At 41.9% G+C, this 253,476-nt stretch overlaps 1 protein-coding gene across 3 annotated transcripts; it reads left to right on the top strand.

Moving 5' to 3' along the window:
- The first annotated feature begins 22,497 nt into the window (after nt 1–22,497).
- UNC13B (unc-13 homolog B) lies at nt 22,498–231,913 on the top strand. Of its 3 annotated transcripts, XM_040089890.2 has the most exons (40): nt 22,498–22,549; nt 48,792–48,821; nt 52,079–52,178; nt 56,061–56,178; nt 57,089–57,212; nt 65,094–65,164; nt 68,272–68,329; nt 85,828–86,050; nt 101,039–101,365; nt 103,261–103,351; nt 145,730–145,776; nt 151,564–151,642; nt 153,368–153,442; nt 154,088–154,307; nt 161,946–162,173; nt 162,483–162,624; nt 171,827–171,996; nt 172,861–172,976; nt 174,815–174,978; nt 177,000–177,150; nt 178,127–178,195; nt 180,423–180,512; nt 181,915–182,049; nt 182,855–182,988; nt 183,874–183,959; nt 191,096–191,222; nt 195,838–195,934; nt 196,734–196,877; nt 197,012–197,089; nt 197,587–197,664; nt 204,596–204,684; nt 207,776–207,928; nt 209,754–209,877; nt 216,403–216,459; nt 220,859–220,939; nt 221,333–221,480; nt 224,862–224,918; nt 227,445–227,537; nt 228,601–228,760; nt 229,934–231,913. In XM_040089890.2, the coding sequence occupies exons 1-40, from the start codon at nt 22,528–22,530 to the stop codon at nt 230,217–230,219; spliced, it is 4,842 nt and encodes a 1,613-aa protein (XP_039945824.1). In that variant the 5' UTR covers nt 22,498–22,527; the 3' UTR covers nt 230,220–231,913. The 3 variants fall into 3 exon arrangements, with proteins under 3 accessions (XP_039945824.1, XP_039945825.1, XP_039945826.1); XM_040089891.2 differs by lacking the exon at nt 224,862–224,918; XM_040089892.2 differs by lacking the exons at nt 216,403–216,459; nt 224,862–224,918.
- The last annotated feature ends 21,563 nt before the right edge of the window (nt 231,914–253,476 follow it).

The following is a 253,476-nucleotide window of genomic DNA, read 5'->3' as shown; positions in this document are numbered from 1 at the left end:
TCTTGAGCCTTTCTGCCCACAGGGCTTCCCTTTGAAGGGTGCCCGGGTGAGGTGACTGAGTGGTGGTTAAGTTCATCCCTGGGTTAGCTCCCTCCTGGAGGGAGGCAGCCAGTGCTGCCCCAACATGCCAGTGCCGGGCTGGGGCTGTTCAGCCTGTTTGCCAGGCCGGCTGCTCCCACCGGAAAGCCTGTCAGATGCCAAGCTCCAGGATGCTGAGGAGCTGACACAAGCAAGGCTCCTGCCCAGTTTTAATTTAATTTAATAGTTTTCATCATGGAAGAGTGACATCCCCATGCACACACTTGTTTTGTTGGTGTGGGAAGGTTTCGCAATCACAAAAGAGCCTTTCAGAAGTACATGGATCATCTCCCAGAGCTGATGGGGCAGGATGTGCCTCCATAAGGGTGATGCTACCCCTGCATCACCTGTACACTTCGCATGCCAGCAGGCTGTACCATGCTATGCACTCCTGATCCAAGTCCATAGGTAGGTAAAGCAATAAAGGACCTATGTGCAGAAGAGAGCCTGGAAAGACCTGGAGTCCCGCCAGGCAGAGATTGTAGTGAATTTTAAAAGGACCTTTGAGGAAGCAGATGGAAATCAGCTGTCACGTTGCTTGGGGGCCCCTGGCAAGTGGTGCCAGGTTGAGTGGGGTGTGGAGCATTGGCAGGGCTGGACCAGGCACTATGTGGTGACTCACGGCCCCATCCCAGCTGGCAGAGAATCTGGAGAAAGCCCAAGGGACAGATATACTAGAGGAGCATTGGGCGGTACTTCCATTCTTAATGGTGTATTGCCACAAAAAAGCCTGGGTTTTTGTATCTCTTGAAGCCCCAGTCCTAGGCATGCAGCACAGACTGTATCTCCTGCAGTGCTTCCTCTGGGGGCTTTCATGCTTCTTGTCCTCCCTGTGTTTTGCATCTAGAGGAGACAGAGGCCAAAGCCTGTCCCTCTTTCCCTGAGATTGTCACAAGGAGAGGATGCACTGTAGTGGCCCGTGGTCCTGTGCTGTACCTAGACAATGCTCCCGGGGGAGTCTGAACCAGTGCTGCAGGACCTTTCCCCTGCTGGAACCTGTTTTCATGATGTGGTTGGTCTACCTGTTTGACCGAAACGGCGGTAAAACTGGAGATAGAAATCAAACTTGGAGAGTTTCCTCCTTGGAGCCCTACTCCTCCAGGGGTAGGGGTGGCATTCTCTTTTGGCACTGTGCGAATCCCTGCTGGTACAGCTCCGAGCAGGGCTGGGGATCACAACAGAGCTAAAGTCACTGCAGTACACTGAGTCCCAGTGCCCACCAAAGCCTCATCTCAAACTGGGCATGTCTGACAGAATTCAGAGTCCTGATGGGAAAGGGAAAAGTGACAATGACAGATCTGACATCACTTTAACCAGCCCTGCAGGCTAGGGACAGGCAGGGCTGCTATTTTCGTCCCATACCCACACCACACTCACACTTCCCGTGTTGCCTCTCCCATCAGCTGTTTCCCAGCACTTTTATAGAGGACGGCAGCATTGCGACGCCCAAGGGACCATGGTGGGCCTTAGGGACCAAGAAACAAAGGCTGGATGATCTGGAGCCTGATGCAGGTCATTAACTGAGTGCTAGAGTCACCAAACTTCACTGTTGCTTTGTGACTGAGACAGGCAAGACTTCCCAGAATTAAACAGGAGTCTTGGCTATGTGCAAAACTCCAGAGATCCATCCTGGAGCTGCTGGCAGACTGTGTTCTGAGGGATGAGGGCTGTTGGATACAGCTTGACAGGCTGAGGATGCTCAGCAAGAATTTCTGTGCAGCCCAGGGGATCTCCAGACCTGGGGATTTGAAGTACGAAGCCATAGCAAATTTGATGTTGGTTACACCCTGCTCTGAGCAGGAAGTCAGACTGGGGATGTCCCTACTTGTCCCTGCCACCCTATAACCCAGGCTGGAACAACACTAGGGACTGAATGTGCCCGTTCAGCACTAGGGAAATAAGACCTGCTCTCTTTTCACTGTTGGAACTGCAGCCACCTCATCCCTCAGGGTCCCCCATTGTCCTGGACAGTTTGACTTCACTTAATGGCCCTCTGCCCTGACCTGACCTGCAGCTGGGGAGCTGGGGGACAGGCTGGCTGTGGACTTAACAGGGCATCAGGGACATGCTCTGAGGAGGATGCCGGTGATCTGGACGAGCCCTGGGAAGAGAAGTGCCTGGTCCCACCACTGGGTGGGTGAATGGGTCCCTCTCTCATTCCCTTGTTCATGCCTGAGCCTCTTGCCCTGTAGCTTCCCTGCAGAAAAGTTTTCTTTCTTTCATGCCTGCCCTGAAAATAAAATACTCAAAAAAGAAAACCTGAAGAAACTGATAAACTCTGTTTACCCACCCAGATAGCATTGGCTCCAAAGAGCCAGCCGGTGTGGGCTGTGCCGGGCCTGGTACATGCCAGGGTTGCCCAAGCTGGGCAGTGACGTCTCAGACGTTCTGCTGCCCCCGACTGCCCCGTCAGCCTTCGCTGGTGCCAAGGGTGCAAACCAGGGCTGATAGCAGAAGGCAAAGGTCTCCTTGGTGTCACCTTGGATAGGTGGCAGAGCCTGGGGCCACCCAGCAATGCCTCTCAGCACTGCAGACTGCACCAGCACCCAAGGCTGCTCGTTCACTGCTTGCACCTATATTTTGGAATGTTGGCATTTCTCCCTGGCCATGCTCAGCATTTGGGGCAGATTTTCTGCTGAGCTCTGTGACGCAGAGCATTCACAGGAATCCTGTGCCCCACACAGTGCAGCACCCTGGGGGCTGCACCCTTTCTTCTAGCTCCCAGGCATTTCCCAGAGGACTCAGCTGCTGGGCAATGGGACTAAGAGCTGCTCAGTTACGTGAATTTTGAACTCCGAGGTGTGGGGGAAGATCACTCCACGGAGGGACAATAAAGTCCCTTGCCTGCTCAGCAAGGAGCTGCTGAGCTCTGTGGGTTTCATCTGGAATCTAGGATATTCCAGGATATATACTGAGGGTATATCCCCATTTAGGTCACTGAAAATGTGGCTAATGGAAAATCTTTGGATGTCCAAATGGAAACAGCCCATGCCAGGCTTGGTCAGTGGATGCTGCCTGTTGGCACAAGGTGGCAGCCCAGCCCAGCTTATTTTCAGCAGCACCTTTGCAGAGGAACCTGGGCCCTGCCATGACCTGCCCCGTCCCCAAAATTCGGGGGGGGTGTCCCCCACGGGGTGCTGCCCTCAACCTGCCAGGGGTCAGAATTTCAGGAGGGACAAGTCCTGCCGCGTGGGGCAGCCCTGCCCATGGGCACGCAGGCGTTGCATTCTGGCTGTGCTGGCTCTCTGGTACCTTTTCTCTGTGAGGGGATGTGTGGACAAGGGACATGCAACAGTCCTTCAGCTCCTGGACTGGAGAGGGCTTGGGGTGAGGCCACAGCAGGTACACAGTTGCTACCAGAATCTTCTTTCAGGAGTTTTCTGAGCAAGAAGGAGCAATGTAAACATGAGGGAAATGAGCCAGCAGAGCAAAAGGTAATGATGAGTTTTTCTTTGCCCTCGTGGGAGAGCAGGGACACCCTGGAGGTTGTGATAACCAGTCCAAGGTGAGGCTATTACAGTGCATTTAGAGTGTTTATGGACTTCTCCCCCTGACGTGCCCATGCACCTCCAGTAAAGGGATGGAGAGACTTCTTATAAAGTCTGGATGCTGTGGGGACTCCACTGTTTTGCCACCAATTTTTACCTCTTGTGTCCATTATATTTCTATATGCTATTGCTTCCCTCTGAATATGGCAGGTCGGAGGCTGGTTTGTGCCTGAAATTCCCTGTATGTTCAATGGTACAACTGTGAGGAGGCATGGCAGGTTCCCACTTCTTCCCACCATCCATGCTTGCTCTGCAGGGGCTTTTTTGTAAGAACAAGATGACCTGTGAAGTTTCTGGCATGAGATTGTTCAGGGGATCTCCCTGATGGTGTCTGGCTCAGTTTTGGGGTTTATGCGTGTCTCTGGAGCCAAAGATGTTGTTTGTGTATGCATTGCTGGACTGACTCTGTTTTGATGTGCATCCTTTCACCTTTTTGTTTGCTCATCTGTAACGGGGACACATGAGAATGCTATTGGTGTGATAGACCTCGTTAGAGGCCTTCTTAGAGACCCACTTATGTTTCCTTTGGGTTTACAATCAAATCTCACACCAGACCTGTTTATGCCTTTGTAGTGGTTTCATGTTCACCAAATTTTGCTTACCAAATTCAGTGTTTACTTTCTTTTTTGTGGGAGAAGGAGAAGTAAAGTAGGCTTAAGCTTAAAAAATAAACAAATAGTTTTATTAACACACACTAAAAGAATGGAAGAGTTAAAAAAACAAAACAAAACAAAATGAAACTTCGAAACACTCTTCTCCCCCCTTACAAACTGTTAACTTTCTTAAGAGTTACATAGAGAGCACAACCTGTGATTTTCAGTCAGTTTCACTATTTAAACATAATCTTTCATCACTTTGGGGGAGGAGTCTCCTTAAGAGTCTCATGGAGACATTCACCACAAGACTGTAACGATCTGGTGGCTCCCAATGTCACAAATCTGCAGCTGCCCGGGGTTCCTGCAGATTGTCCTGTTCCACCCATTAGCAGCCTTTCCCCTGGCTACTCATGGGCCTCTTGGCGTATCTGGGGTACTGTTTGAGAATGCTTCTTCTAGTACAAAATGAGGATACTCTTCTTCTATCTCTAAAGTCATCTCTATCTCAAAAGAAACAAATACCTTCTTTTACCCCATGAGCTGAGGGCTTCAAATCACTCTCTCTCTAAAATCATCTTCGTCTCAAAGGCTGAGACCTCCTTTTACCCCAGGAACGACGGGCTTTAAGGTTCCCACTTAAATCTCAGTCATATCAATCCCCAACTTTGACTAGAACCAGCATTCCCCCAAACAATATTAAGATGTTACAAGAAACAGTCCATTTCTCTGTAGTTTACACCAGAGAAGTCCGGTTAAAAATGTCCACATCCTCAATCCCCCCTTCTAACAATCTTTATCACTTCTTTCACTCTTGCTCCCCGTACTTCATGCGGTCTCTTTTCTACGTGCACTCTGTCTCCCGTCTCTCCCAGGGAAGGGATCGGCCCTGGACGCTTCCAGTTGCCAGGATCGCGTTAGATCTGCCCAGGCCGGCCGTGGCCATGCGCTCGCATCCGCGGAGTTTCCCCCTCCGCTCTCCTCCTCTCAGCCCGGGAATCACCGGAGGAGGGGAGGGCAGCAGAGCTCTGCCACCCCTCGGTGACAGTCGGGCCAGCCTCGGCCCAACCGGGCCCATGGCTGTTATCAGGGACCCGGCAGAGATCCCTCCCTGCTCCGAGGAGCTTTTTAAAGCAGATGATGTTAAGCCGCAACCTCTCCCCCCCCCCCGCCAGGAGCCGACGGAGCCCGGCCAGGCCTCGGGGCCCCCCAAAGCGGGGGAGGATGGCGGAGCAGCAGGCCCGACTCCACGGAACTTGTTCAGCTGGCCAGGAAGAAAATGGCTGACCTGAACAAAATCAGAACTTATAGGGGTACTGCCCAAAATCGCCTTCAGCATTCTCAGTGGTCAAAGCAGATGCCAGTATTCCAAGCTGGCTTCTGATAGGTCCTTGTCTTTTCTAAAACTATTCCAAGGTCCTGACGGCAACACTTCACATTCTTCTTTAACTAAAGACCAAACTGTGCTAACCCATGACAGCCTTGTTTTCATCATCACCTGAGCCGTGACTTCCTAAGACCAAGAACTGAGCACTCCCAACCCTTCCTGTCTTTGAAGGGGCCTCACTTTCTAGGTGCTGCACCTTTATCTTAAACCCTTTTTTTTTTTTTTTTCCATGGGAGCTGCCCTTAGCTTCTGTAGAAAACTATGGCAGAAATATGCCTCTCTGAGCAGTTGATCTTCCCTTCTGTGCATCTTAAGCTCATCTGCATCTACATTTATGGAGGAAACCAAGTCAGAAGTGTTACAAATGGGCCAGGAGACCAGCTCCTTTTTAAAGGCCTTTATTAAGGACAGCTCTGGGTGGGGAACTCGAGGGGCTGTGCACACTGCTGCTGCTCCTGCTGGACAACACAGAGGAGGAGGTGGTTCAGTTTTGCCACCCGGTAGAACTGGGGCTTCTGTCCTCACGGGAGTCTCTGGGAAGACAACGAAGGCTCGAAGGCTTGGGGATGTCCTTCTGGTCAAGAACTACCAGGTCATGGTGATGACACAGGGCTGGCTCCAACTGATGATCCGAGGTTCCATACCATTTTGCTGGGCTAGAGTTGTTATTTCCAGTCCTCAGTTATCTGGTGGCTTGTTGTCTCTGGGGGTCTTTTGTGCCAAGTGTATCTTAATTTGCATATGGATATGTCCTTGGCGCAGAGTCTCCTGGGAGCAGAGGTGGTGACGCTCACTCGACAGAAAGGGAGTACAGGCATAGAGTAGGGAATAGGGGTACAAACAAACAAGTTTTTGCTTATGAACTATTAAACTTAGAACAATAACTTTTAACAGTAACTAAGAGCTCATATCTTAGGAATTTGTTTCTTACAAGAAGGAGCCTCTAGAGCCATGGGTCAGATCTGAGTAATCTGGTCCAGTGGAAGGTGACTGTGGCAGGGAGATTGGAACAAGATGATCTTTCAGGTCCCTTCTGACCCAATCCATTCTGCGATTTTATGAGGGAGGGGCTGCCAGCATTATCAGGGTGGGCTGGGCAGCACCCGCAAGCTGCTGGACTTTCAGAATGCCTGTGCGCCCCCAGAAAAATCTTGTCTGAGCATCTACCTGCAGACAACTGGTCAATGTGCTCAGATGTGCAAACACACCCAGCACCACAGCATGGGCATCACTGGACTTGGGGGGCAGCACATAGCAGAGAGGACAAACATCCCTGCCCCAAATCACAGCTGCTCATGGTCTGTAACCTCTGCTGCGCTGGGCTGGGACCCTCCCTAAGGTTTCAGCGTGCTGCATGTAGGCAGGATGGGAGCTGCTGGCTCCAGCTGGTTTTCTGGACAGAGAAATGCCCACAACCAGCTGTTATTTCTGCCTTAGTTTTTCTCACCCAAAGGGACATTTGGGAACAACCTGCTCTTAAACTGGGTCTTTTCAGCTCCCCATGCCTGGCTCTGCCCCTCATGCCTGCCCTTCATTTCACTGAACGCACTCAATCCCTCACCAGGCTCTTGGGAGGATTGAGAATTAAACGATGCAAAAATCCCTGCCAGCTGCCCGCGTGGGGCTTTCGGATGAGTCTCACTGGCTCAGCGCAGGCGGGTGCACAAGAAACGAGGTCATGGCCACGTGGGAGGCAGGAGACATCGCCCCTGGCTCCAAACACCACGGCTGCCCCCATCCCAGGAGCACCTGTCAGGGTGCAGATCCCTGGCGCAGTGCTGGAGGGGCATAAGGGAGCCTGGGGACTGACCGAAGCCCTCGTACCCATGGGCTTTGCATTACACTGTTGGAGGATGCTGCAGCCATGCTGGCAGCGACAGCAATTCTTGGGAAGTGTTTTTAGGCTCTCTGAGGAAATTTTCAGACTTGGAGGACCTACCTTGCACACTTAGATTTGTAAAAGTAAAAAGCCAGGGAAAAAAAGCTCCCCTAGCAGGGCTGGTTTGATTTTAGTTCAGAGAGAAAACATATTACACCCCATATGTGATGCAGTGCTAATAAAACATAGAATCACAGAATAAACTGAGTTGGGAACCACAAGGACCCACAAGGATCATCAAGTCCAGCTCTTGGCCCTGCACAGGACACCCCTAAGAGTCATACTATGTGCTTGGGAGCATTGTCCAAATGCTTCTTGAATTCAGACAGGTTTGGTGTGACCATTTCCCTGAGGAGCCTGTTCCAGGACCCAGCCACCCTGTGTATGAAGAACCTTTTCCTAATATCCAACATAAACCTCTCCTAACACAATTTAAGGCCATTCTTTTGGGTCCTGTCACTGGTCACCACAGGATGATGGTCACTCAAGTGACAGGTCAGGTCACCTTATGCCATTAAGTGTGTCCTTTGTTCACCATTCCAGGCTGTGGAAGCCTAAAGGCACATACAGCATAGTTCTCATCAGCAAAGCTTTGCTGTGTGAATGCCAAAGGGCCAGGGAGAGAAGAGATCAAATCTCTCTTGTTCTAGGTACAGGTGGCTGCATTGCAATGGGAGGCACTTGGCTACTTCTGGGATACTCATCCCCAGGCTGTTCTCTCTAAACATGCCTCATGGGGACAAACTTTCCAGGAGCTGGCTTCTTGCCCCAATAGGGCTGGCATTTTTTCATCTCTGCTCACTGCAGCTCCTGTAAACATACAGGGGAGCAGAGAGGTGCACGTATCTCTCATAAAAATGTTGCTCAGTGGCCTCACATCCACTTGGATGCTGAATGGGTGAGGGAAGGAAAGAGGATAATGTTCATGAATTAAAGTTACAGCCCTTTCCTCCTCTGCTACTAATCCCCATTCAGATTTAATCAGAAAAAGAGTCCTCATAGTCTGAGCTATTGGAGCAACAGCTCGCTCCAGGGGGGCTGTGCCTCAGCAGCTGTTGTTCCAGCTCACAATGAAAGGAAATTGTTGTGATCTGAAACACAGCAGCAGGTAGAGACAGCGCCAGGGGATATTGAGAAAAATGTCAGCACGTAACATGGATCTGTGCCTGGCAGCTGAGCTAACTAGTCAGGTTACATTTTGGGAGTGATGCAAGAGGAGTGTGGAAGGATGCTGGAAACCTCAAAGATGACAGGCAGGCAGTGGAGAACTGGGACAGCTGGATGAAAAGTACAGGAGATTCATGTGGTTTCTCTTTAGGACTGTGTCAGACAGATGGATCAAACATTTGGCAGGGAAAAGATCCTTTGCTACAGAGTTCAGAATAGCTCAGATGGGAATTTTGAACAGACTCATTTGTGCGAGGGAAGGGGGAAAGAGTAGTGGCATTCTGCAGGAAGGCTCCACAAGACCTTGATCAGGAGGACATGGTTTGAAGTTGACATATCAGTTATGGACTGAAAAACTGGCAGGATAATAATTCTGTACTCCACCATGGAAGGACTTCATGAATAAGAAGAGCTCTGCTCTAGCTGAGCTGAACTTGAGGTCATAGCATGTATCTATGAGGAAAAAAATTGTAGAACATCAAGGTTTGTTTGGGACAAAGAAATCTTGGTCTGGGACAAAAATAAATCATGATGCTGTATGAGGTGGTGGCTGCATTCAAAGGTAAAGCATTAGATTCATCTCATCTGACATTTGCCTTCCTCTGAGCTAAGGTCCCTGGGCTTCCCTAACAGTAAGTGAAGAAAAAGAGGTATTTTCAGGGCATCTAACCTAGTTTGAATATTCTCCTTAGCGTGACGAGAACTGTTAAAAAAAGTGTTTGCGTGGATTATAAAGAGGGACACAATGGGAAGAGCTCAGAGACAGACACCTAGACTGTAGACACCTGCATTTGCAAAGCTAAATCCTGACTGAGAGGGAATGTCACAGAAGCCTAGGGGCATCCCTGCTCCAAAGGACACTGAGGGAATGAGCAATGAGGACACAAAACACTGAATCTGAAGGAAAACAGGGTTTCCAGGAGAAAAGTGTGGTCAATGACCCATAGGTGACAAATCAGAGAGGACAAAGCATCTGCTCACCTTATAACACTGCAGCAGGAGTGCAGCAGAACAAGAACAGGGCTGGAAAATGTTCTCAGGACCTTTGCCAAGGAACAGAGCAGTTCACAAAATCACAGAATTGCAGAATATGCTAAGTTAGACAGGACCCACAAGGATCGTTGAGCCCAACACTTATTCCTGCACAGGACACCCCAAGAGCCATACCATATGCCTAAGAGCATTGCCCAAAATTGTACAGGTTTGCACAACCTCAGTGTCAGGATAAAGCCAGCTCTCCTGTTTTTGCTCCATGGCCAAGGCACTGGCATACCCCACGCCTGCTAAACAGCAAAAGCTGCCCGAATGGTGTATAAACACTCAAAAAACGTAGAAATGAGGAGGCTGAGAGCATACAAAGCTGATGGCTTTGGAATAAGGTGAAAGGACAAGTTTTGAGACACCCCTGTGTGCAGAGGGGAAGTCCTTTGTCTTCCTTCAATTCTGTGGGAGAGCTGCCGGCTCCCAACTGTGCTGCTTGCTTGGCTTTTGGCCAAGACTCCAGAGTGCATGACAGCCCCCCTTTCCTTGCTGCTGGGAGGGGCTCCTGGTTTGGCTGATGGCCCAACACACACCTAAAGCTCTGAAAAAAGCTCTGCCCTTCCTTACAGAAAGATAAGACATGGTACAGATGCCAGCTTCCCCATCCCCACATTCAGACACAACTAGTACTAAAACTTGGTGCCTCTGGGGTTGGCTTCAAAACATCCTGCAGTTATATGTTTTGGTCTGTGAAAACTCATTCTGCCAGCATGGAACTGATGAGGCCATAGGGAGAAATTTCCACTAAATGACACCAGAACTGGACAGTTTTCTGGTAAATCCTCAAATTACAAGCAACCCCCAAGAAACAAATTAGGTTCAACCTACGAGCCTCCTGGATACTTCCAGCCACTCAAACCTCCAGATCCTGCAGGGAAACATGCCCTTTATTGCTGCTTGGTGTTTTCTTAGCAGATCTTTGAACAAAAAAGCAGAACTTGGGCTGCTCGGTAGTTTGATGCGAGACTTCTAGAAAAAATGATCTGCCTTATGGGAAAGTGTATTTAGATAGGGATGATTTTCTTCTATATCTGTGTTGTCTCTGTAGGGCATCCTAGTGCAAGAATATCAGTGGGGTTTTTTTGCAGTCAGGCTTGTGATACTGCCTGCTGCCATCAGCCTGAGGAACTGGGTTTTCCCCTAGGGATGTGGCAGCCAAGGCTTGGATTTAAGGAGCTTCTGTATGCAGAATACAGCCCCAGTGTCACCATATGGGAACAGGAGGTGATAGCTGGCTGGTTGAGAGCTAGAGGGGAACCGTTAGGTATGGAAAGAGGCAGACAAATGATAAAAACCCTATGATAGAAGCAAAAGTTGCTTTATTTGACATCTTTGTGAGACATCAGCATTTTTGTATGACACAAATATTCCACAATAGGTAAATTCCATGGCAATTAAGGATAAAAAGGCAGGGAAAAATTATGGTATCTGACTAAAATTTCCTGCATTTTGGATGCTGACATTTCTTAGATTTGTGTAGTTGCAAGTCACCATTTTTCCAAGCAGAATTTTCTGTGTTAATGCATGTAGCTCTGAACATGAAAGCAAACAGCACTTGGAAGCAAACTGCTTGTAATGAGTGCCATTAAAAATTTAAATCTGGAAACCACAAAATGATCCCTAGCACACGTAAATTACTCTGCCAATCTGTTTCTTTCCTACCCACTAAGCATGACAATGACACTATGTTTTTTTTCCTAGTTGGGGGCCTTGTTGCTTACTTCGGCTTTATGAGCAGGCTGGAATCAGCATCTCCCTAATGGAGAGAGGGCAGAAGGACTCCCTCAACCATAGGCTGTACCCAGGTCACACAGGTAATACCATACTAAAGGGAACCTGTTTAAAGTGAAGCCATTCACAGAACCACAGAATCCAGACAACCCCACTGCCATGAACAGCAACACCTTCCACCAGACCAGGTTGCTCAGAGCTCCATCCAACCTGGCCTTGAACACTTCCAGGGATGGAACACCCATAATTTCTCCAGGGAACCTGTGCCAGGGCCTCACCACCCTCACAGTAAAGAATTTCTCTCTAATCTAAACTCATCCTCTTTCACTTTGAAGCCATTCCCCTTGGTCCTGTCACTGCTGGCCCTTGCAAAAAAAAAATACCTTTTCATTGTTCTTGTTTGCTCCCTTAAGGTACTTGAAGGCCTCAATAAGGTCACCTCTAAGCCCTTTCTTTTCCAGGCTGAACAATGCCAGCTCTCTCAGCCTTTCCTGACAGAAGAGGTGCTCCATCCCTCTGATCATCTTGGTGTTCCTCCTCTGGGCTCACTCCAGCAGGTCCCTGTCCTTCCTGTGCTGGGACCCCAGAGCTGGCTGCAGAGCTCCAGGTAGGTCTCACTGGAGCGGAGCAGAGCAGAGCAGAGCAGAGCAGAGGAGAGCAGAGGGGCAGAATCCCCTCCCTCCCCTGCTGCCCACGGGGCTCTGGGTGCAGCCCAGGACACATTTGGCTCTCTGGGCTGTGAGTGCCATGGCCGGGGCATGTCCAGCCTCTCACCCAGCAGCACCCCCAAGTCCTTCTGGGCAGGGCTACTCTCTGTTCATTCCACAGCCTGTGCTGATTCCTCAAGCTCTGGAAGCATTTAGTCTCACATTGGCAATGGAAATAGCCTTGATAATGACTAGAAATCCTAAAATCAAATAATATAAAATCAAGTAATTTAGAAACAAGGTCCCTAGGGAAGGGTAACGGCATGTGCAAACCATTACCTAATCACAGTCTAATTACCCAACTGGAATTTGGCCAGGATGCTGAGACTAAGAGCAATACCCTAAGAAGAGGGTTCTAGGGTCTCCGTTGAGTGCACACACTTGGGATCTTGGCTCTGTACACTTAGCAGAAATTGTAGAGGGGCAGAGAGCATGCCTGGTACTGCCAAAAAACCACTCTGGGCTAAGCAAATTATATTGGAGGTAGGTTACTTCTTCATAGCCTCATGCTTCTAGAAGTTAGACAGCCACCTCTACCTTCCAGCAGCTCTTAGACACCCCAACAATTAACTGGCAATGACATATTTTGGTTCAGATGGCAGACCCTGGCTTAACCTCCTGCTGGGTATCCCTCTTATGGTCTTATCAAATTACATTGATGGATGTCACTACAGACTGTGTGGTTTCAGTGCCCAGATTTGAGAAACTTCACAGACGTGGAGAGGGAATGGCATCTCAGCAGTCTGGGAAAGTGTTTCCCATAGGTGACGGGAGGCTAGACCTGATCAGCTCTCCAATCCTTCCTACACCACTCTGCTTTCTACTTTGGCACCTGACCTTATCTCAATGGCATTGCTGTGTTGCTGCCTTTTCCTCCAGGATTGTTTTACTTTTGTATGTATCCCTTTCTTCAGTGAGAACCACTAATTTCTTGCACAAGAAAAGACCTGGAAAACTCAAGCCAGTAAAAGGCATTTCTTGCATCCATGCTCTGACTGTAGGCTCTGAGAGAAGTTTCAGCTGAGCCCTTCTCCGGAAGATGGGAAGAGACGAGGAAGAAGAGAAGCAGGGAGAGAAATTACAGTCCTGGAATCAAGCAGATGCTTTTCAGAGTGGAGATGGGGGTTGAGGGTGTCAGTGGACCCTTGCTCCTTCCCTTTGAGTGGGTTCAGATTTGGACAAGTCTCCCAGGTTTGCCGAGGGATGGCTGCGGAGTCATGGTGTACTGCAGAGGTATTGCATTGAGGCTCAGGACTGCCCTCTCACCCCACAGTTACAATCCAGCAACCAGAGACTGCTCACCCTTCAGCTTTCACAGCTTCCTGCCAAGGCAAACAGCCGTGGCAGGATCCTTGCAGACCCCTTATCACAGTGCCAATGTTTAAACACCCTATCTGTCCCAGGCTGTTTCCCTTCAACCTTTGCTGATTTTCCTAAGCAACTTTATGTAACCAGCTGGGCTGGATATCCATGAGAGTAGAGCAAAGGCTTATTGACCTTTTTTGTTGTTTTATGACAGAAAAGAAAGAGAAGCTTCTTTTTTTTTTTTTTTTTTAATGCCATTTTCTTTTTATCCTCGGCTCTCAGAAGAGGCTCAAATAATTAATGGATGATGTCTGTTCTTATTGCAACATAAAAAGATATCTAGCCCAAGAAACACAAGAAATTTGGGATTGTTAGCTACAGTTTTGAATTTTGCTTTTGTATTTGCTTTTTATCAACTTATTTCATTCAAAGATATGAAACAGTCCCCAAATGATACCCATCCTTTGCATGGTGTTTCTGAAGGGAAGATGTCAAGAGGATCCTCTATTACTCTTTTTCTTATTATTTTCTTATTTTTTCAAGACTCATCCTCTCAGACCTGCCATGAGAGATAGAAGGTGAAGTTCAGGAACATGGTAATAAAGAGTTATAGTCCATAAAACAACTTTCAGGCTGTAATGCTGCATGTTTTGTGACTTATCTTTGCCTGCAGTTGGCTCTGTTGTTAAGGGAACCGTGCCTCACAGCTGCCAGGCACATATTGTGGACACAGGTATGTAAAATCCAGAGTCCTTAATTTTTATTTTTTGTTTAAAAAATAATTTAATTTGTTGTTGTTGTTGTTTAAAAAAGGTGCTTTGAGGGAGTAATGGGAAAAAATACAATATGGACAGTAGATATTTCTTAATTACTTGTTATTGCTTGTCTTACACTGCAGCAATCAGCAGCACAGTGCTAAACATTGCACGGGCATTTAATGAAATGGATAAGCTTCTCTTTGCATTTAAAATTCTTTTGAAAACTATTTTTCTAAATCCTTTGGAAACAGGGACAAAAAGGGGAGTGAAAATGTGAACTAGAGAGACTCCTGATGAACTGGGGAGAACAGGACTGCAAAATGCTTGCTTTCTGCACATCCGTTTGAGGAGACTGGTGGTGAAAAGTGTCACAACATGGCTTTTACTCCATTATTGCAGCTCCAGAAACTTGGAGGAGGGAGGGCCAGCTTGCCTGCCTTCCTGCTTTCCCCTTTTTCTTCAGATAGCAGGAAGGCATGGTACACATGCACACTCCTTGATCTCCAGCACTATGGAAAAGTTTAGCTGGAAGGTTAAACAGCCTGTTTGCATAGGAAGTGTCAATCACATGCCCTCTTCTAGAGGGCTGGTGGTTCTCCTGACCTGTGTGAGGTTGGCCTTTCCTTGCTACATACTTTATTTCCCCAATTTTACAAGAGCACTATAAAAATTCTCTGCCAAAAAACGTTAGACATAAATGTAGTTAAATAACCTCCCATATTTTTCATGGGTCTTACCAAGGCATTTTTCATTTTAACGTAGAAACCCCTCTCCTGCTCTCAGGTAGCAAGTACACTATGACAAAACAAAACAAAACAAAACAAACAAACAAACAAAAACTCAAAACAAACACACACACACACATACACAAAAAAACCCAAAAAACCACACCACAAAAACTCACGCAAGAGAGGAGAAACTATGTCAGCTGCCCCAAAGCAAAGTGAAAGATATCCAGTATCCCTGGGGGATAACTTTTATGCCTGTGATACTTTTTCCTAGAGGTTGACTGGCTTTTGACTGTGGTGTTGGGATGGTGATGCCAGTCAAGCAGGAAGAAGAACCCTTTGTGGTCTCACAAAGGTGCTTCTTCCTCAGAGCCAATTGCTTCTGCTGCATTTGCCAGCAATTTCGATTTTGACAAATAGCTCCTCTTTTATGGCAGACAAATGTTTATCTTCAAAGAATGAAAACTACAAAAGCAAGAGAATAGCTACTCCCCTAGGCTCCTCTATTGAAGATTAACCTTCTGCACTGCTCAAAATATCTGCTAATGTGAACAGAACAATAACTGAAGACACAGCAGTAAGGCAGGAAACAAGCTTAGGTGGGGTAAGGGGGTTTTGCACCTTGCCAAGTTACAAGTGGCTCCTCTTGGAAAGGGAAATGATCTGATTTACTTAAAATAAAATATTTCTTGATGCCCTGTCCTAGGGTAACTTTATGATGCTTGTATCCCCAATCGTCTGTTCTGTTTGTGCTGTATATTGAGTTCTGTGCCTTTAAGACGGGTTCTAAGAGCATGGAGAAGCGCAGAGTTTGTTTTGAGAAAACTGCCTGACTCCTACACATTCTTCTCTGGCTGGGGTGTTCGGCGGAGGCTTGGAGAGACTGCAGGACAGAGATTTTTTTTTTGCTTTTAGTTAGTTTCAGCTAGCTAGGGCAGAGAAGTTCCCTGGACTGTTTTTTTCCCTTTTTCTTGGAACTGTTTAAACCTGCTCTGGACAGAAAACCCAGGGGAGCACTGGGGGCTGCACCTGCTGCCCACCGGGGCCTGGACCTCAGCATTTTCCAGCAGCGCCGGAGAGACTGGGACTGAGGAGAGACTGAGAGAGAGCCGAGCTACACCTGCGACAAGAACTTCCTCAATTTGCCATCTCGCTTCAGAAGGAGAGGTTTTATTGTTTCATATTATTCATTCTTTGTACTTGCATGTACTTCATTTGTTTAGTAAAATAGTTTTTTCCACTTTTCTCCAAAGAGGTTTTTTTACCGGACTGGTTGGAGGGAGGGGCCACTTGGGTTTGCTTCCCAGAGGGATCCTATTCAGGGGTTTTCTCCCAAATTTGTCCCCAAACCAGGACACACCCTCTTAAGAGGGAAGCCACATCTCAATTTAGACAGGAATCCAGTCAAAGAGGAGTATGGAATAGCAGAAAGGGTGTCACCTGTTCCTGTAGAATCAGAAGGTGACCATCTCACAGGACTCCATAGATCTGTATAGCTGACCTGTGGCACCAAGACCGGGTAACACTGGTTTTATCCTGATGTGATCAGCCATGCACAATACATGCCACTTACACTTGAGAAGTGCTAGCTCAAACTGAAAAGGTGCAAAACACAAATAACACTGTCAGAAACAGGGATCTCTAGACTTCTTGGAATAGTTCCTGTAAAGTGCCATAGCAAATACCCAAACTGTTTGTAAAGGAGACAGAGCTGGGGAAAAGGGGCAGTGTGACTGTAGGAAGAGGGGTTCTAATCCAAGGGGTCTCCTCAGTCCTGTGGCCCATATTACTTATCAGACTGCCAGAGAGGAGGTATGTGGTGAGGAGGGGATAGTTAAGCTAAATGCAGCCAATAATACATATTGCTCAAAGTACTGTATTTCCACTGATTAGAATGATCCTTTCAGCCTAATGCAGAAGGTTTCAGGGCACTTGAGCATCTTTCAGCTTGTAGATATGCTAGGACAGAAACAGTGTGTCCGCCAAGATCAGGGAAGTGATTGTGCCTCTGTATTTGACACTGGTGAGACCACACCTCCAGTCCTGTGTCCAGCTCTGGGCCCCTCAATTCAGGAGGAACATTGAGGTGCGGGAGTGAGTCCCGCTGGAGCTGGAAAAGGGTCTGGAGTCTGAGAACGAGTGGGTGAGGAAGCTGGGGTATTTAGCCTAGAGAAAAGGAGGCTCACTGGGACCTTATCTCTCTGTCTTATCTGAGAGACTGATATTGCTCTGAAAGCAATCTGAAAGGAGGGTGTATCCAAGGGGGGGAGGGGAGGGGGGGGGAGGGTGTGTCTCTTCTCCCCTACAACCAGGGACAGGATGAGAGGACATAGTCTCAAACTCTTTGAGGAGAGGTTTAGGTTGGACATTTGGAGGAATTTCTTCACAGAAAAGGAGATTAAACACTGGAATGGGCTCCTCAGGGAGGTGGTGGAGTCACTGTCCTTGGAGGTATTTAAGGAAAAACTGGACATAACACTTCGTGCTATGGTCTGGTTGACACCATGGTGTTAGGCCATAGGCTGGACTTGATGAGCTCTGAGGTCTTTTCCAACCTAACTGATTTCATGATTCTGTGATACTGGCTTTTGGGAAAGCAGCAATAGTGCCACTGTGCATGCTAGCTAGGTAAGGGATCACTGGCAGACATCATCAGTCCTTGCATGCTTGGTTAGATCCCAGGGAATTATCCCTTTTGGGGTCTCTACTTCACACAGACCCTGTGTTGCTGGCTTTGCTGATCACTGCTTGGACAGACAGAGACCCACAGTATATGTGTGTAGCTCTGGGTATAATCTGCAGTATAATCCTATTGTGTTGCTCAAGGACAAACTGCCTCAACATGAACAAGAAACACCATGTTTGGGATGCTTGGGATCATTGTATGAGAAATGGATTCAGTGCTGTCAACTCTGCCATGAGCAGTTGAAAGACTTTTCTGCAGAACAGCTGTAATTGAAAGATCAGTTCCCATGGAAGCTGCTCTCATGTCGAGGTTTTTTTTCCCCTGAGATGAAAGGATCCCTCTTGCCTCTCCAGCCTTTTGAACACACATTTGTAATCTAAAAGCTGGCAGATCTCTTTGTGCTGTTTAATATGGTTATGCTGTGACAGTGTCCATGCACCTCATCATCTCTAAGGTACTTATAATCAGGACACCCTTTGATACCTCCTTCCTTAAAGAATTATCACTACCTCCATTTTGTGGATGGAGAACTAAGGCACAAAAACTGAAGCCTACTGAAGGGGTCATGCTGTGCAGAGAGGAAAGCTAAGTAGCTGTGGAGAGCTCCTGAGCATGTGAAAGGAAAGGGTCAGGGACTTCAGTGGTGGGTTAGACAGGACAGTTGGAGGGGCTCTGCTTCAAGAGGCAATTAAAATTAAGCCACTCATTAATATCTCAAATTGCCAGACCACTGTCACTTGCAGATGTCATCAATCTTTAGGAAAGGCCACGAGTGGGACACTGGAAAGAGGATGTTCAAAGCTGGAGCCCAAATTTGGCTGTTTGTTTGGTGGGGGTGCTGCCCTTCCACCTTGCTGTCCTACAGGTGCAGAAGTCCTATCCATTCCCCAGTCTTTAAATTTTTGTGAATATTTTTGAGTATTAAAAGCAATATTATAGTTCATGTATAATTGAGAGGATGGCAGGCTGCTTCCCTGTACATTTTAGAGCACGTCTGTGGTGTTTTTTTAGCTAGTGCACTGACTACAGACTGCAATCCAATCCAGAGAATGGTGCATTTCAAGATGTTATTCAAATGTGTCCTGCACACAGGTAGAACACCACACAGGGTTGTGAAAGAGATCATGTTGTCCCCTAGTGGTTGTGCAAATATTACATTTTAGTAAAGAAATTGATCACAAATAGCAGTGAAAGCCATTTCAGTAGCCTGTTATTTTACAGCCAAATAAACCCAAGGGCTGCCTCCGAATATCAGAATATCAATCAGCTGCTTAGTCTGTATTCAGCACTGAATTCCTGCCAAATGTCATAGGGTAAATTAAAAGCTTTTTTTTTTTTTTCCCTATCTTTAGAGCTTAGCCCCAAAAACCAGGTCTGAGATGATTTTTTTTTGGTCAGTTGCATAACAGTAAAAATGGTTTAACAGATCTAAACCCTTTCATTTCAAATAAAGCCCATATAGGTTTGCTACACACTACCTTTCAGCTTCATCCATTCTCTAGCAATAAATACAAAACTCAAAAAATGCAGAGCAAAAAGAGAAGAAGCAAATACAGTTTATGTAGATGGCAAATATAACTATAGTACTGCTCTCTGAACAGGGAAACTACAGCAAATAGGTAGGGATAAAACAGCTGGCAAGCTGCAGTGACTGGAGTATCACCCATTTATTACTTTCCTATTCAACAGCAGGTGAACTGAGACCAATGGCTGGGGTCTGAGTAGCCAGAGAAAATTAACTCTTGCTCTACAGGAAAGAAAAAAAATCAGGTGGCACTTTGGTGTTGACAGTAATGCCTCTGTTTTGTGTTGGCAGAGAACCTTTTGTTGTTCAGGAAGGCAGATAATCTCAGTGTATATGGAAGTTACTGTAGTGTGCTTGCTGCACCGTGTTTTTCCTCCTTAATTCAGCAGAACTCTCCCATTAAAAAAGTACACTGCTGATGGAGTGTGCTGCCTGTGCTGCTAGAACACACTGCCAGCTGCACAACTTAGACCTGGTCTGCTTCCACAAGTTTTAGGGCTTTGCTTCTACTTAAGCACTTGTGAACCTGGAATCCCCTTTTGTGGATTTTTAGAAACAAACTTGGAAAGATCAGTCATATTTAATAGCTTGAGAACAGCACAGAACTTGGGTGTCCCTGTCCCCCCTACCCCACTTTCTACCGCAGCTTTTCTATCATTAAGCTATTTTTTTGTATTTATGACAAAAATGTCCAGAGGAAGAACTAGAAACAATAACAGAAAGAGATCCACTGGGGAGTGTCACTTCAGCTGGGAAAACATATGGAATTTGATTTCAAAGAGCAAGTATAATTTAGAAGAAGGTAACTCTACCTTGCAAAAGTTTTGCAGCAATGACTTCATCCTTCTTCCAGCATATCTGAGATGGAAAGGAGAGGAGGGTGGACAGACATACAAGTACAAATTATTTCTTTTGATTAGACAAAGTTTGGTAAAACACTTGCATCTAATTAGACCTCGGAACTGCAGGAAAATCATAACATCTGTGATAATCCCAGCATTCACTGTTACTGTTGATGGTAAGAGATCTCATCCTAGCTACAAGACACTTACTTAATAGCCACGCTTGGTAGTAACACATTACTATAATTTTAAAATGTATGTGTCAGCATCTGCCCTTGATGAGATAATTTCCCTATTCTGGTAGCTGTGGGCAAGATAGGGACTTGCTGTACCAGGTGCCCTGTGACGCAGTCTGTGACAATTATGGCCTCGAATGTTTTAATTTTTAAATTAGGACAGGCAGAGCAATGGGGCCCAGTAAAGGGAGGAGAGTAGTCATGATGAGATTGTGTGGTTGTGGCAGAAATTAGCTTATGCACATTTCAAAGGATTTTGTTTGCAACAAGGCTGCAAAGAGGAGAGGAAAGGCATCAGGAGAGCTCAGGGATCCCTGAGCACACCTTTTGCTGTTGAAAAGTTCTGAGGCTCTGAAGAAATGCAAAAAGGACCAACAGAAATCTGAAAAGGTCAGGGATCTGGCACTCTACCGTGACACATATGGGAGATAAATAATAATAGACTTTACAGAGCAAAACACTAACTTCCCTTCAAGTTAACTGGAAAGTCAGTGGGGTGCCCAGCTCACAGGTGAGGCAGACTTGGATGACGTACTGCCAAAATGCAGTCTGGTGTGTTGGAGCTCTTACAATCTGCTGCTGCTGCTACATGGGATGAACGCATAGAGAAGCAAAGCAGAGCTTCTGAGAAATCTAGCAACATTTCAGCAGCACTGAAGCTACTTCAGGGGCAAGGAGAGGAGATTTCTTCTCTGGTTGCCTCAGTGCTGGCACTTCCAGCTGCCTGCACTGACAGCTCCCATTCACAATGTTAAGTGAAAGTGTTCCCAGTCCCTTGAGCCTGCCTTTGGTAACAGCCTTAGCACACAGTCTGGTTGATTGATTGCAGGAATATAATGGTTTATCCTTACAAGTGGTTCTTCTTAGTATCTCAGAGATATGTATGTTTTTGACACATTCCCTTCATGGATGTACTTCTGTGCAGCAAACATAAAGGCTGAAAAATCTCCTGTGCAGAAATGAAATTTCCCTTGTCTAGGTGTAAACCTTTGGAAGGTTGGTTAGTCTTTGAAATACCCAACTAGAAGGCTTGTCCTTCACACTCTGTTCAGACTTTGGAGAAGTTCTAAATATTACAGAATAGCAATTACATTATATGACATTTTGCTGTTGAATTTCAATTTCAGAAATTATTTGCTGGATCTTCTGTTTGGAACTAGAAGCACATTCTGCAGTGTTATGGCTATTTACAGTTTGGGATGAAGCAGCAATAAAAGCATTAGAGGCAATCAGAGAAAACTGCTAGAACTGGGCTCAAAGGAAACCACCTCAGGAGATTCTTTCTGTAACAGGCAGCTGACCTGTGGGTTGCTCAATCAGAAGATGAGGACGCAAACTTTGGAGTGGTCTGAGATAGATTAGATAAGCAGAAAGATGGATTGGGTATTACCAGCCACACAAACACATCAGGTTCCGGAAACCCTCAGAGCGGGCTGGCCATTGTAGCTGGAAGAATACTGAGGAGAGCTTCAGGACACAGTAATCATGTCTGCTTGTCCTGCTTTTCTCTAAGTGTTGTCTTACGGTTTTTTCCACGTGGGGGGATACAAATGGCTGTTGCTGTGTGTCAGTCGGGATTCTTCATCACCAGTTGAGCTGCTTCATCAGCAGTGGAGCTGGGAAGGGCCTTGAAGAGAAGCCATATGAGGAGTGGCTGAGGTCACTTGTCTTGTTTATCCTGGAGGAGACTGAGCGGAGACCTCACAGCAGTTTACGTCTTCCTCAGGGTGGGAAGCAGAGGGGCAGGCACTGATCTCTCCAGTGATCAGTGATAGGACCTGAGGGAATGGCCTGAAGCTGTGTCAGGGGAAGTTTTGGTTAGATTTTGGGGTAAAGTTCTTCACCCAGAGGTTGGCTGGGCACTTTCCCAGGGAAGTGGTCACAGCACCAGCCTGACAAGAGATCAAAAATCGTTTGAACAGTGCTCCCAAGCACATGGTGGGATTTTTGGGCTGAGCTGGACTCTATGATCCCTAAGGGTCCCTCTCAACACCTTCCGTAGGTCTTACGCCAGCACACCAGAACCCGTCCGAGCATAGGACAAGTGTGAAACCTTCCAGCGAAGACACATCCAGGGCGTTTCTCCTCCATTCAGTTCCCTCACCTTTCGGGCGTGAAACAAGCCTGAAAAGAAGAAGGGCTAAGCAGCAAACCCCCCGCCCGAGCGCAGCCCGCCCGGCCGCCAGCTCCCCCCGACGCCTCCGTCGTCACTCGGCCCTGCCCCGACGGGACGGCCCCGCCCCGGCTGAGGCGCCGCCGCCGCCCGGTGTCCGCGGGGCGGCATGAGGAGAGCCGGGGGCGGCTGCCGGGGCCGCCATGTCGCTTCTCTGCGTGCGAGGTAAGCGGGGCGGCGGCGGCGGCGGCGCGGGGGGACACGCCTGGGCAGGGTTTGGCTTTGTCCTGGGTGAAGTGGGTTTTAGCCTCCCTGGAGCGGAGACGGGCGTGCCGGCGCCTCCCGGCTGAGCCGCGGGCGGCCGCGGCCCGGGCCGCCACCTGCACCCCTGGGCGGGAGGTGCCGCATGGCGAGGAGCAGGTGCGGGTCCGGGAGCGGCGGTCCCGGCCGGGGAGGTCCGGAGCCCCGGGAGCCCTGCGGGGCCGTGAGTGACTTTGGGAGTTGGCTCGGACACGAGTTGAATTGCCCAGTGAACGGCGCGGGCAGGAAGCGGGCTGCTGTCACTCTGTGTACTCGCCTTAGAGCGTGCATTATTATTTCACTTACATTCCTAGTTACCTTCTTATCCTGCTATCGAGCCTCGTCCCCTTGCTGAACAGGTTGCGGGAAGCCGGCACTTTCTCTGCGCAGTGGATTATAGTAGTTGTCTCCGGTTCCCCATTTCTTACTGCCTTGTGATGAAAAATAATGATAAAGAAATCCCTGGGGGAAGCCATCTGCCAGGGCTCACGCTACTGGGACGTGTCTCCCTGCACTGAACGTCGTGGTCACTGGGCGTCCCCGAGCGCAGCCGTGCCCTGCGGCTTAGAAGTGTAGTTTTAATGTTCTCAGCTCCTTTGCCAGCAATGATGAAAAAACTGGCACTGCTGGCAGTTCAGCTCTTCTTTCACACACACGGGTTTATTGATAACAGCTCCTTATCCAGTTGTTCGCCACCCTTTTGAGTCAAAATCCCTGTGTCGGTAATGGTGTAAGATGCCCAGCCGAGCATCTTGAGATGTGTTATTTGGGGGAGAGACCTGCTTTTTGGGGAGTGTTTCTGAATTATATGTCAGCCCTTTTTTAAAACCCATGTTTATGGGCTTAGGAGAGGTGCACAAGTGCTAAGTTTACCTTAAATATGCTTTTTGTCCACTTCTGTGGAAACTGTGAAGCGAAGGCTTGTTTAAGCCCATATTGAAGGTTTTGCCAAATTCACTTAATTGAAGCTGAGTCTTATAAGCCAAAGGATGCTAATAATGTGTTACAGGTGGTTTTTTATTCTTTTTGGTGGTTCATCCTCAAAATGTTTTCAGAGTGTCCTTTAAAGAAATGTGGGTTTCATACCACTTGAAGCAGATTCTCTTAAAAATATATTTACATTACACCGTTCATGATGAATAGTGAAAGAACATGAACTGAATGGTTGAGTTGCTGAAAGTGTCTTTATTCTTCATCTGTAGAGTTTTTGGGACAAAAGCATTTCAGGAGCCCGGAATGATGTGCTCTTGTGTTTGATTTATTCTTCGGTTGTGTGAAGAGCTAAAGGAGAAACTTGAGGTAGCTGGTGACTGTGTGTGAAGAATTACTGTGAAAATTGTATCTTCCGTTTCCATCTGCTGTGTGAAGAAAGTAGAAGACACCAGCATTCATTTAAATAGATGATACTGAGCAATTTTATTATAAGATTGCAGAGTGTAGTCAATTTACTAAACGTCAAGCAACATGTTTTCTAAAATAGGCGTGACTGAAAGTATGAGCTGATGAGATCACAAGTAGCAACCACCTAACATGAAATGGAAATAATGTTGAAGTAGAGCAGTCTGAGAAACAAAACAGATACCAGGAGCTGAGATAAAACAACCAGGGCAAGGAGGAGGCAGCTTTATTAATTGTAATTTTTTTGAAGAAGCCCAACAAATGACACTTTTCTTGAATCTTTTACCTTTTCACTGAAAGGAACTAATCGTGTTGAGACAGCAGTTGAGCTGTGAGTGAGAAAGTTGAAAAAGCTGGGCTCTTTTCCTATTCAAAATGGTACAGATTAAGACTACATAGTAGTGTGGGATTGGATGGTGTAAAGCTGAGACTAACAAGAAAGACAACAGAAACTCCCATGGAATAAATGTAGGCAATTGGGACACTGTTAATAGCATCTGGATTGTAGTTTTACAGATAAAGGAAGATGTGGAAAAAGCCCTAAGTCTCAGTGGTACAAGAACCCTGAGAGTCAGAAGGATAGTGTTTTAATTTATTGATTTATTTTCCACCCCCCTTGAATTATGTACATTAATAGTATTTTAATGAATTGCTAATCTAAAACAGTGCTCAGTGTTTGTGACCAAATATGTCTGAGTGCTGCCTTTGTTCCTGAAAGAGCGGCTAGTATACATGGCTGCTTGATGTTGTGTTGTGTGCTGCATTTTCTTTTCTTCATGGAGAACAAATAATTTTTTGAATGTGTGGGGTTTTTTTCTTCCCCCCCTTGTTTATTTGTTTTGGTTTGTTGTTTGTTTTGTTGTTTTGTTGTGTGACTTTTTTTGTATGGTTTTTTTGGTGTATTTTGTTTGTTTTGGTTTGGTGTCTTTTTGAGAATAATTTAGCTATATCTGCCATAGAAATAGGAAGCACCTGACAGAAAATCTAAACTCAGAGGAATTGTGAGCCTGGGCTTGTCTGCAGCTGTTCGGGGGATGTGTGAAATAAGCCAGTGGTAACGGGCTGTTGTAGGAGCAAATTAATGGACTCTTTTGAAGCAGGAAAATAATGCAGTGAGTGTAAGTGAAGTCAAGGAGAAAAGAAATCTTGAATATTACATGATTGGGGCTTTTAGGAGACTTCGTGGTATTTTGATTCCACTGCTTAAGTGTGGGAGAGATTGCATACACTCCTGTTCAGAGCAGCTGTGTCTGGATTATGTCTGATAATCTTCTCTTGGCATAGTTTGCTTTATTAGTTTGCATTTAGTGTTGCATTTGTGAAAATAGCACATACTAAATAAAACTAATCCCAGGGAACCAGTCTAGTTTTCCACATCAGTCTTGCATTGTTAACTTTCTTGGCTTTCTCTTGTAACTGTTGATTTTACCTGACATCTCAACTAGATAAAATTTCTTTTCCTGATCTTTCCTGTCTCCTGACTTGGAGATGGGAATAACTGCTGTCTCAGCACAGCTTGCAGGGGTCATAGCAAAGGGTGCCCTGCTGAAGCTGGATCACCCGGTCACTGGCTCTATTTGTCATTGTCCTGACACATACTTCATGCCTTTTCACTTGCTGACTTTTATTACATCCTTTTTTGTCCCCTGCCCTTGCTATCTCAAGAGTGATGGTTCTATTCTAGTTTTTTTTGCTCTCTGCTTTATAGCAGCTTAAGCTGTCTTCACTGTCACTGTATTCCAAACTGCTTGACCTACCTGGTTCACCTGATAATTACAATGCCAAGGATGTTGGCAGTGAGGTTCTTCCCTTATCCTTGTGCACAGTATCTTAGTCCCTTGTGGACATAGTGCTTCTGTGTAGTGTGGTTTAATTTTGGGGCCTGTTCCACAATATCTGTATGAGATTTGGCTGCCAGAGTTAAGTGGGAGAATGACTTGGGTGAGCTCTTGCACTCTAGAATTTCAAGCTGGCTGCTGTGTGAAATTATACTTTCTGGAGGTTAGGAATGATATTTTTTTGTTTGCCTAATGTTTATCTTGTGGCTGCTCTGAAGAATTAGGCGTGCTTGTGACATTTTTGTCAAAACGGCTGGAGTGTTGGAATACCACTCAGAGAACCTAACATCCATCATCTGTGTATTGCCAGCAAAATTTGAGTTCCAGTACTGAATTGAGCTGTGTTGGCATCCAAGTGAAAGAGGCAAAGAAGGAAGATGGAATTGGATGTTAATGATAACAGAAATGTAAACATGTTCAATCTTGTGGAGTACTTAGAAATACCTATACCTACAAGTGATCAAGTGTCAGGAACTTCTCTTTAAAGGATTTTTCCCCACCTTGATGTAATGGCCTCAGCTTGCCTCAGTGTACAGTGTAAAACTGGATATAGTGCCTCCAGCTTTTCTGTTGTCACAGTATTCTAAAATGTTTGTAGAATTGGAAAAAAAAACCCTACCCATCTTTTTGTAGGTTAAAATGATGGAGAATTAGACATTGAAAGTAGTAGCAGAAATGCAAGGTTATAGCAGTAGGACGTTAAAATAACATAATGATTAATTTAGAATTTGCTGTGTGATATTATGAACTACGTTTCTCTAGTTGACCTTAGTCAGGAAGCTACCAGTGTACATAGTGTTGGAACAAAATAAAGTGCATTAGAAATTTGGGTAATAAGACTAAGATAGACATGTTCTCTACTAAAAGAGCATTTTTGTGTTCAGAGTTAAGTTGGAGGTTTATAAAACTGTAATTGGAGAGAACTTTTCTAGTTTTTTCTGTTGTTCAGTAAAAACTATGTTTGTCTTTTGATGCACAGGTGATAATTTGATTTCCTGTTTAAAATCCTCACTCTTTCCACTTTGGGCACTGTTACTGCAAATTTCAACAAACACTGTGTAATCTACTTTTTAGGTATTTAGGGGATTATGAGCTCCTATAAACCTCCCTATATTTCTCAGTGGGATGAAGGAAAGGAACAGGAATGCTTCCTGAATTTGAATAGTGTGTGCTTCCGTCTTGCTGTCATGGTGTACTGTGAGCTGACTCTTTCAGTCTGGGATCTGCCAGGCCTAACTTGTTAAAGTTGTTATTAAACATGCTCTTTTATTATGCAGTAAAGGGCTGCATTTAATCTAAATGCTGAAAGAACCTAATTTTAAACTCTTAACTATCCAAGATTTAGTTGTAGCTTACACAGCAGCATTGAAAGTCTAAGCAAATCAAACTGCTTTTTTAAATCCAGGGACCTTATTTCAAGTACTTGTATGCATGTGAAATGTGTATGCCTGATGACAAATCATATTCCTGTCAATTTCCTTTGAATTTTCTTCCTGCTTTTTTTCTTTGGGCCTTGTGGTCAAATTTTACTGAGAGTTTCGAAAAGCACTTTAGTCACTCAGTAAATGCTGTTCTTGCTACTCTTCCAAGAGATCTTGAACTGGAGGAATGTGTCTGTATAACTCTTTCTCTGCAGCTTTTTCATTCTGATAATTCTCTGTGTGGTCTTGCAAAAGATTCGGGGCTGCTTTGAAAGTGTGTAGGGTCTTCACAAACTCTGCCTCTTTCCTACATTAGGGGTAACTGGTTAATACCTGGCATTTTCTTGGTGTGGAAGTGTATGTAAGCAGCTTGCTGGTCTTGCCTCTTGTTTGATAGAATGATTTCTGGGATCTGGAGTTTAAAAGGTTTCTCTTTAGCACTTGAATTTGCTTTCCTTTGCTGCCTTTATTTTTCTGATATTTTAAAGTTTGTACAGTAGTGAAAATTGCATTTAATATTGTGTTGGTCTCATCATTGTTAAGTAGAGAACTAGAATCTGCTTTACTCATATTGGTGTGTGCTTATCTGTGCCTGCTTTAACCATGTTTACCAAGAGCTTTGCTGAAGTGATGTTTTGCTTGTATACTGTCACGTGTAAAATTTGGCAGATGCTTTCTGTGATACGGATTCCTATTCCATAGGTATATCCTGGGCATTTGGATCGGCTCTCTTTGTATTTAGTGGGATTTCAGATGGTTTTTCTCTTTGGCCCTCCTTATACCTGATGAGGCTGCTGTGCATAATTCTGCTTTTATTATTTGCCTTTTGACTGGCGTCTGTGTCCTGCTTGGTTTTGTGTAAATGGCAAATGCCCTGTTGAGAAGGAGTGAAATATGGCAGGCATTTGGAACAGGAAACTCCACTGATCAGGGCCTGCCTCTCAAGTGGTTATCTATTACTGTTTCACTGGATACCTGCATACTATGTAATTTTACGCTTTATTGAGACACTGTTCTACCCCAGATAAGTTGTGTGTCTCACAAAATTCCATGTGTGTACAGTTTGGATCAGTCTTTCCAAGCTGGTGCTAAATAGTAGGCATCTTTTTTGTCCGTAACTTTAAGTCCTTAGACATTTCAGATATTTGTCTGGAGTGCTCAGTGATCTGTAGGTACCTGACCTCCTACACGTGTGCTCTGAGTGTCACCTTGGGTGTCATACTCTGCTACTCTCGGAGCCTCTTTTCTAATCTCTCTGGATTCATTTAAAACAGAGGTCACTGGGCTGCAGACTACTTCAGTGACATGTGAGTTGCAGTTTTCTAGACCGACCTTCTGATTGTTATTTCTTGCACATTGAATATTTAACATTATGTTCACTTGCCTTGGGGTGAAAAATATCTGGTGTCACAGGTGATTCTTGCTTCTTCCTGAGCATAGGGCAGATGTTTATGGGATGCTTAATGCTTTTTCACCATTATCAGTTAAATCACCTGATGAGTTGGGAGGGCAATATCCTTGTTGGTGTTTTGTCTCTATTCAGATTTTTTGTTAAGTTTAACTCTCTTGCTTTTTCCCGCATTTAACTTCCTACATTTTGGGCTGCACAACCTGTATCAATGCAGTTTATTTCTTGTATCTTACCATGACTATATAGGTCTTTGAGGTGGAGTGGAGTTCAACTGTACTTCTTGCTTGAGGAACAGTGGCTTTTTGGTCCCCTGGAAAGCACCTAATAAATGGTTCCTGAATCTCATTACGACAGTTTTGATTCATATTTATGCTTCTCAGTCGATTGCTAGTAATTACTCTCAACTTTATGAAATTAACCTCCTCTGAAATGTCCCTCGTATATTGCTAGAAATTGTTTTTGGACAGCTCATCTGGTATTTGATTTGATCACAGTTACTGCAGGTAACTGTTAAATGATTGTCTTGTGGAAGAAGATTGGAGTGGTGATCCAAAACAGTTATTTTGCTGTTTAACAGTTACTGAGTTGGAATGCTCCTTCCAAGTTTTGAAAGAAATTAAGAAGTACTGGTAGGCGTATGAGCTCTTCAAATTTTCTCTGTTTAACTTTCTTTATATGAGTAATGCTGTCTTCTATGTTGAGCAGATTTCACCTAAATACATTATGAAATACATTATGTGCATCTATATTTCCATTTCAGCTGAGAATAAAGCTTCAAGTCCAACCCAGAATTAATTAAAAAAAAAAAAAAAAGTTGAACTAGTTAAACTATGAAATCTGTGGTTGATAATTTCATGAAAAGATGCAAATGTGATTTACTTGGTGCATTGTAAACAGTTGAGACATCTAACTCTTTCACCAGGTTTTCAAAACAGATTTCTTACTGTCCTTTAAAGTTATTTTTCCCATTATGAATATCAAATAATTGAATAATTACACTTCAAAATAACAAAACATTGAGTGGCTGCAGATCTTAGCAGCCTTTCCCTTGTGTAGTGTGGAGTGCAAGAGACCAGCTGTGGCTAGAGGATCAAGTTAGGTGATAAGTCCTCTGCATGGAATTCTTTTGGCTGATGCTGGTTGAGCTTACTAAGCCCCATATTATGTCCTGGATTCATGTCCTGCTCTTGTGGAAAGTGGCAAGGAATCGGAGCGCAGTACTGTCAGGAAGGCTGCCTCTTTGATAGTAGATGTGGGCATCCTAAAAATGAAAGGGAACGCTGCCAACTAATGGTTGTGACTTAGTTTATGTTCCTCTGGCATACTGCTCTTAAGTGCATGTTCATCCTTTTGTCAGACAAGTTGGGGTGGGATTTGGACAGAACTGTATGGGAGTATATCCATGCATTCAGCGTGGAAGCACATGCTGAGAGAGATTCAGTTCATGGAAACCCTGTGCTGAGAGGAAATTAAATTTGGGCAGTGTCAGGTATGAGTAATTGTTGCCTGCTTTATTTGCAGGATTTACTTTTGCTGGCCACACTTAAATTTGTAAAACTATTAAAATTGTTGGACAGGGTGCATAGGGTAGGAGCTGTGTTAAAGGAATTAAAAATCCTGATTTTGTTCCCTTTCGGATTGCCTACATCTGGGGTGCTGGAGCATTAAAAAATATAAGGAAGGTATGGTGTTTCAACAGTTTTGTGCTGACCTCAGTTTCTTGATGCTCTTCCTTGCAGTTCAACATAGTGTATAAATGGAAAGTGAATTGGACTGGGATGTCTTGTCTGATGAAGGATAAGAGGAGGTATCTTGTTCAAGATAATCTCTAGCCTAAAACTGATGGTGAGTTTGAAAAGAAATTTGGCTTCAAGCCTTGACCATGTCCCTTTAAGGAATACTGGTTTTAACCTTATTATTTAAAGCTCTTGTGACTTAACTCTCTTAAATCTTTACAACCTAAATGCTCTGCTAAACAGACTCGACTATTTCCATCATGGAGACCTAATTATTAGGTATAAAATAACTGCAGAATTATGCTTCTGAGTATTGACACACTTCTGTTTTCTCTGCTGAGACCAATGTAGTAATACTCAGCTTAAAAAACATTTCTAAAAAAATAAAAATAACATGCTTTTTCCCTTCACTTTTGGGTTGCTGCTCTGTTCAGACAAAATCTGCACCATATAACTAACCTGCTGTTGTCTTTGTTGGCATCTGCTGAAAGGATTTTGGATCTGGAGCTAAGTGTGGTGACCTGTGAAAGCCTCCACTTTTCTAAGCTGTTGTGGCAGCACAATGCTGCAGTCCATGTGCCAGGGATTCAGGCATGCTTGGATAAGGTGAAGGGAACTGTGAAGGAGCTGCATCACCTGGAACCTGTTCTGAAGGCTATGTAGGGCTTTTGTCCAGCATTGTTACCAAACTCCATTTTTCCCAATCCTTAAGTACTTGAAGGACATGAAGTACAACTTCCATAATAGCTCCCCAGTCTAAGGAAAGATGCACCAACTTCTTTGAAGGACATGGAGTACACCTTTCATAATAGCTCCTCCAATCAAAGGAAAGATGCACCAACTTCTGCTGTTCTGATGCTAAAGTTAGTGAACCACTTCAGCACAAAGAGCAGAAATTCATCATGTAGGATAATCAGCATAAAGCTGATGAATATGTAAATACTGGATTTCTAGACAGAAACCTATTAGAGATGTTTTCTTTTCTTAAAGACTTGTATAAACTTCAGAACAGGTTTTCAGAAAATGTCCAGGGACTTCAGATTTTCAGTACCTGTGACTATTCATTTGTAGTTATCACACACTCTTCTGTTCTGGCAACTTCAGTCCTTTGCAACCGAAGTCCTTGTGGAGTGTTACTGCTGCAATTACACACTGAGGAGCTAGAAACCCTTGTTGTGGAAATCTGCAGTAATTGTTTCTTCCTGTAGGGCCAGGAGTACCAGACGCATGGTGTGCTGAGGTAGTTTGTCAGCTTTGTGTGAGGAAGGAATTTGACTGCTGAGTAAACTATTACATACATTGTAGAAAATCGTTATTCCTCTTTTGTTCCCCTTCCAAATTTCATGTGTTACCCTTCATCAAGGTTTCTATAAAGGAAAGCAGGTGATGTTCTTCACGAGATTGTTTGGCCTTTCCGTGCTTCATGGGGTTCATTTTTGAGAGTCAGAAAGGTCATAAATTCCAAGAAAGCTGAGATTGCCTTTGTTTTTGGATTTGGGATTTCTAACCTTATCAAAATCATAATGCCATTTTGTAGAGTAATAAAGTCATGATTTTAAATGAAATTCTCAGTATTTTGTGGTTCAGACATCCCTCAACCTTGAGTTCCTGCTCCAAAACTAAACTTGTAGTGTGTGACCTGAATTTGGAATGCAAAATAGATATGGATTGGTAGGGAGGAAAAAATGGAAATGAAGCAGTTTTATCTCAGCCTTTCCTGCCTGGTATAACTTGCTGCATGTGCAGAATTCTATTAGATTTTGGCCTATCAAATAAAGTAAGTGGAGACTATGTATGTCCCATTTTAGTAGGAGATTTTTTGAGATTAACTGCTCAGAAACTCCACAGTTATAAGGCCAGAATGAATTGTTGTAATCATCTAATATGACCATCTGTAGTACATAGTATTTTTTAAATATAACAACCTAGAGTCTAATAGAAAATGATCAGATTCTGAACTAAAATTGATGAAGGATTTTCAATGGTTCTTGGCAGCTTTATGTTGATTATCATATGTGTTGAATTTCTGCTTTTTATACTGAAATAGTTTACTGGCTTCAGCGTCAGAACAGCAGCATCTGATGTGCCTTTCCATAGGTTGCAGAAGCTACTATGAAAGTTGTACTCCTTGCCCTTTTAAGGGTTGGGGAAAATGGAGTTTGGTAGTATCTGTTACTTGAGTAGAGGCAAGTGGATGTTATATTATGAGAAATCTGACTACAATGACAAGTGTTTAGCCATTTTTCCACAGCTAAGAAGAGATCAAGACCTGCCACTTTTTTTTGTTACACTCTTTTTTTGTTGTTGTTATTACACATATTGTTACACTTTTGCTGGGTGGGAGGAGCGTGGTTCAGCAGAGCTTGCCCGACAGTTCTTTTACTTTTGTTGTAAACTTGAGTTTGAAGTTCCTATTCTGTATAAACCTGACACTTAAGTCAAAGATGTAGAAATGTGTTCAGGCTGTACTGGAGGAGAGCAGCATGTGACAGAAGTTTGAATATAGATGAGTTAATCCTGTGCATGCTCCTGGGGGCCTGCACTGTATATTTCTTTGTCTTCATAGAATGTCAGAGCTGGTGCTGCAGATGAAATGGGGGTTATCCGATCCAGAAACAACAAATGCTACAGTTATATGAAGTAAACAATGTAAATCATTTGAATTAGTAGTGTTGAGTTAGTTTTTCTAGAGGGTGCAAACACATTTGTGTTACGAAGCAAAATGGGAAGTTTGTGGCTAAAGTGGTGAGGAGGGAGCTGTCAGTTTAGGACTCAGAACTAGTCCCCAGAAGTTTAGCAGGAGTCACAATGAGTGGGGGTTATGAGGGAGTCAGAGGTGTTGGGAGGGCTGTCCTACTCTAGAAAGAGAGGAATAGAGGTGACTGGGAAAATTCCACTGTGGTTTGGCGATGCAAAATTGTAAAGCAGCATTAGTGTGGATAAAAGAGAACCAGCTGGGCTGAAATTGCTTTGGGAAGAGCTGATAAGAGATTTTGCTGTGATAGCACAAGAGATCTACTGCACGTAGTCCAGGATGTAAAAGTGGTTAAAAATCTCGTAACATGGTTAGAGCAAAGTATTTCTGGGTATTCTCACTGTGAAAGACTCAGTCCTCACACCAGAGAATATATACTGTTTGTCGTGGCTGGGGTACCAGGAGCTGTGTTATCTGACAGTTTCACTGTCAGACAGTGACTAAAGCCATAAAATTGATGGAGTGAACTGTAGATGTGATTTTGAGAGACACAGAAGATGCTTTAGGGAAGTTGAATGTGGAAGTGACCTTGGTTTGAATGATCACAACTGAAACTAAGTTAAGATAAACAGATGAACATATGGGTTAGCAATTGTCAAGCCTCCAGGGAAGCTGAAGAAGCTTTTTGGCGAAGCAGGAGGTTGGATACAGAGGAGAGCATGAAATGCAGAGAATCTACAGGGGTAAATATTAGCATCTTAAATAACAGAAAAGGCTCCACCTAGGAAATTACCCCAGAGCTGATGATTCACCTGTTCATTACGTCAGGTTATGCTGAGCAAACAGAGAACCTTTGAGAGGTGTGACTGTTTGTAAAGGAAGGTGTGTGTTGAGGATCAGGAAGTCCAAGGCTAAGGCAGGGGCTTCCACCTCAGCAGACAAGGTTCATCTTGAAAACAGTAATAAAACAGGTGCTTTGGTCACACAAAAAGGAGAAAAAGCCAGCTCCACAGTGGGGAGGAATCAGACTTCTGTGCATAGGGACAGGGAGATGTGTAAAGATGGACTGGGTGTGGTCCTTTGACTATAGAAATTTCTTAAGAAATTGAAATTCATGCACAATGGTGGGAGGAAAAATTTTGATCTCCTGCATTTAAGTCTGGTGGTCTGTATCCCTGAGCGCTGAAATGTGCAGTACTTAAAATCTGAACTCTGTCATTGGAAGCTTAACTATGGCTGCAAACAAGCAGTGGCATCGCCTAACTGGAGAGGAATAGACATTGTTTCTGCGGATAGGCAGGAGGATGAAGGCGATGAGTGATAAATGTGGGTAAATATGGATCTTGACTTCAAAAGCAGGCAGGACTGTCACAATAAGGAAAGTTTAAAATAAATTGTTAGGAGAGAATAATAAAATTTTTATAGCCAGGTGGAAGCAATGTGGAAGGGTATTGTATGAAATATGACATGGGTTTGTGAGAGTAAGATTGTTCTGGGCTAGGTTCTTGTTTCTAGATGAAAGCATACATCTATTTGTACTTCTGTAATATCTCTTGAATCCTATAGCAAACTTCTTTTTAAAGAAAATCGGCAAAAGACTTGTAAGGAGTATAAGGAGCTGGCTGTAGCGGAAGCTAGTGATGTTGCTAAGACAAGTGGGAGGAGCAGATGTCTTCCACTCATGTCATGGCAAGAAAGAATACAAATGTGTGTGTCAAAGATGTTCTTAAGAAAAGTCTTCATTACATAGTAAATTTTGAAGCAAATAAATGTAATGCAGGAAGGACTCAGTGACCCCTGAGGAGAGTGAGAATGAAAATGAGTTGATGTTCTGTAAAAAAACTATAGTTAGAGGCAAGTGACAAGCATTGCTTAGAAGAGTGAAACTTAGTAAAAGTAGAGGTGTTGGGGAGTCCTTATGTCTCTGCACCATGCTTGTAAACGGAAACTGATGGGATCTATGACTTGTGTCCGTTAAAAACATCAGGAAATTAAACATGGAGTGAAGAAAACCATGGAGAGGGGGAATAGTGTTGACATAAGATATAGAAGGTATACACATGCCATTAATTAGAGTGTTGGGTGGAAGGTAGGAATGATTTTGAATGGTGCAAGTGGTTCTGGTGTTGGGAGAAGCAGCATTAGAGTTGGTGATCCCAAAGGGCCCTTCCAGTTTTGTGATCCTCACTGCACTAACTTTACTGTGATGTGAGTTACTGTTCTGACAACTAATTACTATAGACAAACTGTATATTAAGGTAAAAAATTGATTCAGCATCTTCCTTATTTATAAATGTTAATAGTAAGGAAAAGAACCTACATGTGAAGGAGCTTGCTCATACTCAGTTTTTTTTACCTAAGGCTGTTTATTTTGGTTAATGGTTTTGATTCTTATTTAACTTGGTGGATGTTCACCTTATGTTTTATGGAGGTCCAAATATAAACAAGCAGCAGGCCTTTCGGGAGAACAGTCTTGTTCTCTTGGGCACACTCCTTATCAATAGTAAGACCTTCTTATGATTCAGTTCTTTGTATACATGCTGATACAAAACAAAAGTATTGGCAGGTGAGTACTAATGTGTTTGTGAGGTGCAGATCTTTTAGATGGCAATCTGACTGTCGTGTTTCTGTGATTTGTGAGTGTCCTACAGGAAGCAGTACTATCTGAGCAGTTTGTGAATGTGAAGATTAAAATCAGACTGCTAAAGGTATAGTTTGCCAACTCTTTTGTTGTTTGCTCTTCTGTTCCTGCCTGGAATCTCATTCAGTTACACCATTGCTCATACCCTAAAAAGTTCTTTTACTTTTTCTTAGTTCTCATGGTCAAACTTATTTCTTATTTCTCCTAGATATTAATATTTTCTCTAGTTTGCAAGGCCAAACAGGTAAATATTAAGTAACATAATTAAAAAAAATATTTTAGTTAAAAATATTTTCCATGATAGACCATTCCTCCTTAATTATTTGGTGTAGAAAACATAGGTGCTGTTTTTCCTGGAAGCTTATTATTTACTGTAGCATGGTGAGATGCTTTTTGCTTAAAAAATAAATATAAAATTTACTGAATCTACCAAAATGTGCCGTTGCTTTATTTTTGAGTTTCTCTTTTGGTAAATATGCTAGACCTCTGAAGTTGAACAGTGGTATTTGTTAGTACCATTTTTTTATCTCGGTGCCTTTCAGGACAAGCTTGTGCTCAGTTCCTGCTTGTCAAGTAGCTGTGTTCCAGTTGGCTGAGTGCTTGCAATCCTGTAACTTAAATCGAAACTACCAGAAAATAGACCAAGGCTGTGATTAGGAGGAAATCAGTACTGGTGTGGTTAGTCAGCAACTCTTTTTCCAGGGTGCATCTTGTTTACAGTAAGTCTGAACAGGGAGTGTAGAAACCTGAGTCACTGAGGAGACTGTTAAGGTGACTTTTGTTGACAGGAGAAAAGCACACGCCAAAGGACAAGCACACAAGTGGTTTTGTTCTCTGATTTCTGCTCTTTCCTCTTTGGTACCACACTATTTGTGTCTTCTAGCAGCTGTTACCTTGGCTATGACCAGGCTGTGATTTGATCTAATAACTCTGGCAAGATTCTAGTCATTTCAGTCGCCTCTACCTCGGTGTACAGCCTCGGAGGAGAAGCTGCACGTGGTCTGTGTCTTGGAAGAAATCTGCAGAGCGATGTATCTTTTTTCAAAATAAATACACCTACCTACCCCTCTGAAACCTGAAGAAGCCAATTTCTCCATTCATCTGGTTTCTGAATTACTATTAAGGTGTTTTTGGCATGTGTGGAGTTTTAAATTAATTTTTATATTTGCTTTTTGGTTTTTTTTCCCTCTACTAACGCTTTTATTATAAACTAGTTGAGCTGTTGCTTTGTCATCAAAGTCAGTTTACCAGCTCAGACTGGCTCCTAGCAGACTTGATACATTATCAGTCTGTCTCTTTTCCTGCCTTCTGGTGAAAGGATATGGCTTTCATTATGCATATTTCCTTAGTCTTTGGCAGCTGGAAACATATGTGAGTTGCAGTCTGTTTTGTGTAAAATCAAGTAGAGTGAGGTTTGTTCCTTTAATCAATTAAGGCATTTCCAGTAACTTAAAATAATATATTTCTGCCGCTAACTTAAAATAATGTATTTCTGAACCCTGCAGAATTTCAAAGAAAGGCATGTCATGCCACTGAAAATTGGAAGCTTTCTTTACTGCTCTGTCCAGTAGTGTGTAACTTATATGTTTAAAAATTCTGTAAGATTGGTGGATGTTTATTTTTTTCCATGATGAAGCACTGATTCAGGAGTAGGGGGTTGCCTTTTCTGATCATAAAACAGTTGCAAGTTCAGGAGAAATCTGTAACCTGTAGGGAACCCCTTAAAGCAAAGTGACCAAAGCATAGTCTGACAGAATGCATCTTTTGAGGGAGTCGGACACACAATAACTCGCTCCAATACACTGCACCCAAGCTGCTTTTTGACTAAAAATATTAAGGCTGAAGAAGAATATTGGAGAGGCGTGGCAGCTTGGATTACTGTTTAGTTCACCTCTTGGTTGGGGAACCAGGTCGCCTGACAGAGCTGTCTGTATTGCCAGCGTCAGGGGGATTAACCTCTTATAATCTCTGTGATTTGAATAAGAGATTTTGTTCCTGTCCTTACTGCTCAGTTCAAAGCAGCTACTGAGCAGAAACTTTGGTGGAGCTTCAGGAATGTGTCTGTGTTTGTCAGCCAAAAAATGAATAAATAGAAGTTGCAAGGATTTCTCCTAGCTGTGCTTTTTAGCAATGATTTAATTGTTTGTAGGATAGATGTATATAGGTGGATTTAGCTGTTCTCCGGAATCAGGGATGTTGACTAAATCCTGTTTCTTTTTTGTTTGCAAGGTGTTCTGTTACACAAATAGTATCAAATCACACCCTGCTTCCCCAGCCCTTTGTAGAGCAAACTTGGGACAAAAGCAGAGTCTTGTAAGCACATCATAACAAAACTTCAGTCTATGTTTGCTTTCCCACTTCTCAAGAGAAGTATACCTGATCCAGACCAATCAGTTTGAGGTGGTGCTCACCTGCCTGAGCTAGGTCAGGCCAGAGCTAGGAGGGATTACTCAGTCAGCTTAGGTGCATGTGTTTGCCCTTGAGGACTGGTGGTGGTAGTAATAAGGTATTTAACCCTCTGCTTAGAGCCCCACAAAATTTGAAGGATTTTCTTTTGTGTATCGTGGTTGGGGGGAAGGCTCTTTAGTTTTATAAAAGCCAGACTCTATTTGCTGTGTCAAACAGGTAGCAAAGCATCTTGCCTCTCTTTGATAGTTCCTTTCTTCTTGATGCAGAGCAATATGGGTTTGCTTGTGTTGTCTGCTTTAAAACATCCAGTACTTCTGTCAAGTGACAACAAATATGTATAGCAAAAAGGCTAAACTATGAGAAAAGGTGTCTGAAGCATGTATTCCCCCTTGTTTTTGAAGAAATGCCAAAGTGGAATTCAGCTGAAATTGCTGGAACCCTTCAGGTTTGATTATGTTGGTGATGGGGGAGGTTTGGTGGTGGAAAAGACTGTGCAAAACGACTTTCAGAAATGTCACCTCTGGGTCCTAAGCCTAGGGGCATATTAATTTATGGAGTAGGTACTGCTGTATCATCATGTCACGCTCTTTTCTGGTAATTGTCTAGATGTTTGTATGGATTACAGGCTAATGTGCTTGTTCTGCAGCCCTCACTCTCATGATATGGTTTCTCTTAGTACAAACTCCTGCTGAAGGCACGGAAGGAGCCCCCTGGTCTGCAGGGCAGAAGACATCTGGTTTGGGACCCAAGTGCAAGATATCATTGATGTCAAAGTGTTTTTTGGGAACTCTAGCATCTAATTTGAGCAGTGAGGCTATCAGATGTACTGAAACAGCTGATGTTTTGAGAGCAATGAATTAAAAATCTTGAGTGGCATTGTCATGGTGCTGGTAGGGAGAGAGGTAGTAACCAGAAGGTGAACATCTCTGAGACAGCAAAAGGGGTCTAGGTGGCACCTTGATTGTGAATATTTTTGTGTTACTTGGTTGTGGTTCTTTGTGGAGAAATAGGACTGACACTTCAGACTTTTCTCTGTGAAGAAAACCATCTGAAGATAGTTTGAATGCCCTGCTGTGTCTCAGAGTGTGGGCCTTTCGCTCAGGAAAGTGGCTGTTGAGGTGACAGCTAGGAGCAAAATGAAATTTCAGGTAGGTACTGACATGTCTGTGGGAATGTTATGAAGGAGCAAAGCACAATTCTGAGTAAGCATCTGAGGATGCTGACTCTTGCATTGCTAGAATTAACTTGTTGGTTTGCACTGAGATAGTGATTGTTGCCATATAAGGTGGAAAGGTGAGTAATGAGGTAAAGGGCTCTCTGCAGAGCGGCGTGCAGGCTGAGGCACCTTGTACTCCAGCACTGGCTGTGGGGCTCTCGAGAGCTGGAGCAAACACTATCTGCACAGCCTTTAAGGGCAATAACAAGATGCATTGCGTAGCAGAAAGATTTTTGTTTGGGCACTGGGTGGCTGTCATTTCAGCATGTCCCAAAGCAGACAGAAGATGGCTTACGAGTCTCAATTACTGTTGTAATTACCTGAAAGCTGAAATTGAACTCAGGGGTTTAGTGTGTTTTGTGCTGGCTAGAGAAGTGTCCTGAGACTACCTGCCTGCCAGCTGAACTGGGGTACTGTGCAGGCAGGAGAAAGGGGGTTAGATACACTCAGAGCCTGGAAAAGTATCTGCAGTGATGGGAATGTCTGGAAGAGTGTTCAGGTGTTGGGAATTCCACTCCTCAACTGCCACCTCCTCCTCTCTCCTGCTCAGCATTTCACCTTACAAGCTGCTTGGATGTAGAAGCTACTGCACTGTTTCTGGTTCCAAGTATATTTTATGTAAAAGCTGGACGATATTTAATGGGCTGTTGACATTCTGGATTCACTGGCATGTTTCAGGAGGTTGTAAAGTTCAAGACCTGCATGTTCCTAGTTTCTTTACTGCTTCCAGCATCTGATTCTAGCTTTCTTGGCTGTATGGCTCATGAGTTCACTTTTCTCCCCCCCCTTCTGGAGAGAAGAAACAATAATGTTAAGCTTATTTCAGCTGCTCTGAAATCAATTGAATGCTTCCTACTGCCTTTCAGGAAGCTTTTTCTGGGATCAGCTGTAAGTGAACTTCTTGCAGCTTCTATTGCAAAGCAGAAGTTCCACTAAGTGCTAATGTTTAATGTAATAAAGATTTGAGCTGTGGTTTACCAAATAGCTTATCAATGTTTTAAGCATTTTATTGTTATGATCTCCTGAGGCTTTTTTGGATAAAATGATCTGCATATTTTAAAATGCTGGATTTCTCTTGCAGTGCTGAATGGTCACAGTGTATTGTATATATTTTGGCAGTGTAGATCCTGTTCTGTGCTAGCTTTTTAGTAAAATCAACGTATTTGCTTAAAAGTTCAGAGGTGAGGGTACTTCTGGGTTTTGGGACCTGTTGTTTTGTGAATCTCCTCCCTGCCTTCTTCTCTCTGAACCCTGTCGTAGTTGCTTTAGTTCAAATATTGTTTTCAAGCCAACAAACAACAGCCTGACCTTGCGTCCTGATGCTACTTCCCTGCGGAATTCTGTGTAAGAATTTGGAAGAGCAATCTGATTTCTGTGTAAGGGAAGGAATCAGTTGCAGACCTTTTAAGTTTTCCTTTTTCATTCAGTCCCATCACAGTTGCCTTCTACAAGTTGCATACATAGTTTAAATTCCATTTTCCTGTTCTGTAGTTCCCTAGTAGAATTCAATTTGTGTTTGAGATACATTTAATTTTTCTGTCCAAAACTGTTCACAACTGCAATCCCCATATGTTTTGCAACATTATATTTTTATTTTAATTTTTATATTTTTTTATTTTGATTTTTATTTTTAGCAGTGTTTTCTTCATCTGAATTTCTGTCAGTGAAGTAATTCAAGGAGTATTTCAGGCAGGTGAGTTCTTGAGCTATGTAACAAAAAGAATACATAGGAAACCCGTCAGTTCAGGAAGTTGAAAATCTGTGTGATGTTATGCCAGTGTGTCAAATCAGATCTGGTAACAGATTAACCTGTAAACAAGACCCAGATGTGTTTCTGAACTGTCTAAATCTGTTTTGTCATTGAAAGTGTTTAGAAGTCTACTTGCATTAATTGCCTAGTACATTAAACCAGAGTAGAAAGTAAATTGTCACCCCTTCTGTCACATAAAATACCTTTTAGAGAAGTAGAACCTTTTAAAAGAAGGCTACTTTTGATGATGAGGACTGACTTTCATTATAAAATAACCCACACAGTTAAACAGCTCTTGACAAAGGATTTGCAAAGTTTATCTGCTCCTCCAGGTTCCTTTGAGAATGTGGGGAGTATGTGCAAATGCCAGAAAGGGTTTCCTACACTGTTTTAAAATTTGTTCTGTTTATATTATCTAGTAACTTTGGTAGGGATGGAAGAAGTGGAATGCTAAGAAGCTATAATCCAAGCTGAGCTGTGCTGTACACATTTTCAAAGTTAATGCAAAAGCTGAGTTGAAAAGTGACCATATTTGCAGGAGATATGAAATTACCTGCTTCACTGAGGGGATCAGACTGGATGGATCAGACAGTCATATGTATCTTTCATTTTATAATTAGATCAGCACAGTGTATTGACTGTGGGTTTTCTCAGGTTTGTGTAGATTTACCATCATATTGTCCTGCAAGCTCGCCCAAGTTTATGTGCATGAAATACTGGGGAATAGTCTAGCTGGTCACTGTGCTGTGTTGCTCTGATGTTCATGGGCTATGGCAGTAGTAGAGATTTAGACATGACTATAATACATAGCTTTTACATATAAAAGCTGGGCATTTTCTGCTTAGGTTTCAATACTTTGCTCACCAAAGTTCATCCTATACAAGTGAAAATTCTGGCAAGAAACAAATGATGGGGTCAAGCTTAGTAACCAGAAACAGGCAGCAGTATCCCCTTGGGACATAGCTGTGAGCCCCAAGTTGTGGAGTGTCTGGACTGTGGAGGGGAGCAAGTGGGGTGCTGTCTTCTGCACGCTGTGCCTCTTGTGTACATGCAGGACCTGGGTCTTGACTGATTGGAGAATTTACAGAGGAGCGGGGGAGTGACTAGTGAGGTTTGACAGTGTGGGGGAGTCACTGGGATGTGTGCATTATGTAGTGCTTTCCTGGAAATCCTCTATGAAATGGTGGTGAACCTTGAAGGGGGATATGTGTATGGGAGTATGTGTTTCCTTAGTACAGAGATTTGGAAAACCCTGCAAACAGTCACATGTCCTACTGTCCAGTGGGCAGGAAGAGTGGAGTGGCTGGTAGAAAGCTGTTTGTTGGAAACTGTATTGTAAAGCAAATAAACTTAGTAGCTTTGTGTGCCTCTGGACAGGGTAATGAATTTGCAGATCATCTGAGCAGGAAGATGCTAATTCATGTGAATTAGGAAGGATTCTAATTCATTTTCAAGACATCTGGCAATACAGAAATCTCTTGGGTAGATCAATTTGCTATCACAGACTACAGATTAAAATCTCTCTTTTGCCCACCCCCTTCCTGAGAAGAATCCTTGAGTAATGTGAGTAATGGCTGGTTGCTGAAGGGAATGTGTCTTCCCTTTGATGCGGTTCCCAAGGCCTTGGGAAGGGCAAGTCAATCTGTCCCGTGGGCATTCAGAGTGGTCAAATTGAAGAAAGCTCTTTGCTACATGATTGGAAAATGCAACATGTAAGTGATTTGTGGTATGTTGGGCCTTTTTGGTTTCCTTTTTTTTTCATTTCTACAGACTATTAAAAATTAATGAACTCATATCACATCTATTCCATTTATTCCGGACTACGTATTAAAGCAGATCGATCCCTCAGTTCAGTTGAGGTAAACTTGGCTATCTGGGTTCCCCCACAGTTGTCTCAATCAAAGTAATGGATTTTTGAAGGACTGTTTCAAGTACTAAGTCAGAAAAGTTCTGTCCTTAAAAGCAACCTTGGTTCTTTGGGCACTGTTGAAAATCCCTGGTACTTGCCTGCTTTCTGCCAGTTATCGAGCAGAGTGGCATTTTGCAGTGGCTCTTCCTTCTGGCAGCATAGCATTTCTTTCACATTAGAGCAATAACAGAATATTATCCCCTGTGTACTGTGAATTCAGTCACAGCTTTTAGGACTGTTGGTCCATGAAGGACCGCTGTGTTTCCATCACGTCATTCTCAAAGAGAGTAGTGGGGCATAAAGTACTCTCTTCTTGCTTGAGTGGAACCGTGTTGATATGTAAACCAGTGGTTTGTTTTGCTTGGCAGAAAAACAAAGTATGAAATTATGAATGTGACTTAAGTCCTGTGTCTCTCAGTGGCCTCTGAGCCTCCAGGAGCCTTGTCTGCAGTAACCACCCCAGTTCTGCAGGGCTCTGCTGGGAGAAGTTGGATACCCTGCGCTGGGCTCTGCAGTTACAGCAGAAGCTGTTGAGGTTCTGCTGAGTGTTGGTGGGTCCCTGGGGCCTCCTGTGCAGTTATCCTTCCTCTGAGCTAGTTCAGGGAAATCTAGTCCTTCTGAATGTAATTTAACTCTAGATACATGAGAATGCAGTGGAGCCTTTCTTTTTACACCTGTCTCAGGCTGGGAATATCAAGGTGGCTGTGTCACACTGAATCTTTGTAGCAGACTTGGAAAACCACTAAACTGCTCTTTTATCCAGCTTTTCCCTTAGGAGTTATGGAGGGAAGAGTTTTGTGGCACAGTCAGTACTGCTGTTCTGTTATGGCACTTGGAATTGCAGTTAATAGCACAACTGATGCTGCTGGGGTTTAATGGGGATAGTGTGAAACAAACCAGTGACCAAGTTAAAAATCACAGGTGAGGTCACTTCATGACCTCTACTTCCTCCAGGCTGGAGCACCTTTTGGGTTTGAGTAGTGGGAAAGAAAAGGGTTCCTCACCCTCAGGTGGAAGATGAGAGAGTGCAGAGGGCTGTGCATGTTTTGATCGCCAGGGGAGGGAAAGAGGTTGTGGAGTCACCTTCCTGAGGTGGTGCCTTAAGGCATCACCTCCTTGAAGGTATTCAAAAACCCTCTGGGCACAATCATGTGCTGTGTGCTCCAGGATGACCCTGCTTGAGCAGGGTAGTCGGACCCACTGTGTTCCCTTCCAACCTGACCTATTCTCTGATTCTGTGAAAGGTCCTTGGTATCTGTCAGGATGAGATCTCCAGGGATAGAGCAATCCTTGTTACAAGCACTAGTCTTGAGCCACTTGCCAGCCTGTCGTGTATTTTATCAATAACTTCCAAGAAATGAGTAGGAGGTGCTGAGTTTCTGGCTCTGCGAGGGGGTGCATGCACTGTGACTGTTGGTGCAGAATTCAAGTAGCAAAATGGTTTCCGAAGGCTGAGTTATAGGAAGTGAAGGGCTGGAACACTACCTAACCATTGTGTCCTTCACAGGAGGCTTCCCCTTCCTTCTGCATGCCTGCTGGAGGGCACATGGGTGTGAATTTGGTGTGTTGACTTAGTCTTGGGTAGTCTTAGTCGCATTTCTGTTGTTTAAGCAACCTTTGCACCTACTGCTGCATGTCACTGTACGCTGAAGTCTGAGCAACTGGAAAAGGTGAGAAAAGCAGAGTGAAATGGAAATATGTATGGATTCTGCTGTTCAGCTGGGGAAAGTTGCTGTAGAAGTTAGAGTGCTCTTGAAGACATGTTAATGCTGCATTTGTGTTTCACAGGGATGAGGAAGCTATTTATCAAGGAGCTGATCAGGAAAATGCATTTTGAATGCTTGGCTTTCAGCGTTGCATTTCTTTTTAAAAAGTGGTAATTAAGAGTGCACCTTTCCATTCTTGTAATTTCTCACACAGCCTCTCCATGGCACTTTATTGACCCCTGCAAGGGGACGTAGGTTTTGTTCTAGTGTGGGGAGTGACTGGGTTGTAGGTCATGTGCTGATTTAGTTAGAATGTAATCTTTTGGCCATCTGCTCAGGCACTCCCCGTGTTGCATTCCTCTCATTTGCAAGCGTTAAAGGTGATCTGGGATGTGCGGGTGTTCAGAACACTTGGGTTCCCTTTAACTGAATATGACCATGTGCCTGCTTAGGAGGTTTGAGCAGAGTATCTTTTGAGCGCTGCAGTAATTTGGCATGCTTAATTTTAATTATCTCAGTGGTATATGTAGCATCTGATCAGGAAAAAAAAAATCATTCGGACTGTGTTGAAAAATATGTGGATAACAAGGCTTTCTCCTTAGAACTGAGTTTAAAAATACTCTGGTGAATGCTCTGTTATTGTTTTTTCATCCTCCCATAGTGATTCTAGACTTTTTTGCAATTTCTGGCTTGTATTTTCCTTTCCTGGTCTTTAGGAGTTTGTCTGACCCTCCAGTCCTTTGTAAGTGGTGCCTGTAGAGCATCTAGGATCTTGATGTGGCTTTTAAAAACGTTTAGTTTAGTTTAGTTGCAAACAAGACTTCCAAGTTAATTTCTTTTTTGTGTCTGTGTTAGAGTGATGCTGAAATGGTGAGAGATGGTTAGAGGGAAGAAAAAAATCTCTGGATAAATTTAATGTTTACATCAAATTTTGTCTGCTTTCTAATAACTCAATGGAATATATGTATCTCTGATATGCTCAGGTCTTTTTTGGAGATGAAGTGAATATTTTTGTGCAGGGAAAGCAGGTGCATCTCTGTGCATCTCTTTTCACAAAGTGCTTGCGCATGGCACTGCAAAGCACTAGGTCTTGCCTTCCTTTCTAATTTTCTATCATTTTCATTCCCTCCCTGGTGTCCTGCTCTTGCTGTGCAGTGGCATAGGATCAGCATATATCAAACATAGTTTGATGTTTGCATCTGAATGGATGGACTTTGGTTTGCTGAGAGAAGCCATTTGAAACTGAACAGAGTTTGACATCTCCAGCTGGTTTAAAAATACTCCTTTCTGAGAGACCAGGAGTACTATGGGATAACTGGGAGTGAGTCAGGAAATATGTGATCTAGACCATTAACTTATGTTATGTTTAGGTTTTTGCTTTGTGGCAATGCAGGAGCAACTGTACCTGTAAAACCTGATGTTGGTGGGTGCTCTAGACAATAGTTTCATTTTGTGGTACAGGTTTTATGTTATAAAAATTAGATATTATATTATAAAACTGTACTGTTACATATGGCTTGATTTCAAAATACTTTCATGCTGCATCATGTAGCAATGACTTTTCAGCCTTCGCTGTAATGCTGAGTAACTAGTGCATCAGGTTTCTGTAGAGCTTCAGAACTCAACTTTAAGTCCTTCCTTGAGGGCTTGGCATAGAGGAGCTCTAGCCTGAGAGAAGGAGCAGGTGTAGGTACAAAGATTTTCTTTTGGAAAGCTGGAGTCCTTCATAGCATGGTGCATTGGTGTTCGGCGCAATGCATTTGAACAGCAAATTCCCTGGGATGACAAACGGGCTGGGCCTTAGCAGTGCCTAGCAACCCGTTCCAGCTCCAAACTCAGAGAAGTTCAAGCTCTTGTAGGGAATCCTTCAGTCTCTCAGCCAGTCCTGGGAGATGTTCTGGGAGGTGCGCCTTTGAAATGATTTCTGCACACGCCCTAGGTAGTGCTTTCCCATAGGGCTAGCAAAATATAACACGTCCAAGTCACTTTTCATAGGAACTTTCTGGACGTGCTGTACAGCCTTGAAGATAGAGTGGAAGAATTACTGGTGAGATGAGACTCCCAGGTTTGTGATTCAACTCTTAACTGTAAGTTCTATTTCTGAAGCTAAAGGTGTAATTTATTTCATGTGCTTTGTCTAGAGGCATGGTTCACATTCCTGGGAGTTGCTAAGGATTCCATTTTTACCCTGTGGGTCTGTGGCATGCTTGTGATCTTTGTTTAGTCTGGTGGCTTCCCCGGGATATCCCTCTCGCTGAAGCCCTACACAGGCACCCGTCTCAGCTGCCGAGGCTGTGCAGTTTGCTGCCTTTCATCAAAGGAACTGAGTATTTAGAGGCTGTGACCGCAATGTACAAACGGCATCTGTCTCTTAATTGCATATTGCCGCTGCAGAGGCTGTGTCTCTTCTTTGTGTTTAGGAGCCAGTGGCCCACTCCAGCTGCTTTTTTGGCCAATAAAACCATAGTTGTGCACTGGGGTTGCCTCTTGCTTCCATGCTAACCGTAGTGGAGCTTGTCAAGCGTCCTGTGTGTCCCCTGCCTTCATTTGCATTTTTTCCCCCAAGCACATGCACTTGTTTCTTTGTCTCCTGCCTCTTGTAAAGGAGGGGATCAGGGAGTTTCAGAGATAAGCTGGTGCCTACCCACTCCAGGGCAGTATTTCATGAAATACCTGCTTTTGTGTGGTATGCAAAGGAACCTAGAAAGTGGGTAGATTGTCCAACATATTTCTTAGTGGTTAAACAAACTGATTTTGAGATTTGAAGGCGTCTGTATCTTCAGTCAAGAACACTGGCCCATACTATTGTATGTTTTGCTTGCACCATTAGGTTCAACATTAGTAATGCTTCAGGCCATGAACAGAGGAGAAAATTAACTAGTTTATTGTGGGTGGGCCTTGTCAGTCTAGGTGGAAGCTTCAGCCCTTTTAACAGTAACAGTTCATAATGTACCTGGTGCAGCAATTTCCTTCATGTGGGCATCTACCTGGACTGTAAATGCCCGCCAAGGAGAATTTCTCAAATAGCAATGCTGTTATCATGCTCTGTTGCACCTCTGAGTGTAACGGCATCTGGGCATTAAAGAAAAAAAAAATTAATTTTTTGATGTTTCCTTCTAGAATTTTCAAGATAAAAGTTGGAGCTTCTAATAAGTATTGGCAGCTCTGTTTTCTGGGGGAAATTTCATTGCAGCAGCTTTTAAATATTTTTGCTCTCTGGTATATCTTGCTTCCTAGGTATGTTTTCTTCTTAGTGTTAGTTTTCTATTGGGAAAACTAGCTGGAGCCAAGGGATATCTTCTCTTAGTGCTTACACTTAGCAATTCTAGTGAGGATATGAGCTTGCAAAAGGAAAATGTAAACAAAATCTCCCCTCGGTAGACACGGACCTTCTCCATCTGGTGAGATAAGAGCCAATACTGTTTTATGTTTTAACAATTCTATTTTTATATATAAATACAGTCCTGGAATTAAATTAACAGAGTAGAGCTTGTAAAAATGACATTTGAGTTTACACTGCTGTTTGTTTGGCTTATTTAATTTAATTGACAATGTCATAGTATAGAGCTATTTACAGAGCTGCTATTCAGGCTTGATTATTTTCAATTTGTGGTCTGCTGTACAGTGTTAGGAGAATTTCTTTGTTTATAAAGAAACGTTTATTTCTTCTAGAGTGTTTGTAAGTAACTTTATAAGTGAGGTGGTGTGAAATGACATCTTGCTAAGCAGCGCTAACTTCTGGTTGCAAAGGACTGATGTTGATATTGCTTTGCATTAGACGTAGTACATTGCTTCCCAAACATTAAGCCTGCAACTGTTTTTTTAAATGCCTCACTTTAGAGAGGTGCCATAGAGTACAAAGGAGTTTTTTGTATCCCGATCTGTTCAACTGAGTGTGAATTTCCAGCTACCAGACTGTGCAGGAAATGTTTCCAATTAATGTGATGCACTGTCATGCTTTAACTCAAAGGAAACTGTAGCAGGACAAAATCACTGAAAGTCTCTTATTTTGTTCTTTTCCTTTTTTCTCTTTACAGTAAAAAAAGCTAAACTCCATGGACCACCAGGTAAGTCATGCTCTACTGCCTGTTTGCAGCAATGGGTATCCCTGCACTCTCACTGCTGTTCGTGCTGCTCCCTCTAGTTTTCCTCCACCTCATCTCAGCTCTTTCATGTTCTCCTTAGATGTCATCTAATCTACCTTGAGAATCCAGGCAGTTTGAGTTAGTAGAGATCTAGAGGCTGTGACCTGGTGTCACAGTGGTAAGAAACCTCTGTCTGCTCAACCTGACTTGCACAGGTGATGAATGAGGAAATGTGTTCCTTTACTGTCACCCTTCTCCACCCACCCATGTCACCTCATTCTGCCTCTGTCCCTGTTCAAAACAGGGTCTGAAAATGTCCACTTAGCAGAAGTGGTCTGTGCCTCTGTGGATTTAGTGCCTTCTCAGTCCTGACAGAGGTTACTGGTTAGAACTGCAGAAGTGAACCTTTCTCTTATATGGCAGTCTGTAATGGCTGTGCTTGGAATTAAAATCCCATCCACTAGGTTTTCTGTCTGTATAACAAAACGAAAACAAACAGCTGGTGACGCCCAGAATTTACAGCGTGGGCAACTTCTTTTCACTGTGGTTCAGAATCAAGCAAGGAATCACTTAGCAAGCAAATAGATTTATTAGTCGAAATTTGATGTACAGTTTACAAAAGAATAAGCACTTATACAAAATGCTTATAAATAAAAACTTCTGGAATAACACTTTTTCAGGTGTTTAGATCTAAAACAGTTGCAGAGCTGTATTCATAACTTATTTGTTCATATTAATTCTTTGCCTATAGCTGTCCTCAGATTATGGCAGAAAACTTCCCAGAACTCATCCATATTCCATGGCAGCTCAAGATCTGTCTGTGCACCAATCTTGAATTTCCAGGGAAGGAAAACTGAGTGCCCAGACTGGAAGGGAGACAGTGTGTACTTTATCTTTTCCCTAATCAAGCCTGCTTGCAAATGCAAAAGACTTGTCCTCTAGTCTAGGTTTAACTCAGGCAAGGTATGCAGGAGTAAAATAGACAGGGAGGGGTTGTGTAGTAATGAATAATTTGAATGTGTAGGAATCACAATTCAGTGACTTTGACTCCTTCCTGAGCTTCTGGATTGTGTAATTTGTTTCCTCCCTTCATGTCAGGACATTGGAAGCTAGATGCTTCCAATGGTTTGCTGTAGTAGCCCACAGCAACAATGTGTTGAAATGATACAATCATACAGTCGTAGAATGTTCAGGATTTGGAAGGGACGTAAAGAATCATCTAGTTCTATGTCATGGGCAGGGATACCTCCCACTAGACCAGGTTGCCCAGTGCCTTATCCAGCCTGGCCTTGAACACTGCCGGGATTGGGCATCCACAACTTACTCGGGCAACCTGTTCCAGTGTCTCAGCATCTTCCCAGTAAAGAATTTCTTCCTAATACCTAACTAAATTTCTCCCCTTTCAATTTGTACTTAATATTCCCTGTCTGGTCTCTATGGTTCTTGATAGAGAGTCCCTTTCTGGACTCCTTGCAGATATTGGAAGATTGCTGTGAGATCTCCCCACAACTATCTCCTCGCCAGGCTGAACAGCCCCAACTTTCTGAGCCTGTCTTCATGGGGGACGTGCTCCACTCTTTCTTACCAGCTTTGTTTCCTCTTCCGCACTTGCTCCAACACTAGCATGTCCTTCTTACATTGGAGATGCCAGAACTGTATGCAGTAATCCAGGTGGGATGTCACAAGAGTAGAGACAGTAGATGAACTGTCTTCCTTGTCCAGCTGCTCATGCTCCTTTGGTTGCATCCCAGGATACATTTGGCTTTCTGGGCTGTGAGGACACACTGCTGGCTTATGCTGAGTTATGCATCAACCAGCTTCATGAGGTTTGCATAGTCCCACTTTTCCAGCCTGTCCAGGTCCCTCTGGATGACATGCCTTCCCTCCAGAACATGACTGCACCACACAGCTTGGTGTCATCAGTGAACTTGCTGAGGATGCCCTTGATCCCACTGTCCCTGTCGCTGAAAATATAATGAGCAGTATCAACCCCAGTTCAGACCTCTGAGTGACATCACTTGTCACTGGTCATCAGGTGGACAATGAATCGCTGACCACAAGTCTTTGGGTGTAAACAGCCAGCCAGTTCTTTATCCGCAGAATGCTCTATCCATCATCAAATCCATGGCTCTCTGATTTAAAGACAAGGATGTTGTGCAGGGCTGTGTCAAATGCTTTGTACAAGCCCAGGCAGACAACGTCAGTTACTCTGCCCCGTCCACCAGTGCAATAACCCTAGAGGGTCATCAGGTTTGTCAGCCATGATTTTCCCTTTGTAAAGCCATGTTGGCTGTTATGTCTTCGTTTTCCATGTGAAATTTTGACAGTATTAAAATTGACTTGATTGATATTGAATACTGGGAATAGATGCGAGAAAACATCAAAGTATTAAAATATGTATACTGCTTTCTGGGTACTTAGCATGTCTTGTTCCAGGCTGTTTGAAACTGATAGGTAGGCCTGAGGTGGTAACTCCCCTTAAAATGGAGTTTGTTCATTCTTTGATCCTGATATTCACGCTTTGTCTGTGTTTTGCTGCTTGTGGTTTTATTAGCAAAAAGATAGCAGAAACTAGGATAAAAGTTCTTCCAGAATTTTTCTTCAGATTTAAAATAGAAAGCAAAACATCTAAATAGAGGCTGTCTTGTCTAGGTGTGACCGTGATGTGGTTTTCCTAGGCCAAGTGGGTTTCAGCACACTTACCAATAAATCTGTATTTTCCTTCTGTCCCTTACTGGTCTGTAAAGTTCTTTGTGGACTCGTGGCTGGAAAACTGAGTTGGGACTAGGAGCAGTTGGCTCAGAAGGGAGATCATATGACCAACCCAAACTCTTACTTGCATGTTTTGCAAGTTTGTTTTTCACACTGCTTAGTATTTTTGATGGGTCCTGTTCCTTCAGACTGTCTTTTCTTCCTCTCATCTGCATTTCAGGAGCAGCATCATAGTAAGTGTCTGTGTTCTTTAGGATTTTACACTGTTTCTTCCTGTCTTACCGCAAGTGAACAATTGAATATTTTTGTTCATTTGTGCTTGGATTTCTAAAACAGCTGTGATTGAAAATTTGATGCAGGTGGAAAACATCTTGAATATTTGTTTTCTGAAACCCAGTGATGTCTTCCCATATGGGCTTTCATCTGAGGTCTCTCAGAATGCACTGAACTGAAAATGTTACAGGGTTGTAGTTGATGTGATGAAAGGTTATGATGATGAAGATAACATTTTGTGTCTCCTTCCACAGACAAATTCAATACATATGTGACCTTGAAAGTGCAAAATGTGAAGAGTACGACTGTGGCTGTGCGAGGTGACCAGCCCTGCTGGGAACAGGATTTTATGTTGTAAGTATGGTGGTGCACAGCATGAGGCGCTTGTGGTTGGGTCCTTCCACAGCTCTGGTGTTCATACAGAGCTGCTAGTGTGTGTAGGAATTGGAATGTTTGGGTAGGTAAAGTGCACAATCCTGGTGACAACCTAAATAATTTTCTTTCCCGTTGTATGCACTGGCCTGTGGTGGAGGATGTGTGTTGGAAGATTGTCTCTGCTGGTGCCATGGACTAGTGATTGCCAGTCAGCTCTGTAGTGAGAGCCAAGTCTGAGGTTGAAGTGGGAAGTTACTATGTGAGTTTGGTCTGGATTGATATTGTCCTTGGCCAGTATGTGCCTGTAAGCCTGAGACACACACACCCCTACAACAGAGTTTAGCCGAGGACTAAAGGCCCATAGCTGAGCTTAAATGGAGCTCCTGGGCATGGGAAGAGCATGTGGGTGTCTGTGGCTGGAGAGGCTGGTTAGCGCAGTTAAGTGTTAGTGCCCTCAGGGCTCCTACAAGGTGATCATGGTTTCCTCAGTTGGGAGTTGCTCCATGAGCAGCAGAACCAGTTCATTCCAGCTTTTCCAGGGCTTCTGGTGCAGTTGGCACTTCCGACTTGCTTTGGTTCTCATAGATGTGACGTATAGCCAAGGATCTCCCAGTATCTTTTACAACAGTGTGGGTTTTCTTTCTGGTGGATGAATGATTTATTGATTATACTGCATCTGCTTCTGTTTCTATGGCTTTGTAAGGCAAATTGTATTAAATGGGGGGACTGATGTATTAATCTTGTGGGGTCAAAGCTAGTGCTGCTGTTTCTCAGTGGATTTGAGGTGTTTACGTAGTATCTGTAGTAAGAGACCTCCATGGAGTTTTGTGAATATGTTTCCTAATCCACCAGCAGTCTGTTTCTCCTCAGCTGAAAGTGGAAGGTTGTTGCCTCATATTAAGGAAGTCACCCAGGTCAGTACGGTATTTTCATCACAGCTTGTTTGGTGGTACTCTGCTTTTGGAGCAGCACAAGAGGTGTGTACTCCTGCATGGAGAGTCTGGAGCCTGTCCTTTGGCATCTGGTGAAATGCACATGGTCCTGAACACCAGCACCTGCTCAGCTCTGAAGCTCTTGGTCAGACAGAGGCTATGGCTGTCACTGATATAAAACATTCAGGACTGGGTAAAACTGGGACAAGGAATTGAACCTATCCTTGGAGTCACTTGCCCATACTCAAACTACTAACTCTTTCTGCCTGTGATTTATGCTCATCCTGTGGGCAGGAGCTAGCTTTAAACACAGCCAGCTATAAAGGAGTCTTAGCGGTGATTTAAGAAAGCACTTGAATGTGTTGGATGAAGGCTCCTATGATTGCTCCTCCTCCCTCCCCTCAAGCAGCTCCTGCAGCTGCACTCTGGTATCAGCTGGGAGCTTAGCTAGCTAGCTGTAAGGTCACTGAGACGCTCCATAATTAGTTGCTAGGGAATATGGAAGCAGAATATTAGCTGAACTACCTCGCCATTATTGCCCCTGCTTTAGCCAGGCAACTCTTCAGTAGTTCTGGTGTCTCATCATAACAGAAATATTACATATGGGAGCTAACGTGTTTTTCACGATCCTGTGTACATTAAGTTGTCCTAGGGGAAATAGCGCTGGTATTCCAATACTGCTGTTCTCTAGCTTGCTTTTTTTCTTTCTGGAGTTGGATAAGGATTTTGAGCGGAGCAGTTTTTCCCCCCCAAGGGAAGATGCTTTTACTGTCTGCACTGTGTTTACCTTTTTCATGAGGCATAGTAGAACGGACCACAAACAAAAAAATGCTTCCTGTCTGTGTTTGTTGGTTTTGCTGCCAAGCTCTTTGTGAGATGTAACACTGCAGAATTTGGGGCTCTGGGGTTGTTTGAGATTTGGCTTTTTACCAGACCAGTGAAGCACGGCAATGTATTCCTTGGGGACATCTTCGAGTTTTGAAGGAGCTTTAAAAGAACTGTGTATTTGATGCGTATTTGCATGAAACACCTCCAGTGAAAGTGCCCACTGATGATTAGAACACGGTAATTAAATTGGTGTTGAAGTTGTGAGAAATGACTTTATTTAAATCTTGTGCATGTGTGGAAGGGAAGGGACACAGAATTTTAGTCTCAGCTTTTGTTCTTTTGTTCTTAGGAGCTGTTCTGCATCTAACCAGAAGGTGGAGAAAGGGAGACAGAAAGGCAATCAAAGCCACTGTACTGAAATTCTTTTTATTTATTATCCTTACCTGGTGACCTATCCTTTGGAGATCTGTAGAGGACCTCATTGGGTGTATCTTTACCAGTGTCCTGCTCTGCCAGTGTATGTTGAAGCAAAGTACATGGTTTTACACTGTGACTGAAAATAGAGTCTTTCTTTCTTTCCTTCCCTTTCTGACCTCACACTGTTCCAGCCAGCCATCAGCTAGTCATCATAAGCCTGCAATCAGATGAATATCAAACAGGGTGAGGGCAGAGCAGTGCTAGTACAGCTGTTAGCCATTCTGAGTAGCCCTATCAGAACAGAGGATGCTGGGGACTGGATTACAAGATGATAGCAGTAAACTCATAGAAGGCTGTGTAATCACTTGATTTTGAGCTGTTGCAGACTGAGCCACTCAAGTACTGGATGCTCCTAACCTCAATTCCTGTGTCTCAAACAAGAGCAGAAGCACTTGGATTTAAAACAGACATTTATATGCTTTACTGTAACTGTAGGGTTTGTCTTGAACCATGTAGATATGATGTTCTCTTTTAGTTGCAAGAAGTTGGCAAAGTTCAAGTGGATGCTTGGATTTCCAGCAGTTCTTTATTCTTTTTTCTCTTTTAGTTGCAAGAAGTTGGCAAAGTTCAAGTGGATGCTTGGATTTCCAGCAGTTCTTTATTCTTTTGGCCATGATAGCAGTCTATAGAAATAGGAGAGTAACATGCTTTTAAATTTCCTTGATAGCTATAACATCATGGATATGTTTGAGCAGAGGACAACAGCACTGACTGTCCAAGGTGCCTACAGTTGCAATAAAGGGAAGCCCTGAGCTCGAAAAATTACGGGTTATAGCCTTCCTTCAGGATAAGCGTGAGACAGCTGTGATATCAGCAGACAGCTCAGCATTCTTCCCTACTTAACTGTTTTTACCAGTGTCTGCTGTGTAGTGTTAGGCTGTTCTGAAGTAGGTATATAAGTAGGCATAGTTGTAAACCAGCATGCAGAAGTGAGCCATAAATGATATCAAACATTGAGAACAAGCAAATTTGAGATGTGTTCTTTCGTTAATGAGAGAAAATATGCTTGTGAAAACCTTCATTCAGGTCAATATTTCCAAGAACCTGTCCTTCAGTGGCCATGTGAAAGTAGCTGATGCTGGAGCGGAAGTGATGCCACACAGCCATGAGCAATAGGTAGTGTGGCTGATGCAGCTATGCTGGATTTGGGACTGTTATTTTTGGCTAGGAGTAGCACCACTCACAGGTAAGTATTGGCATGTTTGCGCCTGCCAAAGTACACTTGTGTTTCTGTGCTGCCAAGGGAGACACTCACTTTGTTAGAAATGGGGTGCCTGATGACAAAGAACAGATCATCTCTAGGTTTTGGTCCAAGGTACACTTCCTCCTCCTGTGTACATAGCTGCAGAGATGAATTCCCTACTGGCAGTTTATGCATGACATAGTTCAGGGTTTGAGTTTGCACTCTTTGTATAATTAGTATTAAACTGTGAGCTAGTAGAGACTGGTGTTCCCTGTGAGTATGAGCTGCCTCAACCACACACTTCCAGGAGCTCTCTGTAGCCTGACACAGCTCTGTGTAAATAGTTCACTGGTATAGTCATGATGGTAATGCAGAACATGACACAAAATTAGATTGTATTCTGCTTTTTTCTCATCTGTGCTGCCTTTACTTTTTTTGCAGTGAGATCAGTCGGCTGGACCTGGGCCTAATTGTGGAAGTATGGAACAAAGGATTGATATGGGACACCCTGGTTGGGACCGTGTGGATTGCTCTGAAGGCCATTCACCAATCTGATGAGGTTAAGCTGACAGAGAACCCTTATTTGCTCCAGTGTTGATAATTAATGCATTACAGATCTGGCATTGTGCAGCCCAGACTGAGCTCCTAAGCAAAACTTCCACTTGCAAAATCAGTAATGCTGAGTGAGCAGAGATTTTGTAGTGGGATCACAGCTGAGCTTACACAGGGCTCTTTGGTCTCGTTTCACTCATGTGGACTCAAGAACTAGGGCCTAATCTGTTAAGGAGGGCAGACAAATATCTCAAGTCTTAAGGACTGACTGCTTAGTCTGATGATTAAATTCCTGTGGTTAAATTCCTCTGTCTTGTCCAGATGACAAAGTAGGCCCAGAGCATATCTGCAGTATTTTCTTGGGGCTTCTGGTTGTAGCATTAGGTGTACCTTGTGCTAATATATATGGACAAAAGTAGGAAGTTGTATGTGCCAATGTCTCTAACTGCCCTAACTACTGAGTTTGGCAGTTGTTGCAACTAAGCGTTTTTTGTCTCAAATTTTAGGGTATTTACTTAGAAGATTATTGGCTTTGAGCAGGGAGAGACAGATTATATTTTTCATAAAAGGAAAAGAGTGGGGATGCCCTGCTGTGTGGCCATGAGATCTGGCTGGTGCTCAGTTCCTCTCACTGTCCAGACACTCTTCAGTCCTGCCTTTGAGCATTTACCTTTGCAGTTCCACTGAGAAGGCAGCACTTGTTTTTGCTGCTTGCCCTGGTAGTTGCCTCTGGGATTTGGAAGAAATGCAGTTTGGAAGAAAAAGCCAGTGCATGCTAAATGGATGTAATTTGATATTAAAATAAGGTTGATTATGCCATAAAACTCTTTTCGGTCTATTTTGGCAAAAGTGTTAGAGTTGGTGCATAAATTTCTTCAGATCTGAATGTTAGTTAACTTAAGATTTTTGATTCGCAGGAGGGTCCTGGGGAGTGGTCTACGCTAGAGGCAGAAGTTGTAATGAAACATGATGAAATCTGTGGAACCAAAAACCCAACTCCTCATAAGATTTTGCTGGACACAAGATTTGAATTACCTTTTGGTGAGTGCATTCTCATAACTTACCCAGGGCGCTGACAGTGGAGAGCGGAAGTGGGAACAACTTAAGTTTTTTAATCAAGTTGTGTAAATTCTCAGTTCAGTCAGTGTAGTTCAGTGGAGGCCGTGTGGTTGGTATTCATTTTTTGTTTGGCTTCTTTCTAACAAGATCTGAATAAGTATGAAATATTTGAAAGACCCTGGGTGCTGGAATATTTAGACTGGCAGCAGTTTTTTCTTCTAATAGTGTTTCAGGATTGTGCAGTCATGCACTTTTTTCCTGAGCAGGGTGCATTTGCTTCTTTCAATCTAGACAAATTGGGCTCTAGAAGAGGTCAAGTTAGGTGTTGTTAGAGCTGTTCTGTGGTGAATGCACATAGCCCTCTTAGATGTGTGCAGTTCAGTTAGTGAAACATTAATGCTTAGTGTTCCTGAACATTATCATTAGCAGAGTATATAAATAACTTCATGTTGTAAGAAATGCCTTTCTGGAAATTACTTATGGTTGAAAAATACAGAATATGGAAAAGCAGCTAATTGGCTCAAACTGATGTCAAGTAAAGTTATAATTTTAAAATTTTATTTTACTTAGGCAAACAAAAACAAACCCCAAATCAAATAAACTTCAAAAGTATGGCCTTAGCCAAAATGTATTCTAGGTTTACATAATTTCTTTCCAGCTCTTGCCTAATACTTGGTATCGAGAACAGAGATGATGTTTTCTGGGGTTTGTGCTATTTTTCTTTTTTTTTCATGCACTGAGCCTTGAAGTGTTTCGAAGTGTTCTGTCATTGCAAGGATCATCTCTTCCCCTCTCCCTCTTGCATCCTTTTTGCTGCAAAGCCCTAGTCAGTGTGAGCAATTTGTATCATGTTCGAAGCAAGGGTAGAGCATTTATGCAGGCACTGGCATTTGGTCAGTACCTGTCAGGATTGTCCATCTATTATGGGAAGAAGATAGGACATCTGTGGGTCTCATACTGCACTTTCTGGTGCGGGGAAGGATGCAATCCTTGGCCCTGCATCTGGACAGTCAGTACAAATTGTGTTTTGTGCTGTTGTGAGTGCGCAGTCCCCTGGATCGTCGTACTTCTAGGAGAGCACAATGTTCTGTAGATGAAGTGGCACTGCTCTTTAACTGCAGTCCAGTGTGCAAAGGGGAAGAGGTACCTGTCACCTCAGCCATCTGGAAAGCTGTCTGATGTTGGTCAGGAACCATCCCTCTTCCCCATGGAAATATCCTGGTGTTCCACTGCTTCTTTCTGTGGGAAGTTTATTACTGAAGTTACTCTCTATGCAAGAGGAGGAGCAAGCCTGTTTCACCTCACCAAAAGTCTTGGTTCTTTGGTATAAGTGTTGAGGCTTCTGGGAGGGACAGAACAAGCGCGCAGAGCTGAAGGCAAAGCTTGTAGCCACTACCTTCTCATCTGAATTAATTCTGACATACTTGCTTGTAAACTCTCACTGCTTTAAAAGAAGATGAAGTTCTGATGTCTCCCTTTGTATTGAGAGTGTCCAAAAGAGAATTTGCTTTCTTCTGCCATTGATGTTATGGACTGCATTGCATTTTGAGGTATTTTTTTCAAGTATAAGAAAACAGGCTCCATGTAGGTGTGTTAGAACATCTGAATTTTAAAAATCAAAGTATCAGGTAATAATGTGTTTTTTCCCTAGTACTATACTCAGAAGAGTTGTTCTTTGTTTCTTTTGGGGTGATTTATACTATTTTAAATTTTTACATTTGGAGAAGTAGAATTTCATACAGAGTAGTAAATAAGTTAAAACATTTTTGTGATTCTTTTGGTTTTGATACAACTCATCATTTAAAGCACACCTATAACTTACTTCTTTGCTTACCATGCCAAATACTGAAATAACAGGGATTCCTCACCATTGTGTTGAACGATTTTTGTTCTTGGGTGTAAAATATTGTCTGCTTGTCCAGGATTTCATAATAGCTAGGGAAAAAATGGGCACAGGAGTTAGCTCTTCAAAGGCTGCTCTTCCCTAGAAGAGTGCTGCAGTTTTTGCTTTGACTTCCATTTTCAGTCTGAGGTGCCATGGCAAGGTCAGAAGTGGGTTGAAAAGCAGGAGGCACTAAGGGTGTGTCATACTCCTCTAGAAAGTGGCATCTACACGTCACCTACTCCAGTGGTGCTTCACCTCGCATCATGACTGTCTCCTGCCATCACCTTTGGGACAGAGAAGTGCTCTGCCCCATGGATTAGGCTCTGTCTCCTTTTCCAGGTACTCTGAGACTTTGAGGGATGTGTGGAGCACATAGCTCTACCTCTGCATCTCTCCCAGTGGTTTTGTGGGTCAGTTTCCCTTTAGCTGGATGGCAGCAATATGGATTCTTAGTGCCCTATACATTAGACTCTCTGTCATATGAATTGGAACTGCTGCCTTATCCCTACACATGGATCACTGATGTGCTGTGGAAGTTCTTAAGTCAGCAGCTGGGCCGTAGAGGCAATATTTTTATTAGCAGCAGGTTTGCAGTGACAAACATTGCATATCATGTTTTGTTTCCCAGATGAAGATCTGGCTATTGTAGATGCACGAGTACCAGAGTGATGTGTGGGGTCATGTCCAGCTTGTGGTGCTTTTCAAGTTCGGTAAAACACTGCTGCCTGGGATAGCAGCTTTTAAAAAAAACTATGTGTTCTCCTGTTTGGCCGTGCTTCTGTGCTTTTTCTGTCATTTCTAACTGCTGTCTCATTTAGATGCACACAGTTGCAGTACCCAAGGTTATTCAATGTGTTTAAAACATTTCATTGTATTTAGGTGGAGCTTGAGAGGTTTTTAAGGTTTGTAAAAGAGAATAAATGAATTTGAAAACCAGAAAGGCTGAAGTCCTCGATGTAAAACACGATTGTGTATGCAAAGAGGTTTAGAAACTGGGTTTTTGTTTGTACTATATTTATCCCGGATTAGTTTGCTGTTTCTGCTTCCACCTGATACATTCAGGAGTCTTCCTTCCTGATACTGCTTCTGCTGGTACTCTGGAGACTGGCAGCCGCTAAAGCTGAAATAAGTGCAAAACGTGCTGATGCCAATTGTGGTAGTATGTGATAAAGGCAATGTAGAGGGGTTTTTTGTTTGTTTGTTTTTTGGTGTGGTGTGGTTTTTTTCTTGTATAATGCTGTTTTCAAGTATTTACCAGGCTTGGAGTTGGGAAGCAGTCGTCTCCTGACAAAGGCTGGTGGGAGTTTAGTCTTCGCTTTCTGATGATAGAAGATAAGCTTTTTTAAGGGCACACAGGAGTTATACTTTGTCAATGGCCAGATTTGTAATGGGACAAAAAAATCTGATGGTGGCCTTCATATGTCCCCTGTGTGTCCCATTGCATGTTCCACATGCAGCTGTTGCCTTGTGGTCAGTGTGGCATCAGCACATGCTGTACAGGGGGGAGGGCAGTGCTGTGGGCCCCTCTGTGTTGCATATCTCTGTGTGATGGACTGCAGTGCTGGGGACCAGGCTGTCATATGATGCTCTCTGCCAGCCCCATGTTCTTGAGTATTCAGTCTCACGGAAGCAGAAGGGCCGCAAATCCTCTGCTACGAAAATGTAACAAAGAGTGAGGATGGGAAATATGAGGCCTTATATTAACCTGTGGGGTGAGAAGTTTGGTGGTCCGTTAAAAATGGCAATAAACTGCCTTCTTCATAGCAAGAAGTGGTTGTTAGCCTAGACAGGCTGGAGCCACTTTGTCCTCCGATCATATTTGTTTCCTCTTTGGAACAAGACAGACAAGGGAGGCATACAGCTTTCCTTGGTTTAGAAAATTTCTTGGTAGGGAGAAGACTACCTTGCTGTAACTGTTTTGATGCAGTGAGTGTGTGTTGGCACAGACTTTTCAGGATGCTGCTTTTCAATTGTAAAGCTGTTCTGCTTGATAGCAGTTTTAATCTGTCCCCCTTTTTTAGAGGTGCAGTGACTGTGCAAGATCCCTCACAGGATGCAGTACTCAAAAATGCTTTTGGCTCCCAAGCTATAGCAGTTTGGTTCTGTGCCAAGCATTTTCTAGTTCATAATTGGAGTGAAAATGCTTTTAGTGTTCTCAGCATTCCCAGGGTGGGAGCATGCTGATCTGCATCTAAGCATGAGATGGGGTAAGTGTGTTTTGTTATTTTAGTGTCTTGGGAACCAAACAGGAAGAAAAACTCAACTCTGCAAAGTCATTTCAGTAAGAACTTATGAAGATTCCCATACATTGGAAAAGGGAAGAAATTTGGGCTGGGAAGAGGGGAAGCCAGGTGAAGGAAAGTGGGGAGAAAGAGGGTATCACTTTTGCTTTCAGTACTTGTTCTCACTCTTGCCAAGCTGGGTTTTGCCCCAATCCAGGACTTGCTACCTTGGAAAAACTCAGAAGGAACAAGGTGATGTGCAAGGTTCAGAGCAAGGACCAGCAAACCTGAGGAGAAGAAGAGCTTTAGCGCTGAAGTGCCTGGTTGTTGCAAAGTTAGAGATGCCTATGCAGGCATGCTGTGATATTTCTCTTCTTAAGGGGTTTAACTCAGTGAAGTGGTCTGTATGGATGCACCAAATGCTCCTCTTACTTCCTTTTTCACTCTGACAAGTCACTGTACTGCTGTGTGCCCATTCCAGGTGTTAGGGCACTTTCTTGCTCTGAGCACCCTCACCTGGGACCTCCACTCACACCCCTGCTCATGTGTCCAGGAATCCCACATCAGCTCAACTTGGACCCTTCAATCCTGAGTGATGCTGTGGGAATTGCTCATCCCCCACCCCAGCCATTGCCATGTCTGTGCCTGCTTATGGGCAGATTCAGGCCCAGAAAAAGCTCTTAGATTCAGGAGCTCAGAGAAAATGGGGTTCAGCTTCCATCTGAGGATAACAGTAAGAGCAAGGACAGTAAAGCTTGCAGTGTTTTTGAGTTGGTTTCAAATTAATAGTCAACTGAAAGCTATTGAATCTACTTGCCCGTCTCCTCTCTGTTGTGTATCAGTAATTTTGTTTCACTGGCGTATGGCCTTGCTCCCTGTGTTTACCAGGCATGATGTCAGTGAAGTTCTGAGATGGCACCATGTGGTCTCTCTCTGGACTAGTTAATTTTTTATTTTTAAAGCAGGAGTTAATGTAGTGGAGTAATTTCCGTTGTCGTCCAAAGCTGAGCAGTGATGCAGGAGCTGGCCAGTGGATGTGGCCTAGCAAGCAGTCTGTGATCTCTGTGCTAGGGATTTCCACTGTGCATTCCAGAGAAGCAACTTCAACAGAACTGCTGACTGAGGCAAAACACAGCAGAAGCTTCCTCAAAAAATAAAAAAGTTACATCGCATTGGGATTTCTTTTGAGCAGGTAGGTTGGCTCAAGGTCATAGGCCAGTTGCTTCAAGTTTAAAGTTTGCTGTACAGTAATTTTACTGATATTAGTATTGATGGCAAGAGTTTCTCTGAGGTAGGGAAGATGTCCTTACAGCTGTTATCTGGACAGTAACTGATTTTTGTCTCTGACTAGCATAAGAAGCTGTTTCAATAGAAGCAGCAATCCTGCAGTAAAAATCTGACAGCTCTGTTTATGAAATGGGCATCTGGGCTGTAAAATAGGAACAGTAAATCCAAATGCTGCTCTTTGATGCCCGGGCATGCCACTACACCATGGTGTATGGGAAAGCATTGAGGTCTACCCTGAGACATCCTTAATTTCTGCTGTGCTGATGATAGTCATTGCTTCACCCTTCCTCAGTCTCTTTAGTCTTGATTTCAGGGTCCAGATTAGAGTTGGCCTCTGACTTTTAGTTCTTGTTTATGAGTTTTTCTTCACCTCTTAGAGAATTGTCTTTCCAAGACACTTCCATGGACTTTACTGTAATTTTTGGGTTATTTTATGCCATTGTTGGAGTTTGTGCTCCTAAACCTCATTAGGTTGTATACTGATAGCCATTCAGTTGACTGATGCCTTCTTTGTAGATCAGTTCTATCCCATCAGACTTGCTTTGAATGCCAGCCCTAATTTGTGCACAGGCTGTCTAATAAATCTGTGCAGCTGTGATCCACAGTTCTGATGATCAAAAACATGTATGTGTTTTTACCACTCTTATAGTTGTGGAAGAGTCTCTCATGTTTCTCTTACCTTGTTTTCTGATAGGTTTTAACAATGAAGTGATGTACTGTATGTCAGAAAGAGCAGCTGGCTTTGTGTGTTTTGGTTAAAAAAAATTACTTTGGTCCCACTCCAAGCAAGGAGAAATGTTTCGTTTTGTTTCGTTTTTTCTTAGTGCAGGTTTTTTGGAGTCAGATACTAAGCTTCCGTAAAACTTTCTCACGTGAGGAGCATTTTAACACCTTGTGTGGGTGAGGCTAGTTGCATAAAAATTCAGTGGTATTTCTGTTACAAAGATGTGGACGTGAGTTCATAGTCCAAGGAAATATCTCCTGCTGGAACTTGAAATTCCACTAAATCTGGCATGTTAACAGTGGTTTGTGTTCTGTTGTCTGCAGTGTTTTGGGCTTGTTGCCTTCATAAGATGATGATTTGTGTGGCCGAGAGAGGACACATGTAGAACAGAGGTTTTCTAAAATATACAAGAAGACAGCAGTTCTTGGTCTTTTCTGAAAGCATTGTGGGTTCCAATGGAATGCTTACTTGCCAAAAAATCTTGTTAACTTTTTCTGTGAGAGTGGAAGTAACTTTTAGAATCGCCTTTTCATCAGGAGGCCACTGTGTCCTGCTTTTCCCATTCTTTCCAATGCATAACTTAACATATCACTGTATGGTGTCCATGGAGTACAGTTCATTGCAGGGAAACAGACTTCTCGGCTCCTTTTGAGGCCACCTGAAAGTGTAGCAGGAGATGGGGAAACCAGCTGAACTGGTAGAGCACTATCTTCCTATCAGCTTGCAGGGCTAGTGGTGTTTTCAGCTGGAGCACTCCCTTCATTTCCTTCCTCGGTGAGCTTTGAAGTTGCTGCAGTGGGGCAGTCTCAGTCCATAAATAGCCAGATTTTGGAAGTTGCTACATTCAGGGATGTTGTGTGGCTAGGAAAAAACCCCAAACAAAACAAATCCAAATCCTTTTTTTCCTTTTCCAGTGTTTTCATATCACTCCGTCCCTAAATAATTTTGTGTTAAGCTTTTCACACCAGGTTATCTGCATCTCTGAACATGTCTTTTGGAAGACAAAATTTTGAGCGGCAGAAGTTAGTGTTCCATTAGGACACTATATTACTTCAAAGTGTGAAATTGAACATCGTTACCACAACGAAAGTGATAATGATTGCTACTTGCTGTCAGCTTGGTAGCTCCTCTAGACGATAAAAATGTCGTGATTCATTTCACAATGAAGCTACAGTGTGGCATAAAAGGAAGAATGTGCTTTCGTGTGAATATATGACTGCCTATAGCACTGTTTATTCCCTCAAAATATTTGGCTTATTGCTGGCAAAGAAATAAGAGACCATTTATTTTTTGGTACCTAGTTTGTGTTACACCAGGAGGTGTGCTATTGGTGTGCCTAAAGTGTGCTATTCAAAGGCAGCCCTTGTTCTGCTGGGGTTGTAAAAAGCATCAAGAAGAGGCTCTTGTTACGTGTTACCAAACATAAGCAAGTGTATTAAAATACTGTTGGGAAATGGCTCTTCATCAAATTAATACTTTAATTAAATATGAACTAGTCTGTCTTTCTCTTTCCTACCTTTGTGTAAGTGTGCATTTGGTTAATCAGCTTTAAACAGGAAAGCAGTGTAAGCCCTGGAACTGTGCTACTATTTACAATGTTTATTTTCCATCTGAGTGCTAACATAAGACAGGCGTATTTCTTCAAAATCACATGTGGATTTTTTGTGTGTGATCTTCAGTACTAATAGTGATGAATGTAAAGTTGCCTGGTTAATAACGTGGTGTGACTTACTCTTTTGACTTAGATATCCCTGAGGAAGAGGCCAGATACTGGACCAGAAAATTAGAACAAATAAATTCACTGGGAGATGATGAGGTAAATATCTAAATTTAAAGAATAATGTAGCCTTGAATGTCTTAAAACTAGCTTTTATTCTTTTTATTAGATCCCTGTGATTATGGTAACTACTAAATGTTGATCATTTACAAGTCTTTATGACCTGCTTACAGAACTCTTTTCTCAAGTGTACTGTTTAGTGTTAAGGTGAAGAATATTTTTCTGCATGCTGGAAGTGCTTGAATAATGTTTTGTTGATGTGAATATATTAAAAGGAAAGGCAACACCATACTTTACCTCAGCAGAGAGTGAAACCATTTTTGACAGGCTATGGTAGGTTCTTTCTGTGAAATCAAGTAAAAAAGGATTTTTTTTGCAGTTAACTGTTTCTTTGAAGAAGACGAAGGAAGATACTGAGTCTTTACTTGAACAGAGAACTGTTGGAGGTGTTGGCTTTTGTCCTTATACTGTTGTTAATGGCTCAATCTGTATGAATCTTGTATTAGCATACGTGGTAGCTATGGCTTTGGTTTCCTGGCTCTAGTGTGTACTTGGCTAAGCAGCTATAAAATAGAGGTTACTCTTTTTATTTCTAATAGTGACTGTTGCATGACTAAAATTTTGTTTACAGTTCATACTGTTTGCAGAATAAGATTTAACATGCTAATGCCTGTACCAGAAATGAAGTATTTAGGAAACCCCAATAGTCATGTGTTGATATAGTTGAGTAAGAACATGGTGCTGGTGAAACCTCTTTGACAGGTCTCTTTCCTTAGCAAGAATTTCCATAGCAAGATAACTTGCAAAATACCAATGCAATGACTTCAGGAGATCTTTGTTCCTTGATCCTTCATCTATTCTTTTGCTGTTCCTTGTATGAATGATTAGGTTTACTGTGCAGATGAAGGAATACGAGGTGGATTTTATTTTTGACTGAGGAAAGACCAATATTTAGGTGGATAAAAACTTAAAGAATTTAGGGCAGCCTCTCTTGCCTTCCTAGAAGTTTGAGAGCCTCCAAGAACTGATGAAAAGCTCAGTCTGTTACCTGTCCTGTCAGTGATGCTGCCGTGGTTGCTTCGCTGCTCCCGTGGGCTGGAGCAGCAGTTCAGGTACTTCAGCGAGGCAGAGGTGCCCTCTAGTGCTTCACTGAGCTGATACTTACTGAAAGATATGCTGAGCTTTCTGAGTCTCCCCTTTCCCTTTAGTGCAATGCATCTGCTTGCTAACTGCAGGCTCTCATCAAATACCAGTAACAAAGCACTCTCTCCCTATTTGTGACCTAATGATCTCAGATTTATTATGGATATTCCCTGTGACCAGGGAGAAAAAAACCTGGCAAGGCCTGACCTCAGGTGGTTCTCCTGAAGTTCTCTACATTTGCCAGCCACCCAGAATGGGGACGAGATCTTCCTTGCATATTCCTCTAATTCACAATGACTTATAGCTCAGGAACTTCCAGAACCAGAGGCAGTATTCTTGTGTTGAACAGCACTTAGTGGATTTCTCTTTTGTGGATGCCAGTTGTCCTTTAAATGCACCCAGGTCAGTTACGTTTTTGAAAAGGAATTCAGTACCTTAATTGTGCATTGCCTAAAGAAATATCTTAATTGCTCTGAGCAAACAAACACAGTGTTTGAGAAACCAGCTGGAGGCAGTTTTGTTTGGAGAAATTAAATGACTGATCCTCATGCATCCAGTCCCTGCCACTCAGCTTTACAGACCTCACCTTTTGAGCCGCAGAATCCTGCACAGTGCTTTTTAGCATAAGACAGCTTTGTACCTTTGTCTTTTTTAAGTTCAGCTATCTCTGTTTGAGGTGATGAATGAACGGACTAAAGCTGCACAGGAGTATTGAAGAAGCAAGTTCATTTGGAGTTCATATGTTGTCGTAGAAATGCTTTCCAGCCTCTCTTCCTACGAACACTTAATATTCCATTTTCGTTTTGGGACTTCTGATAGCCTTAGGGCTGATGCCTTAAAAAGAACAAACTGCTGACATTCTGGGATCTCTGAGGATAATAATTCAGAACACACTGCTGTCCTGTGTTGCTGAGATTGCTCATCAGCAGACTTCCTTTCACCACTCTGTCAACCAGTCAGTACTGTGAGATCCAGCAGTTCTTGTTTTCACAGCCCTGATTAACTCAGTGGGTTGGCAGTTTGCTGATGATAAGACTAACCACCTTTCAGGATCTCTTGTGCATTTTAAATAGCACAGATTGGAAGATAACTGCAGTGGAAGTCTGTGGGTTGTCACCTTCCTTGAACAGAACTGATCATTAATCCCTACCAAATCCAAGGAGAGACTGTCTGGTGGCTGTGTTTTGCATAGGCTGCAGCACAAGCTTGCTAAGTTTGCCGTTTCATTTGTTGTCAGATCTTTTTTTCCTAGCAAAGACTGTTCTCATTATTTTGGTCAATTGTTCTAATTTTCTCATATCTCCATGTAATACAAAATAGAAGAGAATAACAAAATAAAACCACTGGCATTTCCCTAGGGAACGCTTTGATGCTGTAACAAACAGCTTTGTAAAAAGTCAAAGCTGGCTAATTGAAATACCTCTGTGTTCTCTAATTTAGTATTAAATGAGATGAAAAATTCTTCACTTTGGATGTAAAGTGGATCAAGGAGAGTTTGCAGGTGTTGGCTGAGCAAACATTGTGTTCTTGCCTTGCCAGGCACATTAATTATCTTACTGCTGCCATCTCCTACTCCAGGGTTGCTGTGATCCCACATGAGTTTTGAACTGCTGAAGCTGTGCTGCAGTGTCTAAGTGTAAACGGGCTTATTCCCAGTTTGGAGCTTCCTGTCAGACTGACATTGTGGTGTGGAGAATCAGGTCTTTTCCATGTCTAATTGGAGATCTTAGAACTGGTAATAGGGCCCGTGTTTGTTCTAAAGCAGCCTTCACCTTAAACAGAAATGTGCTTTGTAATGTGATTTTAGCATGAAAAAAGAGGACACTTCTGGGAGTGTGTTTAAATACAGATATAATGGAGAATATATTACAGATATTATGTTATAGATACTGTACTTTGGTAATACCAGGGATATTTTCCCTTATGTGTGGCATGCTGTCATGAAGTTACCGTTTGCTTTCTTATCTGTCTATATTCCTTCCTAATTTTTTACCTTCCTTTAGTATTCCTTTCAGGAGGAAGTCCAGAAGAAGCCGTTGCCCAGTGCTGCCTCCCAGTGTTGTAAGTTAGACTTATTTCTTCTCAATATTTTTTCCTCTTTCAGTGTACTTACTTTCTTTTGTGGTTAGATGTCAAGTGATGGTACGTCTGAACAACTTTTTCTTATTAGAAATACTTAAATTTCTGTGCAGCTATGAAAAGCTGTGCTCCTCAAAATATTGTTCTGCAGCTTCAGATGCCAGGAAGTGAAATCAGGCATTGAGTCTTGCACTTGCTGTTGTCCTTGTGTGCAATAAGAACAGAAAATGTGTTCAAAGTCACCGAGATTCTCGGGCCTTGTAATGTTTATATCAGCAAGAAAATGCTGTGTTTTTTCATGTGACTGTATGAGGCTACGTTCTGCTAAAACTTCCTACGTTAAATATAATTTTTATTACTGTTTAATGAAATTTTAAGAACGAGATAATAGATGGAGACAAGTACTACTGGTAGCCTTTTGAAATGCACCAGAGGTTTGTGTACTTGATGTCTAATTTCTTCAATATTACTTTTCAATGCTGCGTTGATGGATGGAAAAAAATATTTTTACTAATTTCTGCTTATCTTGTCTTGCATTTTTTATACTTCTGAAAACATGGATGGAAAAATAACAGCACTTACTGTATCTGATGATCTGCAAAATTAGATTTCTGAAACACTGCTTTTAACATACAGTAGATGAAAGCTCAGTGATGTCTCTTGTGAATGTGCTATCTACTTTTGGCAACAACATTAATAAAATTCAAGTCTCATAATTTAAGCAAATCTTTTATCCTCTACTTCAAATCCTTTAAGATGTGCATCAGCTGAGGCTGTTTATCCATTAGGCTGATTATAGGATTTCTTCAGAACTGTTAAGATTAGGAAATGCTAGTTACTGCTTACCTTTTTTGAGTAGAATTAATTTATCTGTGTACTGTTGTTATGTTATCTTAAAAGTACCTTCAGCCAACTCTAGACATTAACCAATTGCCTAGGAAATCTGAGTGTGCTGTGTAGCTGCAACATGTACAACTCTATATCAGTGTTCCTGTAATACTTGCATTCTAGTTAACACTGAATGTGTCCTCTGCTTTTTTGGGGGGAAAAAAACAACAACAAAAAAGTGTCTGTAAAAAATAAAATAGGGCAATTTTGTTTGGTGGGTTTTTTGGGTTTATTTTGGTGTGGGGGTTTTATTTGTTTGCTTTTTGTTGTTGCTGTTGTTGTTCTGTTTTGGGGGGGGTTATGTGTTTTGCTTTGTTCTTTAAATGGTCAAAGGGGTACAATTGATTTGTTAAGCCTATAAATAAGAAGCATTTTTGGAGAAACTAATATCTGATTAAATCTTACTAACATAGCGTGCAGAACCCGTAATATCAAAAAGTCAAAGAAAAACTGTCTGCTGTATGAAGTGCCCAAGAAATGAATGTTTTATTTGCTGAAATTATTTTCCTGGCTCTGTGCCCTGGGCTTTGCTTTTGTTTGAGGGAGGCTGGTTTGACTGAATCTCCTAAGTATTGAGATGTATGGGTAAATTAGAGGGAATGTTTCTGTGCGGGGAAAATAGCTGCACCTGTTCCCACAGCAGGGTGCTTTTACATCCCCCTGTAGCTGGTTTCTCCCCTGGAGAACCAAGGCTATTGCAGACAGACAGAATGAGAAGCAGCAGTACAGCCACCTTCTTGCTGCCTACCAACAGCCTGCATCTTGCTGGAAAATGAGTTTTTGCAGTATTCAGTTGAAGGCCCTGTGGTTTGAACAATTAATGTCACCTAATAATTAATATAATCATTTACAGGATTAAACCACTCACTAGAATGGATGTTAAACATTTCATAGCAGTCTGTTGTTAATGTATTTAAGAATTTTCAATAAAGCTGATGGCACTGCATGTACTTTGGCTTGTTTACTGCCTGCAAGCATCTGATGTCTATGAATATCTATTCATATGGAAAAAATACAAAATAGACATTTAATATAGAGGTGCTTTTGAAAAATGAACTCTGTCTGCATCAAGTTGTGCATTAAAGTTTTCAGCTTGCTTCAGTACACCACAGTTCTTTGAGACACAAGAGTTTAACACAGAACATGCACAGATTTGTATCTCTGTTGAAAGCTGACCTGGCCTTTGCATGTGACATGGGAGCTCAACCTTTTTTACATGAAAGCATCGTGGGTGTCCTTCACCACACTAAAATGTGTTCAATATGGAATGTTCTTACTTATCATGTACTTATCCAGTTTTCTGTCACATCATTTTTCAATTCCGTCATCTAGATGTGCCAGATGAGGTATGGCCACGGTTGGGAGTAGGACACAGTCTGCTGGACAGCAGACTAAGTATTTATTTAGAAGGAAGGAAAAAACACGCTCAATATGAGTAGGTTTTACTCCATGAGAATGTTTTCCCAATCCATCAAAAAATACAAAATTATCTTAAAACCTGATGCACTATAGAGCAAAAATCCTGCAAAACATTTCATATAGCTTGCACTTAAAAAATAATTGTACATAACTTCATGTGCCACTGGTGTCCTGCTTAGCCACCCTGGCAGCTCTCAGAAGACCATTTCGACGTCGTTGTTCCAGCTAGAGAAAATCCTACTCCAGCAGGCAAGATCAAGTTCATTAGTTAGGAAAATACATGTTCTTGCATGTTAAAATTGGATTATACTTCTGCCCTCTTCTGCATCTGTACTTTCCACACATCTTTCTACATTTTCCAAACCAGCTTTTCTTGTGGTGGTTTCCCACTTCCTGCGGGAATGCAGCTTGTTCTGTTATCTCCCCTGAGTAGACGGGAGAGAATGATGGAGCAGAATGTGAAAGGAGAGGTGGCCATGACTGAAAGCCAGCCTCTGATCTGAGGGTGGTTTTTTGTCCCTCCCTGGGCATGTATGGACTGCTGCCTTGGCATGGTGCCATGGGAAATCTCAGCACACACTGTGAGCTCTGATTTTTCCAGAGATTATTGAGCTTTCAGCCCTCTTTCACAGTCTCAAATGCTGTTTTGTTCTTAGAGAAGACTCTGAGTTTCTGAGGTAATGTGGGGTTCGGACTTCCTACCTATTCTTAACTAAGGCAGTTGCTTCTGTTGCATATAGTCTTTTCTATATGCTGATTTTGGCACTTCCTGCCTCTTTCCTTCATTATACTTAATCATTTCATTTTTAACTCCCAGCTGCTGTGCTTCCCTATATATTCCTCCTGCCCCAAAGATCACATGCTTCCAACTGATAACAACTTTCAGTGATCCCAAGCAATGAGCAAAGCACTAGAGTGTGCATAGATCCAGTTTTGTTTGCCTTTCTATTAAATGTAGTCATAATTATTAATGTTTTGATATGTCATTGTTCAAAAACTGCAGCATCACCATATTGGCTTTTACCCACAGCCTGAAATTAAATGTAAATTGAAAAGAAAGCAAAGTTTTGTTGTCTGGAAATCCACTTTAAATTGTGCAGTTTGAAAACATATTATTTGATTACTTTGGTATTGAGTCTATAAGCTCTTAAGTTATTTATTGTGAGGAGTTACAGGTTTGTTTTTCTCGTATGCTCAAGATAATTTCTGGACACACAGAAATCTATTATAATCCACAAGTGAGTCGCACTGTGAATATTTTAAATGCAGCTCTGACTTGGATGAGTTACAGTGTGAACTGGGATGAGAAAGGTACTCTGCATCTTTGCAGGATCAATCTGGCAGACTTGGTTAGTATCAGCTGCTGTAAATACTGCCCTATGCTATTTGTGAGGGAGGTTGCAAATCTGGAAGAGACCAGGTTTGTTCTGTGTGATTCTCAGTAAAGATAACCTGAGTGCCACAGAATCAACCAGTTACGTCTGTTCTCTTGGCATTGACTGCTAATCTTTCTGAGAATGCTTTATTGTCCCTTTTCTGTATCAGAAACATTTCTTCCATTTCCTTTAATCCTTTGCTCTGTGATATCCCTGGTTATCAGGACTGTGGTGGGTGTTGACTTTTTATTTGTTTGCTTCCTTATTTTCTTTTTGGTTTGGTTAGTTGGTTGGTTCGGAGTTTTGTGTGTTCATTTGTTTTATTTCATTTTGGTTTGGCTTTTTTATTTTTGTGGGGGTTTTTTGTGTGTGTGTGACTTTTTGGGTTTTTGTGTGTGTGTGTTTTACTGTATGTTTTGTTGTGCTTCTTTTTATCAGAAAAAGATAATTTTTTTGCTTGGTTCTGGATGTAGGTTGGTACTTGCAACAACAGAAGCAATAGCTTCTCATCTACTGTTTTACTAGTAGAAAGAACCAAAGCCAGCCTGTGCTTGATCTGCCATAAGATGAGAGAGAAAAAATCCAAGATTACATCTCTTAATGCTGTGTGGAACATGTGTGTGTACACATGCATGCAGGAAAAAAATGCTACAGTTGTTTTAGACACATAAGCTGCTTTTTATCTACTTAATATCTGGCAGAATGTTTTATACACATTATAGGAATGGATACCATTTGATGACAGATCAATTTGTTGTGGTGACCCTTCTTTGCCACTGATATTTAAAGAAATCTGCTGTTGTGAAATTCTAATACTTATGCATGCACTACTGTTTCAAAGGCACTGCAAACGCTGACTTGAGAGGTTTCATTCCTGATGCTCACTGGTTTGGGTTTTTTTGTTTGGGTGGTTTTTTTTGGGAGCTCAAATTCCACTGGGAAGGCTTGTTCATTCCCCTGAACAGATGGAGTCTAATGCTGAGATGATGATGCTTTCCTTGGCACTGATGAGGAGTTTTGTCCGTTTAACAGCCAGATAATTGCTTTCTGTGCCCCTTACCCCCCAGCATGCCCCCAAGCACTGATTTTGTATTTGTGCTGTACTGTGGATGCATTATTTTCTGCTGCTATTCGTGTGCCGATGAGTTGGGGGTATCCGGCCCTGCTGTGGGGTCAACTGACCCTGTGGCAGCAAATGTCAAAGAATTTGTTATTTTCTTCTTTGGTAATAGAATATAAAAAAGTGATCTGCTCTGCCAATCTCTCAAGGCCAGGCAGCATCAAAACACTTAAACAGGCTGGAACATGCCACTCCTAATTGTTCGTGATCTGTCGTAGTGAAGGGTCAGACAGAATAGTTGTCTTGGAGAGTGCTGGGAGTAGACGCTGTAGTAAAGCTATAGACTTGTTGTAAAGTTGTGTGCTATACATCAGGATTCTTGCTGGTTTTTTCTGGGTACCAGCCTGATTCTGCACTTAAACAACAGAGGTCAGCAGCCACCTACTGCATCTCTAGTCCACACCAGTTTGGGAAGGGTAAGGAAGAAGTCAGTGATTATTTTACCCTTCTTGAGGGTAGGTGGCACTGAAGATTGTGCTGCAGTCATTGTATAGCTGTGCTCTAGTAAGAGTAGAACTTCCGGCTACAGTGCTGTTACAGCTCAAAAGACTGTTCAGTGTAATCCAAAACAGCACAAATGAATGGCTTTATTTATTTAAGCTAGGCCAAGGAAAACCTGCTTTAGTCCATAGAAGGCGAACTATTGTATGAGCTTTTTTTGTGGTAGTTTACTGGGAAAGCTAGGTCCTTGGCCTCTCTGCTTCTGCGTGACTGGCAGCTCCTGTTTATCTTTGTTTAGGATAAATCCCCTCTGGCTTACTTGTTTTCTTGTGGCTTTGTGGCACTCACTGTCTGGGCTAGCTGAAGGCTTGATAGATCTGCTGAAAGGAACACAGATTCAAGATTTTACTCTAAAATATCTGTCTGCAATTTTAGGATAAAGCTGCTACTTCAGGACTGGATATGTCTAAGGAAGAGAACTCGGCATATGGAATTTAAAAATAAAAATACTAGCTATATTAGGAGATTATACCAAGTAACCAAGTTGGATGTATTGCTGAACTCTAGAGAACTCTAGGGCTTTGATTTTGCTGTTGATCCTCTAAATGTGGTTTTTCAGTTGTTGTTTTCCTAGAGTATGGGCTGCATTCTGAAAGGTGTTGACGAGGAAATAAAGCTTTTACTTTTAAATAAACCCCAAATGTAAAGTTCTTACTGAAATTCTGAACACTGCTAGTACTGACAAGTGTCTTTACAAGCAGTGATCAGACAAAGCTAACGTTCATTTAAACAATCTAGCTTTCATAACTTGTCTACTGCTCTTCGTGATAGCTTTTTTTCCTAGTGCATTTTTAAGGACTTTAAACTTTATTAGCCGTCATTTAAGATCATAGCAATAGATTTGAATTTTGTTATGACAGTGAAGTAAAAACTTTTTAAAAATTAAAGATTTTAAACTGATAGAAAATGGTTCCCCAGCTTTATGCATAAGCCATGAATATGTGTCCTCCAGCAGTGAGGCTTGTACTTGAAGTCCAAGATCAAAAATCAGAAGAAAAAAAGGCACCAAATCTTTTATCTCTGCTCTGTAGAACATTATATTCCTCATTGCTATTATGCATATATGTCATGTTAGGTGCTCACCTGTAGTTCAAAACTGTATCTCAGTAAGGAGTATATAAATGTTTTGTCTGTAGCTGTGTTTAAATCTCTTAGCCAAATCGTCTGTGTGACTTCATAACCCGGAAATTTGTAAGACAAGACAGCCATATTAGGCTTCTGTGCAGTGGTAGAAATTTTACAATTTTCCATTGAAGATAAAATTAGGTGGTGCTCTGCTGGAGCGTTTTTACTATGGTTACTGCTGAGCTGCACAAGCTTGTAATGACTTAGTGGGTACTCTCAGTGGTGTGATGGTGATCCATGCCCTGCTTAAATTCTCTGACCTTGATCTGATTTTGTTTAGCCAAAGTAAAGAAATGCCCAGAAAGGCCATTTCGTTTAGCAAAATGAAACGCTCAAAAATTTCAGCATAAGCTGAATGTGCTGTACTGGGGAGCAGGGAGAGCACTCCTTTGTCACACTCCATTACCTGTCCTTGTGTCTGTCTGATCCCTTTCGCTCATTTGCCTCTTGTGCTTTCTTATCTTCTTTTATGCAGAGGCCTTATCCCTCATCTGGAGAGTTCCAAAACCGAGCTGGAAATGGTGGTACTTGTTACGAAATGTTCTTTGGCATCGTGCTTACTTAAAACTTCTTTCTAAGAAGCTATTCAATATATGTTTTCTATTTTAGAAGCTTATTCCACTAAAATACCACCTGTTTAGTTTTGGGAAGTACACTGAACACTGGAAAAATGTGGATTTTTGTGGAATCTGAGATCTGTTCACATTATGTTGAGGGTATTTGCCATGGGAAAAGGAGATTTCTTAAACATAGCAGAAAGAACTGACCAGAGCATTCTGCCAGTGGTACTTTATCAGAACCAAATATACTATCTGGAGTTTGATTTGCTTTTATAAACTTACTTAGATGATTTTTGCTTGTGCTAAGTGTAGGATATAACAGGAGGATTAGGTAATTCACTGGCATGACTATAAGCAGTGGTCAGCAGCAAACGATAATGTTCTGACAGATATAATAGGTCCCAACCAATCTCAGAGGCTTGTAAATGGAAATGAAACAACATGGCACACAGGCAGTCAAAATAGATGGCATTAAAAACTTGGAATATTCTGCTTTTTTACAGTGTCCCTGCTGACCCAGGCTTGACAGTGTGAAGTGGGGAGGAGGAGTTCCTCCTTGAATAGTTGCATAACTGAGGCACAGAAAAAGCATATGTTATGTTCAGCTAACAGTGGAAACTTAGATGTGCTTTATGAAATGTGTTAATGACAAAAATGTTTTAGCTTCCAAGGCACCAGGCTGCTGGCATTGCTTAGTCCTTAATTGGAGGTTTATATGAAACCTCATTTTTTGAAACTGAAACTTAAAAATACAAAATAATATGATAACCAAGACACACACTGTTGGTATTTAAGAACACATGGAGTGACTGGTCTGTATCTTGTATTCCATTGTTGCTGTATGTTGTTGTATGGTTTTGGAGTTACAACTTTCCATTTTCTATCTATCTGGACTTGATGGTTTTAGTTTGAATTTGTACAGATTTAAATTTGTTCCCAAAGGTGATCTGGAAGGGATTTTTTCTTAACAAATCATGGTTATGCATATTACTTTTCTATAACAGAAAAACAACTTGAAAAGGCTAAAAAGAAATTCTGTTTTCATTAACCTTCAAAATATCAAGACTGTCAGCCCAGGTCTTCTGTGATTATGCTGGAGGACTGAGATATATATACTGTTAGCTCCTGAATATTAAATGAAGCAGCATATGTGTGGAATCTTTAATAAATTATTTTTTTTTCCAAAATGTTAGACACTAAAGTGAAGAGGGTGTTAGTAAAAACAAACAAAAGCGGAGTTTTGAGTTTCTGGCTGAAAATCCCTTGCTCTCTGTTATTGCGTCTCTTTCTCTTTGCTTCTGCAACATTGTTTTCCCCAGTCTATTGCTGTAGCATACCCTGGTCAGCCAAAACCAGCTCCTCAGTGTGAGAAAACATGCAGGGTGAGGAGCTGCTGTCTAAGGGCAGCTGCTTCTCTCCTCGCCCTGCCCTGCTTGGCATTGACTATTTGTCTTGGGTGTGGAAAATCTGTGAGATTTTCATGCTAATAGGGAACTTGGTAGCAGTGAGATGGACAGGAAAATAACTGGCTCAAGGTCATCACTGTCAGTTTGAGGACTTGTTTATCCATGGGAGGTGGTAAGGCTTTTCCTTCAAGGACAGACTTGATATCCATGAGGGGTTGTCTTAGCATTTGGTGGCTTTCTCCTTGCTGCAGTTTCAAAAAATTAGTACTGTTGTGCCAACCATCAGGCCTTTTTCTGTCAAGGAAATAGTGGTTAGGAGTGTTCTCAGGTGGTTTCAGAAGTCACTCATTCCCTCCTTGCAGACTGAGTACGGTGGTTTGTGCAGAGGCTGGCAGTCTGGGATTTTTGTCTTTGTGAAACCAGGAGGAGAGATAAGCTCCATTTCCTCTGTGGTTTTTGTGATCTGCATACCAGCTTTGGAAATTCACAGTTATCTTCTGGTGTTTCTTCCCCAGTTGCTCTGGGGTTTTACATGTGCATTAATTTGTGAATAATGACATGCATTTCACTAGCCTGTAGCCTGACTGCAATAGTGCTGTGTCACTAGAGTTTTTCTGGATCTTCGGTAGTAATGCAGGCTGTGAATATTTGAATGTTCTCCTTCCTTTGCCTCTTACTGTTCACCTGAAATACAGACATATTGATGGAAGGATGTGCTTGGGTTGCTGTTACATGCTATTTCATGTGTTAGTGTCCTGAGATTTTCAGGAATGAGATACATGTAAGCTGTTGTTTAACTTCTACATTAATAGGAAATTGTCTTTAATGGGAACTCTTGGTTACAGTGAATCAAAGCTCAGTGCAAAGCTCCGTCAACATCTCTCTCTTTTTCCTCAGTCCATTTTCCTATGTCCCTCTCTACTGTCTCTTCCTATGTCCCTGCCTCCAGTTTCCATACCCTTTCTCCTGGTTGTCTCCCCTTTTAATTTCTTTGCCATGTCTTTTACTTTTGTTTTCTTTGCCAACTTGGTTGTGCATTCCTCTTTTTCCTCTCCTTCTCCCCTAATATAACACTCAGACCTCTGTCAAACCTGGTATTTAGGTTTTTTTTGTTGCAGTGAAATACAAGCCTGAGGTGATAGCCCTGTGGTCAGCAAACAGTGTTGGGCGGATCCTGGCAGATTTCTGATGCATTTGGATAAATCTTCGTCTTGCCAGCACATCTGGCCCAGGTGCATTGTCATTCTTGCTACTGAGTGACATTTGTCTTATCTCAGGCTGTAGGTTGTTGGTGCTCAGCTTGATGGACTTCACTTTCCTTCCGCTGTTAAATTGAGTAAACAAGAACTTCTGTACACAGGAGAGGAATAAACCTTTTGTGCTCTGTGGTAACTGCATGTGTTCAGCATTATACCAGTGGTTCTTTCTAAATCAGCACCATAAAAATTGTCATTCAATTTGTTCCACTTAGTCAGGGCTGCTTCCTTTAATGACCAAAGCAAGCATACATGTGTTACTTTTTTTTCCTCTAACTACTGCTATAGGAACCAGAAGGTAATGGCCTACCTTTGAAATTCTACCAGATATATAAGTGCCACTTGGACCTGACCAATGCCTGTACCTGTGCAAAGCACCGCATGGTGTGTTTGTCAGAGCCTAATCCAGGGACCTTGAAGTAGTGATGTGTATCTGAGGGACCGTGTTGCTTTGCAGACCTTTTGTTTCTGAAAAGAAAGGAGCCAATCTGGTTGTAGCTCTGATGCATGTGTGCCTGGCTGGTAGCTAGAGATGGTAGCCAGGACAGGAGGCTCTTGCTTGTTCTTTGTCTACATATGATGAATTTCTTTATTGTCTGCTGCACTTGATGCATCAACACTCCTGTAAATGTAACTTTTTAAAGAGTATTTTACGCTGTCTTCTAGAAATGTTAGTTCTGAAGCATTTATTGGAGTTGCAAGTCGTGTGCATGGTTCTGAAGTGCTTCGAAGGCTGTATGTACTGGTTTGTTGCCTCCATGGTACTGAGTTTGACCTTGGAGTGACAACATGGGTATTGATAAGTAAAAACTTTAATGTCTTACGAACTTGCAGCTTTAGAATGAATTTGTTTTCACCTTCTATTTTAACATGGAAAGGTTTGCTTACTTGCAGAATTAATTCACGGGTGTTTGCCTTAGAATGTTGTAAGAGCTCTTTTAACCAGTGTGTGTATCTGCCTAAAAAAGTACTCTTTGCTTCACGTTGTTTACATGCACACAGTTTTTCATGCTGTTGTTATTTAAGTGATGCTCTCACCAGTGAGTTAACTTTGTCCTGGAAAGGGAGCAGAAATAGAATTGTGAAGTGACTTTTGCCGCTTGATTTGCAGAGTTTAGCCTGGAATCAGATACTGCTCTAAAACTGGACTCTGATTTCTGAGACATTTGAGTATACTAGGGAATAACAGTGTATAACTGGTCTTGCTAGGTTGACTGATAAGTATTTTGTCAACTTTTGTTAATAAATGTGTGATTGCTTATAATTTCCAAGAGTTTATAATGATCTGGTTTTCAGAATGTATTACAACAAACTAGACATAAGGAGTAAGCTCCAACAGAAACTTAATGTTGTTATTTATAAAGAAAAAAAAAACCCTTACATTTTCAAGCTCAATCTGTAAGTCTTTTTAAATACATGAAAAGTATACTTGTGGTTTGTTTTTTCTAAGCTTTCTTTTTCCATTCCTATTCTTTTCTGCCATTTGTGTTACATGCAGGCAACTGGAGTTATTTCGGATGGGGAGAGCAGCTGAGTACGTAACAGTTTGATTTCTTGCAAGCTTTCTGATCGTATAGTGATGCAGCATGCTCCAGTACAAGGAAAAGTGGAAATATTCATGCATATAGAAAATCTGTTCTGTTGTATTTTGTTTTACTTTCACTTTACTTTCATATTTGTGTGGATGGATGGCTGTTCATTTTTTTACTTTTTAGCTTTGTTGTGGTCATGTTTTAAATGAGTTGCTTGTACCTTCTACTGGAATTTGAGGACATGATGGTGGAAATGGATTATTGTTCTTTTCCTGTAAAGGTGTTTCTAGCTTTTTGCTTGTGTGTGTGTGTGTGTGTGTGTGTGTGTGTCTTGTGTTGGTCTTCATACCTCTGTAAGCCCAAATCAGTGTTTGAAATAATGGAAAAACACAAGGGAATCTGTAGTCGTTGTCTTACTAAGATAGGAAATATGGTGGAAATATATTCCAGATACTACAAATAGGAGTAAATATGAAAGAAGAAATAGCTGTTGCACACCAGTGGGGTTGTAAGTACTGTGTTATGTTCAACCTCAGTGAGACAGTATCATGACAAAAGTGCCAGGGCTTTGCTTTCATTAATGCTGACCAGCCTTGGGCAAGAAAAACTCAGGTACTGCAGCTCTCTGTGAGCTACAGAGCTGATGCCACACCTGGACACTGGTGTGTTAACTTCTGGTTAGGCTGCAAAATTTTTGTCCTTTTTTCTAGAAAGTGTGCCCGAAACATCTTCACTTTCTCAAAGTGCTACAGATGCCAACAAGCAAGGCCTCAGCTCCAGATACGGTGTGTGGCTTCTGCAACCTATAGAACAGTGTACCGGTTGATCCATCAGTCTTGAAACAGAGGTGTTTTTTCCCTGTGTACAAGTCAAGAATGAGAATGTTGCTTAGGAGAGCATGCAAAGGAAGATCACTGTGACTGCATCCAGCAGGGTGGAGATTCTGCCTCGTGCTTTTCCATTTTTGATGTAATAGAATTTGGAGAGGATGCTCTTACTGCCTCTGAGTCTAATGTCCAGCTAATATTACAGTGCATTTCATATGTGGACCTGTTCTGCATATTAGAAGCCTTCCACTAGTGACTTCCCCTTTTCTTCTCCCACAACATTTTTTGTCCTCCATGTTCTCCTGTCTTTGATCAAGCGTAAGTTCTTTGTGCATCAGCAGTGTTGACCAATTTGCTTGTGCTGTCAGTGCTGATATCTCAATTGTTTATTCTTAGAGATGTGGTAGGATAACCAAGAGGTAACTAATTTTTTTTATGCTACTGAAAGAAGGACTAGTGTCTTGACTAACACTATTTTCCATTTTTGGGTATTTGGGAGGGAGATGGGGTGTTAAAGCGCTAGTCAGTGAGAGGTCTAGGAGGGTTCTATGCATGTATTTCTCCGGTTGATCCAGAGAGTCAGTGTGTGGTGGTTTTGCTTCAAAAGGTGCTTGTGTTCATGAACCTCCGTCTCTCCCTTTCCTTCGTCCTTGCTGTTCTGTTCTCTTTGAAATCATTTTGCATCCTTGCAGTCAGGCTTGGGCCAGGATTTTTGGTGTTTCCAAGTGAACTCCATTAGCTTGATAATATACTGAAAAACACACTTCTAACTGTAGTGCTTAAACAGCAGCTGAGAAGGAAGCAGCAGAAGCAGCATATTGGTAGCTGAAGACTTTTTCCAGGTGAGAGCTTTGTGCAAGAGGAGTGCTGTAGTCCAGACCCTTGTTAGTTGGGCAGAAGGTGTTTTAGTAAAGAGGCCTCTTATGTTGTTGACCTAGTTTCATTTTAGGAAAGAGAAAGACTTGAAGTAGATGTTCAGGGAAGTCTTTGCACTTCAGCCTGTCAGTCCTGTTCTTGGCTGTTGAGTGTTTCAGCAGCAGAGTATTTTCAAGTGAGAAAAACAGGATTATGAAAGCTCTTACACTGAAGACTTAATACTGCAAACATGCTGTCTTTAAAAATATGCAAATTTCTAATATATTTTTAAGCCATGAGAGCAATATAATGAATTAATGACCTGCATTTAAAATGAAAAAAAGGTTGCATTTAAATAATTTCTCAAAACCTAGGTGGTTTTATAATAAAATTATGTAGAAGAGCTTCAGAAAACAACCTTGTGTGCTTTTGAGATTTTTTCCCTTCCTTCCTTCTTATTTCAGTAGTCCTCTTTAAGCTAGTATGCATTTTGGTTGTAAGGTTTTCGAAAGTGTATTTGTCAGAAGTGACCAGCGGTTCAGTAGATGATGGCGCACTGGGATTTGAGGCTTAATGAAAGAAGCTGTTGGCAGCTGTGATGACAAGAAGTTTAAATGGATGATGGGTGGGGAAGGTGAATTAATTGCAATGCCCTTGGCGTGGAGCTGACAGACTTTTGCTGACCTAGAAGTTATTTCTCCAGTTTGTACAGTTTATTTTCTTCTACCATTATTCAATTCGACAAAAGCTGTGAAAACCTCAGTGCTTATTTTGGAGACCTAATGAGAGTTTGGCTTTTGTCCAAGATTTTGCACAAGTTTGTAGGGGATGACTAAGGCTTGGGGGACTGGACTTCAGCTCCCTGGGGCTGATGACACACTGTGCTAGAAAAGTGGGAGGCAATTTCAACTGAATACAATGTTTTGAGAAGAGCTCCAGGTGTGCCTTGAGACCTTAAACTGCAGAACCACTTTTTCAAGTGCATTCTTCCAGCCACCTGTAATAATTTTGGTGCTAGGTTTCCTTCCCATCCTGAAGTTTGATTTAAAGAAAGCTACCAGAGGCTAAAGGGGACTAGTTGAGCTGGCATAGCAGGGCTGTCAAAGTGGTTTTGAGGTCAAGATACTAACACCGTGTGTGTTATACCCTGCAGTAGTCATAACTTCTGGGAGGGAATTAAGGGGAGGAGTAACAGTCACAGAAGGTATCTCCTTCCTTGATTTTCCCCACTCTCTAAAATCCTGCTGTGTGATGTGACTGCCCCAATGGGTTTTCTTATGCTACCTATATGCATGAATATTTAATAATGAAACATGAACAGCATGCTTCTGCCCTGCCCTTCAGCCTTACCCACAGCTCTTTATGTGGTGGGTCCAGTGACAAAAAAAGTTTTCATCCCTTGATAGCTCTTTTGTATATGTGAAATTACTCAAACTGGGGTAAAAAATTTACTGTCTTTTAATGTTTATTGATATGTGTCTTGTTGCCAGTTAAACTGATCTTCCAAGACTGGGGCTAAACTTCGCTTGTAGAAAACTTGTTTTATCACCTGTTTGAAGAAAACAGTACTTGAATTTATTACACCATGGGTCTTGTGAGGCATATTTTGCTGAAACGCAGGCTGTAATACCTCCATTTGAAGGGGTGCTGCACCCCAAAGCTACTTCTGCAAGTTCTTGTCAGTCTCTTGATTAAAATTTATCATCAATATTTTTCCAGAACAAATATGTTAATAAATGGGATCATCACTGTATGTTGGCATTTCAGAAAATACTTTCTTGCAAAGGAAATGTGTGCTATAAGCCACATATGGGCCAGGTTTTGATGCTTTTCATCAGGCTGAGCAATGTCTTCATTTGAGAACACGTCTGTTAAATAAAGTGAGATTGCTCGTAGGGTAGTTGCAGTTCAGCATGACTAAGAAGTTTTTGAGTTGGCTCTTTATTTATGAGTCAGTTGATGATTTCTGTCTGGTATTAACATCTGTGGATGCTGTTAGGTTCATGGGGCATACATCAGAGAAAAAACATGTTCCTGCCTCATGGAGCCTTGCATCCTTTAAACCTGCCTCAGGGAGGCATTTTCTGTCATGATCTCAAAGAGGCTTTCTGCTGCAAAAAAACAGTAAGAACTCTGAGAAATTCTGGTGTCAGCTTTTATAAATGTCTGTGTTCTAAATGTTTGATTAACATTTGCGCTAATCAGCTATTTTTGGATGTTGCTTAGAGATACTGTGATTTATGTGGGAAATCTTAGTTTGGTAATGCAGAGGTGAGATGTGATGACTGGTTAACAAATCCAGATAGTGCTTCTGCAACAGTCTGATTCATTTGGAATTCTCTGAGCTTGTCATGTGGTCAGAGTTGCTGACCCATAGAAGCAGTGTTCTGCTTCCTAATAAATGTAACTGTGTAAGTCTTTGCACTCCCAGTATGAGTGAGTCACTGGATTCAGTATTTTTCACCCACATAATTGTACTACTGATTTTTATTTTATTTTTTGTTATACATTTGAAATTAGCTAAATTATTAATCCCTAAAGCGGTTGGTCTGGTGACTTTCACCTGATCCTAATCCTCTATCTCAGTTATGCTGCCTTCAGCCTCTACAAGTGCTGTGATGATTATGGAGACAGAGCTGAAGAACTTCCATCATACAAGAGTTACTTAGGCTTTACCTTAAATTACAGTAACATCTGATGTTACTGGGACAAAGAAATCAGTTGAGCAGCAAAGTGAGGCATTAAAAGACTCTTTGGAGCAATGTGTCTTCTGTCCCAGTAGAAGTAATTATTTTTCCATTAGGTGGCAATGGCTCAAGTGTTGAGCAGTAACATTGACATTGTTCAGCTAGGTAAGAAATAACTTGTTATTCTTGTGAAGTCGGTGTGAGCCTCGTGATTGACAAATAGATCGGCCCTTGCTCCACAGGCTGGAAGTTTGGTGCACCTCAGTGGGGTTTGGCTTAAGAAATAATTTCTGTCTAGTAAATTTTGAATATTTTTCCTGAGCACTGTACTGTGATAAAATTGATGGACACTGTGCTTTTAATAAAGCTGAATACGGCAGCATAATAATTGCTATTCAGTTCTATTCTTGACTAGAGACTGACAAGAACCCTGCAGCATTTAAACTACAAAAAAACCAGGAGGCTTAACTCCATTTTTGGTGTGGACAATCAAATAGTATTGGTTCCACTGAAGAGTGTAGGGCAGGGCTTTTTCAACTGGCCCGTATTTTGCAGATGTTTACTGCTGCTGTTCTTCTCTTCCATCCATTTTAGAGCAGTGATCTTATTATGTTGTGAGGGAACTGAAAAGATCAGCAAGAACAAATTGTACCTCAGATTAAAAAAAACAGAAATTGAGTTAGAGGTATGGGAAGCACCCATGAAAGAAAAAGGGGTTCCCTGATACTGCATTCCATCTTCTTGGAATTTCAGCACTTTAAATGCAGGGTTCTTTAAGGATCTGGAATGTAAAGAGCACTTCCACTTCATTGTTCAGCCTCATGGTGAATTTAGGATACCATTGGATAACCTGAGAGGGCTTTAATTTGATTGACCTTTTCAGACAGACTTGGTGGCAGAGAGAATGGATAATGGCTGATCATTATTTTCTTTTGTTTCAAGCATGTTAATGATGCACTCCTCTGCCTTGCGGTGTGTGTATTTCACTGTAAGCTTGCAAAGATAACCTTGCATCCTGCACAGCCATACACAGCCATGTATTTTTGATACCCTACCTCACTATAACTTGGCATTCTCCTTTCCTGAAGGGTTATCAAGCAGAAGAGTTTCTGCCGGGATAGGAACTTACTGGAAAGGAGCTTTTCCTTTTGTGAAGGTTATTAATGTTAAGTAAAATGTAGCAGTTTTCCCCTTTAAGAAGTAGTATAATTGTTTATTAGCAGAACTGCTCTCCCAGTTCTTCTGATTTTCCTACTGAGTCCTTACCATTAATTTCTCTTAACTTAAACTAATATTTTAAAATAATAATAAAAAAAGTTAAAAAAATCCAGAACCACAAAGTTCTGGTTAGGAATGCTGAGAAGAAAGGACAATATTACAGCTTAAATGTTGAAAAGTTTTCAGAAAGAGCTCCTTTCCACAAAGAATTGCTTTAGGGTTTGTGTTTTTTTTTTTTTCTTTTGCAGTATCTAAAGGTTCATTTTGGCAGCAGCAAAGTACCTGAAATTCTGGGTGCTGGGTTGTTACGTTGTTTTGTTTTGTTTTGCTTTTGGGGGGATTTTGTTTTGGTTTGGTTTGTGGTTTTTTGTTGTCATTTTTTTGTTTTGTTTGTTGTTGTTGTTGTTTGGGTTTTTTTGGGGGGGTTGTTTCTTTTGATTTAAATAGAGATGTCTTAATCTGCTTATTAGTAATGACTGAAGAAGAACAAACTCCTGTAATAGGAAGAGAGAAAGGAGGGTATGGATCTGATCACTGCAGTTCCTTCATGCACACTTGGGAATACTGGAGGTTATAGGCCGCTCCCAGATGGAGATACAGCCACAGCATAAATAGTGTTTTTTTGTCATTCTTCCAAAACAAAATGGGCTCCACTGTCCCAGCAAGGCAATTTGAGGGAGCTGTGCCCTTAAACTGCTTTTATCTCTTAGCCTTTGAAGATGCTGACAGTGCTGTGGATGACCGGGACAGCGACTACCGCAGCGAGACGAGCAGCAGCATTCCCCCTCCGTACCACACCACCGTGCAGCCCAATGCCTCTGTGCACCAGTTCACAGGCCCGGCTCGCCTGCAGCAGCAGGGAGTTTTGCGGGATTCGTGTGCCAACTCCCTCCAGAATTATGATCTGGATTATCGGGAGCATGTGGCTGTCAGGTGAGTTCTGTTTTATGGATAGCTCTCCTTTCCACTGTTTCGTTTCAGTTTTTTCCCTCTCAATTGTTTTTCCACTGCAGACCATGAAGGTACCGAGCTGTCAGGAAGGCAGATCAGATGCTCTATAGGTCTTGTAACAGGAGAGTGTTATGTGTGTTGTTGACAGAGGAATTCTGCCGTTAACCAGGAAAAACCCATGAGGATATGTGTTACACCAGATCTGGCAGTTTAGGCAGTTACCTTTAAAAGATATGCTTAACTTTAGGTCATGTACTCTTGGCTGTACTTTCCCCTTACACTCTGAAGGCTAAAATAGTGGGTAGCTGCTTGCTCTGGTACCATGGCATAGGTGTGCCTCCAAAGCCAGGGAAACACATTCTAGCAGAGTTATCCTGTTGGGAGCTTCTTTCTTGGTAGAAATTTATTTTTTCTTCTGGATTAGCTCCAGTTCTATTAGGTCTGCCAAAACAATGTATTCAAGAACAAAGTCTGTAACAGATTAGTTGTTGGGTTTTTATTCCTTTTGTTCCTGTTATCACGTTAAGACTGTTGAATGGTGTGCTTTCTCTTTAGATTTACTTTCAGCTGTATGAAAGATAGTTTGTTTGCTCTGATTCTTTTTACCATAAATCAGTAGTTTCATGAGTGTTCTTAATGTGTTGGAGTATTGAGCATTGCAGCACTAACTTACCAGGATCAATGGCTGTGAACTAGAGCTAGTTGTGCAAGGTGAAAGCCGAAGATTTTGGACAGCTCTGGTCAGCTTTGTGGGAGTGGTTCTGTAGAACAGGCTAAGCTGCTGCTTCTGCCTTTGGTGAGGAAGGAAGAGGCAGCTGCTTAGGCACTATCACAGTTAGGGTTGCAGAGTTTTATTTGTATTGTAACTGATTTGTTCTGCGTTATCTCCCTTGGTGTGAATGTTCTTGTTTTCTGAAGCCTGAGCCTAAATTCAATTACTGTGTTGGGTGGCTGAGGCTAAGTTTTGCCCTTCTTGATGTATGATCATTAATGGTAAAGGGTGAAGTTTAATGGTAACATCTAATGTTGTTAGTGTTACTGAGGTTTCAAGAATAGAAACAAATGGGCCAACAAAATGCATTTACTGCAGTGCGATGTGTCATTTCTAGTCCTCTATTCCTAGTTCATGAAATGTTTTATATATAACCAAGTTACTCCCTTTCCCATGTGAGTCTGTGCTGATGGCTTGCAGTGGTAAAATTGCTGAAGATCTGACTGAGAAGATGAGCTGAGGCTTTTTCTTTAAGGAAGGGCTCAGCTGAACAGTGATGTTCGACCCCCAGTCAGGGGAAACCAATGGTGGCACATATTTTTGGCGTTGTGTGATTTCTTGGAGTGGTTTTGGCAGTACAGATAGTTTTTCCTGGCTCACTTTGCTTGGAGTCAGTGTATATGTGAATTTATACGTGTATCTAATGGATAAATGTGTTTGTAAGACCTTCCAAAGAACCACTGCTGGATTGAATTGTTAGAGAATACCAAGTTGGATATTTCCTTTTTTTTTCCCCTGATTTTCTTGAGGTATTGATGTAAAAGGATCTGGACTATAAAATATACTTAAAAATCATGAGCTTTGTAGTTTGCTATGGTCTAAAATTACTTTCAGCCTAGAAATGTAAATCCTCAATGGTGATCTGAGCATTCCTGTTCCCATGTGCATTTTCCACTTGCCCAGGAAGATTCTTTGCCACATATTTAATCCTAAAACATAAAATATACAAATAGGCTTTCCAAAGAAGCTACGTGGGATTCTCTTACTTACCAGAAAGGTATTTCTAACAAGCTGGCTGAAAAGAAGCACGTGGGTAGATCTTAAATATTTTCAAACCAGAGTTGTAGCTGAGTATTGCAGGAACAAATTGTATTTGACTTTTGTTCCTAGCAGCTTTCAGTGCTGTGTACCAGGCAGTTACTTGATGAGATCAGTGTTCCTGGCAGATTGCAGCTGGTGGTTGCTGTGAAAATGAGGATTTGTAGGAGACTCTCCTGGGTAGACCCAGAAGAACCAGACAAGAACCTGCTAAAGCCTGTCTTGAACTGGGCAAAAGGTTGTCAGTGGCAAAATGCCTCAGTTGAAACTGTCTGTTCTAACACTTGGGTTTTTTTCTTTCAATATTTGAGTTTGGATGAAAAAGTTCTGCTTCTCTTTATTAGCTGTTACGTGTAATCAAATTCCTTTGATAGAAGTGATGTATCTTCTTCCAACCTTTCCTAAGGATGACAAGCTATATTGTTATTTGTTCCTGGAGTGTGTTTTCCTGCGAGCAACCAGTTTGACTTCAGAAGAGCAGACATAATTTCCCTCAGTTTTATGTGGATTTTTTTTTATTTTGGTTTGGTTTGTGTGTTTGTGTGTGTTTGGGTTTTGTTTTGTTTTGTTGGGGGGGGGGGGGGGAATGTTTTGTTTTGTTTAAGCACTAACTTTTCTTTGCAGTGCTCATTTTCTTTAATTGTTTGTCCTCCCTACCTCCCTAGTTTTGCTCAATATGATAGCATAGATTCCACTTTGAGAGGCCACACTGACCTAGAGTCCACATTGATGTTTCCACATTGTCAGATGTGTGGGTTACTCTCTCTGAAGCTCTCTGCCTGTCTCCCCACTGTTGCTGCTTTAAAGTCTTCCTGTGATACATTTCAGCTGATTCTTGCTGTTTGCCTCAGCTGTTTTTTAGCTCTGTAGTAGTTAAATGCTGGGCTGATATCTTTTTCTCCTCTCATGTGTTGGGTTTCTCATCTTTATTTCTAGTAAAAGGGATGCTTTGTAGAAGAGCAGAGAAAACACATACAGGGAAAGAAGCTCAATTAGAAAGAAGAGTAATTTTCTTTATGCCTAAATTAGTAAATTTTTTGGTTCAGCATTTACAGATAATGGCTCTTCAGACATTCATGTAGCTCTCATTGCTTTCAGCTGAGTTTTCAAAGGGTTTGATCCAGTAACTATGGTGGTCCTGGGAATCTTTTCAAAGAAAATTATTTCAATTGCGAGCTTAGAATAGTGAGCAGGAAGTTTAGTAAGTGTTCTAAACTGTGTATAACAGGAGTCATTTAAAGTAATAAGCATGTTTCCAATTAGTATAAGTTAGCTAATATTGTTGGAAATGCAGCACTAAAGCAGCAGTAGAAAATGCAATGACCCATCTCTCTTTCAGGGCTATCCTATCTGCATCCTATGTTGGTGTGCTCTGTGCAGCTCTCATGGTGAAGACTCTTGGACTAGCAATATCCATAAAAGGCCTGTGTGCCCTCTGTCTTTTCCCTTCTCTGACACTACAGGGTCAGAGACATACATGCCCTCATGCTCCTTAGTTCTCAGCAATGGGTGATGTGAGGCAGAGCTGCATTTTTCAGATGATCATTTTGGTGTTTTTACATCCACTTTCTACCTGTTTCTTTGTATGTAGGTTGTCCGAGGCTGTGCTTCTCAGGTTTTGATCAAGAAGTTTCCTTGCTGCAGCCCTTGGGGCTGCTAACAGTTGAGATAGTCCTACTGACCGAGGGATAAGAATTAATCCCAAAATCCCAAGGGTCACTTACTTGGGTTTCTAGAAAGTATCAGATTGTTTTACAGCTTAATCCATTCTCCCACAATGGACAAGTATAAACGGTTGGATCTGTTCAGATGCATTATGAATAGGAAGTGTACTGATTCTGAAAAGCATCTGAGGCTTATGATGGGCTAATGTCCAGCACCACTATATTGTTTTGCCTTCTGGTCCAGTAACAGCTTTGAGAATCTTAATTTTGTGTTGGTAGGGGCCCCTTGAGGCCACTAGCTGCTGCAAGAGCTCTCCCCACAAAGAGGAATGCTGAAATAGCTGAAACTCCTCTTGTTGCTCATGCCGTCAGTTTGCATTTTGTCCCCTGTCTACACTTGCCTGGAGTCCAGTGACTCCTAAGTCTCCAGATGAAATTTCTGCTCCCTCTGGGAGATACAGGGTCCCTGTGTGCTTTATGAATACTGCTAAAACAAAGTTGGCAGCCCAGAGCAACCAAAATGTAGGCACAGCATAGTGGAATGGTGCGTGTGGGCACTGCATCTTAAAGCAGTCCTGTTGCGGCGACAAGTGATTTCTTTTTAGCATGCCTAAAAAAAGCAACAGCAGAGTGCTAGTACAGCCAAGGCTGTGTGCCCTCACTTGATCACAAAAAGCTGTTCTCCCTCAAAAAGGCATTTCTAAATTCTGTGCAGACATAACCGATGGAATCTCAGAGCCCATGCTGCTTTTTTTGACTATTTGATTGAAGTGTAATAGTAGTAGATTGGCAGATTTTCCATTTTGTTATTTCTGAATGTTTCTGATTTTAATTTTAATTTATTTAATGCATGTTTTTCCATTACTATTTTTTCTGTCCTTCCTATAGCTTTTTTTAAAACTGTTGTTTTTCCCTTCCTATTTTTTTTTTGCTGCCTCTTCCTTTCCCTCCCACTTCCTTTATTTCTCATCTTAGACAAGGATCTCTAGGTAGAAATGAGAGAGTAAGGATCATTCCATTTGACACTGAAGATGGAGAAGAAGAACAGGACAGTAACTATGAAGAGCTAGGAAAGCTGTTAATAGAGGATTTCTTAGAAAAAACTCATAAAACTAGAAGTTGGCATGAGAAAAGCATGAGAAAGATGCAAACTCTCTCAAAAAGAGAAAATTTAAATCACTGTGAAAGATCAAGGTGCTGCCAAAATGTGTGTCTGAACTCAGGGTCTGTAGATGTCCCTAGATATCCTCAGGAATATGATACAATTGATAGAAGAAGGAAAAAGAAGCTGCGATACAATTTTGAAGAGAGAGAACAAATAAGTAACGGAGGTCTGCAGTTTCCTGAGGAGAAAACAGTTTATTTCAATGGTGTGGCACCTAGTTCTGAACCCATTGATGATTTCCTAGTATATGATAGAGTTGGAAAATATACTAGTAACTCTGAAGGTAAGGAGTTGCCTGCTTATCCAGTCCTGCGTCCATATAAAAATGGATTAATGGTTAAAAGTGGCAAGTTACCCAACAAGCAGGGGATGAACCAGGAGGACTCATTTCACCTGAGTAACGCTGAGGACACGAAACATATGAGGATGCTGGAGAACACTTTCGTGCCTGTTGATGTTCTTGAGGAATTTGACAGCAGTGCTTCCGATGAGTTCCAGTACTCACCTGTTTCAGATGATGAAATGGGGGAGGTGGCTACACTTTCAAAAAGATGGTATGATTCTGACATCAGCCATTTGAGAAACATAACTGCTAATTTCCCCGCAAGTATGGGCTCCCAGTTAAAAGCTAGCTCTGATAAAAAACATAAAACTAAAGAGAGCAAGTGTGGTGATCCCGTGCAAGACTTAACACTGTCTCCTGTTGAAGAACCCAATGAGGAGTACATAGACACAATGGATGAACTTCAGTGTCTGGTAGAATCAGTCTCTGAATACTTGGCTGAAAAGGAGGAAGAAATCAGCAAATTTGGTACATTGCCAGAAACAAAAAAAAATGTTGAGAATGTGCCACTGAAGCAGGATAATGCTGATAATTCAGCAGAAGCTAAAAAGTCTGAGCAGACCAAACATCTTGCTGCAGAGGAGAGTACCAAAGGCAAAACGGAATCTCTTCCGGACTTGTCAGGGGTGAAAAATACAGTAAATTCCCTGTTCAGCTCTTTCACGGAGAAGGTGGGGTCAAGCACAAAGCAGCTTACAGCTTCTGTTGAAAAACTTGTGTCTTCCACTCCAGAAAACAAAAACTCATCAGAAGGTGGAATCCTGAATGTATTTAGTAAGGCTAAAAGTGAGAGTTCTTCTGGAGGGGCAGAAGATAGTAAATCTGACCCCAAGGTCTCCATTCAGCCTTTGCTACCATCCCAGGTGAGTGGCGATAAAAGAGCCCAGAACACAAACTCCAACAAACCAGAAACCAGTGAGATAGACAGTAAGGCTTCTGCACCACATCCTCCCCAGCAAACACAAGGGAATTCTGCCAACAGCCAGCAGAACCAGCATTCAGTTGTGAATTCAGTTCTAGGCATGTTTAATCCTTTAAAGATCTTCTCTGAGAAGGAAGTGCCAAAACAAGAAGTCACAAAAGAGGAACACACCACGGACAGCCATGCTGTGAAAGTTGAAGAGGCAAAAAGGAGTGAAACACTGTCTGAACAGATGTCAGCCAGGAGCAGCAGCACTGTTCCAGAGGCACAGAAAAGTGAGACTAGAAGTGAGGCAGAGGTAGACACAAGTAGCACTTCTGTGTCTTCCATCTTTGGCAGGCTCACAAACTCAGTCAGTTCGTTCAGTCTGAAAGCCAATCTTGATGGTCTCTTGGCTCCCAAGCAGCCGGATGTGCCACAGAAACAACCAGATTTGCATCCTATTACAAGTCAGCCAGGTGCCACTTTGGTAGAGGGTACGCCTGCTGCCAGGGAGCAGCCTCCTGCAAATCACTCAGAGGATCAGCATCCTGCAGACCATGGACTTGCAAACAAGCAAAACCGCGGTAATGTGGAACCAAAGTCCCAGCCTCAAGATCAGGGTATAGCATCTGAAAGCTTTTTTAGCCCATTGAAAAAGTCTTTCAGTCAATTGTTGCTTCCTTCTGCTGAACAAGGGAAGAAAGGAAGTACGTCTGAACATTTTAAAGACCATAACTCTGAGGAAGATACAAGACAAAATACTTCATCAAAGGAAGAACACTCATTTCCTTTCACTGGAAAACTTCCTTTTATCAGTGGGCTGGGTTCTTTAGCAAAGCAGGAACAGAGTAATGAGAGGGGAGGCTTTATGTCATCTCTATTTAAATTTTCTTCTGCAGAAAATCTAGCACCTGCCCAGGAACAAAAAAGTCATCAGGGTTCTAGTGGCAATTCTTTGCATGAAGGCAGAAACAGTAATTCGGGAAGTGCTGTTTCAATAAAATCTAGCTCAGTTCCAAATTTATCAAACAATAAGAAGGAACTTATACAAAGGAGAAACACGAATAAAGAAAATCTATCTACTGTCCAGGTAAACATAGAAAAACACCAGGATGTTGCCTCTGCTACCCTTAAGGCCAATGAAGAGCAGCAGAAAGCTAAGAGTACTCAAGAAGAACCTAGAAATGTAAAAGGAGGACTGATGAAAGAAGTAGATGCAGCAGATGTAGGCAAGGGCTCAGTTGAATCCACCTCTGCAGCCAAAGGGCCAGAAGCTCCAAGTGAAGATGATACTCAGAAGAAGCACACACCAAGTTTCCTTTCTGGCTTTCTTCACATTTCTTCAAATGAAAACACAGCCAATAATCAAGACTTGACTGTGAAAAGTGAGGGTGATAGCCAGAAAAACACTTCTTCTGGATTATTTTCTGGTTTATTTAGATTTGCTTCAAATGAAAACTTGTCTGAATGTAAGCAAGAGAAGGCAAAGCCAAATTCTCTGGGTTTCATGAAGCTTTTTGATAGAGGTGAGGAGTCTAGCTCAGATACAAAACCCAGTAATTCAGGAATGGCTTCTGACGGTCAAAGTAGCACTGGAGAAAAGCAGGAAGCTTCCAGCTTCTTAAAAAATCTGCTGCCAAAACCAAAGGAGAAGCAGGATAATGTGAAAACAGTGGAATCTTCCGCTATTGACCACTTGTCCAGTGCAAAAGTAAATGAGACAACTGAGCCGCATGTTACTCACAGTGGGCATCCTGTGCTTCCTGAAGCCCTAAATCTGCAAGCAAAGGTACAGGATTTGTCTGAAAAGCCTGTAAATAGTAGGCATATTCCTCACCAGGGTGCAGAATCTAAAGTTCTTCCACCTCCTTTGAACAAAGGATCAAATGAATCTCTGAATTTGACCAATAAAAGCTATAACCCTATGGAGCAGTACTCACCTTATCAGGAAACAAGGAGCCATTCTAGCTTTGAATGGGAATATGAAGTGGGGGGACTGGCTGACACTCATGGAATAGCAGTACCAGTTTACTATGTGTTAAACCAGAACTCTGTTCTGCCTTCTCAGTTCTTGGACTGGCCTGAAAATGATGTAGTAGTGAATCTTTGTAAAAAGGATGGGAATGCAAATATGATGGATTGGCAGACTAATGCCAATTTTGATGGACAGAGTCTAGATTTAAGTGTGATGTCATATGAGTCATTTGACCAGTTAATGTTTCAAGACATTTGTTTGGAAGAAAACGATGCATGGACTGCTGATTCTCTTAATGAAAGTTACTGTAATGTTCCACCCTTTGAAAGAGATGGCAGTTACCCATTTGAAGAATTACCCATGGATTTGAGCTACTCCTCTGGCTGTGATGGAACCATGTGGACACTAATTGACCAGGAGACTTTAAGTACGGATGAAGGTTTAATGTACTCATCTTATAGCCGGGAGTATCAGGAGTGGATAATGATGCTTGAACAGGGTGTGTGGTGGCCATCAGAAGATGGTGATTGTGGATACTACATGTACAGTGACAACCAGTATGTATATTCCCTGCTCACTGATCCCACTGGACAGTATGTCTATGTTTGTGCTCCTGAAACTTACTCCTATATGGACTGCTGGGATTACAATTTCCAGATGAATTCCATTCCAGGAGCTGTGCTGGAAGACAACACAATTGCTGTTTGTGGTTTCAAGGTCCCTCTTGGCAGTGAAGATGAGCTGTTTTGGTTTGCGGAAGAAGAGTGTCTAGATGATTTTACAGCAAATAAACCTCTGGATTTGTCATTAGCTTTGCAGAGGAGTGACCAGCTAATGAACATGAATTTGGAAACCTTTTCACAAATGTTTGAGGAGTCTATTTATTATCAGAGAGAGCAGCCATTAGACTTCTCAGGTTATAAACTTCAAAAACTCAAAGTAGATTTCAGACCTGAGAAGGAAACTCTGAATCATGCAGAGGAGCCTCCACTAACCCTTGATCTCAGAACACATTCCAGGGCAGCTTTCAATAATACTCTGAGTAAGGAAGTCCACACCAAGGAAGTTGATAAGGCTGTCCCAGTGACAACTTCTGGGAGTGGGTCATCAGGATTCTTTGGATTCCAGCTGTTTCAATCTGCTTCTAAAGCTGAAGAAACTGCAACATCTACTGAAAGAGTAACAGAAACAAAACAGACTGAGGAAGATAAGAAAACACCAGTAAACAAAGTTAGTTCCTTATTTTCTGCTTTGGGTGGACTAATTGGAAAGTCTACAAGCCCTGGCTCTGAGACATCAGAAGATTCTACCTCAAAGAGAACAGACACGTGGTCAATATCATCTGAAAATAAGACTGATGTTTTATCACTTACACCAAATAAAAACTTGGATGGAGAACAAGCAGGGCAGAAGTTTCCTGTTACATCAGAACCAAGAAAAAATACTTGGTCAGAACTTAATTTGGAGGCTGCTAGAAATGAAAAGCCAGAATTACATCATGTTAAAAAACCGGGATTAACAAGATCTCCTTCTATACTGAGCCAGACTGCTACAGATGGCAGGCCCATACGAGAAGAGAGACCTGTTAAAGCAATACCGGCTTCCAGGCGTCTCGAAAGGCATGCAGCCATTAATGAACCAAGTCAGCCACAGCCAACTCAAAACCAACCAGCCACTGAGCCTGAGGAGACATTATTTAAAAGTGCTCTGAAATTGTTCAGTCTTGGAGAAGATTCTCCTGCAACCTCAACTGCCAACAAACCCCAATCTTCTGGATTTTTTGATTTCTTTAAAACACAAGTAAGCAAAGCACCACAACCATCACCAGAACTGGATAAGAGGCAAAGTAATAAACTAGAAGAGGTGAAACAGGCGGAACAGAAGGAAACCTCAGGCATCTCATCTTTATTTGGATCCCTTGGAGAGCTCTTCAAAGCGGAGCCTGTGTCTTCTCAACTAACCTCAAGCACTACAACTCTGCCAAAATCCAGTAGCAGAACTGTGGCTGAGCCAAAGCAGAAACTTGAGAAGTCTGGAGGTCTTCAGAGTGCCAGTATGCCATGTCTATCTTCCACTCGCAAGGTAGAGGTGAAGACAGAAGATGTGGACAAACAGGTCTCTCCTAGCCCCAGGGTGCAACAGGAACAACAAGGCAAAAAAGCTGTGGAGGAGTCTCCTGAGAGTAAAAAAGTGCCTCCTGGAAATACCTCACAGAAGCCAGTGAGTGTAGATCCCAGAGGAAGCCATCTGGGCCAGACAGCTGGGCAGCAAAGCAGCGCACCCACGGTCACACCAAAGCAACAGGGAGGTCATGTAGGAGACACAGCTAATCGGGCAAAACCAAAGCCAGAACAGACACCCAAAGAGGCAGGTTTCAGTTTGCCATTCAGCTTCTCTGATATCACTGCTCCAAAATCCCAAGCAGCCAGTAAGAGCATATTCTCCTTTTTCACTGGATCAGATGAACCAAAGCCTTCAGCACCTGCTGCTGCTCATGCTAGTGGGAAGCAACAGGAAACAGAAGGGCTGTTTCATCTGCCTTCCTTCTTCTCCAGTGGTCCAGCTCCTGACAAGAGTGTACCTCAAAGAAGTACTAGTTTCAGTTTCTTCAGTTTGGCATCTTTTTTGGATGAAAAGCCACAAACTGCATCAGGGCAGGAAAAACCAGCTAAACCAGTGAACTCTAAGCCACCAACTGCTCCTAGACAGGAGGGTAGTACAAAACCAGCTAAAACAGTGAGTGCTAAACCACATACGAAGCAAAGTCTTTCCACTGACTCTGGTGTCAAAACCAGCAGTTCTACCAGGCAGCAAGATGCAGACAATAAAGAAAAAGTTGATGATGTTATTGCAGCAGTGACTGGCAAACAAATGTCTAATGACCTCATGATCCCAGAAAAAAAATCAGAAAAGCTGGCAGTGGAAAATGTAGAAAGTATTGCTGCAGTAGCCGAAGAGATTGATTTAGAAAAGCTTCCACAGACCAGTGGAGAGAGTAGCTTAGGAAGACTTCCACAGGCCACTGAAGAGAGTGGCTTAAGAAAGCTTCCACCAGCCAGTGAAGAGAGTGGCTTAGGAAAGCTTCCACCAGCCAGTGAAGAGAGAGGCTTAGAAAAGGTTCCACAGGCCAGTGAAGAGAGTGGCTCAGAGAAGCTTCCACAGGCTAGTGAAGAAAGTGGCTTAGGAAAGATTCCACAAACCAAGGACACTGCAGTAAGCAATTTGTCTGGTCCTGGTCCTTACCTTCAGACTTCCACTGTGCAGGAAGGTTCTCAGGACCAGCAGAGTATTTTCCCAAGGGCAGAAGAAGATGCATTGGGTAATACGGAGAAAATGGACAGTGTTGCATTTCCTACCGATGAGGAGCCTTATTCTTCCAAAGAACAAACTTCTGAAAAGGTTGATCATAGCCTGACTTCAGGTGATAAGATGGATTCCCAAGATCTAAATTGCTTAAATAGTATAGATGACATGAAAACTGAAGTGTCCTGTGAAGAAGTACTTGTACAGAATGAGTTGCCAGAACAAAAAGTACTTGAGCAAACTGACAGATTACAAAGGGCACAACAGCCACATGTTCCTCCTAAAATGCCAGAGGCGCCTAATTTGCAAAGCAAACCAAAGGAACCTGAGAGTGATAAATCAGTTCTGGATTCTTCAGTTGAAATGTTTTCAAGTTTCATGACAAAAATGAAACCACCTAAAACATTTTCTGGTTTCTTTTCTCAACCTCAAGCTACCGCACCTCCACCTGCACAGAAGAGAAGCTCCTCTTTCTTTGGTTTCTCATCCCTCCCAAGTGGCCCAGCACCAGCTTTCACAAATGATATATTTGGCATCTTCAAAGGTCCAAAAGAATCTCCAAAAGAGATGCCTCCAAAATCCACCCCCAAACCTCAAAGCACTGGTGGGAAAGATATCAGTGGGTCTGTTCCAGCAAAAGACTCTTGGGCAGAAAATACAGCTGCAGCCAGAGAGTCAAAAAGAGATGTCTCTACCTTTGTGAAGAAGGATGTAGTACCTGTTTCAGTAGAAGTGAAATCCACAAAAGAGTCTCCTATGAATGCAGAAACGGTGGAGAAAAAGAGCTTGGAGACATCTAAAGAGGAACCTTTGAGCATCACTCCAGAAACAGGAGTCTTTAGTGAGAATGAAGCCCTTGAGGTGCTGCAGCAGGATAGTGAAGCACAGCCCTCTGAGACGGTGGATACTCAGCAGTGCCAGCCTGATGTCAGTGGTGCAGTTGATACAGTGCAGGCTGAGGCCACTTACCAGGCTGATGTAGATACTTTCCAACCAGGTGTAGGGCCTTCAGGAATAGAAGAAGAAGCTGCTCCTGCAGAGAAGGCAGCCACTGACATCCTTCACACTGGCTCTACTGATGGGCTCGCACTGGAAATGGAAGCGCAAACTAACACAACAGACACAAACCTTTCCCAGTTAGATGAGAGTGCTACGCTTGAATCAGAGCCTGCTTTTACATGGGATAAGGCCAATGCTGGTATTGATCAGCAGGACTTGATCAATAGTAATGACAGCAAGCCCACAGCTCCAGCTGATGAGCCCAGTGTTCATCTGCCTGAGGTGAATGAAGAGAAGACAAGTGAGGTAGAAAAGCAAACTGCTGAACAGGAAAAACATTTAACAATTGATGAGGTGCCTGCAGAAGGAGTTTCTGCCAAATCTGACTTGAAGAAACAGGGTAAAGCTAATAATGTTGCTCCAGATACAGGCAGTAGTAAACCTGTCTTTGAAATACCAAACATACCCAGTTTGCCAAAATTTGGCTTTATGTCATCTTCTGATAGTGGAAAACCTTTTGGGTCATTCTTCTCTCAGCAGCCACTTTCTGCTAATAAAGCAGGAACAGATGAGGGCCTCGTGTCCAGTTTTAAGAAACTCTCTATGTCTCTGTTTGAAGGAGGTGGTGAAGAAAAGGTGAGTAAGCCGGAGAGTGCCCAAGGAGCAGTATTTGGGAAAAAGCTAGATTTCTCCTTTCCCTGGCAAAAAGACATCAAGGAGACCTCTGCCAAAAAGGAACCAAATGTACCACCACAGGCTTTGACAAAACCAGATGACAAGGTGTTAGGAACTGTCAGTTCAGAAGAAAACTCAAAATCTGCCATCTTGGATCAAGTGACTGATGAAAATATAGAAGTGAAGTTGTCTTCTAAGCAGCCTGATGCTGTAGACAATGAACGTTCTGAAGAGCCATCTGTTGCAAGCATTCTTGATGACACATCCAACAAAGAACCGGGAGAGAAGCTTTACAAAGAGTCAGAAGATCAGCACAGTGTGATTTCAGGTGAACTGCAGAAAGAAGATCAGGCAGAGGAGCATGTGCCAGGCAAGCCTGAGGAGAGAGAAACTGGGCTTGATTCTGCTCCTGATGGAACGATACTGCATCCTGACACACTGTCTGCAGATCTGCGTAGCGTGGAACAGCCAAATGAGAAAAGGCTAGTTACAAATGAGGCATAATAAATGGGACTTCACCATTTATAATGCAGTACTGCAGCAGTAGAGAGTGGCCTTGGTGTCTGGTGTGTGTAGCTCGGTCCCAGTCCCCTACCTGTTGTGTTTGTGATGCCACTGGTGGCTGTCACAGACAATATGGCAAACTAGTCACTAGTTACATACAAGCCTTTAGACCATTTCTAACCTTTTTCCACTCCTTTTCTGTGAGTGTCATTTAATTTTTCATGTTCTTATGTGTTCCGCTGAATGACGTGTTTTTAGTGCTCATTTCATTAGCCTTTCAGAAGTTATAGTCTTTGTCTGTTAATTCTGCTGCATACAATTCGCTTTGCTTTCTTGTTTAGCAATAATAATATTGTATTTGCTAAGAAAAAAGTAACAGGTAGAATGTATTAGTAGGGAAGAACATTTTGTTCTCAAAATGCAAGGTAAAGATTTTAAATTTTAGAGTGAAATTTAACTTACTGATGATACGTTACAGAACTACTTAGGTTCACTTCACATTGTTGAATATATTAAAACACTTTCAGAAATACCAGTGAAGGTATTCTAATGGTTGGTCTTCCTAAAATCGGTGCAAAATTTATTTCATGCAGTTATGAAAGTCCCTAGAGGAAGGTATCAGTATTTCATGAGTGTATTCAGTCCTGTGCATTTGCTAAGTCACAATTGCCCTTAAAAATCACAACAGAGACACGCTAAACTTATAATTAAGTATATATACAATTCTGTCCAATATAAGTAAAACTTGTTCCTCTATCATACAGTTGCAACTCTGCACTCACAGAACTTCCTGGCTCCAAATTCTTCTAAGACTGCATGAGAAAAAATAGGAGTGTTCCTTAATTCTTGGCCATAGTTTTCCTGACTGCATGACAAATTTCCATCTGCTGTATTTTGTTTGAGGATTCTAGGAATTCAGTCCTGGAGGTGGTGTCTTGAATCGCAGAGGTCACATGCCTGTGATGTTGGGGTTTTTATATGAAATAAATTATTGAGAAAGCTCTAGTGGAGTGAGACGTGTGGCTTTCATGTGAAAAATTGCTCCACTTTTGTAAAAGATTTTAAGTCAAAGGCTTTGACAGTTTTAATCATGACTGCAGCATATTTTATCATAAACTGATAATATATAAAAGTAAAGCTACATGACAATAGTCATCTTAAGTGGATGTGACAAAGACCCCAACTGCAACAAAACTGCAGAAGACAGAAACACTTTCACTCTGAATTGCTGTGTTTCCATTCTTATTCCTGTGAGTTTATTAGAATATCTTCACCACAGTTTCTTGCTAATGTAAGGTGAAGTAGTAGTTGGTGCAAGAAAGACCACTGTATAGAGCATATATGAGTGTGTGTATATATATATGTATATATATTTATATATACATAAAAAGTGTATATGATCTATATGCTGGTATACTGTGTATAAAGTATTTCTACTACCTAACAAGCTTTTGAGGTTCACAAGTCTATATTTACATAATAATCATGAGAATATAATAGTTAAGTATAACTCCGCAGTGTGCCTTTTCAGCAATATTTAGTGTCCTGCTCATTTTTTTGGATGTGAAGGTTGGTTTGTGTTTCCAAGCCACTGTTTTTTTCTGATGAACTTTCTTACTCTCTTATAGTCCTGCTGGCAGTAGTAGATATGGGTCCTCTTGCAATGTCAGCCAGGAAAGCTCTCACCTCAGTGAGCTGGAACATACCCATGAAAGTGCCCATGGCTCTGAACAGGAAGATGATCACCAGGAAAGGCAATCAAATCACTCTTACCACAGTTCAAGTAGCTATGAGAAGGATGGTCAGGCGTGGCTCAAGGAGCAAGAGGAGCCTCATGGCAAAGGAGAGGAGGAGAAGGTCTGCAAAACTGAGGAAAAATCTGCAGATTATTCTGCAGCTAAGTTACCTCTGGAACTTGAGAAGCCCAAGGATGTTGATGCAGGAGTCCAAATGAGGTAAGTGAAACTATTACCAATTTATTTTGAGCTAGTTCAAAGGGGGTTCTTCTATTTGCTGTTTCCCAGGGCAAATTATGTACATGGTTCTTGCAGCTTTTTTGAGAACTGAGTTGATGTTGGTGATCTATGAAACATCTGTTGTAGACAACCAGTTACTTATGGGACATTGGCTAAGCTGAAGCTATGTTTGCCTTGTGTGCAAAGAGGAACACTTGCTAAAACTGTGGGGTTTGTGTGTATGTGAAGAGGAACACCACCTTGGAGCGCATTTGCTGGATTTTGTTTCTGGTTTGAGGAATGTACTCTGGCCCCAAAATGGCCTCCATTGCTCATGTGGGATCAAGTTTTAAGCTTGAGCAACCAAGAATGACGTGTTTACATGGTTAGAGCTTCGCTGGTTCCATTCTTGTGTAGTAGACTACCACCATTAGAGTTAGTGTTTATGTAGTTGTAGATTGTAGAGAATTACAGCATGAATAGACATGTTTTTCTGACTCACTGGGGCAGCTTTTCTTGTCCTTGTACTTCGGCTCTCCAAGCTGGCAACAGTATTGAAAACAGGCTTCAAAAGTAAACAGGCTTCAAAATTTCATTTAAGTTTGGGGGAGTAGAGTACTGGGTTTTGCCCAGGTTTTATAGACATTTCAAATTTCACTACTTAAGTTTGGGAGTGACATTTTTCCTTGAGGTAATCAAGTCATTGCAGCCCATGGATGTGGTTTTGCTTTCATAAGTATGAGGGATTTTTTTTAAATCTGATTCAGTTAGATCTATGAGAAGATGTCTGCCTGTCTGTACCCTTTGGAGGATACAGCTGGTGTCACTGTGCTTGGATGATAGAATTAACTACAAGAGTTCATGTGTAGGCAAGCCTTACGCTAAAGATGAAAAGAGGAAAACAAGAGGAGAGAAGTGTTAAACTGTTTTTAAGCTCTGATTCACTTTCCTCTTTTCCTTACAGAGCAACAGGAATCTTGTCCTAGAATGGCTGGCCTATATTTGTTCACAGGAAAGGTTATTCACATAGTCTATTTTAGGCTAATTTAGGCATCTAACTTGGATGCTCCTGCCTCACTGGCTCTCTTTCTCTCCACCCTCTAGCAGTGCCCTCCTGTCTCCATGGAGTAGGCATGGAATTGAGCTCTGAGTGTTGATCCCTAGAGCTGTGCTTGAGGTAGACCTGTAGCATTGATGTGTGTTGGTCTCATCTCTGGGGTTGTTTGATATAGTCAGCAGTGTGGTGTGGGTACTTTGCAGACAGGAAGTGTTTCTTTTTTGTGATTTACACTTCAGCCACATACGAAAGCAGGAATGTAACCAAAAGCCCAAGGTATCACAAGGTTAGGAACTGGAAGATGTGCTGTGGGGTACTGAGGTGGAGCTTTCTTGACAGATCTGCCTGCCCTCTTGACAAGCTGTACAAAAGAGTTCAATGCCCAGGGGAAACTCAGGGCTGAATCCTGTTTCCAGTGTTTCCACTTAAGAGGGGCTGTAAATTTTGTAGTAGGAGGAGTAGGAAGGGTAAGTCAGTGGCTAGAAGGGAACTACAACAGGCATGAAGATATAAAATCTTCTGTCCACCTCTTTGTGTCTGTAATTACAATAACAGTGTGTTGCGTTGGCTTTCCTGGTGTTCACAAAAGCATCATCTTCCTCCTGGGTTTGGATTGTGTACAGCTCATGTCTTTGAGCTCATCAGTTTCCGAGGTAGCTCCTGAGTTAAAGGAAACCTCTGCTTTAGCCTCTCACTTCCCAGAGTACATGAATGGCTGTGCTGACTGGAGCCTGTTGGTTCCTTCAGAGCTGAAGGTGTAATTGCACTATGTGGTTAAATCTTTAATGCTGCAGGTAAGTGTCTTTCATGTAGTGATTTCCTGTTTCTTACTTTGAAGCTACCAGGGTGACATCGAGCCACCACCGTTTCCTCCAGCAAGAGCCCGCTGGATTAGAGCCATTAGCAAAGTTCGACTGCAGCTTCAACAGGTAGGATGGAGTATTGCTTTGCTCCTTTATCTGAGCTGCTGTGGCTCAAGGTTTCACTTCTCCTTCATTGTTAGACACCTCTTACAGTTTTGATGTTATGCAGACTAAAGTTTTATCAAATGTATTGTGTAGAATTGCAGCAAGTTGTGATGTTTTTGAGCTCTCTGATTCTACCAGACATTTTTAACATCATTGTGTGGAGCTAGAGATGAATATCAGAAAAGATGCGAAAGCTGAGAAATTAGCTCTGAATTTGTAAATAATAATAGCAGTGTCTAGAACTTTAGTGGTTCATTCTAAATTGTTTGAAATGAAGACTTTTTGTCAAGGCAACTTGAGGATAGCTTGTTAGTTTAGTGGGAGTTATTGGTATTATTTATCGTGTGAAAATGTTCCTTGGGAAACTTTGCATCAAATATTTTTATATATACTTATTGGAAGTGGGTGTATAGTAAGTCTTGGTATTTCCATCTCATGAAAGTAAGATTTAAAAATAAATAGTCTTGATTTGGGAAGTCAAAAGGAAAAGGTTGTGACATTTTCTATAACTGTATAAACACTCTTGTTTTAGAAAACAGTGTTTAAGAACCAAAAAGTTGGATTTAAAAAAAAAAATTCTTATGGTTTTATCCATCTATGTGCCCACAGAAAGATAACATATGGTGTTCATGTTCTCTAGATTTTGCCTGCTACCGTAAGTGCAGAATTAATATATTTAATTTAGAAATACTACTTTCTTCTAGAGGTGACTTGTTCTGTTTTTATATGAGATTTTACAGTATCTGTCACAATCAGGACTTCATCTTGGGGATTTTTGCAAATTTTCAAGAACAGATTGTTGCTGTTGCTTTGCATCTGGGTAGGAAAAATGGTTTATCTCTTGTCTTATCTGGATTGTAAATGCTTTTTCATCTAACAATGGCTTCACTTCTGAGCAGAGAGGATCTGTATCAAAACTCTCAGTATGACATGGAAAGGGAAGAGCACGATATGAAGAACACCACTAGTATTTAAGAAGAATTAGTTTCTGCTATTATTTTGTAGAATATGCAAACAAAACAGTTTAATTTGTGCCTTATGGAAAACAAGTGCGCAAACAAGGGACAAGACATTCAGCCACACCTATCCATGGATCTTTCTCTTTTTCTGAGAGAGTAGAAGGTCCTTGGGGTGGTTGAGCATCATTTTGTGATTCTGCTGAATTGGAAGGATGACATGCTTTGAGATGGTTGTTACTGAAACAGTACTTAGTTTTGATAGCAAAATGTCATTGCTTGCTTTACCTTGACTGCTGCTAACAACTTGATCAAAAATTCCCTTAAACCAAAAAATGTAGGAATTGGAACTTTCCAGGAGCCTGCTCTGGGGCTTAGCTGACTTTTCTATCCAAAAACTTTTCCTTATCTCTGCTCTAGGTCTCTCTTGTTCCATATAAATTCACATCTCTTGATTAGGACCAGGAATACTGGAATGGTAAAGGGCTAATGCAAAAAACAGGACAAAGCTCCACTTGATCTTCTTGTGTTCATGACTTGGATGACTGGTATTTTTTTTTTTTTTAGCTTTTCTTGCCAGGATTTTTAGGCACACTTCCATCTGCCTGGATTTTATTATTATTATTATTATTATTATTATTATTATTATTATTATTTATTATTCTCTCTCGTACTCATTTCTTTGTTTTCCCTGAAGTGCAGTATCCAAACCTGAATGTAGAAATCCAGCTGAGAGCCTGCTCATGTGCACTATAGAGCAACCAAGTCTTTGCTCTCCTGCCTGTGGTCCTAATATCCCAAGGTATACTGGATATCCTGCTGGGATGGTGCTTTTTTTATCACAGGCTATCACTGATGCATAGTTAGCCTTTTACACTTTATGGAGCTGAGGTTCCTTCTGAAAAAAGGTTTTTATCTGATGTTGCATAGCCTGTCTTTGTGGGGGATTACAGCTGAATATGGCTTTGCACTTGTTCTTCTAGAATTTGGAAATTTTTTTCATTTTGTAAGCACTTTATTGTCTGTGTTCTTCCTTACCTTTTGTGTGAACAAGTAATTCAAGTTGTCTGTGACAAAACTCCATGGTACCAAAGCTGATGGCCTGTGTGCTGCCAGAGTTGCCTGAGGGGTCTTGCTTGATACATTATTTGAATTTGGCTACCATGATTTTAATTTTTTACCAGTATGTTTGCATTTATTTTAACAGCTTCATCCAGATCACAGGGTATAAAACTTCTATTATTCTCTCTTTACCCCTCAGAATAATTTAGCTGTCATAGAAGGAAGTTAAATGCATTTGACACAGTTCTGCTCTTGATGAAACCATACTCACAGTTATTTCTCTCCTTTTCATCTTCTAGAAGATTTGCAAATAATTTGATTATTTCTTACAGTCTTCCATCCTCAGGGAACTGGGGAGTATCTGTGTGTGTGTCAAGTTACTGCTTCTATAATTATCCAAGGCTTTCTCTTGTTATTTTTTAAGCATAAATACTTGCTTTACCTTTTTCAAATCTTCAACACATTGCCTGTTTCTCAAGTTCTTAGTGCTTAGTGGTTATCAGTGTTGAAACCTAGAACCTGAGGATAAATATTTATCAGAGCCATCTGACTTAACAGACAGATAAGGTGGTCATTTCTTTCAAATTTTTTTCTTTACTGCAGCCTCTTTTTTATAACTTTCTAAGCCTTTTTCCTTTAAAAACCCTCCAACAATCTAGTATTAATTTTGTCAGCTGCCTGACTGCACTTGTCCATTTCACTGAATACCTGAAGCAATTAAGGCATCAAATTTCCAGCCTTCTTACTGCCTCCTGATGATACCTCTGTTTTCCTATGAATGGCATCCATCCTTTGTCATATTATGTGTTCATTGGTCGATGTTTGTGATTGGCCTTTGGGTTAATTTCCTGTGCAATAATCTTTGTCCTTAAAAACTTCCTCGGGAAGAGAGTTTAAGCTCTCCTAGAGGGCACTAAGTCTCTTCACTGGGGCAGGTTCTGATTTTTGTCTGGTAATGCTGCTTCATTAGCTGTTAATAGCTTCCTGAATTCCCAGGTCCTTTAAGCCTCTTTCTCTTGAGCTCTGGAGACTGAGTTTCTGAATTTTTATTAGTTTGTGTTCTTGAATCACATAGTGTTTTCTAGCTTTTCTAATTCCTTTCCTTCTAAGGTATCAGGGTGACTCTCACAATTTCCTCAGATGCATTTGCATCCTCATTTCTCTCTGCACTTATGCTCAGATCTAGAAGAGCATCACTGCTAGTTGCTTTCTGCACAAGTTGAGTCATCAGCTTGTTTATAGATTCTGTTTCAAAGTCACTGATACAAAGACAGACTTTCAGATGAGGATCAGGATTTTGAAGATCCTGTGGTGATAGTCTAAGCAGGTGATTCTCTTGATAGCTAGAAAAGATCATGTCTCATTTCTCTGCTCACTGTATTAACATCTTTCCATCTTCTGTCATTACCTGGGAGCTTTCAAGAGGACTATCCTTGGTTGTTCAGCCCTTCAGAGCAGGTGGTTATCTCCTAAGTGTTTGAAGAGATGTCTCCAGCACATTTCTGTGTTCCTCTTTCTCCATGTGCCAAAACATTTCATGAATACACATGGAGCCCCACCTCACAGATCTGAGGGGCTGGACTCCTATCACACAGACTACTGAAATGGCTTTTGCAACCCTTAATTGTTAATGATGTGACTGAAGTTTGAAAGAATAAAGAAAAAGTCCAAAAAAGAAAGAGACACCCAAGAAGATTCCATATGTGATGTGATTATAAATCCCTTGAGCAATTCAGCCTCCTACCTGGGAAAAGATTAATATTCATGTGAATAATGTACATGCATCCTACATTCTGACCATGAGTCAGAGAAATGTAGTATTTTAATTAAGACTTAACAGTTGCAAAATGGCACAGGAATTTGTAACTGTGCATGTTTAAAAAGCTTTGTTATAGCATGCATGTATATTTTGTTCTTCACTTCTGCTGTTTTTCCTCTGTGAAGAGGAAGCTTAATTATGCCAGAATCAACTAGGGTTTTCAGTCCTGCAAGGAATGACTCAGTCATACTCACCTTCACAATTAAAACTTTGACTACAAAGTGGGATTAATTGATAGCTCATTTGCTGCTGTCCCTCAGTGGGAGCTTCTTTTCCAGAAGAAGAACAAACATGTAGCTATTGCATCTTCAACTTGCAGCCCTCAGTAACTGAAATAGCCTTCAGCTAGGGACACAGATGTGTGACTTCTAAAATCATACAAACTTGAATCTGGCTTTTGTATAACAGAAGAATTGGCAGACCAGAGAAGAGCCAAAATTCAGTCAAATTGTAAAATTACCTCTTTTACCAACTCTTTCAAGTATATTTAAATATTAGAAGAGGGTATCGGATCTGGGGTTTTGTCTACTTACATTGAATTTGTTGAGGGGGGAAGTCTTATGCATAATTTTCCTCTTTTATGTCACCATATTAAATACATCGGTTGACTTGTTTTTGTTTCAAAACCAAAGTAACTGGAGCAGGGCTTCCTCCTTTTTTTAATAGTGCCATTTTATAGCAATTATTTTGATTTAACCTTTGTCCTTCCCCATTAAATGTCAATAGTCTGTTCTTTTTGACTGATATGTAATCAGGTCACATACTGAGATGGCAGACATAGTTCATGACACTAGTTTTCTAGAATATGATGATCACCTGCAGTAGCGGGGACTAAAGGAGGCTTTCCTTTATTGTTACATCCTTAGTCTGTCATATCCTTAGTCTGATTTTCCTATGCTCTATAGCTTCACCTCTGATCAAGCATCTGCAAATATTTAAGAACCATGAGGGTCTCAGTTTTAAAAGCCGTGGTCCTGGGTGGCTGATGTTTTATTGATTTTATAGTGTGAAGTGCTATTTTGATTTTGAAAAAGCAAGCTGCTGGTGCAAAGCACAACTATTCCCTTCCTAAGCAGCAGTGGGATGCCTTAAGGAGTTCTTGCTGGAGTTAAACTCATGGTGAAGAGACCAGCAGGGTCTGGTGCCAGTTTTTGTTGCAAGTTTGATTGTAAGTTACTTGCCTGTGCCTGTGTGAATGAAATCAACCCCCACATGTGAACCCAGGCCCTCTGATCAGTAAAACCAGGTATGGTACACCTGCCCATTTGGTTAGTGGAGAAAAAATTGCTTTGAGCCAGTCAGCAAAAGACTGGAAGCTCTCCCTTTCCACTTCACATGGATTTTGCAGTCCATGCAATAATTTACTTTTGGCATTTTACTTCCCTTAAGCTTTGTTGCCTAGGTGTCTCTTTATCAGTCCCGTGAAGATGAGTAAGCTCTGCATTTTCAAAGCCTCCCACACAGTGGCAAAGAAGCAAACGGAAGCACTGTGACTCCAACAGAGTTGCTGGAAACTTCTCTTCATGCAGAAAATGTACACCTCCAGTTAAACATCTTCCTTCTTTAATGATCTGTGGAGGTTATCTTAACCTACACCAAAATACTAACATTCCTGACAAGTGTCCTAGGGATCAGTATTGGTGGGGATCTGTAGAATGTTCTTATGGTCATGAATTTGCTGTTCCTACCCTCAGGTGGAGATCCTGTTGGTCAGGCATGATCCAAGGGTTGCCACCAGCAGTACTGCAGACTGTCTGGTGTTAGGCAGCTATGGTAGTCAAATCCTTTCTGCAAATGCAGGGTTTAGACCTTTTAGGGATTGCACAACAATAGTTACTTAGAAAGCATTCAAATACAAAAGTAGTGGAGTGGGTAATCTTGGTTCTTTCTGCTGCATTTGAGTTTGCAGGCTGGCAAGTCTTGTAAGACTCTCCAAAGCCCTTTGTGCCTTTCTCAAGGCAGCTTTTAGTTTGGGGTAATTCCCTGGTGTTTGAACAACTTGTGTCTGTTGTTGCCTCTCTGTCAGGAACAGTTCAGCTGACAGGCTGTACTCAAGTGAGGGAAAGCTTCTTTCTTTTTCAAGTGTCTTAAATAAAATACACATATTTACATCTGTTTGGGATAGAAGCCATTTTTATTTATACTTTCTGAGATTCCCTAAGGCCTACTATAATTTTTTAATGTGCTTTACATTGAACATTGTTAGAGCAAAGTGGTAATTGTTGTATGTCCACACCAGAAAATAATGTTGTGCTGTCATTAGCTGCTGTTTTGATTTTTGAGCAGCTGTTTGATAACCTTACCTCCAGTTAAAAAGATCAGCAGCCTTTCCCGTCTTAGAGAAGTAAAGAGAAATGCTCTCTTGTGAAGCAACGTGCATTGTTTTCCATGATGACCACAGCAGCTCACAGCCTGCTCAGTTGCTAACAGGACTTTCTGCAACCTTCTCTGAAGGTATCAATATAGTGACACTCATCTCTGCTAAAAGCCGGTTTTGGTATTGATGATCTGTATTCCCTGGCACGCTGAGCATCGTTCCCCTTCAGTTTTCTCCATATCTTCTTGTTGCTGGTTAGAAAAAACCCCAAACAAATTCAGGGGGTTTCGCTTACAATTTACATTGTAAACTGTACATATCTGTAAGTCAAAACTTTTTTGAAGCCTTTAAATGGGAATCCAGGATCAGTTTTCTTTTTTTCCAAAGTTTATTCCATGGTGTATTCCAATTAGGTACATCTCTTTCTTTGTGCCAGTACTGCACATTATGTTTAGGTAATCCAGTTTGGCTGAACTCTGTGCTTCTCTAATATGAAAATGATGGCACTAGTTGCTAACAGATTATCATTATGCCTATTATTTTTTTTAAGGTAGGTATGTCTAGAATAAGGGAGGAATAGGACTCTTGTTCCTGATCTAAATTCTGAGTGACACTGAGATTTTACCCTAGGTTTGCCATGGTTTAGGAAAAATCCATTGACTGCTAAGATGTAACTCTCCTTCAGGGAACGACTTCTCTGCACTCCCTCAACTGTTTGGACATCTTAGACCAGAGAAATATTTTCATTCAAATTCATTATGTTCCTGTAAAGCAAATTTTGATTGTGACAAGGAAAAGTTACCTTGGTCACCTTTCTTCCCCTTCATGCAAGTGTACTTCTGCTGATCAGAGAGCAAGATATGGGTGGCAGCAGTGTGCTGGTGATGTGTATAGATTACTTTTGTCTTGTACAGCTAGATTCTTGGTGAGACTGTGTATCTGTGATTTCTGCCTTTTTTCTATGGCAACGTTTCTCGTAGGGTATTAGGTCACAGCAGTTTCTGTGGTGGTTATGTCCAGAAGTGACCTGAGTGTGGCAGGCTGAAGGAACTATGTGTGTGCACATTGCTCATCCCTCTGAACTGGGGTAAACTACAGTAGGCTCTTTTCTTTTGTCTGATGCTGCCTAGCTTGCATTCACATTTGTTCCAAGACTCTTCTAAAAGCCTTCTTGACCAAGTGATTGTCTTTTCTCAGGACCTGCTGCAGTGGTGAAGCTTCTAGTAAAAATGAAACACAGATTTGTATGAAGAATGGACCAAGTCCTCTAAGTAATACATACTAAAGGGCATAGAACACCACTAGAAACGGAGCTGAGACGAGCTGAGCCCAACCATTGCCACCTTATGGAAAACTCCCCTCTTTGCACCTTGTTTTGGGGATGTAATAGCAAACAGAATTACAGCAGTGCTCTGGTGATAGAGGTTGTATCTGATTTGGAATGGGGCACAGAAACCTGCGGTTTCCTGATCACCCTGACACAACACTCATGCCTGGTGCTTATCAGGAAAAATTGTGAGGGTTTCATATGACACTGGAGTAAGCCAGTTGCCTCTGCTCAAAATAGGGGTGCAATGGGAGAGGTGGGTGGAGGGACTCCTACCTGCCACATACGCAGCCCTTAAAAATAGCATTGGCTGTTGGGAGAGCCAGACTTCACACTCTTATTTTTAAGGATCTGTGTGGGAGGAGGGGATATTTCCCAGTTCTGTGTATTACTGAAGCAATCTGTACAAGAAATGCTGCACCAGAGAGATAGCAGTGGGCTCCAGCTTACGAAGCACAAGAGTTGAAGAAAAGATGAGCTAACTAGTGCTGGCTGATAGCATCATAAATGAAGCAATTTGTGCAATGTTAGCAAGTTCATTGAATGATAACTTCATAGGAAAAGCCAGAAGGTCAGAAAAAAGTGGCTAGGACTTTACATTTTTTTCTTTTAGTATTGCTTTTCTTTCAGTTGTTTCTTGTTTTCCCAGCTGTGTCATTACACAACTTGTTTAGAGGTAGGGCAGGGTTGCCTTGCATGCTTCTGAGCCAGTTTTTGGAGTCATGTAGGGGATGTGTAACTGAAGTCTTCCAGTGCTGTGCATCAAGATTGAAGTAAGATGATTGCTTTGTTCCCCCCCACATTGTAAAAGTGATGTTCATAAGTCTAAAAGCTGTTAATACTGCCTAATACAATACCTGAAAACATCAGTACTACAGTTTTGCATGGTGCTACATAGTACTTAAACTCAAATCATAGAATTGTAAGATGGCTTGCATTGGGAGGAACCTTACAGATGATCTTTCCAACCCCCCCTGCCCCACCCCTGCCATGGCCAGGGACACCTTCCACTACACCAGTTCGCTCAGAGCCCTGTCCAATCTGATCTTGAACACTCTCAAGGATGGGGCATCCTTCACTTCTCTGGGCAACCTATGCCAGTGCCTCACCATCCTCACAGTAAGTAATTTCTTCCTAATATCTAATCTAAACCTATTCTCTTTTAGTTTAAAACCATTTTTCTTTGTCCTGTTACTTGTGAATAGTCCTTCTTCATCTTCCTTGTGAGCTCCCTTCAGGTACTTGAAGGCCATAATCAGGTCACCCTGGAACTTTCTCTTTTCCAGTATGCACAATCTCAGCTCTCTTAGCCATGCTCCATCCCTCTAATCATATTGATGGCCTCCTCTGGGCTCACTCCAGCAGCTCCCTGTCCTTCCTGTGCTGGGACCCCAGAGCTGGCTGCAGAGCTCCAGGTGGGTCTCACCAGAGCAGAGCAGAGCAGAGGGGCAGAACCCCCTCCCTCCACTGCTGCCCACGGGGCTCTGGGTGCAGCCCAGGACACGTTTGGCTCTCTGGGCTGTGAGTGCCATGGCCGGGGCATGTCCAGCCTCTCGCCCAGCAGCACCCCCAAGTCCTTCTGGGCAGGGCTGCTCTGGGTCTGCTCCTGCCCAGCCTGCGCTGGTACTGGGGGTTGTCCCAATCCAGGTGCAGCACCAGCACTTGGTCCTGTTAAACCTCATGAAGTTCTCATGGGCCACTCCTCAAGATTGTCCAGGTCCCTCTGGATCGCATCCCATTGTTGAGGTGTGTCACTGAAAACAGAGTAGCATTTTTATTTTCTGCATGGAAGTCAAGCAGGTCTTGTGATGCAGCAAATGAATGCTGCCTATTAGGATGTAGTTCTTACTGAGTTAACTCTTACCAAGTTAACAGGAACTTTCTTTCCATCCAGACTCATTTCTTGACATTCAAATGGGATAGCTATATGACAGACACACACATAGTGTCTGCTGTCTGCCATGTTTAGAGTCTGAACAGTTTTGCAACATTGTGGAGGACCAATCAGATGGGCCAGATTTGGTTCAAACTGTGGTTTCATTTCTATTGCTTTGGTGGTTAATGACTGACACTTTCAAAAGGGTTTTTCAGTGGTCCCCCATTGGTTTACTTTGAAATCTGGAGGTGTTAAAGGTGGGACCAGTTCTTCCTCTCCTCAGCTTTTGAATTTGTAAGAAGAGGCCTGCAAGCCTTTCCTGGCAGTCTGTGAGCTGGGTTTGTTACCTCCCCTGCGGAAAGACACTTGAGAACATCAGTGTATCAATATCTGTTCTGCAGGAGGAATTTCCTAAGGTTGTTGACAGCTCTATCCTTTGTGTGCTGTAAAACTAAAGATAATTTAAGCATAAAGCTGGGGTGAAATCCCAAATGTAGCTTGAGATTCTCATCTGTTGCTTCTGTGCATGTACCAGATGCTGGAAGGGCTGAGGTAAATCTGAGGGCTAGTTTACTGGGTTGCTTCAGGCAGGGAGTCTTTCACTGGCTGGGTAGCTTTTGCCTTCAAGTTTGCAGGATGGTGTAGTACCAGTTGAGCAGTGGTGCTGTCCTCCGGGCTATCAGAGTATGTGCTCAAAACAGGAAGATCCTATTTAAGCTGTGTTTATGCATTGGATCAGTAAAAGAAGAAGGGCTATTCTGGCTAACTATAAGCTTATTTAGTCTGCCTTCACTAGTAAGGTGTGGGAAACACTAAAAGTCAAAAGGATTTTTAGGAACTGAAGAAGCAGGCTTCAAACAAAAAGCTGAGAACTCAGAATTTGCTGCAACTGAAAAATTTGAAACTAGAGAAAGATACAGTAGTATAACAAACAAGGGCAGGGGAAACAAAGACTGAGTTTCTAGGTTTGGCTTGAATATATCTTAACACTGCCGAAAATATATAGACAAGATAGTAGAGGTTCTTAACTTAATAAGGGTATTGTGCATTGTTAATAAAAAAGCATACAAGCGAGTATTGTTTGAAGCAGGTGTACATGTGCTATAATTGATTGGCTAAAATAACTGTTTGTAATCTTTAGGAGTACATTATTGGCTGAAAAGTTTTTAAGATGCTTGGTAATGAAGAAATTTGCGGCTGCTGCTGACAGGCTATGAGCTGTTGTTTTTTGTCTCAATTGTCTCTATCTCTGTAATGAGACTGATGCTTCATTTAAAAAAAAGATTGAGAACAGCTACCCTGGCAGTCCCATCCTGTTCCTGCCCCTGCCTCGTCGCCGACACAAACTGGTGCCCCATGTCCAACACAGTAGGGCTGTAGAAGTACTTACAAAAAGAAAGCCTTACTGCCTGGCAGATGGGAAATTAGTAAAATTAATTGCTTTGTGCTCCATGCTGCACTGTGGTGAACCAGGTAGGCAATAGGTCCCTTGGGTCTGTATTTCTAATACGACACGTAGGAAACCAGCAAATGATTTGGAGAAAGTGGGGTCTATTGCAGACATCAGACAATAGAAACTAGAGAGGGGACATCAAAGCAGCCCCAGGACGGAAGGTGCTGAGGCTGTGTGAGATGGCACCAAACAATTATGGCTCAGCTTAGTAGACTGGAAAATGAGAGCAGACATTGCTGCCTTGTACTAATAAAACATGGGAGTAAATATTGGCAAATTTACAGCTATTTAAGTGAAAGGTTAATGTTAGCACAAGAACAGAATGGCATAAGAACAAACCCAGCTTAGAAATCAGAAAGTGATTTTTTCTAATTGCTGGTGAACATCTTCCAAATTGATTTATTTGCCCTTTCTAATTAATCTAAAAACAGGTCTTTTTATGAATGCTATTATATGACAGTTCCCTGTGGGAGCAAAGAATAGGGACTTCATCATCCAGACAGCCTCTAAGTAGGCTGTCAGAAATGTCCATGGAGCCACAGCCTCCTTCAGTGTTCCTCATAGCGTGGCCTCTTTGTGTTCACTCTGCCCACCTGCCTGCCTTTGCTGTCAAGCTGCCACATTGCAGCGCTGTGGGTTTCAAAACACAACCAGAGGTGTTTAGGAGAGGTATTTGCTACTTAGATGCTCTTGCTGAAGTGAAATTGTGAAAATCAGGTTGTAGCCGTTCTTGGGTGGTGGCTTTTCCATACAGCTGCGCAGCAAATACTAAGGATGCTAGACTGCATGAGGGATTTCTTGAAGAATGGGTGTTCTTAGTGACTCATGCCTGATAATGAACGTGTCATAGGTACAATTTTGTTTTGTGATGAATATTCAAGTGGTAATAGTTCAGAAAATGCAGTATAGTTTGTAAACAGGTTTGTTCTTAAATCAGATTTTAGAAATTCCTCATGAGATTTCAATTTCTTATTTAGGCAGTAAATTGCAATTGAACTCATAGTCATTAAAAGTTTTTTTAAAAGCTAGCGCTTGAAAATTATTTTATAGGAGACTTGAAAAGCAATAGAGAAAAAAAATCAGAGACATGCACTAAAAAGGAAATAATAGAGCTGTCCATCTAGGAGCGAATTTAGATAAATCAGTTCAAGACTCAATTCATTTAGCTTCACTTTGGTTAATATCTTAGGTTTTTGCATACAAGAATATTTAAAATACAAATAGAAATTGCTTTATGTGAAAGATCAGTTTATTTTAGCCATGTCTCCATCTGTGTTTTATTTTTGTTAATGAGTCAATATTCACCTTGTATTTTAAGATAGCAAACACATTTTTGAGAAACTGTTATTGAGAAACTGAGAGTGCTAAATTTTAATGCAATTTATTTAGGTCTTTCTATTTTTATTCAGTGTATTATGTTAGTGCAGCAGATTGAAATACATGCAAGTTTTTTTGTGGTACCTCATGTAACGGTTACTTGAGAGATCCAGTCTTGTCTACACAAATACCTATGGATTGGCTGGTGTATTCACTCTGAATTTTGTTATGCCTAATTTAAGAAACTCAATTTAAAGCAAATACCACTCTCCTTCCTATTTTGTGACATGGATACGTGTTACTCGTCCAAATTATTTCACTCTGTTTTTAGTTCGCAGTAGTACTGACTTGTTGAGATACAATTGTTTACAGCTGCCAGAATCATCCCTTTTTAATCTTACCATTACACCCGTTTCTCTGGGATGGTGGAATGGTTTCTGTGACCTGGGAGCTGCAGTGGCAGCAGCTATTGGAATAACCCCACTATCCCTGCTCAGTGTTTGAGTGTGTTTTGGTCCAGCTGCGCCTGCCCCTTTTATCACAGGCTTTTGCCGGAGGGGCTAATTGGCCTCTCAATGACTTGACTCAGGTCAGCTGTTTTATAAAAGCCTGGTTCGTAGTGCAGTTTTCATCCTCTTGCAGAGGCTTTCTTAGTCCAGGCATTTTTATTTTTTCGCATTAAATTTCTTCCTCTGCCTCTCCCAGTTAGCAGAGCAGGCTGACTGGATTTCCAGAGCCCCTTAATTCAGGCCCAGTGTGAACCTGTCAAGTGCCTTTACTGGAGGTGTGAAAAGTGTGTCTGAGTTTATTAATATGGGGGTGCTTGCTGGAGTTGGCTTTGTCAGACCCCTAATGTGGCAGTTCTTTTTTTCTTGTTCAGTGTCTACGTTAATGGTGTCCTCCTCAGAGACTGGCAGGGGCTTGTATGGGATTCACAGCAAGTATTTATGGGCATTTGGGTTCATTAATCAACTGCTGCCTTCTGCAAGGAATATAAATATACAAAATTATTTCCACCAAGAGAAAGTGTATTACTTTAGCCAGGAGACATAAAGGTGAAGGCAGGATAGTAAAAAATATTTTCTCCCTACTTCTTGAAAGCTGGGACGTATATAGCAATGAGAAAGAAATCTCTGGTAGAGGACACAACCTGATACCAGAGGTAGCTGGGCATTGCTTTGTAGGATCTTAAGTTGTTATTCCCCTGCCATGTTATTACATGATGCTGGACAAGACACTGTGGCTTTTGAAAGGGGTTTTTTTCATTTCCTCCCTCTCAGATCCGTGAATTGATTTCTGGTTATTTGATTTAAGATTCTGGAAATGAGTTATCAGAGCAGTAAGTGAAGTGGCTGAAATACCAGATTTTATAGGGTTTTATACGCTCCCAACTTAATTACTTTGAGAAGTCTGGGGTTTGTTGTCCTGAGATGAGTGTTCAGAGAAGAAGCTCTTGACCTCATACTGCCCTTGTTCTTCAGTTGTAATGGGGACTTCTTAACTTTACAGGTATACTGTCAAAACACCAATTAGGCTTGAACTACGTTAGTGATGCGATGAGGAGTGCCCCTTAGCTCACTGCGTGTAATGTAGGGCCTGCCTGTGATGTAGTGAGTAAAGCATGCTTTGAGTAACACCAAGGAAACAATATTAAATAGTATCTTGTTCAGCGAGCAGAAGCTGAGAAAACCTCTTCTAGATGAGAACGGGGTTTGCCTTCAACCAGAGAGGTAATTGTGGAAGTTCATACAGAATGCTGCCTTGTAGGATCAAGGCATTTAATTCCTTCAGCCAAATCCCTTTGTGTTGAACTGACCTTGCAGAATGCATGGACAGTTTTCAGAGAGACAGTTTCTGTGTTCTCACTGCCAAGCCTAGGTAGGAAAACCAGGCTCTGCAGGGTCTGAACTAAGCTGTTACGTAGTGGGAAGCAAGGCTGCCCTGCAGACCATCCGGGGGGAGTAATGTACCCTCATGCCTTTTAGCCAGCTGTATGTGTTCCCAAGTAGCTTCTTACCTGGGATAGGCTTTGAAGCACAAAGAGGAATAAAACTGAGATGTGAAGAGATTAACTAGACCATCTACCTTCAAAAGCTTGCCTTAAAAATGTGTGCACTTCCACTTGTTAAAACCTTCTGGAACAGAGATTTTTTAGCTTCCCTTGATAATCTATGCTCACTGCTGATTAACAGCTTTCCCAGGTGTCTAGCCTAGTTTTCCAGTGCTGCAAATTAAGTCTGTTATTTCTTTATCTGTATTTACAAGTAGAAATGCTGAATAGTTTGCTTCCCTTGTGCTTGCCTCAACCAAGGCACATTGGAAAGCTGTTATGTCTACTTGAGGTCTACATTTTATATCATCTGTAACTTTTCCTTCCCCGGTTTCTTGATCAAAAAAGCAATTACAGCTCCGACTGAGAGTATAATTACAGGTTCTTCTATCCACAGCACAGGTCTGTGCCCAGATGACTTCGCATTTTAGGGAGGCTGATTATTTAATTAGATGTGCAATTAACGCATTGATTGTAATTTTCCAATTTTGTCGGATATCAAGTCCATATGTTTTTGATGCTATTAGAAGGGAGAGACATGTAATTTGAAGGAAGAGGCAGCAGAGGGAGAGTTTTCTCTGCTGTAAATGCTTCCTCGCTGCCTGTTGATTTAAGGTACTTAAGCCAACTCCAGTCTAAAAACCAGCATAATACTTAGTAATAGCTGTTTCCAGAATGGGGGCATCCAGCTGGTTAAAATTTTCAAGCCATCTGAGTTGCAGAAGGCACCATCATTTTTTCAAAAGTCCATCTTCTGCCTGTACTTCATAATTAAAAGTAGAGAATGACCATTCAGCTAGAGTGGCTTCTGTGCTTTCAGATGGGCAGCCACAACCCAGGATAAGAGCTCTGGGGTTAACCTAATGTTTTCAGGAGTACATTAAAGAAGGTTTTATGTCTGTCGTTGCTGGGGCACAAAGAGACAACATGCTTCCCACAGCCTGTCACCTGACACAGCTCTGCTTTTAAACTCTCATCACCCTGATTTTGAAGGCTGGTGTGGGCTGTGACAAGTGGGATTGGCATTGTTTCGGCGCCGGCTTCTGAAGGGGAGCATAGTGTCTGGAGGAGACAAGGCTTTTTTCTGCCCCAGAGTGGTTGGAGCCTAATGAATGAGGAATAAAATAGCCTTTTCTGTGAAGTGTGGAGAGCTGATAGTGTTTGGTTTTGTAGTATCCCAAAGTCAAAAGTACAAACATCCTCATCCAAACAAGAAAGGGATGGCTTAGCAGCTTTCGCACCTGCATTTAAAGGCTGCCTCCCATCTCTGAGGAAAGGCATTGTCATTGTAACAATGATTGCTATAAATAAATTAAATACAAGATTATAATATGAGGCTTTCTAACTTTATGACTGATACCCCTTAAGGACTTTGCACCTTAAGACTTCCCCTGTGAGACTAGATCTGTTCAGCCTCTGGAGGAGTTTTTTGACTGGTGTGGTAGCAGCAGCCTCAGAGGGACAGAGATGGGAGAACACATCGCAGGCAACTCCAGGGTCTCTGATTACTCTCTGTCTGATAAAAATTAGCCTGAACTGTGAAGGTATAAAGTTTGTCGCTCTTAAGAAATACTTGTGCTATGTTAATTTTTTTTTTTGTTGTTTTTTTAATTAACCTCACAAAAGTCCTACTCTTTGAATCTTACTACATTCTTGTCCTTGGAAATACTCTTCATTCCCAGGTATGTGAAAGTCTTTCCATTTGTTTAGATATGTTGGTATCTCAGGGTTCAGCAGATGTCCTTACAGTCGGGTGATGTTAACATATGGAGTGTAATCAGATTTCCTAAAGAGATGAATTAGCCATTGGTTTGGTCTTAGCCATTCACAACAAATGTACTGAGGTTGCCTGTCTTTGGAACATAAAAAGTCCTAATACCTATGATCTGTAGCATTTTTTTCAATGAGCTACTGCCATTCTCATTGTCTTTCCATAAAGAAAATAATTCAATTTGTATGGGAGGAAAAAAAATAAAGTTTTCAAAGGGTGAGAACTCTGGAAACTTTGGGGAAGATTATCTCTTTTGTTTCCTTAAAGTCTTTCAATGTAATTTCAGGCCATTATGTTTCCATGGCGCTCAAGGTGCTGTGGGAAGTACCTGTGTCTTTCTTCCCTTCCAAATCTGTATGTTGCCCTTGCCTTAGCCCTCGAGGGAAAAGAAAGATTTAGTGTTTTGAATGGCACTTTCTTAAGTTTGTTCCTTAATCTGACAGCAACATCTTTTGAGTATATGTTTCCTTAATGTGTACTGTAATGACAGCAGCATCATTGCCAGGACAGTTTAAAACGCCTGAGAATAAACAGTCTCATCTCTTCCAGGTTCTGTCCCAGCAGCACTACTTGGGTTGCGTGATGCACAGTTCCTCAGAGCTGTATTCACTGAGGATAGCTGCCAAACAGCAGGAGGTCACTGCTTTTCCATTAAGACTTTGTCTTTGGACTGCTGATTGATTTCATCTTCTTATGGCTTTGAAGAAGATAATAAATAGCATGTCTTCACTACTGAATAAATTGATAAACTTTACACTGTGTGTTTGAGCTTGTGAGGTCTAGTGAAGCATTGAACTCAAGCTGCCTTACCAAGAACTCTGTCCTTAGGGAGGTGCAGCAGGCAGTGTCACCTGGGAGAGATGGTTCTTATATTTTCCCCAGTGAAATAAAACATTTGTTTTAGAGAGCTCCCAGCTCAGAGATGTCCAAGGCCATTTGTGAGATGAATTAAACCTGAGAGTGAGTTGGGCATTTTTCACTGCAGTTCTAGACAAGCGTTTCTCCATTGACTTTTCTCTCTTTACTTCCTCCCACCTTTTTTATTTGTTTCATCTCTCTGTGTAACATTTTTATCCTCTGATTTCCATAGCACTCAATTTTCTACCTGCCCCAAACCAAGTAGAAATGTTCTTGCTTGTCTTCCTGCAGGGAGAAGGGGAGTAAGTGTGTGAGAGGGAGGAGCAGGACCTGTGCTTGAAGAGTGCTCATTTTCCTGTGGTTAATCCACTTGTGTTCATGAAGGAATTGCTTACTTTTTACAATTTTATCAGTAATTCAGTACTTTATAGGAAGTTGGAATGAAATAGATAATGAGGATTAAAAAAGAAGAAAGTGTAACGTATACCTCGTAGACATCAAAGCATTTGGCCTATATAGCTGAGCCAGGCTTTATCAGTTCTAATAATTCCCTACTGGCTCAACCTAAAATTAAAATCTGTTGGTGAATTTAAAAATTGCAGTAAGAAGTATTTAAATTTTTAAGTGGAAGTTTATTTCTCTAGTAGAAAGCAAATAACTCAGTGCTCTGAGCCTTATGGTAAAGCATACACTTTCTCAAAGACTTTTTTATATGCAAGTCATGCCTAATTTACTCATGAAATTAATGTCATTATTTCAGGAAAAAACCTCTGAAAAACAGAGCCTGTCTCAATGTCCCATGCATTAGGTAAGGTGTTCTAAATATTTTAAAAGTGCCATCTTCCTTTCTTCTGAGGGCACCTGTTTTTTTATCCTTTTTATCCACATTATGAGCTGTGGTAAGGGCAGTGACATTTCCCAGCATTTCCTTGCTCATTACCTCCTTTAGTATTGTTCCCTGGCTCTGTCTAATGAGATTTGCTCACTTTTTCCATATATTTTTCTCTCCTGTTCCTGTAATACAGCCACAGGAGTACTGGGATTTTATGTGACAGTGTTTGGAAAATTGCATGGTCTCTTTACATCTCAGGAACTGTGGCTGGAGCATTGTGTTTGACTGCGGTACATTTTTTGGCTTTGATGTTACTGTCTGGTACTGATGGCTGCAAAGACTAAGGAAGGAAAAGATAGGAGGGGCAGAGGCAGTGATGGAAAGATGACTTGGCTCCACTTGTAGTAGGATCTTTGGAAAGAGTAAAGCGTTTAAAAGCTGGTGAGGCTGTCTAGTGGATACTTCAGGTACTGTAGAGTGTTAACGTAAATAAAAAGGATCTGATGGATACCTACTATTTTCGTTTCAGACTATTGCTGTGTAAGAGACCTCTCTCAAGATCTTTCTCGTCTTACTCATAGGCAGAGCTTTGACAATTCTAAGTGCCATTCAAATCCTGGATTGCATTTTATTTTCTCAGCTGGGCAGTCTTTATCCATATGTGGATGAATTTGATGCAGAGCTTTGACTCTGAGCTCAAGGGCTATAATTATTGTGTTTAGTAGAGTCATTCCTATTGCAGTTGGACTCAGTGCTCTCAGTTGGGCAGGAACATATAATATGGGCAGCAAACATATAATGAGATACTCAGGGTCAGACTCTTAAAATCCTTTAAAGCTGAATCACTTCTCAAAATCTGACCTATACTCCCTGCAGCAAGGGAAAGAGCCAAAATAAGATAGTATTCTGAGGGATGGAGGATATGAGAGACCACAAGGAACATCAGCCTTACAGAGGATCTGAAAGGAGGTTCTTGGCATGAGTTCTGTGCCTGGCTGAAAGGGGCAGTGCTGTGGCTGCACATGGGAAGAACAGGGATATAGTTCACCAGCGGTGCTGCTGAGATAAAGTATTGTGAATGGTGACATTAGTCTATATGTGAAACTTGCTACCCAAAGCAAACAAATGAACCAGGACACCAGCCTGGTTATTAACAGCTGGCGCTACAGCAAGATGCTGGGATGGAGCTGTGGGAGCAGAGGGTTGAAGGTGCCAGGAGAAGGCAGGGTGGGGAGCACAGTGATGCTTGTGGAAAAGTGGTGAATTAAAGTTGGTATTGGTGTAGGTAAGATATTGAAGGGGAAGTATCGTTCACAGCGAGGCTGGCTCATGAGGAGGTAGGAGGTATTTGAACAGATGGGAGGATAGTGGCATTTCCACAGCTAAGTCATATAGGCCTCCTCAAAATCCCACCCCACTGTGAAAAGACACTGTTTTGAAAGATGCAGTGAGTTGTTCACAACACCAGTGCTCACACAGTGCCTTTGATGCTAGAGGCAGAGAAACAGTTTTCGGGTAGGAGGTGGGTGTTTGTGTTGGGTGCACGAAGAGAGGGGACAAGATAAAAGGAGCACTTGTGGGAAGGGGGATGTGAACATGGATCAACTGCCCAGCGAGGTTTTCTCAGTGGCAGTTTGTTGGATGCCTCTGGAGTAGGTTTGGGCCAGATAAATAGTGCCTTTAATTCAGGCGCTCCTTGCAGGATGAGTGCCTGCCACTGCTCACTCCCAGGAGAGAAGTGTCAGTACAACGTGAGTGGATCTGATTCTGTGCACAACACTTCTGCAGTCTTTCTTTTATGTAACAATGTGACTTTTATTTTTGGGAAATGAGAGATCAACGGGTGTTCAATCCCCCACACTTGTAGCAGAGCTGGTACTAGTCTTCCTTGGAAACTGGATTCATTTCAGCAAGGGCATAGCTGAATCTTGTGGGTTAGTCAGGGGGGGAACAGGAGAGATAAAAATAAACCTTCATCTCAGGGCTGGGCAAAAAATCTTCTTGGAGCTGGTTAATTACGTTGAGTCCTGGGCTTTTTTCCCCATCCCCCCTTCTCCACAGTCCCGCAGGATGCCAGAGTGCTTTTCCAGCGGAGATCCGCTCGCTGCGCTGCGCTGCCTTGCTCTCGTAATGCCAACGGAGTGCGTTTTGTCTTTAGTCAGATTGGCTCCATCAGTTCGTATTTCCTTCTGAATGGATAATAAAGTGGAAAATCATTTTGAGGCGAGGAGTGAAGGGGGAGGCTTGTGTGAGGAGCTAGGCAGTAGGCAGCTGACGAGGAGGAGTAAAGTAGCTGCACAGCTTTCTCTCTGCCTCTGAAGTACAATATTTTCTGTTGAGTCACATCTGAAGAGAAGGTTGAAGTTTTAACTGTACTTGATACAGCCTGAGAAAGGGAAAAGATGCACTGTGGTGTGGAACTAAAGAATTTCTGTTGAGGGATGCTGCTGGAAACAAAAAGGATTTCTGCATTTTTAGCTTTTGCAATCATTAACTTCTGCTGGTTTTTGCTTTTTGGATTTTTAATTGCTGTTTGCATTTTTTATTCCCTTCAACATGCCTTCAACTTTACATGATTTTTCATGCTAGTGCTGCCAGTGGAACGGGAAACTCTCGGTGCCTTTAACGTTGCTTTCCCTGATACCTCAGATGGGACACCAACAATATGTTGATAATCTCCACAGTGAAAGTTCATTATCCGGTGAACCTTTAACAATATTAGGAATCCTTCAGGACTTGTATTTTCTATAAGAACAAGCTGTTGTATTGTGTAGTTTTCTATTAATTCTATACATTTCCTTTACATTTTAATCTTTTGTTTTGTTTTGAAGCAGCAAGGTAAGTGAAAGATTGGAACAAATGAAGTGCCTGGGTATAAACTGCAAGTAGGCAGCAACCAAGGAGAATTGATCTTTATTTTTAGAGGGGGCTCTGTGTGTGTGTGTGTGTGTGTTTACTTTAGCAATACAATTGCTCCATTGGAAGCTGACTGGATTTAAAAATGTGCTTTGTAAAAACAATTTACACTTAGTATGTTCATTTGTATGCTCTATTTCTTAGTTTTTGTTTTCACCCATTAGACACTAATTGTAGTTTTCTTATGACTGGTATAATTGAGGTTGTGTCTGTTTACTTCTCATACTTCTCTGTTAGGAGGGTTTATATCTCAGCTGGAATTTGACATCAGAATCACTATGGGAAGAAGAGTTAAAGGGAAAGGAGCTTGGGGATAATTTAAATTTGATCATTTGAAAAGCAAACAACTTGAAGTAATTAAATTACTAGTTTGGTTCTTCCTTAAATGTCATTTAAGGAACAGGGGTTTTTTAACACAGATTATTTGTCTTTGGCCTGATTTCTTGTGCTGAGAAGCTTGTGAGTTGATGGGATGGAATGACTGACATGCAGGAGCAATGAGGGTGCTGTACAAGCTTGTGGATCAGAGCAGATGGTGTGACTGTTTTCAGATATCTTTCAGTTTTCATTACATTTATATGGGCAGGTTTCTTTTGCTAATGGACAAGCCTTTTGGGGATAAACCTAATGACTTAATACAGAATGCTAAGGTCCTCAGTCCCTGAGATGAAAAGGAAAGAGCTTATAGAAGTAAAGCTGCAGTTTTAGCCCCGGAGGATTTTCGTTGCCACGTGCTATGCTTTAATATCATGAGCAGTAAAGCCCTAATTATTCCATCTGCTGCATATGGTACCTTTACCCCGCCTGGCTGAACACTGCCAAGTGTCTGTCCCAAGGGAGTGCAGAACAGGTCCGAATCAGTGAGTAAGATTGTGTAGAACCAGTCTGTACCAGGGCTGTGCTCTCTGTGCCCTGACAACAGAAGGTGGGTCTGCTAATTTATTACCCTGTACTGGTGGGTGCTGCCTGTCCCTCCCCTGCCTGAATGTCCCTGTGAGCTGAGGCAGTGTAACCTAGAAAACCAGCTCCAAACATCCTCAGTGAGTCATCAGAGTTTTGAGAAAATCCTTATTGATGAGTGGTTCATGGAGGTTCTTGTCAGAAATGCGGGGCTTGGAGAGTTCATGCTATTGGTCCAGCAGTAGTTCAGCACAGGGCTCTAATTTGGATTGCTATTAGAGGAGTGAGACAGTACATTCTGTTTCTGTTAGTTTAGGCAGAGCTCTTAGCGACATTCAGCATTTTCATAACAGTGCATGAAAACCTTACTTAAGCCAGAGGTACTGTGTTTGTACCACCAGTGTTAGGTCCATTTTCTTTCCTGTTAGAGGTAGCTGAATAATCAGAAACTTTTCCCAAAGTCTGGCAGACATTTCTAGAGTTTTCATCCCATGGCCAGCCAACTTGTCAGCATGCCATGATAATTTTGTTTGAGTTCTTGGAGCTGTTTCCTTTAAACAAGAAGTTGCTCCTTGATCCTGGCCCATGAGCTCAATATAATGCATTGTTCTTAGGATCCTGATTTGGGGTAAATCTGTTTTAAGGAACAATTAATGTTTTAGGTTGTCATGGGCAAACCATCAGCTGATTGATTTAGCTGTGTACAAAAGCCCTATGCTTTGGATATACTCAGTTCAGGGTACTGCTGAACCTAGTTATATCTTCATTTGCTCTTAAACCCCTGATAGCTGCTGCTCAGGTTTGGTATTTGCTGGAAAGGAGTGAAGTAACTTTTACATACAATAGACAGAAACAGCTGTGATATCTGTTTTCAGTAGTCAGTTATCCCTTTTGCCTTTTCCTCCACTCAGGGTTGTCTCAAAACTAGGTAGGTGCCTCAGGGTTAGCTTGCTGCTCACCAGGCATGAGCCTTTACACTGCCATGGTCTGCAGCTTGCAGCCTGTCCCTCTGTGCTTGGGGACAGCCCCTATTTCTGTCTCTGGATCCCACCTTTTCCTGGCTGCCAGGTAGTGACATACCTCATTTGTTACTGCAGGCGATGTATCGCTGTGCCAGGCACTGCTGCCTCCAGCCTGCAGGAAAAGCTGGGATAGAAGGATGCAGAGGGAATAGGCATGTTGAGGCACTGAAGAATGGGAGGGTTGCCTGCTGCTGAGGTGCCTTCCAGGGGTTCCCAAGGCAGCTGGACTTAAGACCTGGATGTCTCAGTTGCTCTCCATCTGTACTCACAAGAAGGGATGCTGTCTGGATGACAGACATTAGTCCTCATTTTACAGAAAGCTGAGACACACTTAACTTCTGGGGTGTCCCTTAAGTTTGTAGTGGGTATTAAGGAGTTAAGGCAGGAAGTGCTATCTCCTCTTTCTACTTCACAGTGATACTCTTTCCTTTACATTAGTTTAATTTTATGCTGTTTTGCAACAGAAGTTCTTACATTGGTGAATGTCATGAACCCGCAACACTTCAGTGGGTGTTATACCCTCATGGTTTGTGATTTTTACTGTTCCTTTACTTAGTAACTACCCTGATAACTTGCTGGTATGGTGAAATACTATTCAGATGTGGGGTTTTTTTCCTTGGTCAGCTGGCCTTGTGCAAAAGGTGAGAAATAACTGTGATGTGGGAGGTGCAGAACTGTGTTATATGCAGTGTTTCCTGGATCAGTTTTCCATCCTGAGGATGACTGACCTCACCTGCTCTTTTGTCACTTCTATCAAATTGCTGTGGAAAGTTTTTTAAGTGTGGGGTCTTTTTTGAAATGTGTCAGGCTGTCATTGATACCTGCATTGAAATGTTTTGCCATAGTTTTTGCTTAGCTGTATTTAAACAAATATTGTGGCTATAGATACAACCTGGAAATATATTTGGAAGTGTTTAAAAACTTAAGAAAGTTCTGCAGATAGGGCTGAGATGTGGTTTTGCAGCTAGTGCAATAGTCCCAACAGGAAGCATTGAGGCTTGGCAGCAGAAGTACTGTGAACAGGTTACCAAGGGACTGAGTAATAGTTGTTCTCACATTGTTTTGTGTAAAATTATTGTCATCCTTTTGTAGCTACTGTATTTTCGATGGCACAAACATATTTCCTATTCAACCCGCTGTGGAGTTCCATGTGTCTCTTCTGCACCTTACTTTCAGCCTAAGTGTGCTGAGGTGAAGGTGTTTCTCAACAGTATGTTTTGTTCTCCAGCTCTGCTGCTTTTGGTCAGGATTGCTCAGCTCAGTACCTTGTTGTTCTAATCACCCATGCTAGGACTCAAAAGTTAGAATTTTTGTTAGTTATCTGAAGAAGGTTTGAAAAAAGACGCATTCTCAGCATCAAAGCAATAATGCCGTGTTCAGGTATAATCCAACCCGAAATTAAATGTAATGATATTAATTAGAAAATTGCAGGCTCATCTTCAGAAGTCAAACAGCAAAACTGATGATAACCCTTCATATCCCTGTCAAGCCTTGTTAGGATTATTTCAGCAATTATTGTGTTTAAAAATGCTATAATATTCTCAGGAAGAGTCAGTGTTTCAGCGTGCTGAGTGCTGGGGCGATGTTGCTATGGCAGCGTTAGCCATGATTTCTTTCTCTTTTAAATGCCAAAATCTTTATCCTCACAATGTCCTGCATTTTAGTTATTGGTATTCTTCATGTTTAAATTGCACCTTTAAAGTAGCAAGACCATTTATCAGGCATTTTATTTATTTTTGCTTTTCCTAGTGTAATTTCTAGTACAGGTGATGCAGTACCACATTTTGTGGATGACACTGCAAATGTAATGTAGTGTAATGAAAAATATTTCACTCAGTAGCATGAGTCAGCAGCCAGAGAAGCTGTGGTGAAATGTTCTTCTGATCATAGTTAATTGTTTTTATATCTCTTTGCTGGGTTCCTTGAACATTGCATCTACCCTGAGGTACCAGCACCTTCTAATGTGACATTGTGGGCTGAAGATGTCTCAGTATTAACCTTAGTGTGATGAAAACCACATAGCCATTAACAGGGTTTGTCAGATATTAGTATGAGCTGCCCGGGAGAGTGGTGGAGTCACTATCCCTGGAGGTATTTCGAAGACGTATAGATGTGGCACTCAGTTATATGGTTTAGTGGTGGCCCTGGCTGTGCTGGGTAAATTGTTGGATTTGATCTTAAAGATCTTTTCCAACCTAAACAATTCTGTGATTCTGTAAGATACACATACCTCATTTTAGCAGAGTGTTTGTGCTTTCATCCCCTTTTCTACCACCAGACTTCAGCCAGCCCACTGCAGTGTGTGGCAGTGCTGAAGGCACACAGGCCTTTGTTTTGAACCTTGCTGGTCCGCTGTCTCATAGAACTGAAGATGCTGATCAGAGGGACTTGCAGACACCTCCCCTTCCCTGGTGAGAGCTTGGGTCTCTGTTTTATACTGTAAGCATAAAACATGGCTGATCCCCAGCTGATGAGCAGAGATAATGTAATTGCAATTTATTCCTTCATGGGATTTCTCCTGTTCTTTTTTTTAATTCATGGATGCTGACATGACGTGCTTTTACTCTTGTTGTCATGGCAAATCTGTATGGCAGGAGGAAAAGTATGTTGTTCATGTGTGACAAGGCTATTTCAGAAGTGTGTCCAGTGACAAGATAATGAGATGTGCAGTTTGTGCTAGCTCACCTGTTTCCCTCTCTAAAATCCTAATATGTCAGCTTTGTCTTCATGAAAATAGCAAAATAATCCAAACATCCCCAACTAAAGCAATGTATTCCTCATGCTGAGCTTGAACCTGGCTCTGTTGTGGGAAGGTGAGGAACACAGAAATGGTGGTGCGTGTGCATGCTGCTCTCCTGTGCATCCAGAGAGAGCTGCACTGAACTGAGCATGGAGTTCTCCTGGAAGGAAATGCCTGCTAACAAGGCAGTCAGAACAAACCTTGTGTAGTCAGTGAAAGCTTGCAGCATCTGGCAGAACACACCAGGATCCAAATATTATTTCCTGAAAGACTTGATTTCTTGTTATGTGTTAATGTAACTCCTGGAGTGATCCTGGAAGAGTCTTTTTAGACTCTCAGCAGAGATTTGCATCTAGATTAGGTTTTGGAGTTTTTTTCTGGGTGAACCTGAATTAACTTTTATTGTCACTTCACGTGTCTGTGCTACAAAAAACCATGGCTCTAACACAGACAACATGAGAGAAATAAGGGATCTTTACAGGAGACAGGTTGCAGAACGCCTAGTCTGGACTGTGGAAGGAGACAGGAACACACTCACAGCCCTGGGTGGAGAGGAGGAGGAAAGAACATGGCAGGAGGTGGAGAGACACTTTGGAACCAACCCCACAGAATGACTGAATGCTCAGAGCTTCAGGTCTGAGCATGGGCTTGGGATGGGGAATGGAGGGAAGAAGCCTGCAGGAGGGGGACAAAGAGTGATTCCTGGCATCCCATTCAGCAGGCAGTGATTTGATCTTTGGTGGTAAACAGTGATTTCTGTTCATTTCCAACCACTGTAGAGAGAGGTAGAAAGACTTCCCTCTGAGCCAGAGCTGCTGTGCACATGTTCTGCTCTGGCCTTGTTCCCAGCTTCGGAGGAAACAGTTTCTGTCCTCCTTGGGGAAAGATGGAAAGGTACTGCTGGTATTTAATGAAATCAAAGATGTGCTTTTGAAAATCCCCAGTGAAGTAGATATTCTTGTGTCTGTATATATATATATACACACACACACACATATGTACATACATATACATACATATACAGACATAAATACACACCTATGTATACATACATACATATATACATATGCCACAAATACTATATATAAATAAAAATTACAGCATTGTCGTTTTTTCACTGCTTGCACTGAGCTGCCAGCTTGGGAACTTGCTGCAATCTTGCAACTAAGCGTTCACAGGAAAAAGTGATTTCTGTAAAAGACTGCTGCTCTTGGCTGTTGTAGGACAAAGGAAGTGAGAATGAGCTCTGCCTTGAATTGGTTTTGCTTTTTTTTTTTTAACTAAAGTGATTATTATGCCTCTCTGGTGCCTTGAAAGCTGTGTACAGGAGGAAACATGATGAATATTGAGCTTTCTGAGGGAAACCTTGCACAAGCATATGTAGGCTTTTCTCCTAGCAAGTGGAATTAAATATCCTGGACAATATTTGAAATGAGCACTTCTGTGTGCTACCCTCAAGCAGCATGTGTAGGGAGCCACTACTGTGGAGCTTCTTTTCTTGGCTGCTGTTGAATCCAGTTGCTTACTCTCCAAGAGTACAAGAAGTTAACTTCTTACGACTGGTACAGAAATGATTTTTTGATGTTAAACATCAGTTGCCCGCTCAAGTGAAAGTGGATAAACAATGTAAGTGGTAGAAGAAGAGAGTCTGAGAAAATACTCCTCATGTCAGCCTTCTTTTATGAGGAAATAGTTAGAGAAGAAAAAAAACAAACAAAAAAAATTCCAACTGATTTTTCTGGACCAATGGCCTGAAAATTCTAGAGAGAATTGAAAATTACTGTCTTTAAAGAAGCTGGCAGTCAATCTCACAGAGAATTTGTTTAGCCTACAATAGGACAGGTATTGCCTTTGGTATGGAAATTCAGCTAGAGATGCTTGATGATGGGACTTAAACGTGAAGCACAGATGCAACCTCTTTTATAGCATTTTAATTAAGCTCATATTATAGAGGTCGGTATTTGCAATGCTGCTTCCTCCAGACCAGAAAACACTCTCTCCCTTCCTGCCCACAAAGTGAAACAATAAAAATGAAAGAAAGTTACCATAAGTCGTAAATAAAACAAGAATATGAGAAAGATGATGTGCTTCAGGTAGCAAGTCCAAACTGAATCATCAGATACGCTTGTTTCTCCAGTCACCTTGCCTCCAGGAGGATCCTGTGTGGGTCTCTTTTGTGCCCTACTCTCTGGAGGAAAAAATTGATTATATGTTGCTTAGTAAATAATGCCAGTAAAATCACATGGAAGTTTGAAGTAGTTAGCCTTGTGGGTGTTTTTTTTGTTTGTTTGTTTGTTTTGCTCATTGCAGAGGGGAAAATAATCAACTGCAGAATCTCCAGAGCTGGAGTAGAAGTGACATGCAGAAGCTTCATGCAGTCAGCTCAGCCTGTTTGTGCATATGCTGTGCTGACTGTGGCATATTTAACTGCAGGTTAGCTTGGGAGCTTGCAAGCTTTGAGGGTTTTTTGGTCTGGTTAGTTTTTTGGATTTTTTTTTTTTTTTTTTTAACTGCTTTGTTGCAAAATATTAAGATGAAAATACTAAAATAGCAGAAGGGTTTTACTCCTAAAATCTGCCATCCATTCTTGCCATTGCATCAATTCCTGTCGTCCAGCTGGTACTGCACCAAGTTAAATTTGATTTCTGCTTGAAAAAGAAAGGATGAAAAAGAAAGGATGAAAACTGTGAACTTGAAAGGAGAGGAAATGTGCAAGGATAGAATTTCTAATGTCAGAATTCTGTATTTGGGGGTGGTTAAATCAAACAGTGCACAATTCCCAGGAGCTCAGGCTTGAGAGTAATTTGCAAAGCTGGTAGAAAAAGGACCACAGAATTGCTTTTTCAATATGACCTTTTTTTTTTTTTTTTTTTTTTTTTTTTTCCCCCCCCCCCGCTCTCTTGAATAGAAGAGGGAGTGAGGAATACTTATTCCAGCAAAACCCTGATCAGGGGAGATGGCCAAAACCAGGACAATGTCTGTATACTTTAAATAGCACATCCTCTTTCTGTCTGATTTTATCTGTATGCTGGTTTTAGGTTTTGGGGGATTTTTTTTTTTTTTTTTTATTCTTCTGCTTAAGTTACCTCGGATATTTCTATCTGAACCAAACTGTAATTTTTTTTCCCCTCTTTCGGTAGCTGCCTCATGACAGAATAAAAACTGGATGCAGATTGTGCATTGGGAAGTGATTGATGTGTGCTTGTGCAACTTGTAGCACTATGAGAAACACAGGTGCAGCTGATGATGTTTGCTAGAAGTAGATTGAAAAAGCAAGAAAATGAAATTTCAATTCTGCACAGAAAACCTGTTGTAAAACTGCAGGGCAGGAAGCAATTCCGAAAGCAAAAACTCCATTTGTTTCTGCGGGACAAAATGAAGAGGCTTCTCCAAGGCCAGGTAGATGATAATTCAAACCATGCACATCGCTGCCAGCTTTCCCCCGTGGAGATTGAATCAGACATGTTTGTTTGTGGAATCAAGAGGAGCTCTCCAGGCACTGAATTTTCCACGGCTGGAGGGGACTTTCATCAGGTTGGAGGACATGATTCCAAGGAAGTAAGTGAAGTGTGTGTTGGTGAGGTGGAACTGAACTGGGGTGGCTACGTAAAAATACCATGTTCAGTTCAGCAGAATAAAAAGGACTTGCAGGGGAGTTCTTCTGGTGGTATCACACAGACCTCTTCTGAAATAAAGGGCAGAGTGTCTGAGGGGCAGGACCTTTCTTCCCTGAGCATTACCATGAGCTGGAGGGATGCAGCTGAAAGGCAAGGGTGCTTTCCCCAGGAAAAGACCATTGCATACAAGAGTCGAAGAAGGCAATCTAGAGACCGTTCAGCTGATGTAGTTGATTACATTGTTAAAGAGCTACAGGGAATAAGTCGAATCCAGACAGAGATTGCAGAGCTCCGTCAGCACCTCACCTTGATAAAAGGCTCTGTGGATGAAGTCTCCAGCTGTGTGGACACAGTCTTGAGTGAGATAGAAGGCCTGCAAAGTGGTTCTGGTGGCAAAACCCAGGGTACGCCTGCTCAAGGGCCAAGAAGGGAAGTACAAAAGGAAGAACCAGTGTTATATTTTTATGGCATCCCAGAGAAAGATGGCGAAAACACAGTAGAGCTTATCTGCAGCTTTTTGTCTGAATATCACTGTTTCAATGGTATTCAGTGCAGTAAGTATATAAAAGATGCTTATAGGACAGATACTGGTACAGGCAAACGATTAATGCCAAGACCAGCAGTTGTAAAACTTGTGAGTTGTGAACAGAGAGACTTCATTTTACAGAAATCTATCCTTCTGAAGAGCGCAGGGGTCCGGGTTGCTACCAGTGAGGAGCAAAAGCAGCAGAATGGCCAGAGGGGCCAGAAGACAGATTCAGTCTCTTCACAGTCTGGCTCCAAGAAAAATGATCAGAACTCGGTGAATCCTCATGGAGCGCAGAGAGCTGATGCAATTGGGCACCTTCAGATGGACTTGTGCCAGGTTAAGTATAAAAGCATGAGTAGGAAAGCACAGTCTGCAGGGGAGAGACTTGATTCTGTACAGAAGTCAGCCTTGGCCAAGAAAGACACCTTGATACCTGAAACTGAAAAGGAAGCACAAACAGTAGACTGCTGTGCGCAGCCTTCAGATGACAGGGACATTTGCCAGGACCTTGCTGAACCTCCACAGGTGGCCAGTTCTCCTAAATCAGGTGATGGAAATCACTGCTGCTCATCTGACTCTTCGGGCCATGCAAGCCAGATGTGTGCTTCAAGTAATAGTAGTGAGCAGAGGCTTGACATTAAAAGCATCACTGAAAATTCTTCTTCTCTTCTAGACAAAGATGAGGGGATAACCACAGAAGAAATTGAAACGGACTATGATAACTCCTGCAAATTTACGAGTGCAGAGAAAGGTGATGTTCAAAGAGAAGATGTTTCTAGTGGTGTGACAACCATTAGCTATGATCGTACAACAGATGAAATGGCTGATAGTAGCGACAGCTTGAAAGATATGATCCAAATGGACCTGAATGATCAAGATCCAACTGATCAGGTCTTTAGGGATGTCCTGGAAAACTCCCAGTATTTCCTTGACCATTCCCGGGACAACATTGATCTTGTAGATATGAAGTTTTACACTAACAAGCTTGGGAAAGCTATTCACCACTTCAGGTCTGCTCTGCAAGTGGTGTTCCATAAACTGGAGACAAGTGATTCTGAAATCCTTCTGGAAAATGATAGTGGCTTACAGATGGATGATGACAACACGCTCATGCTGACCAGTTCAGGTATGGGTGGCAGCTCTGACTTCTTTGCAGAAACCCCTCCTAGTCAGTCCTCTGAGAGCCAGGCAAACGCAAATGTCAACAGTGAAGCATCTGCTCAGATGCACTGTGCTCCTTCTAGTCTTTCCTCTGTTTTGCATGAGCCTCCCGTTTCCAGTGTGCTGCCATCATCTGACTGTGAAATCCCTATGGGGCAGTTACCTCCTGAGGAGCTTGGAGAAGATGGGAACTGTCCACCTGAGCCAGCGAAGGAGTGCAGGCCCATGAGCCTTGACAAGGTGTGCGCAGAGACCATCTACCTGAACAAATGCATCAACAATTTCAAAAATGTGCTGAGGGAAAAGAGACAAATGCGTAGGAGACTCTTAAAAGAATTAGCACAGGAGGGAAACTGGATTTCTGCTGAGGAGACAAATTCAGGTAAAATGGAAAAAAAATGTTTTTAAGGAGATGTCAAAATTTGGTATTTGTGCAGCCAGTGGCCAACATTCTGTTGGGTTATTAAAAGTTGTGAGCAAATAGTTACAAGCACAAGTACGTGCGCTGTACAGCAGTACTGACAAAATCCCCTAAAATTTACTGTATAACACACCAAAATGCCAGTTAGCAAGCTTCACCTTCTTTTTTTTTTCCTCTTCGAGAGAGGGGGATTTGCAGTACTTCTTCAAAATAGCAGGTGTTAAGGTTTTTCGTCATAATTCGTGACTTGGTTTCTTGTTAAATATAATAGCTAAGACATGTGATAACAAAGTGTGCATTTGAGCTATAAGTAGCCAGATTTGCAGTTTTGTGAGTTGAGTGGATCTAGGCTTAAAGTGACTTGATCACAAAGTGGGAGTTCCCAGTGTTTAATCATTGCTAGATGTTATACTAGTAGAGACCTTTAATAATAATAAATAGTAATAATAATAATAACAATAATAATAATAATAATAGTTTAAAAATTGAAGAGTTGAGACTTGTATTTTGGTATTGTTTCCATAACTTGTCCATGATGAAAAATTTTTTGGTTCTGGGGAGCTACATCCCTTATTTCCAGCACAGATTTTGAAATGTGTGACCAAAGCAGATGTGAGCTGATACAGTGGTAGAGCAGTGCTGCTAAACTGTTTCCTGAGGCTGTGGGAGATAGAGCTGACTGGCATATTTTGATGAGACATGTTTTGACAGCCTTGATTTGGTAGAACAGAACCTGAAGTTGAAGTGTAGGTCCACCTTCCCCCTTGCTCTCCAGGCAGTGTGAAGGCTTTCTCAGTGTCACCTCTACAAGTCACTACACATTTAAGGAATGTTTCAAGAGTGGAAGTTATTTTAACTATAGCTTGAAATCTTCACATACTTGTTGTGAACTTCCTTGTATCAAATACTGTGTTCACTCTTCCTGAAATGATGAAAGCTGTACAGAATGATCAGGGGGCTCCTCTCCCCACTGAAGGAGTCATCAAATGCCAAGTGCTTTTCCAATGACTCTGCTTTCATTGTGAGGAAGCAATCTGTCAACCTGTGTTTTGATTTCTGTACCAGTCATCTTCTCGGTTGTGCAGATCATAAAGCTGGTAATCAGCTCTCTGCTTTCTTATTTTATGCAAAATCTTTATTATAGAGTTGGTACAAACAGTAAGTTTTTTAATGAGTGAAATGCTGGGATTAGTGCTTTTTTGTTGTTGTTGTTGTGTTGTGTTGTGTTGTTTGTGCGGTGCTCAAGTCCTGGATTTATGTCCTAATTTTAGAACCTGAGGGAACAGACAGTGGTTTGGATTAGCGTGTGCCACAGTACAGCAGAAGTACTGAAATAGCCTGTTTCTGAATGTGAGAGGAGACTGCTCATCTCAGCAGAGATTGAGCAGCACAGGCATGTTCACAAGGCAAGAAGTAGCCAAAACATTTGAGGAGGAGAAACAGAGCTGCGCTTTGTACCTTAGATCTGGCTCCAGGATGAATTGGGATTTCTTGTCCTCCCTGGTTCAGTTCTCTTGAACTTCATCCAGTGATGTGACAAAAAATTGGTGGCGCTTGTGTGCCACTCCCATAAAGGTAGATCCATAAGATAGATTTGGCAGTTGAAGCTTTAAAAATTAAGTGTGTGATGAAGTCACAATGTAGGAGGTGTGCAAATGTGCTTTGAGAGACGGGAGTCAAAGGTAGTGGAAAAAAGTGGATGAAGGATAAGAAAAGCAAGACCTTGGGGAAAAATCTTTGGAGCTGCCAGGAAGCAAAGCAGCCCAGACCCTGGCAGAGAGTTGGAACTAGACAATCTTTAAGGTCTCTTCCAACACAAAACGTTCTGTGATTCTGTGATTCTCTGAAATAGTGTTGTTTTGGCATGTATTTTTCAAGAAAGAGAAGCTGCAGTCTTATGTCCTGTTTCAGTGTACTCAAGTTTGAGCCAAGCTTTTACTTTCTTCCTTTGGAGAAAGCACCATACCTGGAATGCAGTGAAATGTTGTTGGTTTGCTTTTCCCCCCAGCTGTAGATGAGTGTTTGTATCTTTAAAAATGTAATTTGGTGTTTATAGCCTTTTCAATTCCAGTTCTGCAGCTGATTTTTGGTTCTGAACCTCACATGTGCTCGAAAGTTCAGTTCAAGGTATTTTCTTTAATGTGTTTGGTGGCAGCCTTCAGCAAAGGAATGGAAGATAAGTTTGAAGGTGTCAGTAAATATGCATGTTTTGGTGAATCAGAGATGATGCACTGGCATAAAGGTTTAAATTATTTATAGTTGAACACAGATGCAAATCATTGGAAGAAGTTGGAACTTGGCAGATGCATATAAATAATTGTTGTGTTTAAGTGGGAGTCCAAAAAAAAAACCCCACAAAAAAACCCCCAAAACCCCTGCCCCACCCTAAAAAATAAACTATCTATCCCCTGAAAGTCTGAGAAAGCTTTTAAAATTTGAATTTGACGAAAAAGCAGAAAAGTGTAAGTGAAGATGACGATAGTTTGAATTTGTTTAAAGTAAAGTCCTGAAATGCTAGGGATTTTATGAGATTTAAGGTGGCTGCTCAAAAGTGAAATGGTGAAAGGGTACTGTGATCAGAGTTTAGCCAAGTTAGTCACCATTGAGGAAGCTGTGAGTGCACATGCTGTAGTGAGACACAAGATTTTAAATCTGTGTCTGCAGTTACTCAGAGCTTTGCCAAATTTTACATTTGGCCTGAAACTGTCCCTAACAGCCTTAGACTGATGGGGCTCAGAAATCAAAGATGAATATGGATTTTAAGCCAAAATGTGGGGGCTTTTGTGTGGTTTGTTTGTTTGTTTGTTTGTTTGTTTGTTTTTGTGGGTTTTTTGTTGTTTTATTTTGTGGTTTGTTGGGGTTTTTTGTTTGCTTGTTTTTTGGTTTTTTCGTTGTTGGGTTTGGGGTTTTGTTGTTGTTGTTGCTTTTTGTTTTGTTTTTTTTTTTTTTGTTTTTTGGTTTTTGTTTTGTTTTACTTATCCAAAGATTAGTCTAATGCAAGATTTATTGCTTTGTGTTTGTATAAAAGTAAGTTTGATCTATATTTGAGAAGCTCTGGTGCCTTGGAGTCTTAAAATTTGGCAATGCTAGCCTGTGTCAAGGAATTTTCTGTGGAAAATCAACCTCAAATGAGCGGAGTGAATATGCTTTTGAAAAATGCGTAGTTTGCATATGCTCACTGGTAGCGTGCTACTGTTGAGCTGTTGCATTGCCAGAGACTCCATCTGTCCTCAGTGTTTTCCAGCTGGGGACTAAAAGCAGGCTTTCCTGGCTCGACATGACTGGGAGCCACAGCAGATCTGAGAGGGGACACAGGTCCGGGTCTCCCACATCTTCTGTGCTTCAAGACTCCACAGGAGAGGCCAGGAAGGAATAAATTTCAAATGCAAAGGAATTAAAAACCTATGAAGGGGGAATGCCTGGATCTGCCTGAGGCACACTGAAACCACCCCAGGGACCAAGTTGGGAGAGATTTTGCTTGAGTTGGAAGGACTTGGGGTGACTGTATAAAAAGAAGGGCAAAACCAAAGGACTTGATGTGGAATTGTGTCTGTCTAGGTGAGAAGGTTTTGCTTAATTGAACAGGACAGGAAGAAGATACTGAAAATTATTTCAGAAGAGAACAGTCATAAGGGTCTATGCGCAACAAAACGTGTTCTCATCTGTGTCTGGAACGGACCTCAGGTTTCCTGAGTTTCTCCAGGTCAGCTGGTCTGTGCAGGGCAGACTGCCAAAACAGAGTACTTGTGCACACTGTGGTTGCGGCCTCCTGTTGCTTGTGATTTCTCCTCCATTAGCTCCAAAGGAGAAGCCTGTGGGGTAGTCCAGAGGCTTTCTTTCCTAATGAGAATCCATGCAGGCATGTCTTAAGGTGGAAAATAGGATTTTTATTTTAGCTACAATCCAGCACTTCGTTTGCTAAAGTAATTTGTCTTCTCCTTAGCGATTAAGTTAAAATAGCTTCTCTATTTTCCTGTCTTAGTGATTGCATGTCTGTAATTACACCCATATAGACAGTAACTTCAAAAACTATTTTTGCTTTTAAACCAATTTGAGTGTCTCCTGTTGCCATGAAGATGTTCGTTCCCCTCCATCTTTCATACACAAATGAGTAATAGGATACTTCTGTGCAGATAGAGAATTATCTGATTGGAAGACTTAAAAAATATCATGTCTGTACCGGAAGTTTTGAGTATGACTCTCATGTAACTTTACTAGCCTTGAAATTGCCTATCCATAAACATGAGATTTAGTGTAGGAGGTTTCTGGATTTTTTTTTTTTTTTTTCCCCCAGAGGAAAATTGCCTAGATATATAAACCCAGAAAATATCTCTGCATTATGATATTTGCAAAAGTAAAATGTGTTCTGTGGGAGCTGCCAGTTTCCTCATACTGGGCAAAATGTACAGGGAGTGAGGAAGGGAGCAGTGGGGGATGTTTCAGATGGAGGGATGCAGGCAGTGGATGCAGTCTGGGGGAGAGGGGAACAAAATTTGTTCCTCCTTATAATAAATACAGGGGTTTTTTTTCCTGTGTCATGAACAGTGGCTCTAATTCTGTGTTAAAATTACTTAAAATTCTTCAGTTAATGAAACAGGAACAGTAACTCTAAAAAGAGCTCTTGAAAACACATTTTAATGCATGTGTGGTTATGGATGAAATTTGAGGAGTTTAACTCGAGGTTGTCAGTTAGAGATTAATTGCCTGATGCATGTCCCAGGAAGCACATGGGAAAACTCTATGCTGCATAAACATGTTATCAGCTTGCGGCAAACCTTTACCCCAGTTTCTGTAAAAGTCATTTTACAGAACTCATGGCAGAATCTGGTCTACTAACTTTTGTTCCTCTCCTACTTCTCTCTCTCTCTCTTTTTTTTTTTTTCTTTTTTTTCTTTTTTTTCTTCCTTTCTTTCTTTCTTTCTTTCTTTCTTTGCAGAAGGAGGTAGAGGAGAACTCCAGGTGGTACATGTTGTCCCTTGTAACCGGCATCTCTTCTGAAACCCCTGTGTGTGCATGACTTGTCTTCCTGTGGCAAATTGCTCCTGCTGCCGAGGCACTGAGATTCAGTTTAGCATGTCATGCTTGTCGGAGGCATTGTTAACACTGCGTATGAGTTAAGAGTCTGTTCAGTGCCTATGACCTTGTACAAAGAGGAGAACATGAAAGCTTGGAGTGATCTCTTCCCTTCAGTGCTCTGTGGGGTGTGTGTGATGGGCACAGACACCACGTGAGCAGGGGACAAGTTGTTCATCTTGTCTTTTCCAGTCTTCTTCATGAATCTTGTTTAAACCAAGTATTTCTTCATTTTTCTTCAGTTATATTATTTCATTTCATCTCATCTCTGTTTGGCTTGTCCACGTTCATCAATTAAAGTCAGAAGTATGTCTGTGGGTTGTAGTAGTGGCATTAATCAAACCTGGATGCTGAAAGATGTCTGCTGCAGGTCCCATGCCTTTTTAGTCACTTGCTTTGAGCAGGGCCCTGTTCCCCATGGGAAGGGCAGAACTTTTTCCTTAATACATACAGTTACGTGTGTATAGTTTCTAGTCATGGACTGGCTACCTCTCTGCCCATTATCCTGTGGGCAGCAGGGAACTCCTTCCTCCTAGAAGGATCTTGTTTTGTTGAGTTGTTTTGTTGAGTGCTGTGTGCTTTGTCAACAATTGTGTTAGCAACTCTATCTCATGTCGAGAAATTCCTGGCTTTTGTATTCCCAGCTGTTTTGTTTTCATGACTCTGTGCTATGTGCATTCAGTGCCTGCTGTGCTTCCCCCTCTCCCATAGTTGTATAAATGAGGCAAAAATGACTTCCAGGAGAAGCTGAACCTTGCACGAATTTTGGGCCTCCATGCAGACGTCATCCCTTGAGTCTGATGCACTTGCATTTCAGTGCTTTATTGGCTCACATAGCAGCAGTTTTGTTTCCTTTTTACTGGTAAATATTTGTCAATTAATGCTTTTTCAGGAATGCAGAGATACCTGTTGTCAAATACAGGTGTTAAATTCAGTCCTCTTTTGGCTTCAGTGCAAGACCACTGTAACCTCCTTCAAATTGTTTATTTGTCAGCTGGAAAAGTGGTACTGGTACATCAGTTGGAAGGAACTTCCTTTGGGACTCTTCAGCCCTTAATTAAATGGATACTGTTGCAGAACACAGAATGAATTTTAAATAATCCCTTGACTTGTTGAAACTTTGGCTTCCACGTAAAATGCACCATACTTGAGTGAATGAAAACATTGAACCTCAAGACTGACTTGTTTTAATTAGGAAGATTTAGTTCAGTCTGACTCTGTTAATGCCACTGAAGAAATGCTCTAATTAGGCATGACCAGAAGTTAAATTTAGTCATTGAAACAGTTGCTTTTTGTTTTAGCCTGATTCAGATTAACCTATATCTGAGGGTTTTGAGGTTTAATAATAAAACATGGTATTTGAAAACAAGTTAGGATGACTTTCAAAACAAATATGAAGTCATTATTGATTTTTTATCTGTTTAAATAAAGCAGCATAAAGCAGCTTTACATGTTTTACATCTGTTTTATATTTTAAGAGGATAATGTGCTAGACACAGTACTTGAATGTGTTGGAAAATTACATTGTTAGGAAGCCTCTTATGTGGAGAGCTAGATTTATATGGAGGGTTAACAGATCTGTGGATTTTCTTCCTTTCCTCTGTGCTGCTCCAGACTTTGTGATTTCTTGTTTTATTTCTTTTTTTGCCCCTTTGTCCATTTTACGGACTTCCACATCTACACAAATGCATAAGGGTTTGTTCTGTCCATTAAAGTGTCTTCTTATGTATGACAGAATTTGCAAAATTTTAAATTTGCAGCTTTGTTAAATAACTTCTCAAGTTACTTGTAAGCCCAGCTGCTGCTTTTCCTGAGTAAGCAAAACTCCTGTTGTTTCCTTTTTAGGCTTCACTAAACATTGCGTTCCCTGTGACTGAATACTTTGCCTTAAGTGACCATGTCTGTTCTTGTTTAATCCAGGGCCTTAAATTTATGCTGCTCTGTCACTGATATAGTTTTTATAACTGGTTCTTGATTGATAAGAAACATTAATTACTTGGAGAAGACCTTTCAGCAGCCGGCTATGGTATGTTTTCACTGTGAGTGAATATACTGCAATACTAGGGGTGACAAGCACTTCCCCATTTGAAAGTATTTGTAGGAGAGTAGATAGAAAAATGTCATCCACTGATACCAGAAATAAAAAAATAAAAAAAAAAAATCAGATAAGGATGTGATGGTCGGTTTTATTTACATGTTTGTTTCAGTATTGTTTCAGTGCTCTCGTATGTGCTTACTGGAGTTTAAAAAAAAAAATAGATTCAGTCTGGTGTGGCTTTTGAGGAAAGATCAGGTGACAGAGCTGTGCAGAGAAGGGTGTAAGCCAGCAAAACACTTTCTGTGACATGCAGCAGCATGTGGATGATTGGGTGTTAAATGTGTCTGCTTTCCCTGTGCCTTCCCATTTGTCCTTGTGAGGGACGGTGCTAAAAACAAAAAGTTGTTGCAGTGCTCTTCTCCACCTGCCTGTTGTTTCTGCTGCTTGCCCAGGCTCTGACCAGCTCAGACTGCTGCCGTGGGCTGAACTTGAGGAGATCCATGGCCGCTGACAAGTCCCAGGGCAGCTGCTGGAGTGGTGCTGTGTCCTGGTGTGAGTGCTGCCTTTGGAGAGTTGTTAACTCGCCACCTGCAGCAAATCCATCTGGAGGGACAATATTGGTGTTTGCTTCCTTTTAAAGAGGAGGAATATATAAAGAGTTCTGACCCTCGAGAGGGATGAAAACTGTGGATTACTTTGTTTAGCTGGTATTCTGGAGATGTCTTAAAGCGTTATGCCAGCACATGTAGCTGATAGAGCCTCTGGTTCTTTGACTACATGTGTTAGTGCAAGAGGGGACTGCAGAGGACTTCTTGGTGACTGCCACTCTGTGATGTTATAAACCTCTCAATTTCATTCTCTAAAACTGTTATGGTTTGGGGTCTGCTTCTCCTTTTGAAAGGCTTCTACAGAGCTGTCATGTGACACACCTTTGAATTTTCATCCTCTGTTTAACTGTAGTTCTCCCATTCACCTGCATATTGAGCAAACACAGGAAAAGGTTCTTTTTGCTAGAGTAAGCAAGATGTCTTGTTTTTCTCCTTATAGGGTTGTATTTACATTGTCTGGCTACTTTTGCCATTTTCCTTTGTGATATTTTTTTACTTTGATACAGAATAAAAAGATTTCATATGCTTTTTCTTGAAGGAATCTTGCCAACATAATGCAAAGATATTTATGCTTTTATTTCTGTGGATGCTTTTCACTGGACATACTCTCTGGATTTTGTTCTCTTCCTACCTGACTATATCATAGAGGCTTATGGTCAGTGTGATGACTAGAACTCAAATCCATTGTTTCATGCTTTTCTCCACTGAGAAATACCTTGTTATGCAGTCAAATTCATGGCAGCCTTTGGGGCTTTGATCTTGCCATTTTTCCATGTTTAATCCTTTATTTAAACTGCTGTCATCAGTTCTTTCTACTGGACCACTCTGGGAGTTCAGTGTCAATAATTCTGGGTTTGTCATTTCCAGGTTTTACCAGCAGAACCTACTTACTCCCACTAGCTTCCTTATTTTGTTGTCCATGGCTGGCTCAGTTACAATTACTTGTTTATCCACCTGGAAGCTCCTTCCTCCTCTTCAGCTTATCCGCTCTTTATTAACGTCACATGGCACTGCATCAAAAGGGTTTATTTAAAATGAAGCTTCAGTTCATAATTCATTTTATGGTTAGAGAAAAATAGTTGCTTTGTTGAACAAAACCAGAATGTTTACAAAATTGGTTCTGCCTCTTGTTACATATTTTCCTGTTTTTCAATAGCCTCCATCTTAATTCTTTCCTTCATGTTTGCTCAGAACCCTTTCAAGCTTTTAAAGCTGATAATGGTCCTACACCAGTCTGCATCACATTTCTCTCCTCCACACACACACGCTTTAACTGTGGGTACTGCATTGGCTCTTCAACAGTCTCAAGGCATCCGCCCTCATTTGATGGATGTCAGGGGCTGCTTCTCATGGCATTTTCTCGGGGAGAAGGCTGCATGGAGCAAATTAGCTCTTTGCTTTCAGCAGGTGATAACTCCTGCTTCCACGCAGCCATCAACTGCTTTGGCCCTTCATCAATATTGCCACTTACTGAAAGCTCTTTCTTTTGTTGTGTGCTGTTATGCCCAGATGATTTTTGATCTTGACCCTAGAGAAGCTCTGCCTTTTGTTTCTGTTTGCATGTCTGAAAGGCTTGGTAAAAATTATTATATTTTTGGTAATTTACTTTAATTATCTGGAACTCCTGTCAAATTTTACTTTGCACATCATGAATCTGGGACATGATGTAGGTTTGTTTCCTGAACATACTTTCTGCCCTCCCCACGTTCACATTCCTGGCTGTTCTCTGTTGACTCATGGTTGCCTGTAGGAAATTGCTTAACTACGTAACAGCTTTCCCTATATCTTTGCTGCCCCCTTTTCCCCAGATTCTTGATGCTCTTGTGGTCTCCAGTCTGCAGTGAACATGCTGTTTTGTGGTCTGTTAATGTCTCAAATATAATTTCATTCTCACGTAAAATGATTGAAAGATTTGTTATTACTGACTTTTTCTGCTAGTCAATGTTGCCACATTTGTGTTTGTCATTCTCTGTCATTCAGCACAGCTGAGCCATTGGTGTCAGGCTCCATCTGGTATGTAGCCTTTGTCCATTTTAGTGTTGCTTTCTAACTACAGCTCTTCCAAGTGTTCAGATGCAAAGGCAGACATGTCCTCCCCTGTGTACCCAGAAAGATCTGGTTGCATTTACTTCATGAAATCTCTCTTAATGAACAGTTGGTTCATATCTCTCTGGAGAAAATGCAGGTTTCAGGCTGAGGAGTTTTGAAAGCAAAACTTAGTGGAGCCTGGTGTGCTGCTGCAGCTGTGGGGAAACATGCATGGTACTGGACTGTGGGTCTGGGCTCCTTCCTGCACTGCAGGCCTCTCTGATCGTGTTCATTCCATTATGGATAACACCATACTGTTCAATCTGTTTAAATATAAAATAATAAACATTACTAACATGTGGTCTTTAAATCTGCCAATTCCCTAATTTGTAGGACTCAAAAACACAGTTTGGACATCTGCTTCTGTTCAAGTTGATACCTCAAAGAGAACTTCTCTTCCTTGGTTATTTCTGTTCTTGGGATTCTTTGTCTGTCTGTCACCTGTGAACAATGCGGGATTGCACAGCTCATGCAGGGCACAGGTTAGGAAAAAAGAAGAAAAGAAAAAAGAACTTTCTTTTGGGGCTGTATTCTTTTAGCTTGCATAAAGTTGGATCTTATTTCCTGACTCAGGCTCCTTTACTTTTTTGATTCTCGGGTTGTGAGCTCCATGGCTGGAAAGACTTTCTTTTTCTCTGTGTGCAAGTTGCAGCCTCCTTTTTCTCTTGGCAGATGTGATTATCTGAGGTTGGAGTTTTAGCTGTTAGCATTGTGACCTGCTTAGTCCTGTGTGAAAGCAGCATTTCTTTCAGTGCAGGATGACCTGTGAGCTGAAACAAGGAGGTTTCCAGTTACGGGTAACCATTTTCCCCTTCTCCAGAAGCTATTGTTTCTTCCAGGTACATTGCGAGTGTTCATATATAGTTATCACTTCTAATTAGTCCACTGAAGATCTGCAGAGAAACAGAATGTCACTCTATAAATGTAGTCTTAATATGAACATAAGAACATGGTTTGAGTTCATAAATATGAATCCCCACATTTGCAGTCTGTGTTTTTTTCCATTACACTGTGGGATCCCAGTTGACCTGCAGGTAGTGGCTCTTTCTTCATGGCTGTTAGAAATTAAATACTTTCAGATGAGTGAAGCTGTAACGGGATCTTGCTGCTTAGGAGACTAAAGAGTTTTTGCATGGTCATGAACAAAGCTCACAAGTGTTCATACAGAGGTACATGTTAGTCTGTCATTTGTGCATTTTGTACAAAGGCTTTTAATTTATAACATCTTCATTATGACCACTTTCATGTTAAGTGGTGACCTGTAGTAGCAAGATCCCTCCAATAACTCATTGGTGTTGAAAAAAAAATAAAAAGTTTGTTTTCAAGACTGCCTTTTGAATGAGGAGTTGCACTGAACAGGCTCTTCAGGTTTCAGTCCTAGCTATTCAGTAAAATTACACAGTCTGTGTGTGTCTGTATGACTTACCCTGGCATCTTGGTCACTGGAGGTGTTTATGGAGTTTCTGTATGCATTTGCCTGCATGCAGTATGGTCTGTTACCCTTTCTGCAGAATACAATATAAATACTTCTTCTGGTGTTTCTGGAAACTAATTTCATGTTGGTTTTTTTCCCCTTCTCCCACTTCAGGGCCAAGATGAGGCTGATCCGTCAAAACCACCCTGGCTCAAAGGAGGGTAAGTAGTATTTTGAGACCTTTTATGCCTGTATTTATAATTAGAATGTACTTTAGAGGTCTACAGTTCAGTCTAAGTAAAAATAGCATTTATGATGTTTTTAATGAAATAATCAAGTGCCAAACCTCACTGAAGGCCAGGCTGCTGCTGTATTTCAGTCTCTTCTTAAGCAGCTGGAGGTGGGATGTGCAGCTCTTCCAGACCTGTGGTTAAGAACAAGGCTATAGTTGCAATGTATAATCAGTAATGTGTTAGCAGCAAGTGCTTATGGTAGCAGTATTAAGTCATTGCTACTGAACATCTCAGAGTGATGTGGTTGAAATAATTTCTCCAGATCAGTCGTTGGATTGGTGGCAGCAGAGGGGGGAAAGAGTAGCTCTGAAAGAGTGCTGTGTCTGCTGCTCTTAAAAGAGGAAGACAGGTTTGGGGAAGTCTTCTGTGTTTGCAACGATTCCTTGTAGTAGTTAAAACTGCACTAACTCTAGAAATTATTGCAATTTGTATTTTTAATGCTTTGCTCATCGTGCCTGTTTTGCACAGATGAGAGTGAGCAGGTTGTGCACTCCACAACACACTACTTGCAGCAAATGAAGCAGACAAATTCTGATTGTAATTGCAGCATGACACTCTGTGGTGATAGGTGCCAGCATGGCAGCTTCCGTGGGATCCTCTGGCAGAAAAAAGGCAGTGATACATTTTAAAGGTTATGTGCCTGATACGCAATCAGTGTGATTCAGGTTGGTGGTGGGGCACCCTTTAGGAACTGTCAGTCAGCATTAGCAAGATTTGCCCTGAAATCTCAGCCAGATGTTGGCTTGCTACACACTTAAGTTAATTCTCGTATTAGTGAGGGAAGCTTCCCTAATAAAACATGAAGCTAAATTGGAGGCTTTCTGCTGTTGGAGTCATTGTTCTGTGGTGTTGATATTCCCACAAAGCGTCACCTCTGGGTGCCTGGAGCTGCCTAGCAACCCCCTGCTTTTCCTAAGGAACCTGGGACTTAGTGAGCAGGCTGCTGGAGAATTGGCAATTTGAAGGAGCAGGAGGCAGTGATTTATTTTAACTATAAACAGCACCGTCTCCTGCTTTAACAAGGAGACTGTGTACTCTATTTATTGGTTCATGCACACCAAATTATTTCCTAGCCTGAAAGGTGGATACACCTGCAAGTCCTGAATTACTTAAACACGTATTGTCAATTCGAGGTATTGTTTGCTCTAATATGTCCTTTTTTCCTTTTCTGTGCAAGATACAACCAAACAGTCTTAATATAGTTCTGACAAAAGTTGGTTATACTCACTCATCCTGTGAAAGGGATTCCCAGAAGAGGTGGTTGTGGGTGGTGGTAAAACTTTAATTCCACCCTTAGCCACATTTTGCTTCAAAGTATATTAAATCATTTATGTTTTGAGTTGGTCTTTCAATGGGAGGATTAGAGTTGTGGTATACTTCTTCCTTTAAAGAGGTAGTTATCTTCTGTCATTGCAAACCACCTTAGCTTGCTTAGATTTGTCAAGATTAAATGGAAGTCTCTGTGTGATACAACTTGTATTAAAAGATGAATACATGCTTTAAGTAATTTTCAGTTACAGTATAGTGCAATAGGAGCTCCCTGTCTGTAATCACTGGCTTTGGAGATACCACTTCTAAAAAAAAGGTAGAATTGATATTATGGATCAGTCTCTGGATGTAGTATCTCTTATCTATATCTTTTATTTATTAGTGCAAATTATATTCTCATACAGAAATGCTATTCACTCCTCAATACAGCTCTCCATAATAATGCTATAAATATTACATCCATTGCAGAGGAGAGTTACCTTATGTAGTGGCTTCACATTCACCAAATTCTGGTTGCCAAATTTAGTGTAGTGGTCTTAGTGTTTATTCTCTTTCTGTGGGAGATGAGGAGAAAAGCAAAGCAGGTTCAAGCTTAGAAATGAACAAATAGTTTTATTAACACACACTTAAAGAATGGAAAAAGAAAGTTCGGGATAAACTAAAAACAGGATGAAACTCAAAAAAACACTCTTCCCTCCCCCTACAAACTGTTAACTTTCCTACAAAACAATATAAAGAGACAAAACCTGTGATTTTTAGTCAGTTTCACCATTTGACAATAGTCTTTCACCGATCTTTAGGAGAGGAGACTCTTAGAGTCATGGATCCCACTGACAACTTAGAACAGTTCTCTTGTGGGTTTTAACTGTCAAAAAAACAACTGCCTGGAGAAACCTGCCTTTGTGACCCTCCCAGGAGCAGTTTCCCAAGCTGCTTATGGGTCATAGATCTTAGACTTTTGCATACTGGGCTGTCACCTTTTAAAGATGAATAAAGCAAAGGATTCTTCACCTCAAGGTACAGAGATACCTTCTCACTTCTTCACTGGCACAGAGGGCTTCTCATCTTTATCTCTGTTCAAGCATTTTATAGGATTAATATTACTTAGTCTATCACAAACACCTTTGCTCAAATCCACACACAGATCTAAACCATCATCTCCCCAAATGCGTATCATTTTATGATTTAAAGAGATATTCTACATATAAAGTTCATCTCCATGGCTCAGTAAGGATGGAATGACAAACTCCTCAACCCCCAGTCCCAAATAGTCTTTTCACTCTTGCTCTACTGACTTCATGCTGTTTCTTCTCTATGGTCACTCTGTCCCTTTCTTTTCTTTCTTAGGGAAGGGTTAAGCCTTGGAAGCTTCTTTTTACTAGGAAAAGGTTAAATCTGTCCAGAGTCTTTTTTCTCTCGAGGCAGCTCATGGTGTTAGATGTTCAGGGCCATGCCGGTGAGGGAGGGAAGAACTCTCATGCAGAAACATCAGAGATCAGAGCACTCGGGCAGTCCGGAATCACAAAAAAACCCCAGGCAGGATCATAAATGCCTTCTCAGCCCACCCCTTGGTGTAAATCGGGGTGGCCTCAGCCTAAATGGTGCCCATAGCTCTTATCAGGGGCCCGGCAGAGATCTCTCCCTGCCCAGGGAAGTTTGGAGAAAGTAGTTGTTGTAAAGCAGCAACCTCTCCTTCCCCACCCCAACCCGGGAGCCGATGGAATCCGGCCAGGGCTCAGGCCAGATCCCCCCAAAAAGGGGAGGAAGCAGCAGGCTTAACTCGATGTTACCTGCTGAACCAACCAGTAGGAAAAGGGCTGACCTGCAGGAAATCAGGGGTTTTATATATGGGTACTTCCCAAGGTCACATTTGACATTCTCAGTGGTCAAAACAGATGCCAATATCCCAAATAACCTTCTGATAGGTCCCTGTCCTTTGTAAAGCAATTTGCAGGTCCTGACCAGGAAATACATTCCACATTTCTCCATAACTAAAAACTAAACTGTGCCAACCCATGACACCTTCTTACATATGAAACTACACTGGGTGTATTTGAGGCACTCTCAATTCTTCTGTCTGTATAAACACTGTAATTTTATTAAGCAAGGTGGCAGTTGGGCTTGAATAAAGGTACTGAGGTAGCTGAAAACACACTCCTGAAAATTTGGAATTGTTCTTGAATTTTTTAATTAATATTAACAAGCTAAAAGCAGGTCATCTGGGTGTGTAGCTATGTATGTACTAGGGCACCTCTCTTCAGAGACAAATAAAAGCACCTTTTAAATACATTTGTCATCCTGGCTTACCACTGGTTCTCTCATAAACCTCAATCTATCAAAAGTATTTTTCAACAAACCAAGTTGTTACTAGACATGTTTCTCAAGCACAGTAATTTATATAGGCTCATCTTGAATTTATAAAGCATGCAATTTTAATGTTCTTCTTTCCTGGGAAATGTCAGAGTATCACAGTTTCCTTTCAATTAAATTTGAAAAAAAAAATTGAAATCATGTAGGAAAAAAACTGTTAGCAGGAGCATTAACTCTGGAGTTTTACTTGTGATCATTTTGTTGCATCTTTTCAGGTTATACACTCTCTCTTTTGATTTTATATATGCTTTCATAATTCAAGGGATTTAGATAAATCCTTGACACAAAGCTTACCAGTAAAGCTGTGTTGTGGTTTAAGTAATCCTGGGATTCTTTGCATCATCCTAGTAAACTGCCATGACACCTATTTTACCCCAAAACAGTATCACCAGTATTGGAAAGGTTTTGTAACATAAAGGCAGCAGACAAATGTGGCAATATAAACATATTTCTTACTTCTTGCTAAGTCAGAAGGGGTTTTTGCAGTATGACTTGGTCAAGAAGTTTTTCTGGATAGCCTTTAGTAAAAAACACAGCATGGCCTCACTGTGAGAATTTCCAGTGTTGGAAAAATGCATTGTTGGAAAACTGGGGGGCTGGCACAGTTCCTGCAGTTACATATGACTGCTCACCTTCCCACCAGGCTTGTGCAGCCAGCAGCAGGTGTCAGCTCAGCCATGGCTCGGACACATCACCCTCCTACGCCCCATCAAAAAAGTCAATTGTACCATTACAATTCTGTCACATGTTTCTGTAATAATGGACTGTTTTCCTCTTTGTCACAGCCTCATGGGAGGCTGTGTTGTGACATCCTTGTCCCATCCTCAGGCTATACTATAGGTTTGGTCATGCTGGATGTTTTTGTTGTTTGGGGTTTATTTTGCCTTTGGCTGTATTTAAGGGGGCTTGAGTTCGCCCTGCTCTCTAATTGCTGCGGGTTGCCTCGTGTTGTTTATCAACCTCACAATTTTCATGGCATGTGCAAATCTGTAGTGGTAGTTTTCAAATGTAGTTCTTATGGTGGTAAGAACAGTTTGTCCCATACTCCTTTTTCCTGTAATTTTCCCACAGAGCGTTTTGACTGGGTACATTGTACCAAACCAAGAAAATAACCAGGCTGAAATTGCCAGCCAGTTCATCACAAAAAATACCAAAACGTGTAAGCCAGCATGGCAGGGAGTGAAGACAAATGGCTAAGGATGGAGAGGCAGAGGGTTCCTTTGCAGTCTCAAGAAGAAGGCCTCAGGAGCCATATTCTTGATGTTAGCAAGGCCTGAGAGCAGAGTGGAGACAGGGCAGATGAGAGAGGCACTGAGAGGTGCTGTGGGTTTTGCCTGCTAGGCTGAAGATTCATTGCAGGGAGGAAGCCACAGCAGAGAGGAGCGTGCTCAGTTTCCAGCTTTAGGAAAAAGCACTATCTAAAGTCCTTAGAGATGGATGCATTTACTGGGGACCTTTAAGGTGGATTAATAGACCCATCTTCAAGTACAGGTTTACATCCATGTTGTGTTACCAGAAAGTGGCAGGATCCAGGTGTAATTATCCAGGCTGGTCTCATTGGGAGGGAAGTAGGTTAGAGTGCTTTATTTCGTCAGGCTCTATCTGGTGCTGGAGTAGTTGCCCTTTGCTCCATTGTCACTTCTACCAGCAAATACCATCTCTTGTGTATACAGGTCTGCATGGCTTGAAATGCTGAGCATCATGAATGGTCTCTTTTACAGAAATAAAAATGATATGTGTTCTCGTACGATGTCAGAGTCTTTCCTAATAATTATATGGACCGCAAGAGCCAGTATTAAGTGTGTTCTAGACTAGGATCAGAAGATGGGTCGCAGCATCATGCCCCTGGGCTGATCCTCTTTGATGTACTCCCTCCTAACAACCAGCACCAAGCAGGAGTGTCTGGATTGTTGCATGTGAAGAAGATAAACACTTAATCGTCTTTGGCATTAACTTTACACTTTCTTAAGTATAATCTTCTGGATGCTTTTCTTCCTTCAGTAAAGCATCCCCCTCTTCACCCCTCCCAACCCTAAATTAATTAGTTTTTGGGTTTTTTTCCTCCTGAATTTCCAGGCCTGCAGGTGGTCTCTATGGCATCGATAGCATGCCTGATCTACGCAAAAAAAAGCCAATTCCGCTTGTCAGTGATCTGGTAAGAGTTTTGTTTGTTTCACTCCTGCCCCACAGCATTTACACAGCTGGCTTTACTTTCTTGATATATGGGAACATTCATTGTCACTTCTAGAAGCTCAAGCGTTTTGTTAAATTAATTCTTACACTAAAGGGTTAGGAGTACTGCTTGAAAAATCTGAATGAGAATGAGCTGTGGTTTTGTAGACAATTTCACTCATTTGACAGAATTAGGGTATTTCTCATGTTCTTAATCCTTTTTATTTTACACAAAATATTTGATTGTTTTTAGACCTGCATAATTTTTAAATGTTTTGCTAAAAATCACATACCTTAGGGAAAGTTATAATGTCCAAGTGAGGTTTGGCAGCTTACCAGAAGGCTGGAGTTTTAGAGGATAGATAAATGAGCATATGTGCTTGGATTTTAAAAGCTATTTGCAATATTGCCAGTAGACTTCTGCACTGAGGAGGCATGAGAACCAAGTGAGTAATGAGGACAACTTTCATATGCTTGTATGATATGGTAAAATAAGGCTTCTGCTGGACAAATGGTTTTTGGTTGGTTGTATTCAGTACACGTAGCGATTTCATACTTGAGAGAAATGCTGTAACAGCTGAAAGACCGAAGTTTCTATGTCCTGTAATTCATGTGAAAAGATGCATACAATTTTACCTGCCAGCTTATGCATGGGCAGCTTGGTATGCGTCTAGCTAATTGCTTGTATCTTAAATCTTTGCAACAATGGCATTAACTTGTATTACTTCCCTTGAATGCATTCACTCTCTCTCTTCACAGGCCATGGTAAGTGGAAGTGAAGACTACCCATCAAGTCTTCACCAGAAAAAAACTCCTTACTTTCTGTGGTCCCCCTCTACTTCTTTGCTTTTTGTTTTGAACCTGCAGTATTGCAGTGAATGCATATCCAGCGCTCTGTCCTGCTCCATCACTGTTGGAATGAACTTTTTGAGTTTCTCTTGAAACAGGATAAAACGGAACATAAATCGTACAAAACTGATAGAGTTGGATGATTTCAAAGCAAATGCTGCTATCTTTAAATCTCCTTCTCTGCCTTCATATTACTGGAGTGGCTGCAGAAATCCCTTGTATGCCACTGTGAGGTGCTGCAAAGACAATGCCCTGTGCTGTCCGCAGCTGCAAAGCAGCGTTGGCATGATGTGAAAGGCAGTTCTTCAAGGGGAAAATGTAGTTCATTGTGTTCAGTGATGGCTCATGAATGTGATAAACTGTCACATTCAAACCTCTGCTCCCAACTCATTCGCTTTCTTTTATCCTTATTACTTGCAACCACTTTACTGTCACATTTTGGGGTGTTGTATGTTTTACAAAGCTGATGAAATAATCTCCTTCTGGACATGAATTAAGTTAGATACAGAAAAGTGAGTCGGTTGTAGTGACCTCAGACAGTAGAAGGGCTACTGTTCCTACCAGAATGTAAAAGTGGAGATGGGAACCCAGGTTTCCTTGGCAATTCTTTCAGAGAAGCAAATCGAAATTTACTAGAGTGAGACTGATTATGGACAGATGGAAACAAGTTGGAGATCTTTCAGAGTATACATTTAACTCCTCTGAGATGTGAGCAGTCATTTAAGAAACCAGCTTAAATGCAGTAGATTTCTGGTTTGATCTCTGACATGACAGAGGCCCCTTGCTCACATCTCTGGGCATATAATGCCATTGCACTTGTAAATGTCAGTGGTGAATAACAAACTTTCTTCCTCCCCAGTCACTGGTTCAATCCCGAAAAGCTGGAATTACCTCAGCAATGGCTACTAGAACATCGCTCAAAGATGAAGAGCTGGTAAGTGGGAGGGTTGCTTGACTTCTCTTAATTCTTAGTAAGCAAATTAAAGGGATTTGGCTCTATGAGATCCAGAACCAGCTTCACAGATGTCTAGAAATACAGATGCAAGGCTTCCTGTTACCATTTGTTTAAAGGAACTAAACACATAAAAATAATATTTAATGTGTCATTATAATGCTGAAAAATATAGAAACACAGAATCACAGAATATGCTGAGTTGGAAAGGCACCCATCAGAATCATTGAGTTCAACTCCTGATCCTGCATAGGACACCCCAAGAGACATCATCTGCCTTGACAATGTTGTCCAAACACTTCTTGATCTCAATAATCTTACCATTTGTTTCTGTGCTATCTGCCATAAGGGACAGTGTATGAAACTTGCTTCATTCAAGATATTTCCCATCCACAAACATTAATTGTTGTCTTCCAACTTTTTTAATGTCTGGGGACATTTTTAGAGGGTGAGGGGTGTCCTCACCTTCCTGACACCACATGTAAAAATTTGATGCATTTGTCCACCTCAAATGTGCAGCTTTGTTGCATTGGTCATGCCTTTTCCTGTAAAACTCTTGTGTTAAACAGAAGAAATAGGCTCAGTCACCTTCCTCGATTTTGGTTTACATGTGCTCTTGCCTTTCAGAAATCTCATGTCTACAAGAAGACCTTGCAAGCCTTAATTTACCCTATCTCTTGTACAACCCCACACAACTTTGAAGTGTGGACAGCCACAACTCCTACCTACTGCTATGAATGTGAGGGGCTGCTGTGGGGCATCGCACGGCAGGGAATGCGCTGCGGGGAGTGCGGGGTCAAGTGCCACGAGAAGTGCCAAGACTTGCTCAATGCTGACTGCCTACAGAGTGAGTAGTGGCCAGTGGAGTGTAGCTGTTTCAGAAATTGTTGCCAGAGCCTTCCTAAATGTACTGCTGATATCTCAGGGATCAGTGAAGCTGCAGTGATTAAAGTGACTGTGTGTTTTCCGAAAACGTGCCATTGGGCACCTTGGGGAGGGCACAGACAGCTCCACTGATGCAGAAGAACTTTGCAGCAGTGTGCATGATGTCCTTTGAAAGAAGGTTTAATTCTTTTTCACATCTGTTCGTTGGTTTTGGTTGATTTTTTTGATAGTTGGTTTGGGTTTTTTGTTTTGTTTGCTCTCTTTGTGTCATCTCAGATTGTGTATTTGCCAGCGTATCCTTCATTGAAGTGTGGGTTGGATGAATAGGGTATGAGGCAGAATATTCTGACTTTTGTTCTGTCCCTCCTGCCCTAGTATTGCAGTCAGGTTGCTTGTTCCAGCCATCAGTCTGTGTCACTGTTTTAAGCTTTTTAGAGCAACACTGTGTTCCTGCTTAGAGTCCCTGGACTTAGCTTGGATTATCTATACCAACAGCAGCCTGGGAAGGCATTTTGTCTTTTCAGCATTAGGCTTGCTTGGCTGAACCACTTTAGAGACCTAGGGCTGAGTTAACAGAGATGGTGGGTCAGCTACAAAGGTGTTGCTTGAGTATATAGGCAGTATTTCATCTTCCTGCTAGCATTTCTGTTTATTTTATTGGTGTAAAAACTAAGTAAAACTAAATAAAAAACTAAGTCACCTCTTAAAGGAACTCTAACTTTGCAGAATAAATGGCACCTTGCACAAACAGTGGAGAAGTTTAAAAGGAATTTGATTAAAGGGAGAAAAAAAAGAGAAAAAAGAATTCATTTAGGCATCTGCCTTGGTCCAGTTGTTTTCAGTTGCTTAAAATACCATTTCTTAATTCAGTCTCAAATTTATATTCCTGCTTGAGAGCAAAGTATCTCAGTCTAAATAGAATAGACATTTCTTTCATGTGTATTAAGTGTTGAGGAGGAAGGTGTGGCTCTTTCTGTCCACTCTTACTTTTCTTGTCATTGTAGCTTGATGGACTAAGTCAAAGGAATCAGAAAGTTTGTGAATATGAAGGGACTTACTGCAAATTCCTGTCAGCAATTCTAGGAATATAAAAAGTCAGATCTTGTGTCTGCCTTAGGCTATAGTTGTTTGGGAAAGCCAGGCTGTGTGATTCAGCAAAGGATACCAGTGAATCATAGGTCATTTGTTTTTTCTTATGACTCTTCTTAACACTTCAAATGGATATAGTTTATACTTGTGTTTTTGATGTATACAAAATCTTAAATTTGTCATAGTTAGGTCTAGAACTATTTGCAATGCTTTATTTGTAAGACACATCTGATCTGGCCAAACACCTCTGTCCCTCAGTTGCTTAGCAGTTCTAGATTTGTCTTCGAGGGTTGGGAGGTGAGTTTATTGCATTTGAATGGCTGCATCATTGGCACCTTGACTTTGTTGAGACCTTTCTGTGACTGAGCAAAGAGCCGTGGTGTTGCATTTAGTCCAGGAGAATGTAGTTTGGTCGTAGCTCAGTTTTCTGTCACAGTCTGATGCACAGAGTCAGTTCCTGAGTTTTTTATTTCTGGAGTTCATCAGAACTCTCTGCTAACTGGTAGTTTTTGGTATTTGAGGTGAAAAGCTCAAGGCATCGAGACTTGATTCAGATACATACCCATAATGCTGTAATGTTGCAAGGGAGTTGTGATATCTCAGTGAGGGAGAAATCTGTGGAGGACAGAGGAGGATTAGGTTTGCACCAGCAGCAGAGAGGGAACAGTCACAAAGCTGTTGTACAGAGCAGTGGTTCTGAAGTTGAAAACAACAGGGAAAAACCTCTGTATTAAAGAAATAGCTAATGAGTAAGAAGAAGTATGTGCCTGCAGAGGAGGGTTGTGGCTACCTATGTTCAAGAAGGGAGACTTCAGGTGGGAATGAGTGCTAGAGAGAGTTCAGTAGTAATGGGAGAAATATGAGAATGTCTTGAGAGAGGATGATAAAAGATTGTTAATCTTTCAAGAGATAGGCTTGGCAGTCTGGGATAGGAGGGGAGGAATGATGCTATTTAAAAAAAAAAAAAAAAAAAAAAAAGAATCAGCTATGCTGGGTCTGTCCTAATAGAATGTTTCTAAAGGGATGTTGTGCAGCCCAGGGTATAGGGTATAGGTGTACAACCTGTACCTAGTGCACCTGCTGTAACTCTGGTTTCCTCCTACAGTTTACAGTTATCCATATCTTAAAGCCTTTCTGGGGCAGTAGATACTGTTTCATAGCTTGCAGCAGAGGCTCTGTGAATTGGCTTAATCCTTGTTTGAACCTGTTTATGCTTTCAGATGTTGGGGAAGAGGGAGATAAACTACAGGGAGAAAGATGATCCATTTAAGCTTATTGTTTACAAAAGAGAAAAAGGGCTGAATTTCCTGTGAGAAAATTAAAGGTAGAAGGCAACCTCAGTGATTCAGATTCCCTGAGAACAGGGAGTCTCTGGAGCTGAGACTGAAGAATAACCATGGGGGAAGGTTTTCTTATCTCCAGTTGTAATTATATAATCTTATACAATAGGCTCTGGGATGTGACGATGGCAATACTTCGTGTTTTTCCATAGAATAGAAGAAGCAGCTGGAAATTACTTTTCATATATGGCAAAGCACTAAGTAAGAACTTGTTATTTTATTCAGGGGGTTGCAGATGTTTTCACATTTTATTTCAGAAGTAAACTCAGGATACTTTATCATGCAGAGTTACAGAAACAGAGAGGAAACAACTAAGAGTACACCAGGCTTAAAATGTGTGAAGGGTGTAGAAAGATAAAACTCAACCAAAAAAATTTTAACTTATTGCATTACTTGTAAATGTGTCCAGAATCAAGGAAGAGACACTGTGAGCAGAGTCTGCAGGGTTACCCACTGTGAATGTGGAAGGTATCATTAGCTGGGGTAGAGATGTAGCGAAAGCTGGAGACGGTAATTGTCTAATGAAAAGACAGAGGAGAGAGAGGATAGTGGTGGGAGTTGGAGAAAGGGGTGAATGTGCTTCTGGAATGGAAAAACATTTGTTATCAATACTAGAAATGTATTAAAAGACAATTTCAGGCAACTGTGTTCTTTGCTTCAGTGTGTTCATGCTAAAATTCTTCAAACTGGAACACAGCAAGCCAGAGGAAAATGGAGAAGTTTAATTTCTTTTTGTACATATGTTTGGAGAACATAGTCTGTGCTTGAGGAATGAAAAACAGGGTGTCTCAGGGGACAAACAACAGTTTAGAGATCCCATAAATTCAAGACTGAACTTTCTTGTATACTGAACTCAGGACAATTTTTTCCTGACAGAAGCTTTATTGTTGCTGTTGGCAAAAAACCCAAAACATTCACAGGACATACCTTCACTTATGTCTATTTAGGGCTTCCAGAAAATGTTACAGTGGAGTAAAATAAATTTTCAGACTGGCAGCAAATACAATCCTATTGATTATACCTTGATACCTCAGGATATATATTCACTTAAGTCTGTGTAAGTCCTTCAGAAAATGTTGCATTGGAGTAAAATGAATGTTCAGGTTGGTCGCAAATACTTCTCCATTGTTTATGCCTTAAAATAGGTAGACACCTGGGGTTTTATTCCTTAGATCCAGAATGTGCTGTTTATCTATTTTCCATCCTTCATACCTTTCTGGGAAAGATAATTCTCCAAGTCTTTTAGAATTAAGTTTGGTTATTTCTTCTGAAGGTATTTTTCTTTGTCCCTGTGTTTTTAAGAAAGTTGTTATCTGATACATTCAACAAATTTATCATCAGTGTTGGACTGCACTGGTGAAAAAAATTCAGCAATGCTTTGTTGCAATTTGAATCAAAACCCATTTGCACTGCTTCAGCAAGGATGTTCCATGAATTTGTGGTGTCTGAAGTGCAAAAAACCTGGAATCAGCTGTAGTATGTGTACTGCAGCCTCCTGGTTCAAAGTATTGCAGGTACTTAGGAGTTACTATTCTGATGATAGGACACATACCTTTTCATCATAAGCTCATAAATACTTGCTCAAGGGATAGTGCTCTCTTTTTAGCCACCTATTATTCTTGGTAGTAGAAATCCCTCTGAACCTTTCCTTTCTTACTTGGCTGAGAGTGGATAAAGGGATGTTCTTTAACATCCCCATGGCATGCAAGGCTTTTGGAAACTGAGCTTTTATTTCTTGTCTTGAGAACTGGTATAGTACTAACTGAATTACAGTGAGTTGGGCAGAAAGAGTAAATCAGGGCTGGATGTGTAGGAGACGATGGAACAAGTGCAGAGGAGTGATTACCAAGAGGGTGGTAGGGAAGGACATTATGTGAGCAAGAGCCTGGTAAGAGGCCTGTACAGTTCAGGGCTAACTTTTTTGTTTGGATACATTTTGACTCAGGACTGTGAGGCAGGTGTAACTTGCTTTTTGGATGAGAAACTTGTGTGTGTTGTACTCTGAGTTCAGAAGCTGCACTTCAGAGGCCGAGTCAATGAGTGGGATGTTAGTCAGACCGATTAAGTTATGTGCTAATCATCTTGGCTTCTGGGTTGAATGATGATTAGGCACCATGGTGATGAGCAGTTGTTTGGTCCCAGAGTCCTATGTAGAAAAATATTTGCACAGAAGGAAGAAGGATACCTTTATTTGAAACTTGAATATCTATTTTAAGTTTCAGGAATATATAATTTCTAAGCATTATCCGCCTACTGAACAGCTGCCTTGTATCCTAACAGTGTTGCTTTCTTGAATTCTTAAAGCATAGAATAACAGCACTGGTGGTTTACTAATAGCTGTATCAATACAATTCCCAATATAGATACATTTGTTTTCTGTTTCCAGTCATAAACTGAGTAATAATTTGGTCCTGTAGAGGAAGAAAGAAAGCCCAGAACCTGTACACATCACCTGTATATTCCAATGATACACTGACCAAAAACCTCTTTGCAGCTTGAAGAAACACAATCCCAGTCTAAGACCAGGAAAAGCACCCTCTGCTATTCAGTATAGTGACATGTTTTGCCTTTAAAACTCATATATCATAGTTAATTAGTCTCCCAGTGTTTGGTTTAGGAGCCTTCTTGGTTGTGTACCAAGAATAGGTATCAAAATTAAAAGACTGTGTTGTTGAGACAGCAGAACAGACATTATGTGTTCTTTGTTAGTCTGTATTGTTAAATAAAGTGTCTGTCTGATTCAGGCTTTTGCTCTGCAGTTCAGGCACAGTCTCTGCAGGCAGAGAGAGACCTTTTCCAGAGAAGAAATAACGGAGCTTCCTGGGCAGATTGTCTGGGCATCATGGGGAAGCAGTGTGGATAGAGGTCACGGGTTTCCTCTGGTGTCACAAGGCAGAGCCAAGTCTTGGAGGTGACTAGAAGGCTGTAGGGATGTGTGTCTCGTCATAGTCTGAACATCCTGCAATCCAGGGTGCAGGATGTTCATGCATCCTGCAACCCAGACTGCTGCTAGGCTTGCAGAGGATAAATCCACGTGCGAGGTCCCTGGAGGCTGTTCGGATGTTAAACATGGTTTTCATGAGAACTCTCCATTTGTCCAAATTTGCATTCTAAAGCCTCCTGCAAGGCTTGCATTAAGCAGAGTTTTAATTTGCTCTGAGTTTCCTTAAAGTTAGAAAGGTCAGGGCAGAGTTGATTTCTTTGGATCATGACAGATGTCAGAATTTCAGCTAGGAAAGGCAAATTGTTCAGTTTGGCCTTTCCCAATTTCCCAGTAGTTTTCTGTTGTCCTGCATATATAGCATAGAGTCCATCTCCATCCTCAGGAGACCTAGTTCTATTAAAGCTGAATAGCACTTCTTATCTGAAGTTCAAAGCATAGCCCTGGTATCATTTCAATTTCATATTCCTTTAATAAATGTTAGGTGCATCACCAATGAGTAGAAACAGCAGGGATTGTGTAATTAATTCCAGTATATTTGATTTCATTTCATCTTAAGCCAACAACAGGAAACTCTGGGGCATGTACTTTCTATTGTACTAAATGAAATACTGAACATCAAGCCCCTAGCAAGAAAAATGAAGAAGTACTCAGGTAATGTGAAATTATGACTTGTTTCACACCCAGGTCCTTAATAATATGCCTTGGTGTGCAGTGTCTTTAGTGAACTTCTGGCACTTCAGTGGTAACAGTCTATTGCAAAATGGTTTTATTCTCTTTGGTCATGTACTGCTGGGCTCCCCTGTGTGTATGTGTTTTTAGGACTTTTTTCATATTTAGTCACTACTTGCTGAAACAGTTTCGTATGCAAAATGAGTTCCTTATAGCAGCAAGGGCACTTAAGATACTGTATTTGCCCACTTCTAGAAGAAAACAGTTTCATGTGTCTTTGTGATTGGTGACTCCCTTTGCACGCTCCTTACACTTGCTTTAATACATATTTTTAAGGTAATTTAATATTTGGTGAATATCTGAATGAGGACATTTTTCCTAGGACTAAGCTTACTTTAATTAAACTATCCTGGAGAAGAAAAACAAACGAAAGTATATTACATGAAACAGAAAGGTTATGATTGAATGTGTTCACGGGACTTTTGTACTGGTTTAACTTAATCTGATTTAAGATCATAATTTGAAATTGCTGCAGACAGTGTGTAGAGAGACTGTGTTCAATCCTGAGATCCTGCTTTTCATTTCACACCTGAGTTATCTGCCCTGTTAGCTCACATTGGTGCTGTTATTGATGCATGTCTCACATCTGACACAGTAGTCAATTTCTAAATTTTGATAGTAAAAATGACTGTCAGGATTGAGTAGGAAGTATTTGGTGGTAGGAGTAGTCTTATCTCATAATAATAAGAACTTTGAAATTTTTAAGAGGTATACAAGCAACCAGAGTCTTCTGTCAGATGGAGTTGACTACCTGTGCAGTTACAGACTGTGCCTAGCTCTTGTGTTTCCAGCTGCTGTAGTAGCACTGCATGGTTATAATGGCCCAAGTTTTGAATTCTTGGGTTTGCTATCTTATTTGTTACAGTTAATATACCTGTGCAGTTCTAGAAATTGATTGTTTGAGTTGTCTCCATGTGAACTGATGAAATAGAAAGGCATCCAGGGAGGCACTCTGTGTTTCTGCAGCTTGATGCCTGATCCAAACAGGGTCATTCCAGGCAGAAGGAGACATAGATTTGCAGTGACTCTGAGCTTTGTGACACACATAGGTAGAAAATGAATCCATCTGATCTTCTCTTCTGTGGTCCTGAAGTGCAGCACTGTGACAAGCTCATAGCTACTATTTGTAATGGAAGTCCTATGTCCTCTTCTTAGCACTTGCCTAAGCAAGGATTTATTTATTCATTGCAAGATAAGAGGCCATGCTGATGCCTGCTGTTAATTTAAGAACTTCATTCCTGGGTGTTCCTCAGCTGTAAATCAACCCGTTGTTAGGAGGGCAATCTGATCCCAGATTATAGAGGAACTACTCCTCCTGCCTCCGGATGTCCAAGTTCTCTGTGTATGTTGGAACAGGGGTGATAGCATATAAATGTCAGTATCAGGAGCCATCATGTGAAGGGTATCTTGTAGCTTTGATGCCCCTGTCCAGAATCAGTGAGATGTGATTTTGTGTGTGTTTGTTCCAGATGAGCATTGTATATTTTCTGGTGCACAGGAGCAGCGGAGAAGAGCTCAAAGCATGGAGCTGAAGACCGGACCCAGAATTTCATCATGGCCATGAAGGATCGCATGAAAATCCGAGAGCGGAATAAGCCTGAGATCTTTGACTTGATCAGAGATGTGTTTTGTGAGAGCAAAATGACACATGCTCAGCAGATGAAGACCGTGAAACAGAGCGTGCTTGATGGTACCTCAAAATGGTCAGCAAAGATCACGATCACTGGTGAGCTGGAGAGTCAGGGGTTCTCTTGGTCTCACTTGGGAGCCTCAAGTAAGAGAGTTGGTGTGACATTAGAACAGAGAGAAAGGGCTTCTCTGACCTTTTGTGTTTTTCAGCTGGGTGCACATACAGGTAACAGGTGCAGATACGTCTACTGCAGGCACTGTAGTGCACCATGAGCTGAGGCTCATCAGAAATGCTTTCACGAGAGATATTCCTAGTTCTCTGGCCGTTCTGAGCTGCTTCTTCACATTGTGATTGGACACATTGTCTTGTTGCAGAGTGGTGGTAACTCTTCTTTTTTCCTTTCAGTGGTGTGTGCTCAGGGTCTGCAGGCCAAAGACAAGACTGGATCCAGTGATCCGTATGTAACTGTTCAAGTGGGTAAAACAAAGAAGAGGACAAAAACGATCTTTGGGAATTTGAACCCTGTATGGGAAGAGAAGTTTTACTTGTAAGTGCTCTGACAAGGACTCTCAGCCCCATGTCACCTGTTAGTATGGTCTGTGCTTTGACAGCTGTGTCTTCTCTCAGTATGCATTCCCACATCACCTGTAATCTGGGATGGTTCTATTTTTGCTCAGCATTGTGTGTGTGTGGAGGGTTGACATCTTTAACAATGTAGGCAGTGCACACCTATTTATCCCATCTGTCTTGCTTGTGTATATACAAATTGTCTGCTTTATGAACACTTCTATGCTGATGTTCCTAGAGAATGCTAAAGAAAAAGGAAAATATTTAAATCAGCAGCTATTGCTCTTGACTAAAAAAAAAATTCCTTGTAATATGAGAGTAAAATCTGTGTAAAAGACTGAGGAAACTTCTGAGACCTATTTCTGGGATCTGCTACTGGTGTTTGGCAACCAAATTTAAAGGTAATTAGTTTTTGGTTGTCTGTGACACCAGCAGCCTCTTCTTTCAGTTTTGGAACATCAATGTACCAATATCTCAAAGGAGTATTTGTTGTGAGAGAGAGCTTCCAAGATGTTCAATGTATTGAGGACTGAATTGAAAGCAAAGACTGGAGGCACAATTCTTTATATAACAGCTACACTCAAAATACATTGTTCTATCCTGCTTTTATTGAATAAGTAATCAGAACCCTCACTTTGTCACTGAACATGTTATAAACCAAAATGGAGACGTGAAATCCAGCAACTGTTTTCTGAAGATTCTGAGTGATCTCCTTCAAAATCAACAATCTTTATTTCTTTTAATATGTAAGGTTTTCCATTGTACCATCTCTCTTCTTCCTTTCTTTTCCTCCTGTTCTTTCCTAAACTGCTTGGAGGGAGCTCTCTCTGCAAAATGCAATTTGTTTGTGTTTTAAAATCAGTTGTTAGGAGGGCTTTACAATGTACAATCTAGCTTTACAATGTACAATCTTGTAGAAACAAGATTATTTTTAAGCAGTTTTGAGCTACTCATTAACATCAGAAAAATCTTACTGCTATTTTGAATGAATAGCTTTATTCATTCTGGATTTATTCTTGGTTTAATCCAAGGTAACATTTTTGCTTGGTAAGTAGGAAGAATCTTAGGTGCCATTTGCATAGTTCTAGTCACAATAGCAGCAAATCTATGTGGGAGCCTTAAGGACCTTGATTTACCATGCCAAGTAGTTACCATGGTATTTGCAGTGTGCTCCCTTCTAATTTTAGGAGCTTCAGCAAATGCTCTGTTTAAAGATAGATAGCAGAGTGTGACAGATGTCACCCTTTTAATGGTGACACTGTTTAGACTTAATCGCCATGTCCATGATTCAGCAGATAGCATGCACTTGGGCATTAGAGTTGATGCGGCTTTCTGTCTTGCCTGTGTTGGTTGCCTTCCTTGCCTTGGAATAGCAGGAGGAGGTGAAGGGAATGAGCACAGTGTCCACACTGATGGCTGAAGAGCATTCAGTACTGCAGTCAGTGTGTTGTTTCATTAGTAGATATCAAAGCTCACCTTCTGCTGGATGAGGAGAGAGTTATTTAGAGGCATGTGCAGCACTGGTTTTCTACACACCCATGTTTCTGTTTTACATTTATGGATCTTTTTGCATCTAACAGCCCTTTAACTTCTAAAATTTTCTAACCCATAATCAAATGGAAATTCAAATCAACACATTCAGGCCCAAAATACCCATTACATACCAGGCTGTTTTCGAAGAGACTGTCAGGTCAATCAAGAGATTGTCAGATTTTAAAGGGTTGGATGGGGAGTTGTCTTTTATTCTTAGAATGAGGTTAATTTCTTGTAGTGAGAGAAAGGTCTGCTGGTGGTTACTGAAAGCTTTGCAGTTGATATATGAAAGCTTTGGTGTTCAAAATGGTTGAACAATAAAAAAGGAGCAAGATGTGTAAGTAGAGAGGTCAGGTCAGTTACTAATGTGTGTGTCAGCAGTGCTGGCTTGGTGGACTTGTTTGTAGCTGATGTTCATTAGGTGCCTAGTGCCTTCCGTGCAATCACAATTCCAGTGTGTTTTTCAAAGGTTGTATGTAGAGCCAGAAATCTCTGCACATCAGTCGTTAGAATTAAAACACTGTTATTATAACCATGGCATAAATGAAGGCACGCTTTGTACAGATGAGTGGTAGAATTCTTTCTACAAGCTCAATAAAGTTGATTAAAAGCAGTTTAAATAAGTTTGAAAATTTTTATTTTCAAAAATAAAATTGAATAAATTGGCTATAATAAATAGCCAATTTATTAATATAATAAAATTGGTCTCTGGTAGCCTATTGTAAATAGGGAGTTTTATGCTTATTTATGGTGGTTGATAGAAAAGTATGTAAACTTAAATATCTCTCCCTAAAAATGGCTTTGTTCGTTTTCCATATATTTTCAGAAAAAAAATAATGTGACAGGTTTGACCCAATTCTGAAGTCCAGATTTAGAATCATATTTTAGAAAAGGGCGAGGTTGAAAATGCTCTGGGTTTCCTTTTAAGTGCTTTTTAGGTCATTACTAGCCTGTGTAGCTGTAGGCCTTTGCTTAGATTAATCACCAGTTCTTGAAATGTATTCATGTTGCCTGAGTAAGTGATTTGCAGGCTGTTTCTTTCTGAAAATTATCTCTTTGTATATTTACGTCAAGAGCTTTAGGAAATAGGTTGTTATGGAGGGATTTTTGTGTATTTCATCAGTGTTTGAAGACCTTTGAAAACATAAGGTGTTGATTTTTCTGCTCTGTTCAAAGTGTTGCAGGCTTGATGCAGACTTGGCATATATGGTGCTTGGCAGCAGGAAGTTTGGTGGGGGACTCCAGTCGCTGCTCCAGCACAATGTTCTGTGAACAAGCACTAAGGAAACCCTACTTCCCTTGGGTTTACAGCCTCTTCCCTCCCACAGTAAATCCCAGTTTCTTTCCTCTAGTTGTCCTGAGCAGGCTTACAGATGTCCTGCTCCATTTGCTATGTACTTTCCTCCCTTGTGCCCTCAGCTCTCCTCCCTTACCCGTAGCTCTGGCTGGAGAGACGGCAGCATGTGTCCTGCCTGCAGCTGGATTCTGAGTTGTCTGTAGCAGTTGGTACATGAGAGCCAGCTGGCTGCAGGCTTTCTAGGGACAGCAGCTGGTATGGGTTTCTCTTCTCCATCTAGCTGTTGCTTTTTCACAAAACCTCTTGGAACGTAGAAGCTTTCATAACAAGTCTGCATAACTCTCATTTCCTTATGAAGCAGTCCAGTAATATTAGAAGGAAACTATATTTGCCATATTCAGTGCAACTGGAACAAGGCAGTAATTCGCCATTTGGGCATGTTTTAGACTGTCATTGGAAATTACAGGGTTCCTGGATAATTTTTTTTTCTGTAAAGGCAGAAGCTGAGCATCCATTTTGCATGGGTTACAATAGCAGACAGAGCTTAGGAGGATAAACCTGACCACACGGCAATTTCAGTTTTAAAGGGAGGGCTTTGGGGTTTGGAGGCTGCTTGTCCATGCCTTTTGTTCAGGGAATGCCACAGTCATTAAAGACTGTGAACACTAAATGTTACTGTTCTTCCTGGCATAGGTGCAAAATTACTTGTTCATTTTACAGTAATACTCCCTTGAATTTGTATGGTCTGAGTACAGCTGTGTCTGAAGCTTTGAATGTTGGGTGTGAAGTCATTGCCTGGAACAGATTACATTGTCTCTGAACAGGTTGCAAGAGGCATGTTTATTCTTTCTCTCTGCAGAAGAGTAATTGGTATAAAATGAATGCAGGATCTTGTGCTAGCAGACAGACAGTATTTTTCTGAGACCAGCAGAACCCACGTCATGTATTAACTTGTTAATCTCTCGGGAATGGTGCTACTGCTCACCTAACCACTGGCTAGCTGCATTAGCTTCTGTTTGGTTCTGCAGTTTTCCTTTTAGCTGCTGAGCCTGTTGTCATGCTCAACATCTTTCAGTTATCTCTGTGATGATACGTGCTGTTCCAGAGCTGGACTTCCCCTTCTGAGATCACTGTGTTTATAACCATTGCAACCCTGCCCCCTCAGACTCCCTTTACTGTGTGGCAGGGGCTCTCCAGTTTGTCTTGCTTTCTTTAATCTCCATGTACTGCAGATAGTGAAACTGGCACTCTGAGAAAATCTCACTTGTTTCCCTGCTCACCAACATGAGACTTAAACCTGAATGCAGACCTGATGCCTTGTGGCAAGCACCAGTTGCAGAATCACTTATCTGGTCTTTGTAGTTAGAGGAGCTGCACCATTAATTTGTTAGTTGGTGTTGTAACATTGGGTAACAGCAAATGATTGTACTTGTTCTCCTATGAAAAGAGTTTCATGCTAGTAAGAAGTGAAAACTCAATTCTTTGTTCTTTGACAGCAACAATGGGCTCTCAGGGCATGTTATTGTTCTGTGTGCTTAACTTAAAAAGTACTGAGGATTTTCCTCCTTCTCTTTCAACTCTGATTTTGCCTTTGGTGTTTTCTACACTGTTCTTTTCCTCCCCTAAAGAGGAATTTTGTCATCGTTTAAAAATGAGCCTCTTCTGAGAAGTTTATTGCCTTCCATTCCTGCTGCAGTTGGCCACAACTGAGCTGCCAATTGGACCCTGCAACGTTTTGACACTTCATTTGAACCACATTCGAATCCTGCTGCTTTTTAAGCCGCACCATTTCCCAAAACAACTCTTTTTTTGCTCCTCCTCTGTATGTTGTTGCAACTTTTTACTGGTCTTCTCATACTGGTTGCGACAACTACTCCTTCCTTTCTCATTTTCCACAAAATCACTTCCTTTTTTTCAGGCTTCACTCCTCAGAAGCAGAACTGTACTCCTCATATGATCACAGGTCCTAAAATCTTGCTGATCTGTTCTCTCCTTTGTATTTTCCCACTTTCTGTATTCTCATCCATTATTTCTGCAAGCAGCTCTGCACTTCCTTTCTCTACCATTGTATGAAATGTCTGCTGCCCTGGACTGTGGAATTTTACAGGCCCCTTTGAGAACTGTCAGCAGAAAGGGAACTGCTCACAGAATATGGACATGCAGACATTCACTAGACTCTTTGAACCATAAATATTTTTGGTTGAAATAAAAAAATACAAAAATGCAGTAAAAATACTCAATTCTGGGCTTGGCTGACCTCTGTTAAAATTTTCAAAATGTTGTTGCTTCCTCTGGTCCTTTACTTTTCTTGTCTGTTCTTGCTTAAATCTACATGTTGTGTTTTGTCTTTATTAGCCTGTCAGCTCTACAGGATAAAATTAGCAAATTCAGCACAAATGTTGTTGAGGTTTTTGTTTTGAAGAATGAATCATTGGTTCAGAAATAGTATTCTGGCCATTTTTGGACACTCTTTTTCTTTCTCTCCACATTTTGAAGGAGATAAGGCACAGGACCTGTCCCATACCCCTGACAATTGTCCAGGCCCATCTGGCTCAACCCTTACAGGTGGGCAGAGACCTCAGAACTAAGAATCACTTCGTACAATTTTTTTTCAGTTGGAGCTAGATTAGAAGGATACAAATTGCTAACTTCATTGTGGGAGGAACTACAGTGTAAATTCAACAGTTGCTTGTTCTGTTTAACCACCAGTATACTAATTACTGTGTGTGTGGGCATGTCACTGTGTGAGCAGACCAGAATTAACCACAGCTTCGTGTGCTCTCGTGCTTCCCCTCAGCTGGGCATGGGAAGAGACCCAAATATTGAGAGTGCAGGGGACGTGTGTGGGGGCTGGGGCTTTGGTGCTGTGTAAAGACTAAAGGGGAACCTGGCAAAATAGATAGAGGTAGAGAGTGGGATAACAAGCAAGTCAGCAGAACCGGGCTGAGCTGATTCCAGTGCAGCAATGACTGGCTTCAGGCAGAAAATCTTAATGGGGAAAAAAATAAAATAATAAAAAAACCCTCTGATCTTAATTTTTCTTTTAGATTTTGTATGCTGTTTCTGGAAAATGTTACTTCATTTGGTAGCTTGAAGTGTAAAAGTAAGTTCTTTCAAAAAAATGGCACCACTCCAAACACTGAGACAATATGGATAAAAAACAATAGGTTTGAATGATGTACATAGCAAACCTGGTTTCCAGTCTCCTGCTCTCTGAAATGGACCTGAAAGTATTTGGTAATTTCTTCCTTTTGGTGGGGTCACAGAGTGTTTCTTTTCTCTGCATCCTCTTGGGAGAAGCTGTGAGAGCTCAGCTGTGGGAGGGTGGGCAGACATATGTGTGCACACAGTGAAATCAAGCCTCGTAAAAACATAGCAAGAAGTGGGGCAGGCATCTTGAGAAATGTGCCAGCTCCTGTATTAATGAGGAAGAGAGCTTCTAGCAGCAGAGCTTGTTAGCCACAGTCTTACAGAGTCATGTCAGTGTCACAAATTGAAAGCTATTTCTCATTAGTTAGAAAATTCTTACCCATCAGCAAGCCCAGGTCTTCCAGTGTTCATGATTCTGTTTTGGGGTGCTCACTGTTAGGAAAATTAATCCACAAGCACCAGAGGTTTATGTCCAAAAAGGAGACAGAGGAGTCCTTTTACTTTATTTGAATAAAGGGAGAGGCCATGGGGCATTTCCCGTGGGGTCTCTCAGTTTTTTGGAGGACGCAGCCTCCCTTTTATCCTAATTTCCCGGCCGCATTTCCCTCTCTCTTTGCCCACTGGCTGAGGTACTTGAGAGGTACAGACTTCCCGAAATGCCAAAGATTCCCCTTTTAATGTATAATCCCCCTAATCTTTAATTTTTATGGGATTTATGGGGTTTTCCCCATTGTTGCTTTCATCTTTAAATATTCAATTTCATTTACAAACAAAGCTATGGTTTGTTTATAAAGGCAAGTATCTTCTTTTCCATTCATCAATCAATAGAATCCTTCCCATTGTTTCTCTTATCTCTCAGTGCTAGTTTTATCTACCAGCAGACCGAGGGCTTGTTTGTAAAGACAAATCTTGTCATTCCTCTCATCACTGAAAAGTGAACTGGTTTTGACACAACTGTGTTGTTTCACCAAATCAGGGGCTGTGGTGCTACACACTTAGATGTTTGATGGTAAGCCACCAGCTCAATGCTTTCAGCTGCAGTGAGCGAGTGATAAAGCTCAATTTCTGGCATGGGACCACCAGTAGGAAAGCAAGTTGAGCAGTCTCTTAAAGACAGCAAAGAAAGGTGTGGTAAGACAGAAGCTTTAGTAGCTCAGTAAATGCTTTTGGAAGGTTTCCTGTAGAACGTTGCTGTGAAGTTATGCTGCTGTCTTTGAGTGAAGGATGATAGCCAGCCACCTCAGGAGCGGGGGATGATGCATGTGGGACTGCTTACATTAGATTTAGGTTTGAACAGTGAACGTTTTCCTTAAGGAGAGACGATTGGAAGCAAAGAAAGAAGACCATAGTGGTCCCCTAGCGAAGAGCTGTCGGCCAGAAGGTGATGTCTGAAGAAGTCAGGAGTTAACTTACTGGTGCTTGGTAAATGTCTGTGTGACAGTTCTGTTTTGAGGCACTTGTGCATTTCTGAGCACTAAGCGTCTACAATACTGCCAGGCTGTACACTAGTGCGCTGTGTCAGAAAAAGGGTATTTCTTTTACATGCTTAGGCTCTATTGCTGGCAGACGTGGCAAAGCATTTGGATAAATTTGAGAGCTACAAAGAGCAGCAACTCCAACCATTCCCAGCTTGTGAACACTTGTTTGCATGGTTTTGTAAGGAAGACATTCTTGAAGTAAAGGAAGAGGGAGAGGAGAGTGAAGATGGGAGACAAACATCAAACTTCTTTTATTCTGAACTCTAAATACAGAGTTGATTGCACAGCAAAGGCAGGGAACAGTGACGTGTTCTGCCTGTGATCTGAGCTGCATGGAATTGCCTCTAACCTTGTCCATATAATTCCCAGCTATTCCTCTCTACTGGAAGAATCAGTAGGAGCTGCATGGATGTCTGTTAAACGTTGTCCTGAATCACAGTGGTGGCAGTAAGAGCCCAAATGGTTTCTTGGCAGAGAGCATGCTCATAACAAGCCACTTCCACATCCTATTGACCAGGATTAGCAGAGCTCCTCTGACCCATTTCTTCTTTCTCCTTGTTGCTTAGCAACAGATGTGGCATGTTAATGTTAAAAAGGCTGGAAAACAGGCCTTCAGCAGCAGTTGCCTGTTTTCATAGGTTTTATTTGCTTGAGGGTAGACATTTGTAGTGGTTGTGGTGAGTAATCACCCTTGTCATGGTCTCATATCGGTATTCAGATTGCTTTATTGCATGCCCTGTAAATGAGCAGAGCTGTTATAATATGGTTCTATCCACTTCTGACATCCAAGAGCCTGTTTGGATCTACAAAAGATACCTGAGACACCTGAAAAAGAGGGAGAGTCTGTAAATCCTGTCTGTGCATTAAACTGGAGGGTGCTGATTCATCAAACAGTAAATGGCTTCTTTTAGTGGAAATGTCTTTATTGATCTGCCCAGAGCACAAAGTATCAGTCTAAGCTGTGAATAATAGGTAGAATCAATTCTAGTAATTAAATACCAATGCTGTAACTACTGTGTCACACCCATTCCCCTCAGGCAGTGCAGTGTGGGGTATCATCTGATTGTAATGTATTATGCATTGATACACTACTGCTTTGTGACTGTCTTGAGGTAAGAAATCCACCTGAGCTATTTATCCTTTGTTGAAAACCAGCACAAAGGGTGTTCGTCCCAGGTCTTCACTGTGCTGACCTAGAAACTGCATAAAGACAGGTAGCCCTTACAGCCTACAGCTGAACAGCAGGTCATTGATGGAGAGAGCTGTTGAAACCAGTTAGATGCTGATTGTCATTTTTGGTGGGGGTGTATGTTGACATTAACCAGCCTAGCTATCCCCAGGCTTCTGTGGGCTTCACAGCAAAGCTGACAGCTGTGAAGAGAATTTCTAGGTTCTGTGAGCCGCTGCTGAGAGTGAGGACAAGCAGCAGAGTCACAGCCACTTGGGAAGTCAGAAGTTGGTGGCTGAGGTCGGGGCAGGGTGGTCATTCAGCGTGCATTTGGAGTGCAGTATCTGCCATGTCACAGGAGCATTTTGAGTACACCATCAAGTTGTTGTGTGGTTCGTATCAGACACTTCACTTTTGAATAAATACACATTGTTTACACTTTGCTAATACATCTCTCTGATGTTGGAGGAGTGGGTCAAGAGGAATACAGAGCATGTAGCTAATAAGTGCTGGCTGCATTGCGCACTCTTAATATTACATTTTGTCTTGTTTGCAGTGAGTGCCATAATTCGTCTGACCGGATCAAGGTGCGAGTGTGGGATGAAGATGATGACATCAAGTCTCGTGTCAAGCAGAGGTTGAAGCGCGAGTCAGATGATTTCCTGGGGCAAACAATCATTGAAGTTCGCACTCTGAGTGGAGAAATGGATGTGTGGTACAACCTTGGTGAGCACGGCCTTGGAACTAGAAACGTGTCACATGTTGGTTTGGGAATGTTTGAGAGCACTTGGATGCATGTGGACAATTTGCAAGAAAGGGAGGAAAAGTTTACATGGTTTCAAGGGCATATGGTGCTGCTGCAGAGCAGCTGCAAAGCTGATCCCAGTTAAAATGGAGTGTAACATATAAGAAGGTTGATGTTTTCTCTGTCAGCCATTGAATAGTACAATGGGAGAAAGGCTTGGAGCAAGACTCTATTCCACCTCTGCTGGAGACATGCTGTCCTGTGTTCGTTCTTTTGGTATCAACACAAGCATTTTACTGGTCTGTAAGAACATGAGGTGCACTGCATTGGGCTGGCAAGTTGTTGAGATCTTTGCCAGTGACTGTTGTAGAAGGTACCAGCAAGCAACCAGATGGTGCTGAGTTGACAGATACTGTCGACCTGTCATCTACTAGGAGATCCAAAATCATCTTCCAGCAGTTCCCAGGAGTTCAGGGCTATGGTGAAGTTAGGGACAAAGTCCACATCAGTCAGTCCTGTTCTCAGAAAATGAATCTGTCCGTGGTGGTACTAGTTCAGCTGACTGAATCCAAGACCCTGAAGCACATTTTCTGGCAGAAGGGCTATCATATATCTGAAAATGTACGTAGTTCTGATTAAATGTGTCATTTTGAGGCTGTATCCTATCAGTTGTTTTGCTGATGTCTACTTAGTACTATTCAATATTTTGAGAGAAAAGCGAAATATTTCTCTGTGGTGACTCAGCCCGAAGTTCCAGCAGTTTCTTTTGCTAGTGTTGTCATCCTGAGATGGCTTTCTTCTGAACATGAACAGTGCATATAATCGCTGATGGTTTTGCCTTCTAGAGAAGCGAACAGATAAGTCTGCAGTGTCTGGGGCTATTCGGCTGCAGATCAGTGTGGAGATCAAAGGCGAGGAGAAAGTGGCTCCGTATCATGTTCAGTACACTTGCCTTCATGAGGTAAGACAAGGGAACACCTGTTCATTCTGACTATTGGAAAAGCAAATTTTTGACCTTTATTTCCTTGACATGTTCCTCCTTGTCCTAGGTGAGCTTTCTTTTCCCTGTCATGCAGGCCTGGTAACACACTGAATTATCAAACCCACATTTGTCAAGGAGGCAAAGGTAGCTTTAAGCTGTCTCCCCCTCAGTGGGGACTGGCTAGCTCAGTCTGTCCCACTCTTGCAGCTGTGCTACTGTCAGGCAGAGATCAGGCTTTGGTTTCACTTAGAGCCCATGATGAGTTTAATGTGGAGAACCTGAGTTTCCTTGAGTGATGTTTTCAGCACATACTGTACCTTTGTCTTTCTTTAGAGGAAGCATACTAAAATGCCTTATGAATAAATTGTGATTGAGGAGGGAGTCTCTGTCTTGGGCTGTTGAGTGGTGCGGGTGTTGGTGGTATAAATTCTTTTGTGCTGCTGCAGTGGTGTGTAGTTATGAGCAATGTTGGGGAACAGAAGTGTCAGCTGAGGTTTCTGGGTCCTGACCTGTCTCAGGACAGACTGAGCTGGATAGGCAGTGCTGGAGAAGTTGAGAGAAATCCAAAGATGACTTGTGAGAAAGTCTGAAGGGAAAACTCTGTCTTGGAGAGATGCCCAGTCTATCTGTGTCAAAGAAAAGGAAGGCAGGCAGCAGAATCATCTCAAAAGTGCCTGAATAAGGAAGAGTAGTCAGAGCCCTGTATACAAAAATATCCTGAGGTCAGTGAGGGTTAAGCAAATTCATTTTATACAGGAAAGGACAGTTGTATCACAGAAAGGAATGTTCATCTAGAGGAACAGCATGTTTATCTAGACACTGAACTGGATGAGCTCTGGTGTCTTCTGGCTTTACCAGGGAGTTCTCTCAAAGATAAGTACGAAGTTCAGAAAGTAGGCTTCTTTTAGTAGGCTGTATTGTGTCCTTCAGTACATATTTATTGTTTTTTATTTCAGTGATGGCTACTATTCGATAACCTGTTTTGGATTTGTCCTTTGAACATGCATGATCACTTGCTGGTCTTTTTTTTGCAAATAGGTATCTTTCTAGCTATCACCTTTTTTCTTTTGTGTATTCTAAAATGAAGATGATTTGCAGTAAGAATAATATAATCAAGAAAAATAGCACTGTAGACCAGAGTCCTCTAGCTACTAATGAGATCATTAGACTTTTGCTTAGCTTCTGTAGGGAGCCAGCTGTCTGAAAGGCTGATGAATCTGTAAGTGACATAAATTTAAGGATTACTGAGAAAACCACTGAGCTGAATGTGTGATTTCTGCATAGCAATGATAGCTGAAAACTTTTTCAGAGTTAGATAAAGTGAAACGTTATATTGAATAATGATGCAAGTGTCTAGTTGTTAGGGGTGATCTTAAGAGTATCCTTTTCGGAGAAAGAAATCTGTTTGGACTGTTATATATAATAATAATTACAGTGCTGATACAGAACTGTAACGTCAGCTAGTTTAAGTAGCTTGTCCATATTAAGGCATTTTCATTCTGAGGACAGAAATGCGTAGGTTTCAGGAAAACTAATTAGTGTATGGTTTCAGTGCACTGAAGCACTCTTCTGCATCGTTCACATTGTCTGCTGGGTAAAGTTGTAGGTATGCATGTGAAAAATTCAGCTATGAGATTCTTTCATTAAGAAAAGAAGGTAAAAGCAGAAAATACAGGGTTGGCAGGAGGAAAAAAGAGGAGGAGAGCAAAGAAATTTGTGTTATTGCCACCACCTCAGCCATTCCACACTCTTCATGAGTCTTACTTAGTGGCTTCAAGCAGCCTCACATACAAACTTGTTCCTGTTTTGTTTTTCAGAACCTTTTTCACCATCTCACAGATGTGCAGGGGAATGGGGTGGTGAAGATCCCTGATGCCAAAGGAGATGATGCTTGGAAGGTGTATTTTGATGAGACAGCCCAAGAGATCGTGGATGAATTTGCAATGCGTTATGGCATTGAGTCAATATACCAGGCCATGACGTAAGATGCATTTCCTGTGTTTCTTAGTGCAGACAATTCTTGTAACTAATTGACATAACTCTCACTGTTTAGCAGATGAAGTGTATTGGTAGTGGAAAGCTTGACAGTGGCAGGTGCTCCTTATGGGGCTTACTGTGAATGGGAAGAGATTTCTTGTCTTTGAATCACTGGTGTCCTCAAAGTCTAGAAATTATTGTCTGCAGTTTCTGTTATGAGACTCTTGAATCTCTGTTTGAGAGCTCTTCTGTTAAAAATGTGTTGCTCAAGAAGATTTCTCATAACATAAGGGATGAGATTTTGTGGAAGCATTTGTCCTGTATGTCTGTTGTGGCAAGTGTTACAGTCCTTTGAAGTGACTTACTTCCCAGGTGCTGCTTAAAACACTTAGAGAAAGTTTAAGTAATGGTGCCACTGATTTGTCCTCTGTGGAGCTAGGCTAATGCAGTTCTGTAGCTTCAAAGAACCTTTTCCTTGTCACTATACTTCTACTTGGATTTGGGATTAGTCCTTCTTCCTCTTAAAGTCTAGTATTGCCATGTTTAGCTCATTCCTTGTTTCAAATGTAATATAAAATGTAGCAGACAAAGCAAACTTTTTCACATTAGAAGCTGAAAGTTTTGGGTTATACATCCTTAGATGAGTTACGAGCTGTACTTATATCACCTTGCAAGCAGCTTTTCTGCCTATTGGTTTAAAACAATACGGAAAATAGTTGGCAGGTTTCTCTGGAGGTCTAGTCACAGCTTATAGCAGGGCTAACTTGAAAGTTGGACTAGGCTGCTCAGGGATGTGAAAAATTTCCAAGGATGAAGGTCTACTGCTCTCTGATTAGATCCTCTATTCCTCACAGCTTCTCTTAAAGCTAAACAAAACCATTTTGTGTGCTTATATTTACCCAGTTCCTAAATGACCAATTGGTACATGAGTGTCATGTAACAAGAATGGTTTTAAACTTGAAGAGGTTAGATTTGGGATAGATAACAGGGGGAAATCTTCTACAGTGAGGGTGGTGAAACACTGGCTGGATAGGCTAGGCTTCTCAGAGAGGTGGTAGATGTCCTGTCCTGGAAGTGTTCAAGGTCATGTTGAATGGAATTTTGAGCAAAGCGGTGTGGTTGAAGGGGTCCCTGATCACTGCAGAGGTTGGACTAGATGACCTTTAAATGTCCTCTCCAACCCAAACTATTCTGTGATTCTACAAGTCGCTCAGGGAGAAAACTACATTTGGAAAGTAGCTCCCTGATCTAATCTAGGAACCCAGTGAGTATTTCTGTGTAAAAATGGCCCATGTCTTATGCCTCTTAGAATGAGTTTTACTTGCCATCTCTCATGATATAAGACCTCTTAAGCTCTGATTTTATTTTTTTAGGACTACACAGATTATTTTTTTTTTTACCTTTTTTTTAAACTTTTTCTTAAACTTTTTTAATAATTTCACAAGCCTGGATGCTTCTAGCATAGTTTTGAGATTTCTTGGAGGAGGGTTCATTGCATTTAATGAGAGAATGGGAAAATGCAAATGAGTGTGCACAATTCCTGAAAGCTGAATGGGTTAGCCATAAGGATTCACATGTCAGTGCAGCACAGAAATAGGAGTGTGTTATACTCACTGGACATTAATGCTTTCCAGCTACTGCTGCCTCATGACACCTCAGAACCTGTGTCTGCCTCAAGCAGCTGCAAATTGTGTCAATTTCCTTTGGTCAGGCTTGGTTCTGGGAATTGGCATCAGGATGCAGGGCATCGCTAAATCACATACTGTTGGCAACGAATAGTTGAGAAGCTGGTTTATGATCTGGAAGTGGCTGCAGTGAAGGGATTTCTCTTTGTTTTGAGCTGTTGTCTAGATGGCATCTTTCTGAATAAAAACTCTGAGATGCTGGAGTTCTGTGAAGTGATTAAACATAATTTCCATCTGTTCATGGTGCCCACCAGCAGAAGGGGTCTGTTGAAGTCAAGATAAAGTCAAGTCCTGCTGTACAAAAGAGACCAGAATGACTTAAATCACTGTCCTTTTGCAGGCATTTTGCATGTCTCTCCTCTAAATACATGTGCCCAGGCGTGCCAGCTGTGATGAGCACCTTACTTGCCAATATCAATGCTTATTATGCACACACCACTGCCTCCACGAATGTGTCTGCTTCGGACCGCTTTGCAGCCTCCAATTTTGGGGTAGGTTTATGTGTTTGGTAATGTTGCAGTTGGACTTCTTTAATTTGCCTACAGTGCTTCCACGCCTTAGTAGATAACTTGTTCTGTTTAAGGAACATTAAATTTGTAAGTAGTTGGAAGCAATGGAACTCTTTTACACCAAAGAGCATGGGTTTATTGTCTTCATCATCACACATTTCAGATATCAGTGTTATGCATTGTGGTGTTTATTCTTTGTGCTCACATTGCAGTGGAGCACAGATGGTATGGAATGAACAAACAATACTAACTCTGCATATTAGTGCTGTTGGTAAAATATACCACGGGATCTGGTAATTTCAAAACCTTGTTTTTAGAAACAATAACTGCTTTAAGAAAAAAAAAAGGACCGCCTCAAAAGAAGTCGATCCCCTTAATGGTTAAAATGTTTTGTACAGCTTGTGGTGGAGTTGAGCATGTTGAAAAAGTATTTGGAAAAGCTCATGCTTCCCATCAGATTGAGAATTTATTAATAGATTGAGGAGGTGTTCACAATGCCAAATCAGAATTCAATGAAGAGACCTGACCTCAAGAAGTTATGTCACAAGAAGCCTGTAGTACTTGTTACTTACCTAGATACAATCATAGAGCTGTACCATTGCTCTGAATTAGACCCTTTTCTGCCTGTAATTTATCCATCTCTGAATAAGTATTTTCTCTGAAATACCAGTTTGGTGTAAATTGCAGCTGGAAAGTCAGAATGGTTTCTCTTCTGCCTCTGCTTCAGAGTGATAATGGAGTGTTTTTTTCTGGAAATTCTGATGTTTCCCAGACTTCAGAAATAATTACAGTTCAAAAATAAATCCAAGAATTGAAAGGCATAATGCCAGGTATCCATACAACTTTCTCCTGCTCTTATGAGGTCTGACACTGATTACCTGATACCTTGCTGCTTACTCTGAACATGGATTGGACAGTGCTGATACGTGAACGTTTATTGGTGTTTTCTGTTCAACAGAAAGAACGATTTGTGAAGCTTCTGGATCAGCTTCATAATTCACTTCGGATTGATCTCTCAATGTACAGGGTGAGTGTGAATGAACAGAATCCTTTCAGGTATTCTGGTGGATTTCTCTTATTATTTGGATTTCTCTTACATTTCTAACTTCTTGTATAGTTTGTGTTTTAAGGAATTGTCATGACAAGTTTGTTGCTCAAATGTACTGTTTTGTTTTTTCCTCATGGATAGAACTTAGACTTTGTTTTTTCTTTCACTACAATTTCCTCAAAGGTTCTGAAATAATTTGAGCATTGTGAAGTGTGCTCATCTCTGATACTTTCCCAGAAGTTTCCAATCCAAATTGGATTGGATTAAATAATTTTAATTACTCTTACCAGCTACTTCAGGTATCATATAAAAAGGGAAAATAGACTTGTTCTCCCCTACTATGACAGAAATATTTTAGAGGACCATGTTGCCACGTATTTTAGGTTTGGCAAGCTCGAATCATGATGTACGGTCAGGTTTGATATCCCCCTACTTCAGCAGATTGTGAAGTGATGAGTTTCAGATGTTGGCATTAGTCCAAGAGGCTTCATAAACCTTCTGCTTACTTTCTTTCTTTGCTACTCCTCCAATATTGTCTTACCATGTGACTTGGCTGGTTTCCTTCCCTTTAAATTCCTTGCTATATTATTTCAATCAGTGACTAATTAACTGAAATTTTGAAAATAGTGACAAAATGTAAGCTTCAATTTTTTTTTAGTTATCCACTTCTGATTTTAGCATTTACTTGGAACACAGAAAAACCTATAGAAGAGAAAAACATGAGGAGATTTAAGAGAAGTGCATTAGGAAGGCAAAAGAAAAAGGAAAAGGGGCAAGGTGCAAAAGAAGATAAAAGGAATATTGTTTGAAGAGCTGTTCTAAGGCTACATTACTAGAAAGAGAAGGTCTAAATAGAACTGTTCCACAGAGGAGCAAAGGAAAAATTATCAACCCATGACAACAGGAATCTGTAGCAGTGCTGCCTTTTTGTTTGCTTGGTGTTCAGTAAAACCTGCTTTTTGGTGGCTAGTGCAACTGAAATGTGCACAAACAAGTAAGATCTTTCACAAAGGACCAGGAAAGATTTGTGTCGTTTAAATAATTTAGGTGTAATCTAATTGCCATTATATTAGGGAAATGGCTGAAGCATTGTGGAACATTTAGTAATTAAGACCCCTAAAGAGTAGGGTAAGGTCTGAAAGAAAACGTGTTAGTTTGCAGTTATCCAGACAGGAGATGGCAGTTTGTATTCATCAAATGGTTTGTATTTAGATCTTGACCCACAGAAGTCTTTGATTTTGATAAATACCCTGAGTTCCAGAGAGACCCACGTGTGAACAGCTTAGCCCTAAAAGGAGAGTAACCTCAGAAGGACCATGTACAAATGAGTGCAAAGAGCATCAAATTGCCTGCAGTGGTTAGCTGAACTATACTAATACTCAATTGCTACTGTCAAGAGACAGCATATTTTTCTGCAAGTCCTTAGTAAAAAGTGAAAACTGTTCCCCTCTGCCCTTTTCACCTTCATATCTAATAATTTTTGAACGTGCAGATGTGAAGAGACTATGTGAAGAGAGGGTTACCCCTGCTGTTTTACTTGCAGCAAAACCAATCACATCAGCTTGAATGTAAGAACATGCTGAGGGACATGAATGCTGTTAAAGGACACTGTCTCCACAGGAGACAGTGGGAATGTAGGAAAGGGCACAGTGCCTGAGTTCAGAAAGGGAAGAGTTTTGTGCAAAAAGCAAAGCTTGCTGCGTTCAGCATATGTAATTACATATGGCATCTCACAGGCTTCTGGCTAATTCCAGTACTGTCTTACGGGAACAGTGCTAATTTTCACTTCTTGATCTTGTTTATTTCTCTGGAGTGGTGTTGAATACACCACACCTCTTGGCATCTCAGAAGAGAAGCCAAAAAAACAAGCATTGGTGCAGAAAGGGCGGGGCTCACATAACCTCAGGCAAAAGGCCAGGGCCGCCAGTGGTGAGGCTGTTCCCGGCAAAGGAGACCATTCCTGCCACCAAGGGCTGTCAAGTCTCCTGGCATCCACAGACTTCACATTCACATGGGAAGTTATTTAATTAAGCAAACAGATAAGCTTCTGCAGCAAAATGGCCTTATTTATTGAGCATTGTTTTGACTGGTAGAAGCTTCTTGAGCAGGAAATGTTTCCAAGACAGTTTCCTTATTTAGCACATGCTTGAAGCCTTGCATGGATCTGACTGTGCTTTCCAACAGGATTTCTCTTTTCTGTCAACAGAATAACTTCCCAGCCAGCAGCCGTGAACGGCTGCAGGACCTGAAGTCTACAGTGGATTTGCTGACCAGCATCACTTTTTTCAGGATGAAGGTAGGGATATGGGCAGGGATGGAAATGGCATCTCAGCAGTTTTTTTCCCCCAGAAGTTGATTTCCCATTTTCAAACCATTGTTTAATGTTGTTATGCTTTAGACCTTAACAAAAATGGAAATCATCTACTGACCATGTATAAACATCCACATTTTGTCTTCACTTCCCTGTATATTGCATTATGAAGATATAAATTGATTTCCCCTATTATTCTTCAGTCATAAAGATGGCACAACCCTCTAGCACCCTCCCTTGCAAAAAAAAAAAAAAAAAAAGGCAGAATAAAGGAAATTGTCTAGTTTTAACAAGATAATTTGCTTTTTTAATAACATTAGGAAGGTTTTTCACTATATAGTAAATATGTTAGAGTTTTTCTTGTGGAGGATGAGATACTAAAATGGGATAATATCTCTCAGTAGAGAAACAGGAGAGTTGTTATGAATGCTAATGTGCTGGTTTTGTAGTTAAGTTTATTGTCCTAGCAATGTGTAATGAGATTATTTTATATTCCTGATTTTAGGCATCTAAACTTTTTTAAAAGATTACAGTTGTTGGTTAGGGCATATCACATAAAATTTTTTATCTTATCAAGAACAAGTTTAATTTGAGCTACTTCAGGAAGTGCTTAAAATTTTACTTTTAAACCCTAGTGTAAAGGATGATTTATTTAAGTGCATTCATTCAGACAGTCTGTCTGTGTTAGAAGCTTGATTTTTAGAAATACTCCAAAAAGTTTAGGAGTAGTGAAAATATCAGATTTGTCAGGTTATAGTTTTATTTCCAGGGTGACAATTGCCTGTCTGTTTAAAGTACCCTGCAGCGTTTTTCTGAAACAATGTAACAATGTAATAATGAAAACAGCTGCTGTTGCAGGAGTAGAAGACCTATCAGTTGGCATGTCTCTAAGGGTTCTGGTTGCTTTAAAATTCAGTAAAGCTTGGGATGAGAGGTGTACCTATTATACTTCTTAAAGGCAGAGGAGTGGTCTTTGGCAAGAGTTTTCAGATCAGATTTAAGCTGCTCTGCTGGTCTGTTGCACCTTCTTCCAATGCTGGGGAAGATTGCCTGCAGGCTTTGTAGCAAAGTCCTATAAATTCAGCATTAGAAGAAATTGTGTGTTTGGCTCAGATTATACACATATCAAGGCACGTGATCTGTCTGTTCTGCAGAATCTTCCTTGGCACATCAAAATCTTTTTTGCTTCAAATGGTCCTGTGGGGAGGTATGTGTTGTCACTGCTTTTTAATGCCTGAGGAGACTGACCCATTTGTGGTTTCAGGTCACAAGTTGCTGAAAACAGGTCCACCAAGCCCTGAGTGGTTTCCAAAACGGTGATGTGTCCTTTCCCTGTTTGATTTATGAATCGTGCTTTGTTTGACTCTCTTTGTTGTCTCCCTGCCAGGTCCAAGAGCTACAGAGTCCACCCCGAGCCAGCCAGGTGGTAAAGGACTGTGTAAAAGCTTGCCTCAACTCCACCTACGAGTACATTTTCAACAACTGTCATGAGCTGTACAGTCGGGAGTACCAGACGGACCCTGTGAGTAGCTGATAAGCAGGCAGAAATCCAAGTTTTCTGATTTTCTTAAGATAATAACAAGAATACTAATTGATACAAAAAGCCAGCACAGACAAAGTTGAGTGACTTGTTACTTTCTGAATGCACAAAATTTGTAATCAATTAATGAGCACTAATTAGTAGGGGGAGGATGATAATTGTTTTACACTAAGTAATTACCATGTGTTTTGCCAGCCTCAGCAGTTACTTGTGAAGGGAAGGTTTGATGTAGCTTTGAGTGAGCAAAAGCCAGTTACAGCAAATGTAGGCTGATGAAGGAAACTGTCATTAGCATATGTAAACCTCAAGCAGTGAGATTTTTTTCTTGTTTTGAGGCACCCAGTATCCTGCACTGGGTTTAGGAGGTTTGTGCTTCTAGACATAAACTCTTCTCAAATGCATGAGAGCTCCAATGGCCTCTCTGTAGTAATGCATGCACAACATGTCAGCAGGTATATAGTCACCAACCAGGTGCCTAAAAGAGCAAGTATTTGGAATTGGCTTAGGGCAAACGATGTTTCAGCAGACCTCCTGGAGCCTGGCCTGCTCCTGCCACGGTAGGTGACATGACAGGGGATTGGGTTTGAGGCCACCTGTTAACAACATGGTTTGGCTTGTTGCTGTGTTTTACATTAGATCAGAGAAGTTGCCACCAGTCATTAAAAATTTTAAGCTCTTTAGAAGAAAGAGTCTGCAGCTGTGCATGGAGTTTGCATGGTGATCTGCGTTTGCCAGCTTTTTCTTTGCTCTTTTATTTTATGCTGGTTTTCAATGGCTTCCTTCTCAGAACAAAACTCAGGACCTTCCTGCTGAGGAGCAAGGCCCCAGCATCAGAAACCTTGATTTCTGGCCCAAGCTCATCACTTTGATAGTTTCCATCATAGAAGAGGACAAGAATTCTTATACCCCAGTCCTGAACCAGTAAGAATCCTCTTTGCCATGTATGGCTGTTGCTAGTCTGTGTGTGCTCTGCTTTATTTGTTAAACTGCTTTCTATCTCTTCTGTCACTTGTGCATTTATAGAAGTACTTATCTTGTCTGTCTGTCTTTCTGTCTTATCTGTCTCTGTCTATATAAATAACTTTTTGATTGGGATGGAAGAGTTTCAAAAGGTTCAGTTACGATGGCGTTCGAGCACAAAACACCCTGATTATTACAATCCTGAACTCAGGGAGGCACCTGAAACTGGGGTGAGAGTTCTTTTGGTTTTTTCTGATGTTGAGCAGTTCAGGGGTGCACATTAATGCACACAGTAGTACTGTGGTGCCTTACACTGTGGTATAGGAACACAGTGTTCCGTGCAGCACTGGGAGATTGCATTGGGTGGAGTTCGCATAGCATTGGAAAGGACCCTGAAACGGGTCTTTTTAACTGGTGGATACCCCTCCTGCTGTCCCACGGGGCAGAGAGAGACAGAGATCCTACGAGGTATTAGATCATTGGTCTAACATGATTAGCAATCACCTGTCAGCCTAGTAACCCTCAAAAACAAGGAAGAAAAAAATGGACAAGGAAGGAGAAAAAGGTGCAACGGCATTGAGATCACATTGTCAGAATGACTGCGTGCACCTCTTCTAGGATAGACATGCAGAACCTGTCTCTTTGAGTTAAAACAAATCTTATGGTTTACTTAATCTGTGCCTCAGAGTCCAGTCCATGATCTCTAATATTCACCTAATCCTTTATCTAGGGTGAAGGAAGCATCTGTAATACTGAGTTTTTCAGCTTGTAGCATAGCTCAGAGCTAAATAAAGAAGAGCCATTTGCTTTGACACATGCCAAAGCCTTTTCCAAATGTCCCCTCAGGTTTCCTCAGGAGCTTGCGGTTGGGAAGATCAGCGCAGAGGTGATGTGGAGTCTTTTTGCCCAGGATATGAAATATGCTATGGAAGGTAAGAGTGTCTTACTGCTGTTAGCTGACTTGGTGCTGGTTTCTTGTTCTCTATCCATTTAGTGAAAATGAGGCTTAAGCTCATGGGTAGCTGATCGGAGCAGGGATTTCTAGTGGTTTGTTTGTTTGTGCTGGTTTATGGGTCAGAACTGAGGGTAAGACTTGCATGAGCTGTAGACCCCCATGTCAGGCTGTGTTGCAAGCTGTTTATTGACATCCAAGCTTTCTGAAATCAGAAGTTCCCTTTGGCCTAGAAGTTACAATGGCTTGGGTCAGCAGCCAGCAGCAGCTTTGTCTTCCATTGTACTGTGGTAGAAAGGGTTGGAAATGTTGGTGTACTCTGGGTTGTGCCGTGGCTCTAGTTGCCTGGATAATACAGCGCAGGGTGTTTAAGCCATTTGCAGAAAGATGCTGGTAGAATAATTCCTGCTGCAGATGTCTTAATTTCAAATTAGTCTTTGCATAATTCCACCTCCTAGTAAGGAAGAAATTTTACTGTTTCTGAAAATGAGTTAGGCATGCAAAACCCAGCAAACGTCCAGAAAGAAATTCTTCTGCTTGCAGTACTTTTCTGATGGTTGGTTTCTGAACTTGATTTTAGTTCTATACATTGATTTTCACAAGTTTCAGAGAGCATCTAACTCCCACTATCTCTGCAGGGTTGGGCTTTATGATAATTCATAAGGTGAGACTGTGGTAAAATAGAAGTGCCAGTGCTGTCTGTGGCATGCTAGCTGTATTTATATTCCAAACCCAAGTCAACCTACTGCTTTTGGCCACTCACACAACTTTGCTCAATCCACTTGTCTCCGCTTTGATCTGGACTCTCTTACAGCAGTGACAGCCAATTAGACTTTTCAGATAGCTAGGAAAAAAAATGCTGCCAGTAAGGGAGCTGCCTGCATTTTGTTCTTTGGAAATAGTCTGTGGGGTTGCTCTGTAGGTGAAAAAGATTGACTCCATTTATTTTATTAATCTCTGTCAGTGCAACAGATGTAGAGACTGTGCTGTGGGGGGACACTCTTTACCAGGTGTATGCTTGAATCTGGTAGGCTGCAGGGCTGGATGAAATATTGTCAATTCTGTGTTAAGAACTTTATATATATATGCTTGTACCCCACAGTGCCTTTGTCTTGTGAGGTCAGACTCATGTAAGAACAGACACTGGGAGGAAGGACTTTGACCTGCTAACTGTGTTGAAGAGTCTCTTATTGACTGTCACTGCTTGCTCATGTGTTAGAGATAAGGCAATGGTGATAATTTCATGTACTGTTTCTGTAGAGATGGTTTGCTCCTGCAAACCATTTTAGCTCCCCTTTCAATTTTGTCCTTATTTATGTAGGAGGGATGGAACCCCTCCTATGAAGAAAAGCTGAGAGAATTCTGTTTGTTCAGCCTTCAAAGTGACCTGACTGGGGTGGTACCTGAAGAGAGCCTACAGGAACAAGGGAGAGGGGCTTTTTACAAGAGTGTAGAGTGACAGGACAAAGGGGAATAACTTCAAACTGGAAGAGAATGGATTGAAATTAGGTATTAGGAAAAAAATTCTTCCCTGTGAGGGTGGTGAGGCACTGGCACAGGTTGCCCAGAGAAGCTGTTTTTTCCCCATCCCTGGCAGTGTTCAAGGCCAGGTTACACGAGGCTTGGAGCAACCTGGTCTAGTGGAAGGTGTCTTTGACCATGGCAAGGGGATTGAAATGAGACGATCTTTACAGTCCCTTCCAACCCAAGGCACTTGATGGTCCGTTCTACTCCTGCATACTCTCCTTCAGGAATTTATAATGCAATTTGCTCTCCGGCATGTTAAAAGCACCCTACCTTCCTCCTTTATCTGCAGCAGTGAGAATTGGATGTCTCCAGATCTAGTTGCTCACCTTCCTAAGACACCCTTTCCCTGTTGCATCCAAAATGCACCTGTAAAAAGGTTACAGATTGCATGACTGTCACTAGGAGCATGATTTTTTTTTCCTCCCCTCCCCAAATATTTATTGGTGACGAAAGTTGATACAAATGCAGCTGGTGGACAGGGATTTTGCATTTTGAACAAAAAAATTTAAAACGGCATTTTAATTTATTTGTAATCTAACTGCTCAAGCTCTACAGGAGGGTTGAACAGTGATAAAGTCTGTGTTAGGATGTGTCTCTTCCAAATACATATTCAAGAAATGCTTAGGGTGCAGAATTCTATTTGAGGCAAGTGTGATTCCTCACAGTGGTTTGCTCTCCAGAAACTTCTGAAGATAACCTTTAGAACAAGCTCTACAGTAATTCTATTACAGACCTTGCTACATATATTTTAAATACAGATGATTGCATTAGGTCACTGCATTTTTTTTTTAACTAGGGAAAAAGGGATTAAAGGAAACTGATTAAATGATGTGTAGGACGATAATTAGATTTGCCAGCCTCAGCTCTTGGCTTTGTCATTTCTCAGGTTCAGTTCCTGGATTTTCTACCAATTAACCTGCACCTTTTCCCAGTTTGTGGCATAATCCCTGGGTACATTTCTTGTCTGCTCTGAGATCAGGAGCTCTCTGCAGCAAAAGCTAATGTATTTTTTGGAGATATGTGCACCTTAGCACAGAGTATAATACTTACCCCTAATTTTTTTCCTGGTGTTTTCCCTTATGTTCTGTTCCTAAGTTCTGGATAACATGAGTTCATTCACCTCACCAAGTGGTAAGTTCATGCTCCTTGATGGAGCTCATAGCTGTGAGTAGACAAAGACTTTCATCTGTTACCCGTAGTTTTAGCACTTTGGATGTAGTGTGTAACACTAGCTTTAGTGTTCTGTAGATTTTCTGCCAGCAGTAAACAGTCCTGCAAAGAAGACTTGAAAGACCATACTGCTGCTGTAGAAATGGAGGGCATGTGCTGTAAGGAGACTTGGGAGTAGAAAGAGTTCAGACCCAGCTGCATGAAACTGCCCCCTCCCTCCTGCCAGCCTGATGCTTCCACACTGCTCTCCCACATTGAAACTTGGGAGGCTCAAGTGGGAGATGGCTTCTCAGAGCTGGAAAGCAGTGCCTGCCTGCCGGAGCTGTTTTCCTTTTTCCCCACTGTGCCTCTCCTAGCTGGAGCTTACCCCCATAGGCACCATTCAGCCTGTGCAGGACAATGCATAAATCCTAAATTATACCTAGAGTGTTAAGGGCTTTGGATCCAGAATTTGTGCCAGCCTGTGAATGCTGCAACAATGTGTCCTTTGGGCACCTTCTGAAGGGCAGGATTACTGTTGTGTAAAATGTTGAATCATAAAAATGAAGTACCTACTCTTTACAAATCAGCAGCTGGTAGCAGTAGTCACGCCAGCATTGTGTTTGCTGGATCTTGCGCCTTTGGCTGTCCAAAGGAGACTGTCTGAGACACAGCAGAAACTTCAGGATCTACTTGTCTCCTCTCTCCCCCAAAGCAGTGACTACTCAAGGCATCATCAAAGCACAGCAGACCCAGCAATTCCATGTTTGCTGGGTCTTTGAGAAATGTCCCTTGTTCCCATCAGCCCAAGAGTAAAACAGGTCAGATATACATGTCCCGGGTTGGCTGGCAGGCTCATGTTACCCTGGAGTCACTGTAGGGTAGAGGATGATTTTCCAAGCCATACAGCTGGCTCCATCCTGGGGCACTGCCTGGTGCTCAAGTGGCTGGATAGCCTCTCTGTTAGCACACTAGCTGTAGTTAGTTTTCTCACTGTCTTCCTTGAAACTTTTTGTTGCCCAGAAAGCACAAACACCCTGAGTAAAGAGGCTTCTGCTCTTCCTCCTGCTCTTTCCTTCTTGCTTTGGAGCACCTTAAAAGACAGTAATAGAAAATCAACGTCATCTTTGACAGCAACATTTCATCTTAGTTTGGACACATCAGTATTAGGAGAGCTGCAATTTGGAAACATCTCTGATAGGAAAAGAGACTGAGTAGATTTGGCAGGCAGGATGGAAATAAATCATTCTGTCACTTTCTCACTTCTAATAAGGAGTAGGGGATCAGAGGCACACACAGATGCCAGCTATCTAGTGTTGACACTACAACAGCCCTGGTACCTATTGAAGATTCTTCACAGAAATTTGGCATTATTTGCTGGAAATTAACCCATGAAAAATAGGCTAACAGTCAAGAAAAAAAAAAATCTGTGATTGAAGAGTGTGGTCCTGTTCTGTGCCTAAAAAGAAGAACTGGACATAATACTCAGAAGTGTGCTGCTAGGCAGCAGTTCTTTATTAATGCCTTGGTGAGTCCAAAAGCTTTTCTCAATAGGGGGCTGTTTGCAGCTGAAATCTGCTAAGGAGATGTGGGAGACTTAGAGAACTCTGTGGTCTTTTCAGGATAAAACACAGCAGTTGCTGCACAGTATCTGTGTGCTGTTCTGCTGCTGCTGCTAAGCTTTTTAAAGACCTGCAGGTTATAAAGCAGAACAAAAAATTCTAAGACTGATGGCTGTCAGGATCTTCATTTTACTTTTTCTAAAATGGGTTTTCAATGTATGCCTCTGACTAACGTGTTTCCATGTCACCTTCAGGTGGTCTTAAACATTTCCACTTACAAAGGAAGCAACTGATCAAAACTGTGTGAGGTCCACTGAAGGGGGGACGGGCAGATGATGCAAGCTGGCGGGGGGGGCGGGGGGTGGTTTGGTCTCTGTTGGTTTTCTTTGTTCTCCAGAATGTTTGAGCTGTTCATTCTTGTCTTTCTCTGTCACAAGCCCCTCCTTTCTTTCGAATACGTAAAGTTCTCTTTTATGGCGGTAAGACCTCTTATTTAGTTTTCTGTGATTTATCCCTTAATGTCAAGTGTCTCCTTTAGTGCCTAGATGGCCAGGTAGTCCTAGTAGCTGTATTTGGGTTTATACTTCTGTGACTGCTTTGCATCTTCTTCTGCAACGTAGAGCATTTTAGATGTCCTAGAAAACAGGAAGAGGCTTGAATTGCTTGCTTTTTGTGCATTCTTTAATTTTGAGGAGCTAAATCTGATTTAAGTTCTTTTTACATCCAAGTCAGACCTTTCCTCAGCAGGAACAGCGCTTTCCATGTGCGGGAGCAGCAGCTGGCGGCAGCACACATCCGAGTTAATGAAGTTATAATCGTCCATCAGTTTCTTCACTCACAGGGAGCAGAGCAGGCACGGTTATTGCTCTGTTTGTTTCCAGTTTTAGATCTGCAGAGGCAGTTCTCATTTTCTTCTACTGTTGCTTGAGGGATAGCAGAGGGTCAGCAGTTCAGACACTGAGTATACTCCTGCTTTCTTAGTGCTCAAGAAAGATACGAAGTTATTAATGTAAAACAGGAATGGACAGTTCCCTGTGGAGTGAAATGGACCGTAGTACATGTAATTTGTCCATTGAACCATCACCCCTGAAGATTATGTCTCTCTGATAGTGGGCATTTTAATTTCTTCTAAAAAAAAATTGGGTGTGGGGTTTTTTTTTTTTTTTTTTTTTGTAGATGCGCGGGTCTTCGACGTGTGAACTAGAAGGAAATGTGTATTACACTCCTTACAAAAGCTTGCAAACAAACCGCTGGAACATTCAACTGCTTGACAGTTGACAAGCTTTATGGAAAAAAATTGCACGAACATTACTCTGGAATTTGTTTTCAGTTGGATAATTCGCACTTGATTTGTACTTTATTCTTGTGTGTGTTGATGAAGGTTCAGGAGAGATGTGAAAGTTTCTCAGTGTTTTGAATTGGTTGCAAGAATTCACATTTACATGAAAATAGATAATGCTTTAAAATAAGCATGCCTGTCACTTAATAAGCCATTCAAAGTTGAGAAAAATACTCCCTCTTTTTAATATAACTGAAACCTGTCTGCACATCAGCAGTGATGCCCTTGGAAAGTCACATCCATTATAAGGTTTCCACATTAAAGGTAGAAAGAAGAGTCTAAAGTCAAATACTGGGATAAAAACCTGAGTCTAAGCCAAAATCATGTATGTTTTAGTATAATATCTCACATTGTAGTCTTCGAGTAGCACCTTGCTGTGGTGCTAGAGTGAACAAAGAAGCTTGGCAGAAACTGTATTCCTGCTGTGAAGCTTGCCAGAAGAAAGAGATGGATACAGACAGGAGGCACTGGGGAGCAGCAGTGCAGAATTGATCACCTGATGATGCACGGTCACAGTGCAGGCAAAAGCCAGCTCCTGAGTCCTCATATCACGAAAAAGGAATTAATTTTAATCTCTTCAAGGAAAATTTTGAAGAAAAGCAGTGGCAGTAGAAGGATCTGGCTGTGTAAGCACATGAGGGGTGGCTTGGGAGAAAGTGTTGAGCTGCTTTTGGGAGAATTTTGCAAGTATTTTAAATACATAATTGTGGGCTGATCAGGGGTGGGAGTCAATTGCTGCAAGATGGTAGTGTGGATGTAGGCTGTGAAGGGCCTTGAGAGTGAAGGCATGGACCGTACATTTCTCCTGCAAAGGAGGGGGAGCAGTGGTTTGCAGAGGTGATCTCTGCAGAAACGTAGGTCTGATTATGTCCTGTGCTTTAGTGGTGTAGGTGTGTAGGAATGGTTGTTTTGTGGAGGCATGGGAATTATACAGGGAGAAACTGCATTTTCCCAGCATTGCCTAGGTACAAAACCTGAAGGAAACCTGGCAGGAGGAAGAGGCTCAGCAGCAGACCCTGCTTTATGGAAAAGAAATATCAAGTTTTCCAGATGGAGAAGGCTCCAGTTCCTGTGTAGCTTGTTTGATCTTTCTTGAATCGCACTGTCAAACTCTTGGTGTTTTCTACTCTTGTCTCATAGGGGATGTAATGTAACATATTGGTATTGCCTTTGTTTATATCCAAGAATGAACAGATTTGCTCTCTGTGATTTTTCCCCTGCAAAGATGGATTCTCAACTGTGATATGTTAAATGAAAAGGCCATGAGAGATTGCTCTGTTTTTATTGCTTTGACAACAAAAAAAAATTCAACAAACAGAAGTATTAATTAGAGCTACAGGAAAAGACTCCAGACTCCAGCCTCTCAGAACTCCTGCCTGTTGCCAAAACTCTGTGTTGTATAGATTTTTCAGCTCTATAGATGCTTCATCCTCAACACCCTTGCATTCTGCAGGCATTCTTCATAAATCCTTCCTGTGCCTGGTGTAGTGATAGTCCTGAATTCAGACCTAACTCCTTTTTTCCTCCCCTTCCTTACAGAGCATGAGAAACACAGACTATGTAAAAGTGCGGACTATATGAATTTACACTTCAAAGTGAAGTGGCTGTACAATGAATATGTTCGTGATCTGCCTGCCTTCAAGGGAAAAGTGCCTGAATATCCAGCGTGAGTGTTTATGTCTCCTGTAGTAAATCCCTGCTATCTGCCTCCTTTTGTTATCTTGGTGGTAGGATGGCCATTTGGTTCTCCTGTGGCTGCCTTCAAGATACATAATTTCTTACCTCCCTATTTTCTATGTTTATGTGCATGTTTGTTGCCTGTGGTCTTCTGTGCCACTGCCCCTCACCCAGCTCAGTCCATTATTGTACAGTATCTCCCAACATTTCCATAGCTTAGCAATAGCGTGGACAGACTTTAAGCTACTCTGTGCCTGCAGTGTGGGCAGTTCTTGAATAGAAGATGTGTGCCTACAGATATGCTTTATGCATGTATTATGTACATGGATGTCATATGTACGCACACACAACGGGATTTGTAAGTAAAGATAATGTTTTTCTTAGTAAGACTGGATGGCTTAGTTGAAAGCATCAGATAAGCTGCTGCTCTTGAGGACTAAGCAATTGTTTGCAGTTTTTAACTTAAAAAGAGGAACAGTAGATTTCAGATCTGGAGAAGGTGTATAGACTGAAAGATTATGGGAAGATGTATGAGATCAAAAGTTTGTCTGAGCAACCTGGAGATAATGCTGTAGCTAGAGTCCTACTCTTGGCTCATGCAATAGCAGGTATCCTAGGTCTTAGCAGTGCTTTAAAGGGTTTTGTGAAACTTTCAGTGATGTTTGTTCCACAACTCCTCTTATCCTGTGCTTCACTACTTCTCCTGCACTGGGTTTTGGGGGTTTAACATACATTCTTCTTTTCCTCCCCTCCGAATTTTTCTTGCTTCAGTTTGAGATTGTTATAGGCTAGACATAGAAAATTAATTGTTCCTGCTTTACGAGAGTAAAATCCTTTGCTCATCCTTCTTTATGGCCTCCTGCTGGTTCTTGTTTGTTCCTAGCTTTCCTTCTAAGTGAGGTTTACTCACCTCTTTCCAGACAATTTGTGTCTGAACATAACACTTGGCCTTAAATATTGATGTTTCATCTAAACCTTGCCATGGTTTAGCATGCCTTGCAGGCAGTGCTGCTGCTCTCATGTGCTGTATTGACAGCAACTTTTCTTTTTTCTTTTATTCAGAGATATTGCTGACTGGTGGTGCTCCCAGTGGGCCAGTGGCTGGTCTACAGACACCTTTCAGCATTGTGTCCCACCACACTGCTGTTCCTACCCTGTACATGACTGTTTCATGTTGTCTAAATGCAGTATTTTGCCCCTCCTGACAAACACATTTTTCCTGGGCTATGTTTCTAGTTTGGCACTTTGAATTGTCTTGCCATGCTGTTGTGCTTGCAGTCTCAAGCCTCATGCTAGCTGCATACTAATCAGACTTGAGGCAGCTGGGCATAATTTCTCTGTGTGGGCTGTGGGCCTGATTAAGAAATCAGGTTAGCAAGAGGCATAAACTCAGTGAGCAGGGTGCTAGAGTGACAGTCTCAGAAGCCCCATTCTCTTTGCTGTGCCTCTGAGTCAGGGCAGTCTCATGCAAACCATCAGATACTCTTAATCTCTCTTTTTCTGCTGTGTAATCAGGATAATGATGCTCGGGTTTTTTCTGCAGTCTGTTCTGCTGTGCTGGCCTTCACAACAGTGCTGCAGTGCTCAGGTGCATTTGCAGCCACTGGCTTCGTTACTTCACCCTCGTATTTCAGTACAATAGCCACATTGTCAGACATAGGTGATGTTAATCGCAACCATAACCTTCACCTGTCACAAAATATCCCCTTGATATGAACTGTCCTTTGATTTGTTTCATCACAATTATTTTTAGCCTCAAAACTTCCTTAAACAAAGAAGTCCACACATCAGGTTTGCACATTGGTAAACTCCTTAGATGAAACTAAATTGCTGCTGTCCAGAGAATGGTTGGGCTGTCTACTTGTCAGACAAAAGGCAGAAATTCACATTTCCAGTTTATAAACTCTGAGAAGCAATGTTCCTGGTAGCCTTGAGATATGATTGAACAAAGTACAGGGTCCAAAGTATTGAAGTTGAAGTTTTTATATTTCCTTTACTTTCTGAAACTCAGAAGCATTTTCTGAAATAGAAGTAGCTCTGTAACTGGGAGTGAATCTTCAAAACTTCCTCTCTGCCAGCTAAAAGCTGTGAAGTGTCAGTTCCTGAAAAACCCCAGATTTTTAGGCGTGTAAATATGTGTGCTGTGCTTTGTTTAAGCACTGATCTTAGCGTGCAGGTAGCATTGTAGCTGTGCTGGAGTCTGCATTCTCTCTGGTGAGAGAAGATAATTCCTTCCTTTGCGATCATGTCAACTTATTCTGGCTCTCTTCATCAAACACAATATTTATTATTTTACTCGTTGAAACCATTCCTGCCTTTTTGCCTTGGCTTTTGCCAAGGTACAGAGATTGTTCCTTAGATACCCACAGCAAATGAGCAAGATTAATTTACCTGCAGTGTGACCCTGAGGGAGGCAGGCTCATGGCCAAGCTGAAATGGTTGCCTTTTGTGTTACTTCACTGTTGTGCAGCCAGTAGAGGTGAACTTATATTTAGTCCTGAAGTGCCGCTGCCTTTCTCAGCAGGCAGAACTGGAACGTATTCTTTGCAGACCTGTTTGAAGAGTTGGACTGTGCTATCTGGAGCCAGGCTGTGCTGACCCCTGTGAGCACAGAATGTCTCTGAAACACCACCGTGAGCCGCTGGTGTATGAGTCATTACAGCGTTTGCTTCCTGACCAATAACTGAAGCAGATGAGGGAGAAGATACCTGCCATATAACAACATTTTGAACTTATTTATGCATGAAATCAGATTATTTTTATTAATTTCTGTTCTAGATAATTTTGCATATTGTTCTGGATATGTTGCCTTCATAGTCCTTGGAGTCCCCCTGACTTGCTCAGCAGCCCAGGACCTGATAGTAAAATATTATAAGAGGTATTTGCCCTAAGATAGTTCTAGGTTTGTGTTACAGCTCAAAGCATAGATTGGCCCTGAATGTACACGTGGACTGGAAGTATTTATAAATTATTTGCATCTCTCAGGTTTTTCTGTCAGCTAAAGGACAAAATTGAGGCTGGCTTTGCAGAGGTACTTACAGCATTTCCTCATCTAAGTGGTTCAGTCAACATTCATAGTAAACTTCTTCCTGAAGGTAATGCTTTTTTTTGTGAGAGGGGGAGCAAATACACCACTCCCACCCACCAACACTACCGTTTTCTCTGCCACCTTTGCTTAGACAATTTGGCAAGACAGTTAGGTATACCTAGGCACTTGATTTTGTGTAGCAGCATATGGTACCCATAAAAATGGGCAGTGTTCTCAACAGCAAATGGCCCTTTCTTGTGAATGTGGTGCAATAACTATGAATGATAATCAGGAAGTTGCTCTCCTTCTCAGAGTGAAAACTATGACTTCTGGCACAAACAAGTACACAAGTGACATGTGAAGCAGTCAGCAGCTCAGCCTGGGAACTGAGGAACAGGTGGAAGATGTATAGTTTCTTCCTTGTAAACCGCCTCAGTTCTTTATAAGGCTTAAGCTGTTTAAAATACATTATTACAGTTTAAAAGAAAACGTTGAAAGCTTGAGAAACTTGCAGCAGACTTCAACATATGCTGACTTTTAGGAGTCTGAAGTGCCATTCAAAAGGAATTCTTCCAGAATACAGGAAGTCCATATGTCTGTGACAGTGTTCCACTGTTGCTGTCTATAATAAATAAGGCTGCATAGGCAGGTTGCTGTTGGCATTTTAACATTGTGTCAGTTACAATTTCCAATATTAGCATTGATGTGCTTTATATTTCAAAGTGTAGACATTATTTAAGGCTATCTAGTGTGCTCTGCCTGTGAATTTGCTCTTGATCTCCCTCTCATGTCTGGCACATGCTTTCATATTCTTTGCAAACTCAGCCCACAATTAGCACAATCTCTATGATCACAGCTGCCTGTGTAGAGAAGTCTGTACTCTGTAAAGCTCATATAATAATCTTTTGTTTGGACTAAATTACACGTGGACATTTAATTCTTTTGTTTGTGAATGCTGTTTAGTAATAGTTGATATTAAGACTTGCTTCAGCTGTGCTGTGTTGGCACTTGCATGCAGCAAACTCTAGACAGACATTTAAATAAGGCTGTAACTGCTATGTTACTGCTTAAACACAGACACAAAAACACATGCACCCCCTTTTATACTGTGTGTGTCCCTCTGAGCAGAGGACAGAGGGACCAGCTGTCAGATCCCATCACTGAAGCTGCTTCTCAGCTTTCCTGTTTTCACATTGCCTATTTGGTACACACAAATGAGCAGCAGGACAGGTGCCTATGGGTGTGGGGGTCTTCCTTGTGCTCTCTGACACGTGGATGGAAGGGAAAAAAATGACAAAGTACTTGGAGGTGAAGCAAAGTTAAAGGTGGCTCTCAAGGAGGGCGTAAAGGGGAAGGTACCAAGAAAAAAAAAGACAGGAAGAAGGTCAAAACCAGCTCAGAACTGGCCCCAGTGATGGTACAGGCCTGTTAGCTTATGTAGAGGTGCCGGTATATTTGGGAATTTGCACTGCACACATGGACAGCAACATTCAGACATCTGACAGCTTTCACAAGGCCTGCTGGGGTTGGTATGCTCCTCTTCCTTCTGTAACTTGCTATCTTTGCTCCCCTGCAGGTGGTTTGAGCAGTTTGTAATGCAGTGGCTGGACGAAAATGAAGATGTTTCCTTAGATTTCCTGCATGGTGCTCTGGAGAGAGATAAAAAAGATGGGGTATGTAAGTCACTCTGAGTGCATGACTCCATCATTCAGTGCACAGAACCAAATAAAACACTATAAATTCAACTGTCTTACAAGTGGAGGATGTGGTCCTTTTTGCTTGCTAAACAACCGAGAAGCTCATTTATTTTAGTACTTTACAGGTCACAGAGAGCTTTTTAATAGCAAGGTGCATATCATTCATTTTTGTCTTTTCTGCTGCTGTTAATCTGTCAGCCAGTGGCTTGGTACTCTCTCAGTTCTCTCTGTTTGGGAGAAGTAATTGAAATTGAAAACTGAGGCACTTCGCCTATACTTAGTCATGCAGTGAGAATGTGACCTTAATCCAACTGACAGACCAATCTTACTCTTAATTTGCTGAGTATTGCCAATGGAGAGAAGAGCTTTTTTGTTATTCAGTGACTGTTGGCACTGTAGTCTGTGATACTCACACAACATTGTGTTTAATAGCTAAATCTAAAAAAAAATACATTAAAATAGCTCTTCACTCTCTCCTTCTTTCCTCATTTACTGACAGGCAAACCATGCTTTGCATTAAGGATCTCAACGTCATGGTACATTTCCCTGGTGCTTGTCATGATCATAGGTAGTGAAGGACAGTAAATTTATAATCCAACCTAAAAGGCTATTTACCTCTTTTAGGCCTTTTGAAGGATTTTTGACTAATTCTGAGGAAGATAGAGGTTTTGGTAATGTTACCCTGCCTTCAATGCGACAGATGATGGAAAGACTCATGGGTGGGTATATTTCAGATCTTTCTATTTGACAATGTCTATTTGTACTTCTGTTTTAGTTCCAGCAAACATCCGAGCATGCTTTGTTCTCTTGCTCGGTGGTGGATGTGTTCACCCAGCTCAACCAGAGCTTTGAGATCATAAAGAAGCTGGAGTGCCCAGACCCTGTCATTGTTGCCCACTACAATAGGAGGTTCGCTAAGGTAATACCCTCAAAACCCAGATATTTATCTTTTCTTAATGGGGTATAAGACAGTATATTTTTTTTGTTCTGCTTCCTGGATTTCTTCAGCAGTGATAGAGGACAAGTAACAGTGCTCACATCTTGTCTTCACAGACTATTGGGAAAGTGCTGATGCAGTATGCTGACATACTCTCCAAGAGTTTTGAGTCCTACTGTTCCAAGGAGAAACTGGTGAGTTATGCTGAGCTTCTCTTTTCTTCCAAAGAATCATGTAATTGTCCTGATGAAACCAGTCTCACATTGCAGCTGACCATGGTGGTGAGGTAAATATTTTCAGTGTTGGTTTTGTCATCATTTGGATGTTTTTGAAGTTTGAATTCTGGCTTGAACCAAAAATAAAAACAGATCCTGAAGATGATATACTGGGTTTGGAGGCTATCAGGTCCCCTTGAACTTAACTTCTGCACTGCCTGTGTTGTGTGATTTAAAAAAATAAAAGTGAGCACAGGTTGCTGTGTAGATCTGGTACTTAGAGAGGTCTGTTCATCTGGGTATTCTGCACTGAGAACTGACCATATTTGAGGGCTGAAATCTGTGAATGCTCTGCCTCCTATTTAACCCTCGGATCTGGTGTTACTTGGGGAAAGGTGTTGAGTCACAAGGTCTCCCACTGGTGATGGTGTGTTGGCATTCTGAGCAGTAGCAGTCACCTGCTTTTGTTCCTTCAGCCCTGCATCCTGATGAACAACATCCAACAACTGCGGGTGCAGCTGGAGAAGATGTTTGAAGCCATGGGTGGTAAAGAGGTAAGAGAACTTAGAGAATGAGTGTTACTCTCATTCCTCCTGTACTGTTGTTGCTGGGTTGTTTGCATCATACTGGTTCTTGAAGACTGCAATCGTGAGGAGAGCCTTGTGACACCTGGAACTGTAAGTGTGGGGAGACAGCTGTGACTGAAGGCTTCCCAACTAAATCTATCATCAAATGCAGGAGCAAATGTTTTCGAGCACAAAATAGCACAGAAAAGGAAAGAGAAGATTTCCTGTTGAGCTCACATGGGTGTAGCTAGTGGAGGCCTCAGTACTGTGGACATTGAATCATTTTATATGGCATATAAATGTGGGACAGTGCCTTTAGCATGACATGTCCAATATCTGATATATTGCAGACATGCAAATGAGTTCTCTACTTGTGTTAGATGTGTCTATTTTGTTATGAGATGGTAGTTTTTACAGAAATAATGTTTTACTCCTCCAGATCACTGGGTTTTTTCTGATGTAATATATGTATCTTTTTTTTTTTCTCTTCTTTTTTCATTGCTTTTCAAGATTCAGGAAGATGAAGAAAAGCCTGCTGATACTGATGTTAGGAAAAATTATTTTCAAGTGCATTTTCTTTGGTTGTGTTGTGATAGAATCTGTGCTGTGAGCTATATGCCAAGAGGAGAGTCAGCTTTGCTGATGGACAGCTCACTATTTTCCTGTAGTGCTTTTCTAAATCTTACTTGTGCTCAGTGGAAGAATTCTATGAAGTGGCAAAAATCTCAACAAATAGATTTGCACCATGAGGCAAGGAAAACTGCTGTCATTCTTTCAAATGTCGCCTCAATAATCCTAATTTCTGAGTCCTGTATCAAGAACTAGCATTATATGCTTCCTGCTGTAATAGCAGCAGTAACTAAATGTTCATTTTTGGGAAAAAATAAACTTGTGATGAAATGTTTGTGAAGTGGCCTATAAAAGCTTAATGTCTGTGCATTTAATTTCCCTTAAGGAATGAATTTGCTACTATTTTCCATTGTGGTACCCATTAAGTAGGGTCTCCCTGTATTTAAAATTGAAAATATCCCCTAATACTCTATTAAATAAATTGAGAAAAAGGTGTTTCTTGAGATTGTTGGCTACTTTCCCTAGGCTAGATATATCCTCTGCATTCTGCCCTTTAAAGCCTTCCACAGGAAGTGTAAGTAAGGTGAAAAAGAGATAATGAACCTGCTATTTCCCCTGTACTGTGGAATCAAAAGACTGGAAGGGGAGAGAAATCCAGACAGTGAGGAGTAAAACCGGAAGAAATGTGGCAAACACACTATGAAGCTGGTTTTTGGAAATTATTTTAATTTCTCATTTTCTTTTCAAATGGTGCTTATTGCACTTCATAGGTCTGCCACTGATCACCAGAAATAAATCGTGTTGTGTTAGGTGCCTGCATTATCTGCTGTCCGTAGGGGTTTCCCCACTTCGTGACTGTGTAGTACATGGCTTCTTGACTCAAGAACTGCCAAGTTCTCTGTTTTGCTAGAGTAAACAAGGTCTTGTCCTAGTTTGAATAGTCTCTTGGCTGCAGATTGAACATTACAATTGGGTAACAATAGGTGAGACAACAACAGAACTTACTGGAAATGCATCTGTGGGTTCTATCCTCCTTCAGGAAGGACAGTTCTTACTTTCTCTGGCAGATTTGTTCTATGGTCATCTATCTATGACACAGTAGCTTGCACAAAAGTAAGTATTATCCTGACTAGTCTATCCAAAAAAGAACTTCCTTGGGGGAGTAAGAAACTAGAATAGCGGTATGCCCTGGTATTGAACTGTTCAACTTCTCATGTTCTTGAAGGTGTTCTTGAGAGCCAGGTACCAAATATTTCGTTATTCCTGTGACAGGTATGTTACTTGTGCCATGTGTGCAGGTGGACCTCGGGGACTCGTTTCAATTATGGTGTGCTTGTGGCTTCATCTGCTTCTGATTCCCAGATCCATCTTGATCTGCAGCTGTAGCTGTAGCACTGGGCAGCTGTGGAAAGCTCTGAAATGCTGCTGCTACATGTTGTTCTTTGCCAGTGGGTCCAGAACACACCCCTAGAGAAATTCAGATCACTGATTCCCTTTTGCAGCAAGGGAAGTGATGAGACAGGGCTCACCTGTGGTCACCCTGCAGTGTAGTGGCATGATATGGAACAGATGGGCTTGTCCAGTACTATTTATTGAGATTTTGCTCCTGGATAGAGTGTCTTTCTTTACTCTCTCCTCCACCCACTGCCCCCAGTGAGTTATGGTACCTTTTCTCCTCACTTTTCTTATTATTTTCTGAACTGTAGTATTCAAAACAGGGTAAAAATTGTCTAGCATCTCTGGGTTTAATGTGTCAACATTACGTGGTCTGTGAACATTACTAGTCAGAAACAATAAGGACAGCAGCAGAGCTTTAGAGAGCTCTGTTTGTAGGGATTCCCTTGGGTCAAGGCAAATATATATATTTACACACACACACACATATATATATGCACACACAAATACATAAACACACATGCATGCACAGAGAGAAGTACCTTAAATCAATTTTAGGAATTATAATTAATACTTTCATTTCCCTTCTGAGTTGTGTTGATCTCATGGGATCAAAACAGCTTCATCATGACTTGGGAGCGTTCTCAGACATCCCTAAAGCATGTTTTGAAAAGGCAGCATTTATGAAGTGGCAGATTGCATTAAAAGCATAATGAATAGTGAAACTGGGGAGTGAGTCCTGGATAAAAACTGGGTGCATTAATACCTTTTGAAACCTTTGATTGCCCTGAATCATCTCCAATACACCAGCAGAGCAGGGATTATTAGCTCTCTTCTGGGATGGGCTACACACATTCAGTGTTAGTGTTTGCCTGAACTTGGCCCCATTTATTTAATTATTCATACTTTACCTAATAAAAACTGACATCACCTGCATTTTCTACCCACCTCTGTCATTTTCCAGCAGACTTCAGCCTGTAGTCCATTACTGTGCTTAGCTTTTCATGAGTAATGAACTCATGGCAGTGAAATTAAAAGGTGCTGTACTGCATTGCACACTGCTGGAGTCTAGATATAGTTTAAAACATTTCTACACCTTTTTTCCCCAAGGGAAGCATTGAGGTGAGTATCAGAGACAAACACTGCCTAGCAATCACAAGGAATTAGCTGCTGAGTAGCAACGTATTGTCATCATACAATTTTCATGTCTTTGGTTTCCAGCTAATCTTCACAATTAAAGCTTCAAGAAACTCTCCTCTTAATGCTTAGCCAGGGTTAGCCCACATTTTAAATCCTAAATTGGCCACCTGAATAACAAACTGCAGGACAGCTTAGAAACAGCCAAGACTTAAATAGGAATATTCTCCAAGGATTTGTGATAGCTAGTGTTTGCTTCTCTTCAGCATCCCGCATGCCTTAGCTAAGGCCACCGTAGTATTTGAGAAGTTGGCAGCTATTATCTGGATTCAGTACTCCGTGTTTCTTATTCTTGAACCCTATAGGAAAGTGGGGAGATGCCTGAAAATTAAATTCACATCCCTAAAGGGGAGCTGGATCTTCTGGGCTCCCAGGGGCTGGTGGAGGGAGACAGAACAAAAATCAGCAGCTTCAGACTGGAGTCAGATGAACTCCATGACTTGCTGAAGCTAAAATATGTTAGCAAGAGCATAATCCTTTAGTGGCTGATATGCCAGATCAGACCTGATGACTTCAGAGTTTCTGCCTTCTATAGATGGGAATTGATTAACATCTTCAGCTTTCTATGAAGTAAGAGTCATGTCTCCCCACCTACACCACCTACAGAGGAGCCCCTTCCAGTTCTGGCCACTCAGGCTTCACCACTGTGTTTGGAAACCAAAGAAGACCTAATTATGTCTCCTGGGAAACTTGGAAGCTCATCTCTGCAAATTCTTAGGCTCAGGGATTCTGTTTCATGCATGAGGAAAGGAGAAGAAAATCATCCTAAATTCATGTTGACAGGACTTGATAAATGCCACCATTCAGATTAGCAGAGGACTTCAGGTTCCAGCCCTAAATGGGTTCAGATGAGACTTTGAGGCCTAGATTCTCTCAAAAGCCAAGTCACAAATATTTTCAGAAAATTAACAGAGACTTGCTTTCTCTCCTGCAATTTAAATAAGGGATTAGCTTTTCCCTCTTTGCACCTCGGTTTTCAGCATCACACATTTAGCCTCAGACACAGAACTGTGGCTGTTCCAGCCATTATTTCCACTGGAATTGAAACATTTGCTCAGACATTAGAAGCCACCTCACTGTGGCTACTGTCCCATGTTTTGCACAAAGAACTTTTTATTCTTCCTCTGAATTATCTATCATACACCCACCAAATGGAAATCATAAACCTGCTGAGAGAAATGGTGTGGATGTGACATATGGCAGTGACCCAGCTGCCTAATGCCGTTTTCTGCTATACCAGCCAGATTTATCATGCAGTCCAAGTAGCAGTTCCTGCTATCAGTGATAGCTGATATGCTTAAAATTCATTGGCTGAGCAGCAACAGTGACACCATTGTGGGTTAATTTGAGCACTTATCAGTGCTTCACCACACTGGCCAAGTTTGCAGTTAATACCACATGCTGCAGTACGCTGTAATTGACATGTGATTTATGTGTGGGAAACAGCAGTACACATCTACCAGCACCTTCCTGATGAACTTATATCTCACTCAGATAATTCGCCAAACTTAGCTTTTGATTCAAAGCAGACCAGTGCCTAACCATTAACCATCAGTAATGTGTTATGGGGAGCCCTTGTTCCCTAGTAGCAGTTGCTCAGAAAACAAGAGCTTTTCAAGCATGGGAGGGGACTTTTGGATGCTGAACCAGAATACTTACTACCAGGGTTTGGCTTCCTGAGGATGAGGGTGGGCATCTCAGAGTTAAATCTGGGTATCTGTCTTGCTAGTTGTACCCAGAGAGATGCAAGCTGATGTTCTGGAGGAGTGAGAGTTCTTTGCCAGAGATAATGCAGGTAATCCCCTTGGCAAAGCATTGTGTCAGCTGTCTCTTCTTGCAGTATTGGGACAGCAATGCATTTACTATGAGGAACATAGTTTGCAGTAAAATACAACAGTGAGGGAAAGCTTAGCGGTAACCAGTGAGCTAGTTCTTGAACCAGGACAAGTTGTTGATCCTGACCTCAAATATGCTCTAGGCTGTGCATCTGATAGCTTATAAAGAAGTAGAAGTAAATTGTGAAGAATAATTGTCTTGTGCCTAATTCTTCTGGCTTTTTTTTATTCCTGCCTAGAAAAGCACTTAGTTGAAATGTTTTGGTAAATCATGAACTGGTCCTGTCTCATATCTGTCAGAAACGGCTGAAATCAGAGGGCAATTCAGTGCCATTAATAGTAGAGAGCAAATCAGGCAGCTTGTGACTCATTGTGCCTTTATGCAGTAGGAGGGAAGGATTAGTGTAGGGCAAGAACAACCACCACCACCAAATGCTGTTTTTATTTTGTTACCTGCAAGCTGGGCTGGAATAAATGCTGAGTGGCTTGGCATTAGCTTCATTCGGTCATCACAGAGCTAGAGTGTTAAAAAGATAATAGGAAATTTACTTTAATAAGGGAAAAATAATCAGGGGCAGCAATGCCTAAAGTTACAAGGCCTAAGTAATCATCATTTGCTTGGTTGTTGGTTCTTACTTTAATTGCTTTTAAAATTCTGATCCAGAAGTTTGATTAGCGCAGGTTCAAATGCATAATAAAGTCAATTTTCCATGCCAGCTTACAGCAGGAAAATGAGTGGATCAGATTCCAAATCCCCTAAGGTTTGGCTTTCTCTGACAGATGCTGAAGCAATATGAAGAGGGCTTCAGCACTGATTTTAGAGGTGGGAACTCCTTTTGTGTTCAAATCCTATACAGATGGATATACCATAAAAATCTAAACTGATTTTTAACCACAGTACTGATATCTGGCTCATTACATTCCTAAAGAAGTGCTTTGCCATAAGAGGAAGCTTTTTGTTTTACAAACGTCTTGCCTGCCTGCATACATAGGCAAATCTGTTTTACAAGAATGTTTTATAAGCAAATGATCCCAAAGCATTCATCCTGTGTTGCTCTGCATACACACAGGTATGTTTCTCAGAAGGCTAGAGGGGTGACAGCAGCTGGAATACAAGACATTGTAAATCATGTTCAATTTAAACCAAGTGGCTTTGGACTGTTAAGAATGGAGGAAGCACTTCCTTACAGTGCCTGCCAAGGTGTCATCAGCATTCATGTACTGCTTGGGGATCTTGTCTTTATTTTCCTCTGAACACTTGTATACAACAAGCTGTGGTTCCATGTGAGAGTGGAGATGTTTGCTCTATACCAGTAGATGAGATTTTACTTGCCAAAAATGATCAACAAAAGTGCACAACATCTCCTGCCATGGTACTGTGGCCAGATTTTCAGTACAGCTGGGCTTCACTTCTGAGAGCAGTGACTGGTCAATCTTCAGTTGAAATACTTGACAGCAGGGTGGAAGGTAAAATAGCTTCTTTCAAGATCATGCATGGAGAAATGCACAAGTAGTAACAACCAGTCTAAAAAGCCTTGTGTCCTTATAGACTCAGAGGGGTGAAATGACCTGTGAGCCCAGGATAAAGCGGAGTACTTGATGGATTCTCAGCCTAAATGCATTCTTGGCCACAGGGAGTTCACATTCTCTTTCTTCCTCAGCTTTGCAAACATCAAGAAAGATATTGAAGGGTATAGGCGCCTGGGGAAATTACTTGATGCTTTTTAGGCAAGTATCTGCTGATGACTTCACAGCCTCTGTAGCAGCAGCAGGCAGTGGAGGAGAGCATGCTACCTGGCAGAGTTCAGTAGGCATAGTTCACCTGCTTATTAGGTGTAGCCTCAACGGTGAAGAGAAGCGCTGCAAGGGACAGTGGACTGCCCTCTGGGTTCAAACTAAATGCTCTTTTTTTTCATCCACAGTTGGATGCAGAAGCAAGTGACCATCTCAAGGAGCTCCAGGTGAAGCTGAACAATGTTTTGGATGAGCTCAGTGCAGTGTTTGGTAACAGGTCAGTACTACAAGGTCCTTGTCCTTGATGCATTCCTTTCTTTTGTCTAATCTCATTTTGTTAGGTTATGAAAGAAAAGAAACTCCTGTGAACTGCATTATATTTTTCTTTTTGTCCTAAATTCATGGCCTTTTAAATACAGAGACCATCTGAAGAAGTGAGAAACATTTTTGAAGTCTTTCTCTTTTGTATTTCTCTGCTTGGAAATGTAACATGGAGATCTCTCAACTGTGAAATGTATTTGAATTACATGGACTGATTTTTTTTTTTTTTTTCAGTAAGTAGTGCTTGTCAGTAACAGAATTGCCTGCTCCTTTACTACCCAAAAAGTGGTTCCCAGCTTAGTGTTTATGAAGCAACATTCTCGTTTAAACATTCTGCTCTAAATGTATGAAACAGCTGACTGATTTCTGATTGTTCAATGTATACTGGAATAAGAAGGAAACAGGTTTGGAATTTGAGATTGACTTGTTCTAAAGCTGCTGCAAATGTTATCTAGTGTTTCAAGGAGCTCTTCCAAGTATTGCCAGAGTAATTAATAGCAATTAAGTTTTATTACAAATCATGTTATCGTCTACCTGAGGATAAAAATGTGCTCAACTTTGAGACTTTCGTAGTGAACTATAGAGCATGTCAGTTAAGTGAAATCTAAAAATATAGAACTCCTGACTGATCTTTGAAAACAACAACTTCTCATTACAAACCCCTTTCATTTCCTGTTGTGCTGCATAACAGGATTAATGCAGACATGAGCTGTAGTGTTGCTTGAATATGGGCAAGGCAGAGCAACTTGTACCAACTTGGCCTCCCAGGGTCAACAGGTTTGCAATTCTTGAGCTAAAAATCATAGTGGGATTTGTCAAATACTGTTTGGATTTCAGCACACAGAGCTAAGCAGGGAGATAAATGAGCAGTTCCCATTGCCAGTAATGGATGCAACAGCAAAAAATTGAAAGACTCCGACTGTAACTGAATGGAATCAGTAAAGTTTATAATTAAACAGAGAGTGACTGAGAAATAATGATTTAGGGAGGTGATTTTTTTTTTTTTTTTAATCTGTATGTTGTCTCTATGGTGTCATTGCTACAAAACAATTAGGGGACAATCTTGACATACGATAATACGATTTAAAGAGATTATCCAGTATCAGCATACATACTGGGGAGTGTTTTAGAGAGATGAGCCAGCCAGAGATCCAGCCAGTCAGATGTATCAGGTGCTTCATTTATTCCTTAACAGTCTTAGGGAATGAAAAGCAGAGCTGCAGTTTACTCTATGAGCATGATCTCCTAAAGGGTATAAACTTAGGAGGTAAGGCAGACATCCACAATATTCTGTTCAGACTCTGTAAGCAGTTACTCTTTCACCTCTGTGCACACCCAACACTGCAGATCTTAACTCTTCTTCATCTGTGTGAGATTGATTGTATTTGATGCAAAGGCAGCACATGTCCAGAGAGCTTCACTACCCTTGTGCTGAGAGAGAATTTTGTTTGGCACAGAAGTGTTTTCTACTTTGAGAGAAGATAAATCTTGGAAGGGTTTATCCTTCATGCAAGACTAGCTGCTCTTTTGTTCCTGGAGGCTGTAGGAGTGAAGGAAGGAATTCTTGGAGCAATTAGGGAGCAGAAGACCCTGTCAACAGCATAGGTGAAGTTGTTTTTTAGCTTGCTGCTGCCAAGGCCTCCTGTTAAGCTGTACATCTACGCAAGCTTCACTTTCAGGGAAACTTATTGCCACAGTAACTGATCTATTATTTTTCATAAAATTTGCAAGCATTTTGACTCATATTATCTTTTTTCTGTGGAGGCGTTCTTATTTTCCATCCTTGACCTGGGGGTTTTAAAGCATCTTGAAGCAAGGTCCTGCAGCTGATGAAATAATGGGATGACTGCGGGGTGGGATTGGCCTGTGACGGAACAGGGACTGTTAATGGCACAGGAAATTTTTTATGGTCTTTTATTTAGTGTGGCTTATGTCTCTGGTTAAGTTGACGTTGCAGCCACAGCTGAATGGTGCAGGACTTTCTGCTAGAAACAGGGCAGGCAGGAGACAGGTCTGGAATTTTTCCCGTGAGAGGCTGGCTAGAATTGATCAAGGAGCATGAGGCTAAAGGTGGCAGAGCAGGAAAGGTGACCAGGTGGCAGAGGAAGGTAAGAGGGATACTCACACCCAAGCCCCAGGTGTCCCGGTGGCTCGCACACAGAAGTTCAGGTCATATATACAGATGTAAACCTGGCTTCCAAACTTTGGTACCTCTTCTCAAGTCTTTACCCTAGCACCTAACACTGGCTTCTCTTCCTGGTTTCAAACTTCTGTGCCATTAATGGATAGTTAAATGTCACTTTGTAGTTCCTGTTGTTAGTAACTGTTCTTTTAAATGTCAAAGCATTTTCCTTTATTTGCTGAATTGATTAGTTGTCAGCTCTGCTGATCTATTCATAATTTTTAATCACTGCATTATTTAATTTTGAATCTCCTCTTAGCAGGGAGAGGTGGAAAAGTAAGTGTGCTTTAATGCCTTGTGTGTCACTTCATTGCAGGGAGACTGCACTTTGCACAGCTGAGCCCCACATCCCAGTTTGATACTTGGCATGGACTGTATGGCAGTGGACTGGTTTAAGCTGGTGCCTGGCTTCAGGCTGTCTCTGTTGTTTTAAAGATTTAAGCTATGATTGGTCATAACTGAATTTCTGCTGATGGACTCTTGGGTGCTCAGAGTGGGGCATGCACTATGTCGTTGCTCCATGTGATATCCCAGTCTCTGTAGTGGAGAAGGCAAAGGATACAGCAGGGTGGTTTGACTTAAGAAAAACGGCATTTCTTGAAGTCAGGAAAGGATCATTTCTTGCTGCAAGATGAATGATAAAACTCCTCTCAGACATGCTTGTGTCTCATGGTCAGAGGTTATCAGCTGTGTGTGGGTGGTGGGCATAAGGAACTGGAGAGCATGCACCCTGGTAACAAATACAGTAAGGAAAAGAGCAGCAATTCTTGTGAAAGGGAAGTGTGAAACTGAGTGAACTTGAAAATTTTTACCTTGTATTTTTGCCACTGATAGTATTGTTTTTACCTCTCTCCTGTCTGTGCAGCTTTCAGACTCGGATTGATGAGTGTGTCAAGCAAATGTCTGATATCCTCTGTCAAGTTAAAGGGACAGCAAATTCTGCTGCTAATGCCAGAAACACAGTTGCACAAGATGCAGATAATGTCCTGAGGCCACTGATGGACTTCCTGGATGGAAAGTAAGGGAGTGTTTAAATACATGCTACACATACAGTTCATTGGATTAGAACAAGAACAAAGCAGAGGGGAAAATAACTCCCTGTTCTTGGATTGTTACTGAGATTGCCAGTCTCCTAATTTTCAAGAAGAATTAATAGCTTTTCTTCCCATATCTGCCACTCATAAGCTATGGATAGGCTCTTCAGCCTTCATTCAGTGCAAAAGCACACACTTACTTCTTTGTATCTCTGGCAATTATAGCAATCAGCAAAACACAGTGCTGATCAAGTAGTGAAAAAGACTGAAATTCTAAATGTTCTAGCTGTGGGTTTTTTCCTGTAGAGATTTTACTGCAGCCAATTAGCAAGCATATTGCAAACAGTGCTTATGTGCTTGATACATATTCTACACAGTATCACAGCCCTGTCACATGTGTGTTCTAGTTGTACCTGCTGCTGTTCTGACTAGCAAATAAGCTTCTGAGCAGTGGGATGCACACATGATTGATCCATTGCTTGAATCAGCTGGACAAGGACAGTTAAATGTTCAGGCCAAGTCTTGAACTGAAAGAGAAATAGTTCTTAATCTTCATACAAGTTAACCTTAATGCTAATGCACATCAGTTCATCATTTAGTAAGGGATGGCCAGCAATTTTCATAACAGATACTGCAAGAGGTGTTAGACTTCGCAAGTTTAAATTATAGGGGGGTTGGTTTCTCCTAGTGTTGATTATCCCATCTTTCTTTTGGGTCACTGTGTACTTAATGATTCTTCTGCAGCAGTCATTACATCTATGAGCTTTTTCATATTATCATTTTCCATGCATGCCTTCATGAATTCTGAAATGCCATATTCCTTTTTACCATTGGGAACATGGTATGCTACAAGCTTGCCATCCAGCTGTGGAGCAAGTAACTTTGATTATGATAATCCATGCTTGGATTATTTTCTTCCCTGCTTTACAGAGAGTACTTTTTTTAATACCTCCCGCATCCCACCCATGTCAATCCTAGCCCTGTTTGGTTTTGTTCATTTACTGTCTAACCAGCTATTACACAGTGGAGAAGAGTCAGCTGTCTGAGTGCTACTGGCCACAGAGTTCCTGTTCTGTAGCTCTTACAGTGTGATCAGTACATGCTGAAGTTCAACCAGTGTTTCAAAGAAGATTGTAGCACTTCTTGGCCTTTTTTATAGCCCGTACAATAATCAAGGAGGAAAAGCTAGGGAAATAAAGTCCCTTGTGTTAGAGCAGATAAGCACATGGCAGGTGATTGGTGAATGCAATCACAACAAAATATGGAGTTGTTGGAGAAATATTTTGGGGTGATTTTAGAGGTGAAAGATTTAGGTACTTCAGCAGCTTTCAGAAGCTGTGCAGGAATTTCTGCACAGCACTCTGGGAAGTATTAATTTATGTACTCAACAAAAATCATTACACTAACCCCTTGAAGCTTAAAACTATTATTCTATAGTTTTTTCTATATACTCTGTAAACCAAATACGTCTTCTTATAAGGATCCTGTTCAATGGTATCTGCTCTTATTTGGATTATTTGTAGTATTCCAAACGGCCCATCACCAAGCGACACCTTCTGTAATCCCCAGGTCAGTAAACAGAAATTATTGAGATCAGAAATGTCAGTCATCCATTTTGGCCAGTGTTTTGAGTGCTAGAACTCCAAGGATGAGCAGAGGCTGTGCTTTAGAAAAGGGAAGGTTTTTATCCTTAAAGCAATTGTTATGACAAGCTGCTTTGGATAGGGCACTGAATCTTCCATATGCAGTTCGTTTTTCATTGCATATTGTGCTCTTTGAACTCACTCAGTTCTTTCTCTCTCCCTGCAGCCTGACACTGTTTGCAACTGTGTGTGAAAAGACAGTGTTAAAACGGGTGCTGAAAGAGCTCTGGAGGGTGGTAATGAACACCATGGAGAAGCTGATTGTGCTGCCTCCTCTTACAGACCATACGGTAAGCCATTTTATCCTTCCTGACTCATACCAGAAAGTGTTGCTATTGCCTCATCCCCCTGACCTAGTGAGTCATCCATCCAGGTAAATTTGTCTGTGTGTAGCCTGCCTGAGGATGGAAAAACATGTCTGTAACTTGGTAAAGAAAGAGATCATCTCTCTTTGTGGTAGAGTTGCAAGAGCATGCTCTAGAAAAAAAACAACATGATTCAAAATCCATGGTACCTAAGGAGTTTCTGTCCAGTATATCAGTTTTCACTGATTAGTGTTTTGCAATCTTGTAAGGAGAGCTGTCTGTGTATGTGGGAATTATGGAGCAGTTAGCCTTCATGGCCTTAGGTCATGATCTGTAGCCACTTCTGCCCTATCATCTGTTAGCCAGAGTGTCTCTCTATATAGATGTGGTTGATTTGAGCTTGATTTTTGATCACCCATCCCCCTTTTTATCCTCCACAGAAGGCTTTAACACCAGCATTGCCTGGCATGATTTCTGTGATGCTGGAGAGCTAGAAGCAAGTCCAGATAGTTTTTCTTCAAAGGCAGTCTTTTGTATAATTGTTCAGCTGTGTGGACATGCTGGATGAATGTGTGTCATGAATGTAGTGATGCTTTTAACAATGGAAGATTAACTCTTCCCCAGTTCTGAGAAACCAGAGAAACTGATTAAATGTCAGTCATGCACGTCCAGCTGCTCTGGGGGATGACGTTCAGTTGGAGACAATGTGAAGTTTGGGCTGTAACCTCATTATTTACAGATGATCCAGAATTTCTTTTCATCTTGCTGTTAGAGTGAATGTGCAGTCTGTAGCTCAGTTATGCAGCCTTACTTTTTTCCCAGTAGTGGGTAGAATAATAGTGGTTTGTACTATTCAGCAGTTCCCTCACATATTTGGACTGGGCTTCTTGGGTTGCATTGTCCAGAGAAGTGATGCAAACCTGCCTCTTGCTATAGGTGTTTCTTGGTCTGAGAGGATAGGCCCTTGTCACTGGCCTTGATGATGACGATTTTAAGTAAAACTGTTGGGATGAAGTGCGCTGTAATACCTACAATCATGAAATTAGCATGAGGGGTAATTTGCTAAAGACTGCTTTTTCTGAGCTCAGATTTGGAGTAATCATTTCTCTTTGCCTTTATGTTTTATTAAAGAAGAAAAAATAAATTTACGAAGATGAAATGTCTTTGTCTTGGTTGAATTGCTTTTAAAAAGGAGTCTTTGGGAACAAGTGCTAAAATCATCATGTAGGAGCAGCATTAACATGACCCATTTGGAATGCAATCAGTGAGATCAAGAGCCTCAGAGAGAACTAGAGAGGAGCTGCTTTAGCTTTATATTTGCTAGTTTTGGAGTTCAAAGGGCAGAGTAGGAGAGTGATTCAGTATCTGTATCATGAAGGAGGCAGTAACTATGATCAGCCAATTCTTCCAACCTGCAGGATGTTGCTATAAGCCACTTCAAGTTTTTTTCATGGTTTCTTGTTGCCATCATTTCAGTTTCAAATTGAGAAGCAAATTGAAGCATATACTCTCTTGTCTGAGATAATGCAAAATGCTCTTAGCTGGATTTTTCTGTGTCTAGTTAGTTGTATGGTAGCAAGGAGGCTGAAGTAGTCTAAACTGGAAATGAGTTGCTCTTCCAGAAGGACAGTTATGAACAATGCAATGATTAAAATGGCCTTGTCTGCAGTCCTTGTACAGGGAACTGGTGGTGAGGCTGGATGAGCTGCAAGGACGAAGAGCTGCTTCCACTGTTCTCTGGGGCATAGCATTTTCTTTTCTGTTACCACCAGATTTTCATCATTCCCAGCAGTGAAGGCTAGTAGGGCAAGGCAAGGCAAATAAAATTTGGGGCTGCCAGCATGAGCAGAAGCAGTACTTTCTGTTTGCTATTCTAATTCTGCACCAAGCCACTCTTACCTAATTTGGCTTGCCTTTTTTTTTTTTTTCCCTTCTTTTGAAAGCGTATCAGACACAAATAGCCTCGGGCGCTGTAACACACTTTCCTCCCAGCCCTCAGCAACAGAAAGCCCTAGTGGTGCCTCTCTGTGTTTGAAGGACCACTGATGGGATTTCCCTCCTAAAACTCATGTGCAGCCCTTAAGGAGTAGGTGATATTCATGGTAGAGAATAATCTTCTTTAAGGAATATTTTCTCTTCTTTCTGCAAAACTGATGGAGGTGCAGAAGTCTTTTTGATGGAGGTCATGGAAAGCATACTCAGGTAAAAGGTTCCTGTCACCCTGCAGTTTGCCCCACCTGTCACTTGCATGACCCTACCACTGCACAGTGCTTAAATACCTCTCTCCAGACTTAAAAATTCCACTTAAATTAGCTTCTGGAAGATTTTGTTCTGTGGGGCTCAGGTGAGAAAGTGCTGGCACTGTGAGGAATCCAGTGGGGACAGGGCAGTTTTACAACCTCCCAGTCTGATGACCTGATCTGCGGTTCCTTCATGACTTTCAGATGGGTGACTTCAATTTCTCTGAGCACTCTCTGCCTGTGGCTTGTGAGATTAGCAGCAATATGATCCCCAGTAACTTACCAAGTACTTCACACCTCACTAATTTTAAGATCCAGCATGTAATTAAACACCTTCTGTCTTGGTTGAGTGGATATACCCTCTGGGAATTGATATTTTGGGGTTCAGTGCACAGTGCTTGATGATATTAACGGATTAGTTATCCATTTCTTTCTCAACTGCTTAGGATGAAACCGTACCATGCCATCAGTGACTAGTGAGGTAAGAGAAGAAATGCTTAGTTTGTACCCACGTGATTTCCTCTGGAGCATCTTTTTTCTTTCACACAGTGTACTGCAGCCATTCACATGAGGCTCTGTTTGTGCTTGCTCCTGCTGTGCCTTTTTCTACTTCTCAGACGTCTCTTCATTAAATGAAAACATGGTCCAAGATAAGAACTAAATTTTTTTTAAACTGGGGATAGAAATTGCATTTGACTTCCAGACTGTTTTTCAGGCTCATCTGCCTGAGTTGCTCCAGAGCTACTCCATGGTGGAGGAGAGTGTGGCTTTAAGAGGTTTTCTGAAACCTCTCTTAACTTCTTTTTGTTTAAATGAATCCTCTCCCTTGTGCTAGCTTGGAGCAGAAAAATTCAAGGCTGCTTATGTGATGATGAGAAAAAGCTTTTTTAGCCTTGAATAAAATTGGTGGTCTGTGAACTGCATGTGTGCCTAATACTCTGTACTGACAGTTAATTATTTTCCTCCTTTCGTCCCCACTTTTAAGCTTATTTTGTCAATTTTTGTGGTTTAATACACCACAACAACTAAAATACAGTTTTATCTTAACGTGTGCTAACAAACATTGCCAGATACAATAGTTTTTAAAATGAACTTAAATGCTGTTAAATTATCAAAGCTCATTGATACTGAACATAGGAATTAAAAAATATATGGGTGATAAATGTACAGTGCAAGTTGAAACTTCCTTTCACTGTTATGTCTCAGAAAAATAAGCATTGAGTGTAATATGGTTTCCAAAAAAGGACTGGAATCCCAAGAACTTGTAGTAGGCTTTTGTTTTCTAAATTTGTCAGCTGAGCAGTAGGACGGTTAAGCTTTAAGGATTTGAGTCACTTGGAGTATAACTCCGTGCAGTTCTGCTGGCTTCCAATAATTAGACTTGAGTCAGCTGATGATCCTTCTCTACATGCTTTCACTGAAGGCACAAAAAGGCATCAAGCCATTAACAAGGAATTTAAAATCTCTGTGTTGTGGACTATAGGTGTCTTTCTTGTTTCTAAAGAGTTTAGGAAAGTACAACTTACATTATGGGAGAGCCAGAAAAACCAGCATGAAGGCCCATCCAGCTGTATTTGCTGCAGAGGTAGGCATGATTCATAACAAGGATTTAGTTTGTCCTCATATTCTATCCTTGACATTTTAACCAATTTCATTGTGGGCAGCTTGTCTCCAAGCTACCTGGTAATTTAAGTTCAGTTGTTCTCATTCTCTGGCACAACTGGTTAAGTGCTGTCTGTAGAGCTTTGTGATATGTTTTCCATACATAAATAACTTCTCTCAGGAGTATGGCATCTTGTTTACAAGAATGCCATTTGACAGAGGAAGGAGCTGTCTAGATTTTCATTAGATGTTACCAGCATTGATGACAAACTCAGTGTAACAGCAAAATAATTTCTCCTTGCAGATGCATTGACAGAGATTGTCACTGATTGACGAGGATTTTCTTAGCGTGCAAGAACTGGGAGTTATCTGGGCAGCTTTGTTCCACGAAGCGTATCCAGTCACTGGCTATTGCTCAGTGTTACTGACCTGCCCTCTTTAGAAGCCTGAGGCAGCAAGACTGCGTGCCTGGGCTGGTTAATGTTGTTGTTCAAATGTATTTTAAAAAAAGTGTCCAGTGAATGCTGAAAATACTGAGTTAAGAAAGGTTGGTGTTACTGTGTTTTGAGACTATTCCTCTTTTCAAAATTCCAGATAAAAAAACAGTTTTCAGTTTTTGGTTCCTGCTTTGTCAATGGACCCAAAAAACTTAAATTTTAAGGCCCATAAGTCAATAGAATTTCATGGCAAATTGTACAGAACAAGCAGGCACATCTGTTGGGTAGCAGAGGCTGGTGAAACACTGTTTTCTGGTCAGTTATTTGGTATAGCGCACAGTGAAATCTCTCTGTTGCTGCTGGTGTGCAGTCATGTTCAACCCTCCTTGCTGGAAATACATGGAAAATTTGTGCTCTTTCAGATTAGAAAGCTTCATTCTTCAACACTGCCCATTGGATACTGACAACAAGACAATCTCTGTTTCATTTCAGGAGCTTTCCTTTGTAGATTCATTGTGCTTGCCTGCACTTTCCCTTCCACCTCTGCCAAAAGTTGTGAATTTAATCATTTATCAAGAGCTTCTGTTCAGCTACAAAATCAATAATGTTCATTCTGTGTCGGTTTGTACTCAACAAACATAAAAGGCTGAGAAACAGTGAGGGTTAGCTGCTGGTTACAAGTAGAGCAGATCAAGAGGTGATCTGGGGTTTCATGTCACAGAGTCTTTCAGCTTGAAGAAATTTCCAAAGCCGGAAAAACTAAAGAAAGGGCTTTTTCACCTTAAAAATTCAGTTCTGGGCTGCTGTCTTAATGTGCAGAGGGTGTCCAGTTGCCCTAGAGCAAGTCTTGGGTTTTCCAATATTGTTATCTGTAAGCTGCCTTCTTTTCTGTCACTACACCAGGCAACAGATAGAGAGACTTTTTGCTGAGGAGAAATTTTTAGCAGGGCTGATGTTCATTTTAACCCTTAAAACAAACAAACAAGCAAAAGGAAAGAAAATCAGCAGTAATCTTTGTGGTAGTATCCAGTTCCCAGGGTCTTCTCTGCAAATCCCTTTTTGGGATAGTTCTTGTTCCATAGAGTACTGACCTGAAGGGCAATGAACAAATACCAGGGAAGGCAGTAAAGGAAAGCTGAGTGACACCGGCAGGGGCAAAATGCAGTATAATAATTCTGGGTTTACATCTTCCTTCATTACAGTTTGAAGTATTTTGGGGTGGGGTGTGGTCAAGGCTGTTGTGGTTAAATGGGAGTATTAAAGACTGTTGAGATAAGAAAGGATAGCAATGGAGAGGGAAGGAGAATTTGATTTACTGGAGACCTTTAGTTTTGTGCAACCAGTAGTCCTCATACAAAATGGCCCATCCCTAGAAACATTCAACGCCAGGGTAGATGGGGCTCTGAGCAGTGTGACCTAGTTGAAACACATTTTATGTGTTAACATTTACTTTCCAAATGCCTAAATAACCAGTCGGCACGTAGGTATGATGTAGCTAGCATGCTTTTAAACAGGAAGAGGGTAGATTTAGGCTAGATAAAAGGAAGACATTTTTACAGTTAGAGTGGTGCAGTGCCTTGAAGCAAGATTTCCTGTCACTGCAGTTCGTCTTCCCTTTATGTTTCTTCATTGGTTATACACCTTCAGTAAGGCACAGAGGGAGAAAAAGAGCCATTGGCCAGGCTCTGGGACATTTGAAGGTGATGCTGTAGTATTCACTAGATTTTGGCAATCTCTCACCCCTAAACAGCTGAGGTCCAGTTTTGTTTATGACCTGATCTGTGCTTGCCCCCACCGTGATGACTGGGCCCTACCTCCATAGATGGATTCTCATCATCTTGGGCTTGTGTGATCTTTTGCTGTGCAGTCTTTGTGGTCTTCTTGTATATTCAGATGTGAAATCTAAGTGAGTGTTTGGAGATGGCTTTCACCCCACCCCTGTGCAAGCCAATTGAAGGTTTATCCTGTATAAGTGAGTGGCTGCTGTAAGCAAGAGTGAGCTGGTTAGCAAGACATTGTGCTCTGAAATACCTCTTGATGTGGTATCTGCAGAAATTCCAGGGTTTTTACTAGGTAACAAATTGGCAAGGAGTCCAGCTGTTCTGCGTGGCCTTGGGGTGGTTATGTAAAGTTGTTGTGAACTGACTTGACTTGTCCAAAGGAAAAATATGTGAAGCTTATTTATAACCCTTCTTTCCCCCTCCTTTGTTTTCTAACTTCTGCAACCATAGGGCACACAGTTGATATTCAGTGCTGCTAAGGAACTGGGACACTTGTCGAAGTTGAAGGTATTGTCCTGCATGGCTTGTGTTAATGTCCCTGTGTGTAAGCATGGAAGTGTGGTAGTGCATAGCATGTCTTGTGCTTGCAGTAGTTTGTCACTGAATGCAGTTGTGGAGAAATGCCTTTAAATGAATTAAATATGCTTTTTAATTCATTCTACTAACATTAGCATAGTGCTTAACATTAAATCTTACTGTGCGTTTAATCATCAAAGTCGTTTTTCTCTTCTGTATACACAGTGATAAGTCTGGTATGTTGATTTAAAATGAAAAAAAGTACATTTCTCAATATCTGGCCAGCTCCTCCATATCCTCATTTATAAAAGGGAGTCCCTAATGGTTGGAAAGATACTAGTGTTAGCTGTGGATGAATTACATGGACTATTACAAAAATAACTGTTGCTTATGGAAGACAGCCTGCGTCTGTAAATTCCTTCTGCGTGGGCTCCCTTCACAGGCAAGCTGGTATTTAGCATGAAGGCTCCGTTGATGTGTTTTGACAGTGCGTGACGTGACAGTGCATGACATGAGCATTATGAAGTGCACGCCACCTCATCATGAGCGAATCACTGATCACGACAGGAATGGTATGAAAATAGTGACACCTTACAGCACTCAGCTTGCAGTGTGCTGTGGTTGTACTTGTGCTACAAGACCGGTGTTGTGCAAGAGGAGGAGGTCTGAGTCTGAAGTGTCACAGTGCACAGTCTGCAGTGAGGGAGATGGAGCTGGACCGGAACTCTGTCGGAGCATGATTAGGGAAATCTTCCCAGTGCAAACGACATTCTCCTAAGTGATTATTGCTGTTTCCATAGGCATTTGTCTTGCACACTAATACAGCTGTCTTCATACACCTATGTCCCTTGCTCAGCAGATACATTTTCCATTCCCATTTATGTGGGCAGTACACAGGTCATTTAAGGCAGTGCTTATTAGCCATCCTAGCAAGTCATCAGGGCATGCAGGTGTGTTGTTAGATGTGCACCTGTTCTCCAGCTACGTTTTGAGGCTGGTACATAGCAGTTAATAGTCACCTAGCATAAACCTCCAAATGCGGCTCCCCCGGGGAATAGCTGTCACTTGTGCTGAGTGATGGCCTTGTGCACTCCCACAGTCAGGCTGTCATCCATGCTGACATCCTTGGCTCATGAGGATTGTATTTCCTTCCCTGTTTTCTGTGCTTGCAATGCTGTGTGTTGCTTCCATGGGAAAACTGGGCAGAATGGAGCTTCGTAGCCAGCCTGGGAGAGTGGCAGCTGAACCACAGCATCCAAGTGTGACTCCTGTTTCCTGTGTGTTTCCCATTTCTCTTGCAAAAGCATCAGTAGGGACTCATCACATGGAGGAAAAGAAATCATCCCTGCCTTTTACATGTACTCCTGGTGTCTGAGGGCAGAGCTCTGCATTTGCTATTTCTTCTCCCAGGTCACAAGGGCAGTCTCTGAGTTCCTGTGGTTTGCGTGCATTCTTGGGCATGGCCACTGAAATTCACCGTTATCTTTTACTTGTTCCATATTTTCTCATTACTGGAATTTCTAAGCATATACAGGGCATCTTTTGCCAGGAAGGGGTTACCATTTGCAGTGGTCAGGTGAAGGCCGTCCCTCAGCGGCAGTCTGTCTCCAGCTCAGTTACTGTAAGGCTTAACTTTGGTGACTCTGGATTGCATTTTTAGAAATGCACATAGTCATGCAAATCAGGCAAGCCCTGGTGTGTGTTCAAGCCTTTATTTGCATATCTGCATATAGAACTGCAGCAGTACAGGTACACAGGATTTTATATGTGGCAAGAGAGTCATGTTCAAGTGTGAAAGTACCTGAATTTTGGAGACCATAAGGGAAATGACATTGTGTCAAAAAATTTCCAGTAGAATAAGAGTGTTATAAGAGTAAAAATTGGAGTCCATGTGAGAATCGTGGATATTTTATTTTTTGTCCTTTTGTTTTTGCAGGCACATACAAGCTAGCAGAGAAGGCATGGTTCTTCAGACCCCCTCTCCTCTGCATTTTTCAGTTCCACTAAAAGCCTGGGAAGACTGTGGGATGGATTTTAAGCTTTATTGGTCTTAAATAGAACAGGGAGAACAGAGCACTAGTGAATCAGATAACTCAGCTGAAAACTGAGATTGACAGACCTGACAATCACAGGCTCTTGTCCTGATGACAAATCAATTTCACAGTGTATTTTAAAATGTTCAGAAAGCTAACCATAAACGTGGCCCCTTGGTGCCACATATTATCAAACTCTTTCTGCTCAGTTTGCTTAATAGCCAGCAACTGGAGCAGGGAGCAGCTGGCCCCTCTCCCCTCTGCTGCCCCCAGGGTAAACAGCCAGGCTCTGACCACAGAGTTTCTTCTGAAAATACCTGTGGAGAATACAAGGATGAGTCTGAGGCATCAGGAAAAGTTTGTGGGGATTTTTTGTACTTCTTCCACTTCAACTTGCATAATTATTTGATGTAAATACTTGTTTCTTGCTCCTGGCTGGCAGTCTGGGAAGTGCAAGGTAGCACTGTGCGCAGTTCACAGTTCTTTATAGGAACAGTGTGGGATTTGCAGAGGGCAGGTATGCACAGGAATGACAGTCGTGGGCTCTTCTCTGAGTAGGTGCAAATATTACCAGTCCAGTCTCTGGGTTATTTTTATGTAATGTGTTGAGGAAAATGACACTGGGAAACTCCGACAAAGCAGTGATGTGTTGCTGTGCATTGACAGCATGGGCGCAGGTGGAGTAGCCTCTCAGTGGGTCTGAATGAGCTCTGTAGGCGTTTAAGAGAAAAATGTTGACCACCTGATTTCTGTGGCAGTTGGGGCAATCTGGCAGGCAGGCCTAGAAGGTAATTTTAACAGATGTGAAAGTAGCTCTGCCTTGGGAACACAGCTACGCTGACTAAACTGGCGTCTCCCATGAATGTGGCCTTGGGCTCTGGCTGATTTTGCACTTAATCCGACTGTCAGACAGAGAAAAGAACGCTTTACCCTCTGTGTACTGAAGCCTCTGTGTACTGAAGTGTGAAGCCACATTATCTTCAATTGAATTACCCCCAGTTCATGAAGAAGAAGGAGGAAGAGCTATTGCTCCCCTCGGGACAGCTTGTCATGGCAGAAGGCACAGTGCAGCTCACCAAGTACTGTGCCCCTGCACACAGTCCCCAGAGCAGGGACATCCTGTGTGGGGGAAGAGGCACATTGAGGCACATCTCTGCTACTCAAGAAAACAGGGTGTGAATTTGTCTGAAAAACTGACAACTTGAGAGGCATCTACTCTGCAGTTCAAGGCTTCACTGTGTAGAGTTGATAGCTGGAAGTCAGTGAGAAGTGTGGCACTTGATTTGTGGCTGCCCCTAGACTGCAGAGAGCCCTGTCTCCATCAGACAGGAGGTGGATTGCAGTGGATAATGAATGGGGACAGCATTAGGCAGTGGGAAGAATCAGCAAGCTCCAAGATAGCCAGCAGGTCTGTGAAACACACACACAATGCCACATACTACGTGTGCTTTACACAGAGGCAGTTTGGCAGATGTGTCTCCTGGAAAGTGTCTGGGGGGGGTAATGACATGTTTAAAGTAGGGATAAAGAGCCTTTGCCTGATTTGCATACATCTTTTTTATGAATGCTTTAGAACCCAACCTGAAGACAACTGGCCTGACCCTCCAGCTGCTCAGTTAGAATATGGGTGTGTGCAAAGCTTTGATTTCCTAAAATATGCTCTTTTCCCCTAAAACCTAGACTAAGCATCAGAGAGAAACAGCTTAGTGAAATGCCAAAGGATGGCACATCCTTGTAGTCAGCCAGGAGTCCAACAGGAATGTGCTTCCAATGCAGAAAAGGGAATTTTTTCCCAAGTGATTACTGGCTTTTTGCTGTTACATTTGATAGGTCTTAATGGGAGCAATATCTTGTTTTAGCAAACCTATTTTCTTTTGTTTTTCTTCTTTTACACAAATGACGGAATGAATTAGTGACATTTGTAGTTGGAAGAGTTTAAAAAATCCACAAACAACAGAATAACAACTTTGACTAATGCCTGGTTCTCAGAATTCCTTGATTTAGATGGTATTTGGAGTTTTGTTCTTTGCTGGCTTTTCTAGAATGACAGGGGTGGCATGCAGGCTTCTGTTTGGGTTTTCTTGAGAGACAAACTGTGATTTTAAATTGTCACTTACCTTTGTCCAGTTCTTTCCTTATCTATGTCTTCTGTGGCTGCTAGAGAGAAAATTAGTTTATTTCCAAGTTAAGCTGTAATAAATGACTCTGAGAGACTCCATTAAACGTTCCTTAACAGCTGAACTAATGCTGCTGCCCCACAGATACAACATGAATCCAGAAAAAGTGGTGATACTGGGGACTCCTTTTCCTTTAGCCTCTGACAGTACACTCATGTCAAATACAATGGTTGTTTGCAGGATCATATGGTGAGAGAAGAAACCAGGAGCCTTACTCCAAAGCAGTGTGCTGTTCTGGATCTGGCGCTGGATACAATCAAAGTAAGTGATTCCATTTCTGTCTTTGCTGTTTCCTAACTCCATCTCCAAATCCTCTTCGGGAGGCCAGTGCTTGTGCTAGTTCAGGAGATGCCAGGAATTTGTCCTTGCTGTCACAATGACTAAGGCTCTAAGTGAATACTGCCATGTTTGTGTATACCTGAAAAGGTTCAGGGAACTGGTGTGCTGGGAGTCAGCATGTTCATATTTAAGTGCTTTGGAAGAGGAATGCCATGAGTAGTTGGTATCAGCTGGTCTAAGAGTTGGGTTTCCAGTACAGAAGCTGTTTTGTGAATTTTTCCAGCTGTCTCCTATCCATACACACAACTGCACATACATATTGGTTGCTGGCTGCTATTCTTGCTCAGTACCTTTCCTGCTTCTTTTTACTCTTAGCAATATTTCCATGCTGGTGGGAATGGTCTGAAGAAAACCTTCTTGGAGAAGAGTCCAGACCTACAGTCACTTCGATATGCTCTCTCCCTCTACACTCAGACCACGGACACTCTCATCAAAACATTTGTCCAGTCTCAGACAGCTCAGGGTAAGACTCTTTTGTGTTGGCAGATTTCAGTGGAGCTCTTGGCTCTGCTCGTAACTTCTCTCCCTTGTACTACCAGTTTGTAGAATGCTTTTGGCAGTACCATTTCTGAAAGTGAGACCGTTCAGAGCTTTTGAAACTGGGAAAGAGGGAAAGGGGTTTGTCACTCCATGACTACATTTAGAAAGAGCAGAAATATGTGAAACATAAGGCCTGGGGTATTTGTGGTCTTTTTTTCCTCTGCAGTCCTCACTTAACAGTCACGTTTCATGAAATAATGTGGGTGGGTGGCTTAAGCGAAATTTGAAGTTACTCTGCTGAGGCTTGTGTGGTGGTGTGAGGCACCATTTCAGCAAGACACCATTGCAGAAACCAGTCAGGGCCTGTGTCACAGGCCAGCTGCTGGCACAGCCTGTGTGGCCCTGACTAAGGCTGAGTGACAGCAGTGTGATGAGTCACAGAGCTACAGCCTGCCTGTAAAGAGAGAAGTCTCTCAGGAGAGCAACAAATGCACTGTTTTGTCTGCAGCCGGTACAGGGTATGTGGGAGCTAGATGATTGCAGACCACCACAACATCATATTGAGCTGCTGGGCTGGGTCACCAAACTGTTTGGTGACTCTTAGAGAAGCTTTATGGCTTAGTGATGCTGTTCCATTGAATTCGGAGGGGTAAACAGTTAATTTCATTGCTTTCATGTGAACATCTCCATATTATTGTACAGAATAATTAGGTGTCTAGTCAAGGACCTTCACCTGCTGACTGTGAATGTCACTATTCTCAGTAAGAGAAGACAGATGCTACTAAGGTTTGGGTCTAAACAAAAACTGGTATTTTTGTGTTTTCAGACTGTTTAATTAAAAGCCTTGCATTAAGCTACTTCATCCCAGCAGCAGTCATACAACTCCATGGCATGTTCTTCTATAATCTTTTTGCATAGAATCCTTTTTCTTTCAATCCTTACAAGCCTAAGACAGCTGGCAACCCCACAGACTGTACTAATTCTGCCAGCATGTCATCGCATTGAGCCCCAGGATCAAGGGGAAAGCACTCCCTAGCTCACATATTTTCCCTTTTGTGCAAATGAGGCTGCTTGGTACGGGCATTCCCCTAGCAGTGTAGAGAGTTCCGAGATTTTGTGAGCAAAACAGAGTTTGTTTCTAAAGAGGAAAGTTTGGTTTCATTTTGGAGGGTTGAATCATCAGAAGAGGAGGCTCGAAGGGGACCTGAAACTACCTGAAAGGAGATTGTGAGGTGCAAGTTGGTCTTTTTTCCATGTCTCAAGTGAAAGGATGAGAGCAAATGGCCTGAAGTTGTGGCAGGGGAGGTTCAGGTCAGATATTAGAATTTATTTTTTCATTGAAAAGATGGCTAGACATTGGAATAAGTTGCCCGGGGGGTGGTGGCGAAGTGTACAATCTCTAGAAGTGTATAAGAGGTGTCTGAATGTGGCATTTGGGGACATAGTTTAGGGATGATTTTGGTGATGCTGGATTAACAGTTGGACTAGATGACCTTGCAGGTCTCTTCCTCCTGACTCCGTGATTCTGTGATGCCTGCCTATACTATAGCAGTATAGTCTAGTCTTCCGTGTGTTGAAACATACTTTATTAAAACACTGAAATTAAATAAATTATTTAATAAATTAAATAAAAAATCCGTACCTTTGAAAATATGGTCCTGTAGCTGTGTCCCAGCAGAGCAATGATGACATCCAGTGGCCGCACAGGTCAAAGACTGCTACATCCACTAGGGACTCCCGGAGCCTGGCTGTTGCCATGACTTTGTACACAAACCACATTTTAATGGGGAACTTGAGTGCACGCTTGAGTGCTTACAGTCTTTGTTGTTCTGTGCACATATTTCCCATTATATATCCAAGCTATGAATTAACTGAAGCTAGTTTTTATGTGGATATTGTTAAATTGTCATGTTGAGCTAAGATATAAGAAAGTGTGCAGCAGTCTCTACTACAGTCAAGAGTACTTAAAATTAGAGAAAGAAAAGTACTCCATTGAAGTCACAAAACTGACAAATTCAAAGCTGATATGAGAAAGCGCCTTCATACAATGCATTATTTGACTGTAGAACTTCACTGGGGGCAAGTGTTTGGCAGAAACACAAAGATAATGGAACATTATCATCTCTGAGAAGCAAGAATATACAGGGCTGCCACAAAAGTAGATGCATGAGTAATTATGTATTTTTTAAGAAGCTTAGAAAGAATGAAGCTCTGGCTTTAGGGCATCATATGCACAAGTTACAAAATCAGCAATTAAGTCTCAGAGCTGACTGATGACATTTCTTTGTGACTTACTCTAAGCCACTGTAGGGAACAAGTACTGGGCGTGCCAGGCCACTGGTCCAAATCAGTATCTTGTACATTAGTAGGCTTGAGAATTTTGGACCCTGTTTGTGGAATAAAAGATTGGAGCTATGCCACCTAATATCTGCAGAAGCAGTCCTGGGATATCTCTGAGAAAGGCATGACAAGTCAGTCATGAGATCAGTCTTTTCTCTGTGCTGACCAGTGACAGGACCTGAGGGAACAGCTTGTAGTTGTGTCAGGGGAGGTTTAGGTTGGGCAGCAGGAAAAGGTTCTTCCCCAGAGGGTGGTTGGGCACTGGAACGGGTTCCTCAGCTTGGTGACAGCACCAAGCCTGTCTGAGTTCAAGAAATGTTTGGACGATCCTCTCAGGTAGACGGTGTGATTCTTAGGATGGTCCTGGGCCAGGAGCTGGACTCAATGACCCCCTTGTGGGTCACTTTGAGCTCTGCATATTCTGTGATTCTATGACTCCTTGCCAGGATTGGGGCTAAAGAAGGATATTGCATGCTTCCCCTTCTCATTAACCACGGCTGGTACATGGGTTTAGAGGGCTGCACACAGGTTGGAGGGACAGAAGGGACAACACCACTATTTACAGCTGACATCTGCTTACTAGAGCTCTGACTGAGGTTTCCCTTTGCATAAGTGCCACTAGCTCATGGGAGGACATGGCTTCATGCATTATCATTTAAATGGTGCTTGCTTCTCTTACTTCTCTGCTCAGTGGTTTCACCTTCCAGTTTGTAAAATACCTACTGCTTTCATTTCATTACTGGATAGGTTTCTATGGCACTATGCTGCTAAATGTTTGCTCTGCAGATTTGGATTAGGCAGTAGTTTAGTTATGCCAGCATAAATTCTGTTCTGTTTTAACCCAGACTACACCTTACTTGCAAACAGCCTTGCTTTCCAAATTCTGGTGCAGAAAATCTAGGAGGATATTTTGTCTGTTGAAAGCTAGAATATTGTGTTTAAACGACATTGCTAATTGTGTTGTAATTCATACTCTTCTCTCTTTATCCTGCTTGCTTTCTTACCTTTTGAATTCATGTCTCAGTGCATGATGGGAAAGGTATAAGGTTTACTGCTAATGAGGACATTCTTCCTGATAAGGGTATGTTCAAGATTAATGTTGTTACCATAACAACATTATCCAGCTGCCTTGCTTTTGACGTCTTCTTGCCCATGCTCAGAAACCTTTTCCAGAGTCCTGTTCCCTGTAGTTCCCTTGTAGAAGTGAACTTCCACCGAATGCTTGTGTCCCACAGACTGAGCCACAGGTTGTGTGGTTTAGAAGTCTGTACCTTGCCTGAGAGCCTGTTCCCAAGCTTGAGATTTATTCATGGGGTGTGAAAGCTGTCTTGAAAATTGACTGGTTTGTGGGAGATGCTGCAGACTTGTTCCCCTACCCTTTTCTGCGGGGTGTGTGTTTGAAGTCCTGGGCTTGCATGTGTGTGATCTGCTGAGAAGGGCTACTGTAATACATGGGAATGTTGGATATGCACTCACGGTTATGGCCAAGCTTGAACCATCTGGCTTGAAGTGGGGTTATCTAGAGGCCTGGATGCCCAGGAGACCCCTAAATATTAAGTCTTGCAGTGTTTCATCTCTTAATTTATTTTTTGCTGCCCAAAGCCTTTTTATTATCTGAGGTGAAACACGTCTATAACCCATTGCACAAGCTCAGTTCTGCAGTTTCACCTTTCAGCATTGCAATACTGATGAGGCCTTCATGTCAAGAATTAAATCTGCTTGTCACTAAATGTATAAGTATGTGTATGCACACAGTTGTACATGCTCAGAATATTTTTTGCTGGCCATCCTCAGAGTAGTATTTTGTCTCTGAAAATTTCAGTTCAAAGAACAAGATTTTTATATGAAAAAACAAGAATGAAGGTAGGAAAAAAACTGTAATATGAGTTTTGTCTTCTTCAGAGGTAATGGGATGATTCTGCTCTCATTCTTCTGAGGCATCAGCATCTCCTTTTATAACCTACTAGTTACACTAAAGATCAATAAAGACTTGAATGTTTGGTGACTGATGTTTCTGTGGATGTGGCCGTTACATACTGTTGGTAATGCAGCCTGTTCCTGTGGAAAATGCCAACAGTGTAAGTAACAGACCCACACCATCAGATGGATCAGGTCAATAATTAAGCCTACCAATTTTAAAGCTCTATGCTTACATACAGAAAAAAAAGAGCAGTATTTGCCTTCTTAGCGGGGAGGAAACAGTACATTCAACATATTTGTACATTAACATATTTGTTACAGCCTAAAGATTGTTTAATCTACTCAGGTCAAGAATGAGAACCTAACCTGAGGTAGTAATTTGAGGTTCTGTTTTGGTTGCACAGATACTTTTACTGCTATATTAATGTGACTTTCACTGCCTACAGTTCTGTGGCATGTAATTTTCATCAGAGAATTGCACAGGTTGGCACTCAACCTCTTGGTTTTTAAATTAGTGTTTTTTGCTGCTTGCAGGCCATTTTTGTGAAAGCTGACTTGTTAGGTCAGTCTAATCAAAATGTTTGTGTAATGATATCCTTCAATCACCTTATCTAGAATTTCAAACAGACCAGTTTTTCACTTAGTAATGTATCTTACCCTCATATTTGACAAAATGACTGCTATTCGTAGGTACTCAATTACCCTCTAGGTATCTCAATTACAACAGCATTGCTAATTGTCACACTGAGGTCAGGCAGTTATCAAAGACAAAGTCAAATCAATCTCACTCTTTTATTGAAACTTGATTTTCATTCTGCAGAGCAGTCATTTTCTGTAATTTACATGACATCTTAATTTTATTACCCAGAAAAATGTCATTTCCACATATTACATGATGATAATTATGATTAAAAGTTAAAAAGTTGAAAAAAATTGTAATATATTAATTGTAAGGCTCATGAGATCTCCCTCTTTTATGAATATGTTATCTTTTCTTTCTGAAGCTACATCTTGTTTTCTCCCTGGCTAATTGATAAAGGGAAATAAATATGCAAATTGTGAGTCCTTCTCTCTCATCATTCTTGATGCACAGCAAAGAAAGGGTTCTCATCATCCTCCAAAGGGAAGCAGATGAACAGTCAGGATGACAACTTTTAGGTTATATACAACGTGCAGAAAGGTTCTTGGAGGGTGAGACTGCACTATGACTCTGTGCAAATCACTAATATCTATCTTCTTTTCCCTGTATTTCCTCTGTTGTGTGATGTCTTCTCCTCCTTTTTCTTTTGTGGTTGAGTATTTTTGTCCTCCCTTCTTCCCTGAGCAGACAGGAATGCCAATATCCACTGCTGGAATGCCTGCATGTATACACAGTAGTTTGGCAGGAACCTCTGAAAAATCCTTGCTCCCTGTGAAGGTCCACTGTTGAGCACTAGGTTTTTTTAATTCTTTAAAAATTTTCACTGGTGTTCTCAATAGGATGCAGTCTTTAGTGGAGTGGAAGAAGTGTTGGTGTTTATGTGTGTTGGGCATGTGAGCCTGATGTTATCTTGCACTACTGCATTCTTGCTGCTGATTGAACAGATGGCTCTGGGAGGTGTGCTGTGAAAACACCACATTGTCTTCCTGAGGCCATAAACAGTTGTGCCAATGACCAGTAATCCATGTGTCCATTTTCTTCCAACAGCCTCTGGTGTGGATGATCCCGTGGGAGAAGTGTCCATCCAGATTGATCTGTACACCCACCCAGGAACTGGGGAGCACAAGGTCACGGTGAAAGGTATGGCAAAGCACGTGCTGCTGCTCAGGCTTGCCAGGGCAAATCTCCAGCTGGCAGTCAGGATATTTCTGTGTCAGCTTGTGGGATCTCGGGCCAGAGTTGTTTTCTCTGTTTCACATCAGGACACGTAGGGAAACAGCAAATGATCTTGTCCAGCCAGTGACATGGCACTGCACAGCCAGGTTGTTTATTGGCAGTGATGTATGCAAGTAAACAAAAATTATATGATGGCTCTTGCAAGGCGCCACGGTTTAGTCTGTGCTGTGGAGAACGGGGCAGGCTGATCTTGCGAAACTGCTCAGTGTACACCCAGAGAACACAGAGCCAGTCGGAGTTCAGAAGCTTCTCTCCCCCATCCTGAAGGCCGCGCTGCTCCCTGAACAGCCACTCTGGAAATAACCAAGGCAGTGATTCATCCCAGGGTTCCTTTTCCTCCTTCATCTCCTTTGCTTGAATACAGCATACTTAACTACTTCAATTTCTTCTGAAGATTTATATAAACAGTTCTTCAGGCCTCTCTTCTGGTTAAATGTACACTGAAATGCAAAAGCTGATTTTTAGAGCTACTTCTCTGTTTCAGTTTGTTCCCTGCAGTGACCTGAGACAGAATGAGAATTAAAAGCTAGTAATTCTGGATCCTGGAACCACTGGCAGCTCATGGGCTTTGTTTGTCTTATCTGTGTTTTCCTTTTCAACAGAGACCTTAATAATTTGCCTCCAAAATGCAATTTTTTCTTATCCCTCACATAATGATGATGTAAGCATGGAACTGTCAGGGCAGCCTGCCCGGAGCTGCAGGAATGCCTGTTTTCTTGGGCTTATTTCTTGACGGTCTGTATGGCAGAAGTTACATACTGTCCCTAACATGAAAATCCTATCATAGAACTTGAACTAGATCAAAAAAGCATATCCTTGTATTTCAAAAAGTCCTGTCCATGTGTGTTGTGACTGTCGTGTTTTGAGTTAGAAACAAGAAATTCAAAGCAGGGCAGAGCTGAAGGATGTCCAGAGCAATGAGTACAAATGAGTATTTGCTGTAAACCTGGTTGTGACTCTTTTCCAGTTGTGGCAGCCAATGACCTGAAGTGGCAGACATCTGGCATGTTCCGTCCATTTGTTGAAATCACTATGATTGGGCCCCACCAGAGCGACAAGAAGAGGAAGTTCACAACCAAGTCAAAGAGCAACAACTGGGCTCCAAAATACAATGAAACCTTTCATTTGTAAGTGTGAAAAATATCCTGAGGATCTGGCATGGCAAGTGCAGATGTGGAGGGTGTGTTTCCAGATTCCAGTGTCCCCAGACAGCCTGCTCAGGGCCAAGAGGAATACATGAACCAGTAGCTTGGTCCTGTCTTTGGTGTCTTGGCAGAAAAGCTGGATTATGGAAGTTTTTGCTGCGGGTGGGACATGGAGATGTGTTCTATACCAGCAGTGTCCTTTGGCTGCCTTCTGAAATGCTCCGTGTGTTCTATGAACACGTTTCACTGTGCTCTGTCATTTTCATGAACTTGGTATTTCTTACTGGTAGAGTTGAGGTTAAAAGTTCATTTTTATTTGTTTCTTAATTGTAATATGTGTTTTTTCCCAACTTGACCAGTGGGACATGCTTTTGGAACTCGTTTCCAAGGATACAGCCCTTGGAATTGATAGCTAGTCGCACTCCTAAAATTGCCGTATTTCTCAAATTGAGTATTGATCTCTTCTTATTTCATTTTCTTTCATTATTACAAGACATATTTCTTCTTGGGAGGCTTAACAGAGGGACCTGCAGGCTTGAGCTCTCTCAGCTGTACATATAAGAATGAGATGAGAAGAACTGACCAATAAAAGGCTGTAAACACCTTGTGGAGAAGGGAGTGTTCATATAATTGTTCCATTCTCTGAGGAAAGGCAGGCTTCCTCTAAGTGAAGAAATTTTGTCCCCTTTATTCTTTTAATTTTAGAAACATCACAAAGATTGGGATTTATTTTTATTAGCTTTCACATTAATGGAAGGTCCTGAATATTTAATGGAGACTTGATCTAATTAAAATAGTAATTCTGAAATGACGCCACCCTTAGCTGAAATGTTTAAAGTCATCTGAGTTGAAAATCTATTAGCATGGCTTTAATGTTTCCCACTCCTCTCATTTCACAGTTTAACACACATACAAGTTCCAAAGACAGCTTGAAAGGGGTTGCGTGTTTTTTTTTCTTCTTCAGTAACCAGGTTTTCTTTATCTGCTATAAATCAGCAAAAATGCCCACATGCTGCAAGTTTTATTTCTCTCTTTCTGACCAGGGTTTTCTATAGAAAGGAGTTTTCTGTGACTTACCAGAGCCCTCCAGTCAGCTGCTGGCACCTTTGTTTTTGCACTCCAGACACTGTAAGTGAATTTGTGTGTGTTTTTCAGCATCCTGGGGAATGAAGATGGCCCTGATGCCTACGAGCTCCAAGTTTGTGTGAAGGATTACTGCTTTGCCCGGGAGGACCGGGTTCTGGGGATAGCAGTGATGCAGCTCAGAGACATAGCAGACAAAGGAAGCTGTGCTTGCTGGTGCCCCCTCGGGCGCAGGATTCACATGGATGAGACTGGACTCACAATCCTGAGGATTCTCTCTCAGAGAACCAATGATGAAGTTGCCAAGGAATTTGTGAAGCTGAAATCTGAGTCCCGCTCCACAGAGGAAGGCACCTGAGCTGAGCTGTGTAATGTTCCCTTTCCTCTTCTGCCTTGTGCCAATATGTGCAAGTGTTCAACAATTCTTTTATTAATTGCAAAAAGTTTTTTTCATGTTGTCTTTGTCAGCTCCGATAGCGCACCTGTGCTGTATAGGAAACAAATCCATCAATCTGATGTGAATTATTTATTTTTTAGTAGCTGGGTATGACACCGTAGAGAATGAGACAATCTCTTCTTATTTAACATGTAAATTCTGCTTTGTGTATATAAATTATTTTATATTGGAGGCTGGAATTGCTGGGTTTTGTTGATATGCAGCACTGTGATTTTATCCTCTGAATTTGGCAGGCATTAAAAAGGTTCTGCGTAATCACACTACGATGCAAACAACTGTGTGGAAATTGGGAGGAGGTGATTTGGGGGGCGTTTGACAAAGCACAGTTATCTCATTGAATTCACGTACTATGGAGCTGCCTGGGGATCTTCTGACACAGATTATGCCAACATGATATACAGACACCTCAACATCTGCTTAAAGGAGAGGCTGCATATGGCTCTGAAGATGCACACCAAATGGATGTATGTCCACAGATGTGCTGCTGTGAACATGGGCAAGACGAGGGCCACAAAGCCTGGAGTGGGGCCTGAGATCTCGTAGCCAAAAGCTGCAAAGGCAGCGCACCAGGAGCAGGCTGCAGTTGTAATTAGCTGGTGTGTCTCGGAGAATACAAATCCCCACGTGCTGTTGGAAGTTCCTGATAGCCATGGGGGTGCTATAAGCTGCTCAGCTCCGTAAGGCACGCTTGGGCTGCCATGACCGACACGGTCAGGAAGGGAACAGCATTAGAATCATAGAGGTAGAGCCATTACAAATCATATGGCTGCTATGTGCTTTTTCCACTTCAATATTATTTTGTTAGTGTTTGACAGAGGATTGGATAATTTAATATTGCAGGCTTTCTGTAGCATTTTATTACCCTGGAGTAGCTAAGGCCATTCCTCACTATGAACCCAGAAATGATGGCTTGCTTGGGAGAGAGGAACACAACCTCCCCTCTGCAAACCCTCAGTCTGGAGTGCTAGTCAAGGGGCAGCAAGTCCATTTGCTTCTGATCTTGGAGATGCGGTTGGCTGTGCTGTGGTTGATCCATGCTGATTGTCAATAATCTTATAATACCATCGACAGTACCATTGAAATATTTTTGCACTGTCTTAAGCATCCTGCTTTTGTTTTTTTAAAAAACAAAACAGTGTCCTGAGCAAAGTAATTGCAGGGAGGTCAGAATTTCTGACTGAAAATTTGTAAGCAGGAAGGTCTGGAGTTGGTGATTGCACTTGAGGCGTGTTTGTTGGAGGGTTTTTATTGGGGATATTTTTGCTTTTCCAGCTGCCCTTGTGCTCTGGAAAGTGCAGCTGGAACAAGCCAGTCCTTGCCCATAAAGTACTGTAATACTGTCAATAAATTCAAGGACTGCATATTGAATGACTTTTTTTTTCTTTATATTTTCTCTGACACTTGTGTAGCTGTATGATGTGACTCCTGTATTTCATGGGCCTGCTTGTAGAGTTCTGAGACAGCACATCTGCTTTTTTCTTGTTCATGGTGTGTTATAATGCTCTTCAAAACTCCACACTATTTGTCATGATTTTAAATCATTGTATGTGCCATTGTTATGAGAAGTGTTAGTATGGTCTTTAATAAACTCTTTTAGCAGCATTTGGACTTGTCTGTTGGAGTGTAACTGTGACTGGGTTTCCTCAACCATGGAGGGCAGAACCACTGCTGCATCTTTGGAAATTAATCAGATTTAGTATGTAGATTTCTTTAGTGCTTTAGATACCTAGAAAGGAGTGAGTCTGACAGTTCCCCCCCCTCCTCCATGGTGCCTCTGTATGGGACATCTTTCCCTGAAGTCCTTGGCTTCTGATAATACTCTGAGACATCACAGAAAAGCATAAAAAATAGCTTGCTTAATTTTTTTCTCCTGTCTGGCCTTTAAGTCAAATTTCCTTTGTACTCAGGGTACTCTCCTGAAGGTGCTGAATGGAAAGACTCAGACAAGGCAGTTGGATACTTTGCAGATAAGAAATGAAGAAAATTAATTATATACCAAACTTGATTCATAACTTTCAGCCTCTTATGAACATTAATACTCTGTAGATGGTATGCACAAGAGATGAAAGAATAAGCTTTTTTGATGTCAAGTAAAATACTCCCCCTCCTCATTTTTTGGGGGTTCTGCCAATTTCCAGCAGACGAGGTCAGATAACTTAGAGACTCATGATAACATGGGTCTCTGAATTTCTGTGATCTTAAATGCCATTTTTTCCTTGGTTAGCATATATGGTTCGCAACAGAGTCACTTTGGGAGGCAGTGCTGAAGAGCAAAGGAGTCAGGGAACATGGGATATTCTTTCAAGAAGTAAATCTTTAGGCACAAAGCGCAGGAGTAGGGCATCTCTATGTGCCAAAAGATGAGCCTGCAGGGAAGAAGATGCAGCCTGCATGAACAGAGAGCTTGAGCTGGAAGTTGGAGAAGAAAGGGAAGTTTCTGACCTGTGGAAGAAGGGGCAGCTTGGAAAGACAAGGAATTGTAATTGTGAGATTATGCAGGGAGAATATTGACAGGGCCAGAGCCCAACTAGAACTTAATCTGGCTATTGCCATAAAAAACAATTTCTATAAATACACCAACAAAAGAAGGGCTAAGGACAAGCTCCTTTCTATATTTGGTGTGATGGGAAACATAGCGACAAAGGGTAAGAAAGGCTGAGGTGCTTTACGCCTTCTTTGCCTCAGTCTGTAATAGTAACACCAGTTGTTGTCAGGGTACACAGCCCTGTGAGCTGGAAGACAGAGATGGGGAGCAGAATGAAGCCCCCATGACTGAAAGGGAAATGGTCAGTGACTTGCTGCACGCAGTTCTGTGGGCCGGATGGGACCCACGCAAGGGCACTGAGGGAGCTGGTGGAAGTGCTCACCAGACCACTTTCCATCATTTAGCAGCAGCCCTGGCTCACCAGAGAGGTTCCCGTTTGTCACAGGGATGTGTTGGAGGCAGGGAAGCAACACAGACACACAGCGGTCATGCAGCCGCAACCCGCTTCATTGAGACCCCTTCTCCTTATATAGCACGGAGGGCAGGTGCAGTCACTCCTGATTGGCTGTGCCAGCTGCCACCTGGCCAGCCAGCCAATAGCAGCCTGAATCCCCTCACAGCCTGGGCCCGCTCTCCAGCGGGCCTCACCGGTCGAGTTACATCATCCAGGTAATTATATAATCAATCACATTTCAGTCATAAAGTTGGAACTATTTATAACTGTGAGGCCTCCAGGCCAGCTGTAGGCCACAGATCCGAGCTGACTGGAGGCTGGCAAAAACTGTGCCAATCTACAAGCAGGGCCAAAAGAAGGATCCAGGGAACTACAGGCCTGGCAGCCTGACCTCAGTGCTGTGGAAAGTCATGGAGCAGATCATCCTGAGTGCCATCATGGACACATACAAGAAACCAGGGGATGTAGCCATGTGGCCTGGCCAGCATGGGTTTGTGAAAGGCAGGTCCTCCTTGACCCACCTGGCTTCCTTCTGTGACAAGGTGACCCATGTAGTGGATGAGGGAAAGGTTGGGAATGTGTCTACTTGGACTTCAGCAAAGCCTGTGACACTATTTCCCACAGAATATCCTGGAAAAAACTGGCTCATGGATGCACTGTTCACTGGGTGAAAACTGGCTGGATGGCCAAGCCCAGGGAGTTGGTGGCTGGTCACCAGAGGTGTCCCCCAGAGGTCAGTGTTGGGCCCAGTCCTGTTTATTGATGATGTGGATGAGGGAATCAGCCAGTTTGCAGGTGGCACCAAACTGGGTGGGAGTGCTGATCTGCTGGAGGGCAGGAAGGCTCTGCAGGGGGTTCTGGACAGGCTGGATGCATGGGCTGAGGCCAATTTTGTGAAGCTCAGCCAGGCCAAGTGCTGGGTCCCATCCCTGGGTCACAACAACCCCAGGCAGTGCCGCAGGCTGGGACAGAGTGGCTGGAAAGCTGCTGAGTGGGAAAGGACCTGGCGGGGCTGATCAACGGTGGCTGAACATGAGCTGGAATGTGCCCAGGTGGCCAAGAAGTCCAAGGACATCCTGAATCTATCAGCAATGGTGTGGCCCAGGACCAGAGCAGTGACTGTCCCTCTGTACTGGGCACTGGTGAGGCCACACCTCAAATCCTGGGTTCAGTTTTGAGACGCTTAGCTTATTAGGAAAGACACTGAGGTGCTGGAGTGTGTCCAGAGGGAGCAGTGGAGCTGGGGAAGGATCTGGTGTACAAGTCCTGTGAGATGTTTATCCAGTTGAGGGAGCTGGGGGTGTTTAGCGTGGAGAAAAGGAGGCTTGGTGAGGATCTTGTGCCTCTCTAAAATGACAATAAAAGAGGGGGTCAGTCTCTTCTCCAAGGTAACAAGTAGCAAGGGAATGAGATCAGGGAAGGTTTAGGTTGGATATTAAGAAAAAAAATTGTCACCGAAAGGGTTTTCAAGCACTGGAAAGGCTGTCCAGGGACATGACGTGAATATGAGTGAACATCCCAGGAGATATTTAAAAGATGTGTAGGTCTGGCCCTTGGGGACATGGTTCAATGGTGGAGTTGGCAATGTTGCGTTAATGGTTGGACTTCCTGATCTTAGAGGTATTTTCCAAGTAAAATAATTCTATAGTTCTACAATTCTTATGTGAGTAACGCAAAACTCAAGTACAACTCAAAGTCCTGGCTTTGTCATGGGTAAGTTGCTGAAGGTGATGGCATATCCTGCAAGGTGTGCAGTTTAAAGCATTACTAAAGCCCCAATTCAATAACTGGTCAGGTGGTTCACAGGTTTTTTACTCATCAGAATACGTGCTTATCATTGCTTCAGCAAGTGCTGCACTTGAGAGAGATGAACACACAGCAATTCTAGGGAAAAAAGTGCTGCCTAGAACCATGGAGAAGAGGCTGGGACAGGGTAAGAGGCTTTTAAAACAGAGCCCAGGACCCAAGTCTGCTGAAGGAATTGCTTATCCACTAGTCTAGCACTTCTCTTGCCACCCAAGCAAGATTTTTAGAGAGATTCTAAACCATAGCCTTAGTTTCCCCAGGCATTGCTTTTTAACATGTTTGCCTAAAATTGTTGGGCCATGTTGCTTCATTTCTTGGGTTTACAGTAATTGTGATGCTTTCCTTTCTGCCTGAAAAATCTTGCAGATCCGAGCTACAAACACTCAGGCTTCTGCTGCTGCCTATGGCAACAATACTGTGGTGTGCATATGAATGTCTTTACTCTGGGCATTCCACAAAGTAACAGCTGGATATAGGACATACACTGGAAGAATCATATATGTAATAATAAATAAATGAACAAATAGAATACTTATTTTATGAATATGGTAGTGTACCTGGGATGGAAATGGCTGCCTTGAGTTGGGAAAGACTGTTTCAAGAACACTGTGGCAAAGATGACAGGGAGTGGTAAGTGGCCTGCTGTCCCATCTAGGAACCATCTGCAGAAGGCAGTGACACCAGCTTACAGCAGCACAGGAGGGAGGTGACAGATGCATGCTGGAAGCAGGTGGGTGAATTCTGCTGATGTTGTCACAGCTCTTGTCCAGGAACTTTCTGTGAGGCTTGAGTGGTTTCATACCACAAACCTTGCCTCCAAGATGTGTTACTGTCCAGAGCAGTTGTCCAGAGAAGAGTGAGAACAAAGTAAACTTAATGGTGTTTCCTTCTGATGCTCTTTGTGCTGCTGGTGATTTTTAACTAGAGGGCTATTTCTGACTCCATGATTCCTCTCTAATAAGGCTAAACTATCTGTTTCCTATCTCTCTTTGTGGAGTTCCATGGATTTGCCATTTCTCCTAGAACATGACCAATCTTCTTTTATTTTGCACATGATTCCAACTAATTAATTTGACATCCTCTATTATTTTTTTCAAAGAGATACTAAAGCACTTGTCCTCCTGGCAATGGAGATAGTGTAGATCTCTGTCTTATCCCACCCTAGTCATTGCTCTTTGGGGTGGCAGTGTCCTGGTTTCTTCCCCCAAAACTTTTATAGTCTTTGTCCTCCTTTGGACCTTTTCCATTTAAGTGGATAATTTTTGAGCTGTGAGGACCAGGAATATTAGGACCAGAACAACATCCAGCATCCAAAATATGGACCAGCTTCCAGGAGGAAGCCTTTTGAGGATAAGAGTTTGCTCCTGATCTTAAGAGCAATTGTCAATAGTTCAAAAAACACTTCGGTTTTTTTGTCAGAGGATGCTGTTAGGCTGCTGGGAGGAGCAGACATGGCGCCAGACCTTCCCAGTAACACAGAGATCTTTTGTAGGATCCCAGAAGGGGAAGTTCAAGAGGTTGCTGCAACTTCGGAATTCAGCCTGAGAAAAAAAGAAGTCACCCTGATGAGAACTGGCTGAGATCTTCCGATAACCATTTCATTTCTATACTTCTAATATTTTAAAATATTAAATAATTTTGTAGGAAGAGAGAGGAAGAAAACAAGCCTGGTTTTTGGATTTCAGATACTTTTTGATCTTTGGGAAATCACCTTCAAAGCTGTGGCTAACTTGGGTCTGTGACATAATCAGAAAACTTTGCTGGAGGAGTGATGTATCTGGACTCAAAGGGATGATGTGTGCTTGTGTGCACATGGTGAGAATAAAAGGTCCAAATGGGAAAGGATGTTGTGTTTCTGGGTGTGTGATGGATGAGAGCAGAGACCCAAGGGCAGGAGTGGCCAGGGTGGTTTATCAGCCTTCCTGGAAGAGATTAGTAAGTTGATGGATGGAGATAAGAAGACTGGGAATGATAGCATAGACACTGAGAAGGCAGACAGCACTTGAAATGTAGGATTCAGTTTCTGGACAGCATCGGGGAGTGAGTAGGCAGTGGAGTGGCAGTGGATAGGTCAGGCTGTTTGTGGGATTTTCTCCAGACATGTCATCTTCCTCCTTTTCTGCTCTTATGCTCTCATTTCCTCCCTTCTAGAGAAATCTCTGGACGTGGGTCTGTGAACACTTGAATAGCCTAACAAGGCTGACAGTATTCCCTGGAGCTTGGTGGAGCATTAACTGTGGGTCTGAGCCCTTCCTGGGGGTTGTGGTATATAATCCCTCAGACTCCTCTTTTAAACTAGGGGTGTTGATGCTGGATTTTTTTAAAGTTCTCATTTCTCTGGTATTTTATGTTCTCGGTTGTTGCCGGAGATTATGTCCAATATAGAAATATTTGTTCTTGCACCAGTGTTTTCTATCATGGTAAAGTTTCCTGGTGTTTGCATAACGTTGTCATTTTCACTAAACTTTGTCCTGCTACACCAGACAAGCTCATAAGCAGTTCTCTCCATTTCCAGTCCCATGTGCATAACTTCTTTTTGTTTCTCTAATGTACAGCCTCTCTAGCATCATCTTCCCCTAGCTTTAAGAAGTACTTCTCATTATCAGTCTCTTCCTTTGCGGACTTCTAATATTTCTCTGCCGATTTCTATTAGGTCACACCACTGTCCTTTCATCAGGAATTCCCATCTCACATTGTATTCAATGGGGCTTTTTTGAGCTTTCAGATACATACCTAGAAATACAGTTTGCTCACCCACAATGTGTGGGACGATTCAGCTGGCTCAAATATGACACTGAATGCCTCTTAGTATCATGTATTTATTCCTGCAAGCAGCCACTGCTCCCACATCACCTTTGAAATATGGAGCCACTGTTCAGAGATGTACACTTTGAACAGGTTACAGTTGAGGAATCACTGATCAGAGCCAGGATTAAGCTGGTTCTGCACATTCTAGCTCTGCTAAATCCATGTTGCATCTCCTTTCTCTTTCCATCCTTCCTTTTACTGTTCTTCAAGACTTGTAAAGCCTTGAATACTGCTCAAATTGGCTGCAGAAGTCAGAAGTCACTTGGATATGGATATTTTGGACAAGAGCTCTGCCTTCACAGATGAATTGACCCTCTCTGCCTTCAGTTCCATGTGTTAGTATTACCAGAAGTGCAGCATGGAAGTGATCCTTTCCTGTGGATCAGGGGAATTTGAGCCCTCTGAACTTCTAGTGACCATAGCACAGTATATTCTATTTCCTTTTTTTCTGTTTCGTGCAGTTTCTTTCTCTGTGGGTGATGTCTGAGGCTAAATCCTTTTATGAGACTTTTTTCATCGGCCTATCCTTGTCCACCTTCTTCCTGACCAAGAGCATGTGACAGGAAGGACACCAGGTTCCCTTTGAAAACCTGTCCCTCAGTCACCACGACCACAAGAGGCTTTAGACTCAGCAGAGTCCCCAGGAACTGCCTCCCACCAAAACACCGAAGAAACCCTCCAGCATCACACTAGTAAGCTCAAAATATCGAGAAACCATGATGACTTATGAGGAGAGAGCAAACCAGAACCACAGCACTTCAACAACCTTTGCAAATTCGTCTCTCTTAAATCCGTCCAAATCAGAGAGGGCAAAAGAGCAGGCAGGTAAACTGTGTCTCTCTAATCCAGTCCCTGATGACATCTGTCAGTCTCACCTGGGGACCTTTATTATGACAATAGTGCATAACCCTGAGCAACAGCAAGTTTGTGAGATGTTTGAGCTGAATACTTTGCACATTTTGTGTGTTGCAAAAGACACTGAGAATCAGAGCAATTGTTCTCTGGGAAAGAAGAGCAATGTTTTTTGGCAGCCAGCAGGAGACTAGGAGAGATCTGTAAGTGTGACATTGATTATTTCCGTATAATATAAAATGCTATGAGACATACAATATGTGCATATTGAAAGTTCAATGAGTACCACATAAAATTTGGACCTCCAGGCACTCAGGATGTCCACTGGCCTTCAGTAGTCATCACAAACTTCTTCCAGTTCAGTAACTGTTTCACTTTGAGACAAAGACATTAGCTCCAAGTTCTGCCATGACAAAGTACATAGTGCTCACTACTCTCAATCTATGCACGTCAAAGAACCTTTGTATTTTCCTCTGTTTCCTTGTCAAGATTAACTCAGATGGACTTTAACCTGTTCTTAATTATCTTTATTTTGCTTTGTGAAGTCTTTTGTTGTTGTTTCAGAAATCAAAAACCCTTTACTTACCCTTACGTATCAACCACAGGTAACTATTCTCTGGACAATAGTGCTTTTATAAGTTACTCTTTCTAGTATTTTTGCTTCTTATTGGAATTAAATGCAGACTAACACTTCCTTTTATCATCTCTGTGACTGTGTAGTGACAAAACCTGTCAGCTGTCACATCTGGTAGTGCCATGATTAATAGAAGCTATTCACCAATTGCTGAGATGCTGTTTTCCAGTAATGACAACTGTCAGCTAAAAAGATTTTCATCTATTTTCCATAATTCTGATAATGTGAGAACACCAACCCTGTCAATGAACCCACAGGGAGGTGTGTCTGAATTAACTGAATTCTACAAAGAGAGAAGTGCTCTCACTGCCTGCTGGGAATCGTTTTTCTCTTTCCCCACCCTGACCTCCAACCTTGAGATGCTCTTTCTCAAGGCTCCCTCATGACCCACTGGTGTTCACCAAACTAAGGAACATAAGCCTTATCTGTCAGCATCTCCAGAAGCATAAAATACGATTTACAGTGATTTGCCTCCTTCCTAATCACAGTTAGAGGTCCAGACAGGCATATGGCTTTGGCAGCTGGAGGGGTGATGAAGTCAAAAAGCCTCCTTTAATTTAGGTTGCTGATAAACATGGTCAGTTTATCCTTCTCTGGAGCACAGCAGCTTGTCAGGCTTCAGGTCCTTATTTGGAATTATTTTCATGTGCCTGGAGTCAAGCCTAGGTCATCAGTTTCATCAAAGGAGGAAGTTTCTGAGTATGACCATCACAGATGCAATAAAAACACAATAGAAACCAAGGTTTTCTCTCACAGCTTGGCAGCAGCAATAGCTTATTCCCCTGTGTGTGTGTGTATTTGTGTGTGTGTGTAGTTTGAAGACATAAATATCCTCAGTGTTTCAGGAAAGTTCCTTCCTTGCTTTTGAAACATTTTCCAACAAACCCATGCAGCCTTTTACAAATACCCTTAATCCCCACATGCTAAAGATGTGAAATTTTGGAGGCATTTTCTTCCTTAGCTTTCTTCTCCCCACTGTAGCAAAAAAGCCATGAGCAGAAGTGGGAGACTGTGGCCAGTGCTGGATATGAAGCACTACTATATTACAGCTGATTCCTGCAAGCCACCATTTTCTGACAACCCCTGATAGCACTGCAGAGCAACCTTTGCACATTTTTCTGCAGAGGGGAGCTTGTGCTCCAGCCTTGACACTGGAAGCAGGAAAACCAGTATCTTGTTCTTTCAGCTGGAGCACAAATGAACTACATTCCTGCCATTATTCCCCAAATGAAGGAGGTCATGAAGGCTTCAGTCACCAAGTGAGTGCTGCACAATATTAAATCTGAAAGAGCCAAGTTATGGAAGAAATTAAAGCAAAATCTCTGTCAGAGGTAGTTTTGCCTCACAGATTTGTAGCCCCAGTGACTTTTTTTCTGTGGGGGAGTGCTCTTGAAAAAGGAAAAACATGAGTGTATCAACCCCAGTCTTACAAACCAATCCCCTCCCACTGAACCTCATATGTTCAAATGGTTCCTAAATTTCTGTGCTAGTAAAAACATGGATTCCCATAAGCCAGCATCAAACCACACTTCCCAGCAGCCATCTGATAATTGGAAAGATGTCACGTGGTGATCACCCTTCCCTAGTCAGACTTGGTCCCCAACACAATAAAAAGATATCTCTTTAAGCAATGTACAGACCTTAAATTTCATAGTCACAGTGATGCCAACAAATGCTTTTCCACTAAAAATAGCAATAAATATTATGGAGACTGATAGATTTTGCTTGGGATGTCTTTTTCCTCTCTGCCCTTTACTAGTCATTTACTGGCTTTATTTTGTATGTCACAACATTTTTTCTTGTAGAAAATACAAGATAGCCAGATATCACCAGTCAGCCAAGGTAAGTTGTACCTGTGTTCAATCTTTTGATTTTGACATCAGAATAGTCTGCAGGATTCTTCTGTGCCATCTGGACTAACAGTTGCAATCAGTAATTTTGCTGAAATTTCAAGATTTTTACCTAATATGTATCAGGTTTAAACTAAGAGGAAATAGGAACAAGAAGGTAATGTGGCTTGAGGATATCCACCTTTAGTTTTCCCTGCATGGTGTGGGATGGTGAAATGGGAAAAAAAGAAATGTGGTTTACCTCTTGTCATTGATACATCTCAGTCTCCAGTGCCTGTCTGGTGCCATCCTGGCGCCAAAGCAGTAACAGCTCACCCTTGGTAAGAGCTCACATCTGCCCTGGAGAGCACCACATTTACCAGAGAGTAAACCAAGAGCTAATGATGCTGCAGCCAATTTCGCCCATGCTGTGGGTTTGAGAACACTGACAGAGAAGTGGGACTTGGCAGAGAGCATTGCTAGCATGAGTTTTAATAAAGGCCATCAACTTCTATGAGAGAAGAGCCCACTACCCACCACTTCTCTAGAATATCATTTACCGCCCCACCATCTGCCCATCTCACTGCAGACTTCTCTTATATTCACCAAAGCAGGATGACCCATGCAAGATGTCCCATCCCTGGAGATGTTTAGGGCCTGCCCTAGTGTGTGACATCCCTTTCCCCAGCAGGGGAATTGGAATGAGATGACCTTTAAGGTCTCTCCCAACCCAAGCCATTCTGTGATTCTATGATTCTCTGTATAACATCCATAAAATTAGAGCAAGGGAAGGACCAGCAGGTCATTTTACCTCATCTACTGCACGGCCCAGGCCATAAGGCAGCACCAATGAGCTCTGTATTGAGCTCAGTGGCTTTGGATGCATTTGTCAGCTCTACCAGAAAAATATTCTTTATCTTGCTGCTAAAACTCTTAAGAAATGGAGATCAGCTCTTGGTGTTTTGCCCTGTTGGTTAATGGTGTGGGAGTTTTTAGTTTTCTAATTAATACTCATTTACTTAGTTTGAGACTTTGAGACACTTCTTTATTATGCACTTGTGATAGGTCAGGTGTTCAGAGCAAATACATGGGGGAGTTTGACTGGTGTTTTATCTGCAAGTTTACCAGGACAGCATTAGTTGCTAAAATGAATCCAAATGGACCCAATTGGTCCAGAACATAGAAAGAAATGCCATGAGATAACACACCATTTCCAGGCCATGTATTTTGGTACTTCAGAGGCCTCCTGGAAGCATCAGGCAGTATCCCACTCATCTCCATCTCAGTGAACAGCTGGTTAGAAATATGCTAAAATTAAATGCAGGTTTTCTTCTCCTACATTTCTTGTGAAGCACCAGAGTTGATCTTACACACTCCTCCATGGTTTATAGGCACTTCTAAGCTTCCCTTTTCTGAAACATTTGGTTGCTGCAGGTCATGGTTTAGGAATGGTATTCCACAATTTAGTAGTCCTGTTTAAGCAAAAAAACACACACATAAACAAACAAACATCCCCCCCCCAAAAAAAAACCAACAAAAAACAGGGAAAAAAAAAAAACAAATGAAGAAGCAAAAAACCCAAAAACAAACAAACAAGAAAACAAACAAAAAACCAACAAAAAACAGGAAAAAAAATGAAGAAGCAAAAAACCAACAAACAAACAAACCAAAAAACAAACAAAGGAAAAAACAAAACAAAACAAAAAAACAAAACAAAACAACAACAAAAAAAAAAACACCAACAAAAACACAAAAAAACCCCATCCCACAAAACAAAAATCCCACTACCACTCGCTTCCACTCCCTGTCCAGCTGAAAACACAAAACACAGAGAGATAACAATTTACTGGAAACAGCAATGACATAAGAAAATGAACAGTAACAGTGACAATAATAACAAAAGGTGTAAAAATATACGATTTACACAGAAAGCCCATAGCAAAGTCCCAACTGTGTCTTCCCCACCACCCAAGGCTACCTCCTGACTGGAGAGGAATATCCTTTTTCCTGGAAGTGAATTCGTTTTCATCACCCCTGGCAATGACATGAGGAGGTATTGAATTCCACAGTGTCTTGGCCATGCTCCTTCCCTCCTGTCTGGCTGGAACCAGGCCTGGGCATCCCAATCAATTTTTCAGGATCGTACTGGTTAATGGATTTGGGATCAAGCAGAAGTATTCTTTCAGGTCATGTTGACTAGAGATGCAGGGGGGTTCCACCCAGCTTGTCTTCAAGGAACCTTCCAAGCTCGTTTGGCATCCCTGTCCCAGGTAAAGCTTTCTCCATGTAAAGACTTTGCCTGTGGAAGGCCTCTCAATCCTGCTGCATGTAATGATCAGGTCAGTCCTCTAAGAACTGAGGTGTTTTCATCAGTTAGTGGTTTATGCTCTTACCACCTTCTCATTTACACTCAGCCTGTTCCTCAAGGCATCTGATCTGACTAGAGAGTTCTGCAGAATTGGAAACTTAGGCAGAAATTCTTTCATTTCCCCTTTTTTTAAGTGTTCCCAAATGAAAAACAAAACAAAACAAACAAACAAAAAAAAGTGTACAAATCTGGGAAGCAAAACTTACTACAGCAGAAATTTTGCTTTCATTTCTTTCATAACTTGTCACTTTTGGAGAATGGATTTGATTTGGGTGGATTTTTCACCCAGACTATACAGGTATCTGGGAAGCCTCCTACGTTTGTCATTTCCATGGAGCAGCTATTTTGTAATTATGTAATGGACCACTTTGCAGAACTAGAAACACTGACACTGGGTATTTGGTGAGGATAAATTTTTTTTTTGTCCAGTGTCAGGAAAGCAAACCTCATTTTCTCTACAGCATGACAGCATAAGTGGAATTCCCACATACCTGCTACTCCAGCATGCCTGAGTCCTGGCCTGCTCATGGGCCTTCAGCCAGGACTAACACATCCTTCATCACTATGGAAAGTCCTGCCTCCCTTAGGATTCTACCCTGGGCAGGCTGATGGCACACAATTCAGGGCCCTGCAGATATACAGGGATGAAATCCTGTAAGTGCTGTGGTTCTGCTGAACCACTGCCACTCCAGCCAGCCACACGCTTCTCACTGCCAGGTTAACTGTACTGCTTTTCTTTGGACCTAGGTCTGGCAGGGATATTGCTCCAGTACACCACAGTGAGTTCATTAATAATGAACTTGGGACAAAGGCTGATGAGACATGGCCAAAATAATGAGAAATTATTGTTTGGGAAAAAAAATAAAATTATAGAGTGTTGCTACATATATATAAAAATTGGTAAAATAATCATTATTAAAATAGCATTAAGTGCTATTTTAACAGAAGAATAACACAATCTTTGGGTAATTTTCATACTGTCAGGAAAGCTGACTTTTCTGGCTCTTCACGACAGCCTGCAGTGGTGCCAAAGCCTGTGCAATCACAGCATGTATCCCTGTGTCGAGTGCTTGGCATGAGATCATCACAACCGAAGGCACAACTGGAAGGGTAGCTCTGTCATCACAGAACCATAGCATAGTTTGGGTTGGAAGGGGCTTTAAAGACCATCTTGTTCCAGCCCCATGCCATGGCCAGAGACACCTTCCACTAGATCAGGTTGCTCAGAGCCCCATCCAGCCTATCCTTGAACATTTCCAAGTATGAACTACCCACAGTTTCTCAGGCTAGTGAGAGATTACAGGTAAGGGCAATACCCAGCAGTGCAGGAGCTGGTATGCAGACATGATTTATGTCTGGAGACCTAGAAAGGCTCCCAGGTGACCAACTGGCATAATCTTTGTGAACTGATCACTGCAATTAAAAAAGGGGGCAGGAATCCAAGCCCTCAAAATACTTTCCATGCTTTGCCAAGTTCTAAGCACCTTTCCCACGAGATTGCAGCAGGGTGCTAGCTTGGTCACAGGCTTGCCTACTGGTTCAGGTAGCTGTTTCGAAGCGAAAGATAACATATAAATGTCTGTTTGTGTATCTGAAGCAAAGAGCAGTATATCTAGTGGTAGTATTTCACACTCTGACTCCTGCAAGCAAATAAAAAAAAAAATACCCCAAAGCATCTTATGAGCGTATTTCTCCTTGGATGTGGCTCACTGAAGTTCAGCATAGAGCCTGTCCTGAAAAATGTCACATCCAACTCAAGCCATTCTATGATCTCCTAGGACTGACAATGTCCAGAGGCAGTGGAGAGGGAAATTGGAGTGGTAAGTAGAAAAATAACTTTCCCTTCTCCTTTGAAGTCTTGCAGATGTGGTGCTGAAACCAGCTCTCTTGGAAAGCACGGCAGCTCACTTCATTGTAAATTCACGTACGCTGGGGCTCCTCCAGAAACCTGCAAGGAGAGAGCTGAGAGATCAAAGCCTTAGGTAAGTAGGCCACCTATTATAACGAGCATTTATCTTTTCTTGAGAGGATGGGAGAGAGCAGGAAGTTTGATGATTTTGCAAATCTAAACCAAGAGTTTATTTCTGTAGCTGGGGGATATCAGAGACATCTTCACAGAAGTTTTGAATTTGCATCTCTCAACATTTGACATTCCCAGCATGCAAGGAACATACTCAAGTACTCCAAAAACATGTAGGGAAAAGGGAAAATGATGCTAAAAAGGTAACATCATTGTTTAACTTACTCCCCTGACAGTTTGAACTCTACTTGGGTTTATCAATGTTGCAATTATTTATCTTGCTCTTATTTGTCCTGTGACATTTTTCAAAAGCCTAAATAATATTGTTGGGTTAAACAGAATCTTTTAGGTATGCCTGTGATACTGCCTTAATTAACTCAAATTGTCCTGGGAGGTGATGGGAAGCTCTTCACATGCTCAGAACATGGGAATATGTGAAAAGTCTAAGAAAAATATAATCCCTGCCTAGTTTTTCCTCCCCAAACCTATTCCAGAGTCTTGGCATCTTCAAGCACCTCTTGGGACACACCAAATAATGAAAAGCCAAAATCTACTTTAGGTTTTCAGTAAAGCAAATTTCAGAAATTTGAGCAGTGGGATGTATTCTTATATGGTGGATGCTGCAGGTCAGTTTCACAGAGGGCCCTTGGCACTGACTGCCTAATACTGAAGGCTGGAAACAGCCACCTGGCCTGAAAAATACAAAACCTTTGGCCGGTCCTCAATTAGTACATAGTATGTTAGCTTCATTTCTGACTTAAGCTGGGACAGAAAATGGCCCTTAGTAACTTGTTCCACAAATGGTAAGTGAATCTCATGTACTCTGCTTGTCCGTCATGCTGAGGCAATGCTTTAACTTCAATGTTTTATTATAAACATGTTAGCCATTAAGCTTCTAGAAGTCCTTCACCAAAATTTCTCTTCTGCCGTAATAGGTATTGGTATGTCTGAGTCTGTTTTTGTGGGGGATTAAAATTGTACGTGTTACGTTGTTTTTTATGAACACTGTTGCGATTGCATATCAGATATGTTAAATAAAAGTATTTTGTGATGTTTTAAAGTTCCCTGACCAATTCAGGGTGGATGATGCCAGACAGACATATGTCAGCCATCACTTGCAATAATATTTTAAATATTCTTATTGTAGAATTTCATGTGTGTTAAACAATTTCGAGCTTAACAGGTGTTGTGATCTTTTGCTTGTTTGCACTGTTAGGCACGTAGGGTCAAATTCTGATTTATGACCCTGTTGTAAGTTTCAAGTCTTGTCACATTAATGATGTTACCTGTGAACCACACTGATGATGTTAATTGTGGTTCATGTTAATTATGTTAATTTTAATCACAGAAAAAGTGAGATGAACCTGAGAAGAAACCTTGAACAAGATTTACCTCTAACAAAATCAGTTCTGAACAGGCCATTGACCCCTATCTGAGGCTGAGTTTCACCTTTATTGGTGCCAGATTTTGTTCTGTTACTGTTCTCTAGCTGCTATTTTATCCATATGCCTCTCACAACTTTTAATGTCCTTTTCTTGTAATGTTCTCTACATTTAACTGCTGGTCAGAGAGCCAAAAGGTTTCTCTTTTCTATTCAGCTATGACTGAAAAATCGCAGTTTTTCCAAAAGCCTTAGAAATTGTTGCCTTTAAGGTTATGTCAGTGATACTCTCACAAACTGCTGGGAAACTGAGACTTTTCACAGCAGCCAAAGGGAAGTAGGAACATGAATCTTGAAATTCACAGGAAGGTGACAACCACACTATAGCAAAAGTTAAAATGCAAACACTGGTCAGGAGCTCTCATGACAGCAGTGGGTTGTAGTGACTACATGACCATGTGCTGCTTTTAAACTCAGAATGTGGCACCCGTTCTTTACTTAACACCTCTTATTTTTAATTTTTCATCATGATGAAAGCGTCAGGGAGTCTGTTTGTGCAACAAACATCCAACATGCCTTAGAACAAATCAAACCAGTACTAACAACACCAGGGAGGGCTGTCTGAATCCTAATCAGGAACAACAAACCCATTTCTACAGAGCTGTCCCTCCCTGGGGTCTTCTGCTATTCCTACATATGTTTCAGAGTGAAAGGCTGTTTATAGCCCCATTGTAACATGTTTGGCATCAAATGTTAGGAAGCATCTGCTGGCGTATTTCTCAGTAGGAGACTTCTGAATTCTGCTAGTGAGTTTGGGTAGCTGTCCTGAATATACATGGGAGTTCCCTCCAGAGATTTAAGTCATGTCTTTGAAGGCAAGTTAACGCTGCCTTATTGCAAATATTCTTCATAGAACAGGGTTCTCAGTAAATGGTCAGGCTGAATATTCAACAGCAGACATTTTGTTTTTCTCTCGTTTCAGTAGCATCCACTCTCTGGCCCATGTTATAAGCACCCCAGGGAAATTTCTGTCGCTGTTAATTCTGACATGTGAAGACACACTCCCATGGCACACTGGTTTCAGTCATAATGCTGGTTTAAGGAGTTAACCTCGGCCTAACCCCAGCACTACAGTTCCTCTGACATGGATTATGCCAGTGCAAGCCGTTGTGAGACCCTGCTTTGAACTCAGTGGCTGAAAAGATGTAGTCAAAGGAAGAAGGAAAAAAAAAAAAAAAAAAAAAGTAAGAAAGAAAATTTGAAAGCCTTTGGTTCTGATTTGTCTGGCAATAGCTTCAAGCAGACATAGCCAGAGCTCATCAGTTGTCACTACATTGTGCAAACATTGCTTTATCGCCAGTGAATCAGATCATGGATTCATAGAATATTTTGGGTTGAAAGAGATCTTAAAGATCATCCTCTTCTATCTCCCCTGCCATGGGCTGGAACATCTTTCACTAGACCAGGTTGCTCAGAGCCCCATCCAGCCTGATCCTGAGCACTTCCAGGAATGGGCCATCCACAGCTTCTCTGGGCAGCCTGTGCCAGGGCCTCAGCACCCTCACAGTAAAGAATTTATTCTAATATCTAATATAAGCCTACTCTCTTTCAGTTTGAAGCCATTCCCCCTTGTCCCCCTTGTTACTATATGCCCTTGCAAAAAGTCTCTCCTTCTTCCTTGTTGGCTCCCTTCAGGTAGTGGAAGGCCACAATTAGGTCACCATGAAGTGTTCTTTTTTCCAAGCTAAACAACCCCCACTCTCTGAGCCTGTCTTCATAGCAAAGGTGTTCCAGCCATCTGTTCATCTTGGCAGATTCCTGTCTGGGCTCACTCCAGCAGGTCCCTGTCCTTCCTGTGCTGGGACCCCAGCTCTGGCTGCAGAGCTCCAGGTGGGTCTCACCAGAGCAGAGCAGAGCAGAGCAGAGCAGAGCAGAGCAGAGGGGCAGAACCCCCTCCCTCCCCTGCTGCCCACGGGGCTCTGGGTGCAGCCCAGGACACGTTTGGCTCTCTGGGCTGTGAGTGCCATGGCCGGGGCATGTCCAGCCTCTCACCCAGCAGCACCCCCAAGTCCTTCTGGGCAGGGCTGCTCCGGGTCTGTTCATGCCCAGCCTGTGCTGGTACTGGAGGTTGCTCTGACCCTGCTGCATGGCCTTGCACTAGGTTTTATTAAACCTTATGATGTTCCCATGGACACAACCCTGAAGCTTGTCTTGGTCAAGGCGGGACATGGGACATCAGGAGGGTTGCACCGTCTTTGACCTTCCTTTTCTGGTTAACATAACTGTAGAAGCCCTTGCTGCTTTTCTTTGTGTGCCTTGCCATGTTCATGTCCGGCTTTGCCTTGGTCTTCCTTATCCCATAGCTGCAAAACCGTACTTCATCTCCATACTCTTCCCAGCTCACTGCCCTTCCTTCTACTGTCTGTGCATTCGCTTTCCCTTTAGTTTGACCAGATGTTCTCTACCCAATCATGCTGGTCTCTTGCCTTCCTCGCCTGACTTCAGGCTCCTGGTGATTGCTAGCTCTTGTGCTTTATGGGAGATGTCCTTAAAGCTTTGACAGCTTTGTTCCAGTCCCTTGTCCCTGTGGGCAGAGTCCCAGGGAATCTCCCTGAAAAGCTGGAATTCTGCTTTCGTAAAATTCAGGGGCCTAACTTTACTGCTTACCTAACCACATCCCTCAGGACTAAAACTCCATCAGTGCATGACCACTGTGGTCCAGGCTGCCTCCAGTCTTGATGTCTCCAATTATCTTTTTTGCATTGGAGACCAACATATCCAGCATAACTTCCCCTCTGGTAGGGCTGTTTGTTACCTGGCTCAAGAAGTTATCTTCTATTCGAGGAGTTTCCTGGATTGCCTATAGTTCCCTGTGCTACTTTCCCAGAAGATGTTGGGGAGGTTGAAGACCCCCAGCATGACTAAAGCCTACAAGTATGATGCCTTCTGTACCTGGAGCAAGAAGGCTTTGGCAACAGGCTCTCCTTGATCAAGGCCTGTAGTAAACACCAGCCACAAGGTTCCCTTTGTTTCCTTGGTCCCTGATTCCTGATTCTTATCCACAGGCTTTCAACTTGCTCATGACTGTTCTTCAAAGACAGCTCTTCACACTCAATCCGCCTCTTGATGCAGAGGGCAATCCCCCTGCCTCTCCTTCCCGCCCTGTCCATTCTGAACAGTTGGTAGCCATCCACAGTTGCACTCCAGTCATGGATTTGTCCCACCAAGTTTCAGTGATGGCAACAAGGTCAATAGTTTGCTAACACCACACTGGCTTCCACCTCCGTTGTCCAGGCTGTGTGCACTGGTGTAATGGCACCTCAGCTGGGCTGCCAGCTGTGTTACCTTCCCAGGGCAACACCCCTTAATTCCTGTGAGATAACTTCCTGTCGTGTAAGTGGAATACCGTAAGGGAAACAATCCAATTAAAATGCACTTTTTTTTTTTTTTTTTTTAACAAATCCGCTTCCACTCTGTAGATGAAGGCAAACAGGAGTTTCTGAGGTGGGTTTTGTGTTAAAGCGGATGTACCATGAAACTGCCCTGATGGTTTGTAGAAACCTCTCTTTGTTTGCAGGAACTTCTGTGCCAAAGCAGTTTGAGGCTTGGTGTCCATAAATCAAACCAGTCTGAGGTTTGGTATACATATTCTTGAGATTCAGTTATGTATATCTGATAACCTGTACAGTCTTTGTAGGCTGCATGGCAAGACCTAGTGAAGGAATTACAGATAGTACTTGCCAAAGTGTTGAATGAAATCGTGTGGTTGATGAATGCATCTGTGTTTCAAGACCTGTTCTTCAATTAGATTTTATCCTTCCTTTTGGATATGCAGAAGGGACAAACCCAACTAACCCAAACCCAAACTACTTCATCTGTCAGGAAAAAGGCTGTTAGGCAAATATTCCTAATAACAATTTTGAGTCAAAATTTGGAACATATTGGGAATTTATTACCATAGACATGTTCAAACAAACAACAATTTTCAGGCATTTATATACACTGTAACACCCAAGATTTTTTTTATAGACATTCCCAAAAGTCTACTCAATTTATTGCATCATGATATAGGCATTTAATTTCTTTTAATTACTGCCAGGATATCTCATCTATCTTTGTCTAATGAATAACCCAGGTTTTGTCCAGCTAAGAGTGTTTTATTAAATTTGCTGTCCTGGTTGGACCATTATCATTGATTAAGTTTTCTGAGGTGTACAAACCTATGAAGTGGGTCCCTTAATGCACCTGCAATGTATTAATCAAGTTTTTTCAGGCTGTGTAGACCTTTGACTCCTTAACTTTCTCTAGATATCTTTCTTGTTCTATGACATCTAATTCATCTCTAGTTATATGATAACCATTAAACAATTCTTTATTGAATTTTGTTATTCAGTATTGATTAAGTTCTCTAAGGGCTATAGATCTATGGAATTCCTTTCTGCGGGTGCAGTGAGGTACTGACCTGCAGAAAGGAGTTTTCTACTGACACTCAGCCAACACAGATTTGAATCAAAACCATGGTCAAACATTCCTTAACTAATTAAACATAATTGACTACAAAATTTTTAAAGAATCACAAAACTCCTGGCTAACTAAGTTATAACTCCCTGTTATGGTGTAATTCTAAACTTTCTTATCCCAGGATGTCTGGTGTGCTTATTGTTGGCAGGATGAGTGTCCGTAAGAAATCACGAGAGGTTTGTGATTTCCCAGTGCATGACAGCTACAGGAGGAAGCCACAACACAGCAGGGTATTTCTAACCAGAAACCGAGGGTGAAGAAACTCCCTCAGTAGCTCTGAACAAGTAGACACTGAACCCACAGAATTCAGAATTCTCACAGAGCAAGAGAAAAAGGGGTTACTGGTGTGATCCACAGACCACAAGATGGAAGAAAGCGGAAAAATGTTGCATTTTGCAAAGGGGACACAAAATTTTTAAAAAACTGTTCTGGAAGAAATCTGGAAAAGTGCTGAGGGTCAGTAAGGGAAGAGCAGATCATGTAAGCAGTTCTTGCAACACAGCTTTTTATCAGGCCCTCCAAATGAAGGGAGTTCTCATGCTACAAAAACATTAATCTAAAGCTGTTTTCTCAGCTCAAAATTGTTAACCATTGTTAATTTGAAGTTATTTTTACTTTAGTGACAAAACCAGCACAGACAGGAAAGAATTGTAATTTTGTGTATCCTCCAAGTCTAATTCTGAATGCTATGTAAAAACCTTCCTATCAGCTCTCTGACTCATAGCTGTAGGGCTTGGAGGTAAAATGCTAACAGGAGAGGCTGTCATATTTCTACTGCACTCTGTGGTACCCTTTTCCTTTAAGAAGACCTTTTGTTTCAATAATAGTATCATGAACCAATACAATAACTGGAAAGTCAACAGAAAAAGAGCTTATTCATTTGTGCCTCACGGAAATGTGATTATTTCCATTTTGGGGAGGGTGAAAAAAGTTATGGGGGAGAAAGAAAAAAGTATGTTTAACAGGACTTTGGGACAGCCTCTGCCTTCGTTACATGAAAGAGACTTAGAAATTCTCATGTTCTGAGGTATCACTGGTGGGTCTCTAAATACTTTTTAGTTGGCAATGTCTCCTACTTGGTTGCTTGATGAAGTGAAAAAATTATTATTCGCTTTTATGAATAAGGAAAGAGAAGCACAGCAGCATTTATTGACTCATCCAGGATCTGTCGCAGATGTGAGAGGGGATTTGAGTCTCATTTCAGTGTTGCTTGGGCTGTTATCCTTCTTTCTTTAGGTCGTGTCCACATGACCCTATTAGTCATAACCATGGCCCACTATCTACCGGGAGATCTTTAAATAAAATTGTAAGCTTTCACTGCTATGTTTGCAATCCCATCTGCTGCTCTGAAAACCAAAGAATAGATGTAGTTTGAAAAAGGCTGCAGGGAACAGTGTTACTGACTAATCTCTTTTCATTAACCAAGAAGAGACAGAACAAAACTCCCCCAAGAGATAAGGTGGTTAAGGAGGTGCGAATTGCCTTTTAGAAAGGCTTCTGCTTCAATAATTTAGCATATTGTGAAGAATGTTTTTTTTAAAAATGCTTCTTTGAAAAAAATCTTTATCTATTTAAACCTGACACTAATTTGGAATTTTTCAGGCAGAAGGTGTCATTAAACCTAAAAGTAGGTGGCAAAAAGACCTTAAAGGAGCAAATCAAAGCTTGTGAATTAGCACTGGAAGCTTGCATTATCAAACTGTAGGAAAGTATGCAATACTGGTGTTGCAGATAAACATCATTACTTAGACAATTTAATTTTATTTCAAGTTTTCATATTGCACCCTATCACCGTTGCATTTAAGTGGCTTTTTCGGATTAGTTCAGTCTCTTCTCTGTCTCAGATTTATCTTTGTAAATGTTTTATTTAGTCTGAAGAGGGCATTGAAACAAAAAACTGTGTCAAAAGCTGAACCTACTTTTTTTTTTTTTTTTTTTTTTTTTTTTTTTTTTTTTTTTTTTTTTATCATAACCATGGAATCCAGAAACACGAATTAGGG

Source organism: Hirundo rustica, chromosome Z (assembly GCF_015227805.2).
Source record: "Hirundo rustica isolate bHirRus1 chromosome Z, bHirRus1.pri.v3, whole genome shotgun sequence".
Classification (NCBI taxonomy): Eukaryota; Metazoa; Chordata; class Aves; order Passeriformes; family Hirundinidae; genus Hirundo; species Hirundo rustica.
This window is presented reverse-complemented; position numbering and strand designations above follow the sequence as displayed.

What these genes read in the sequence shown, in the direction of transcription:
- UNC13B (XM_040089890.2), top strand. Translation starts at nt 22,528, where the DNA reads ATGTCGCTTCTCTGCGTGCGAG. An exon ending in TTCGACTGCAGCTTCAACAG is followed by an intron (nt 103,352 to 145,729) that starts GTAGGATGGAGT and finishes CTCCCACTTCAG; the next exon opens with GGCCAAGATGAGGCTGATCC. An exon ending in TATACCCCAGTCCTGAACCA is followed by an intron (nt 182,989 to 183,873) that starts GTAAGAATCCTC and finishes ATGTCCCCTCAG; the next exon opens with GTTTCCTCAGGAGCTTGCGG.